Raw genomic sequence first — 288358 nt, 5'->3', positions numbered from 1 at the left:
GAATAATGAGAAAATCTACATCAGACTGCTATTTATTGACTTTAGCTCTGCCTTCAATACCATAATTCCCAAAAAACCCATCTCTAAACTCTGAGACCTAGTACTCTGCTACCCAACCCCCGCCGCCCCCCCCCCCCCCCCCCCCCCTCCACCCGCTACTGCAACTGAATACTTGATTTCCTGACCCACAGATCACAATCAGTAAGGATAGGTGACAACACCTCCTCCACAATAATCCTCAACACCAATGCCTCGTAAGACTGTGTACTCAGTTCCTTGCTATAATCCTTATACACACTCACAATTGTCTGGCTAAAGTTAGCTCTAGTTCTATTTACAAATTTGCCGATGGCACCACTGCAGTGGGTCAGATCTCAGATACCTATGAGACAGATTACAAGAAAGAGGTAGAATATTTAGTAGCATGGTATAAAGACAATAACCTTTCCCTCAATGTCAGTAGAATGAAGGAGCAGGTCATTGACTTCAGGAAGCAGGGTGGAGGACGTGCCCTGTCTGTATCAATGGTGCTGAGGTGGAGGTAGTCGAGAGCTTCATGTTCCTGGGAGTAAATATCACCAGCAATCTGCCCTGGTCTATCCATGTTGACGCTATGGCTAAGAAAGCACATCAATGTCATTACTTCCTCAGAAGGCTAAGGTAATTTGGTACGTCCACAATGACTGTTACCAATTTTTATTGACGCACTAATGAAAGTATCCCAGTTGAATACACCACAGCATTGAATGGCAACTGCTCTGCCCAAGACCACAAGAAATTACAGAGTCGTGAGCACAGCCCAGTCCAGCACGCAAACCAACTTTCCTTCCACTGACTCCATCTACACTTCCCACTGCCTCGGGAAAGCAACCAACATAATCAAAGACCCCTCTCACTCCCATTATACTCTCTTCCAACCTCTTGCATTGAGCAGAAGATACAGAAGTTTGAAAACACATACCAACAGATTTAAGAACAGCTTCTTCCTCTCTGTTACGGATCTCTCATATATTAGATTTGATCTTTCTCTGTTCGTTCTTGGGTAGTTGAATACTGTATTCTGCTCTCTGTTCTGTTATCCTGATGTACATATGGAAGGTATGATTTACCTGATACATGTGACAGCAATAAATCAAATCGAAAGGTTGTGATGGCTTCCAACAATTTGTAACCGTACCTTTTATCAACAACAGGAAACTTAAACAAACATCAAAGTTTTAAGCAGTATTTACTATTGGGATTAGTAAGGGATTCTGGCCTCTGCAGCATCAAAACATTTGCAACCAGTAAATGGTGACTTCCCAAAACTCAGTTCCATGGAAAATAGAGGAGAAAGAAATCCTGCCTGGATTGCTTTGTTTGATTCTGTTATACTGTAGGGTGCTGAAGGTGCTGTTCTATCTGATGAAGGTCCTTGGTTTCCTATTTGGTACAATAATGCAACTCACATGGATCGTCATCATCCATCAGATAGCTTTGTTGTATCTTCCAGTTGTCCAAGGTAACAAGAAAGTTATTTTTAATTCTAGTTGCGCAATTGCGTGTGGGTTAAGAATACAAGACCATACAGGGAGTGCCTCACAGAGTGAGTTGCAGGCTCAGCCTGTCAATCTAATTGACCACTCAAGCCTTCATCTTCCTTTCTGCCTTGACCTCCCTGTAACCGCCCCCCCCCCAATCAAGTTTGAACTTCCCTATGTCCCCACCAATTCTCTTATTTAACTGTTCACTTCCCCACTTTACCCTCTAAGGCCCAGGTACACAGCTTTGTCATGTTAAATATAGTTATACATTACCCTGGTTTCAATGGAGGACAATGGGGACTGTCACCCATCCCCAACCTCACCTCCTGGTGTACCTCATGACCTCGATCCTTGACTATCTCCCACCCTTATTTGTCCAGTTGCTGCCTTTACTGTATCATTCTGCATCTCAGCCTGCTGCTTCTAATCCTTGCAATTAAATGCACACATTTCTACCACAGCATTGGCTCCAACAAATCCCTTGACTTTCAGACTGACCACAGCATAAATCCCTGACTGACATGAATGGATAGCCCCAGCTGTTGGTTGGCTGATATCTGTGCATCTCCCCCAGCTGATTTACTGCTAGCCACCACACTGGTTACACTGGGCCTGCAGGGACTGCCTGTGACCCACCCACCCAGACTGTAAGGATATGGCCAACCTGACCTCATCGCCCCGAGTGCCCAGCTGACTATCTTCAAGCCCCTGGGCTGGTATTAGTCTGTTACTTGACACCTGCTGCACATGATGTGCTGTGCTGGTACTGAGCACATTTCCCTAAACTACTGCCTTAGTCTATAAGACATGGCTATTCAGTTGAAGCACATGCAATATGTTTGCCACATAAGCTACTGCCACCCTGTCCATGGAAACAGGCAGACAATCACATGCTTGAGCTAGCTGGGTCCCCATAGTGTAGCAGAACTCCTGCAGCTTATAGGCTATCTTTCCCACATAACTGTCTACTGCTCCTGTTCCTCCCTGTGACATTGTATAAAGTTCCTGGGTTGTCAACGTCACAGAGTCCTCTCTTGCTTGGTGCTTAGCAGGTGCCTGGTCTCCGCCAGTGCTCTGAGTTCCAGTGGCCTGGGCCAATTCTTTTTTCGCTCTCTTCCCGTTCATATTTTATTGTATTTCCCCCTCACCCATGACAAATGCAGATGGACCCCTCCTTCAGAACTGTCATCTTCCCTTAACCCCAAGCTTGCAACTCTTAATCCCAAAGAATATTTTCCCAAGTCTCTTCCTCACGGTCACACATCGCTTTTTTTTTATTCATTCACAGGACGCAGACATCCCTGACCAGGCCAGAGTTTATTGCCTATCCCTAATTGCCCAGAGGGCAGTTGATAGTCAACCACATTGCTGAAGCCCTGGAGACCCATCTAGGCCAGACCACGTAAGGATGGCAGTTTTCTTCTCTCAAGAACATTAGTGATCCAGATAGGTTTTTCCAACCTTCAGCAACAGTTTCCTGATTGTCATGAAACTCAAAATTCTGGATTATTTTAATTGAATTCAAATTCATCTGTGGTGGATCATGCTGTGAGAGGCTGTTGCATGGTGAGCAACTTAGCAACTCCTCACAGCCCACAGCCAGATGAAGTTACCCGGTACCCACTCTGACTTCCATATTGACAATTCTTGGCAACCAGTTTGCTTGTGGTAGGCTACGAAGATGGATGCTAATGAGGAGATACTAATAATATTGTTAAAAAACAATAACTCCTCCTTAAATAGTCCACTTTCCGTTGCCTAGCAAGAATCCTGCCTCGATGTGCAGAACTTAGATCAAGTTAAAATGAGCTGTTCCCAATGTCAAGGTAGTCCCATCAGACAATTGTTGAGCAATTCTGCCACATTGCACATTATTGTCTATGTCATCCATTGATGGAAAAATACACCTGGAAGCAATCCATGAAAAGGAGCCAAAATGCTGAGGAAATGGAGCAGGTTAAAATGGAGCATTGTACTTATCCAAGAATCGCACCTAGCTAGAGAGGAAGTATTAAAGCTGAAAAACATCTGGGCAGCCAAGTGTTGGAAGGTTTCCCATTCTATAATCTACAGAGTAGTAAATTTACTTAGAAAGAAACAGTACTATGACAGACACTAAATAAAATGTGTATATACAGCAGGTATGATCATTAAGGTGTAGAAAGCAGGACATAACTATGCACTGGAACATAACTGTGCCGATTAATCTGGAATAATGCCCCTTTTAGTTAATTTGGCAGAAGGTATTAGAAAAGTCAATGTTGGAGGCTGAACATCTAAACCTGATGTAATAGACTGAGGATATTAACTGAGCTTACACCCCAACATTTAAAGATCAAAATAACTTAGCTGAATATGCAACCTCACAAACAGTGTAAAGAAAAAATATAGGATTCTTTATTCTTTCATGGGCTATAGGTAAGACATTTATTTGTTGCAGTTGAGAGTCCACCAGATTGCTGTGAGACTGAAGTCACAGGCTACACCAGGTGAGGATGGAAGATTTCCTTCCCTGAAGGACATTAGTAAGCCAGATGAGTTTTCTGATAATCAACAATGATTCATGATCATCAGTAGATTCTTAGTTCCAGATATTTTTTATTGAATTCAACTCTTACCATCTGCCAGGGTGGGATTTGAACCTGGGTCCTCAGAACATTAGTTGAGTTGTAGATTCTCAGTTTAGTGATAACCACTAGACCATTGCCTCACCTTGAACTACATAACTTATGAGGCCATATCAGAGTTCACCACATTGCTGTGGGGCTGCAGTCACTTGTCAGCCAAATTCGGTAAAATGACGATTTTCCTTTCTAAGGGACATCAGTAAGCTGGGCTTTTAAAAAAAAAATTAAACATAGGCTAGTTTAATGGTCACTATCTCTAAGGCAAGTTTTCAAATCTATGTTTTTTTTAATTGAATTCAAATACCTCAAGCTGCCAACCTATCAAGGATTTGAACCCACTCATACTTCAGGATAACCAGCCCAGTGATAAAACCACTCGACTACTGCCTTCCCACTCTTTAATGTGCTCACTTGAATACACTAACAATAGCTGATTGCATGAATCTCAAATCAATGCAACTCCACACACTTTAATCAGAAAGTGTCAGGAATTTATAAGAAATGCTCAGTGGTGTTTGAACTGATGCTCAAATATATTAAAAGATACTATGAAAGAAATAAATAATAGACAGTGACAAGCTGGTAATGCAAATCAAATGGCCTAGATGACATCATCATAACAGAGTACAAAACATTTATTACACATTTATAATCTACAGCTGAATCTCAAGATTGAATTATTGCCTAAAGCTCACTGAAGTCTATTTTCTAAAATTCAATTGTAGGGGGAAAAATGCCTCAGTTCAAAGTAAATTCAACACTCTGCATGCAAATGGATTAAACTAAATGTTAAGATAGGAGTTGTGAAATAGAGTGAGATAAAACTCAAGCTATCTCATACCAGTAACCAGTGCCAGAGCTTCCTATTACATTAAATACAGGAAATTGTGAATTTTAAAGGCGTTGTATATGTAATAGAAGACATTAAAAAAACTTCAATAGGTTGTCAATAAAGCACATAAGGGATCCATAAGTTACAGGTCAGACAGAAATTATGGATTTTATAGAGGAGTTTAAGTAGCATTGTCCAAGAGAAACTTATTTAAAAACCTACAAAATTAATATTGAAGATCTGAAAACAAATACATATCCCACCTTCAGAGAAATAAGAATAACAAAAAGGGAGCAAGGATAAATAAATATAGACTCAGTGAAATTGGGCTGAACAGCTTTTGAATAATTACATGGGGTGCAGTTAAATATGGCAATGGGCAACAGCACAGAGAGGGTGCTGTTGGGTCCATGCCATTTTCAGTGTCAGCCCTGATTAGAATGAAATCAATGAACTGTCAGTGTGCCATCACCCTTGCTCCCAATCAACTTGTGAACTAGGAAGACAGCACACCCAGCAAAGCCACAGTTTTTATAGACCATTATCGGCTATACCTTAAACAAGACATGGTTTTCATTGTTGGTCAGCTGCCAACAAAATTGTGCAGAAGGCAAAATGACCTCCAATGAGATCTCAAGGTTTGTCAATGCTGCGGTTGGAGATGTCAAGTGTGCATTGGAAAATCAGACTCACTTGCCAATGAATGAAAGTCAGGAAATGGGCTTGGAGAGATGGCAGAAATGCCAGTGTTGTTAGCATTGCCTCACAGGTCTGACTATAAGCCAAATAAAAATTAGTGATCTGACCAGAATAGCAAGGTAATACTTCCTTTCACCAAATCCATGTGCTCCAGCCTCCATTGCAGGACTATACCTTACCAATAAGATTCCTTCTTTTGCCCACTTTGTGTTATGGTCCTGGAATTGACATCAAACACTTAATGTCCATGTTCCCCCGCCCTCCCTCACATTCAAATTTTCAAAGCCTTCTCAACCATTTCAGCCCTCATGTTTACACTTCCTGATTCTTTCTGTCATCATTCACATTCTGATAAATGGCATATCAAAAACCACTTTGCTGTGTTGACTCACCTCCACCCTGTGAGAGCAGCTGATACATCCTTTCGTAATACTGACAACAATAGGAGAGGCTGCTACCTATGTTATTGACAGCAAAAGTACCCACAATATCACAGCTAGCAAAAGTGGAAACCAGTGTATTTGAGTAGTTCAGCTTCCTTTCCTTAATCTTTATAATTCTTAAACATGCTCAAAGAATGACAACCTGATGGTGCATTACATCCCACTCATTTCCTAGGGTTTACCATTATATTATCTGCTAACCTTTCTAGCGTCAATCCTGACGAACAGATTGAAATTAAAGCCCAACTGTTCCTGGAGTCATCTTTAAAATTAAATATTTTATCGAAGTATCCCACTTTTTTAGACCCACGTAAACAGAAAACACAAACAAAATTCACGTAATAAATGACATTCGTTATAATTAAATTGATACTATCTACAAATAAGCAACTATGAACTATTGACAGGCAACTCTACTAATTAAAATTCTAACCTGCTTTTAAAAGCTCCCCCTACACATACATACAGGCAGACACAGATGGAATAAAACAAGTTGATGCCATGGGTGGAGGAAAAAAGAAACTGAGAAAGAATTTTTATGACCTCTGTCTGAATGATTCATGAAGATAATCACTTGTGTGCCAGGATTTGCTATTTTTCAACCTTTCTTCGTCAGGTACTTTCCACTTCTTTGTGGGAGGAACAGGGCGACTCGTTCAGAAATGATAAAGTCTCTTACTTGTTAATTAAAACCAACAGCTTACATGGGGAACCTGGAAAGGAAAATAGACCAGGTATTTTCGACTGCCTTGATGTTCTGAAGGTTTCTGACCATCATCATTCCCACCCACAAACCTTTCAGCTACCCAGGATCCAACCACATTATTGTTGGTAAGTAGATCGTCTTTTTCATCTACAGCTGGTCACAACTCCACAAACCAATCAGCTACTTGTTGCTAGCAGAATTTCCCTTTGTAGACACCCCCTAGTGTTGCCTCTCTGCCACCAATCTCCTCGACTGTTTGAACAAAGTAGCAATGTAAACAGCTCATACAATGGTAATCAATATCCTCCTTTTAAAAAGTGAAACAACCTCTTCCATAGTTATTGATGTTAAAACAGTCCCTCTTGTATTTCAGTCCACAACAAAAAATGCAAAGAAATAAAAATTATGTGACCTTTCTCCATGGTCCAGATGATTCAGATGTTCTAGACGGAAAGCATGCGAAGGGAGACATTCAGAAAATTCAGCAATACTTGTTTAGTCTTCCAACAATCAGTACAGAAGTTGCCATTCTATCTGGTATGGATTGTAAGTGAACAAGGTCTACACTGGGGATTCACTGAGCACACATGAACTGAAACTGTCTGAAGTTACAAGCACACCAGCATTAAAGGAAAAGAAAACAGTGAAACTTGTGAATGATATATAATGGTCTGACCTGTCTCATACACTTCAAAATGGAACTCCAGTATGATTAGCATGTTCATTTCCAACATTTACTGCTTTATATTGTTTATGTTTCCCCTATGGGCAGGTAACAGTTTACTAAATGACCAATTCAAATGCAAGTTATTTTTAAAAAGATTAAAATGCAGAATTAATGTGCTTAAAATTTAGTACTACAATGGCTTCTGACATCAACTGAAGACTGCCTACCAGAGAGTTTTTGTGACACATTGAATATTGTGCAGGAGGAGAATATCACTCTAATCACTTTAAGCAGGATGTAGAGAATGAAATCGGCATCTCTGACACAATTTAACTTGTAGCATGCAGTGTGAGAAGTTGCAACTGTGCTTTCCAGTAACAATAGTCGTTGAACACTTAAAGTGAATCTGTCTGCTTAGCAATCAAGTAAACAGAACCAACATTTCGCTGACCAGTCCTAGTGTGAGATTAGTAAGTTTGTTTTAAGCAAACATGGAACTGCTAGAACAATTTGTGTGCAATTTTGACTTATGGCATTGATACTCCATAGTCATTCATGGAACATGTTGGCACCTTTTTGTAATTCACTCATTGGATGTGGGTGTTGCTGGCGAAGCCTGCATGTATTGCCTACCCTTAGTTACCCTTCAGAAGGGGTGGTGAGCTGTCTTCTTGAATCACTACAGTCCATGTGCCATGGGTTGATTCTCAATGCCCTTTGGGAGGGAATAATTAACATATCTTAATAGACCTTGCAGTTGAAACTTTTCTGCATCTGACAACTATATTATATTGCAGCCATGTAGGCTCAGAAGTTCAAAAATGAAATCAGCTAAAATAGGCAGTTCAGAAGCAAAATACTGTGGATGTTTTGATCAAAACTTGCAACAGTTTGAGATATGTCGAGTTTTAAAGATGTTGGGGAAATGGAGCATTGACATGTATGTATAAGACCTCCCATTTACTTTCCCTGATACTGTTCTTATTTCTTTGTCTTCACGCTGTCAAACCATGACAATTCCAGGTTCTGGAAGAACTGATCGAAGAAACAAGTACAATAAGAAAAGCTCTCTGTCAGGATACACTACAGAACAACAAGAATTTTTGACAATGCATCTGTTAATCCAAGCAAAATGTCTACATCAATGTCTTGCTGCTTTAATCAATGGAAAATAAGGATCTTCTTACATGGACTGCATTTGTTAACAGTGAGGACGGTGCGCAGTGTGCATCAGGGAGATGCTTGCGAATGTACTAATGTATGGCATTCATTGAAAAGTATGTGTGTATGCGTCTTTGTCATTGGGCTGGCTTCCAATATGAAAAGGGTTGAATCCACAAATGCTTTCTGTGCCTTGAAACCTTAACTCCTTTTACCTTTTGGCTGGCCAATTTCAATGTAAGCTTCAGAAACATGTCTGCAGCTTTTCGGTTTGAACACAACTTCAGGCTTTAGTTACATTTTCAAATGTATAGTTTTACCCATTTTCATCTTTAAAGATTGGAAGGGGGAGTGGATACAGAGATCTGCCAGGGAAAGGAAAGAGAGATTGGGTGGAGTGGGAGAGTTATTGGATCAGAGTGGGGGGAAGATATCAGATGGGGCCCACTCTCCCTGTCATCCTCCCAGTTCTGTCCATTTTCTCATTCTCTTTCTCTTTCCCATCCTCGCAGTCCCTTCTCTTCCCTCCAGCCCCCATTCAATTCCTGTTTCAAGCCTGTGCTTTTCCCGTGCACATGACGCATCGACATACAGGCTCTGGATTCGTATTGTCATATATTGTCATATACATAGTCACCCCAAAGTTCCAGTGTCACCAAACATTGCCTTTTATATAATCATCTGAATTTGTAACTGTACTGCTCCTGACTGGTGAGTGAGATCAGAAAGAAATGGGAGTAATGAGATTGAATCATAGAATCCGTACAGGGTGGAAGCCGGCAATTCAGCTCATGAGGGCCACACTGACCCTCCAGAGAGCATTCCATCTAGACTTATCCCATCCCTATGACCCTACATTTCCCATGGCCAATCCACTTAACTTGCACATCTTTGGACTGTGGGAGGAAACCAAAGCACCCAGAGGAAACCCACACAGGTACAGTGGGAACATGTAAACTCCAGACAGACAGTCGCCCAACAGTGGATCCCTGGTGCTATGAGGCATCAGTGCCAGCCTATTCTGGTGACTATCTGAAATTACCAGATACTCCTAACCTCCAATTCCCATCTCATTACAACCTCATACAACAACCTCCCCCAACCCACTCCTCTACCACTCCCCTCCATCCCAAGTTTCATTATTTGTTTGGACTTTTTATCAGTTTTATCCAGGAACTTCAGTTACTATGATTAAGATTGACCAATAAAGTGAGTCAGACAAGAGCTCAGTGGTATGTCTGCACTCTTCACACTGAGGCAATTTTAGCCCCTTTATCTGACAATAGTTTTATTACAAAGGGGGTTGTTGAGACACAAAAAGCAGGTGTCAGTTTTAGTTTATTCCTTCACAGCGTGAAATGTATCACAAACAGTGCCTGCAACATGGTGCAAATCAGTACTGTTTCATTAAACTCACTCCGAAAGTCCATACTGTTGTTCGTTGTAGAAAAGGGACATTTTGCTTTTGCAGCAAAATTGATAAATGATTTCAGAGATGCAGACGCCACTTGGACAGGAAGGGGGTTGGTTGGGGGTTGGGGGTGGGGTGAGGGGGGTGGTTGGAGGGAGCATGGTGGGAATGTGGGTGGGGGGGAGGGTTTGGAAATCCAACCACTTAATTCAAAACGTTGAGAACGGCTGCAAGAAGCAAAGCAATGCTCTATTCTCCAGCACTTGCAGCTTTATATGCACAGAATTCTCACAATAAAAACAAAGAAGTTAAAGAGGGATTAAAAAAAAGTGAGTAGTCAGAATTGATATGCCTTCATTTAAAGTTTGAGGGTGAGAGAACATGCAAAGCAGATTCATCTTGTTAAATTATCAGAGATCAATAATGTAATCTGCTTTTGGTGCAGCACATTATCCCTGGAGAAATCACATGTTAGAACCATCGTAATGGTGTCAAAAGACTGACATTTTGTTTTGGTTTTGCTTCAGGCTGCAGACCAAAATAAAACACTCCATTTTATTAATGGATACACGGCAGGGCAATAGGACAGCCATGGAACATGAACAGGTCATTTGTTAGCCTGGAAAAGATGGAGGTAATAGCTTATATAGCCAAGTACCCCCTCATCTAATTGATAGCATGCATGAATGGACAAATGAGATTCCCACAGTCTGAACACACTAGCCAGTCAAAATACAGCCAAGGGATTGCCAAAATGATTGTGGGAAGGTGACCCTAATGGAGCTTGATTCCTGCTCCCCTTGCCAAGAATTGTCACGCATATTAAGAAAACCAGGTTCCATGCTTTTTTTAGAACAGATGCAACAGAAAAGAAATGAAACATAATACTCGACATAGGTCAGAAGAAAATTGAAAAGATATTGAGCATTAATTTATTTGCAATGTGTACATTTGATGTTGAGTTCAGTTATCTATACAACACCATCCTTTAAGTAAAATACACTTCTTTAATAATGTAAAATAGATGCCATACTATTAAATACCTTTCCTTTCTTTTACATTCATTCTGCCAATTCACCAAGAAAGAATGATTCACACAGAATAGGAAAACTAAAACAAAAATCTCTTCCCCCATACACAGATTTTAGAAAAGTTGGAATGAGAGAATAACATCGCAACCAGCAGAAAAATCTTCCATTAAACTTACCTGCTGTCCATGAGACAAAGATATGCGGGAAACAAAAATCAGGACCCATATTAGGTTACATTCAGATGATGGATGATGATGCATCACTTTTTAAACAGTTAACTACTCCACAGGAGTTGGCTAAATTGCTTTAGCTTTACTGGAGTTTTGTTTTTAATGGGCATACCTACTTAAGAATTCAAGATTTGTGTTATTTAATCCTAAGATGTATTTAGGTATCCATTTCCATTTATACAAACTCAATAACAACACCTATCATTCCTCAGCTGGAATTTCAACAGATTAGTCTCATAAGCTGCAATGAGCTTTTACCAATGATTCTAAAATGTGTCACTACCATACTCGGTGTGTACAAATAACTAATGATCTTTTCTCTTTCACACTTACCATGTTTCTCAATCTCGATAACAAAATCAGCCTGGGAGGAAGGTGACTGAGAAGTGACAGGAATATGAAGAAACACTAGAATAGGAGGATACCATTTGGCTTCTTGAGTTTGTTCCACCATTTAATTAAATCATAGCTGGTCTGTGGCTAACTCCATATGCCTGCTTGTTATAAGTGCAGGCAATTTAGGGTACATTAGAAAGTTGAGACATAATTTTAAATACATTTAAGTACATTATACTTCCATGAGATGTCGTCATCTCTGGCAAGGAAAGCATTTATTCCCCACCTCTAAGTGAACGGGAGATTTACTTGGCATTTCAGAGGGCAGTTAAGAGTCAACTGTATTACTGGAGCCAGTCCTGTAAAGATGCCAGATTTCCTTCCCTAAAAGCGATTAATAAATTAGATTTTTTTAAACATGGATAGCTTCATGGTCATCATTACAAGGGTAGCTTTTGGTCCTGGATTTTATTAGTTGAATTTCCATTCCAGCAGCTGCTATGGTGGGGTTTGAATCCTTGCCCACAAAACATTCATACTGGACCTACTGCATTACTAATCGACTGCAATATCCCTAATGCAATATCTCTGAGAGCTGTGGGCATGAGACTAAGAGATATTGAATCAAACTTGAGAAGAGGGCTTTCAGGACAGGGAACAGTTACATTTCCTCACATACTGGGCAACCAATGTCTGGAATATATCCAAAAGGCATAATGGAACTAAAATTCTGTAAATATTTGAGAAAGAACTGTAAGCTACATGGAGATGCATTAGAATTTTTCTTGAATGAATTAAGATACAGTAAATTGTTTCCTCATGTTATGGATCAAGCCCATTCCCCTCAAAATATTTTAAGAAGATAGCCTAAACCCTAACTTTTTCTTATTTTAAAGGCAGATGAGAAGTGGGTGTTCCAGGTGTAATGCAGCTGGTCAAACTACTCATTTAAGCAAACCAAAATTTATTTAAACACTACAATTGAAACACAAACAAAAGAAAACAGAATTTAGGATAACTTAACTACTGGAAAACTTACAGACCCAACACAATAACTATTCCTAATTAACTGTTCCAATTCAGTAACATCCCATAAACACACCCCTTGGCAAAAAGGTAATTTCAAAACCAGATTTTTACAGACAGGAGGGAATGATATCCAGACAGAGATTTAAGCAGAAAGGCAGAGGAATTCTTTGCTGAAGCTTGCAATTCCCTTGGACTCATACATCTTGTGACTGCTACAGTTAAAACAAACTAGAAAAAAACCCTGAACTGGGAGAACTGGCCATTCCCCTTCCGCTGTTAAGATAGACGCTTCAGAACTTCTGCCTTTATGATCTCTCTTCAAATAAAAGGACAAAATAATTTTTTTAAAGCAACAGCTTCGTCACACTCATTCATTACTATTTAATGATGAGTTATTATTGCATTATTTTGTAAACTCAAAATTCAAGAGTTAAGAAGAAGTTGATTTCTACAAGGACAGTATTTTAAACACAAAGTACTTCTTTTAGTAAAAAGTCATTGCAATGCTGGCCTGTTGCTATCACTCAATAGATTGTCTCTATGAACTGAACAAATATCTCTGTTAGGAAAACAGAAGTTCCTGATGTGGCAGGGCTTCTATTATTGTTTTAAAATTAATTTGGGGATTAATTAATCCGAACAGCAACCTGTTTGGATCATGTTTGCTGGGCTCCATGTTGCAACACTGACCCAACAGAGCCAGGACCCATTCCAAACACTCTACTGTGAGTAAGAACACAGGAAAGGAGCTAAAAACCTGGAAAAATCTACTTAGCTTCGTCTTTGCAGCTGGAGAATGCCAAAGAAAGGAGGAACCTCACCCCAGGCCAGGGCCACAGCCCAGGCCTCTGAAGCAATGGGTTTGCTTACTCACCAGACCGAGGTTGAGAAGCTGGCCAAATATTGTGAAGTTTTGGGAAGCAGGTCCAGGAAAAATTCGAGGAGAAGCTGGCTCTGCATCTGCTGCAAGGCAAGAGAAAAAGGACCAATGAGCTTGGGCGCCAGGGTACACGGTAGAGGCAGTGACTGACTCCGCCAAGAGCCTTGGAAATACAGGTCCGTGGTCTGTTGGATCTGGTGGATCTTGAAAACAGTGGCAGAAGAAAGAACCTGTGCATTGTTGGCATACCGGAGCAGTTGGTGAAGTTCATTAAAAAGTGGTTCCTGGAGTTCCTTGGTTTGGAGGTTGAGAAGCGAAGGATAACAATTGAAAGAGCCCACCAGATTGTGGCATGAAAGCCAGGTGCAGATTTGCGCTCACATCCTGTCCTGGTAAGGTTCCATCATTATAGAGACAAACAGAGGGTCCTGGAAGACTGTGGAGCTGTGGAGAGGGATTTGAGGGCGTTGGTATGTGGCAGCTCCAGGATCATGTTTTTCAAGATTTCTCAGCAGCAGTGGTCCAGAAAAGGAAGTCCTATGATGGCGTCAAGAGGAGATTGAGAGAGCTTGGGATCCAGTATTCTTTAAGATATCCAGTGGTGCTTCAGATCAATCATAATGGAACTATACATTTGTTCACTTCGCCATTGAAAGTGAAGAACTTTGTGGGCACGTTGACTTAAGTAGAATGGCAGAATAGGCGTGCAGGACAAACCTGTTCAGGTTTGCTCTTCTTTAAAAGGAGTTGGTGGAGTCTCGTTTCTGGTAATAAGTTGTGTGAAATGATGTCTGGGGTGGACATCATTTATATTTATTTATCGTTTACTAGTTTATAGTACTAACCTTGCTTTTGGGTGTTTATTTTTTCTCTACCGGGTAGTCATTGTAAATGGCGATATTCTAGGTGGTAGGAGTTGAGAGGGTGGTTAGGATGGTAAGTAGGGTTGTAGGATGTAGATACCCCTGTGAATGGGGTGTAGATTCCTCCAATCAATGTCTTTGGTGATTTTTTTGTTTTTCTGTTTTTGCTATACATAGTTTTTGTAACTTTTGCAGATTTGTTGTAGTTATTTTAGTCTGTGTAGTCTTTGGGTTTTGTGGAGTTTTTTTACATTAAAGCTCAGCAATATGTAGTTTGGGTTATTCCTCTCTGGAATCTAGATGGTGCTATGGAAGGTTATCGCCAAGGATATGTTTAAATGGTTTACCTGAAATATTAAGGCAAGTCATTCACCTGTCAAGAGGAAGAAGGTACTATCCAGCCTTAAATGGGAAAGGGTGAATGTTGCCTTATTACAAGAAACATGCTTGGATGATGCAGAGCATTTGAAGCTGGAGCAGAATGGGTACGACCAGGTTTATTTTTCATCTTTCAATACCAGGAGTACACACGGGAGATTAGTAATCCTTAAAGCTTTGATCTTAAATGTTCACTGTCCCCTGACCCACTTCCTTCAATTCTTATCAGATGAACTTTCTAGACTGGTTAACCTTGCATCTCAATATATCATTGTAGGAGGGGATTTCAGTTGTCTCTAGACCCTACAGTAGACAGATTGACCAAAGGCCCGCTGATATCTTCTTTGCAATCTAAACTATTAAGGGTTCTGTGTGCTGAATTGGGGTTGGTAGATGCTTGGAGGCACCATCACCCTACTGGCAGGGATTTCACCTTCTTTTCGAACCCACGAAAATGCCATACCAAGATTGATCATTTTCTGACCCCCGCAGCACATCTGGGCTCGGTGGTATCATGTCCAATTGGTAACATCACTATTTCCGATCATGCCCCAGTGTATTTAATGGTTAAGAGTAAGGATACGGTGGTAGGCTCGAGGCACTGGCAACTGGACCCCTTCATCCCCAAGGATAGCAAGTCTATTGAATTCTTTTCTATTGAGTTCAGGGCTTTTTTAGATATTAATTCAGGCTTGGCCAGTAGCCCATCTATCCTTTGGGAACAGCTAAAACCTGTGCTAGGGGTTTGGTTATCTCTTATTGAGAAGCAACAGACGGGTGAGCAGCAACGTTTGCTCAAGATGCATCTGAAAGTAGCTGAAAAGGTATACTTTAACAGTCCCTTGCTGGTTAAACTGCAGACGATCATGGCACTTCGGTCTACTCTGAACTCCATGCTCGGATGGACAGCCAAGGGGGAGCTTACATTTGCAAGTCAAAGGCTGTTTGAACATGGGATAAGCCGGGCAAGTACTTGGCATACCTTGCCAGGAACAGGCGTGCCCCCCAGGCCATTACCTCGATCAGTGAGGACACTGGAAATTTGACCTACGATTCTAAAAGGATTAATGCAGCATTCCAAAAATTTTACTCTGAATTATACCAATCTGAAAGCTGTGACATGGAGTCTTTTTTTTAAAGAATTTGGACCTTCTAGGAATGACCTTTTGAACAAGAGTCTCTCCTCAATGCCCCATTGTTAGAGCAAAAGGTGCAGGAGGCTGTGAGGTCGCTCCAGAATGGAAAAGCGCCGGGTTCTGATCAGCTCCCCTGTGAAATCAATAAGGAATTTATAAGTACATTGTCATGGATGCTTAGTATGTTTAATGACTCACATAGTTGTGACCTCCTCCATCATCTCTAAGAGAGGCAAACATCTCTCTCATTCTTAAAAAAGGGAAGGCCCCAGAGGATTGTGCTTCCTATAGACCCATTTCACTCCTGAAAGTCAACTTCAAATTCCGATCCAAGACTTTGGCATGAAGGCGAGAAACTTCCTGCCCTCCATCGTTAAGGGGGACCAGATGGGGTTCATAAAATATTGCAGATCGACGGATAATATTGATTACTTAACATGATCCAAGTTTGTCAACAGCAATCGGTACAGGGATTGGTGATCTCCTTAGATACAGAAAAGACATTTGACAGGGTCGCATGGCCATATCTTTTTCATACTTTGAAGCGGTTTGGCCTGGGAAAGACCTTCATCAGGTGGGTGAAGGTTTTGTACAGTGTTTCTCTTGCTGCGGTCCTCACCAATGGCATACGGTCAAGCAATTTTAATATTTGTAGGGGCAGTCAGCAGGGCGGTCCCTTGTCACCATTGCTTTTCACATTGGTGATTAAACCAATGGCAGAGGCAATATGTAAGCATCCCAATATAACTGCTCCAGAAGTGGACACAAAGTCACATTAGTTCGCACTGTATGTAGATGCCATTCTTGTCTTCTTATCAAACCCAACAGTCTCAGTGCCATACCTGATACAATGCATCAATCTATTTGGTGACTTCTCAGGTTATAAGATCAATTTTGTGAAGTCAGAGGCCATGCCTTTGGGTGGTCTCAGAGTGCCTGATCCTGGGGGTGGATCTCGGTTCCCTTTTAGATGGTCGCGGGAGGGCTTTCTCTACTTAGGTATATTTATTACTCCCATTTTTGATTGGCTATTTAAAGCCAATTTTGTCCATTTATTCCACAGAATCAAGCAGGGCCTTCAAAGATGGGAGGCGCTTCTGATTGCTTGGTTAGGTCGGATAGCCCTCATTGAAATGAACATTCAGCCCTGCCTGTTGCTTCCTCAGCTTTTTACTGAGCAAATATTTAGAAGACCGAATGGTTCGTTTAGTTCTTCTATCTGGTATTGCAAGCGGCCCCTATTAAATTGACTAAATTGCAGTTACCTTACAAACTGGGAGGAGTGGGCCTCCCAGATATCAAAAACGATCAATTAAGCTCATTGCTATCTTACGTGAATGACTTGGCTGGGGGGGGGGAGGCCTCACTCACTTTGTTTGGACATCAAAGCATCTCAGGCAAGTTGCCCTCTTTATTAGCCTGCTGTTCTTAGACACAATGAGAACAGTTAAGGAACATTGCCATGGCCCAGTAGTTATCAATACTGTCAAGGCGTAGAGGGCAATGTGTCAGAGTGAGGATAATAATGCCAAAGCGTCATTTTTGACACCCATAGTCGGTATACCGGGCTTTCAGACAGGGATAATGGACTCTGCGTTTAATCTATAGGCAACAAGGGGCGTGTTTTGCCTTGGTGATTTATTCGAAGGGGACATATTGATGTCCTTTGACCAGTTGTTTCAGAAATATGAATTGCCCAGTAGGTACCTCTTTCATTTCCTCCAAATTAGAAACTTCACACAAAAAGAGACCACACTTCTAACTGATCCTTATAGGTGCTGAGGTTACATCATCTGTTAGCAACGTTTATCATCTATTGGAAGAGGGTCCCTCAGCCGAGACCAAACGGCTCTATAAGGTATGGGAAAGGGAGTTGGACATTGGGATTTCTTCTGAGATATGGGAAGATATGTGGGAAAATGCAAGAAGGATGTCGATTTGCAACAGGGCCTATGCCTTGCAATTGAAGATTCTCCACAGGGTCCATCTGGCCCCAGACCGCCTCGCTAAATTTAAAGTGGGAGTGTCTCCAATGTGTCCTAATTGTAAAGTGAGCATGGGCACACTTACTCATTGCCTTTGGTCCTGCCACAGACTGTGGACATACTGGAGCTCTGTGGCAGGCAGAATAGGGAAGGCCTTGGAGATGGACCCGGTGTGTCTTCTTCTTGGCTTTGTTAATTCACTTTCATTACTTGCACACATAAAAAGGCTTTTCAGTATCCTCACTTTTTGTGCAAGAAAGAACATTCTATAAGGGTGGGTGTTGGAGCTGGTAGACTGGCATAAGCTAGTCATGGAGCATATCCCCTTGGACTTTCTGATGAGTATGGTGCACCATAAAACTGAGAATTTCTATAAGACGTGGCGGCCCTTTTTGGACTACCTGGGTATCGATCTGTCCACCATACTAATAAGAGCCTTTATATAGCTATGACAATTCTGTGTAATGAATCTGGTATCCAGAGGGCAGGAACTACAAACATATGAATATGTATACACTTATGCGCTCAAGGGCTATTGCTTTGTTTTGCTGAGCTGTGTTATAGTTACTACCATTATTATTGTTGTTAAGACTTGTCTTTTTAGCTTCGATATTAGCTGATATTTATTGATGTAATTAGCAGTTCTTTAAAATATTAGTTTGAATTGTTTGCCTGTGTATTTGTTCTAATATTCAAAAGAAAAAATGTTCCTTTTTCTAATAAAAATATATTTTAAATCAATTAATTTACGTTTTTATGCTCCACTAACCTTCTACTACATTTTTCCTCAGTGTAAGCAAACTCGAGGAACGTTTCATATCTAAAAAAATCACTTTGGATGCTATCAGGAGCATCCTTCATTAAGGAAACTGTACCAAAAGGAAAGACTGCTTTCATATTGGGAAACATGATATTCTGATTGGGTGGTCTACCATTCCAACACTGAACTCATTTGGCTGCCTCAACTTGTTATCTTCTTTGTACTAGCTACAAGCTTGCAAAACATTGTAAACTTTTTCATCTGATAGCAAGAAGCAAAATGGAAATGCAGTCATTCTACAGGATGTCCCGTCATGTTCTACTTGTCTATTGATGGTGTTTACTGTAAACTTGGACCTTCTGTTGGAAAAATATCTCCATTTAATGTATCCATTTCACCTAGTTTATCACAACATCGCCCAAATAGAGCCGTGTATTTAGTTCTCAACCATTTCCTCATCTTATCTCTGTAATTGAAATTTATATGCTTGGCACAGAGTTCAAATGTCAAATGAAGTTGTGTGCTACCTGATCTTTTCAATTATCCACTACAAACCTTTGAATATCATTTCTATCTTTTCAATTTTTAAGTTAGACAGAAGGATGAAATTTGACACCAATATATGGGACAACTACTTCTATCAACTGGAACAGAGTTCACTTTGACTGATGCTCCTGCAGATATGCATTAACCTCATTTTGACACAATAGCCCAAATAGTCAAGCTCAGTTTCCTTAGCACACAACAGAAGCATATCTCCAAATAAATAATTAAATACTGATGCCAAATCTCGAGCCTATCACCAAAACAAATTACACACTGGCGGGTATATTTTAATTCATGCACCCAAAACTGGTTATTCCATATGTCTGTCTGCCTTCATTAAATGGTCAATAATGCAAGGTAGGTACAAACAATTCAGAACCACTAAAAACCTATCTTTAAAAGTAGCCTTGAATTTGTATCTATTAAAAAATTTGTGTCAGATCAAGTTGTAAAACTACTATTAATATAGTAGAAAGCATAATTGGAAATTTAACTTGATAGAGAGGGCGACAGTAAAACTGTTTATTTGGATATAAATACAGTTTCAGAGGGAGAGGTTGTGGAACTAAAAAGTGAAGGAACAAATAAAAGTCATGGAAGACACAAAAGACACAGGGAACTGCAAAATTTGTTTGCTTGGGGCTTGTGTTTTGGTGCCAAGATTAGAGTGGTGCTGGAAAAGCACAGCAGGTCAGGCAGCATCCGAGGAGCAGGAAAATCAAAATGTCAATTTTTCTGTTCCTCGGATGCTGCCTGGCCTGCTGTGTGTTTCCAGCACCACTCTAATCTTGATGCTAACCTCCAGCATCTGCAGTACCCACTGCTGCCTGTGTTTTGGTGTTATGAGCTGAGATTTTCCAGCTTAGGAAAGCCCCCCTGTCAGGTTAAAAATGCTGACAACCCCAGAGAATCAGAAGCCCAACCCTGTATGAAATATTTCCCATTTTGGTCGAGATTGGTTTCTAAATTTCCTATGTTTCAAACATGTTCAGTTTCCTTCAGATTTTGATCTCCCCTCTGTTTGTAATGGAGACAGAGTAGAGCAGGCCAGGTCAGCTATTACAAGGGGGCATAGCTTTAAATTAAGGGGGGGTAGATATAGGACTGATGTTAGGGGTAGGTTCTTCACTCAGCGAGTCGTAAGTTCATGGAATGCCCTGCCAGTAGCAGTGGTGGACTCTCCCTCTTTATGGGTATTTAAGCGGGCATTGGATAGGTATATGGAGGATAGTGGGTTAGTGTAGGTTAGGTGGGCTTTGATCGGCGCAACATCGAGGGCCGAAGGGCCTGTACTGCGCTGTATTCTTCTATGTTCTATGTTCTATGTTCTAGAGCAGTTACATTTCAGTGAACTTATTTTGGACAGCCAGAGTATCCCTTTGAAAAGGTGAGGTACTCATATGGATATTGTCCACGTCACCTTAGTGGGAGTGTGGGGTGACCTTGTAGGGGTGGGGCATGGAATCTCAATGGTCCTGTGAGGAATGGATTGGCACCCTTGGGTTGGGGAGAGGCAGGTACAGGTTGAAATTGCAAAAATTGGAACAATCAAATAATTGTCAAAGAACTGTTAAAGCACTATCAGTTGTCAAAGGTCTGCCAAAGATGTTGAAAATCTTACAGTACTAATGAGCCTTTTCATAAGAGATTAGTTGAAGGAATTTCAATGTACTTATTGAATTTTGTTTAATCTTTTTTTTAAATAGTGACATAGCCATGGATGGACACTAGCCCTACCAGAACATGAGCTGCTCTCTCATTAAGAGAGAGAGAGGCTGATAACAGGTGGTTTAAACTGAGGGTCAGGCAAGGAGCAAGGTTGAGAAGGTGGGACCTACATGGTAATCTGACCCAGTGCAGGAATTGGAGCTGCATTGTTGACATCACTCTGCATTGCAAACAGACCTTCCAACTAACTGAATCCAAAATAGTTGAATTAACATGGAGGGAAAGTGTAAAGTATAGGGACACGGGTTGGCATTGTTGACATGGGGCACTAAAGAGCTGGAAGATTGGTACAGGAGCACAGTTTGATAAAAGATACATGAGAAGCCATTTGAAGATAAAGAGAGGAACATTAAGTATTATTGAACATATGGTGGGCTACTGGGGAGGCTCGAAAGGCAGAGAGAACATAAGGGCAATAGGGATGGTTGGAGAGACTTAGGGAGAATGGAAAGTATAATTGAGATGACATGAAGATGGAATAGTGAGTGTGTATTGCAGGGGGGAATATGAGGGGTGGGGGCTGGAGGAATGTTTTCTGTTTTATTGCTTTTATAATTAAACTGCTGTACAGCAGTGTGCACTGATACAGACTACGGATCTAGCCTCATGGACAGCCAGCAGCTCTTGATCTTGTTCCGAGATCACCCAATTTAATTCCCAAACAGCCCTGCCACCCACATCAAAATTCCAGGAAATTTTTCCCAGTTGGGTTTGTAGATGTGGCTAAATGTAAGGGGTTAAGGGCCTGAATTCAGCCAATGGAGCAATTTGATTGTTAAAGATTATGTTGGGTCAGGGGGTGGGCAAGATTGCTTTAACTCAGAAGCAGGTACGAGATGTTCATACTTGCAGCCAACAGGAGTAGCATTAGGGCTCTTGTGGAATGGTGACAGTATCCCTACCTCTAACTCAAGAGGCTCTGATTCAAGTCTCTGAAGGTGTTTCACAACATTTTCCTTTTTCCAACTCCATTTTGATTTAGTCCCCTCCCTCTCCCCATACCTCTCACTCACCTTTAATGGTCTGCATTGCCTGTAATGGGCTTTGTGTATAAAGTATTCAATTGGTAAACACAGGTGGTTGACTGCTGGTGGTGAGTCAATGAAACATTCCATGTGTGATTTGGGGATGGGAGAAGACAAACCATTCAATAGTGTGACAAAACATTCCTGGATATAAAGAAGTAGAAAAGTATATCAAATGCATTGAGAACTCTTATGGTAATATGGAAGTGTGTGTCCTACCTAGCTCCCTGAACCAGGAGGTCCATGTTCAAGCCCCACCTGCTTCAGGAATGTGTAATAACATGTCTGAACAAGTTGGTTTTCTTTTTAAAAGAAAAAGCAGAAACAAACACAGGTGGTGGAAAAAAATCAGTGATACATAAAAAAAAGCATGAAAGAAAAACGAAAGCATTTTTATAGACAAAGGAAGAAGCGTCGAGAGGTGGGCACTGTGGGGTCTGGAATGGATCATCACCCCCTTCAACACCATTTTGATTGAGCTTCCTTTCCATATTTTACCCTCCTTTTTTTGATTTTTGTTATTGTTACACTGTGAGAAGTGCTTGTAATTTGCTTGTTTCATTGATTATTTAGGTACATTGGTGATGGGTTTAGAAAACAAGTAGCAGAAGCATTGGGCATTGAAGCTTAGAGAGGGTCATTGGTCCTCTGTTCCGTGGCTATATTCGTGCTCAGTTGTCCTCCTACACTCTCAATGCATTTAAAGGGAGGTGGGCAACACAGGGGCAGGGATGCATTATCACACCCTCCTGCTCCCTTTTCTCCCTCCCCTTCCTTCATTTTGTAATAGCTGCACAGCATCTGGTGGGCAACATTTTGAATTCTTTAATCATTTAAATTATCAGATGAGTAACTTGATGGTGAGCTTTTAAATGAAAAAAAAAACAGAAGTGGCTGTGTTGACAATAGGTACAGTGTTGGACTGGAATCTTCTGGACTCAGGGAGACTGCAGTGGTGTGAAAATGATGGAGGAATCTGATTTCAGGATTTCTGACACCATTCCTGGGACTTCTGATTTCTAACAGTGTTAACTTAAGGTGCAGGATTACACCCTGAGGCCAGATTTAAGCCTGCCCCAGTTCTCAACAATTTTAATGAATTGAGGCCAGCTTTTTAAAGGGACATGTTTCACTGTCCAGATGTGTCATGAACAACAGTCTAGATGATGGAACCTTTTGAAAGGTAAGACTAAAATGGCTCATTAATGCCTACTTGCCAATCTATGAATAAATTTATGAACATATGAATGAAGAACATAAGTAAATAATTTAGCCCCTCAAGCCTGCTGGCTGTAATCTGTTTCTTTTTCAAGTTCCACATTTTGACCTACCTTTGATTCATTTGCCTACTGAACTATGCCCCTTAACGATGCCTGGGCCCTTCAACCCCTCCATGCCAATCTCTGCCACACTACCCCCATGGCCTTTCATATCCTAAATGCCAAGCTCCTTTGTTCAAGCACAGACTGCAGAGAAGTAATGAACCATGTGATGATAATAGTCATGTTAAAAAGAATCAACAAGACAGTTAATAATTTATCACTTTTTCTAAAAGAATCTTATCTCTACAGGTCAAAAAAATTAATCATTCAGACACTGAAAAGTATCAATTGTAGAAACTACCAGCTATTTAAACTTCTTTATTTTGTGTATCGGTATTGTGATGTTGACAGAAGAGATAGAAGGATCAAGAAAGCAATGTTTTGCCTGGGACTCAGTTGTTTCAACAATCTAATGGATGTTTGAGCTCTTAGTCAGGTATGAGGATTGAACTAGAGCTCAACATTATAATGTTGAAACACTTGAGCCCCAAGGAGAACACTGCTCAAGGGACAGCTCTGTCCATGTGGTCTATGTTATCAATTGTACAATGTTTATTTAAACCTTCTTTGATATTCCTGTTTATTATCTTTGTTTCCAATAGAATAATAAATATAATATTCCCATTGGAATGCCAATGGGTGCAAAATAAAAAAAATGGTAGGACCTAAAGATATTAGCTAATATCCTTGAACTAAATTTAGTTAAAGCAGGATAACCTGGCATGAGAGAGCAGGGAAAATCCCAAGTAACATGATTCTCCATTGACATTGCAGTTTCAAATACCAGTAAGTAGAAGTCATGGGCCTGCTGTTGACTATGAACAGCTGTCTCTATAATTTGTATTTTATACAGAGTCTGCACAAGTCTCTCACAAAATGGTACAAGAAACTCATCAATGATTTTCATATTTTAATGAAGTACTAACTGTGATTTTATTAAAATAAAAGCTTCTTCTGCCCACTTGCACCTCCCCCACTGTGTGCAAAACTGATAGAGTCCCAGTGACTGGCTTCTGAAGTTAATTTCCTGACCCATCATCAGAAAATATGTCCCTGCTTTGGTTGATTTTAAGGTGTTCAAACCATGCAATTAGAGTATCTGCTGCCATCCAACAGATGGCCGTGCCTTTCTTTATTTTTAGAAAATAGCTGCTCAAAACACAGAGGCCCTAACCTTACTATGTGCAGAGATTTCTGCTTCACAAGTCACCTATTGTGATCTGACAATGCCCTGCAAAAGGAATGTGTATGTTCAGGTTTAAAATCTGTAATCTTGATGATGTTGTGAACTAATGACCTCTGACCCAAGGGGTTAAATTGCTTTAATGACTTTGTTATTAATCTCGAAGGCAGGGAGGAACTGATCCCAACATTTCACTGGAGCACAGTATCTTCTATTAGACAGATTTTGCTTCATGGATCAAATACAATGCCAAAAATATTCTCTGTATACCCTTCAACCCCAAAAAACAATGCCTCCAGATATATATATTAGTGAGAGAGAGAGAGATAGAGAGAGAGGATTATGAGGAATGATTGCCTTCTATGTATCTATGAGGAAAATTGTAAATCTTGAGAATACAAGATAATAGCTCTTTTTAAAAAAAATTCTGTTGTCAGGCTGCAATCAAATTGCAAAGCTAATTGCTCGTTGGGTTGGATGGAGGCTATTCTGGACAGTGGTGGGGATGGGAGTGATGGGGGCCAGGATGGCAATTTGGAAGCTGTGAATTATCAAGAGTTAGGGGGAGTTGGGCACCAATTAATATGCAGGGCAATATTCAAAAGGCAAAGAGAAGGAGATATGTTTGGCAAATTGTGGGTTTCAATGGGATACTTGGTTCTCTGATCTGTGGAGTGATTGTCTGTTTGCAGTAGTGAGGAAATGCCTGATTGACAGAAGGTTTATCTGAGGCATCAATGGGGTGAAGAAATTAGCAATGGGCAATAAATATTGACATAATCAGAGACACTCATATCCCATGAACAAATAGAAAAAGGCATGTGAATGATTATAGCATTATTGATAACCACTCTTTGGGCACATTGGAGACTATTCTATTCAATTATTCTCTTGTGCCTTTCGATGTTTTCCTGCAGTAAGGATGATATATAGAGATGTGTGGTTATTGCTGTTTACTGTCCCAACTCAAAAGTACAGACAGTAAATTGGCCAATGGAGTTGTGGGATATAGGTAAAGTAGTGTTACTTCTGCAATCATAATTACTTATGCAAGGTAAATGAACTCACACCAGTGTATAATTGTTTCAGCCAAGAGCTGAGTCAACAAGAATGAAAACTATGTGAAGGAAATACATGATTGTTTTTGTATGAGCTAAAATGTGCATACAAGAATGAAATGTGCCTGCAACAATGGTAGATGTTACGCACAAATAGAAAAGGTGCTGTGAGGGGACGGGGTTAAGCTAGATACACCTGTACAAACAGTAGTTATAAGTATCTATTTCCCACTTCTGCAATAACAAGAACAAACCACAATCAAGAAGTCATGAGGTCATAAGATCATAACAAGTGAGGGAAACAGATGGTAGTGAAGGAGGATATACCTAACAATGGACCATGGTGAGATGTGGCCAAACGGCCTTGTGAGGCCAGAAATAAGCATTTTGTCACAGACAAAGCTGGATAAGGCAAGAGATAAACAAGAGTAATGGGCGCTGGTCTGAGAGAAGTGGGAAATGTAAACAGGGGAGGAGCAATGGGATGAAAGAATAGGAACGAATTACATAAATATAGTGTACTAGTTGAATTCAGTGTGTGTGTGTGACTGCCTTTGTACACAGTAGACACCACACCCCTCTTGCAAGAGCGAAATAAATGTCACTACTGATTCAGATCTTGTCTCGGACTGAACTTATTGAAGTGAGTGAGCTTCGTTTCTCACAGAGTGATACATCCATAGTTAGAGGATCTTCAGATTATACATATGCTAACAATGGGACTTTAGTTCTTGTTTTGTTGAAATGTTTTACAGCTCTGTCTTTAGGGACTGCAGCTAGAATGGAGAGGTAAAGGTTATGGAGGTGAATTTGAAAGATTAAACATTTGATGGGTCACTGGGTACATACCAGAAAAGTGAAGACCAACAATTATAACAGCATTGAAATCATGAACACCATTTTAGATTGATCAACTGAAGAAATTGCTCAATTGTCTAAGTTAGAGAAGTTCATTTATGATCATCCTGTTGTGAATGAATTGACCAACTGGATATTTTAGATACAAGGAAAATTGTAAACCTGGAGTTAATGAAATGAACTTGAGAAATATTTCTAAAATAAATTGAAGATGAGAAATTCAACAGGGAAAGGAAGTTTATCCACGCTTGTATAAATTAGGTAAGAATTGGTTGAAAGTATGTGCCATAGGACTAACATAAATAAGGTGTACACCATTACTACAATGCCAGCAAATATTTGCAAGAGCGATTTATTCATTATACGCACCACTTCATAATGTGATGGCTCTTTTACACTTCACTGCAGAGATCCATACAAATAGTTGCCAAGCAAATTATGATAGCTCAATTTCCACTAGCGTTAATAGTGAGATCAAGTTTGCTTTATTGATGCTATACTACTCAGACCAATGCAGAGTGGCGCTGGAGGGTTCTGAATCAGTAAACTACTCATTCATTCAGTAAGTTGCCTGAAGGTTACAGCTTTCCTGATTTGTTCTTAGAACTTCAATGCAGTCGTTAACTTCAATTGAGTAATAAAATAAATGTTTTGGCAGCCAGATATGTTATGATTTTATCCTGGCTGATATAATTTCATATTAATAATTATTGAGATTGTGCAAAATAACCCTGGTAATTAAATATACTTGAGGACTGTAAATAGCTAAGAAAGCAGTTTTCTGTTTATCAATCCTCACTTAATGCCAATTTCTTTATTCATACTAGACTGTTGTTTCACTACAAACTCAGTAAACAAGTTAAAGCTGAATTGAACCTTCTGTCTGTACAGACTGTGACCTATTATTCACATTATCATTGTTCTGAAATGTGTCTCTGCTATACACCTTGATTTCCATGCTGTGTCAGGTCCATGTACCTTGAAACTTTGTCAAATGTTGGGTACACTCTGCCAACAAATTAATCTACACTTTTTTGTTGAAGTGCAGAATTATAAGACCATAAGACCATAAGACATAGGAGTGGAAGTAAGGCCATTCGGCCCATCAAGTCCACTCCACCATTCAATCATGGCTGATGGGCATTTCAACTCCGCTTACCCGCATTCTCCACATAGCCCTTAATTCCTCGAGACAACAAGAATCTATCAATCTCTGCCTTGAAGACATTTAGCGTCCCGGCCTCCACTGCATTCTGCGGCAATGAATTCCACAGGCCCACCACTCTCTGGCTGAAGAAATGTCTCCGCATTTCTGTTCTGAAATGACCCCCTCTAATTCTAAGGCTGTGTCCACGGATCCTAGTCTCCTCACCTAACAGAAACAATTTCCTAGTGTCCACCCTTTCTAAGCCATGTATTATCTTGTACGTCTCTATTAAGTCTCCCCTTAATCTTCTAAACTCCAATGAATACAATCCCAGGATCCTCAACCGTTCCTCATATGTTAGACTAACCATTCCAGGGATCATCCATGTGAATCTCCGCTGGACACGTTCCAGTGCCAGTATGTCCTTCCTGAGGTGTGGGGACCAAAACTGGACACAGTACTCCAAATGGGGCCTAACCAGAGCTTTATAAAGTCTCAGTAGCACATCGCTGCTTTTATATTCCAACCCTCTTGAGATAAGTGACAACATTCCATTTGCTTTCTTAATCACAGACTCAACCTGCATGTTGACCTTTAGAGAAACCTCGACTAGCACTCCCAGATCCCTTTGTACTTTGGCTTTACGAATTTTCTCACCATTTAGAAAGTAGTCTGTGCTTTTATTCTTTTTGCCAAAGTGCAAGACCTCGCATTTGTTCACGTTGAATTCCATCAGCCATTTCCTGGACCACTCTCCCAAACTGTCTAGATCCTTCTTTGCCTCCCAACTTCCTCAGTACTACCTGCCTGTCCACCTAACTTCGTATCATCTGCAAACTTTGCTAGAATGCCCCCAGTCCCTTCATCCAGATCATTAATATATAATGCGAACAGCTGTGGCCCCAACACTGAACCCTGCGGGACACCGCTCGTCACCGGCTGCCATTCTGAAAAAGAACCTTTTATCCCAACTCTCTGCCTTCTGTCAGACAGCCAGTCCTCAATCCATCCCGGTAGCTCACCTCGAACACCATGAGCCCTCACCTTGCTCAGCAGCCTCCCGTGTGGCCCCTTATCAAAGGCCTTTTGGAAGTCTAGATAGACCACATACACTGGGTTTCCCTGGTCTAACCTACTTGTCACCGCTTCAAAGAATACCAACAGGTTTGTCAGGCATGACCTCCCCTTACTAAATCCATGTTGACTTGTTCTAATCAGACTCTGCTCTTTTAAGAATTTAGAAACCTCATCCTTAATGATGGATTCTAGAATTTTACCAACAACCGAGGTTAGGCTAATTGGCCTATAATTTTCCATCTTTTGTCTTGATCCTTTCTTGAACAAGGGGGTTACAACAGCAATCTTCCAATCATCCGGGACTTTCCCTGACTCCAGTGACTCTTGAAAGATCTCAACCAATGCCTCTGCTATTTCCTTAGCCACCTGTCTCAGAACTCTAGGATGTATCCCGTCGGGGCCAGGAGATTTATCAATTTTAAAACTTTTTAGCTTTTCTAGCACTATCTCTTTTGTAATGGCAACCCATACTCAATTCAGCCCCCTGACTCCCTTTAATTGTTGGGATATTACTCATGTCTTCCACTGTGAACACTGACGCAAAGTACTTGTTAAGTTCTCCTGCTATTTCCTTATCTCCCATCACTAGGCTTCCAGCATCAGTTTGAAGTGGCCCAATGTCTACTTTTGCCTGTCGTTTGTTTCTTGTGTATTGAAAGAAACTTTTACTATCATTTCTAATATTACTGGCTAGCCTACCTTCATATTTGATCCTCTCCTTTCTTGTTACTCTCTTTGTTATCCTCTGCTTGTTTTTGTAGCCTTCCCAATCTTCTGATTTCCCACTGCTCTTGGCCACTTTATAGGATCTCTCTTTTTCTTTAATACATTTCCTGACTTCCTTTGTCAGCCATGGCTGTCTAATCCCTCCCTGGATAATCTTTCTTTTCTTGGGGATGAACCTCTGTACAGTGTCCTCAATTACACCCACAAACTCCTGCCATTTTTGCTCTACTGTCTTCCCCGGTAGCCTCTGCTTCCAGTCTATTTTTGTCAGTTCCTCTCTCATGCCCTCATAATTACCTTTATTTAACTGTAACACCATTACATCCGATTTTGCCTTCTCTCTTTCAAACTCCAGACTGAACTCTACCATATTATGATCGCTGCTTCCTAAGGGTTCCCTTACTTTAAGATCTTTTATAAAGTCTGGTTCATTGCAAAGCACTAGGTCCAGAATAGCCTGCTCCCTTGTGGGCTCCATGACAAGCTGTTCCAAAAGGCCATCCTGTAAGCATTCCTTGAATTCCCTTTCTTTGGATCCACTGGCAACATTACTTACCCAGTCCACCTGCATATTGAAGTCTCCCATGATCACTGTGACCTTGCCTTTCTGACATGCCTTCTCTATTTCCTGGTACATGTTGCATCCCTGGTCTTGACCACTGTTAGGAGGTCTGTACACAACTCCAACTATGATCTTAGAATAAAATGGTTGGAGAAATTGGTTTGATTGAAGGCACAACTAGATATTTGGTCAGTTTTTTCAATAAAGTGGAACGAGTATATGCAAAATATTTGGAATAAAGAAAGAACTGACTGAGCAGTTGATGGGAATATATCATCAGATGATTATTACCTGAAAAGTGCTTTTAAGAAGTAACGTTTTTGCTCTTAAGCTCTATCAATATTTAACACAAAGCTGGTGTCCATATGTGAAATATCACAATGTGCTTGCTTTTAGAGATTAATAGCTTGGGTAGATCAAAAAGAGATGGATGAGGTGGTCTTACATACAAGAAAGATCTTGAGACAGGTCTGAGAGGATGAATGTTGAAAATTTCAGAAGGTTTCATGTCGAGCAACTTGACATTTCTTTTAAGACTCTTGTTTTTCTCTTAAGATTGATTTCAGAGATTCCAGATGTTATGGAAATGAGTGTTGATATCAAAATTAAATGCATAGAAGAATTGGCTAATATCGTAGATTATCTGTTTATAATGATTGGCCCAATTTTATTGAGATTGCTGACAAAATTCATCGAGAAATAACATGTGATTGCAGTCCTTTTAAATTTGTGTCAGAAGGAAGTTCATAGAACAATGCTCAGCTCTAATGAAAGTACTACAATCCTTCAAGATACTATCAAAAGAGCAATGAATAATGTTTGTAGATGAGACAGACGCTTTTGACTCAGTAATGCTTTCCAACCTTATTTTGGACTTTCTTTGATATTCTCAAGACTAGGATGGAATTATCCAGAATATTATTGTCAACTTGGTCGAGAATCTGAAGATGATATTGCACTCATCAAAATTGACATGCTAAGCTATTTGAAGATTTTGCCAAAAAACTGGGTAAGATTAGATTCCCTACAGTGTGGAAACAGGCCATTCAACAAGTCCACACTAAACCTCTGAAGAGGAACCCACTCTCAGTCAGGGTTGGAGATTCACCTGCTCCTCAGATGCTGCCTGACGTGCTGTGCTTTTCCAGCACCACACTCTCAACCTGAATAAAGATGCTACAAGCTTGAGAGACTATTTCACATATTTCACATTGAATCTCTCCCAAGTTATGTCCCATGTATTCATAATGCTGATGCCAACAAAAACAAATCCATGACTACATCGATGGCCAGAGAGTGCCAAGTATGAACCCAGCCCAATATGCTTGAGAATGACTTGAGTTAGGACTTTGATTTTCAGGAATATCTGAAGAAAATAGCAGCAATGGTCAAAACCACCTCACAATCTTCTAAGCAAATTTGATGGATCAATTTCGATGCTGCTGCCACAACACTCCAGTCGTCAGCACTTGCCCAATCACACTGTACATAGAGGACTGGAACCCTCCACTCAATACCCCACCTCTGGCTCCCTGTCATCGCAAACATCACTCGCCAACACATTCACCGAGTGACAGAAACTTGCAAGCTGGCTGAAACCACACATGCTGCATATCACTTACCAACTGCATGATGATCTGTTCAACCCACCTTGTGCCCGCTTTCCGTCTCAATGCCCCACATGGAGGAACCTTCCCAAGCATGATCCACCAGCAAAGAATAGGGAACATGGAAAGTCAATAGCAGATTTCTTGTGGCAGACACAATCTGTTGAATGGTAGGCATTACAATAGTGAGAATTGTCCTTGCTAAACCAGTTCAGGAAAAGTTGAGTGCCTGCACATCAAACCTCCACTACTGGGGCCTCAGAGCAAATCTCATAGTTGTGGAAAGTCACAAACAATACTGTGGCAATACTGACGTATGCCCCTTCCACAGATTGAGTGACAGACCTTAAAGTCAACAAATGCGGAGGCTATGGCTTGGGCCATTTTGCATTTACTGAATAAAAATAAATAAAATGTATGGAACAATGATATTGGTTTTATGCATAGATATTTTTTCTATAACACAACATTCCAACAATCATAGAGCATTTTATTTTTAAATGAAATTTTCCAAGTTGTTTCGTAAGAGCATTACAGACCAAAGTATGACACAGTACCATATAAGGAAACAACAGTGAGAAGATCAAAAGTTTTGTCAAAGAGGTAAAATTTAAGGAGTATTATAAAGGGGGAAAGCAAAGCAGAGAGTCAGAGAAGTGTGAGGTGATGTAAATGTTGCAGACACAACAATTACCAGTTAAATGATTCAGACAGAGTTTTGCCACTATGGGCCAAGTGCTGGCAAATGGGACTAGATTAGGTTAGGATACCGATGGGTCTGCTGTCATGCTGTACATCTCTATGACTCTCATCACCCTTTCTATCTGGGTCAAAGGAATATAAAGTTAATGATTGTGGTCAAATAATCAATTGCTTGCCAGAGATTGATTAACTCCGTGAATATGTTTATTTCATACAGAAAAGCACATTACAAGTTGTAAATTAGATATTACAGTAGACCAAGTGTGTTGTCTGAAGGCCTGTGGCATACAAACTGCTCGGCAGATGCATAACATTGTATACACATAGTATATGGCATCCTTAGAAATGTTGAGTTGTACAGCATGGAAACAGACCCTTGAGTCTAACTTGTCCATGCCGACTTGATATCCCAAATTAATCTAGTCCCATTTGCCAGCATTTTATCCATATCTGTCTAAACCCTTCTTATTCATGTACCTACCCAGATGCCTTTTAAATATTGTAATTGTACCACTTACTCTGGCAGCTCATTTCATATACACACCACCATCCTCTGTGTGAAAATGTTGTCCCTTACATTCCTTTTAAATCTTTCCATTCTCACCTTAAACCTATGCTCTCTAGTTTTGGACTCCCCTATCCTGGGAAAAAGACCTTGACTATTCACCTTATGCATGTCCTTCATGATTTTATAAACTTCCACAAGGTCACCCATTAGTGTCCAATGCTTCGAGAAAAACAGCCCCAGCCAATTCAACCCCTCCCTATAGCTCAAACCCTCCAACCCCGGCAGCATCCTTGTAAATCTTTTCTGAACCTTTTCAAATTTCACAGCATCTTTCCTATAGTAGGGAGACCAGAATTAAATGCAATATTCCAAAAGTGTCCTCATCAACGTCCTATACAGCTGCAACATGACATCCCAATTCCAAGACTAATGCACTGACCAATAAAGGAAACGATACCAAACGTCTTTTTCTGTACCTGTCTATTTGAAGCTCCACTTTCAAGGAACTATGTATCTGCACTCCAAGGTCTCTTTATTTGGCAATAGTCCCCAGGACCTTACCATTAATTCTCTAAGTCCTGCCCTGATCTGCCTATTAAAATGCAGCACCTCACATTTATCTAAATTAAACTCCATCTACCACTCTTTGACCAGACAGCCCATCTGATCAAGATCCGTTGCACTCTGAGGTAACCTTCCTCATGATCTACAACACCACCAATTTTGGTGTCATCTGCAAATGTGCTAACCATACCCCATATATTCACATCCAAATTATTTATATAAATGACAAAAAGTCGTGGACCCAGCATCGATCCTTGCAGCACATCACTGGTCACAGGCCTCCAGTCTGAAAAGCAATCCTTAACCACTACCCTCTTGTCTTCTACCTTCCAGCCAATTTTGTATTCAAATGGATAGTTCTCCCTGGATTCTATGTGCTATATCCTTGCTAACCAGTCTACCATGAGGAACATTGTTGAATGCCTTGCTGAAGTCTACATAGACAATGTCCACAGCTCTGCCTTCATCAATCTTCTCTGTCATTTCTCCAAAAAACTCAATCACGTTAGTGAGACATGATTTCCCACGCACAAAGCCATGTTGACACTCCTTCATCAGTCCTTGCCTTTCCAAATACATGTAAATCCTGCCCCTCAGTATCCCCTCTAACAACTTTCCCACTACCGACATCAGGCTCACGGGTCTATAGTTTTCTGACTTTTCCTTACCACCTTTCATCAATAATGGCACCACATTAGCCATGTTCTAGTCTTCTGGCACCTCATCAAGACTGTCGATGATACAAATATCTCAGCAAGGGGCCCAGCAATCACTTCCCTAGCTTCCCACAAAGTTCTGGGATACACCTGATCAGTTCCTGGGGATTTATCTATATTTATGCGTTTTAAGTCATCCAGCACTCCTCCTCTGTAATATGGATACTTTTCAAAGATGAATTCACTTAAACATAGAACATGCCCCTCCATTCCAAGAAGGAAGTTTAACTATTTCCAATACTCAGTGGCTATATGAGTAGTGTGATAGTTAAAGTGCTGATATGTCCAAATCTCCAGATAGTGAATTTGTCTGGACATGTAACAATCATCACTAATATTATCTGTTATTCCTATTTGTGTTGTCAAGTTTTCTTTCATGGAATGCAAATGCTGCTTTAGAATCTGCTTCCCCTGGAGAATTACAAATTTTGAGCTATTTTCTAATGAACCTGTTCAGAGATGTTATAACGCACCTCTGGAGCAAGTGAGACTTAAGCCCTGGCTTTCTTGCTCAGAGATAAGGACACTATCATTGACCCACAGATCACTCAACAAAGACAGATCTTGTTGATCAAGCAATTTAAAGCTGCTGGGCAAGGTGCAAATTTGAATACACAGAGGGCAAGTTAAGGGCCCATAGTGTTAGAGGAAAGGTGCTAGCATGGATAGAGGCTTGGCTGACTGGCAGAAAACAGAAAGTCGGGATAGAAGGGTCTTTCTCAGGATGGCAGTCAGTGACAAGTGGTATTCCGCAAGGGTCAGTGTTGGGACCACAACTTTTCACTTTACACATTAACATTTTGGATGAGGGAACTGAGAGCATTCTGGCTAAGTTTGCTGATGATACAAAGATAGGTAGAGGAACAGGTGCTACTGAGGAGATGGGGAGGCTGCAGAAAGATTTGGACAGGTTAGAAGAGTGAGCAAGGAAGTGGCTAATGAAATATAATGTGGCAAAGTGTGATGTCATGCACTTTGCTAAGAAGCATAGAAGCATGGACTATTTTCTAAATGGGGAGAAAATTCAGAAATCTGAAGTGCAAAGAGACTTGAGAGTTCTACTCTAGGATTCTCTCAAGATAAACTTGCAGGTTGAGTTACTAGTTAGGAAGGCAAATACAATGGTGGCACTTATCTTGAGAGGACTTAAACATAAAAGAAGGGATATACTCTGACGCTCTATAAAGCTCTGGTCAGACCACATTTGGAGTATTGTGCAGTTTTGGGCCCCATATCTCAGGAAGGATGTACTGGCCCTGGAGCATGTTCGATGGAGGTTCACGAGAATGGTCCCAGGAATGAAAACCTTAACATATCAGAAATGTTTGAGGACCCTGGGCTTATACTCAATGGAATTTAGAAGGATGAGGGAGATCTAACAGAAACTTACAGATCACTGAATGGCCTGGACAGAGTTGATATTGGGAAGGTGTTTCCATTGGTAGAAGAGGCTAGGACCTGAGGGCACAGCCTTAGAGTAAAGGGAAGACCTTTTAGAATGGGGATAAGGCGAAACTTCTTCAGCCAGAGAGTGGTGAATCTATAGAATTCACTGCCACAGAAGGCTGTGGAGGGCAGGCCATTGTGTATATTTAAGATGGAGATAGATAAGTTTGTGAGTATCAAGGCGTTCAAGGGTTACAGGGAGAAAGCAGGAGAATGGGATTGAGAAACTCATCAGCCATGATTGAATGGCAGAGCAACTTCAATGGGCTGAATAGCCTAATTTCTGCTCCTCTGTCTTATGGTCTTATGATCTAACATGGATCCCTAAAGTTAAAGTATTAAAGGCAAGGTACACATATAGCAAGGGGCACTTTGTCTAACTAATGATAAAAGGTAAACCATTAGTGAGTCTTAATGAGCAGGTGCACTTGTCTTAACAAGTTACAGATATTGGCTGATGTTATAGGTACAAATTGCATCAACTACTTGCAAATAAGTACCAAGACTATTGGAGACAATGCTGACATATTTGCCTGCTAAGTTCCTCCTTTTCCCGAGCCAAAACAATATGGAGTCTTCAGTTAAGGTGGAGCTTAAAGCAGTTTTCAACACTTACACTTCAGGAACATTACCTTCTGCAATATATGAGGGTATACTTGAGATTGGGTCTAGATAATTGAAGCCACCAATGGTTTTAGTATTAAAACTAGATACACGCAATATGAGGACTGCAAATAGTTAACAATTACAGAGATAGGATTACAGAGATAGGAAGTGGTGAAGCCATGAAAAGAATAATAAAATCAGAATGTTAACAGCACAACATTGCTTGACAGAAATCCAATTTGCTTTATAAGCAAAGGAGCTATGGGCTACAGGACTTGATGGAAGGTAAGAAGCTATATTTTGGATTATTTCAAACATTAAGGATAGAATGTGAGAGATTAGGCTGGAGTGAGTTAAAATGATCAAGTTCAAAGATAACGAAAGAGTGAATGAGAGTTTCAACAGCAGATGAGCTGAAGGAAGGGTGTGTGGTGAATGTAACAAGGTCAGCCAGCTAGACCTCAAAGAGTATGAGTTCCATGATTGGGGCTGTTAATTGGGTCCAAGCAGGGAGCCCTCGTTGAAAGATAAAAAGGGGAGGTCTCGCTGATTCTGAAGAGGCAGTACTAAAGTCAAGGAATGTTCATGTGTAAACAAAGGGTGACTTGGATGGTGGCAAATTGACTCTCTGGAGTTATTTCAGGGTAAAGCCAAGCAAATGCTACAAAAGTGGAAAAAAGCAGCCTCAGTGACGGCATGAATTTGCAGTCAGAATATCATGGCATGGTCAAAAGTGATATCAAGGATATAGACAGACTGGCTTAATTTCAGACTGTTGCTAGCTGAAAGAGTTAGTCGATGGCAAGAGAATGGAGTTTAGTCAGGGGAACCAAAACAGTATATTTCAAATATATAAGTATAACAATGTAGTAAATGCCTCGAAGGCTGGTTGATAAAGATCTGTGGCTATTTACTGAATGCCTTTATAGAAATAAGGCAGAAACACAACAGGTCTGGCAGGATCTGTGGAGCCAGTAACAGAGTAAACGTTTCTAAAGAAGTTGCCCTAAACCTGAAACGTTAACACTGTTTCTCTCTCCACAGATGCTGAGAGACCTGCTGAGCTTCTCTAGCATTCTCTGTATTTGTTTTAGTATTCACAGTTTTGTGCCTTTATCAAATGACAGGAGCCTGGCTCCATTAAGGCATGTGGTGAAGAGATTGAAGGAGATAAAATACAGTGAACTATGTTAGTTGTTCTGCCACAATGGGGTGCTGTGTTGCTGTTGGTAGAAGAAGTTCTGAAGCTGCTGTCACAGCATTGCTTACCATTAGCCCTGTATCTTAATCCTAGCTCATCACTGGGAGATTGTTACAAGACCGTTTGGTGAGTGTGATAAGCAGGTTGCTGCACATTTGATGAGAATTGAAGTTCTATTGGATAGCAACAGTCTCAATTCGGCATCTGTGTGTCACAAGAGCCATTTGGGCTGTAAGTTGTTTTCACAGAAAATGGTCAAAAATATTCTGGTATGTGCCTTTCCTCGAAATGGAACGCTGCTGGGACTATGCCAGAAACGTTGGTGGTCCGACATGCACCCTCGGGAGCATAATGGATTTCAAAAGCACCATAGTTATTTTGCATCCTGAATTACTTACTTTAATTCTGTTTGGTTTGAAATTAAAAATGCAAAGTAACTGGTTGTGTATATTTACTTTGTGCAGTACCTATGTCTGCAATTAACATCTACCAATGTTGAAATAGAAAGAGGTTAGAAAAATATGAATTTCCAAAGACAGTCTTAATCCAAATTCTTGCCTCGCACAAACCTGAAAATTGTAACTTATTGTTTTCTTTTTGTTGTAACCTTCAGATGCATCTTTCTGTTTGGTGCTTCCTGCTCATCTTAGCTCTCAAATTCACTTCATTTAAAAATGGAGATGAAACTTAAATTAGATTTACTTTGATCATGATTGCAATATGCATTGCTGCAGGCTGTTTCATTGTATGAAATCAAACACACTTATATACTTTAAAGACAAACAAAAGACTCATTATTAGATTATACCATACCAGTTCGCTAATGTTTCTTCGGAATGTAAAAATATTCTGTTTTTTTGATTGCAGGAAAGCACATGCATATTTATTTTAGCTATAAGTATACTCCGTGAAAATAGTCTCATTCAGAGAAATTAGAGTGCTCTGACTGCCATTATCTGGAAACATATGTAGGGTGTTTGTGAGGAAACTTAAATCATGAAGGTATTCCTTTGACGTTTATACCAGTTGTCATTAAGAAATATGATATTGCATGACCCAATAATTGTTTATCCTTTTCCTTGGTTCAATATCACTAATTTCCCGCTGCCCAACCAACCAGAACATGAAACATGCACTCAGGTTTGTATAGGAAAAGACCATACTGTTCCAGTGTTAAAGTGTTAACTGAGGGACAACTCAAAGGTGCTAAGTTTGAACATATAATAAGTGAACAAGAGCACTGAATAAAATCTTGCTCCACCAAGCAATGGTACGACTATTAAAATAAAAATAAAAAGAAATACAATAAATAACTCACTGTATCCTAATCCAATATACATTTTATGGGAGAGACATACAATTATTGCCCATTGTATTATGTATCACCTGTATTTATACTCCCTGAGCATGTTTCATCACAACCTTTAATTCGTGCCAGTTCTGCAAACTGTCTCCAAATTCACCTTCACAATATCTTTCAAATATTCCGTCCAGTAACAGCTAGAACAGCTTGAATAGATTGTGTTAGTCTTCCTTCTGTCATGGATACCACATTATCATGTGGAGCTTTGTAGTAACTTTGCTCGAGTTGAAAGATGGATAACTCTAGGGAATGCATAATAATAAATAGCATTTATGCAGCACCTTTCATGGAGAAGTATCTCAACGGACTGCACACAATAAAATACTTTATGAAGTGCTGTGATTATATTTGATAATTTAGGTAATTTTATAAGAACCAAATGTTTTCTACCTTTTCAAATGACTGAATTAAGAAAAGGTTTGTAGTCATGAATGGGAAAGTACAAGCCTTCAGAGCAGGTCTATCAGTACCAGACAACACAATTCCTTTTTTATCTATAAAAAATATTAAGTATTTGTTTGCCTTGAACATATTTTCCTACAATATTGTCAATTTATTTCATTGCTTGCTAACAACGGAACTTGTTAAAAGAAAGGTTTGCATTTACATAACACTTTACCGTGTTCACCAGATGTCTCAAAGCAATTCACACCTAATAAAATACTTTCTGACATGTAGTTTACCAATATCAATAACTTTGAAACTTTTTCTATATATTTGTTAATACCAACCGCACAGACCTAAGAGAGTGTGTTGACGAAGAATGAGAACCTAGCCACTAAATTAAAATGCAGGACCTCAAAGATAATAATCTCTAGATTGCAACCGGAGTCATGCATAAATCAGGGATGTTATGAGTATCCAAGGTAGTGTGAAGTTAGTAAGCACTAAGGGAAGAAATGAGGAGCCCTGGACACTGGTCCAGTCCAGGACTTGAGTGCCTGTCCTTGAATGCAAAGTGTCCAGGCAACAACATTTCAATGAGATGTGCAAGTGCACTCCAAAGTGAAGCATTGAAGTGGGAAACCATGTTGTAAATTATTTGAATCTATGTTCTGAGAGTGTGATGACACTGGTACATGGCCGATACCAATGTCCTTAAGGAGGATCTGGGGTAGAGATGATCATTGCACATGGAGTGTGCACTGAGATGTTCATGTTGGCTGTCCAAGATGAAGGATCACACAACAGGTTGAAACTACCAGGTACCCACTCTGACTTTCATGTTGGCTATTGTGGCTGTTTAGTTTCTATCCAACAGGTGGGAGAATTGAAAACTTCACATCAATGAGGTGCTTTTCAAAAATAATGTTGTGCTAATGCATACAAATAGGCCTTGCACCACTCACTAGTGGGATTCTTATTGTGATGTTCAAAACTTGGTTGGAGAATCAGACTTGTTGATTGTGACATTGTGAATCCCACTTCTGTTGATCTCACCCCATTTTCCCAACTCACTCACCAATGCTCACCTTCAATCAGGGGCTGAAATAATTCCACCCAATGTTTCCCTTTCTGGGCAAGTCTAGAACTAAGGGCAACTTTTCCAAGATTAGGGATTACTCTTTTTGGATAGAGAGGAGGAGAAACTTTTCTCTCAGTGACTTGTGTGATGTTGGAAGTCTGCTTCAGAAAGTAGTAGAGGCAGGGCCGTTGAATATTTTTAAGGCAGGCATAATTCTTTTTTAAGGAGGCAATCAAGTGTTATCGGGGTTAGAAGGGAATGTGGAATTTGGAGTAAGCTTAAGGGGCCAAATGACTGACTTCTGCTTGTAATTCGTAGGTTCATAAATACAAATATACACACAGAGAGTTTTCAAACTTGTAGACTGGCTTTTTTCATATAATATTTTGGTTGAATTTATTATTTTTGTGGAGTTTAAATAGTCGGTTATTTATAAACTCTTAACTTTTTGCTGTTGGTTGTGAATAGATTGTTATCAGACTGATGCCAATGCAATGCCTGCTGAATTGTGGAAACATTTTGATGGATTACATTCACTCCCATTCACAGTGATATGAATACATTGCAGTGAACACAAATACAATAAAAATTTGATGTGACATATTTAGTCTTCAGTCTCTTGATGGAACTTCACTGTTAAGTTGTTTAAACCAAAGCTGAAGAAAAAGATTATTGTAAATCATCTTGGGGTCTTTTTCTTCTCAACATCAGTTCTCATGCTGTAATCTGTCAAAGGGATGGCACAACCCTGTCAATCTTAGACTCACAAACTACTCTTTGGTACTGTACCTGGATCACCTTTAGTTATTGCGGAGAGAAAATTCTTGTCAGATCTGCATTATCTTGTGCATCAAACCAAAGCTGCAACCTGAATAATAGTTGACTAGAACAATATACATTTTCCTTTTACAATCAAACAAATCTATTGCCAGCCTTTCCCTTGGCCCCTCTAGAATCTTGCTAAATTCATAGTAACATTACTAGGCTGCGAGTGGCATAGATTTGGTTTGGTGAATTTTATTTCTGCATGTCTTTTCAAATACCTAGCCACCATGCTGAGCATTGCGCTCTTGCTTTCATTCGTGATAACTAAATGTCCCCCATGGAGTTTCTGTGGGATTGCTCTTTACATCAGCTTCAGTATAGCTTTAATGATGGTTCACTAAAAGGTTTCCACCATTGTCTCTTGTTCCTGCTGATGATAACTTGTCAGCTCTTGATCCTCTGGGTTATATTTCAACCGGCCTTGTAGACAAAGTTGTCCGACCTTTGTGCACTCTTTGTTAGATTTTTAAGCTGCACAGGGTTTTCTGAATTTTCCCTTAGTTGCCAGTAAAATGTTTATTTTTGCCATAGAAAAAGACTCCACTTATCCTACTTCTTATCTGCTCAATCCATTGTTGTCATTGAGATTGTACATGTCATTACTTGAAACTTGTCTGCAACAAAGACATTATCATCATCATTCCTCATCAGCCTAAGTCTGAATGTTTGTCTACTCAGAGGAATTTTTGAGATTTAGTTTTGATCAAAGCACTGTTACCAAAAGCTTGTGATCCATCTTGACCTGAATTTTGATCCCATGAGGTAATCTGCAAACCTTTCACATTCCCCTGCAACTGTGACTGTCTATCTCTATTCACTCTCTATCAAAGCTCTCATTGGGCCAAAGACTGGTTTTCATGTTCTGTCAGGTTGCACTTGGTAACAGACTGCTCCTAGTCCTGTGGATGATGCTTCTATTGCTCTCAAAGTGATGAAGCCTGGATTGTAAAGTGCTAAAACATCACTTACAAGTAGCTTGTCTTTTACATTTTCAAAAGTCAGACTGTTCTTGACTCCAATAGCATTTCTGACTTTTATTTCCAAAGTTCCTTCATGGGTTGACTCAGACTGTCAAGCCATAAGACATAGATGCAGAAGCAGGTCATTCAGCCTTTGAGTTTGGTCTGCCATTCAATAAGACCATGGCTCATCTGATAATCTCAACTCTACTCTCCTGTCTTTTGCATATAACACTTGTTTCTTTTACTGAGTTCCAAAACTCAATGCCTTTACCAATAAAAGCTAACACACCGTACACCTTCTTAACAGCCCTATCAACCTGGGTGGCAACTTTCAGAGATCTATGTGCATGGACACCGAGATCTCTGTGCCCATCCAAACTACAAAGAATCTGACTATTAGCCCAGTACTCTGTAGTCCTGTTACTCCTTCCAAAGTGTATCACCTCACACTTTTCTGCATTAAACTCCATTTGCCACCTCTCAGCCCAGCTCTGCAGCATATTTATGTCCCTCTGTAATCTGCAACGTCCTTCTGCACTGTCCACAACTCCAACGACCTTAGTGTCATCTGCAAATTTACTAATCCATCCTTCTACGCCCTCATCCAGGTCTTTTATAAAAATGACAAACAGCAGTGGCTCCAAAACAGATCCTTGCAGTATAGCACTAGTAACTGAACCCTAGGATGAACATTTCCATCAATCCCCCCACCCTCTGTCTTCTTACAACTAGCCAATTTCTGATCCAAGCTGCTAAATCACCCTCAATTCCATGCCTCTGTATTTCCTGCAAGAACCTGCCATGGGAAACCTTATCAAATGCTTTTCTGAGACCCATATCGCAGTATTCTCCTCGACAACATTGTCTTTTTCCTGTGTGAATACTGACAAAAAATATTCACTTAGCCCCTCTCCTATCTTCTCAGACTCCACGCACAACCTCCCAGTTCTGTCCTTGACTGGCCCTAATTTTACCCTAGTTTTTTTTATTGCTGACATACCAATGGAAAGCTTTAGGGTTTTCCTTGATCCTACCTGCCAAAGACTTCTCATGTCCCCTCCTGGCTCTTCTTAGCTCTCTCTTTAGGTCCTTCCTAGCTAACTTATAACTCTCAAGTGCCCTAACTGAGCCTTCACGTCTCATCTTTACGTAAGCCTCCTTCTTCCTCTTGACAAGAGATTCAACTTTTTTAGTAAACCATGTTCTCTCGCTTGACCACTTCCTCCCTGCCTGACAGGCAGATACTTATCAAGGGTATGTAGTAGCTGTTACTTGAACAAGCTCCACACTTCAATTTTGCCCATCCCTGCAGTTCCCTTCCCCATCCCATACATCCAATGGTATCCAATTTTGTACAAAGACTTACTTGTTGCCATCATTCTCAAAATTGATGTTGACAGACTAAGCAGGATGACTTTACTTAATTACTGCTTTATTTCACTGAGTGAGGTCCAGTCACATTCGATTGGTTCTGTCACAGCTGATATATACAGCTTTCAATCATGCTGCCCAATTGGGATTTTGATTTTCCTATCAACGGAAGAGGAATCTTCCATGAAGTATTCAACTGGATTTGTGCACCGAAATTTTACATAGCAAAGTGATGCTCCTGCTTCAATTCCAGCTGTGGAAATCCTTGATAAATCTCTCTCTGGCATTCTGAAATATTGCATCCACTCTAAAAAACCTAGCTGAACATGAGCCTTAGCAATTAGCAGTTTCCTCAGTATATAGAATGCTTTACTAATATTTCTTCCTCTGATACAATGTTTCAGTGAGATTTCCCCTTGCAGCCGAAGACCCGTGCCTCCTTGCCCTTGGAGTTTTATATTAGCTATTCTGGTTTCATTCATCTCTGGCATGGTGAGTTGTCTGCCAATTTGAAACAGCTGCACCTGTGTTAGGTTGACGTTTAGTTTCAAAGTCCCAGATCTTCACAGTCATGGCTCAGAATCAACTTTAACTTTCTTTGACCTCACCTAAAAATGTTGTCTTTACCTTTTCTTTTGTATCTCTAATTTCTTGAACTATTTCCTTGTTGCATAAGTTCCAAATCTCTAGCAGTTTTCATCTTGTTGGACCTTTTCTTTGTTTTTGAGGGGATGAAGGTCCTGTTAACTTCAAATATTTTCTGAAGTGTCCTAGTTGGACACATATTTCAGGACACTCAATTATCCCTCCAAGACATTTGTTATGTTCGTAATTTTGTATACAGCTCTGTCTTGAATATCCTAATACACTCTTTGGAGTGTTGCCAGTTTATGGGAGAGTGACGGTGTAAAATTGGAGTCTAATTACCCGGCATTCCGAATGATTCCTCACTGTACTAACCATTTTGGTGCCCTGATATTTGCCTGCGTACTGAAATGAATTGACTGTGTCATCATAAAAATCCTCCTCGGATTGAAGAATGCCATAATTTCTCATCCTTTACACAGATGTCTAATTAATTCATCTTTTAAAACTCAGTTCAGCAAAAAGACTTGAGAGCAGAAATAAGTCATTTAGTCCATTAGGTCCAGTCACCATTCATTGAGATCATGGTAATCTGATAATTCTCAACTCCACTTTCTGTCTTACTTCTATAATCCTTGATTCTTAATTCCCAATATCCTGTTAAATTATATAAATCAGTTTTAAAGGCTTACACTGAGTCTTTCAAATGCTGAGATCATTAATAATTCCCTCCTGTTCCATTACTAAATTTCTCTTGGCGTTCAAATACAAGTCAAATGCTTTAATCATAGCCCATAGCACATTTTTCTATGTTATGTGCTACCAGAACGTCATCAACTATTGGGCTAAGGTATATAAAAACATGCTCACTTTATTGGTATGCAGTCTGAAGTTGTTCTGTAGCACTCAAGCTCTTGCTTCAAGAGCTCCTATTTTTGGACTCAAGATGGGCTTTCCATTTTATCGAAGGGTTGGAGCAAAAGCTAACTTTCTATTGGAGCTACCTCTGTTTAGTCTCTCATTGTGAAAGAGATTAGTTTTCATGTACTTTCAGGATGCACTTGGTAACACACTATTATACCTGACTGACCTGGGGGAGTGCCTGAGCTTTTCCTTCTTCCTGTCGAAATGTTCCAATTCTGTGTTTTTACTTTGCAGAGTATTGCCATGGCTAGGCTACAAAATTTTTCAATGTACTTCCTCTCCCCCAGCCACATCCAGGCTCTGGAAGTTTTGTTTCTTGGCTGCACCATGCTGTATCTTCTATTTTAGGCCAATGTTGCTTCCTGCATACTGAGATATCGGTTTGGAATATTTTGGACTGTGGCTGTCTACATATGCACTCTCCCTGAGACTGCTTGCTCCTTATCTCAAAATAAAGCTCTTCAGCTTCTGATGTACTGTAACAGTCCTCTCTTTACATCTAACATTAGGTTATCAAAAACAGCTTACTCGTGCAATATATAAGTCCTGTCTCTCTTCACATGCTCATTTTAGACTGGTGCCCTCTCTCTTACTGATGGCAGAGTCATGCAATTAATTACAGCATCATGATATACATGAACCTCATAACACCACAAATTCTCTTCTGCTTCTTTCCAGATGGCGCAGCTGGAAGTTTACAATATGTCTTGGAAAGGGAAAGGAAAGTGTTAATGAGATTGCTAACTTGGTTTGCCAAGTTTACTGGATATACCTAATGTTATAACTGTTATCCTTATGTCAAGAATGTTCTATCAACAAGTAATTTTAGGATAATATTTATTGTCATTCTGTGCCTTAATGAATATCATTGTGTTGGAATTAAATTTAATGACCTAAATTCTGAACATTCTTAATTGACCATAAAATTCCCTGTAAAAAATGCAGTCAAAATTCTACTGTCATGGCTGTTCAAATTGCAGGCATAACTCAATATGTGTAAAGTTCACCAGTTAGGTCAGTACATAAGTTCAAACAAGAGTATATGCATATGAAGGTGGTAATTTAAGTATGCACTAATGGAGCAATGCTGCTGTGCTTTAAAGCAAATTTTCATGCATTTGTTTCTCCAATGAATTAGTGATGTTTATTCAGCTGAAATGAACAGAAATAAAGGAGAAAATGACCAGCTTCTACTGACCTTTGATCAAAAAGCAGAACTGATCACATTATAAACCAAGCAAAGGAAATTCTATATTTTTTTACTGAGGAATGGTAAATCCTACAATTTTACCTTGCAATAAACCTTTACTGTTTGAGGAGGATCAGTTCCTAACGCAGTCCACACTAAAAACTAAATTTAAAGATGTTTTGACCATTGGAAACCAATCTCTCAGATATACTTGCTAATTTCAGGAATACAATTTTCCCAGCTTTGTTTCTTTTCTCTTCGGGCAGTGGATTGTGCTGACCCCTGGAGCGTTCAAGTGTCTTGGCCAAGCAACCAGTCTTCACAGTTCTGAAAACTGTACAGTAAATGCTCAAGGGCTATCTGACCAGCTACAGGGGTCACATAGGGGTTTAAGCAACTGGGCGATGGCAAAATTTGTGTCAGAATTAGTTGAAAAGAAAGGTGAAGCCTATTTCAACATTGGGAGTATCTTGCTCCCACTTTTATATTTTTGCTGAACAGCTATGTAAGTTTTGTGCTGGGCAGCAGAATGTTGTCAATTAATAGACAATAGACAATAGGTGCAGGAGTAGGCCATTCTGCCCTTCGAGCCTGCACCACCATTCAATATGATCATGGCCGATCATCCTTAATCAGTATCCTGTTCCTGCCTTATCTCCATAACCCTTGATTCCACTATCCTTGAGAGCTCTATCCAACTCTTTCTTAAATTAATTCAGAGACTGGGCCTTCACTGCCCTCTGGGGCAGAGCATTCCACACAGCCACCACTCGCTGGATGAAGAAGTTTCTCCACATCTCTGTCCTAAATGGTCTACCCCGTATTTTTAAGCTGTGTCCTCTGGTTCGGCACTCACCCATCAGCAGAAACATGTTTTCTGCCTCCAGAGTGTCCAATCCTTTAATAATCTTATATGTCTCAATCATATCCCGTCTCAGTCTTCTAAACTCAAGGGTATACAAGCCCAGTCGCTCCAGTCTTTCAGTGTAAGGTAGTCCCGCCATTCCAGGAATTGACCTCGTGAACCTACGCTGCACTCCCTCAATAGCCAGAATGTCTTTCCTCAAAGTTGGAGACCAGAACTGCACACAGTACTCCAGGGCCCTGTACAGCTGCAGAATTAAAGGGGGAAGTTAGAGCTTATTAAGTGCTGCATTAATAGCCCAACTCACCTCATTACTATCCAGTTTCCTATTTTACCAGACAAGTGGAACATGCCAGACATTTTTGAGAAGAAAGTCACAGCGAGTACCTGGAGACTTCAGTTCACTGCTGACTGTAAGGATACCCCGTGTTCATCAGCAGCAAACAGCATCTCAGGGCAGGATCCACAGACACCAGCTTCATACATCCCTCGTCCTCACACAGTGATCTCCAAAATGTTCCATTCCCTCATGACCATTATGGCACCTTTCTGATCCACTTGCAGAGCTTTCATGGAAATTCAACCAGATTTGAAAGGCTGCTGCAAGGATACAGGGACAAACACCCACCTCACAGACTGGACCAGGCTGTATCTCAGGGATGGTCCCTTCGCTGTCTTACTGGCAGCTCATTTAGCACCTACCTGCACACTCACACCATCCATGCTTTGTCTTGCCTTCCATGCCATGCAAGTTAGCATGATGGTGCTTCAGCCAGGATGAACTAAATGGGCATGTCAGAAATTAGATGGGGACTACTCATCAATTTAGTCAAGAGTGGGAGGGCACTGACAGTCACTGGTCCTGGTGTCATCAATCGGTGGTACAGACTGCTTGGACTGGTCATGGTCAGGAGATCTGTATGGCTGTAGTCAAGTGAAAGGGGAATGGACAGTGGTCAATCCTGTATGGCTAGCAGCAGTCAAGGGCATCAAGTATCATCAATAGGGAGCTACAAGCTCAGCAGGCAGGGGTCTAGTCTGTCATGTCTAGGGGCTGCTTGTTGAAGTTGGTCAGAGATCAAGGGAGGCAGCATCTGTTGATTATTAAGGAGGATGCAAGGGAGGTCTTTAGGGGCTGTGTTGGGGAGTCACTGCCAAAGGAAGTGGGAGATACAAGGCTGGGGGTGTCCAAAGCAGAGGCGTTTGTAGAATTTAGGTCAAGATTTGTGATGGAAGAAACTTTACGTGTATGAGGAGGATGAAGAACAGAATCAAAGGGCAGGTTGATGGAAGTCTGGGATGGGAAGAGGGATGGAGTAGAGCAGGGGTCTCCCTTTTGGATATAATGTATTCGTCGTTCAGCAGGAGAGGCACCTTCAGCAAGTTATTGCCCATTTTGTCATAAAGATCTAGATAGAGCAGACGATAGGTCGATGGGAAATTCAGTTCTACAGTCATCTGGGATTGCCCTCCAATATAGCCAAGACAAACAACATCACACTCACCTGGTGTGCTGTGCTCTCCATAGTTGGAATCAGCAACAAGGTGATGTGATAGTCACTGAGGAACTGGGAAATAGGAGCAGCTGTCTGAGGAGAAGGCTGAGGACATTGGGCTGGAGGAAGCTCTCCTTGTGGGTAACAGAGGTCAGCTGTATAAGGATATCCAACACAGACAGAACCTGAGTGAGACCTGTCTTCAGTAGCTGTGAGCTGGGTACAGGGGGTCGTTGTGAACTGTCAAAGTCAAGAGACCAGCATTTGGGTGTAATCTGCAGCCTGGATTCAGTCACTTTGTGTTCCCTTTCACTGGCAGATAATAAACATTCATGTTTGGAATTGTCTGAATGTTTGCCTGTAATTGATGTTCCCCTACTGAACAAGGGCAAGACGTGGGTGACCAGAGACCATTGGGGAACAAGTAGCAAGGACTCAGAGAGAGTGTTTAGATGAAATGTATTGAAGGACAAGTAAAGTGTATGGCCTGGTGGATAAACAGCAATGGGGTTGAATGTGCCAGGGAATGTCAGCCATGCTGGCAATGTTCTGGGGGCAGTGTGGATTTGCCATTACATTGCCTGAGGGGCAATGCTGAATCATCAGTCCTTGTCCATGTGGAAGCAGGCTGAAGGGTTGCTGGTCTTTCAGTGGATGATTATTGAGTGGCAATTGTTCTAGGAATGATGCGTGGTAAACTAGGGCTGGAATCAAATGTACAGGGCACCATGGGGCGAGTTGAGTAGTTAATGAAGAATGATTTGCCAGATATGACAAAAAAAATTCTTGCTAAGTCTCACATAGAGAATCATCCAAAAAGCCTAATATATCTCACATTTCACCAAACAATCATTAAGATTCAGCCCAGAGTCTTTGACTCACCTAATTCCTTTACATATATCCTTTTCACTCAGAATAACTAGCAAGTGCTCAGGAATGTTATGCTCTTGGATCATTTTATTCCTATTTTCCAATGCTAACAGCACTGAGCTCCTTTGTCCCATTCTCCAGATGACATTAGTATTTTCTATCTTGGCCTCAGTTAGTGTTTTAATTCATGCAAAGAACACTGCCACGAGTAAAGTCAAAGATATCACATCAAAGTGTTAAAACAGAAATTGCTAGAGAAACTCAGTCGATCTAGCAGCACCTGCAGAGTGAGAAAGCAGAGTAAACACCTGAAGAAGGGTCACTGGACATTTCTTACTTTGTATAGAATTACTTGAGCCATTTCCTTTAAGATTGGAAAGGGATATTTCCTAATTCTTTAAGAAAACTAAAATATGAGCCACATACAGCTCCTTCAGGTATTTCTAAAAGGACATACTCCTTGTAAAAGTAGAAATATAAACACAGAACTAAATATAATCAAAAAAAAGCACTTCAAGTTTTAAAAAAAACACAAAGTGAAAAATGGAAATTTCACAATTCCAGGTCAACGATAATGATTATTATGGAGTTTCATTCCAGCCCCATCAGTGCCATTAAATGAATCATCTATCTGCTCTTTGCAAAAAATCCAGTGATGACACAATATATCTATTTCCTTGTATTTATCTCTTATTTTGGATCTGTTTTTGTGCATTGCAATACTGATTGTTCTCACCTGCAGTAATTTTACAAACTCACTCTTTGTTAATTCAAGAAAGTCTGATTAAATTGGATCCTTAAAATTATTTTTTTCAACCAATCAAGGAGGGTGGGGTAGGTGAATAAAAGGGAGCCAGTTCATCGCTCCTCATGTGGGAGCTTAACAGTTTGAGGTCTCTTGATTAGAATGTGACAAACTGGGGATCTTGCTTGGAATCTGAGCTTCACAGTTAGTTGTACTGAACCTGAAGTTCAATGATTTGGTTGTTCTTAGGATTTTCTCATTACTTATGGCGAAGATAAGTTTGGTAGGAATGGAAAGAGAGGAAAACCAGGGGTGTGATCATACCCCTCACTCTTTAACTGGTTGTAAAAATATACCTCACCACATCCATGTATCTTTGAAAAGATTGACTTATCTCTTGAATTGCTGAAGCTCCCTGAATATCTCACTTTCTGGCTCATCAATCAAAGACTAAAAAAAATACCGGTTGCTTCTCTTTAACATAGGAATTAGGAGCAGTAGTAGGCGATTCAGCCCTTTGAGCCCACTCCGCCATTTAACATGATCATGGCTGATCTTATCCTGGTCTCAACTGTACTTCCCTTCCTGCTCCCCATAGCTCCTTGTTCTACTTAAGTATTTGCCTGTTTTCTCCATCCAGCATGTCTTTTCACTATTACATTAGTTACCAAATCCTTTGGAAGAAAGGACAACAGTCCACTTCGAGCCATCTGACCCATGAGTATCTGATTCCACCAATACTGAAACAGCAGCGTCTCGCTGGACAAATAATCTAAGTCTTTGGGAAGGTGCACATTTTACAGTCCAGCATTGCAATAAAATAATTGTTTCTTTCCTTCCCATATCAAACATGTCTCTCGAATTGTTCTGGAAGAAATGTGAACTTTGTCATTAATAATGGACAGCAGGAATACTGAAAGTATATTTCAGCATGCAGCCTCAGCGGTGTGGGAAGTGGGGTGTGGTGGTGGGGGGGGGAGGTGGGCATGGGAGTGGTGGAAAACCTGATTTGGTTGAGTTAGTCAGCTTGCTCCTGAAGCTGTTTGCTCAACCTTACAATGACACAAAAACAGAGATCTCAAATTTGCCTTTCAAGACTTCGTTTTCTCCTCACTGGAGATTTCAGTAAGTTTCATTATACATCTTTGCAATTACCATCTAAACTTTCCAGTCTATAATTCTTCTAACTGGATGTATGATTTAGACTCAATTAGTCCTAATTATAGTTTGAAGCCAGAATTGAGAACCATTAATGGAGAGACACTCGTGCCTGAAGATTGTTTCAGTTTTCTAAAAAAAGAAAAATGATTTAAACTGCTCACATAACCACCAACAAAAGTCTTCATCTCTACTCCCAGCTAGTAATCTGAGAGGTTGCAATGGCGGTGCGAATGCTCTGTACAGGAGGCATTTCCAGATAATGTTGCTCATGTGTGGCTTTGACCAGTCATCTGACTTCAAAGCAGGGAAGCACATCCCATCTGACAAGAACACAGGCTAGATGCAGAGGCTACAAGTTACAATTACAGCTAAGCAAACAACCCTGCCCTGTTGCTGCACTATTGAGGAGAGATTTGAGCCTGAATAGAAAATAATAATCAGATCACGGTGGCCAAGATCATGTTGCAGGGATTATAATGTAGAATAATATAGCCATGGAAAGAGAGTTTAATTTTCTCACCAACGCCCAAAAAAAAACTGCTGAAAATTGAGCAGTGTTGAAATCATTTTCATCAACTGACATTCCAAAAGAATTTGGGACTGCAAAAGCAAATTTGTGAGCTTTCTAAAATGGATGAAGGGATTTCTTTTTTTTAAAATTTACAATTGGAAACAAATTTGTGATATAATGTGCAATGAAAATGAAACTTATTCTTTTGCCAGGAATGGAATAATTAGGTTACAGAAATGATTTCACCAAGAATAATGAGTGTCAATGAATGTATGATCACAAATTTGTCTGGCAGGAGTGTAACTGCTTTTTGCCTTCACTTACCCACAGTCTATAACAAATTAAAACTCACATTCCTTCATGATTCCAACTAATTTTGTGTTTCTGAAATGAAAACAAAAATTGCTGAGAACTGTCACAATCAGCGTCAGTGGAGCTCAGAAAAATAAGTTTAATTGATCCATTCACTCTACAAAACGGTAAGTGGCGTGTGAATGTTACTCACTTTTGTTTTAAATTTGCAGTTTTTATTTGTGATCCACCTATGTTCATTTATTTTATTTTCTCTATCTCCGTTACAGGCTTCATAATGGAGATCATTTCAGGTCCACTCAGAGTATTTGTTTTATGTAATTGTGGAACTAAGTTCTAATGAGGATAAGGGAATTGTCCTACAAACAATTCAAGTCGAATGAACAATGCAGTTGCAGCAAAAAATCTGAATGACCATCCTGGAGTCTTTAGAGAGCTGTCTCTGTCCTCCTCAGATCGCTTTGAACTATTGTACATGGAAATGATATGGCATGCATTGGTTCTGGAAACAGAGGAGTCTGGAGAAATTCTTGAGAAAACAAACTCGATTGGAATGGTCTGTAACTGCACTTTATACAAAAATAAGTAAACATAGGAGTTTTATTTTCTTTTTGCTACTTATCCGTACTTTGCTACTAGACATTTTTCTATCGGGAAAAGAAGCAAGCTGGATTTAATTTGCATGCATGAGTTAAAATAATCTTCATATTACTGTTTGAGATACACCAATTATTGTGTTGAAATGTTAGATTTTCAATGAAGAGGTACAGCAATGTTTGGTAAGAATGAGTTCCATATGGTTTAAAATGTGCCTTCCCGAAGTTCATTACTGCAAAGAAATCTTCTCAGCTGAAACACATTCATCAGGTTAACTGGAGAACCATTTACCATACCTTTCCAAAAGGCTCAAAATGGTGGACTACCCACTAGCATAAATAAACAGAAGCCAAATTAAATCGTTGCCTAAGAGGTTTCAGAATGCTGTGGAATTTTCTGATGTCAGTCGGAACCTTTTCATCTAAAATGCACTGAATCTGAACTTAATGCATTCGCTGTTGGTGAAATTTGTTGCTAAAATCCAGAAGCAAGTTCCAACAAGCTAGTTAATAAGGTCGAGAGTCGGAGGCTGTTATTTAACAAAATGAACATAACAAGTGTTTACTGTGAAATCCTCTAGATTAGAAGCTAATTTGAGGGTACAAAAGATGTTAGGATAAATAGAGCAATTATTTAGCTTTTTTTAAAAAATGCACTGATGGAACTGGGCATCGCTTGCTGAGTCAGTATTCATTGTCCCTCCCTTGTTACTTTTGAGAAGGTGGTGCTGACCAGCTTATATAGTTCATTGTAATCCATTTAGTGTAAGTAGACCCACAATGCAATGAGAGTTCCAGGATTTTGTTGCAGCAACATTGAAGAAATGACAATCTATTTCTAAGTCAGGATGGTGAGTGGCTTAGAGAGAAACTTGCAGGTGGTGGCATTCCCATGTATTAGCTGCCCTTGACTTTCTAGATGGTCATGGTCATGGGTTTGGAAGATGCTGTATAAGAGGCCTCAGTGAATTTATGCAGCACATTTTGAAGATGATGTACCCTAATGCAACAGAGCATTGGTTGTGGAAGGAGTGGACATTTTGCCAATCAAGTGGGTTGCTTTGTTCTGGAAGGTATCAAGCTTACTGAGTGTTTTTTCAAGGTGATCTCATCCACACAAGTGGGGGGTATACCATCACACTCCACATATTGTAGATAGTGGACAGGAAATTGAGGAGTCAGGAGGTAAGTTCGTTGATGCAGTATTCCTAGCCTTTGACATGGCCTTATAGGCAAAATACTCATATAACTAATCTAGTTTATTTTATGGTTAACAGTAACCCCAGGTTGTTGATAGAGGAGATTGAATTAAAGGCAATACCATTAAATGTCAAAGGATGATGATTAGATTTTCTTTTATTGGAGATTGCCATTGCCTGTCACTTGTGTGGCACAAATGTTACTTACTATCATCAGCCCAGTCCTGGTTATGATCCAAATCTTCTGAGGAGTTACAAATGATGCAACATTGTGCAGTCATCAGTGAACATCCTACTTCTGACCTTAAGCAGGAGGGAAGGTCTTTGATGAGGCAATTGATGGTAATTGTACCTTTATGAAATATTGCTGAGATGTCCTGGAGCTGAGGTGACCTCCAACCACCACAAGCATCTGCTATGTGAGGTACGACTCCAGAGTTGACTAGTGTGGCATCCAGTTTTCCAGTTCAGAAAACAATCTCTTCAGAGAGGTACAGTGGTAATGCCCCTGTCTGTGGACCATTCGGCCTGAATTCAAGTTATTGTTCCAAAACTGTGGCATAACATGTCAGAACAGGTTGATGAAAACTATCTAAGAGCTGTTCAAGATGCAAACTTGCGTTTGCTTAAACATACATTCAAATGACTCATTCGAAAACAATCATAAAAATGACTTCTGTTTGAAGTGACCACTTAAGAAACACAAAGATTATTTTCCCTTTTGCTATGAAGACATTGAAAGGGAATGATGACAATTCTTATAACCAATAATCTTAATCCCAATCTAATTAGTAATATTCATGTCCGTTAATTGGCATCCCTCTCTTGATGAAAGATGATGGACACTTAGCAGCAATCTATTTCAGACAGGATGTCTTCATATGGAGCAACATTGCTGCAGAGGGAGGTTCTGCCACAAATGCTGGCAGAAACTACTAGGTGTTGTGGTAGTTGTTTTTGGCAGTGGCATCTCTTGTCAAGCTGGTATAGCACCAGTTACTGTGGTGGTGTGGTGCATGCCCACCAACAGGAGGTGTTGCTATTTCCCTCTGTCATCAACCAGTGACTTCCAAATGTGATAATTGTTGTTCGTGTTGATCATACAATAATATATAGGAGCACAATTAGGGCATTCAGCCTATTGAATCTTCTCCATCATTCTATCATGGTTGATATCTTGCTCAGCTTCATTCACTTGCCTTCTCCGCATAACCCGTGGTCCCCTTACTGATCAAGAACCTACTATTTTTGTCTTAAATACCCTAAATGACTTGGTCTCCACAGCCATCTGTGGCAATGGGTTCCACAAAATCTCCACCTTCTGGCTGAAGAAATTTCTCCTCATCTCAGATAAGCATCCTTGAAGTAGACCTTTGAGTGGATCACTAGTCTTTTGGCTCCAGATAATGCACAAGGCAGTCAGGGTTGAAGCTCATCATTGGTGGGTGGTTGGTTCTGAATTTTTAAAATATCTGGAATTAACATTCTAATGATGACCATAAAACGATTATTGATTGCCGTAAAATTCTCTGGTTCACCAGTGTTCTTCCCACAAAGCAATTTGCCATTCTTACTTGGTCTGTCCTACATGTGGCTTCAGACCCACTGCAATGTGGATGCCTCTAATTGTCCTCTGAAATGGCCAAACAACCAGTTGTGTCAAACTTCCTAAAAATTTCAAAAAAAGAATAGAACTGGATGGACCACATAGCATCAACCCAGGCACTGGAAACGATGGGAAACACAGCCCTCTCAACCCTGCAGATTCTTCCTTAGTAATATCTGGACTCTAATGCCAAAATTGGGAGAGCTATTTCACAGATCAGCCAACTGTATGGGCCAGGACAGACCCAGCAGATGTGACAGCTAAACAATATGCTATTAGGAAGTGAGTAGACCTGGGAGTTCTCAATGTTGACCTCTCAATATATCAGTAAACATGGTCAAAGGCACTTCTTGCTGATAACAACATATTGCAACTTTCCCCACCATCCCCCCACCCCCACCTCCCCCACCCCTAAATCTTTACCAAGCCAGGTGACAACCCTGGTTCAATAGAGAGTGCAGGAAGGCATGGCAAGGGTAGCACCAAGTGAACCTGAAAATTGTACCTGGTGAAGTTGCAAAACAGGACTGCTTGCATACCAAACAGCAACATGCACAAAGTGATAGACAGGACAAAGTTGATTCCACAATCAATGGATCGGATCTAAGCTCTGCAGTCCTGCAACATCCAGTTGTGAATGGTGTTGGAAAGTTAAACAACCCACTGGAGGAGATGACTTCATAAATACCACCAACCTCAATAATGTGGGAGCTCAGCAAATCAATGCAAAAAGTAAGTGCAGCTACAACACTGGCATCTATTAACAGTATGGGAAATTGGCCAAGTATATCCTGTTCACAAAAAGCAGGATAAGTCCAGTCTGGTCAATTACCACCCTACAGCCTACTCTCAAATACCGGAAAAATGATGGAAGGGATTATCGAAAGTGTTAACAAGCAAGGATTACCAATTTCTATCCACTTGGTCAAAATCCTTGGACTCCCTTCTTACCAGCAATGAGTTCACCAACACCAAATAGACTGCAATGGTTCAAGAAGGCAGTTCACCACCACCTTCTCTAGGGCAGCTAGGGATGGGTGATAAGAGTTGGCATAGATAGCAACATCTTATGAACAATATTTTTGTAATATAATGTTATCATTCATAATAGCTGATATTAAGATCTATTCTTGTGAAGGATAACTAGATATTGTGAGCCAACAGACCTATCAATTGGGAATAGTCATTGTAAATCTTTACATTTGTAATTGGTTGGCCTATTTAACTTTATATGTTCAAGAATTGAATTCAGATTAACTCTCAAGGAAATGAGTTTTAAAGGAATGTGCATGAATGTTAAACTACATTCTTTAACTTGTAACAATTCTTAAATTCATAGCGAGAGATTGGTCATCCTGCCAAAAATATGAAATGCCTCTGGATCTAGAACAATATAATTAATGGCTCAACTATAACAAACATCTTGTAAATCTTCAGCTTTGTTTTTATCGGTAACATTCAGAGCTCCATTTACATGTTTAAAGCTTAAAGGCTGTCAACCCAACCCATTCACATCAAGGATCTATTTGCCCAACTTAGAGTGAAAATCATTTCCTATGTGCTGAAGTCCAGAACATTTCAGCAGTAGGTCAGTAAGCAGGCAGGGTTGAGTTGAATTGGGAAAGCTATTAACCTTACCTATAAGTATTCTATACATTAATGCATTCAAATTAATTGGAACAAGTTTAAAAGATCTCAAAGATGGATCTTCTGCTTTGTCTCCCAGCAATAAGTATGACTTCCTACTCAATTATCAACAGAACCTTGGAGCACGATGGACTTGTTGGTTTAAGTATGAGCTATAGAGGACACAAAGGCAGAAATGCTCTTTTAATTCAGCCTTTGCTTATTCCTATCTAAGTCACAACTTAACCTGATATTAAATGGAACAATTTGCAATAATTAGCATTACACACATTGTAGTATCTTTCTACCTTTCTCAGCATTGATTCCAACATTTTTCTGTACTTTTAGCTAATGTTGTTTTTGCATCATCAGATGTAAGTAAAGCATGCCCATTGTTGATCACTGTTGCCCCAGGAATGGGGTCCATGTTGCTTACCAGTACTGTTGACACATATTCTGTGTGCAAGTCCTTTGCCATGTAAGACAAGCTGTAATAACAGTTTATCACAGATTCATCCTTTTGTACATCGTATATTTTGGAGAAGGTTATGATGTTTGGAATAGCATTTCTTTAGACTGTTGATGATAAATGCAGAAGATATTTGAAAAGCTCTCATCATTTCATATCACATAGATCTTCTCTTTCCTGTGTCTTGTAAACACTATGATCCAAGATTAAAGTTCAAAATCACGCAGGAACCATTTATCTTCATGACCTCAGCTTATTGACATCTGCAGGAGCAAAGTACTCTGTTTGAACAGGGAGCTCAGAAATCATATGCATGTGTGTGGTGTCATTTTAAGTGTAGAACCAAATCAACAACCTACCAGAAACAACAATAAGCATGTTCCTATAAAATAAAGGCAACAAAAATATGTAATCATGATCTTGAGAACAGTTGTCACCCGGAGGTGATTCCAAGCCAAGAAGCTAATTGACAAGTTCAAATTACTGCACATCAGTGGCAAAATAACACTCAAATGGACAATACCTGTCACCTGAACTGTGAAATTAGATTCTAATCCAGTGACCATTCCAGCAAAGTGTACTGCTGCTATGGCGTGTACGGTGTGCAGGTCACTTTCGTGGAGGACAAGTTTATCGTCCATTCATCTCTTTTTACTATCACTAGAATACATTTTAACAGGAAATAGTCTGGTTAGATCAGTTTCATTTTACACTGCTGATTATAAATTTGAAGTCTGCCTCACACTGACTTATAGATCAGCTAATATTCTATCTAATATCAAGAAAATCCAGTGATTAGAGATTAAAATGCAATATATACATATCTTCATGAACTTGATCACCTATAAGATTTGGTAGTTTGTTTTCTGTGAACTGTAGTTATGGATCATGTAGATCAATAATTTGATTTGATGATGCAGGTTGTTAACCATACTGAAAGATGACTAATTTTGATCTTTTTTGATGCAAGAATATCACAGAAACACTTGTTGATGACCGGGAAACTGCAGCTAGTATCTACAGTATTTATAGACGATATAATAGTACCTGGAAGTGATTACCAGGCAGTAATCTCATCAAGGGTTTCAAGTGTCAGCAGGAATTGCACAAGGAATGCCTCAGAGGTTTGTAACCATCATCCTAACCTCACACTGATATTAGTGTCTGGAAATCACTGCCATGTGTAGATTACTGTTTTTTAGTGTTTCTATATAGTTTGTAGTAAGGAATCTAAATTTTTCTTTTGGTAATGCTGAGGATCATAGCAGTCACAACTGTGTCATGCAATTAACACAAGTCCATATCTTTACAATAGTGATTCAGCTGTAGCATATTATCATTGTTTAATTTGATTCTTATTTTCTAGTAATCAGTTGCATTAATCTAACATGAGAAATATGTAATGGAGCAGCTAGCATCTCAAAGAGTAAATCACGTTTTAAGTAGTGAAGAAATTTCTCAATTACAATTTCTAACTTATTTCAGATGAACTTAAAGGATCAGAATGCGCAATTCTGCCACTTAATAAAATCTGAGCTGAAAATAAAAAAAACATATAACTAGGAGATTAGAATCTCCTCAGTTGAGGAAATAAAACTGACTGACCTGATTGCAAGGTCAAATCCACATTCCTGCCTACTGTTGACAATCTTCCAGCCTCTTTCATATCAAGAATCTGTCCACCTCTTTCTTAAAAATATCCAAAGCCTCTGATTCCATCCTCCAAGGGCAGCACATAGCTCAGTGGTTAGCATGGCTGCCTCATAGACCAGGGACCTGGGTTTGGTTCCAGACTTGGGCGATGTGAAGTTTGCACATTCTCCCAGTCTCTGCGTGGGTTTCCTCCGACAGTACAAATATGTGCAAGTTAAGTGGACTGGCTTTGCTACATTTCCCATAGTGACAAGGGATGTACAGGCTAGGTGGATTAGCCATGGGAAATGGTGGGGCTGTTCTTCAGAGAGTTGGTGTGGATTCGATGGGCTGAATGGCCTGCTTCCACACTGAAGGAATTCCAGAGTTCTTTTCACGAAAAACTTCCACAGACTCATGCAGCTGTGTATGGGAAACTTTTGCCTCCTCCCTATTTTAATTGGACCACCCCTTATTTTTAAACAGTGACTCCTATTTCTAGATTCTCCCAGAAGAGGGAATAGTCTCTACACATCTCCCCTGTTAAGACCCTTCAGGATCGTATATATTTCAATAAAAGCCACATCTTACTCTTCCAAATTCCACCACCTTAGTCTGTCCAATCTTTCCTCATAGAGACAAACGGTTCATTTCAGGTGTTAGTCTGGTAAATCTTCCTTGAACTGTTTTCAACACATTCACACTCTTCACTAACTAGGCAGATCAATGCTATACTGGTGTGGTCTCATTGGTTCCCCGTAGAAGTGACCCATAACCTCACTATTTTTGTGCCTATTTCCCCTTACAATAAATTATTGCATTCTATTAGTTATCCTAATTACTTGTTGTACCTCCATTCTACTCTTTTGTACTTCATCTTATCTTTCAGATGCTGATTAACTTCATGTTCATTCTTTAATTTTACTTCCATTTTTCTACAATTTGCATTCATTGTTTATATTGTGTGTTATTACTTTGATCAGAGGCTTGGAGATTCTTAGGCCATGATATTTTTAAGGCTGCTGTAGTGATTGGAATGAGGTCAGCCAAATGGATCTCATAGAATACGAGTTTTCTGATTGGATCTGTTAACCTGGACTAATCAGGGAGCCCTGGTTGACAGATATAAAGAGGGGTGTGTTACTTTAGAGCCTGGGTGTCTCTGGGGAAGGAGCATGCGATGTCCACCAACACCCTGGAGTCGTTCAGGGAGAGGTGGGCACCGCAGGGAGTGGAGTGCATTATTTCCTCCTCCAACTCTATTTTGATTTAATCCCTGCCCTCCCCTTCACAGTTTGATCACTCATCGCTTGTCACTGGCCACTTGGGTGCTTCCTTTCTTCCTGGTGGTGGAAACTGAATAAAGATTCATGCACCTTGTGTCTCTCACTGTGTCTCACACCTGCACACACACAACATGGGTGCTGGGGAAAACATAAGCACTACCGCAGTTAGGCAGTAGTGTGGGTGTTAAACAAAAACGGGAGTATCAGAAATTCTGTTCTCTCTGAAAAAAAAACAGGCATGTCAGAGGTTCTGTTCACTCTGAGCGCTGGCTCTGAGGGAGCTGGATCAGTGTCAAGGCCTCTCCACGTTTAAATAAAGGGTGACTTGGTGACGGGATACTGGCCTCTGTTTGGAAAAAATAAATAAACAGGGGTGTCAGGGGTGCTGCACCCTCGAGGATCCAGCTCTGAGCTAGTTGGGTCAGTGTCTTGTTCCATGCACGTGTAAATAAAGGATAACTTGATGGCAGAATATTGGCATTTGTAGAGTTATTTTAGCTGGGTGTTTGGAAGGGAGGGAGGAGATATGGATGGGAAATTGGCCTGCAGTCATTACCTGTAAAATACCTTTACACATTTTTTTCTCGTTATTTTACCTGACAGCCACAGCTTGATTGGTTGACTGGCCTTAATGGAATGGTAGCCAACAGAATGACAAAGAAGATAAACAAGTGAGGAGACATCACGATGTGCAGGAGAATAGCGAAAGAAATTGCTGAGGGGTGGAGATGATGGTTGGAGGAGAAATCACTGTTGAGAGTTGGGGATGGGGACGGGATGAAAATGGTGTTCCAAATGCTTGGGGTTGGAGCCAGCTGTGAAGTAGAAGTCCCAACACAGGACAAAGGGAACGTGCAGATTGCTTGTAAATTTACTGTTTTGCTAGGGTAAGGAGAGGACCAGTTATCAGTTGGCTCGATGGCTCGTGTGTGGTTTAGTATAATGCCAACAGTGAAGGTTCAATTCTTTTTCCAACTAACTTGGAACCTACCTCCTGGTTTTACCCTCTGCTTGTTGAGTGGTGTCTATCAAGCTTTATAACCAATCATTTCTCTGACAGAGAGAGAGATGCCCACCGGGGCTATGGCTAATTATCAATTGCGTCAGAAGAAAACCCTTCTGGCTTATCTGCTTATAAGATACTTATTGTATGGATCCAGCCCTTTTTGCATGTTTTTTATCTTCGATTCTCCTCCAGGCCTAGAAACATGACTAAATTAAACTAATTGTTAAGTAGGAAACACACAGGCTAATTTACTGACTGCCCCCTTTCTGAGAGCAGATTGATGCCCGAATGACTTCCTTGTCTGGCGTCCTTTACAATTGGAAGTGAGTGAGATTGAGGCTAAGTTGAATTTGTAATTATTTACATTTTTATTTCTCAAATGACCCAAACCCACATGCATTATCAGGATATTTTAGGAGAAAGTATTACGGTTAGATTGATTTTATTTTGGATTGTAACTTATAAATGTGAGTGTTGCTTCAATATATTTCATCCCTTTTGTAGATCATTTGATTTTCCATCCAAACATCTTGAAAATCCTGTGTTCCAAAATTATAGCTCAAACACATGGAATGGACATTTATCCACATGACCTTGGTCAAATATAAAATTTAGTTTATGAAATCTCCTTTGTGTCATTCAGAAAAAAAGTGAGAGTGACTGTTTTATTTGAAGGTGAAATATTCTATTTTTCGAGCATGCTTACTGAGGGGAATATTTACAAGACACAGTTTTAGATTTTTTTTACAGGTGCCAGGCAGATACGTTTGAGGTTGTAAGTTCAAGGTTAAAGATCAACAGTCACAAAGTAAGCTGAAAAACAATTTCTGTTCAAATATACAAAGGAAGTGTTCCAAAACCGTTTTTCTCTGTGTACGATGACTGAGCATATAATCAAATCATAAATTACTTTGAGATCCTGGACAAAAGAGCTTAAATTTCCTTAAACTGAAAAATAAACAGAACATCATTTGTATATGTAAAATTTAGGGTCCATTCTCCCTGTTGAAATGCATTCTATATTAATTTCTTTCAATCATGATTTTTTGCTATTAATTCTGTGGGTTCTCCATGCAATAAAATAGTTGATGGCTTGCTTTCTGTGTCACAATGAATTCTAATGCTTTAATTTTACTGTGAATTGTGCCACCTCTCCTTTGAAAGCAAGGAAGAAATCTATTGTTCCCTTCACACAGTACCTTTGTCAGAAAAGAAACATCTACCATTTTATATAAATGTGAGTTGGTATTATAAAACTGTGTTAACAGTTTCAGACAGCAAAAAAAATTACACCTACTTAAGTCTGTGTCTTTGTGATCTTCATTCAGTGTGATCATTTTATGCAAAACAGACGTTAAAATAGTTCAGCAAATTAAAATTAATATATGTATCGTGATATTTTCTGTTCATCCCTCTGCAATGCAGGAATAGATGTTTAAGCCACATTGTTGAGCTATGTCTCTCAGTCAGCATATCAGTGAAACTTTAAGAGATATGCTGATGATATCATTGTATCATTATGGTGTGAGGACTTAAGTATCTCATACTCGATCTTAACTGGAATCACTTGAAGTAGGACATGCTCCAAAAGCATGCTGCTTTGTACAGCTTAATATTTTAATGTTAGCCAAGGCACTTATGTGGCCATGAATGTAACGTTTTTACATAGTAGTCAACTGTAAGAAATGTCTGCTGGATTCTTCAATATCACAATTGGATAGGTACATGGATGGGTGCTTAAGCTAGGACAAATGTTCGGAACAACATCGTGGGCCGAAGGTCCTGTTCTGTGCTGTATTGTTCTATGTTCTATGTTCTATGTTCAATGTCCATATCCAATTTCTCATGTTACAGGGAAAAAAATCAGCATTAGTACATCAGGTAAAATATCCTGTCAGAGGCAAAATTATATTAGATGAAATAGTTCCTATTTGGAATTGCTCTAAAATGGTGTGAAATAAGCACAACCGATTGTGTATTTTAGCAGAATACATCAAGTATTGCAGAAGGTTTATATAAATATGTGGTATTTTCTATTGGACAAGTTCAAACTATTCCAGTTAAGTAAGTGTCATAAAGTTGAAATGCTATTCAAAATGCTTGGTAAGAAGGCAAGAAACTCAAAACTTGCACATGACATGCATAAACAACTTGATATGCAGTCAAAGGGTCTCCTCTTACCTCTGCAACCTCAAACCTTGAACCTAACTGCTTTTGTTTCAGATTCATAAGGAGTTGATAGGGCCAAGATTTTATTCCTAATAAATGCTGCATAACTAAGTCTCAGTCAAGGCAGCTGTACATTTCCTATGACTAACCACAGAACTCTTGAAGTAAGAAAGGAAAATCAAGTCCACTTTACTGCTCTAGTTAACTATCCAGCTACCATCCATTGCAAGTGAATGTTTAGATTTACACAGCTGACTCACCTGCTGCTACTCATTATAAAGCCATATGAAAGATTACAGCTAATTAAAAAATATACCAAAGTGTGTCAAAAAATCTTGAAGATGACCATGAAAATTGGGGAGCAGGAATTGACCCTCCTTGCTGCATTACCTGGGTTCCCCATCATGGTTTTATGGCTTTGGCAGCAGTGATTTTACACCAAGGGGCTAGAGTTTCAGTGACAGGTGCAGTTTTGAATATTAACAGTGAATTGATTTCATATCCATTTTCAAAGAGAAGTTTCAGAAATTGGGAGTAAAATAAAAGCTTTAGAACTCAAAGTGAACCACCAACTGCTTATTTTTATAGAGAGAACTTATAACATTACTGGCAAAAACGTATAAGCTAAAATAAATCTATTTTGAGTATACTTCAACAGGAAGAATCAAATATTTGTCATTTGAATTTTGGAATCCGTTACCAAACATTATACGTCTGAACCTTGTGCCCCCACCCATTGACCTCAGCTCCATTCCTTTGGTCTGCCAGGTTCTTGCTCTCCATTTTGTTTTTTAATCCTTCTTCAGTCTCATCTCCCTTTATTGGCTGTCATACTTTCTTCTTATTCGAATTCCCCAACATGAAGTACAAGCCAATTCTAAAACACTATTCATCCACACATAACCAGTGAGGGGAGTAAAAAAAATGTTGAGGAATTGAACATAATCTTTTTTAGTTTCTTAAGAGAGAGGGATAATGTCTAAGAATTGGAATACTGCAAACAATATATTCTTATCAGCAAGTTTTGAGAAGGTTTGTAGCTCAGGTTGAGGTTCTGAATATTGGTTTGCTCACTGAGCTGGAAGGTTCATTTTCAGACATTTCGTCACCATACTAGGTAACATCATCAGTGAGCCTCTGGAGGAAGCACTGGTGGTATGGCCCGCTTTCTATTGATGTGTTTACGTTTCTTTGGTTTGGTGATGTCATTTCCTGTTGTGACATCATTTCCAGTGGCGAAATATATCCATGTCCAAAAAGAAAGAGAAGGGCAGACATTGCAACTCTAGGCCAGTTTTGAAAGCAGCATGGAGCAATAACCTGCACATGTTTGTTCATCATATTTGACAATCTTGATGAGGTCACAGAAAGGATAAGGTGGGTGGGGATGCGAAATTAAATCAATGTCTTTGTATATGGACCTTTGAAAATATTTGTCAAAAATTAGTTTTGTGAGGAAACTGAAACCCTTAATAAGAAAAGGAGCAGCGTCCATACAAAATTAGCGAAGGAAACAGAGAATTGTTGTGAATGTCTGTTTTCCAACCTGGACGAGGGAGAGAGAGTTCCAGTAAATCCAATACTGGGCCCAGTGCTGTTTTTGATATCCGGGTGACTGAGGTTGGGCGCTAATAGAAAGTCCTTTTAATAAAGGATGAAATTAATGTAATAAAAGATAAAGAATCTTTGAATAGAAATTCATTTAGACCAGCAAACTGGCAAGAATCTTTACTGACCCCACACAGTAATGACAGTATTGGAGAGAGCATAAATCAGGAAATTAGAGGAATATGTGACAAATTTAATGATCATGCGGGACCTTATCTTCATACAGACTGGGCAAATCAAATTGACAAATTAGCTTGGAGATGAATTTATAAAATGTATTCTAAATAATTTTTAAAATGAAAAGTATGTAGGGGAGCTAATTAGGAAGTTTGAGAGTATGATTAAGACTGAAAATAGGGTGTTAAATTTTAAAAAATGTCAGATAAGAATGTAGAAGTGTTACACGCAGGCATACCATTTAGGAGCAGAATTAGGTCATAAAGCGTTTCAAGCCTGTTCCACCATACATTAAGGTCATGGCTGATCTGATTGTGTTCTGAATTCCACATTCCCAGTTATCCCCAATAATATTTGATTCTTTTAGTAAACAAGAATATATAAATCTCCCCCTAAAAACATTCAAAAACCCCAGCTCCACTGTCTTCAAAGGAAGATTTCCGAAGTCACACAAACCTTTGGGAGCAAACAAATCCCCGTCCTCTCTGTCCTAAAACAAAGCCAGCTAATTTTCAAATCAGGCTCTTTATAAACTTCAAACAAGTCACTCCTCTCTCTTTTAAACTCCGCTGTAAACAAGCCGACCCTGTCCAATCTCCCTTGCCAAGACAACCTCCAGGTATCAATCTTGTAAACCACCTCCGAACTGCCTCCTGCTACTTACATCCTACCTGAATTAAGTAGACCAAAAATGTATACAGTATTCGAGATGTCATCTCACCATTCTGGAGGGAAGATCATTGATGAAGCAGCTAAAGACGGATAGGCTTGTGACATGACTGTAAGAAGCTCCTGCAGAAAGGTCCGAGGGCTGAGCTGACCTCTAACAACCACAACCACCTTCCTTTTTATCAGCTATGACTCTAAGCAGCAGAAGTTTTCCCCTAAATAACTCTAGTTTTGCTAGCGCTCCTTGAATGCCACACTTGTCAAATGCAGCCCTGATGTCAAAGGGGGTCACTCTCAAATCACCTCTGTGTCTCAACTCTTTCATCCATGTTGAACCAAGGCTGTAATGAAGTCAGGGGCTGCATGGCCTTGGTGGAACCCAAACCATGCGTCATTAAGCAAGTTATTGTTTAGCAAGTGCTGCTTGACAGAGTTGTTGTTGACATATTATCATCTTTCTTTCATTTTACTGATGATTTAAAGCAAATAAGGTATGAGAAAGACACAAAGGATCTAAGGATGTTTAAATGATTGGGCAAGAAAATGGCAGATGCATTATAATGTGAGGAAATACAAATAATCTATATTGATAGAAATAATGCTAAAGCAGAATATTTTCAGAAGGTGAGGGACTACTAAATGTTGGTATCATAACATATTGAGGGTTGGGGTAGTCTCTGTACATGATTCACAGAAAGCTAACATGAGTGTGCAGTGAACAACTAAGAAGATACACAGTTTACTGGCCTTTATTGGAAGGGTTTGGTGCATGAAATGTAGGAAGTGTTGCCCCAATCATACAAATCCTTGGCGAAATCACATTGAATTACTGCGTATAGTTTTTTTCACTCGATTGAAGGAAATATATATTTGCCTGAAAATGTAGTAGATCAGATATGACTAAATTGGTTCCTGAGCGAAGAGGACATTCCTACGGGGAGAGATTTAGTAGAATGGGTGTATATTTTCAATAGTTTAAAAGAATAAAAGTCGATCCTGGTGAAACAAAAAAAATCTCAGCCAGTGTGCCAGGGTAGACACTGAGACTGTATCCCCTGACTGGAGAGTCTCAGACGAGGGGTTGATTCCTAGAATAAGGAGTCGGCCATTTAGGCTGAGGTGGAGAGAAATTTCTTTACTCGTAGAGTCATGAAAATTGGAATTCTCTACACTAAAAGGCAATAGATCAGAGAGTGGAAATATTCAAAACCATGACCGTTAGAATTTTGAACGTAAGAGAATCATGGGTAGGGAAGTTAGGTTAGTGCTAAACATCATCCATGACATAATGTGATGGCAGAACAGTGTTCATGAGGCAAATGGCCAGCTCCCTCTCCTTCTTATGTTCTCTGGTTAATGAAGCTTGAGAAGCCATTTAACAGTAATGTTTAAAATCAGGAAGAATTTAGATAACTTAAACAAAGAAAAGCACCGGTTGAAGATTTGACAAATAGAGGATGGAGATTTAAAATGATGGCAATATTTTCAATGTAGAATGAGGGAAAAACTTTTTGAAGTTGTGAGTGGTTAGGATTTGTTAGGTTGAGCTGTTGAGTTGAATTGAGGCATTCGACAGGGTAATGGATGAAATAGTGAGCGAGAATCTGGGGGAAAAGCAAGAGATTGGCACAGGGTAGTGATGCTGATTTGGAGAGCCAGTGCTGGCTCCTTCTGCACTGTCACATTTCTGTGACTGAGATTCAGAATAGACTACATGATGCAAGTTGAAAGGTAATTTAAGGAATTGGTAAATACTTGATGGAGAAGCAAGTGAGTTACTGTAAATGGTTTCATTATCAAGATGAGTAGCTCAAGTCTGAACATTTTTCAACATGCTAGATCCATCTTAGAAGAAAGGTCTTAATTGTCACTCTGCGGGGATGGGTGGGAATCAAGTCCACCCTGCTGATCAGGGCAGCAATTAAGTGCTGTGGTGAGCTAGTTAGGAGGCCTACCTCAGTTCTTTGGGAGTTTGGCCTAATTATATTATACAACTTTAGGTCATTATCCATTATGCCTCATCCGGCTCTTATATCTTTTATACCTTCATTCCAGTTCATCCCCCACTCATCTCCCATGGCTCTTGATAACAACTCCCCCTTCCCACCCCCCCCCCCCCCCCCCCCCCGCTACCCCCATGCCAACTCACAGCAAATCGCCAAGTATTTATTTACACTGATCTCAGGAGCTCTATGACCATGAAATGATATAAAACTCTGAAAACCTAATATAGCTGTCACTATCCAAACTTTTATTTATACTCCACATCAAGACAATTAATCCTTTCATATGCGCTTTAAACAATCAATCAAATACGAACCTACCTACTGAGTGATAACTTTTGGAAAGTTGCCAGCACTCCTACAGACCTCTTAGGGGAATGTCAACAAACCCACTATTAAACTGTAAAACTGATTCTACACCACCTGCCCTGTTAATCAACTTTTTAAAAATCCTGCAGCTTGTTTCCTTTGTTTTCAATTTTAAAGGGCTGGAGATTTAAATATCATAAGATCATGAGAATTAAACATATTAAACATTCATGTCACCTCCATAAATTCCTGATTCCACTACTGTATGTCAGACCCTGTAACAGCTAAACAGCCCTGCTGAGTTTGGGTTTCCATTCTGTGTGAATCATGCCCTTCTAACATTCCCCTACTGCCAAAAAATGGAAATTAATTTTGGAAGTCTGCAGTGTCTTTTTGACGCTGCAAAAGTCTGGCTCTAAGACATGTACTAAAAAGACTTTGTGAAGCTTCAGTCTGGAAAAACTGCCAAAGGCAAAAAATAGGCCATGTAATGGCACAATTGTTGGGAATTGATGGCATCTTCTTTCATTCTTTCCAGATTTTCTGCCCCGCCACAATTACAATCCATCAGATCTGAATGGGTAGCACTTTGCCCTCTCTGAAACCCTCCCCCCCCACCAAATTCTCTTGAAGTCATACTTGAAATGATAATTCATTATTTGTACTGCTTATACCACTGGATCTGTAAGCACAAGAACAACTATCACTTTATAATGCAATATTAATGTGTGAATCTTCAATTTTACATATTAAATTTATTTGTCACCTCTCATGGTTCTGTTCCTATTCAGAAGTGGGCTTCATTTTCTGTCAACTCATTGCTTTGGTTAAGGACACGCTTCTCAGCTTGCTTCTACTTCACTGCTCTTCAAGTGATATCAAGGCAATGGCATTTAAAATGCATCTCAAGTACCACTGAACTCTGATTATAACATGTTTGTTTCCAAACAGGATTTGTGAAAAATCTGCTCGGAGATAAGAACCCAAGCCATGAACATTGAACAACAAGGTGAAGTAAAGGTAAACAAATGCCAAAATCTATAACATTTTCTCCAATCATAAAATAAAATATTGTACAATGTCATTGAAGAGATCACAAAATTTGGAAATTTGTATCTGCCTGGTGTGCTTCTATCTATATTTCAATACAACTATATTCACATTATATATTGATAAATGTTAATAATCGCAATGTCAGCTCATACTTCTTGCACATCAACTTTATTTCATTTATGAAACTGTTATGAAATTTATGCTCCACTTCTGTGTCACTGTTAGAATTTACCTATTAGAATTTTATATATTGATGTTTATAGATAATGCTGAAGTCAAAGTCTCGAAATGTAATGTGAATCTATAAACATTATGTATGAATAGAACAAAAGTACATATGAACTTTAGAAACAGGAGCAAGAGCAGGTCATTGCTCCCACAAAGGTGCCTTACCATTCAATAAGGTCATGAGTTGTTGGTAGGTGGGTGATAGAATAAGGGGTGATGTAGTGATCAGTGGATCCAGCTGGGGGAAGAATTGGTAGGTTCCAGCATTCAGAGGTGCATTGACTGATCTTGATCACTCATGTGAGGGATCACTGAATAAGTTACAGTACTGTATCTAGCTCCTCAAGTCTTGACCCTGGGCTTTGACTGCCACTGCCTCTGGCTTTTCACGGGAAGGCCTCCTCTCCTCATTCCCTTTTGATAATATCCCTGATCCTTGTCTCTTCCACTACAAATGTAACAGTGCAGATTCAGAGGACATTGGAGCTTGCTCTCTGTGACAACCCCCAAAACTCCCATGGGGGATCACTAATTAATCTCCATGTTAGTAATTTGTAGAAATTCGAGTGGCCAAGAACTATTTAAAGTAAAAATTAACAACTTTATTTCATAAAGCATAACAGAGAATAATTAAATAACAATTATTTACAACTCCTTTCTCTAACCTTCCCTTCTATAATACTAGTCCGATAAACACCAACCCCCAAACCAATTAAAATTTAGAGAAAAATTCAAATTTTAAAACCAGCCAGCGGTCGAATCTTCTCTTTATTTTCATCGGTAGATTGGCTCTTCAGCTCAGTGTTGAGGTTTTTCTTTGTGCAAACTCCTTCTCTAGACAGGTACCTCTCAGAGTGTTCTGACTAGCAGTCTACTGCTGTTGGTCTGGTGGCAGTTCTCCTCCTAACTATTCAAATTTCCCTGGTCTTATACCCCAATGCATCAGATCGCATCATTGGCTTTTAAGATTGTCAATTCAAACCTGATTGGAATTTGGTATTTTTCAGGGTATAGGTTAAACTATAATTTGGCCTAATTCAAATCTGTTTTGTCATTTCCAAGCATCCAGCTACCCCAGGAGCTGGAGCACATGTTACATTGTGTCTTATTGAGAACACTTGGTACTGTCATGCTAGCTTTTACTCTCTTCAAGGTATATTACACCCACATCTTCATAATAATGTGGAATTTGCTGAGTTCCCTTCATAATAGACTATGGCTGCCCTGCAGGAACTTTACAAAGTTGACCCACCAGGAGGCCTAGGTTAAAGTACCAACTGCAGCAGAGGTGTGTAATAACATCTCTGAGCAGATTGATTAGAAAAATAGGTTAAATTAAAAAAAACAGAACCAGCAGGCTCTCTTGTCCCACAGTGATTATAAAAAAAAGCAGACCCTTGTGTTTGTGCCCTGGTGTCCTTGGAGAGGGAGCATGAGGTGTCCATCAATGCCTTTCGAGAGAAGTGGGCACTGTGGGGGATATATTGCATTATCTCTCCCTGCAGCTCCATTTTGATTTGGCCCCTTCCCACTCTCCCTATGTTCCCCTCATGTTTGATGGTTTGCATTGCCCATAATAGGCTTGCTTGCAAATACTTAATCGGCTACTGAGGTGATTACTGGTGTAGTGATTGTAACAAAGTCAGCCAGGTGAACCTCACAGAATATGAGTTCCCTGATCATAGCGGTTACCCTGGTCCAATCAAGGAGCCCTGGCTGACAGATATAAACAAGAGTGACAGAGGTTCTGTTCTCTCTGGGAGCTGGATCAGTGTCAAGGACTCACCATATGTAAATAAAGGGTGACTTGGTGATGGGATATCGGCCTCTGTGGTGTTATTTTAATTGGTGGTGGTTAAAAAGAAGTTGCAGTGATTTTGTTGAGGGAAGTCATTCAGCTGTGTGTGATAACACTCCTGAATGTGAAAGGAAAGAAAAGGGAAAAAAGAAGCAGACTCCAAAAAGGGCTTTTGAGGTACAGTGGTAGTATCTCTATATCTGAGCCAGGAGGCCTGGGTTCAAGTCCAGAGGTGTGTAATAACATCCCTCAACAGGTTTATTAGACAATAATATAGAGCAGACCTCAGACATGCATTGTTTTATTTCACCCCCCCCCCCCCGACTCCATTTTGATTTAATCCCTTCCTGCTCTCCATACCCTTCCCACAATTCTGATGGTTTGCATGGCTGAAACTGGCTTTGCATGGAAGTAATCAACTGGCTGCACAGTGGCAGTTAATAGGTAAAAACAAAAAAAAGGTCACAGTGATTTGATGGTGGGAAAGCCATTCGATTGTGTGTGTGCTAACACTTCCAGACGTATAAAAGAGAGTGATGCCAGTTCCTTTGGCACAACTGGTCAGTGTGTTCAAATTTTAATTGAATGGTTGCTGGCCTGAGGCCATTCAGGAATGCTGCATTTGTTATTCCCCCTTCACATTCTCCCTACTCTTTCCGTCATTTTAATGGCTTGTGTTGCCTGCAATGGGTTTGGCATGTAAATATCCAATTGGCTGCATGGGTGTTTTATTGGTGGTGTTGCTAGTTAGAAACACAAAAAAAAGTCACGGTGATTCGGTGGTGGGAAAGCCATTTGGGTATGAATGATAACACTTCTAGATATTAAAAACAGAAGCATCCCATCCTGGCCAAGTTGGCTATAAACAGGTCCAAGCAGCGGGCTGTGGACGGGGTCATATGTGCCAACTCTCTGCCTCTCTTCCTTGAAAACATGAATGATTTACTGGTAGTATCTAACAGATTTATTTTTAAATTCTGTGGTGATTGGTGATTGTAAAAAAAGAAATCATTTGTGTGTGACAATACATCTGGATATAGAAAAAAGAATGAAAAAGTAATTAAGCAGACCCAGGGATGGGTCTGAAAATCTATCATGGGCTGAGACTAGCCTACCTACGCTATGAGTAGTGTCTCCATTTTGGTGTTCAACAATAAAAGATGTCCCTTTCCAGTCAGGCTTCCTGAATTATTCCATTCTCTCAGCCCAAATGGGTCATTCAGTATTTGTCTCAAATTGTTTCATATCAACTGTTTCAGCAGCTTCCCTGTAAGAGGTGCAGGCTGCCTTTAAGAGATTTGGCCCCCTTGCTAACCAGCTCAAAAGTGCATTTATTGCTGGCTTTATGCAGCAATTATATAAATTAGTAAACAGCATGAAGCTTGCTGCCTTCATAGGAAGCATCCAGCTTCATTATATCCACATTTCCGTGCTGAAGAATGTTATGCTGCTCTTGTCATTTAGTTGAAATAAAGAGTTATGGTCTGAATGGTGATTTAAATTCTATTCAGTACACTTTATCAAAGGATAATCACAAATATTTTGGCCAATTCTTCCCCTCAATGCACCTGGAACAACTTTGAAAGCGGTGCATGGCTTTATAAATAACTATATGTGGTTATGATTTCATTCTCTGGTACTGTGCATTAAATGATTGATTTTTTAATAAAAATTTAAAAACTCAAATCTAGTTCCAATTTAGATTGCTAAAAGTTAAGTGGAAAATGTGTAAATGTATTGTGAGAAAGAAAGATTGAGTATATGATTAAAATGTGCCAGACAGAACAGAAAGAATTATGATAATTATAAATTAATATGAAAAACTAGCAAAAAGAAAATAATGAGAGGATAACATCTCCAGATTACTGCTAATATTCTCAGGCTGGGGGTAATGATTCTTTCACTCACCTCCTTCTTCCTCATATATTTCCTTTCAAGAAAGAGATGCATAAATGCAAGTTCTTACTGTTTAATTTACTATGGTTAAAACTTATTTGTTTTTGTTGCTCATGAGTAACAGCTTGAGAACTCATGCAGAGACACTCTCAGATTGAGATCTATAATATCTACACATAAAAAAACTAAGTATAGCACTGTGTTTTCTCTGGGCGCTCTCTAATGTAACGTGATGGTGGTTTGTCAATGGATTAATTCAAATCATGCATCGGGGGTCAGAGGGCAGTGGTGAGAAACAACTGAGGAGGATTCTGGGAGTCACCATGACTGAGAATGTGATCGCAGAGGACCTGGCATCAAAGAACCTGAGAAGAACAGGAACTAAGAGTAAATAATGTAGTGGGTTTAAACTAGTAGGGGTGGGGTTGTAGAGCGGGTTGGCTTTGAAAGTACCAGAGACGGCAAAAGAGAGATGAGGAACAGGGAAACGGGAGTTAGAGAAGGCTTGTGTATTGACAATGAACAAAGAAGTGGTTGCTTTCCAATGGACAAGAAAGAGATAATGGCAGGGTTAAGTTGTATGTATGTTTGTAAATGCATGAAGTATAACAAATAAAATTGGGGAAGTGCAAGCATAAATGGTTCTAAAGGACTACAACGGAGTAGCCAGCACAGGACTGGACACTTAACATCCCATGTTATAATGTTTTTAGCAGAAACTGGATGGTCAAAAAGGGAGGAGGTGTGCCAGTCTTGATCAAAGATCATATCATTGCCCTTGAATGAGATGCAGTTTCTGAACGAGAAAACATATGGTTGGAGATGAGAAATAGGAAGGGAGCAGTGATCTTGTGTAATATTTATTACAGACCTCCAAGTAGTGGGGTGGAAGTCAAACATGGCATATATAGGCAGATGACAGAAATGTGCACTACAAGTATGGTTGTGATAGTTAAGGATTACAATCACTGCCAGGCAGACTGAGAAAAACATAGAGTATGGAGCACAAAAGGGGAGATGTTCCTGCAAATATGTGCAGGAGTATTTTCCTGAAAAGTACATTTGCAGTCTTACAGGGAGGGAGCTGTGCTGGATCTAGTCCTAGGAAGTGAGGCAAGTCTAGTAAAGAACGTCAGAATAGGGAAGCATTTTGAAAATAGCAATCATAGTGCATTAAGCTTCAATATAATGATGGAAAATTATGAAAAGCAGTCAAGGATTAAGATCTCAGACTGGAAATGGGTAGATGTTAGGGGACTAAAAGTTGAACAGGACCAAGTTGATTAGAAACACATTTTGATGGATAAAACAGTGAACAAAAAATGAGGATTTCAGAAGAAAAATGAATAGGGTGAAAGCTAGACACATATCCATGAAAAATAAATAAGGTTATCCAAACTTAGAGTACTCTGGATGACTAAGGTTGTTGATGAGAAACTAGTGAAGGTAAAGGAGGCATATGATGCATAGCAGAATAATAATGCAATAGAAAACATGAAGAGTATCTCAAATGCAGAAGAGAAGTTAAGGCGGGAAAGAAAGCATAAGGAAAGGATGGCAGGCTGTGCTCAAACAATTAATAAAATGTTCTTCAAACATGTTAATAGTAAAAGATTAGTGAAGGATAGAATGGGGCCCATAAGGAACAAGCAGCGTAAGGTGTTTGCTGAAGGATATAGCAGAGATACTAAATGAATATTTTGCTTCTGTCTTTACCAAATTGGAATTCTCTTTGTATTATTTTTCCTTAGTTTTTATTTTATTTTAAGTTAATGAGAATGGCACCGATGCATGATGACGGTATAAACTTTTCATTGTGTTTTGCATTGAATACACGTGACAATAAATGATTCAATTCAAAATGGTGACAATGGCTTCATTGAAAATGTTACTCAGTTGGTGTTGAGCAACTGAGTAGTATAGTGATAGATAAAGAAGAGAAGCTAAAAAGGCTGGCAACACTCCAGGTACAAAAGTTACCAGGTCTGGATGGGATGCATCTCAGATGGTTGAGAGAAATAAGAGAGTAAATCTTGGAGACAGTGACAGAAATTTTCCAGGTCTCTCTGAACACAGGATTAGTCTGGGAGACTGGAGGACTACAAATGTGACATTGTTGTTTAAGAAAGGGGCAAAGAATAACCTAGGAAACTGCAGATATGTCAGCTTGACTTCAATAGTGGAAAAACTGATGGGCCCATAATATGGAATAAGGTAAATATAGAATAAGAGAAACATAAGTTAATACGAGACAGTCAACGTGGCTTTGGCTTTGTCAAAGGCAGGTCATGTCTGACCAATTTAATTGGGTTATTTGACAAGATGATAAGAGCAGTCGATGAGGCTAATGATATTGATGTTGTACATTTGGACTTACAGAAAAAATTTGATACGGTGCCATATGGCAGGTTAGTGAGCAAATGAGAAACTTTTGGGATTGATGGTCCTTGGCAGCATGGATTAGAATTAGCATTCGAAAAGATAGGAAACAGAGGAAAGGTATAGATGGGCATTTCTCAGGCTGGAGATGAGTGGAAAATGGTGATCCCCAGGAATCGTTGTTGGAACCCTTGCTTTTTCTGATTTGTATGAATGGTTTAGAGATGGTTGTTGAGGAAAATATCTCTACATTTTCACATAATACTATGTAAGGGAGAATAGTGGGGATGATGCTACACAATTTCAGAGGGACATTGACACATTGGCCAAATGGGCAGACACTTGGCAGATGAATTTCAATGCAGAGAAATGTGAGGTAATGCATTTTAGTAAAAGAAATATGGAGAGACAATACAGGCTCAATAATACAAGGGGTGAGAGGAGTACAGGAGCAGAGGGACTTGGTGTTCATGGACATGATTCTCTGGAAGTAGCCAGAAAAGTTGCAACAGTTGTTAAGAAGGCTAATAACATTCTTAGTTTATAATTAGGTGCATCCAGTATATAAGTATGAAGGTGATATTACACTTTTACGAATCATTGGTCAGACAATATTTGGAGTATTGTGTTCAGTTCTGGACTTATTTAACAAAGGATGTTAAAGCCCTAGAAAGAGGGTGAAAGAGATTTACCAGAATGACACCAGGAATGAAGGATTTTAGATACAAGGAAAAATTAGAGAGATTGAGTTTATCCTTCTTGAAGCAGAGAAAATTAAGAGATGACCTTATTGAGGTGCTCAAAATTATGAACAATTTTGACAGAGTAAAGATGGATATTCTGTTTCCACTAGATGGTATGTTCCGAACTAGGGGTCACAATTTCATGTTTTTGAGCAAGACAGCCAGGCCTGAGATGAGGAGAAACTTCTTTTCTCAGAGTTGTTAAGATTTGGAATACGCTGCTCAGGGAGTGGTGGAGCTGGATTTCATAAGAGACCTGTTTCTATGTCTGAAAGTGATTAATTTAGAGGGCTATGGGGATAGAGCTGGAGTATGGGACTAGCAGGATCAGTCTTTCAGGAGTCTGTACAGACATGATGGGTCAAATGGTCTCCTTCTGCACTGTAAATTTCTGTGATTAGAAACAGTTAAATGGCTTCCAATAAAGTTCCTCTTTCATATATCTCTGCAGACACAACATTTCAGATCTTATTGTCTCTGAATTGTCAGACGCCAGATGTACAGCCTAAGTGTACATGAACTTACACACCTGAGCAGCTATCCAGGAAATGTTAGACATTAAAACCCTAATCTAACTATAACTGCACACCTGAGCCCCCCTGACATCCTCCCTCAACCCTTTGACTTCTGACCCCTGATTCCCTACCCAGACCACACCCAAACCAGACTCAATGCCCTACCCTATTGCCACCATGACCAACAGCCACCTAATCCACGTATTATCCTCCTGATAGTCACCCTCCCCGCTTCCTCACATCTCAAACATCCTACCCACACACACTTTCACCCACTCACTCATTGACAAACACCAATTCACTAATTTTCTCTGTGTTACATTTACTGAAATCATACATTTTGAAAGCATATTTTTCAGTGATTTCATAAATAGGTTGAATGTTCTGGAGATGAGTAATTATAAACAAACACACACCCCATAAATCTCCTGTAAATAAGCTCCTGCAATGGCACAGTCATGAAATACTAGACTTGGTTTGATACAAAATATAGTTTGTGACTGTGCTGTCAACACCCAAAAACCATTCTGGACCGAGAAATTTGAGAACATATTTTCTTTTGGTCTGAATAAAGTGAATGAGAGTTGATCTCTAGTTTTATCTTATTCCTTTTTTTTAAATTGAGAAACAATATCCTAAAATGGGTAGATGAATATGTATGTTTCAGTGCTTCTTCTCTCTGTAGAATTTCAAAGAAACTTGAGACACTTAAATGTTTAAACACTTACAGCAGTTAGTGACAGAAAAAAAAACTGAGTGTAACTAATGCAGATTCCCTTTGGTGATGCCCCTGAGTTTCCTGCACTGAGTGGGTTTTTGCAACCACTGCCCTAAGATGTTTGGTCAAATAAAGGGGAAATGGGGTTTGCTTTGTCTGGTCAGTGAGTTCTAATGTTTATCAGAAGATGTTCACCATTTAGTCCATCTATTTTAAGTTCCAATTACAGTACTGGCAATTTCAAAGGGCAGTTTGGTAAATGTTTTCCAATTCCTTTCATGGTCTTTGTTCTATTGAATTTTAGGAGTCATAGAAGTATATAGCAAATTGGTTTGATGATGAAGGAGGCTAACTCGATGAAACATATTACTATGAAAGGCAGGTTAGAAAGGCGTTCTGTATTGTTGCATCTCAGCAGAGGAAAGAAAGAATGTTAAGAAATAAATAAAGACCTGTAGAGAAATGTTAAGCATAAATTTGATCATTGATAATTAGGCTAGAAATTGTGTAGAATCAATAGATGTGCAGAATATTGTTAAAGCATCTGGTGTTTTCCTTGCCAGAGTGGGGGCTAGGAAGAGACCCATATTAGCTCTTTTCGGGAAGGCCTACTAAAGTACAAGCCAATCAGGCAGTGGGGAGGCCACCAGTGGGGTGTTCCCCGAATCAAGACCTCAGGGTAGAAGACCTAGCAAGGGAGCCAAAAAATCAATGGTCTGCAGCTCTTGTGTTTAACAGCGCCACAATGGAGGCAGTGGCTGTTGCTGGAAAGACAGGCTGAGTGCAGGGACAGGCTCTCATTGACCATCCCCTCTGCCCCCTACTGTCAAGTCCCTCAAAAATTCCCTGAGTGTCTTCACTCAAGCTCTTTCCAACCTACCGCACTCTGGAAGCTAACAAGCTCATCACTTGCCCACAGAAGGGTTTCAGCTCATGGTATAATGGGAAGGTTGACTATGTCTCTTCCTAACAATAACTTTGTCTTGGTAGAGACGGGAAAGCAGAGGGGTTCATGTATATCATCATATGACACAGTGAAATGATTTTCCTTCCTCCAAGTGTGACACCAACAAGAGCAGAAGAGTCCATACTTTGTGTTGCTAACAGACTGGACAACACTTGGAGATTTCAAAACAGGGAGGAATAAACTGAAATAAAATTAGACTGTTTTGCCTTTGAGCCAGTCTATTAACTCAAACACGATCTGTCCCTCCAGTTCATTTTCCTATCTTTGCACCTTATCTTCTTGATAACCTTATCCTGCCAGATCTATAAATATCACTCTGAAATTCAATTTCCTTTTTATTCATTCATGGGATGTGGGTGTCGCTGGCTAGGCCAATATTTAATGCCCATCCCTAATCATCTGGAAGACAGTTAAGTCTCAATCACATTTCTGTGGGTCTAGAGTCACATGTAGGCTAGGCATTCCTGATGAAGGGCTTTTCCCAAAACATCAATTTTCCTGCTCTTCGGATGCTGCGCTTTTCTCACATGTAGGCCAGACCAGGTAAGGACAACTGTTTCCTCCACAAAAGGACATTAGTAAACCAGATGGGTTTTTCCTCAACAATTAACTTTGGTTTCATATCATCATTACACCAATGATTTCAGAAATGGGAGGATTTGAACCCAGGACCCTAGAAGATTACTAAAGTCTCTGGATTAATAACTTAACAATAATACCACTAGGCCATTGCTCTGCTTTATCAACCACCTACAAGGTTTCAGGTTGAAAGTTTCAAAACAGCATATGAAAAGGTGATCCCTCAATTCATATAAATGTTCTGGTTCTAATTTGAACAATTATCTTCCATGCTTTATCATTTTGCCTCTTTATCATGTTAAAGACCTAAGGCTTGATCATCCTCCAAAGAAATGAAATGCAAACTGCAATAAAGGGAACTTCTTTATAACTTTATTCTTTAAGAGATGAATCCGGTGAATCTGTTTTGTATCCACATCCACTATCAAAAGCTTGTTCCTGAGATTTAGTACAGAAAGCTAACTGTAATACTTCATTTGGGGTCTGATTGAAGCTCTGTAGAGTTGAAGTATAATTTCTTCACTTGTGTATTTGAACTCCCTTGAGATAAAGGCCAACATTCCATTAGTCGTTTTGATTACTTTTTGTACCCAAGTATGAACTTTTAGTGGTATTCCTGTAGTCAATTTGATAAGGTATTTCAATTTATATGATTGAATTCTTCTGTCTGTTCAGGCCCACTGATTTATGGTGACTGACTGAGTCAAATTCTGTTTCTATTTCATTGGATTCCAGGATTTTTTATTGAGGATTTAAGGATCTAATTCCTCAAATCTGTTCAATTTTATTTTTTTGTAGTGAACTTAAATCAGTGGCCTTGCCCTTTAACTGACCAATTGTATAAATCTGTTTCAATGGGTGATGTACTCCAGTGGTTATTCCATCTCAGAATCTTCAAAATAATCATTGTGAGCTTATGCTTATAGTTACTTTAAAGAAACAGGTCTTGAGGTAAATATTTAATGCTGACTGCTGGGTACAAAAACATTCAGTGCTACATCCAGAAACAATAAAATAAATGAAAAACGGTTATTAATCTTTGATTTTGAGTCCGTATACTTCCATTGATGTAATATAATGAGTTCTGGTAGATGAGAAATGAAAATGCAATAATATTTGGTCATACCTTCTGCCTTCATCTTGTTCTATGTGTTTCCTTATTTGTGTTTTTTACTCCCTGGTTGATCCTGTTTCTTCCTCTATTCAGATGACTACTATTTATTTACTCTCCAGACACTTATGTTTCTTTATTATATTCTTTTCCACTCTCTTTGGCTGTTGCATCATGACTTTTTTTTACTGTTTAACTTCTGCTGCCTTCCACATCTGTCCTTTCCACACTCACCCTCACCACAATTTGGGCTATTTACATATTGCTTCAAGAATCCCTCCTGAATGCACCAAACAATTTTTTCCCAATCTAACCCCCTGGCAGAAAGGGAGACTCAGTCAATATAGGAGAAGTGAAATCACCCACCACAACAACCCTGGTGTTTTTATATTTTTCCATAATCAGTCCACATATCTGACCCTCTGTCTCCTGCTGGCTAATGGGAGGCATGCAAAACAATCCCATCGATGTGATTGCACCCCTCCTATTTCTGAGCTTGATCCATAAGATCTTGCTGTATGGGCCTCCAAGATTTGCTCCCTCAGTGCAGCTCTAATATTCTCCCTAATCAGTAATGCAACTTCCCCATCTCTTTTATATCCCGCTCTTTCTCCCTTGAAACATCTAATTTTAGAACGTTAAGCTGCCAGTCTTGTCCCTCTCTTAATCAAGTCATGGTAACTTCATTCCCCTTGCCTGTCATACTCTTCACATTAAATCAAATACACTTTAGACTGCCAGTCCAACCATGTTTAGTAACCTCCCCTTGTCTGTTCTTCCGGTTAGCCTTACTGGCTTTAGTCTAACTCCTCCTTGATCATTTCACTTTCTGAAACAAACACAGAATACTGGAGAACCTCAGCAGGGCTGGCAGCATCTGTAACAAGGAGAAAGTGAGGACTGCAGATGGTCAAGATCAGAGTCAAAAAGTGTGGTGCGAGAAAAGCACAGCAGGTCAGACAGCATCCGAGGAGGAGGAAAGTCAATGTTTTGGGCATAAGGCCTTCATCAGGAATATGGGGAGGGGGGCAGCCCAAGGGGGCTAAGAGATAAATGAATTTATCTCTCAGCCCCCTTGGGCCACCCTTCGTCCCACATTCCTGATAAAGGATTTATGCCCAAAACATCGACTTTCCTTCTCCTCAGATGCTGTGCTTTTCCAGTGTCACATTTTTTGACTCAACATCTATAACAAGAGAAAGAGAGTTAACGCTTCAATTCTTCAGAACTAAGAAGTAACACCGCAATTCTGAAGAAGATTCATACCAGATTTGAAACATTAATACTGTTTTTCTGTCTACAGATGCTGCCAGATCTAATATTGCTATTCTATTTTGCTAATAATCATATAGTTACTGGTGAATATTTAAAAGATTAATATATATTGTGACTTTTTTTTACATCAGTATCCATCATAACAATGGAGAGAGGTTATTAATGTAAAATAATAATAAAGCAATTCCTGCCATTTTAGAATGCATGTCTTTCAGCAACTGTTAACCACAATTGTGAACAAATGCTAGCAACGCTAACTCCTAAAAAACTCAGCTTTATAAACAGCAGTATCACAGCAACAAATTGATCAGTATGCCCTCAGATAATCTTTTAGTGACCTTTTCGTGGTACATGAGCTATGACAAGGAGGGGAGATTTTTTTTTAAATTACTTACACAGTGAAGACCATCCTAATTTTCCAAAAGCCTTTTCTGAAACAGGAACATGGAGCCTTTCACTAGGAATTTCTAGCTTATTAATGTTACATGTTGCATGAAAGACTTCTGAGGACTGATGCTAAATTTAGAAAATAATCCTGTAAAGAAAGAAAAAATCTTTCCACAGTCAGAGGATAATTTCTCAGTGATGCGTTAAATGTTTAAATTGTTCTATCAAGCTTAGTGGCAGAATAATCGTGAATTCAGTATATCTCTGCAAACTGTTACTGAGTCATTTCATTCAGTCCCATTGGAACTCATGGCTACATTCCTCCCTATTACAGTTTCACACTTACAATTTAATTGCTTTGACCTAAACCAATTAAAGGAGACACGATCCCTTTTGTTGGTCCAAAAAAGAATGTGCTGTTCAAAAAAGATACGATAGCTCTTTTCACCTTCAAATATCTCAATCTTTTCAGAAACATGCATGTAATTAAAATACGTTTAATCACAAGAGACAATAGCAGTTCTGAGGAACTTATCACAGCATTGTGTAATTCTGCAATCAACCACAATGTAAAACTGAACAACCATAAACCTTCCTGTTGCTGAATGAAGAACGTCAGAATTAAAATACCATTTAACAACATGACAAAGCTTTCAATAGCAATCTGCACTTCAAACCATTTTGTGACTCCAGCCACATTTTCTTAGATTAACATTGCGATGTTCATGTAAAAGCTGCAGAAAGTGAGGAAGGGGAGGGAGGTTGGGGGATTTTTGAAAGTTAGGAGAAGGTGAGGACTGCAGATGCTGGAGATCAGAGTCGAGAGTGTGGTGCTGGAAAAGCACAGCAGGTCAGGCAGCATCCGAGGAGCAGGACAATCAGGATGAAGGGCTTATGCCTGAAACATTGATTCTCCTGCTCCTCGGCTGCTGCTTGACCTGCTGTGCTTTTCCAGCACCACACTCTCGAATAGGAATTCTGGAAGTTGCAAAGGATATTCCCAGCTCATTGAGAATTGCTGTGGCCTACAGGCTGCTGCAGTGAAGAGAAGATGCTTTATTTTTCCAAATTCTTAGCACAATGAAACAAAATGAGTTTACTTTCAAAAAAGCATTTTGTTGAACAGTTATGCAAAATGGAGTCCTTCACTCATTATTTTAGCTTTTGTGTTTCATGAAGATCTTCTGCCTCCAATTGTTTTAGAAAGGCGAAACTGGAAACATTCAGAGGATCTATTCAGTCACCACTACCAGCAGTGAGAGTTTTTGGTTGTCTCAATAAAACCTGAAATAGAAAGTCAATTCATGCTGTTCCTCTTTTTTCCACAAGTCTCACTATTTCTCAAACAGATTACCAGATGGCACATCTCCCAGAGGTGGTCACCTCCATTGTCTCCAGGTGAAAGAGTGGAGTCAGGGGCACTAACTTGCCCTAGTCACTGTTGTATTTTTGTATTGTAACCTAACACAGATTTACCACTCTCATACTGGATTAATATAAATCCAATATACTTGAACATTTGTACTTACTTATCAGATAAACTGATAGCCCATCATTACAGAGAAACTGACATACACATCCTTAGTCTAGTGTGATCCTACTTAGCTGCTGGTTATATGCTATCATCCTGGACCTTTTTTTAGAATTATGGAATCCTTACAGTGTGGAAACAGGCCATTTGGCGCAACAAGTCCACACCAACCCTCTGAAGAATATCCCACCCAGGTCCATTACTCCTACCCTATTGCTCTACATTTCCCTTGACTAATGCATCCAGCCTACACATCTCTGAATACAATGGGCAATTTAGCATGGCCAATTCACCTAACCTGCATATCCTTGGAGCATGAGAGGAAATTCAAGCAGACGTAGGGAGAATGTGCAAACTCCACACAGACAGTTTCCCAAGGCTGGAATCAAACCCAGGTCACTGGCACTGTAAGGCTGCAGTGCTAACCACTGAGCCACCATGCCGCCCTGATACTTCGTTAGTGTACTCAGCTCTTAAGCAATAACATAACATTCACTTTCTTCCCAAGATAAAATGACATGGATTAGAAGCGAAAAGATGTATATAATAAGTAGTTTCAAGATTATTTTCACATATTGGAAAATTTACAAGTTTAAGAGTCTAAGGTTGGAATCCAATCTTAGACTCTTACAGGTTGAATAATGTGGGCATTGGCAAGTCTGTTGGGAAAATGTGGAGAAATCAGAAGAATGAGATTCTTGTGGTTGAGAAAAAAGATCCAATTTTCTACCCAATGTTTTAATGACAAGGTAGGAAGCTGGCTAGTAAGAGGCTAAAGGACTGTTTGTATGTGTTTACATCATATAATTAAGTCTTCACACTTTATTTGTACACAGTTTGCTATTTTACCAGGAAACTAGATAGCAATAATTCCTGAAATAGAAGTCTACATGAGTACCTGACAGCTCCAGCTCACTGACTGATCTTCTGGGCCACCATCTTGGCCTGAATTCCCCAATAACTCAGTGTACATTTTATGGGTAACAACAGCCTGTGGACTCCATCCACAGAGGTTGGCATTAGGCACACATCAGCCTCACCATTTATTTCATCATGCTCCATCTCCAACTCCATCTTTATATAGCTCACTACCTATGGGGAGGTGGTGGCTTAGTGATGGTGTTACTAGACGAGTAAGCCAGTGCTCCAAGTTAATGTTCTGGAGACATTGGTTTGAATTTCCACATGGCAGATGGTGAAATTTGATTTTAATAAAATAATCTGGAATTAAAAAACAAACTAGGTGAAAGGCAACCATGTTATAACCATTGTAAAAACTCATGTAGTTTGCTAATGCCCTTTGGGGAAGGAAATCTGATGTCTACCTGGTCTGGCCTACATGTAACTTTAGACTCTCAGCAATGTGGTTAACTCTTGGCTGTCCTCTGAAATGGTCTAACAAGCCATTCAATGAGCAATTCAGGATGGCCACACCCCATCAATATATAAACTAAAAAGGCAGCCTTTCAGAGAAGGAGGTTGTGGCTGAGGGAGAAGCTTTCATTATTGGGGCTACATTTACAATCCCTACCGAATGTTCCAAATGGTTTGTGCAGCATATATCTGAACCAAGCCAACAAAATGACAGGTCCATGTAGAGTCATTCCATTGCATTCTCTGTCAGATGTCTCCATTCCCCAAAAGTTTTGAGGATGCTGTTTTAATTACATTTGTGTGTGCTGTGACCACTGAATGATCGCATGACTGAGGAATTGTTATGTCTCAGGTATTACTAATCTAAGTTTATCTGATCCATTCCCAAGTCAGAAACTGGACTTGAAACATTAACTCTGCTTTCTCACCACAGATGCTGCCAGACCTGCTCAGGTTCACCAAGAATTTCTGTTTGCGTTTCAGATCTCCAGCATCCACTGTTCTTTGTTTTAGAGTCATAGAGTCATAGAGATGTATAGCACAGAAAGAGACCCTTCGGTCCAACTCGTCCATGTCGACCAGATAACCCAGCCCAATCTAGTCCCACCTGCCAGCACCTGGCCATATCCCTCCAAACCCTTCATATTCATATACCCATCCAGATGCCTTTTAAATGTTGCAATTGTACCAGCCTCCACCACTTCTTCTGGCAGCTCATTCCAGACACATACCATCCTCGCAGAATCCAATGTTGTCTGTGTGTCTACTGCACTAAAAACAACCACAGGAATAGATGAGAAACAAATGGGTGTGGAAGCCCAGGACCAGGTCAATCTCCTGGTGGAGCAGCCTCCTAATGTGGAGTGTGAAGACATAAGTGTCGTCATGATGCGGTAAATGTGTGAGAGACCCACAGCCGCTTTTCTTCCATGGAAGACCATGCAGATGAGGAAGAGGCAGTAGTGTTTGTCTCCTTATACATATAGCACTCAGAACATTGTATCATAATGTCCAGCATATCTGCAATGCAATGCCTTCTTTCACTGAGACTAACGAGGCCATAAGATGGCAAATACGATTCAACATCAGGTTTCCATGTCTAGGGGCTCACTGCTGTATAATACAGACAGATGATACCAGTAAACCTTCGATGCTTTGCTCCAGGGATCTGGAGAATCTAGATAGCCCTCACTGATAGATGATCCATGAGAGTCACAGCATCGCACTCCTGGAAAAATAAAGACGTTCATTAGAGGGAACTGCAACCTCAGCAGCTTGTAGTACAGCAACATCAACTAAAGCAATTCAGGCAGGACCTCTTTGTCAATTCCCTTCATGGAACTGATATGCATAAACTCATCTTATGCTGATGGCATATGTTTTGATCCTGGTAAGCATTCTTGAATAAATCCAACTACAAATGCTGCTTACCAGTTTTGAATTTTTTTAATGCTGTTTAATAGAAGCTAAGGTTACAAATATGATGGAAGCCTTAACAATATCTGACAACGTTTTGTGTTAACACTGGTACAATGCAAAGGACAGTCTCCCTCCTTCACTTTTCCCCTCCCATCTTGAGGAGCCTCAGTTGGACTGCACTTGGCCCCAATTTCCTGACTGTTCCTATTCAATCTGCCTTGTAAGAGTCCATTATGAATGCAGCCCTTCTGTCAATTAACTCTTCCACGTGAAACTTTCATTGAATCCTTGACATTAGTGTGTGAAAGTGACCTGAGAAGTTTTATGAATGTTGGAACAGACGCTAGTAGCTCGTGGTTGCCATAAGGTACAGGGGTCTTCGAATTATGAATATCCGACTTATGAAAGCTCGTACTTACAAACATGACCTCATGCAAGGGTGTAATTTTAAAGATCTGACTTATGAATATTTCCTGTATTTACAGAAAGCTCATTTACATTGTCCTGCATTTTGTTCCAACTTGCGTACAAACCGACTCACTAATGGACACAGGAACCGAATTCGATCACAACCTGGGGCTACAAACATTCCGTCTCCACCTATCCTTTCCATAACTGAGTCTAAAGGCCTATTCAGCAAATAATGGCAGAGGTTGAATCACTACTGGGTCTTAACAAAAAAGGCACTTGTCCTCACAGCAAAATGTAATAGCAGGATAGCAATAGGTAAAAGCTACATTGATTCATAATACAATTATTAAGACCTACAGGAGCCAGAGTTGACACATTGGACACAAATATAATCTAATATTAGACTTCTCCAATTCCCACCTAAGAATATGAGATATCATCAGATTGGGTGGAACCTAATGCGATCTCCAACTTTAACCCTGTCTAAACCATGCCCTTATCCAACAAAAACAACTCCCTCATGCCAACCTTACTACAGCCTTGGTTACCTTCTTGTTCGTTCTTAACACTGCTGATCTGAGTCTACCCCAGTTTCTTCCCACCATGCAACCTGCATAACTAGCATAAGTTTACATGGGCAGTGAAAAATCAAGGACAATTATCAATTAGATTTCCACAAATATTTGTCACTTTGTCTTTATTGGAAACCGGGTGACAATGTACTGCTTGCCTTCTGCATTACTGTAATTGGGATTCATCATATTGCAAACTGACCCCAATAGGTGGCACAGTGGTTCAGTGCTTAAGACTGCTGCCTCACAGCACCAGAGATCTGAGTTAGATAGAACATAGAACATAGAACAATACAGCACAGAACAGGCCCTTCGGCCCACGATGTTGTGCCGAACTTCTATCCTAGATTAAGCACCCATCCATGTACCTATCCAAATGCCGCTTAAAGGTCGCCAATGAATCTGACTCTACCACTCCCTCGGGCAGCGCATTCCATGCCCCCACCACTCTCTGGGTAAAGAACCCACCCCTGACATCTCCCCTATACCTTCCACCCTTCACCTTAAATTTATGTCCCCTTGTAACACTCTGTTGTACCCAGGGAAAAAGTTTCTGACTGTCTACTCTATCTATTCCTCTGATCATCTTATAAACCTCGATCAAGTCACCCCTCATCCTTCGCCGTTCCAACGAGAAAAGGCCGAGAACTCTCAACCTATCCTCGTACGACCTACTCTCCATTCCAGGCAACATCCTGGTATATCTTCTCTGCACCCTCTCCAAAGCTTCCACATCTTTCCTAAAGTGAGGCGACCAGAACTGCACACAGTACTCCAAATGTGGCCTAACCAAAGTCCTGTACAGCTGCAACATCACCTCACGACTCTTGAATTCAATCCCTCTGCTAATGAACGATAATACTCCATAGGCCTTCTTACAAACTCTATCCACCTGAGTGGCAACCTTCAAAGATCTATGTACATAGACCCCAAGATCCCTCTGTTCCTCCACCTGACCAAGAACCCTACCATTAACCCTGTATTCCGCATTCTGATTTGTTCTTCCAAAATGGACAACCTCACACTTGGCAGGGTTGAACTCCATCTGCCACTCCTCAGCCCAGCTCTGCATCCTATCTAAGTCCCTCTGCAGCCGACAACAGCCCTCCTCACTGTCCACAACTCCACCTATCTTTGTATCATCTGCAAATTTACTGACCCACCCTTCGACTCCCTCCTCTAAGTCATTAATAAAAATTACAAACAGCAGAGGACCCAGAACTGATCCCTGCGGAACTCCACTTGTAACTGGACTCCATGCTGAATATTTACCATCTACCACCACTCTCTGACTTCTACCGGTTAGCCAGTTTTCTATCCAATTGGCCAAATTTCCCTCTATCCCATGCCTCCTGACTTTCCGCATAACCCTACCATGGGGAACCTTATCAAATGCCTTACTAAAATCCATGTACACTACATCCACTGCTCTACCCTCATCCACATGCTTGGTCACCTCCTCGAAGAATTCAATAAGACTTGTAAGGCAAGACCTACCCTTCACAAATCCGTGCTGGCTGTCCCTAATCAAGCAGTGTCTTTCCAGATACTCGTAAATCCTATCCCTCAGTACCCTTTCCATTACTTTGCCTGCCACAGAAGTAAGACTAACTGGCCTGTAATTCCCGGGGTTATCCCTATTCCCTTTTTTGAACAGGGGCACAACATTCGCTACTCTCCAGTCCCCTGGTACCACCCCAGTTGCCAGTGAAGACGAGAAGATCATTGCCAACGGTACTGCAATTTCCTCTCTTGCTTCCCACATAATCCTAGGATATATCCCGTCAGGCCCGGGGGACTTGTCTATCCTCAAGTTGTTCAAAATGTCCAACACATCTTCCTTCCTAACAGGTATCTCTTCTAGCTTATCAGTCCATTTCACACTCTCCTCTTCAACAATACGGTCCCTCTCGTTCGTAAATACTGAAGAGAAGTACTTGTTCAAGACCTCTCCTATCTCTTCCGACTCAATACACAGTCTCCCACCACTGTCCTTGATCGGACCTACCCTCGTTCTCGTCATTCTCAGGTTTCTCACATATGCATAGAATGCCTTGGGGTTATCCTTGATCCTATCCGCCAGGGATTTTTCATGGCCTCTCTTAGCTCTCCTAATCCCTTTCTTCAGGTCCCTTCTGGCTATCCTGTATCCCTCCACTGCTCTGTCTGAACCTTGTTTCCTCAACCTTATGTAAGCCTCCCTCTTCCTCTTTACTAGACATTCAACCTCCCTCGTCAACCAAGGCTCCCTCACACGACCATTTCTTCCCTGCCTGATCGGTACATACATATCCAGGACACGTCGTATCTGCTCCTTGAAAAAGTCCCACATTTCCACCACATCCTTCCCTAACAGCCTATGCTCCCAACGTATGCTCCTCAAATCCTGTCTTACAGCATCGTAATTTCCCTTCCCCCAATTGTAAAATCTACCTTGTTGTGCGCACCTATCTCTCTCCATAACCAAGGTGAAAGTCACAGAATTGTGGTCGCCATCACCAAAATGTTCACCCACCAACAAGCCCACCACTTGTCCCGGTTCGTTACCGAGTACCAAATCCAATATGGCCTCCCCTCTGGTTGGACAATCTACATACTGCGTTAGAAAAGCTTCCTGGACACACTGCACAAACACCGCCCCATCCAATCTACTTGATCTAAAGAGCTTCCAATCAATATTTGGGAAGTTGAAGTCGCCCATGACTACGACCCTGTGGCTTCTGCACCTTTCCAAAATCTGTTTCCCAATCTGTTTCTCCACATCTCTGCTGCTATTGGGGGGCCTATAATAAACACCCAATAAGGTGACTGCACCTTTCCTATTTCTGACTTCAGCCCATACTACCTCCAGAGGCAGATCCCCCTCAAACTTCCTTTTTGCAGCCGTTATACCATTTCTAAGTTCAAGTCCACCCTTGGGGGACCGTCTGTGTGGAGATGGCACATTCTCCCATATGCCTGCATGGGTTTCCTTTCTGTGCTCTGGTTTCCTCCCACAGTGCAAAGATGTACAGGTTAGGTGGATTGGCCATTCTAAATTTCCCATATATGCGGGCGTGCACAGGCTAGGTAGATTAGCCATGAGAACTACAGGGTTACAGGGATGATGTGGGTCTGGGTGGGATTTCTTCAGAGGGTCGGTATCGACTCGATGGGCCAAATAGCCTGCTTCCACACTAAAGGGGCTCCATGATTCTCTGTCATGATACCCAATTTTATGAAGGAGAGGGTGGGACAGAAATGCAAAGCATAAACATCAAATACTGCCTTCAGCTTCTGGGTATGCCAAAAAACTATTTCATGCTTTCGGGCAGAAGAAACTTAAACTACTTGTAATACTTGGATAGTAAATTCAAGTTGTTCTAATTGCAAATATTCTCCATTTACCAGAGAAGAACAAATTTGGAAACTAAACCTCATCATTATCTGAAGTACCTTTAAATCCCTTTTATGCAGAGTGATGAAACAAAAGCAATGCTGGCTGCTACACACTGCAGAACTTTCTGGTTTAATTATGTCATCATCAAATGATGTGGAAAAACTGAATTTATGTTTTGTGTATACTGGCTTGTCTTGGCTGCTTTTTAAATGTTGTAATAGTTACAAATTATAGTGAAGACAAAGAGTATTTTAAAATCTACTTCACTCTATCTTAGAAAAAACATCAAATCTGCCAACTTTTCCACTTTATTGCTCTGTATCTGTCCCTTTTGATTTCTTTATGCATTTATCTCTAAAGCTAATTGTTCAGAAGTCAGGAAATGAAACACTGAATGATTTCAGGAGCTGAATTAAAATACAACAGACTGCTGAGGAAAGAAAATAACATTGGATTTCTGTGTCACACAGACAATTTCAGCTGAAGGAATCCCAGTAGAAATAACCTGAGCAATTGAGATTGTTTGACACGGTGGCGAGCAATCAAGAGGGAAATAAAACACTTGATCCTTTTAAAAATACATTGTCAATAATAAATTTAGAAGTGAGGATTATTCGGCTTTACCGTCAGAAATGAAAGATCTGTTCAGAGATTTTAGGCCAACATAAAAAATAGTTTGCCTACATCCATGCATTCATATTGGTTTCATCATATTATCTGTACAATGGAGACCTTTCTGGCAATCTGAAGGCACAGTATTGCAATATTTGATGAGAAGCAGGACAGTGGGGTTGAAACCATATTGACATCAGCAATGACAGAGCAGCCTTGAGAGACTGAACAAGTTCCTCCTGCTCATATATTTTATATATAAGTTGCAGCAGGTACTTTGGAGAAAGATCCTTCCAACTGTCCTACTTACCATGGTTCTAAAACTCTATTGTTACATGTAAACCATATACTTCATGATATTGTCACAAATATAAAATTCACAAAACAGCGAGGCATTTAGGCACCTTTTCGAACTAAAGGAAAAACAGAGTGGTATAGAGAGCAGGGGATGATGTGACCATACTAATTCTACCTGATCTTGTTTCTAAATCCTGTAGAGAATTCAGTTGCCCATTTTCACACCTTGAAAGAGCTGGATTCCTGGATGCAGAGTCGAAAACTCAAAGAAAGAGACAGAAACCGATACTGTGGTGAAAAGCCAAGTGAAAGATAGGTTTTATGTTAACCACCAAGCAGGAGACAGGCAAGAACTGGCTAAAAGGGAAACCAATTTAAGATCATCAGTTTGGCTCATAGTATGATACATTTGCACTTTTTAGAAGCATGATACATAAATACTTAGGACTCTGTTTCATATCAGCAAAAGACATTTTCAAATATATAGAAACACAGAAACATAGAAAATAGTGTAGGAGTGACCATTCAGCCCTTTGAGCCTGCAGCGCCATTCAATATGACAATAGTTGATCATGCAACCTCAGTATCCCACTCCCACTTTCTCTCCATACCCCTTGACCTCTTTTGCAATAAGGGCCACATCCAGCTCCCTCTTGCCTTTGGTTAACAAACTGGTACCAACAGCTTTCTGTAGACATTGCATCTTTTCCATAACAAAGGGACCATGGAGACAGCCAATCACTGTTGCATCCCCATCACAACACAAAGAACAATGAGAGTGTATCTATCTGGTATGAGAATTGATGGTTAACTTCTGCTGCTGCATCTCCATACAATGAGAATCTAATCAATCAGCTCCTGCTTCTCATACTGCATAAAATATTGCCCTTTTTAAAGTCTGTTGTTTTGTTTTCTAGTTCTGCTGAATGGAAAATGAGAAGCTTCAACCTGTCTTCTTTAAACAACGTTTAAATTCTGTACTACTAGTCATTCAAAATGGTCTTTAAAATGGACCCTGACATTGGCTCTGACAACACTCTATCTCTCCACAATCCCCACCCTGCAACAAGAAGATAAAAATGAAAATCTCAGCTGTTCTGGCAGCAAGTATGGAAAGAAATCAGTTAACTTTCTGAGTCCAGTGATCCTTCTTCACAACTGAAATGTTAACTGTGCTTTTTCTCCACAAATGCTGCCAGACCTGCTGAGCTTTATCAGTAATTTCTGATTTTATTTCTGATTTTCAGTACATGTATGCCTTTGTTTTTGGTTACTGCAGGATTCCCCAAGCATTAGGTCACCACTGGCAAACTTTAGGACCCAGGAGGTTCCAGCCTCTGAATGACTAATAGTTCAGGCAATCTCCGACACTTGTGTTGAGGCCTGTGATAGGGCGAGATACTCGTTCCACCTGTCTGCTATTAATCAGCATCTGATAAGTGATCTCAAGAGTCAAGAGTGTGGCGCTAGAAAAGACAGCAGGTCAGGCAGCATCCGAGGAACAGGAGAATCGACGTTCCAGACATCAGCCTTTCATCAGGAAATGGTCTATGGTTGAAACTCAGGGAGAATAGCGAGGCAGAATTCTGGTCAATCCAAGGAATCTCTATAGGCTCTACCCTCAATTGCACACATTAGTATCCCTATAATTGTCGATGGATAGCTCCTGATTTAAGGGAAAAGGCAGTCCAGTCAAAAGCTGGCAGAATCCAGAGCAAAGCATAATGACAGCCCCAACCTAAGGCCTCAGTATCAACAATTTCCAAACCTTTCCTGGGTCAAAGATAATTGTAACTTATTGATTTTTAATCTTTCCAGGTTTTATTTTAATAAGCAATTAATCTTTCCTCTGATTAATTTAACTTTGTCTTGTTAACAGCAAGGGTCATCATTAAGCAAAGAGTGTAATTAACAACTGGTGAAATTTCTATTGACTCAATGGGTATTCCCCATCTTATGTGTGGAATATCAGTTGGACACTTCCCTAAGTAGGTAAGTTGCTAGTTTCTTCTGCTCGGGAATCTTCAGGATAGCACTCACAAAAAAAAAATAGTTTTCACTGTATCTCAGTGCATGTGACAATAATAAATCAAATCAAATGAACAAAATCCTAAGAGAAAGTAAATTCAGGAACAACAAGGACTTTCTATACTCTGGTCCCTTGAATTTCAAGGTCCATATTTAGACAGAAAATACATTATGTTCATAATTTTCTTTACATATTAAAGAGTGCTCAGATTTAATCTGTGGACTAAAATAAATAAAGTCATCTGTTACTTCCAGCCTGTGCCTGGACTATTCAGTCTATCATAAAGAGCAAAAGAAGAGTAATTAACAGATGAAATATTTCAGTGGCATAGAGTAAAGATACCCCAATAAATCTCTGATTTATGTTGTTGTTTAACTTGAGTTTAGGCCTGAAAAAAATGCACTTCAGATTGCAAAGGCTACATGGTTTGCTTGCAGCAATGTCTGAACTTGAGAAAATATCAGACACAAACTCTCAGATATATCTCACCAATCCTTTGGAGATGAGAGGACATTTTAAAAATGGTCTGTAAGGCCCATTCTTCAGAAAACAAGGCCCAGGAAGCTGATGTTAAGGTTCATTGTGGAAGGCTTGTTTGGTTCAGAAACAAGCTTTCTATTAGAGAAAAACTTAGTCTCTATAATATAACGGTTCTTGGGCCTCTGTATCATGGCTGTTTCTGGATTAGTAATTTATGCACAGAGCATAGGACAGAGCAGTTCTCTTCCATAAATATTTGTTGAAGATTATACAGTGTACTCTTTTATTGTAGACATAGGACACGGTTCTCATATAACACACTTCAGATGATAATCACTGTTACAGCTGCCTACAGTCCGTGCTGAATGGTGTAGCAGGTGGATTGGAGCACTGCAATTGGTTGGCCTGTTTCCAGCAAAAATGGATGAGTAATTATTAAAGCGATGCTCAGGGTTTCAGTGCTGGGCTTGGCTCCAGGCCAGAGCCAGTGCATTTGTCCCCGTTTCGGAATAACTGGAAACTTGTTGCTACGTCTCAGGTTTATGGAACAGACTGTGAAGTTGAGATTCCTGCCATCGTGGCAGCCAGAACACATGGCGAAGAACTCGAGCACTATATGACCTCGGAGCCTCATGGGAAATGTTAGGAACAAAATCGCCTTTCGATGAAACTGCTATTAATCAGGGGGATCCAAAAATTCCTTCCTCGAATGTTAGAGGACGATATGCAACCAATTAGTCTTTTGCCACGAATGAAATGTGAGTAAAGTTCTTTGAATTTGTATTCAATTAAATTCAAATGTGCTAAAAGAGTACAGGTCACACATGTATGCTGCTATCATCTGAAGAATATTTAGTTCCATTGGCTTTCATGTCTTTAGATGTTAATTTCTCTATCCACCATCCTTTATTTTGGAATTTATTTTTCTTCTCTTTTAGTTTACTTCTACTGCTAACTGTTCACCACCTGTGACTTAAAGAAACATGCACTTCAGTATACTGGTGATGTATTAAAGTAGCTAGGGAAACTTATATCAACAGTGCAATGGGAAGCTGCAATCACTATCCCTGCATAAAGATAGCAAGGCAGTAGCACAACATGGACAAAGTTTCATTATTTATCTGTCACACCCAATTTCTTTATACAAATAGTCTGTATTAAAGCAGTAGATGAGAACAATAATAAGCATACCTAATAGTATATTTGAAATGTGATTACTTTGTGCCTTTATTTTCAAAGAGGTTTCAATCTCTATATTTTTAATAGTAGTTTAATTGTGCAGACTTGAGAATTGAGAAAAAAAGAGACCATTTTGTTGAAGACTTGCATCTTGCATTTGAGTTTTTTGAAGTAACAAAGAAGATTGATGAAGGCAAAGTGGGGGGATGTGATCGATGTGGACTTCAGTCAGGCATTCAACAAGGTTCTGACATGGTAGACTGATTAGCTAGGTTAGATCTCATGAATAGTGGTGGTGGAGGGTTGCTTTTCAGACTGGAGGCCTATGACCAATGGTGTGCCACAAGATCGGTGCTGGCTCCACTGCTTTTCAGCACTTGTATAAATGATTCGGATGTGAACATAGGCAGTATCATTAGTAAGCTTGCAGATGACACCAAAATTGGAGGTGTAGTGGACAGTGAACAAGGTTACCTCAGATTACAACAGGATCTTGATCAGATGGGATAATGGGCTGAGGAGTGGCAGATGGATTTTAATTTATATAAATCTGAGGTGCTACATTTTGGAAAGGTAAATCAGGGCAGGACTTATCCACTTAATGGTAAGGTCCTGGGAAACGTTGCTGAAAAAAGAGTCCTTGGAGGGCAGATACAGTTCCTTGAAATTATGTTTTGCAAATAGACTGGGTAGTAAAGAAGGTGTTTGGCATGCTTGCCTTTATGGGTCAGTGCATTGAGTATAGGAGTTGAGAGGTCATGTTGCGGCTGTACAGGACATTGCTTAGGCCAATTTTGTAATACTGCATTCTTTTCTGGTCCTCCTGCTATAAGAAAGATGTTGTGAAACTTAAAATGATTCAGAAAAGATTCGCAAGTATGTTGCCAGAGTTGGAGGGTTTGAGCTACAGAGAGAGGCTGAATACTCAGCAGCTATTTTCCCGAGAGCATTGGAGGCGAGGAGTGACCTTTTAGAAATTTTTAAAGTCATGAAGGGCATGGATAGGGTGAATAGTCAAGCTCTTTTCCCCAGGGTATGGGAGTCCAAAACTAGAGGGCATAGGTTGACGGTGAGAGGAGAAAGATTTAAAAGGGACTGAAGAGGCAACTTTATCACGCGGAGGATGAGACATGTATGCAATGAGCTCCCAGAGGGACTGATGGAGGGCTAATACAATTAAACCATGTGTATATGAATAGGAAGGGTTCAGAGGGATATGGGCCAAATGCTGGCAAATGGGACTGGATTAATTTAGGATATCTGGTCAGCATGGACAAGTTGGACCAAAGGATCTGTTTCCATCCTGTATAGCTCTATGACTCGAAAATCAGGACAATTTGCTCAAACTACCAAAGAGAAAACAACAGGAGAAGATGGCTGAATAATTGGAAAGTGGGGTCTTATTGGTAGAATATTGCCAGGGAGAATGCAACAGTTAATGATAACTGACAGGTATCTGCCAAGCTTTGTAGAAATTTTAACCCATGCAAGTTGACTCTAGTCAGGACATTAAAGATAGAAAGAGCCTGTACACAAACTGTGCCTGTTTCAAAAACAACAAAGTAGTCATTCAAAGAGAGTCTCCTTCATTTCTCAGAGCACAGTTGAGTTACCCTAGTTAATCTCTGAGTTAGACCAGGTATTAACCACAGTAGTTAAGTATTCAGGTAAATTCTGCATATCCAACCCAATTTCTGTCACTTGATTATTTGATACATTTATTGTGGGTTCTGACAGCAGAAAACTGCCAATCAAAAGGTTTAACTTCCCAGGCAATTTCCAAGGTTAGAGCACATGATTACAGGGAGGACTAGCCATTTGGATACAGAACTGGCTCATAGGTTGGAGACAAACGGTGGTTGCTTTTCAGACTGGAGGCCTATGACCAGTGGTGTGCACAAGGATTGGTGCTGGGTCCACTGTATCTGTGTTTCAACTTCTGTCAGATCCTGCTGTGAATCTCCAAAACTATGCCACGTCCCCAAGCATCGCAATACCAGATGATTTGGAAATGGTTCTTCCTTCATGCTAGCGAGGTCAGATTTTTAGTCTCTTCTATTTTTTTGCATTAGGATGCACCTTGACCATACAACCATCAGAGGTTCTAGCAGAAAGCCTATCATTAACAGGAGATAGAAGAAAATGTTCAAGGACAGCAAGAAAGGTGGCACAGCATCTTCAGAGTCATTTCACCAAAGGAAGAGCTGCTTTGCAAGAGCAAAGTACTCATTGGGAGCCTTTTTATGATATTCTCCCTTACCGTGTTCTGAATTCCATCAAATCATAGAAAATGCATAATGCAAAAGTGGCCAATCTGCCTAACAGGTTTGTGCCAGTCGATGAAGACCTGCCTAGCCTATCGACATTCTTGCATTTAATTCCAAGCCTCACAGGTCACAGCTCTTCAAGTGGAGATTCAAGTATTTTTTAAAATGTGGTGAGGTTTGGCCAGTTCAGGCAGAATATTTCAGGTTCCTATTACCCTCTGAGTGAAACAAATATCTCTTCATCACCCCTAATATCCTTTCTCAATTATTTTAAACCTAAACCTTTGATCCCTCTGCGAAGGGAAAGGAATTACTCTATCCAGGCCACTCATTTTTAAATTTTAATTTTAAAAGCCTCAACTAAATCATTCATTTAGCCACATCCATTTCAAGGAAAAGCTACACACAGTCAGGAAGGAGAGATAACATCCGCAGTAAGACACAGCCTGAATGAATATATACTTCGGGGAATTTGGAAGCAGCATAGGAATTCGGTGAAGAGGGGAAGAGGTGCTTTCTGCTGGCTTTTTACCTCATAGTTTGTCAGGTTATTTTAAACCAAAGCCCAGGATCAGAGGCTCTTCACAAAAGAGTGACATTACAATGAACCAATTGTTCATTGGTTGATAATAGCTGCTAACTTGATGATCCACTAGCGGTTACTTTCAGACTGAAGGTAAGTTGGGGAAATATTTATAAGTTACAAACCAAAAGCCCTGTTGAAGGCTTCTAAAAATAAATTTAAGAACTAAATAAATAAATAGAGATGCAGTGCTAGGCAAAGTGTTGTACCTGCATGATGTGGGAGTCAGTCGACACATTGTGGTTCATCATGACTGCATCTTTAGAAAGTGGGGCAGTTTGTCGCTCCTCTCCCTGGTAAAATTGCTGTTTCTCTGTCTACAGCTGTTAAACAATACACAGTTTTCAAAACAGTTAACATTAACAAAATTAAAACCAAAAAGTGGGACAGCACAGTGGCTCAGTGGTTAGCACAGTTGCCTCACCACGCCAGGGACCCAGGTTTGATTCTACCCTTGGGCAATTATCTGTGTGGAGTTTGCAAATTCTCCCTATGGATTTCCTCTACCTTCCACCTACTGTACAACAATGTCCAGGTTAGGTGGACTAGCCATGTTAAATTGCCCATAGTGTCCAGGGATGTGCAGGCTAGGTGGATTAATCTTGGGAAATGTAGGGATATGGGGTAGGGTAGGAAGTTGGGTCTGGGTGGGATCCTCCCCAAAGAGTCAGTGTAGACCGAAGGGTTGAATGGCCTACTTCCACACTGTAGAGATTCTGTGATCCTATAAAGTGTTGTTTGCTGAGGAACTCAGCCGAAGAGTTGATGAGCTCGAGTCTGAGCTTTGAACACTGCAACACAGCAGGGAGGTGGAGAGTTACCTGATGCTGTGTTTCAGGAGGCAGTTACACCCTTTAGATTAACAACCTCAAATTCACTTAGTGGTCAGAGACAGGACAGTGTGACGACAGGCAAGGCAGGTAGAGGATCCAGGTGGTCATGCTAAAGATGCCATAGTCCTTGATCTTGTCAAACCGGTTTGAGATTGTTGCTAAATTAAAAACCAAAAGAACTGCAGATGCTGGAAATCAGAAACATAAATAGAAATTGTTGAACAAGCTCACCCAAGTCTTGCAGCATCTGTGGAGAAAACATCGGAGTTAACATTGGAGGTCTTGTTCTGAAGAATGCACCTGATACATTAACGCTGATTTCTCTTGACAGATGCTGCCAGACCTGCTGATCGTTTCCAGCAATTTCTGTTTTGGTTTGAGATTTTTTGCTCCCTGTGTGGACAAGAGTGGGGGCTATAGGGAGGATGAGACAACTGACCATAGCACCATAATAGCCATTCAAGGGGTGGAGGAAAGAAATACAGTTGTAAACAGATCAGTATAGTCAGCGGAAATCTCTGTGGTGTGGATCGACAGTCCTGAAGACTGTGTTGCCTGTGTGGTGCCTGGGTTCAGGATATCTCCTCTGGGCTACAGAAGAACTTGGAGTGGGAGGGGCAAGATTCAGTTGTCATGGTTCACATAGGTGTCAATGATAAAGATAGAAAGAGGAAAGAGGTTCTGCTGAGGCAATAGGAGCAGCTCAGGGCTAAATTAAAGAGCAGAACTACAAAGATAATAATCTGATGTTTTGGTAACGATTCACTGGACTCAAAACATTAACTTTGCTTTCTCACCACAGATGCTGAGTTTCTCTAGCAATTTTTGTTTTAGTTTATACTGTTGGTTTCAGCAGTTGTCTTGTATGAAAACTACATTGTTACATATTCAACTCAACCTCTCTCCTGATCTTGTAGGAAGGTCACTGCAATTTATAATGGCAAGGCCAGTCTGAACCAAGAGCAGAACAAAGTTGCCAGTGACTTCCATTTATATTCATCAACACTGAAATTCTTGTCTCTTTTCCTAAGAAGCTTTAAAAAATGTCACCTCACACTGTGGTGTTTCCTGCCTTTTGGAACAAGTATACCATGCTCACAATCGCCTTTATTTCATTTAACTCGTTGCAAATTTCAATAATCAAGTATCCCATATGCCTTCTTAACACACTATTAACATGTCCTGCTGCCTTCAGGCATCTGTGAACAAGCACCCCAAGATCTCACTGTTCCTCTGACATCCCATGTCTTTCCATTCCCTTGTCTCATTACTTATTTCAGTGTGCATCACCTCACACCTCACAAAGTGTATTACTCTACTCCCAATAAATATTGGCTGAGTTAATGATACCCATATCCCATGAATAAATGTCTAAAAATCCAATGATTTTGGAAGAGAAAACTCTCACTTTGACTTCAAGGAAAGACATTGTGTTATCAGCAAGCAGATATTTTGAATTGACCATTTCAGAAAAGTCAGGAAGCAGGTGGGTCTTGAACCTAGGTCTCAGTGGTTAGTACTGCTGCCTCTCAGCACCAGAGACTCTGGTTCAATTCCAGCCTTGGGTGACTGTACAGAGTTTGCACATTCTCCCCGCATCTGCACGGGTTTCCTCCAGGTGCTCTGATTTCTTACCAAAGTTAAAGGATATGCAGGTGAGGTGGATTGGCTATGATAAATTGTCTGGAATGTCCCAGATGAGGATTAGTCATGGCAATTTGTAGGATTATGGGGATAGGGTGTGGGGCTGGCTGGGATGCTCTTTCAAGGGTCGATGTGGATTTGTTGGACACTCTTTTGGGATTCTATGAAAGGTAGGGGCAGTATCACAATGCCAACTACATGAACCCTCATCAAAAACAAACATTTCACCACCCTTGAAACATTTCCCCTGTCATCAAATTGCCAAAGCAGCAGTGGCACAGATCATACAGGGATAAGAGTTGAAAGATAAATTTAGAAAATGAGGATCAACAAGTCCTTGAAGTTGGAGACCAGAAAATTTAAAAAAAAAACTCAGTATTTTGTTATTGCCATGGTTACAATACAATGATAGAGCAGATAAAGCAATATTTTCCATAATGAGATGCTATCATTTTCGGAAGTAAATGAATTCCAATATTAAAAAAAAAACGTTTTGCCAAGAAATGATCTGCTTGGATCAGGATTCCTGTTAACTTCGGATTCAAGTTGCCTATTTGCAGCCCTTTGTCCCACAACCCATGTCATCATTCAATCAGCAATTCATTTGAAATAAATCCGCCTGAAAACATTTAACAAAACTTGCACTTTACACACAAGTGATTAGATTTCAAACATGTGGTTCTGTCTCTGGGGGAAACACAGTATTTAGCATGTTCAGCATTAAAATACAGAACATTGGCATCAAAATTTCTATGCAGTGGGAGTGAACAGGAAGCACTCAAAGTTGATGAAATTATATCCTTGGATCAGCCATATAATTATGTGGAGATGAAGGTACAAAGGGTTTTACACGAAGAATGTCCACAGCTTCTTATGATGACATTAAAATTATCAAAAAAATGCAATTGCAAGTCCAAAGCTGTTTTCTATCATTTAAGAATTTAATTAATGTCCCTCTGTGGCTTTTTTCAGCAGAAACATCATATGAGTTGAGATAACAAAATCCAGCCACCAATGGTGTGGATACTTCCTGAGTTTATTTCTACACTGGCAAAAGCGTTGGTGGTTTAGAGGGAAGTTATGGGAAACTTACAAGATCTACAATGCAGTATTTTCATCAACGATTCTCCAGTTCATTAACAATGTTCTCCATTTTGGCACAAATTGCTTCACAAGATAGAAGGAGATGGCTAACAAATAAACTATTCCTTACTCTCCAGTCTATCCAGTGAATTTCTGATTCTCACTGTTGCTGGGATCCATAACAACAATTGTCCTTATGGCAAATCAGCCAAATGGTTGTTCTTTGTATAAGGTTAGATATTAAGAGAGGATTTTAAATCCCCCTGTGTTGGGCAGAGGTGGGTCTAAGCTAGAGGGGTGGGTTTAAATTGGCCAAAACCTGAAACCCAAAGATAATCTACTGCAAACACGCCTACTTCCTGTTAAGGTTTTGGTGTGTGCCCATAAACTCTCTGGAAAGGCAGATCAGTGAAATCAATATTTAATTTAGGTTGTTTTCATGACATTTTTGTTGCCATTTCATTGTTTAGATTAGATTAGATTAGATTACTTACAGTGTGGAAACAGGCCCTTCGGCCCAACAAGTCCACACCGCCCCGCCGAAGCGTAACCCACCCATACCCCTACATCTACATTTACCCCTTACCTAACACTATGGGCAATTTAGCATGGCCAATTCACCTGACCTGCACATCTTTGGACTGTGGGAGGAAACCGGAGCACCCGGAGGAAACCCACGCAGACACGGGGAGAACGTGCAAACTCCACACAGTCAGTCGCCTGAGGCGGGAATTGAACCCGGGTCTCCGGCGCTGTGAGGCAGCAGTGCTAACCACTGTGCCACCGTGCCGCCCACATTGTAATGGAGTTCAAGGTGAATTTGAGAGCACTTTGATAGGCTGGTTAAAAGTTAGGTGTCTCTGGCTTGATAAAATACAGGCCAGGCTCTTCCCAGGTTTTGACTGAGGGCAAGCCATGACTCATTTAGCAAAGTGATTGTCTCCCAAAGAATGAGTAAGTTTTCTTGCATTGTCTTCTCAAACCTGTTGGGTTAATGTTGTTTGAACACTCACAGTGAGAATCATGCCTTATTTCCATCCCATCCTATCACACACCATTTCCGGAGTATCTTGCTACTCACTGGAAATCCTGGAATTGACTGGTCTCCTTGGCACCAGTGCCACCTTTGAAAGGTGCACCCAGAAAAGGACTGTCAGTCTGGAGACACAGTTCCTGGAATTTGCACCACACCTGGCATAGGGTGGTGAAGGGGGACCTCACCCAGCTTTGCAGGCATGGCCCTGGAGATCCTGCTGGATGGCACAATGTAGAGGCTGGACTCTCTTTGCCCTCAAACCGGCTGTGGAGGCCATGGCACCAGACCCATGCCAACCTGGTCCAAGGTTGACACCCAGGCTAAAGCAGTCTCAGCCACCTAGAGGAATGCCCAAAACCATAGGAAGAAACTCATAGAAAAAAAAAAGGGTGGCACAGTGGCTCAGTGGTTAGTATAGCTGCCAGAGATTCAGGTTTGATCGCACCTTCGGGTGGCTGTCTGTGTGGAGTTTGCACATTCTCCCCCTCTCTGCATGGGGTTTCCTCTGGATGCTCAGATTTCCTCCCACAGTCCAAAGATGTGCAGGTCAGGTGGAATGGCCATGCTAAATTGCCCATAATATCCAGGATGTGCAGATTAGGTGGATTAACCATGGGAAATGTTGAGGGGCTGACAAGGATGGGGTGGATCTGATTGGGATGCTCTTCAGAGACTCAATGGGCCAAAGAGCCTGCTTCCACACTGTCAGAATCTTCTGAAGCCAAAGACATAGTAAATAGGACCAGGAGTAGGCTACATAGCCAATGTCCTTCCCCATTCCGCCAGGGTAACTGCCACCATCTTCTCTCTACTACCTCACTCTATCTCTGTTCCCATACCCACTTCCCACCAAGGTGCATGCTCCACCACTCTAACAATTACCTGCATCATTTTCTCCAATCACCCTCCCCCACTTCAAACTGCTACACCATTAACTCTGCATTCCCTATGTGCTGCCTACTTGCCTAGGACGCCTATCTATGTGTACCAGTTACTTCCATCTTCTATAATATCTGTTTTTCTCTCATGTTTGGACCAAAGTGACCCACAGTAGAGCAGGAAGTGTCAGGATGATACTGTGTTGCTTGTTGTTCAGCTTCTTGGTCTTTAGCAACAGATTCTCACCATCTGAAGCAGGGTCTGGATCGGCTTTGGATTTACCTGATTTATAGTGCCAGGACCCCCTGAGTGAAAGCTATCCCTCTTAAGTGGATGAGATCTGCTAATAAGTATGGCAAGCTGACTGGCTTTGTGTAATATCAGGTTGGCATCTCTAACTGGACGGGCATAAAGACAAAGTGAGGTTGAAATGCTGTGAGTATCCAGAGAGACTTCGTGTGAGAGAGGACTATGACAGCGAGTGAAGGACCTAGAAGTATGACCTACTCCATTTCATAGCTGGGCACGTGTTCAAACGAACATATAAATAAATAAAAATTACGAGAGAAACTCTGCAAGCCTGGCTGCATCTGTGGAGAGGGAACAGAGTTTACTTTTTGATGCTGCCAGACATGTTCTGTTTCTTTCTGTTGTATTTCTGACCTTCAGCATCCACAGAATTTTGTTTTTACTTCAGTGTGAATGGAGAGGAATGTACAGTGCTGGAAGTAGGCATGTGTGCATCTGTACTCACCACTCACCTCCCCTGACCTGGATAGATCATTAACCAACTTCCTGCATTATCCAGGTGGTTATTGCTGCTGAGCTTTTGCAGCTACCACTAACCACAGTTCAGACAAACAAAAGGTTTCTTCTTCCCATTGCTAGAGACAATCAATTCCTTCCTGCTCCCTATGGCCCCTAGTTGTATATGAAGAGAATTGCTTTCAAAAGTCTTGAAACGTTCTGTTACCATGTTTGAACTTCACCATCTTTTTCCAACTCCTTCACATTCCATCATTCAATTTGCCCTTTAAATTGTTTAAACCCTCCAATTTCCTTTCAGAAGTATGCAGATGACTTGTTTAAATTATGATGTGGAGGTGTACAAAGTTAAAAATCACACAACATCCAGTTATAGTCCAGGTTTATTTGGAAAGCACTAGCTTTTGGAGCAGTGCTCCTTCATCAGGTGGTTGGGGGGGCAGGATTATAGGACACAGAATTTATAGTAAAAGATTGAAGTGCCATACAACTGATGTGAAGTATTGAACAAACCGAGATTGCTGTTAAGTGTTTAATCACTGTAGAATGGGGTTGCAGGTTTCAATTCATTAATATATAAATCCCAGAACTTCTTTCAAGTCACAGTCCTGAGATAACTGAAGGTATTGTAAAAGAAAAGTGGCAACTCAGCTTAGACAATGCATTAAAGATATGAGAGTCCCAACCTTGAGCCAGACCGGTTCTATTTATAAAGTAGGATTTTATAAAATGTCACATGGACTGACAGTCTACAGGTTGTGTGCTTTTTGAACAAAAGAGAATGTATCTGCAAATACAAATCTGCAAATGCAAATTCACCCCATAGACTTATATGTGTGTGTGTGTGCTATTCTAAGTGCCACAGCAATCTAGGTTTGTTCGATACATTGCATCAGTTGTATGACACTATGATCTTTTGCTATAAATTCTGAGTCTTATGATCCTGCTTCACAGCTACCTGATGAAGGAGCACCACTCTGAAAGCTTGTACTTTCAAATAAACCTGTTGGACCATATCCTGGTGTGGTGTGATTTTTAACTTTATTTAAGTTAGTGGAACCCCTTTTGAAGGTTTTTTATTCTTCTAATGGATGGAAAAGCTTTCCTGTCCCTGTGAATTGGCACTAACAGCACCAGCCAGCTACCAACATCCTGCCTCCATTGAATGAGTGCCCCCTCAATAGGAGTGAATGAGGTAGTGGGAGAGAGGGTTCACACTACCAGGGAAGTTGAAAATTGTCTCAAATTCTGGCATTAAGAATGAAGGGTCTTAACAATGAGAATTAATGGTCCACCTTTGTGGAACACACAGCCAATATATTGTCATGCCCACCATTAAAAACTTGCAGTCACTTGGGAATATGTTGTGAACAGTGAACAGTGGCCACTAGGGCCACGAGAACAAGAGCTCAATTGTTCACAAGGCACTTAACTCTGAAGACATGACAGCTCATCCTTTACATATTTCAGGCATGCCAAAAGTGCATTGGGAAGGGTTTTACATCCATCGGGTTGGCATTTCAGGTGGCTGGGAGGGTTAATGACATTAAACTTGGGTAATTATGTTTGTGCCTCCATTGGCACTGATGTTGCCATTTTAAACTTTCTTAAATGGTTAGAATGTTAGCAGCATCAAACAACTGGCTTCACAATTCTCCAAACCCTCCCATAACGGGATGGGTCAATCCAGAGAGGTACTTCTGAATCAATAGGAGCTCAAGAAATAAAAATCAGATTACTACCAGCCACACTCACTAAGTTTCACTAAGCTATCAGGGAATAGTGGAGCGTCTAGCCTACCTAATATTGCACAACATGAAGCACCACCAATCCCTGCTTGACGTTATTCAATAGCAGTCACGAGCAATTCCATTGTGACTGGTTCGGGTTAACGAACTTAGCACACATCATGCATACAACTGGACAGATATCAAACAACTAATACTCAAGATGATTTTTACCTTACTTTTTGGATTGCAGTTCATTCTATTTTAAGAATGGAAACAGTTTTAGTTGTAATTTCCATAACTCTGTGGCATGAAAGTGGAAAGAATAAATGTTCCATTCTGTGAATAAAAGACCATTCACACTGTCCTAAGTATGGAAAAAAACCCGAAGCTTGTTTTCAATCAGAAAAATACTCTCAGATTTTAGCTCCCTCAGACTAATTTTCTCTTATTTTTGAATAAGAAATGTTCTCTAAATTATACTTTAAAGAGGCATTTCCCTGTGCACTGATAATTTTTTTGGCAATCATACAACTGCAAAACTGTAGCACACTAATGTCGCCTCCTGCGGGAAGTTAGTTCAATGTGTCAAATTATAACCGTGTCCTTTCTAACTTTAAGTGTTTATTATCAAAGGTTTTATTTTAGAACATGGTTTAACATTTCAACTCACTGATTTCATCAAGGCGATAGATGCTACTATGCAATGAGAAAATACTTGCACTTTTGACTCCCACCCCAGCACTAACATCAAGTACTCTCAGCTCAGATAAATCATGGATGGCAACGTCAATAATGAGTTGTAACTTCCAACCTCCGAAGAGCTCATGAACCAGTGCGATCACAGTTTAACCTCCTAACATCAGTCACCGGTATGGACTCTTCAAGTCAGTATAGCTATAAATTCATTTTATAGAATTATATATAGTCTACATTCACATTTTCAGAAATAAGTCATGAACCCGTTGGTACAAACAGCAATCTCTTTGTGATAATAATGGAGTGAAAATTATGAGTTTTATTCGATAAATTCAACTGGATGTCTAACTAAGGTTAAAAAAAGGCTACAAATATGGGAAGAGTGAGTATGTAAGTCCTACTGAATGAAGGTCTATTCATTTGTTACAGAATATGAGTCAATAGTGGAAAGCCAGAAATTCTTGCCAGTTCTATTGGGATCCATTATTAATAACCACAGCTTATATTTATACAGCATCTTAAAGTCAAAGGTCCAAAAGCTTCGTCCAAAAGCACGCTTTATGAGTATTACAAAGCAAAAATCACATTGAATGACATAAGGAAGTAGGACAGGTGACCAACATTGTGGTCAAAGAGAAAGATTTTAAGGAATGTCTTACAGGAGGGAAGACCGATAAGGAGGCAAAGTGATTGCCGGTAGGAATGAGGCAGAGAGACTAAAATGAGGGATGCTCAATCTCCCAGAATTTGAGAAGTGTGGAGATCTCAGAAGGTTGTGGAGATGCAGGGAATTACAGAACTGGAAAGGGTGCAGGCCATTGTGGAAATTTAAAACAAGGGTGAGAACTTTAAAAGCAAATCATGATTCAACCAAGAAGTAAGTCAGCGAGAATAGGGTGAACCTGATGTGGAGCATGAGGACAGGCAAGATTTGGATGACCTCAGGGCAAACATTGGCACTCAGAAGATGTGTTAGATTAGGTAATAACCTTACCTAGAGGTAATATAGGCCTTGATGAGGATTTCAGTAACAGATGTACTAGGGCAGGGGCGGAGTCAGGCAATCTTAGAGATGAAAATAGACAGGGTTTTGGTGATGGTGCGATTGCAAATTTATCTCCGGCTCCAATGCTCCACCAGGTTTTCGAACAAGAGGTAGGGTTTGAAATGATGCCCACATGGAACTAAATATATGCGGAGGTTTTAAAAACTCTGGTGTTTCCTAAATATAAGTGGAGGATATTACAGATTGTCCAGCAGTGAATGTCTTATGAACATTCAGATCACTTGGTGCTGCTCAAAGGGTTGAGAAAGGTGTTGGTGAGCTAGATCTCAGTGATGGCAATGTCCATGTCGAAGATGATGTGTTTTCAGCTGACATCACCAAGTATCTACCCGAAGATGATAAATAATGGAGTCCAGAGATACATTCTTGGGGTCTCGAGGTAATTGGGAGCAAAAGGCAAAGAAGCTCTTACTCACGATTCTCTGGCTTCAGTTAGATCTATTAAAAATAACCACAGGCAGGTGCAATCCCATTTACCCAGATGATAGTGAATAGCCATGAGAGGAAGATAGTGTAATCAACAATGTCAAAGACTACAGGAAGGACAAGCTCAGCAGAGATAGTTTACTTTTATCACAGCTGCAGCATGCCTTAGCAACCTCTTATCAAGAGCCATTTTGGTACTTTATCAGATGCAAAAACCTGATTGGAAAAATTCAAAGAAAAGATAAGCAGACTTTTCAAAACTTTTCAAGGGTTGTGGGCATCACCGGCTAAGTCAGCATTTATTACCCAGGCTTAGTTGCCTTGAGAAAGTGACACTGGGTCAACTTCTTGTACTGTTGCAGTCCATGTGGTATAAGTACGTTCACAGCACTGTTAGGCAGCGAGCTCCGGGATGTTGATAAAGTGACAGTGAAGGAACATTGATATACTTTCCAGTCAGGATGGTGTGTAGCTTGAAAGGAAACTCGCACAATGTGGTGATGTTCCCAAATGTCTCCTGCCCTTGTCCTTCTAGGTTGTGTTGGAAAGGTACTGTCCAAGGAGACTTTGAGAGTTTCTGTTGTATATCTTGTAGATGGTACACACTGTTACAATAAATTGGTGACTTTGGGAGTGAATGTTTCAGATAATTTCAATGACAGCATGAGAAGAGACAGGAAAGAAACTAGAGAAAAGTATAAGGTCAGAGCTAACTAAGAGGAAGGTTGGTCTAGCGGGTTAGGTAAAGGGAGGGATGTGACAAGAGACAGATAATTGTGTGGCTTTATGTTAGTGACTGGAAATTCATGAGCTCCTTGCACTTGTGATTGTAGGAGTGGAGAAGACTTGGATATAAGAAGATGACATACCATGGAAATGGTATAAATAGAAGAGATCCACCACAAATATGCACTACAAGTCTCTCTCAATCACTGTCTAATTTTAAATGACAAATTCCGTAAACAACTGAGCAGATGATAATAACATTGTGGTAATGTCAGTTGGACTAGCAATCCAGAACGTCCAGGCTAATGATCTGGGTACGTGGGTTTAAATCCCACCAGTACTGATGATGACATTTAATTCAACGTACAAAATAAAGGAAAATAAAATCAGGCTCAAAGTGGCTATGTAACCACTGTTGATTGTTGCAAAAACCCATCTGGTTCACTAAAGTCCTTTTAGGGAAGGAAATCAGCCATCTTTGTCTGAATATAACTCCACATTCACAGCAAATGGTTGGTTCTTTACTGCCTCTGGGCAATTAGGGATGGGCAATGAAGGTTGGCCTAGCCAGTGGCTTCTAAAAACCTTAAACAAATAAACAAATTTATTTTATTTATTAGTGTAGTGTTAATGGGTCAATGGAGACATGATCAAGGACAGTTCAGTAAACATTCTAGACGCTTTTCGCAGAATCCCAATGTGTCTTTGTTAACCAGTGATAAAAGGTTACCTGTTTGAAGTGAATTTTCTTGGCATACACATTTGATTTATTCACTTGAGCATCATCTTATCCACAATTGAGGTCTTCTCAAGTAAGCATTTTTCTGTTAAAGAATTAGTTTATTGAAATGATAAGCATTTTAGGAGAACATCATTTTTGCAAATGTTTGAGTTACATACCATTTAAAACACAGTTATTAGCAATCAAAGTGGAATGCAAAAGAAAGACAGGCTTGGACTTTCTAAATTTTTAGAGCCACAAATCTGTCATTTATCTTGGTTTAAGTGCATGAAACATCTAGGAAATGCAAAATATATTTTCTTTAAGCTGCTTGTGTGGTTGTTATGCCCTTGGGTTAAGCTGACATGCAGGGCAGGGCAGAGGAAGCTTGGTTCATTCATCTAAACCTTCAAAAGATTGGTGTCTACATGGAATTCCTCTCACTGCCCTCCCGACCCTATTGTAAATATTGTTCCATTTAATACCCATTTCAGAAAAAAAAATCATTCAACTGTACTCCTTTGCAAATGGAACTGCAGAACTTTGTAGCTATGATTACTACCTTGTGCAGACACATGGATAGACTTCATGTCATGCGTGTCAGTAGGGACCTGTCTGGGTGAGTGGCATCTTGTTGCATGATACACCAAGATGTCTATCTAGCACTTGCAGTAAGTGCCAGTTGCCTGTGTGGCAAACATATTGAGTGTTTATTCAAACAAATAGGCCCTGGCAGAAATTAGGTGGGGGCTAGTTCTTGATTCAGTCAAGAATATGGAGACTATTGAGGGGTGACCTTATAGGGGTTTACAAAATTATGAGGGGCATGGATAGGGTAAATACGCAAAGTCTTTTCCCTGGGGCTGGGGAGTCCAGAACTAGAGGGCATAGGTTTAGGGTGAGAGGGGAAAGATATAAAAGAGACCTAAGGGGCAACTTTTTCACGCAGAGGGTGGTACATGTATGGAATGAGCTGCCAGAGAAAGTGGTGGAGGCTGGTACAATTGCAACATTTAAGAGGCATTTGGATGGGTATATGAATAGGAAGGGTTTGGAGAGGTATGGGCCAGGATGCTGGTAGGTAGGACTAGATTGCGTTGGGATATCTGGTTGGCATGGACGTGTTGGACCGAAGAGTCTGTTTCCATGCTGTACATCTCTATGACTCTATTGATGGCCAATGGCTCCCAGTACCATCAGTCACAAGCAGAATCTGCTCACAGTCCAGGTCACCATAGTCATAATTAGGAAATGTGTCTGACTGTAGTCTATGGAGTGAGCACCAGTCAGTCCTCCCGGGCCATCTTAAACAATCAGGGGAATTATGTAATGTAATTTGGGGAGCTATAAAGAGAGGGGTCAGGAGTCAGGTTCACTATGTCTATGGTCTGCTTATTAGTCAGTAAGAGGTCTATAGCAAATGCAATACTGGGTGTCCGTGCATGGATCATTGACAAGGCTGGTTGTAAGGGCAAAGGGGAATGCACTGCCAAAAAAAGGGGTTGGACAACCAAGACTGGGAGGAGTGGGGTGCTGCAGAAAAGCAGAGGCATGTGGTGATGTGAGGACAAGGATAGCAAGAAGGATAAACTCAAAAAATAAGAGGCGTAGGCAGAACAGCACTGGAAGACATGATAGACTATGGGACGTGGCAGTGAGCAGGACCATATCAATGCAATCACTTTGCTTTATCAAAGGTGCCATTTAAATTCTGGTCATAGTTGGTACAGTTTAACACGTTGACATTCCAAGCTTCTGATTGAGCTGTAATCTCAAAGAAATGCTCTGTTCCAATTTAGCTAATCACAGCAGGGGGTGTCAACAATAAAATTAGTTTCAGCTTTCCAGAGACAATGAGGGAAATTGTTGTTGATCATTACTCAGGAAGCCAAATGTGTAGCTTTAGGCTTGTACATTTACAGGGCATTTTCATAGATTATAGTCCATTCTCATTAATTAAATGATTGGCCTAATCAGGATTTAGAAAACATTTGTTGATTTTGATTACTTTGAAGAATCACTTTCTGTTCGATTGGAATAAACTTGAGGAAATTGTGGTAGTTTCTGTAAAATAGTTTTTACATTTTTTTAGTTTTGTTTGAGCCATTGCTCATCAGCATGTTTGGACAGAAAAATGAACAGCAGGGAATAAAGGGATAAGGACCATGTACAAGCAGATGGGATTACTTTAGAATGGCTTCATGGTCAGTATAGACATGATGGGCCAAAGGCCCTGTTCCTGTGTTGGACTATTCTATTTCTACGTAAATGCTCTGAGTTTGAGTTTAAGGAGCATTATATGAAAGCTTGAAGATGACATAGAGCTGTAAAGAGGATTGTCAGTGATTTCAAAATGTTACAGTCACGTTAATAGAAATTTACTGACTTGTTGTGATAAACAAAGAAGATGATCTAGAAAAAGTGGTTTTGGATCGGGGAAGGCAGATTTCATTAAACTAAAGCAAGATAAGACCAAAGTGATGCAGCTGCTTGTGGGAAATTCGACAGCAGAGCGTTGGGGATGTGTTCCAGAGGAAACTTGGGTGTGTACAGGCCCACTATTTTCCTTTTAGGATGACATGCAGGAGCAAAGTCCCAGGGACCTTGGGTTTTCTCGGCATATTTAGGACTGGCTCAGAAGGAAAAGAGAGGCTTTATACAGGTGCAAAGGTAACAAACCATCAGAAGCCTTAGAGGAGAACTGAAAGTGCAGGGGGATCTTAAGAAAGCAATTCAGGGGACTCAGCAAGATGGCGGCGATTCTGTAGAACTACTGTGGACATCTCTGCCTAACAGCCAAGGCATACTGGTGTTTTTTGCCATCCCTGGCCAACTTATGTGGTGGAATTATTAGTTTAAAACCTTACAGAACATATATTTGTTAATATTTGGGAGTGGGAAGGATGCCAAAGGGAAAAGGAACAAGCAAACAGCAGCAGGGAGGACACTCCCCTGCAGCACCTACCCCATCAGAGACTGCAGCAGCAGCAGCCTCTCCTGAACCCCCCGAGGACCTGACAGACTCACAGGAATTGGCTGCAGCAATGGAAAGACTTACCTTGAAAGTTGAGGCTGCGATTGAGGAGATCCGTGGGGATGTTCGTGCCCAGGTTCAACTTATTGCAACCACGCTGCAGAAGCATGAGCAGGAGATCCAGGGCCTCGGGGCGTGGCTGGAGGAGGTGGAGGGTCAAACTAAGGCCTCGGAAGCTGCGATGGAGTCCTCATCCAGTCGGATCCAGGTGCTGGAGTGAGAGGCGTGGGCCTTGCGAAACCATATCGACGACCTCGAAAATCAAGGTCAGAGGATAAATCTCTGAATTGTCGGGCTCCCTGAAGGTGAGGAAGGTGAGTAGCCAGTCAGCTTCTTTAAAAACTGGCTGCCGAAGTTTTTGGGCCTTCACATTGAGTCCAGAAGGCTTTGGTTTGAAAGAGCTAATTGGGTTACAATGCACAGGTCAGGGCCGGTGCAACACCCTCGCTCAGTCCTAATGGACTTCCATTCGTATAAGGACAAGCAAAAAGTCATAGAAGCTTCCAGATCTCTGGGAAAAGATCCACAGGCACTGTTGTACAAGGGGTAAAAAATCATGTTTTTCCAGGATTTTTCAGCAGCTGTAATTCGAAAGAGGAAATCCTTCGATGAAGTTAAAATAAGGCTGAGGAACCTGGGCATCCAGTACTCCAAGAGATACCCAGCAGTATTCCATTTCTTGTGGTTCTGTTCGCCGAGCTGGGAATTTGTGTTGCAGACATTTCGTCCTCTGTCTAGGTGACATCCTCAGTGCTTGGGAGCCTCCTGTGAAGTGCTTCTGTGATCTTTCCGTCACAGGAGGCTCCCAAGCACTGAGGATGTCACCTAGACAGGGGACAAAATGTCTGCAACACAAATTCCCAGCTCGGTGAACAGAACCACAACAACGAGCACCCGAGCTACAAATCTTTTCACAAACTTTGAAGTGCTCCGTTTCAGCCACGAGGACTCAGTTTATACATTTGACTCAGCGGATAAGGCTAAAAACTTTGTGGACACTTTAAAATAGACAGATTGGCCTGAAGAATATGGTTAATGTTTGTTCTCTTTTCTATCTTTCTCCATGTTTTCCCTTCCTTTTTTTATTTCTTTCTTTGTCCCTAATATTATCTTTTTTGGAAAGGGGGGAAAAGATTTTGGAATAAGTTGTTCCTATTTTTTTTAATAACTGGATTTTCTGATGGGAAATTTTGTGGATGTTCTTTGTTGTCTCTCCCCTTTTTTTTTATTTGTTCTGCTTCTCTTTTAGTCACAAGTAAGGCTGATACGAAGCCAGGGATGGGTGCAGTGCTCATCCTGACTTTATCTTTTTTTCTGTTGATTTAAGGATCATTTCTTTGTTTTTTTTCTGGCCTAAGGCTGGGGCACAGTCTGGGTTTGAAGGAGCTGTGAAGGAGGGGATGGGTAGGGTGAGTGCCCCCTATGGGCAGGGGGAAGAGTTTTCCATTCAAGGTTCTATAGTTGGTTTTCTTTGTTGTTTTTTGGTAGTAACAGTTGTTTATAGTTATGATAGATTAGTTTTTGTATATACAGTTTTTTGATTCTATGAGTCTTTATTTACTTATGCTTGGCGTTTTGTAAGCAGGGTTCTCCCTCCGAGGGGTTCAAGGGTGTCTGAAAGGGGATATGGCTAAGTATCTTATTAAATGGGTGCACCTGGAACATTAAGGGGAGTCATTCGCCTATTAAAAGGAAAAAAGTGCTTTCTCGCTTTAAGAGGGAAACGGTTGATATCGCTTTGTTGCGATACCCATCTTGATGATGGGTAACACCTGAAATTACAACAGGGGGTTATGACCGGGTTTTCTTTTCATCATTTATATTAAAAGTAGGGGAGTGGTGGTACTTATCCAGAAAAATCTTCCGTTCACATTATTAGAGCAGGTGAAAGATAAGCAGGGACGGTTTGTGATACTTAAAGCCCTGATACATAGGGAGAAATATGGCATTTTAAATGTCTACTGTCCTCTGGCGCATCCCCTCAAATTTTTGATTAGTGCTTTCTCTATGTTGAGTGCTTTTGGAACATGGCACATTATTATGGGGGGGGGGGGGGGGATTTTAATTGTCTTTTGGATCCGACAGTGGATAGGATGACTTGTGGGTCCCCAACTATTTCTTCGCAAGCCAAGCAGGCCTATGCGAGGAGTTGGAACTGGTGGATATTTGGAGATGTCTTCAACCTACCGGCAGGGACTTCACCTTTTTTTCAAACCCACATAAATGTCACATGAGGATTGACCTATTTCTGGCTCCCTCGGCCCTTCTGGATTCGATTATGGGTTGTAAAATTGGGACTATAGCTATCTCTAATCACACAGCAGTATATTTGGAGGTTAAGGCCAAGAGTGAAGGGCTAGGTTTGCAGCACTGGTGTTTGGATCTTTTTCTCCTTCAGGATTCCAAATTTGTGGAATACTTTTTGAAGGAGTTTCAGGAATTCTTGACTAGCAACTCAGGCACGGCTAGTAGTCCGTCCATGCTATGGGAGACTGCTAAGGCCTTTGCTGAGGATTAGCTATTTCCTATTTGGCTAGCCAGGAAGGACAGAAGGAGGAACAGCAGCGTCTACTTGAGACGTGGTTGAAAGCCGTGGAGGTAGCACATTTTGCACAGCCTTTGGTGACTAAGCTACAGTGGATCACGGCCCTTCGGGCTGCCTTGAATTCAATACTGACACAAAACACAAAGAAAGAACTTGCTTTTGCTAGACAGAGGCTGTTCGAATATGGGGATAGGCCAGGGAAGTATTTAGCATACCCGACTAGGAAAAAGCGTGCTCCCCAATCCATTACTGCAATCAGAGACAGCGCCGGGGTCCTTGCATACGATGCTAAAAAGATTAATAAGGCTTTTTGGAGCTTTTACTCTCAATTGTGTTGGTCTGAAAGTTGTGAAGACCGGAGGGCTAAAATGGAGACCTTTTTTAAGAACCTGGACCTCCCAGGGGTAACCTTGGAACAGGCCTCTCTCCTTAATGCCCCCTTGACAGTTCAGGAAATACAGGAGGCAGCTGGGCAACTTCAGAGTGGGAAAGCGCCTGGACCTGTTGGTTTTCCAGATGAGTTTTATAAGGAGTTTATAGGGATTCTGTCAGGGCCAATGTTGGAGACATACAATCACTCCTATATGCATGAATGCCTACCACCATCTTTGAGAGAAGCTAATATTTCCTTAATTCTTAAGAAGGGGAAGGTTCCTGAGGATTGTGCCTCATATCGGCCCATCTCTCTATTAAATTCAGATTTCAAAATTCTGTCCAAGATGCTGGTGCTGAGATTGGAAAGGGTATTGCCCCATATTATTAAAGAGGACAAGACAGGCTTTATAAGGGGCGTAGGTCCTCTAATAATATTAGAAGGTTGTTGAATATGGTCAAAGTTTGTCAGCAATGATTGATTCAGCAGTTGGTGATTTCCTTAGATGCAGAGAAAGCATTTGACCGAGTGGAATGGCCGTATCTTTATGTCTTAGAACAGTTCGGGTTGGGTGGGGTCTTTGCTCGGTCGGTGGAGGCTTTATATCGCCACCCTCTGGCCGCGGTCATCACCAACAGGGTGAAGTCTGGAATTTTAGGCTTGGTAGGGGTAGTCAGCAAGGCTGCCCCCTCTCACCGTTGTTGTTTACGTTGGCGATAGAGCCGCTGGCAGAGGCCATTCGTCAGAACGTCCACATAACCGCTCCGGAAGTGGGATCGAGGGCACACGAGATTACACTGTATGCGGATGATGTCCTTCTGTTTTTATCGAACCCGATGACCTCCATATCCCATTTGATACTATGTATCAATTCATTTGGGGCTATTTCAGGATCTAGGATTAACTTTGCAAAATCGGAGGCTATGCCTTTGGGGAACCTTAAGGATATGCCAGAAATTGAAGGTGGCTCTAAGTGCCCTTTTAAGTGGTCACGGGTGGGGTTCCAGTACCTAGGCATTTTTATTACCCCCAAGTTTGCCCTGTTATTTCGGACTACCTTTGCTCACTTGCTCGACAATATTAGGCGAGGTCTCCAGAGATGGGAGGCTCTTCCAATTTCATGGCTGAGCCGAATATCTCTCATTAAGATGAATGTTCTTCCTCGTTTGCTTTATCCCATGCGTATGTTCCCTATAATGTTTCCCAGGTCAATGCTGCGGAAGCTGATGGGGTGGTTTGGTTCCTTTGTCTAGCATCATGGGCGGCCCTACATCAAACTTACTAAATTGCAGTTGCCTCAAGGAGGGGGAGGAGTTAATTTCCCAGACATCAGAAGGTATCAATTGAGTTCCCTGCTGTCCTTTTTCTGCGATTGGGTAGGTAATGATCCAACTTAATATGGCTGGATATTGAGGTCTCCCAAGCAAAGTGCCCTCTTATTCACCTGTTGTTCATGGATAAGATGAGGACAGTTATGGTCCACTGCCGGAACCCCATTGTCATTAGTACAGTCAAGGCTTGCAGGGCAATGCGTCAGAATGAGGGTTGTTTATACAAGACTTCGCCACTTACACCTATAGTTGGCATGCCAGGGTTCCGACCAGGGATGATGGACTCAGGGTTCAAACTATGGGCAGCGAGAGGAGTTTCTAGTTTGGGAGACTTGTTTGAGGAGGAGGTTATGATGTCTTTTGAGCAACTGAGCTGCAAATACGGGTTACCAGTGGAGACCTTTTCTGATTTTTCAGGTTCGGGATTTCATCCAGAAGAAGACTATGCTTCTCCCTAAGCCATATAAGCCCGATACAGAGAGGGTGTTGCTACGTTCCACAGACACCCTTTCGGTTAGTGCCCTCTATCGCCTGTTGGGTGGCAGGGCCTGGCAGGATATTAACTGGTTATGTGAGATCTGGGAGCAAGAGCTAGGAGCGGAGATCTCTTCTGAAACATGGGAGAACATATAGGAGAATACTCGAAAGATCTCAATCTGTAATAGGATGTGCGCTATGCAGTTAAAAGTTCTGCACAGGGCTCTTTGTCAGACTGTCTGACAAAGTTTTAAAAAGGGGCATCTTCAGTATGCCCCAAATGTAAAATAAGTGTAGGTACTCTTACCCATTGCATCTGGGCATGCCACAGGCTCCGTGTTTACTGGAGCGCTGTGGTGGGAGAGATAGGGAGGGTATTGAGGACTGAAGTCAAAGTAGACCCGATATCTCTCCTCCGAGGTCTACCGAATTTACCATCTTTAGATGGGCGTGGGAAGAAACTATTTAATATTCTTGCACACTGTGCACGGAAGAATATTCTGATGAACTGGGTGTCTGAGAACCCGCGGGCTTGCTGGGATAGCAGAAATTAATTATGGAGCACATTTCCTTGGACCTTTTTACAAACGTGGTGCACATACAACAGACCATTTTTATAAGACATGGCAGCCCTACTTGAGTTATTTGGAAACAGATTTGTCAGTTGTCTTAACTAGGGCGTTTGGTTAAATTTGTCAAGCTGGGCCCTTGAGGGGGTCTCCTGAGTTAATATGGGTATATATACAATGCTCCCATTCCTCTGTTTGGGAGCTTTGCGCCGAGCATAGCTGTTCTGTATTTAGTGTCTTTTTTTGCTTTTTTTTGCTTTTTTGTTGGTGTTGCTTTACACAGTGTTAGGGTTTGTTTTGTATTAGAGGGTAGGTTAATAGTTAGGAGACAGTAGTTGTATTGTTTTTGTGTTTGTTTTCTTTTTATTATACTGATATTTGTTATTGATTTTTTTTCAATAATTCTATATGTTTGTAAAGATTTTTAAAAATTTGCTAATAAATATATTTACAAAAAAAAGGAAGCAATTCAGATAGTAAAGAAGGGTCCCCATTGAGGACCAAGGAGGAAATCCATGCGTGGAGCTGGAGAACATTGGCAGGGTGTTAAATGAATACTTCATATCTGTCTTCATGTTGGAAAAGGAGGATGTAGCAGCAGACTGTGGGCAGAGGAACTGTGAAGTTCTTGAGCAATTTGACAGTGGGGGTGAGGAGATATTGGACGTTTTGACAGGATTAAAAGTAGACTCAGAATCTGTCTCCTTATCATAGTCATCATAAGAACACTGGCATTATTAATTGTCTTGGTAAATACTTGCTAAGAACCTGCAAGAGCATCTATATAGCACCTTTTGCTAAATTTACTTCATTTCTGAGTAGCTCCCAATTCTCCCCTTCTTTCACAAGAAACTAGACTGTGTTAATTCTTGAAATGGAAGACAGAACAGTTACCTATTGCCTAGTTCACTGCTTGACTCTCTGGGTATTCATCTAACTTTTTTTTCAGCACAATGGTCCTGCAAGCTCCATAGACACTGTCCTTCATTTGCCTTTTATCCATACCAGCGGGCATCCTGAAACAAGCAGCCTCACCACATTATCATACCTGCTCTTGGATCAGCTCACTCTCCACTTCAACCTTCCCTTTGGAACATGGCAATGCTTGTGATTTTCATGTTGCTGCTGGGTTACTGTGCCCAAAGGAACACACATACATTTTGATGGATCTTCACAGGGTGCATCTTAGGTCCTTAGCTTCATTTCTTCATGCTCATTAACTTTGCACTCACTTAGGCATTAACAGAATCTGTGGCAAGCATTGCTTTTTAGTGCATAGGGAGAGCTGGCAGTTTGTCAGAGCCCAGAGCCTGAACAGTCAAGGGGGTGGGTATGTTAGGTATCACATTGTGCAATGCTACTATCACACAAAGAACAGAACAAAGAACAATACAGAATCGGAACAGGTCCTTTGGCCCACAAAGATTGTGCAGAAAGCATATACCAGCAGCCTATGCAGCAAATACATTGCATGTGCTTCAACCAAACAGCTATGTTCAAAAACCAAATGGGACCAATCCTTACTGGAGTCAAGGGGGAGTTATGTTCAGACTGGGAGAATGTCAGTCAAGAGCCTCATCTGATTCTCCTGTCCACGGAGTGAGCACTGGTCAGTTTTGCAGGTAAGGGTGCAACCAGTCCAGAGATGGTTACGGATATAATACTTGGTGTGCTGTGGATCCATCAGTTTGGGGGTGGGGTCAGGTTCTCCTGCAATGAGACAAAGGGAGGGGTTGAGATTGATAGAAGTGGGTCGAGGTGCAGTTAGTGATGCACAAGCAGGAGAAGTGGCGATAAAATGTCTTCACTGAATGAGTAGGAAATGCAAAGGGTGGGAAAGGTAAACAATTTGAGAGGATGAGGTGGGTGAGAGCCATAAAGAGGACACAATACAAGCAGAATTGTAGTCCATGATCTTTAATGAGAAGTCTGTGCTATGGCAGAGTTAGAGTGACTTAGTTCAGGGATCCAGTTCAGAATAAGAGAGGGAAGCAGCACCGATGATGTCGTTGTTATAAATGGAGGAAGAGTTGTGGGGAGAGATGAGAGAAAAATTGGAACAAGGAATGTTCTACCTACTCCACAAAGAGACAGGCAGAAGTGTGGACCATGTGCATACCTGTAACCTTTAACCTGAAGAAAAATGCGAGTAATTAAAGGCTCAGTACTCTCCCTCATTGTTATTGGTGGACTCATTCCAGCCATTTGGTATCAGTCTCCAGATTTGAAATTTTAATGTCAGATTTAATCAGTCCCATTGATTGTTTTGTTACTTTCCAGTTGGTCAAGTACCAAAGTTGATTAGACTCAGGACTCTTATTCATACAATGCAGTTTTGCTCTGAACAAGTCAGGAAATTCCTCAACAGTTTTTGAAAAAAGTAGGAAAACTAATGCTTTTTCTCTTCTTTCCATTAAGTGAGATTCGATCTTGCTATTCTTTTTAAATTTTCCAGTTGAGGAGGCGGTGAATCAGCTGCCCTGTTTTTAACCTTCTTGATTAACCACAGCAAATATTTAATTTTCTTTTTATCCCACATCAAAGTACATTTCAATTGAGATGTAATACAAGTTAACATTAAGAAGCCAATTACAAGGGGCTTTTTTGAGTGAAAAGGAAAGAAATTGAATTTTGTACTAACCCTGAGAAAAAGAATAAAACATTACATCAAACATCTAGATGCAAAGCTGTAAAAATGTAAGGGGAAGATGGATAAAAGGGAGATCAAGAATAGACAGTTTTGAAAGTTCTTGGAGTTAGAATAATCAAATCCCTACAGTGTGGAAGCAAGCCATTCAGCCCATTCAGTCCACACCAAACCTCCAAAGAGAATCCCATCCAGACCCATAGCCCTGTAGCCTATCCCTGTAATCCCTCATTTTCCATGGCTAATTCACCTAGCCTTCACATCCCTGGCACACTATGGGGCAGTTTTGTACGGACAATTCACCTAAGCTATACAGCTTTGAACTACCATGACTTGGAAGTGCTGGTGTTGGATTGGGGTGGACAAAGTTAAAAATCACACAACACCAGGTGATAGTCCAACTTATTCTCCACAACCACCTGATGAAGGAGCAGTGCTGTGAAAGTTTGTACTTCCAAATAAACCTGTTGGACTATCACCTGGTGTTGTGTGATTTTTAACTTGATCTTTAGATTGTGTGAGGAAACCAGAGGACCTGGAGGAAACTCAAGCAGAGATGGGGAGAATATGCAAACTCCACACAGACAGGTGTCCAAGGTTGAAATTGAACCTGCATCATTGCCTGTGGACAGGGACCATTGAACTGCCTTCCCACTTAATACCTCCAACCATAGCACAATTTCTTTTTTGTCTGTATTGTACGTCTAGCTAGAATCCATTGCTTTGTACTATATATTAATTCATAGAAACCCTACAGTGTGAAAGTTGATTAGGCCCATCAAATCCACACTGAACTGCCGAAGAACATTCCATCCAGACCCAACCCCCTCACCCTATCCCTGTAACCCTGCATTCCCCATGGCTAATCCACCTGGCTTGCACATCCCTGAACATTATGGGCAATTTAGCATGACCAATCCAACTAACACGCACACTTTTGGATTGTGGGGGGAAACTGGAGGAGCCGGACAAAACCCACGCAGACACGAGGAGAAGGTGCAAACTCCACACAGAAAGGAATTAAACCTGGGTCCCTGATGCTGAGAGGCAGCAGTGCTAACCACTGAGCCACCATGCTACCCCAAAAAGAATTTTTAATCAGATGTCAAATGAATAAATTTTAATTAAATTTTAACGTAAGTACAGAAACTTGATCCATGTTTTCTGTTAACCTGAGTGTAAAAGACAGGTAAATGGGGAATTTTACACACTTTAATAAAGTATTTAATTTTTGTGACAAGTCCAAGAATTGTGGGGTTTGAGTTCCAGCCCACCACCCCAATGAGCTGTGACAGAACATATATTGAGCAGAATTCTGCGGCAGTGCCCTGAAAAATATTTATCACTCAATTAGCAGCACAGAAACAGATTACTGGATCCTTACCATATTGCTGTTTGCAGATCCTTCGTTATACTTCGTTAACTACATTTTTCCCTACATTATAATAGTGACTACATTTCAAAAGTGGCTGTGAGGCACTTTTGGATGTGTGAGGACGTGTAAAGTATTATATAAATAAGGGCTTGTTTGTTCTTTCTTTTGAGTCAATTTGTATTAATGGCAACTGAGCTTGCTGTAATTATACAATCTGCCTAACATCATACTCATTATTCTATGTTTCATTATAATGGGAGCCAAGCAATTTATTTGAGACATAGGTACTGCAGAAAATGTCATCACACAAATTATTAGAAAGGTGTTAAAATAGAGTTAGAGGCATAAATGAGAGTTGGTCGTGCTGTGCTATAATGACAGTTTGTAATGATGATTAAAGCACACAAGAAAATAATCATAGAATCATAGAGATCCAGAGGACAGAAAAGGCCCTTTGGCTTGTCAAGTATGCACTAGTTAAAAACAACCACCTAACTATTCTAATTCCATTTTCTAGCACTTGGCCCGTAGCCTTGTATGCCTTGGCATTACATGTACAGATCTAAATACTGCTTAAATGTTATGAGGGTTTCTCTTTCTACCACCCTCCTAGGCAATGAGTTTCAGATTCCTACCAACTTCTGGGTGAAAAGGTTTTTCCTCACACTTCCTCTAAACTCTGACCTAAAACCCATGTCTGCTGATTGTTGATCACTCCATCAAAGGTAAAACGTTTCTTCCCATCTACCACAACCACGCTCTTCATAACTTTGTACATCTCAATCATGTGTTGTCTCAAAGTTAAAAATCACAAAACACCAGGTTATAGTCCAACAGGTTTAATTGGAAGCACTAGCTTTCGGAGCACTGCGCCTTCATCACATGGTTGTGGAGTACACAACTGTAAGACACAATTTTTAGCAAAAGTTTAGTGTGATGTAACTGAAATTATACATTCAATTACCACTTTACACACACACACACACACACACACACGCCTCCACCCTAGACACACACATACACATGCACACATACACATATATGTTTGTAGGGTGAATTTGTACTTCAGAGTTACATTGTACTTTGCTTAAAAACTGCATGAATCCATGTAAGGCTCTGTTAACTCATTTTTTAGATTAGAATCAGTCTAAACATTATGGCACAGACAACAGAACACAGGGGGCTAACACCTTCAACATCTTATCTGGGCTAACACCAATTGTTACAGTTAACCTGACAATGTAACTTTTAAAAAATGTTTTGTGATTTACATGTGAAAGAAGTGAAACTATCATGGTCATTCTAACAGATGACAGACTTAACAAATAATCAAGGTATTTTTCAATGTATAGTTTCAGTTACATCACACTGTAAACTTTTGCTATAAATGCTGTGTCTTATAGTTGTGTACTCTACAACCACCCGATGAAGGCGCAGTGTTCTGCAAGCTGGTGCTTCCAATTACACCTTTTGGACTATAACCTCGTGTTGTGTGATTTTTAACTTTGTACACCCCAACCAACACCGGCATCTCCAAATCATATCTTGTCTCAATCTCTTCTGCTCCAAGTAAAACAACCTCAGTCTGTCCAATCTCTCTTCAGAACTAAACTTCTCCAGCCGAGGCAACATCCTGGTAAATCTCCTCTGCACTCTCTCCAGTGCAGTCACATCCCACCTATAATGTGGATTCCAGAACTGCACACAATACTGTAGCTATGGCCTAACCAATGTTTTATGCAGTTCCAGTATAACCTCCCTGCTCTTAAACTCAATACCATGACTAATACAGGTAAAAATACCTTATTCTTTCTTAACCCCTTCATCCAACTGTCATGATACCTTAAAGGGCTTGTGTACTTGCACACCAAGGGCCCTCTGATCCTTAGTGTTTTCAAGGGTCCAACCGTATATCATGTGTTCCCTTGCCTTGTTTGTCCTGCCCAAGTGCACTTGGAAGTTTTCAAGATGTAAATGCATTTTTTCCTTTAATTTAGCCACTTGGATTTTTCTTTCATTTCCCTGAGGAACCATCCTTCAGCCGGAAGGTAATGCAGTATTCATTTACATCTTCTGCATAATTGCTATTACTATTACCTTGTACTAACTGACAGGATATAACAGTCAGGTAAGATGGCCATTTCATTTTCCCTTGAGCTTTCTCATGTAACAGTTAGACTTGACAAGATTAGAAGAGGTGCATGGATCTGAATGACCCTGAGACAGCCAGAGATTCCAGTGAGAAATGTTTGATCAAAAGCTGATTGCTAAACCGAATCAAGAGTGTTGACATCTTTTACAAATTGCAATGTGTTTTTGGTTTTCCATTCTATCTAGCTGTATTGTACAAGTAACACAGTACATAACAATTAAAGCTGTTCTTTCATGTGATAATGAAAGGATTCTGTGTTGGTCGATGTAAAATTGTCAGACCTGAACCCACTTCAGGTATGCCACTTAATAATCAGTTAGAAGACACCAGCGTCAAAACAGTGTTGCACATGGGAGGTAAGTAGACACCTACTAACACTGACCTGTAAGACAGGTCTCTACCCAACACATAATTTGAGGCACTTAGTCTTCGTGCTCAGATGAGCCCAGGATTTTTAGACAATTGGTAATTCATGTTTCGCAAAATGATAGAGCACAGTAAGTATGCTTACTTTGTGCTCATCCTAAAGGCAAGTGTATTATAATTAAAAGATCATTGAAAGAAAACATTTTCCACAAGTCAGTGTTATGTGGAAAATGGTGCTGACAAAGAATATTAAATAAGTTATTATTCTTAAACTTCCTCATAGGGTGTATTGCACTCTCAGCAGGATGTGTAAAGTTAGCTCTTTCCCAGATGAAGAAATGAAAAATTGGTTCTGAGTTAACACATGACTCTGCCAGATATCTTTAAGCAGCCAGCTCAAAATCTTTGTATTTGACTGTTCCCTGTTGCGTATGCTCTGTTTAAACCCATATGCATTGCCTGTATCAAATCTGAGCCTTCATCTCTTGTGAGTTATTAGTTCAGCCTCCTCCTAGAAATATGTTTCAAACACAATGCTGCTTTCCCATACAGATTCCACTTCTCTATGGATCCATCAAGTTTGCATTGGAATGTGTCTGATGGATTGATAAATCACACAATCATTCCTTTCAGTGAACCATTATATTACTGATGAGAAGAATTGACTTCACAGATACTAAATGGAAATAATTGGCAGTACTGTGTGGAAATTCATATATTCCCAATACCCCCTATTTTGGCATTTTAGCAAAAGTTTTGACTTATTTCACCTACAAATACATAACACAGTTTCAATTTGTATGTTCAGGGACCAATAGGCTCCAAATGCTCTATTTTGCCCATTGATACAGTCATTACAGACATTGTTATGAATTAATATGGCAAAATTTATCAAGGTGCACCCAAGTAAAACTTATATTTAAAGATAGTAAATAAGGGAATCTCCAGATACAGTAGAAGGATTGGATGAGGAATACAAATGAGAGCTTTAACTGGCCGATTCTGGAATGTTTGAAATCGACCAAGCTGAGGCTCTGTCTCTTCAGTCAAGAAGTGAAGCTATGTATGTTTTGAATAAAGAAGATCTTTTTGTCGATGTTTCATCACGTTCTGTGCCATAAGGAGAGATACAAAATCTATCTTTACACATGTTGTTAGATTCTTATTTTAAACTTTCCCCGAAGGCTGTTTGTTTTTGGTGGACAAATCACTAAATTCCTAATTTCATCTCAAGTGAGACAAGATTATAACATCCAAAAGTATGAAAAGTTTGATCGGTCTACAAGGCTGATTCTTTCATAAACTACATATAATTTAACCTCAGATGTGATTAAACACAGGTAAAACACAGATAAAGTGTTAAGAAAATGAAACTCTGTAAGACAGGTAGGAATAGAATTATCTACTGACATTTCAAGACGTTAAATAAACTTTCTAATCTCGCCTGCTTTCAAGCAAGTTAGTAACTATTTTACATTTGTATTCTCTTCTGAGGTGGTGTATTTGTTAGAACTTTAATCATTCAGACTGTGTTTGTTCTTATTGTCTCGACCTTGCTGGAATTTCAGACTTTCAGATCACAGTCAAATGCTGAAAAAGTAGTGATTTTACAATACTCGATATTGCATTCTAGTTCAAAAGAAGCTTATTGATTGATAAGCATTTTACCAAGAAATTGTAGTTATTGATGTAAACGCACTAGCTTCTTATGAGATCTTTCTGTCGCATAATAGGTAAATCCAAGCAAATAATATTTTTATATTGCATCTAATGTTATCAACGGCACCTTTGTTCTTTTTCTTTCTTTAATTTACCAGACAGTTGTTCACAGAGTTTACAGTAACTTTTCTGTAAAACGGAATTTGCACATGGATATTAACACAATCAGAAGATGGAGGGGTAATCTTGTCTCTTTAGTGTTCTCATTTTTGATTAATAATGACACAAATAAAGAATTGAAAAAAAAACAAAGAGCTGAATACCATTTGAAAATGGCGAAATTTATTGCTGGATTTGTTTTCAGGATGTGTGCTCGCTGACTTTAAACAGGCATAGGCACTTGGCACACAACCATTCTGAAATGGTTCCTCACATCATTGTGCCAGGGTTGCTCTTCCACACAAAACTGAGTGAAAATAATCATATCCTGGAAACAGAAAGCATTTTTATATAATTTTCATATAATCCACTAGCCCGTTCTCAAATTATTGATCCATCTTATTCTAAAACAAAGCTTACATTAACCTACTTAGACATACCTCTGAGGCCACGGATCTGGATTTCTTTGGACGGGATAGAGACGCTATAACTGCACCACAAGAGACCTCATCCAGTCCTGTTCTAAGATAATTTAATCAACCTGTTCAGATATATTACGACTTACCTCTGGAAGAGATACGACTTGAACTCAGGTCTTCTAGGCTAAAGGTAGAAACATGTTCATCATGGCACAAGAGACCTAAACCAGTCCAGCTCTATATCTTTTGATCCACTTGATCCCAGAGGTTCATGCACATCACTGGAGCAGGTGGGACGTGAACTTGATCCTCCTGGCTTAGAGATAGGTACACTACCACTACACTGCCACCCCCTCACAACCCAGTTCTAAACAGTGAACCTTATTTGTTTAATTGTCCAATGAGTGGAACAATACAGGCTCTAATGCAATGAGGGGTACATCGGGTTCCAAGAGATTGATTGTGTTCGGGGACTCTCTAGTCTGAGGTACAGACAGATGTTTCTGTGGCCAGCAGTGAAAAATCAGAATGGTGTGTTGCTTCCCAGGTGCCAGGATCAAGAATGTCTCTGAGAGGGTGCAGAATGTCCTCAAGTGGGAGAGGGGCCAGCAGATAGTCATTGTACACATTGGAACAAAAGACATAGGAAGGGAAAAGGTTGAGGTTCTGAAGGGAGATTACAGAGAGTTAGGCAGAAATTTAAAAGGAGGTCTTCAAAAGTAGCAATATCTGGATTACTCCAGGTGTTACGAGCTAGTGAGGGCAGGAATAGGAGGATACAGCAGATGAATGCATGGCTGAGGAGCTGATGTATGGGAGAAGAATTTACATTTTTGGATCATTGGAAGCTCTTTGGGATAGAAGTAAGCTGTACAAGAGGGATGGATTGCACCTAAATTGGAAGGGGACTAATATATTAGCAGGGAGATTTGCTAGAGCTACTTGGGAGGATTTAAAATAGTAAGATGGGGGGGTCGGACCCAGGGAGATAGTGAGGAAAGAGATCAATCTGAGACTGGTACAGTTGAGAACAAAGGTGAGTCAAATAATCAGGGCAGGCAGGGACAAAGCAGAGAATAAGATAAGACTGATAAATTAAACTGCATTTATTTCAATGCAAAGGGCCTAACAGGGAAAGCAGATGAACTCAGGGCATGGTTAGGAACATGGGACTGAGATATCATAGCAATTACAGTAACATGGCTCAGGGATGGGCAGGACTGGCAGCTTAATGTTCCAGGATAGAAATGCGACAGGAAGGATAGAAAGGGAGGCAAGAGAGGAGGGGGAGTGGTGTTTTTGATAAGGGATAGCATTACAGCTGTGCTGAGGGAGGATATTCCCAGAAATACATCCAGGGAAGTTATTTGGGTGGAACTGAGAAATAAGAAAGGGATGATCACCTTATTGGGATTGTATTATAGACCCCCTAATAGTCAGAGGGAAATTGAGAAACAAACTTGTAAGGAGATCTCAGCTATCTGTAAGAATAATAGGGTAGTTATGGTAGGGGATTTTAACTTTCCAAACATAAACTGGAACTGCCATAGTGTTAAGGGTTTAAATGGAGAGGAATTGTTAAGTGTGTTCAAGGAAATTTTCTGATTCAGTATGTGGATGTACCGACTAGAGAAGGTGCAAAACTTGACCTACTCTTGGGAAATAAGGCAGGGCGGGTAACTGAGTTGTCAGTGGGGGGAGCGCTTTGGGGCCAGAGACCATAATTCTATTAGTTTTAAAATACTAATGTAAAAGGGTAGACCAGATCTCAAAGCTGAAGTTCTAAATTGGAGAAAGGCCAATTTTGATAGTATTAGGCAAGAACTTTCGAAAGCTGACTGGGGGCAGATGTTCACAGGTAAAGGGATGGCTGGAAAATGGGAAACTTTCAGAAATGAGATAACGAGGGTCCAGAGAAAGTATATTCCTGTCAGGGTGAAAGGGAAGGCTGGTAGGTATAGGGACTAAAGAAATTGAGGTTCGGTTAAGAAAATGAAGGAAGCATATGTAATGTATAGACAAGATAGATCAAGTAAATCCTTAGAGTATAAAGGCAGTAGGAGTATACTTAAGACAGAAATCAGGAGGGCAAAAAGGGGACATGAGATAGCTTTGGGAAATAGGGTTAAAGAGAATCCAAAGGGTTTTTACAAATATATTAAGGATAAAAGGGTAACTAGGGAGAGAATAGGACCCCTCAAAGATCAGCAAGGCGGCCTATGTGTGGAGCCGCAGAAGATAAGAGAGATACTAAATGAGTATTTTGTATCAGTATTTACTGTGGAAAAGGACATGTAAGATATAGAATGGACGGAAATAGATGGTGACAACTTGAAAAATGTCCATATCACACATAAAAGTGGAGAAATCCCCAGGACCTGATTGGGTGTACCCGAGAACTCTGTGGGAAGCGAGGGAAGTGATTGCTGGGCCTCTTAATGAGATATATGTGTCATCATTAGTCACAGGTGAGGTGCCAGAAGACTGGAGGTTGGCTAACATGTTGTTCCTGTTTAAGAAGGTGGTAATGACAGGCCAGGGAACAATAGACTGGTGACCTTGATGTCGGTTGTGGGCAAGTTATTGGAGGGAATCCTGAGGGACAGGATGTACATGTATTTGGAAAGGCAAGGGCTGATTAGGGATAGTCAACATGCTTTGTGTGTGGGAAATTATGTCTCACAAACTTGATTGAGTTTTTTGAAGAAGTAACAAAGAGGATTGATGAGGGCAGAGCGGTAGATGTGATCTATATGGACTTCAGTAAGGCATTCGACAAGGTTCCCCATGGGAGACTGATTAACAAGGTTAGATCTCTTGGAATACAGGGAGAACTAGCCATTTGGATACAGAATTGGCTCAAAGGTAGAAGACAGAGGGTGGTGGTCAAGAGTTGCTTTTCTAACTGGAGGCCTGTGACCAGTGGAGTGCCAAAAGGATCGGTGCTGGGTCCACTACTTTTCATCATTTATATAAATGATTTGGATGCGAGCATAAGATGTATAGTTATCAAGTTTGCAGATGACACCAGAATTGGAGGTATAGTGGACAGCGAAGAAGGTTACCTCAGATTACAATGGGATCTTGATCAGATGGGTCAGTGGACTGAGATGTGGCAGAATAGGTTTAATTTAGATAAATGAGAGGTGCTGCATTTTGGGAAAGAAAATCTTAGGAGGATTTATACACTTAATGGTAAGGTCCTCAGGAGTGTTGCTAAACAAAAGACCTTGGAGTGCAGGTTCATAGCTCCTTGAAAGCGGAGACGCAGGTAGATAGGATAGTGAAGAAGGCATTTGATATGCTTTCCTTTATTGGTCAGAGTATTGAGTACAGGAGTTGGGAGGTCATATTGCGGCTGTACAGAACATTGGTTAGGCCACTTTTGGAATATTGTGTGCAATTCTGGTCTCCTTTCCTATCTGAAAGATGTTGTGAAACTTGAAAGGGTTCAGAAAAGATTTACAAGTATGTTGCCAGGGTTGGAGGATTTGAGCTATAGGGAGAGGCTGAACAGGCTGGGGCTGTTTTCCCTGGAGCGCCGGAGGCTGAGGGGTGAACTTATAGAGGTTTACAAAATTATGAGGGGCATGGATAGGGTAAATAGACAAAGTCTTTTCCCTGGGGTGGGGGAATTCCAGAACTAGAGGGCATAGGTTTAGGGTGAGAGGGGAAAGATATAAAAGAGACCTAAAGGGCAACTTTTCCACACAAAGGTTGGAACTTGTACAGAATGAGCTGCCAGAGGAAGTGGTGGAGGCTAGTACAATTGCAACATTTAAAAGGCATCTGGATGGGTATATGAATAGGAAGGGTTTGGAGGGATATGGCAGGTGGGACTAGATTGGTTGGGATGTCTGGTTGGCATGGACGAATTGGACCAAAAGGTCTGTTTCCATGCTGTCCATCTCTATGACTCTATGTGTCTGATATTTCATGATTTATGCAGATTAACAACTGATAGAATTGGACGAAACTTAATCTCCACCTAAAGTGCCTCCACAACAAAGAGGAGGAGACCTCTAATGAGAACAGACAGTTTGTCTAAACTAATTTCTATCAGTAAATAAATGATAACCTAAATTATACTCATCAGATCAGATTGAAGGAAGCAATCAATATCATCCGGCGTCCACCAGCCATGGAATGCTGAATATTTCACATCAATTAGGGCAGGTAATTTAGCAATATTCTCTAACAATCAGTTTCTGGCAATGTATCAACTCACAACTAGTTTGTAAAACCCCCTCAGCCAGAACATTTAAAACAGTCCTAACTCCTGGCATCTATAGGATATGGAGAGAAGAATTGCTCAGGTTCTTGTGTGTAACAAATCATGTTATCAGTCCTCTTAAATATATTTATGATTTTATTATGCAGGGCAACAAGAGCCACTATTTCATATCTTTGAAAAATTATTTATTTTATTAAGGGCTTACATTACAAAGATCATGGAGCAGAATTCTGTCCTTGGATTTGCTTCTAAGTACTAACAAAATTACTTCCAGTGATTAGCAGGAAAGGGTGGGAATTTTCCCAATTAATTTCGGGGTTCAAGCTCAGAATACATGAAATTCAGATGAAGGTTCAGCTCTCAATTAATTCAGATGCTAATTGCTCTCCTTGAATATTAAAAGAAAAGGCAGCATACTTGAGTGAAATGGGGCATTGGAAAAATAATTAAGTCCTCAACAACTCATGTTGATCATTCGGTTCAAAACTTCAAGCTGCAACATTAAGTGAATCTAAACATGTTCACTTCTTTAAAAACTTAGCTCAAAGAAATCTTAATTTGTGTCACCTGCTCTGCTTCAAGTCAAACTGGTGAAGCTAATGAAACACACTCCCTACAGATTACAGATATGTCTTCATACAAACGCAATCAGCCTCTCACATCAGGGCCTGCTGTGGCTAATAGTTGTGCCAGTTGACCGAATGAATGTTTGCTTTGTATAACACAGTCAACTAATGTCACCAGCTGGCTCTCAATCAACAATCATAAACATGATAATATGCAGCTGTCCAGACTTTGATCAGCCAAAAACTCATGGAAACCTTATGAAAAGAAAGAACAGAAGCAAGACTCCCTTTCCAGCAATGAACATAGCGATTTGATTTTGAACTGCTAATATGACACGTATAAATTGTGTGTCTCCTTGCTTTCAGTGCAATAGAGTCCGACTTGCTTCAAACTTACATTGTGCAAAGAAGTCAGGTTGGGAAAAGACTTTGTGACTATCGCTTGAACTAAAGCATGAGGCTTTCCAGCTCTGACGATAAAATATCTACAAGGGTTCTCGGAGGAAAAATAGATTACGTATAGGATTGACCTGCACATTGTTTTACTGTTGAAGGTTTATTATGCAGGAAGTGTGGCTTAATCTAACTGCAGCTAATGTGAACACCAGTCAGCTAGCAAACTGAAGGTACTTTGATCAAATCAATGTTAATAACCTATTTTAACTGATTTTAATTTCTTGACCATTTGCAGTGAGCAGAGAGAGAGAAAAAGTAAACATGAAGCAGCCCAAATAGAGCAACATTAAGTTTATTCTCAAAGATCTGAGTCTGGCCCAACTCAAAACATATCAAGTTCAGATACACTGTCAGTTTGAGTTAAAAAGACAATGCGAGCAATGCAATGAAATGTTACTCTGCACAAACATCAACAATGTATTTTTTCATGGGGTCTACTCTGCCTCCGTTTTATGTGCTTTGGAATCTCATCCTCTTCTTCATCCATGCTGTTCATGATCTCTGAAACAGGGAGTTTGGGTTCATGGGCTACCCCATGGACCACTTACAGTCATTACCTTTTGTTGTTTGTTATGGTACAATTCACTCTTCTTCCTTAATGGGAGAGGTCAGAATACTTGGTGGCTTCATACAGCCCCTGAACTCCAGTTCCTTTGCAATCTAGGGCTAATCTCTATAGTTTATTATATAATTGTCTTTTATCCAATAGCTAGTTGTCACAGCGGTGAGGAAGCATTTTAGATCCAGAAAAGATTGAAGCAGAATTCAAACCCAAATGTGTTTCCCTATGTAGCATAGGGAATGCCTGCATTAATGAACGGTAACTTAAAATCATAGAATTAACAGAAATTATTAATACAGAAATTCACTGTCCCATAATTTTAGGCATCTTAAATGACTTTGTTTACTTGATTTGCCTTCATAATTTTGTATCATTCTGCCATTGCAATCTCATCTCATCCATACAGCATTAACAATGACTTCATGTCTTCTCATTTGAATCTCTGCATCCCCTTATCCTGACACTCAGTATTCAATAGTGACACTTTCAGACATGCCAACTCCATTTGTAAGTCTTTTGGTCTTGCTGGTTCCACTCCCTGTCTTTGAAAATCAATCTTGAATTTGGTAAATTGCTGAATTCTCTGTCCTTTTTCTCCTGGTTTGAGGTACCTTCCAATGTTTTCCTCACATTGAGGCAATCTTTACAAATGTCAGTGCTGTGAATGAATTACTTCTGCTTTGGATGCCCGGAGTAAGAGTTAAATATTGAAGGTGCTCTGCACAGTAAAGTTTCAGTTACACTGTCCCTGAAAATATGGCTTGGATTTTCCTTCCTCATGAGTTGGGTTTTCTTGTGGATGTACACCTGAGTGTATTCCTGTGGCTGGGCATGTTTTGCAGAGGTGGATGGGTATCAGATGAGTTTCACTTGCCATGGAAACTAATACCCGGTAAGGTAATTGACCCTAAAATAGATGGAGTCGTAGCATTGTACAACATGGTAACAGACCTTTCGGTCCAACTCATCCATGCCAACCAGATATCCTAAATTAATTTAGTCCGATTTGCCAACATTTGGCCCATATCCCTCTAAACCCTCCTTATTCATATACTCATCCCGATGTCTTTTCAATGTTGTAATCGTACCAGCCTCCACCAAAATGATGGATGAAATATGTAGCCCTGCCAGACTTTGAGGCTGGCAGTGGAGCCTTTGCTGCATGTGGAGTCTTCCAAGTAAATAGAGGCACCTTCCTGCAGTAAGTTAGAGCCAGAGGCTCCACAATCCATTTACAACATTACAAGCATCAGGCTACAATCATGTATGAAGTGAGCCTTTATAATCGTCACATTTATGTTTCTACATTAGTCTTAGTAAAATGTCTTGTTTCAGACACTGCTAAGTAGACCTGTAGCACATTATTTCATTGGTTACTTTATTTACTGTCTATAATAATCTTACTAAAGATGTGGCACATCCTATCTACCTTGTCGTCGAATTACCGCAGATAGATAGTGCAGCACAGTAGGCCTGTAATCCAACATCTGTAGTTTCTACACAGTAACTTTTGACACATTTTTGGCTTAGATTTAATTCCACTTTTTTAACCAGTCACATACCATTAATAAGGTTATATGGTTCAATGTTTTAGTGGGTGATTGGCTATAAAACCTCAGATATAAAACTTGTTTGACACAGGATCCTCTCTGGTGTTAGTCCAGGGAACTGTAAAACAAATTCTTCAGCTAACCTGAGATCAAGCAGTTAAAAAAAACATTGTCAGGAATTTTGGCTTTCAATTTTTTCCCAATTTTAATGAAGCACCCCTAGGCAGCATCAGTTGTGGTACAATCTTTCCAATGATGCTATTTCTGAAGATTCTGAACAAAGTGATTTCATACACAAAAGCTTTATAATAAGGATTGTACTGTTTGCACTTTCCAAAAATAATGGCATCAAAAAAAGAACTCACAATACACTGCCATTGTAAATGCTGCCAAACATATCAGCTATAACTCAGGGCAGTTCTAATTTGTCATGTTATCTCTCCCTTTATCTTCTCCAGTAATGCTGCACTACACTTTTAAACCATAAACAGATTCTTGGGAAACGTTGCAAAGCCTACTTCAATTCTTCTGTTTGCTGTATTCAATGCATGCAATTTCTTTCTCTGCATAAGACAATGGTTACAGATTTGGTTATTCAATGAATAAACTTGCTTAAGTCTCCCATGCCACGTGGGAGAAATAAAATCAATCAAACATCATTTTGAAGAGGAATCGGGGAGTCCAGGATGCCTCTGAAAGTCATTCGTGGAGACATATGAGCTAAGTTTTCTCATTACATGTACTTGGGGATTACAGCTTCATAAATTACCTGCCTAAAAAAATTCTGTCATTTTCATTTGATTTATTAAAAAAAAGTTAAAGTTTTGGTGAGAAAATGGAAGGCTTTGAATCAATAATGTTTGTCATGAATTTCCAACAGCTCTTTAGAACAACTAGGACTATCTTGCACTTTGATGAACTTAATAACTGTGAATAAATCATCTGCACTTTATTTACCCCTTTAAGGGTCATACTTTTAATTTATCACCTTTATTTATGCAATTTCAAGATAATTGCTCCTGAACAAAACAGTTTAGCCCATCTTTATTTAACTATCCAGAGAAAGTTTTGTGACCTTTCAACATGGGATCTGACTATTGTTTAAATAATGCCAAGGATTTTTCTTTTACTATGTCTGCAGGTTACTATTTGCATAAAGAACAATCATTTCTAAAAATTTGCCATTTTGTAAAAAGTCGCCTGATGTCCAGCAGTTCAATCCAATGTAATATCTTTCTTTCTAACTTCAAAAAAATTGAATCTGCTGCTCTCCCACATATTACTTGTAAGCTAAATTATTCAAGGATCCCCAGTCTATGATTGTAATTCAGATCCCTGACATTCAGGATTAGCTTCATGCCCCTCTCCTCACCGACTCCAAAGGTTATTTAATGAATTTAATTGCGTTAACTAATTAACTAATCAGAAAAGGACCTTTAGAGTTGGTTTGTTTTAAACTCTGTTGTGCATCATTGTTATGATGGCAGTGTCCAACAAAGCCAAGTATTGTGGGTAAGTTTGCTGTGGAGGTTCTGGTGTTGGACTGGGGTGGACAAAGTTAAAAACCAAAGTTAAAAATAAAAGTTAAAAATGCTTCCTGATGAAGGGCTTTCGCCCAAAACTTTGATTTTCCTGCTCTTCGGATGCTGCCTGACCTGCTGTGTTTTTCCATCTTGACTCTAATTTCCAGCATTTGCAGTACCCAGCTTCGCAAAGTTAAAAATCACACAATGTCCTCATAATACTTAGTCAAAAATCACACAACATCAGGTTATAGTCCAATAGGTTTATTTGGAAGTACAAGCTTTTGGAGCACTGCTCCTTCGTCAGATAGCTAATGATGAAAGAGCAGTGCTCCAAAAGCTTGTATTTCCAAATAAACCTGTTGGACTATAACTTGGTATTGTGTGATTTTTGACTAAGTATTATGGGGACATTCTTCAGCGTACATCATATACCATAACAGTGAATAGTAAAGAGTAGGCAATAACAGCACAAAATGAAGTCTGATTAATATTTAATTTTCTTAATCCTCCTGAGCCAAATTTTACCTTTTCATACTTTAGTACGGTATTCTTGCTGGTCTCCTACATTTTCTCCTCCATAAACTTGAGGACATCCGAAATGCTGCTCCACAGGACACACAGAGCCCCGATTACTGATCACCCTGTGTTCACTGGCCAACATTCATTCCTGGTCAAGCATTAACTTTGAGCCTTGATTTTAAAATCCAGCTCAGTTGTAAGTAATCGTCAGAGCCTTAACTGTCTCTATCTCTGTAATCTCCTTCAATACCACAACACTCTGATTCTTGCTACTTGAGCTTCTTGATTTTACTCATTTCACTTTCCAGGTTAACACCTTCAATTTTCTCAGCCCTGCAAACTTTGGAAGACATTCCCTCTGCCTCTCCTCTCCTCTCCCTCATACTCCTCCTTAAAACCTACCTAATTGCACTGGTTTGCGACCATCTGGCCTAAGCTCTCATTGTGTGACTTGGTATCATGATTTGTTTATGTGCATATTATTCTTGTGCAGCATTTTGTGATACTTCATTATTTTAAAGATACAATCTAAACATAATTTGTTACTCTTGTTATTATGAGGTATATTCTACAACAGCATTCCTCTCAGGAAAGGGAGAAAGGAAATATTGAAAAGACAAGACCTGTTTTATAAGAAAGTATTGTTCCATAGTATTTGATAGAAATGACATAGTGTGAAAATACATTAAAAATCTATTCAGAGCAAAAGATTTATGTTGGTGTTTATTGTCCATTGCCTCCGCCGATCTTACTTCGCATCACCCTATCAATACGTCTTTCTATTTCTTCCTCCCTCATGAAATGATCTACTTTCCTTCAAATGCATCAATGCTGTTGGGTTCAGCACTCTCTAAGTGAAGCATTATAGATAGAAACAGACCATTCATCCCAAACTATCTGTATTGGTGCTTATCAACACTCGTGGTCCCAGAAGCCCATCCAGTTCCCAAATTAATGTATTCTCATGTCCCTCAGCAACCTGACCAAATCAGTACCTTATCTGTTACTTCTACCTTGGCCGTTTTCATGGCAGCTATGAAACACACTGTCATCCACACCCAGCCCACCCTTAGAAAATAGCTCCTCAAATGAAAGTGACAAGATTGCAAAAATTTCTCAATTCCTCTGTTCCATACGGATCAGTCGCACAGGAGAACAATATGTTTTCTCATTGGTTACAGGATAGAATAATTCGGATGAAGCAGATAGTTGCTGCCATTACTATTTGCCTTTTCTGTAATGCTGCTGCCCTATGTTCCTGAGATTATTGTCTTATCAAGTCATTTATACCCAAAAGAATTTCACTCTATCACTCCTCTGTACATTTTAGAATATCTTTTTAAATGCAACACATTTTACTCAGGTACAAGTATTCATAAAACTTTTTAATGCTAATTTTTTAAAAATGTGATTTATTGTAAAATTTTGGACCATTATCTGGAAAAAATATATCCACTGCCTTTCATTCTCTCAATGAAAACATAAGGAAACTAGAATGGTGCTATCATTGAATTGTTACAGTTTGGAAGGAGTTGAGAGTGTAGTGCTGGAAAAGCACAGCAGGTCAAGCAGCATCTGAGGAGCAGGAGAATGGACGTTTCGGGCATCAGCTCTTCATCAGCCTTTCCTGATGAAGGGCTGATGCCCGAAATGTCAATTCTCCTGCTCCTCAGATGCTGCTTGACCTCCTGTGTTTTTCCAGCACTACATTCTTGACTCTGAGCTCCAACATCTGCAGTCCACACTTTCTCCACTGTGTGGATGGAGGCCATTTGGCCCATCCTGTCTACACTGGCACTCTGAAGGAGCATTCTGACTTAGTACCCCATTCTCCTGCCTTTTCCCTATGACCCTGCATATTGTTTCTATATAAATAATCATTAAATACTGTCTTCACTACTACATTTGAACCAGCTTCCACACACTTTCAGGCAAGGCATTCCAAGCCCGAACCACTCACTATCAAAAAAAGATTTTCTCACTTCACATTTGTTTCTTTTACAAATTACCTTATATCTTTTATCTTGTTCTTGATCCTTTTATGGATCCTTAAAGGGTTATGCTGATAGGGATAGACGAAGAGTGAGAGATGAGATTTGTATGGAAGATTTGGAGCATTTGGACGAAGTTCCTGATACATTTCTGCATTGTATGTTCCTTAATTATTTCCCACTGCCTCTTCCAGTTTTAAATATGTACCCACTTCTTCTCTCCTGTCTTTTGCATTCCTCAGCACTATCATTGCCATCTGTGCAAAGTTTACCATGTTAAGTTATGTCAAATATGTTGCATGGGGTGTTTAATTTGAAAAGAAACATTATAAACATCATTGCAGAGCACTCCAAGGGTTAAGATGAGGCAATGAACAAAACTGTTGGGTAATAAAGTGCACAAGATGATAAACACGAGATATTTCCTTTTCCAGTTCCTAGTCTTGCTGTTTGGAAGACTTAAACAGTTGGAGTGGAGTTTGTGGAAATATTAGACTACAAAAGGGCCATTTCACAAGCCTGACAGGAGGACATAAAATAGATTACAAGAGCCAAGAAAAGTACTAGGAGGACAGGAGGTGAAAAATGATTTGATTTTTATATTTTATCCACTGAGGATACTGAAATCAATCTATATCCATGTGTGATGACATGCAAGTAAAAGTAATGCCATATGGTTTACTAGCGGGGGGGCAGGCCTCCTGCTCTGTCTTGTCCACTGACTGTTGCAGAAGGACAGTTGTTTTATTGTTCACTTTTAAAGAAATAAATAATGTATCAGTGATATTATACCTCATTTATTTCAATTTCCACATAATGCTGAAAGCAGCAATTTCACCAGAATGCTTTTCTTTTCAATTCAAAGTATTCAAACAAACTAATTGGGAATATCACACAATTGGCCAAATATGCAAATCCTAAAATAGCTGGTGATTGACTTTCTCTCTCTTTCTGTAAAGGCATGTAGGATTTGAGAACAGATGAAGTGGAAGTTACTTAAAAGCCAAGCATACCCCTGTACAGTATGGATTACCCTGCCTTGTTCCTGGTCACAGCAGTACCTGAAGAGTACATTGTACCTGCCCATTGCGATGGCAATATATTAATACAGTAATGTTCTTTCAGTCAGCAGTCAGCTCGGTGTTGAAACCAGGGAATGCTGCAGTTAGCATCGTCTGGCAGTCCCACGCTTTTCCACTTCATATCAAAGCATCAGAAGGAATGCATAGATTGAGTGATGGCTGTAGTCATTCAGGTATATAGGATGGTGGCCAATGGGTTTAAAAACTGAAATACAAATGTGCAAGTATTTTTAACACAGTATTTTCCTTAGAAATTTCCAGATGAAAGGTGAAGCATCAAAAATTTGGTGACCTGTGGAAAGAAAATTAAAACACAGTGAATAAAATATGACAAATCAGATTACAGGTAGTTCTTCTCTAATGCGATGCTTGCATTCTTGTGCAACCTCACGTTATAGAAAAATCACGCTGTAGAAACAGCACTTAAAGCATTGGCGATGTAATCACATTACAGCCAACACATGTTTTAAAAGTTTGCGCTTTAGAAACAATGTCCCCAATTCATCAATCACATTACAGTGAATTCTTGTTAACAAAATGTGTGTTATAGCAGAACAACCTGTATCTGGTCTTTATCACATTTCTTTTTGTGGAATCTCACTGTACGCAAATTGGCTGCTGGGTTTCTTACATTATGACAATTGATGATGCTTTTGAAAGAACATTGTTTGTAAAGCATCTTGGGATACCCTGGGGAGAGATAACTCACTATAGAAGTGATGTTTTTTTCTCTGTATTACTTTGGGTTTAATATTTTTGATGAAATTGTGAAATATAATGAAAAAATATTTCCACCACAACAGCGATCATAGAATCCCGCTTGGAAACAGACCCTTTGGCCCAACAAATCCACATCAACCCTCCGAAGAGTAACCCACCCACACCCACTCCTTACTCTTTTAATCTACATTTACCGCCGACTATTGCACCTAACCTACACACTCTGAACACTATGGGCAATTTAGCTTCGCCAATTCACCTAACTTGCACATCTTTAGACTGTGGGAGGAAACCGGGGCACCCAGAGGAAATCCACACAAACACTGGGAGAATGTTACAAATTCCCCACAAACAGTTGCCCAAGGCTGGAATCGAACCTGCGTTCCAGGTTTGATTCCAGCAACAATGCTAACCACTGAGCCACCACACCACCCAATGCTGATAATCTGGTAATGTTTGTTTTGCCTTCAATACTTCTCAATTCCCATTTCTGTAAAACACTAGAATGGGAGGACATTATTTACACATCATCTCTGCCTGTCTACTTCTACTGTGTAACAGTATCATGTGACCATGACAGAAAACAGGGAATGAACAGTAACACAGTTGGATACACAGTTCGAATGACAGCAAATATCAGGTGGATTGTTAAATCTATCACTAAATATCGACAGTTTAAGATCAGTGTCAGATTTTAGGATGAACTGCTTGTACTTGGACCTCTCATGGTACTGCAGTAATCTTGAATAATTTAGATTTCTTTATTTACTAATTGGGCATCAGATACTCAAACAGATATTGGTCAGCAGTTTGACAGTGTAACAGCCATTAATTCCTGCTCGAGAACTAAATTCTCAGACGGTTGTTTGAATTTCAACCATTTTATTCTACAGCTTGTTAAAAAGATAGCAAAGTCATATTAGGCAAAATATATATTTAACTATTTCCTAGTGCTTTAAAGGAATGGCAACAATCATTACAAAAATATGAGAAATGATCTCCTTATTTTTTCCGATTATTACTGCCTTGCTCAATCTATTTATTTTGTTTCAAATCATGTTTATTTTTTTCCACCAACTTTGTCTTGCTCTCTTTCCATTTGTGATTCCCATTGGAATAAGATTCAGCAGACAACAACAATCCTCCAATATCTCACTCAATTCATCAGCCATGAATCCAGACATTATTTCTGAAAGCTACTTGGCCATAGTATGCACCATGGCTTAGGCCCAATATTGATTTTACCCAACTTTTACATATTCAGCTGAAGTGACTGCCAAGCAACATTCCTTCTATAATACCTATTACATACAGATCAGCATCTCATTGTCCTTGATGGGGCAGTGAGAAAATCAGTTGACAATGAACACATAAAAAACAGATGGTTACATAGTGGAAAGGCCAGTGGACATATAGGATTGCCAGAGGTATTTAATCCTAAAAGATCCCATGGCACCATTTGAAGTTCTTCCGGTCTCAACCAATTCCTCAATCAGCATCACTAAAGCAGAAAATCCCAGGTATGCTGAAGGGGAAATTAGTGTTGCAGCAAAATAGACCAAAGTTGTGCATCCGGACAGTATTAATATCCCGATACACCTGACTTCAAAGGAATTATCCAGGCAATTGAAAATTCTAATGGGCAATTCTCCTGCAGCTGGAACACTTTAATAAAGTCCCTTAAAACTGGGGATTTTGGAGAAGTTGGATCTACTTAAGCATAAAGTTAGAGCTTTAAAAACCTATTTCAACTCCTGGATCACTATTAAAGTGAAATGCACCAACTGCACCCTGCAACTGTGAGATATTGTGTTATCTTTATTAACTCACTCACCAGCACTATTCATTAATACCAGATTCCCATTCATTCATTCATAACCTTTTACTAGCCTGTTATTTACTGTAACACAGTTTCATTCATTCATTCTTAAAACTGTGGATCTGTAGTATCCAAATTTAAAAGCAACCCTTTCAAAGCCATTATTGCATTTCCATATCTTATCAACCCTTTTTACAAGCAGTATTTACCTCTAAATAAGTGCAGCATACAGAACAATGCCATCCCCAAGTCTCCATGAAACATTGTAAAATTAATCAGCCCTTACCGACCATCTCATACAGAACAATACTGTCCCCATCAAGTCTCCACAAAACATTTTAATATTAATCAGCCCTTACCAACCATCTCCTGGACCTGAATAGATTAAATATATGTTAAATACCTTTTAACTGGGCCATTATCCCTTTAAGCATTTCCACGAAATTGCATGAATGAATGAAACTCATACCAGCAAATAGTAAATAAATTTCACAACCCAGCTGTAGAAATCAGTTTAATAGGTTGAATTCTATATATGAATGCACGAAGCATTAGACACAAGGTGGATGAGCTTGAGGCTCTTTTGGAAATTGGCAGATACGATATTGTGGGGATAACTGAGACGTGGCTTCATGGGGACAGGGCCTGGGAAATGAATATTCAAGGCTACACGTGTTATCGTAAGGATAGACTGACGGGCAGAGGGGGTGGGGTGGCCTTGTTGGTAAGGGAGGATATTCAGTCCCTTGCGCGGGCGGACCTAGAATCAGGGGATGCAGAGTCAGTGTGGATAGAGCTTCGAAACACTAAGGGTAAAAAGACCCTCATGGGAGTCATCTACAGGCCCCCAAACAGTAGTCTGGATGTTGGAGGTAAGTTGAATCAGGAGCTGAAATTGGCTTGTCGCAAAGATGTTACAACAGTTGTTATGGGGGATTTTAACATGCAGGTAGACTGGGAGAATCAGGATGGTATCGGGCCTCAAGAAAGAGACTTTGTGGAGTGCCTCAGAGATGGATTTTTAGAGCAGCTGGTGCTGGAGCCGACCAGGGATAAGGCGATTCTGGATCTGGTATTGTGTAACGAACCAGAATTGGTCAGTGACCTCGAAGTGAAGGAGCCATTGGGAAGTAGTGACCATAATACAATAAGCTTCAATCTGCAATTTGAGAGGGAGTGGGTACAATCTGAAGTGACAATATTTCAGTTGAATAAAGGGAAATATGGAGCTATGAGGGAGCAACTGGCCAAAGTTCAATGGTTCAATACCTTAACAGGGAAGACCGTGGAGGAACAATGGCGGATATTTCTGTGTATAATGCAGAAGATGCAGGATCAGTTCATTCCTAAAAGGAAGAAAGATCCCAGGAGGAGACATGGGCGGCCGTGGCTGACAAGGGAAGTAAAGAAACATATAAGGTTAAAAGAGAAAAAGTATAACTTAGCGAAGATAAGCGGGAAAACGGAGGACTGGGAAGCTTTTAAAGAACAACAGAGGATTAGTAAGAAGGAAATACGCAGAGAAAAAATGAGGTACGAAGGTAAACTGGCCAGGAATATAAAGGAGGATAGTGCAAGCTTTTTTAGGTATGTCCAAGGCAAAAAAATGGTTAGGACAAAAATTGGGCCCTTGAAGACAGAAGCAAGGGAATATATTACTGGGAACGAAGCAATGGCAGAGGAATTAAATGGGTACTTCAGATCTGTGTTCACTGGGGAAGACACAAGCAATCTCCCTGAGGTAACAGTGGCTGAAGGACCTGAACTTAAGGGAATTTCTATTTGCCAGGATTTGGTGTTGGAGAGACTGTTAGGTCTGAAGATTGATAAGTCTCCGGGACCTGATGGCCTGCATCCCAGGGTACTGAAGGAGGTGGTTCGGGAAATCGTGGATGCGCTGGTGATTATTTTCCAGAGTTCAATAGAATCGGAGTTGGTTCCTGAGGATTGGAGGGCGGCTAATGTTGTGCCACTTTTTAAGAAGGGTGGGCAGGAGAAAGCAGGAAATTATAGACCAGTTAGTCTGACCTCAGTGGTGGGAAAGATGCTGGAGTCTATTATAAAGGATGAAATTACGGCACATCTGGATAATAGTAACAGGATAGGACAGAGTCAGCATGGATTTATGAAGGGGAAATCATGCTTGACTAATCTTCTTGAATTTTTTGAGGATGTAACTCGGAAGATGGACGAGGGGGATCCAGTGGATGTACTGTACCTGGACTTTCAGAAAGCTTTTGATAAAGTCCCACACAAGAGGTTAGTGAGTAAAATTAGGGCGCACGGGACTGGGGGCAAAGTACTAGATTGGATAGAGAATTGGTTGGCTAATAGGAAACAAAGGGTAGTGATTAACGGCTCCATTTCGGAATGGCAGGCAGTGACCAGTGGGGTACCGCAGGGATCCGTGCTGGGACCGCAGCTTTTTACAATATATGTAAATGACATAGAAGATGGTATCAGCAATAACATTAGCAAATTTGCTGATGACACAAAGCTAGGTGGTAGGGTGAAATGTGATGAGGATGTTAGGGGATTACAGGGTGACCTGGACAAGTTAGGTGAGTGGGCAGATGCATGGCAGATGCAGTTTAATGTGGATAAATGTCTGGTTATCCACTTTGGTGGCAAGAACAGGAAGGCAGATTACTACCTCAATGGTATCAAATTAGGTAAAGGGGCTGTTCAGAGAGATCTGGGTGTTCTTGTCCACCAGTCAATGAAGGCAAGCATGCAGGTACAGCAGGTCGTGAAGAAGGCTAATAGCATGCTGGCCTTCATAACAAGAGGGATTGAGTATAGAAGCAAAGAGGTGCTTCTGCAGCTGTACAGGGCCCTGGTGAGACCACACCTGGAGTACTGTGTACAGTTCTGGTCTCCAAATTTGAGGAAAGACATTCTGGCTATTGAGGGAGTGCAGCGTAGGTTCACGAGGTCAATTCCTGGAATGGCAGGATTGCCTTACACGGAAAGACTGAAGCGACTGGGCTTGTATACCCTTGAGTTTAGAAGACTGAGAGGGGATCTGATTGAAACGTATAGGATTATGAAAGGACTAGACACTCTGGCAGGAGGGAACATATTTCCGTTGATGGGGGAGTGCCGAACCAGAGGACACAACTTAAAAATACGGGGTAGACCATTTAGGACAGAGATGAGGAGAAACTACTTCACCCAGAGAGTGGTGGCTGTGTGGAATGCTCTGCCCCAGAGGGCAGTGGAGGCCCAGTCTCTGGATTCTTTTAAGAAAGAATTGGATAGAGCTCTTAAAGATAGTGGAGTCAAGGGGTATGGAGATAAGGCTGGAACAGGATACTGATTAGGAATGATCAGCCATGATCATATTGAATGGCGGTGCAGGCTCGAAGGGCAGAATGGCCTACTCCTGCATCTATTGTCTATTGTCTATTGTCTATTGACTTATTGCTACAATTTTTAACATATTTAGAGAAAATAGGCCAAGCATTTTTACTAATATTTACTAACTTAAAAGACAAAAGGACTACCTCCTAATTATGCAAACAGACCAGACAGACGTCTCATCAGAAGTAGCAGTCAGCACTTAGCACATGTTTTCGCCCATCTCCTGTCTCCCAGGACAGAAGCCCTTCAAACCTCTGAGTAATAGAGATAAAAACTTTAACACCATAGTAACAAAATTTTAATATATATAAGAACGGGGTATAAGGGGGGTCTTGGAAGAACTATACTTCAGGATTCTATTGCCGCTTCGAACCTTTGCTATGATTGCTGAATAAAGAGATTATTTTTGCCGCTCACCGATTTCAGTCATTATTTGAACATTATCCCACACCCACAACAGCATTTCACTAAGCAACCCTTACAGGATAAGTCAGTTGAATTCAGACCAGTCAGTTATGGTCTCCTAACTTAAGGAAAGGTACACTTACCAAATAAGGAGATCACCAGTCTGATACCTGAGATTGCGGATCTGTCATTGAAGGGAATGTGGGTTGACTAAGCCTGTTTAGAAGTACACAAGGGGGTTGTACATTGAAATTAGAATATTCGAAGGGCTAGATCTACTGGTTGCAGGGACAATCTTTTCCTTGTGAGGGGATAGGGTCCACAACAAGGGGTCATGGTCTCAAGATATGGTATCCGCCATTTTGGAATGAGATGAGGAAAAATGTGTTTATTCAGAACCTGTGGAATTCCTAAGAAAGGAAGGCTGTGGAAACCAATTCTGCAAATGTATTGAAGAAAGAATTAGATTTCAACAGTCTAAAGACAGAGAGCAGGAAGATGGTGTTAAGATAGAGGATCAGACATGATCATCTTGAATGGTAGACCATGCTGAATGGCCTACTTCTGGTCCTCTTTTCTGAGTTTCTCATACCCAGCGAGAGGATCCCCTCAACCCACTTAGCAGGACCTGGCACCCTCCCTATAGTTGGACTCTTGCACGTGCATTGCCCACTCCAGCTCCCCACTCCACACAAATGTTACGAAAGGCTGAAGAAAGGTCAAACAAAATAATAATGATCACAGTCCATGGGACCATCGCCAGTCACTTTAATTTGAGTTTTATTTCAGTGTTCTGGCAAGAATGAAAATCTGATTCAAATAGGAAGTTGTGGGAAAGATAAGAACAGATTAATCACTGACAAATGAGAGGGGTGGGCTGGGGATGAGGTGGCAGTAAGGAAACTTCAATATCTTTTCAACACTCTCATGGAATTATAAATGAGCTATGTCAAATTGTTCTTTCCATACCACATTAAACTTTTAGGATCGCTCAGTGTTATCAGTGCATTAAGACATTTCAGTACTATGAATTTAATGAAGCGCAGAAATGTAAGTTCTATACTACAGCATTTAAATGGCTAAGGGACAGCGGTATCAATAGTAACACCATGTTGATGGGGAATTGCCGAAGAGACGGAATTCTATGTTGAAACATACTGTGGCTAACCTGGTAAAGTTTGTTGCTGACATTGAATATGCAAAATAGAACGGCTCCATTCATCAATGTTGTCAGCTCTTAACTTTATTGTGGGGGAGAAAAGCTGACGATACATACTGACAATACATACTCCTTAAAATCACTCTACAAGATTAAAACGCGAATGAAATGTATAATTTCACCTTAGATTGAAGTCCAATTGTATCTTGCTATTGACATAAATTGCTTCCTGTCATCATATAGTTGCTTTCTCCTTTAGTTGTCGATGTCGGAATGTAAGGGCTAAGACTACTTCATGATAGCCTATCTATAATGGCTCAGTAGCACTGATCCATAATCAGACATATGTTAGAGTGGATGGTGACGTGTCCTGACAGGGATTCCACCTTCCCAGGAGATAGTGTGACATTGTATAGAAGAGGAGAATACTAACAACCCAGGTGGGAGCTCACAGAGATTCACTTAACAAGGTTAAGAGAGTTCAAACATCCGCTGGGGCTAGGATTTGAACTTGTGACCCTCTGACTTGGAGTCTAGCTCTTCACCATTGGAGACTTTGGGCAACTTACTTCAAACATGAGGTTAGGAAGGGGAGCTATCATTCATTAGCGTTTATAGCTCTCTGTATAACGCACATGTAGTATTCACAATGTTTGAGAAGGATCATTGGTAGTAGCTAATACTTCTTTTCCAAGATCATGACATAAGATTTAAATCAAATACCAGCCTGGAATAATTAGTTCAAGAGCCTTTTGGAGCCTAAAATAAGGGGACAGTGATATTTGAATTGTAACGTCATAAAGCCTGAAGTACTGATCCGCAAATTCTGAAGCTAAGATCACACAAATCTACAGCAAAACACATACCACAAGATCACCAGGGGCACAGATGGAGCCTTCCCCCTGTCCACCATCATCTGACACACCCTTGAATCTGTACACACAACTGGAACTTGGCCTAACACAATAGGAATTCATTCCTACCATCGGCCCATAAGGGGAACTTAAGGAAGAAGTCTGAATGTGAATTAAAAAAGTAGTCACATGCATGCACAGGTCACGGAGTTAATTCCATGTTTGGGTTGCTGCAGTACACGGTCTCTTACTGTTCAATCATATTTCTTCAATCATGCTCTCATTTCCTCCAAAGGCTTCTACTTTCAGTGCATATTATGTCATTCACAAAATCATTCCAGGTGTAAAAGAGAGGCTTACAGAAGAAAATATGTTGCTTTCACAAAACAATGAGTAAAGGCCTCACATTCATCAATGCAGGCTGTTTCATCAAATGTGTAGACAATATGAAAGGTTGAACTGAATATAAATAGCAGAGTCTTATTGAATTCTTCATAAACCCCAGATCATATAGGCCTAAAATGTTCAATCATTCTTCATAAGACAGACCCCTTATCTCTGGAATTAATCCACTGAACCTCCTTTGAACTGCCTACAATGCAACTGCATCCCTCCTCAGAGTAAAAATACCAAAATTATATGCAAAACAATGAGTCCAGTTTCACTAAAGCATCATACAGTTGAAGTGATAGCGTGTATTCAGAACAGCTCCCTCAAACAATATTTTGTGGGTCCAACTTGAGATCAAATTACTTTGGATCTAATGATAATTAATGAGGCAGTTTTAATAAATGATCTCAATATAAAAGATCCTCCAGGAAACAGTAGCCATAACATGGCAGAATTTAGTATTTAGTGTGAGGGTAAGAAACTTGGATCAGAAACAACTGTGCTAAACTTAAATCAATGTAATTACAAAGCAATGAGGACAGAGCTTATGGAGCTGGGAAAAGTTTTAGCACAGAAGTGGTTAATGAACTCTGGTAGACATTTAAGAAAACAGTGAGAAAGAAGGGTTCTAGGAAGGAATTAAACTAATCTGGGTCAATCAAGGAAGATAAAGATACTGCATTGAAAGAAAAGCATATAATATGGTAAAATTAGTGGAAAGCCAGAGGATGAGGAAAGTTTTAGAAACCAATAAAAGATAATCAAGAAAAAGAAAATAGACTTTGAGAGTAAACTTGTAAATGTTATGAAGATGTGGGTTTACTATACCTTTAAGAGAATTAAAAGCTAGCAGTGACAGAATCAAGTGTTCTTAATAAGATGAAATGTAACATGTGGTCCAGCTACTGGGGTAGCTAGGATAGAGGATTGCCTGGGGACAAACAACAGATTTGAATCAGGCCAATTACTTTAAATATACCCCCTTAAAAAAAACTCCAATCCAGTTTGATTTTAGAATATTGACAATCTTAAAAGCCAATATCACAATCTAATGCTTTGGGGGTATAAGACTGGGGAATATTGAACAGTTGAGAGGAGAACTGCTAAGCCAATGACATCTGCACACTGCCCAGAAAAATAGCTCTCTTAAAGGTATCTTTATCGATCAGTAACCTGTGAAGCAGAATCCCTAAGAACAAGAAAAGAAGACAGGAATACAGAGAAAAAACGAAAGCTGCCCGGTTTTCAGATAAGATGTTTTGCTTCATAAATCTTAATTGGGGGTTTTATCAGATTCGTATTGTAGAAGAGGAAGGTAAAAGATAAGTTAGAGGAAGGAGTTGTAAATAGTTGTTAGTTAATTATTCGCTGTTATAATTTAAGAAATAAAGTTAGTAATTTTTACTTTAAATAGTTCTTGGCCTCTCGAATTTTCACAGATTACTGCATGGGAGAAATCTTTTCTGTGTTGCTATTTTAAATTAAGTAGGAGTGTTTATCCCATGTCGTAACAGTTTGGGGGCTCAGTTCCAGGATTTGAATAGATTTGGGGGTAAAAAAAATCCCAGCAAATTTAAACACTTACAGGTTAGTGTCCTAGAACTTCAAATAAAATGTAGGTGAGACAATTTGTTTACCTTCAGTGACTTGAGGTTGATTAATTAAAAGTGAGAGAATGGCTCTTAAAATTGTTAAAGAGGTTCTGGGATTTGAAGGTGATTCCCAAATTTTTCCAAGAAAGTTTAGAAGGAAAGAAAAAGGCCATACTTTTAGAATTAGCAAATAAGTTAGATTTGAGTTTAACCAAGGGCAAAAATAAAGCTAAATTGTAAGGGAGTTATTCAAACACTTAGGTGTATCAGAGAAACAGACAAGCGCAGTCGAAGTAGAAAAACTGAAATGACAATTAAGGAGAATGGAGTTAGAAGATAAACAAAGAGAGAGAGGAAAGAGAGAGAGACAGAGAAAGGGAAAGAGAGAGAGGGGTGGGAGAGAAGGTTCTTGGTTGAGCAAAGAGAGAGAAGAAAGGGAGAGAGAAAGAGAGAGAGAACGTGAACTTGAGTAGTTCAATCAGGCGAGAGAGAAGAAAGGGAGAGAGAATGAAAGAGAAAATTTGAACTTGAGAAGCTAAGCCAGTGGCATTAGTGAAGGGTGTAAAGGAGACCCCAAGAAAAGCCAAGGAGTTGCAGGAGAGTGCACAGCCTAGACAGGGACTGATAATGGAGTTAGTACCTGATCACTACAAAGAATTCACTTCTGTGGGTAAAGTTTACTCAGAAAGAACAGGGGGAGAAGGACAAGAAGTTATAATTTTGAGAGATACAGGATCTAACCAGTCACTGATAGTAAGAGATGAGCAAATATGCACTCTTTCTGATCTGTTACTCGAGAATGTGGTCACTTGTAGGATAGATGGACAGAAATTTAGTGTTCCCCTATGTAAGATCAGGTTGGAGTGCCAACTCAAGACTAGAAAAGTTACAATGGGAGCAATTGACAGAGTATCAGCTCCAGGAATTCAGTTTGTTCGTGGGAATGATTTGGCAGGATCCAAGGTGGAAGTGACACCCCATGTTGTGGAGAAGCCCAAGGAAGACCAAGAAACTGAGGAGTTAAAACAGAAATATCCTGGTATTTTCCCAGACTGTGTGATAACCAGATCCCACTATCATAAGTCACACCCAAAGTGAAAAGTAAAGAGAAAGGTGAAGGCGTTGAGGCTCAGTTAGCGGATACCCTTTTTGATGTAATGGTGCAGGAAGAATCTGAACAGGCAGAGGGTCAGACAGAAGTGTTTACTCCTGAAAGACTAAGGGATTTGCAACAGCAAAACAAGATAATAAAAGATATATATGTGGATGTGTACTCTGAAAATGAGGCAGAGAATATTCTGGAGGGTTATTATCTGAAAGATAGAATCTTAAGATGGAAATGGAGACTACGGCAGGTTAGTGCAGAGGAGAAGTGGGCTGAAGTGCACCAGATTGTGTTACAGGTAGCACCCAAACTATCTGTACGGGGTCACATAGGGGTACAAAAGGCTCAGGCTAAGGTATAAAAACATTTTTATTGGCCTGAAATGCACAAGGATGTGGTAAACTTTTGCCGTACATGTCATATATGCCAAATGCTAGGTCAGCCACTGGCGGTAATAAAACCAGTACCTTTGCTGCCAATTCTCACATTTCAAGAACCTTTCATGTAGATTATAATTGATTGTATAGGTCCCCTCTCGAGAACTAACTGTGGGAACCAATACTTGTTAACTGTAATGGATGTGTTTACCAGATTTCCAAAGGCAAGTCCCTTACGGAGTATCAAGGCAAAAATGTTGGTAGAGGAGTTAGTAGCTTTCTTCACATGGTATGGGCTACCCAGAGAGATTCAGTCAGACTAAGGGTCAAATTTTACTGCTAGGCTGTTTAAGGAGGTTGTGGATAGCTTAGGTATACAGCACTTTAAATCCAGTGCATATTAGCCTGAATCCCAGGGAGCTCTGGAAAGGTGGCATCAGATCTTGAAGACCATGTTGAGAGCACACTGTCAGGGTTACCCAAACGATTAGGGTAAAGGTATCCCATTCGTATTGTTTGCCATTAGAGATGCCCCAAAACTATCTACTCAGTTCACTCCCTTTGAGTTAATATTTCGGCATAAAGTGAGATGCCCTTTGAAACTAATTAAAGAAAAAATGACAGGACCAAAGTCAGAGATCTCACACTTACATTATGTATTGGAGGTGAAGGAGAGATTAAATAGAGTAGGTGAGTTAGCTAAACAGCATCTAAAAGAGGGCACAGTGTAGATTGAAGCATTTGGCAAATAAAAGCTCTGAGACTTGGACGTTTTCCCGAGGGGATGATGTGCTAGTACTGTAACCAGTGATAGGAGATCCCTTCAAAGTCAGGTTTAGGGGTCCCTGTCAAATTGAGAAAAAGTTGAGTCAGGTGAATATCTTGTAAAGATACTAGATTAAAAAAAGGGTTCTGAGTATGTCATGTGAACATGATGAAACCGTATTACAGTAGAGAGAAAGAACTGAAGAAACAGGTGTTAGTTACTGCCTCACAGGGTGAAGAATCAAATCCAGATGATGTGTATTTTGATGTGCCTCAAAATAGATTTTAAAAATGAAGAAATCCTTGAGGAGTAGGATAGGTTAGTAAGCTATCTGAATCAGGAGAATAGAATGCAGTTGAAAGATTTGTTACTGCAGTATAAGGACATATATAAGAATCAGATGGGGAGGACTAATGCTATTGTACATGAAGTAGACATAGAGATATTGCTTAATCGAAGCAGTATTCCCTATCGGCTTAATCCGTTCAAAGCCAGACAGGTCCAGGTTGAGGTGGAGGCCATGCTCGATGAGGACATCGAACCAAGCCAGAGTAATGGAGTTTGCCGATCGTCTTAGTTCCCAAATTAGACAAGACTCAACGATTCTGCGTGGATTATCAGAAGGTCAATGCCATTACAAAATCGGATGCATATCCAATTCCTAGATTGGAGGACTATATCGAGAAAGTCGGACAAGCCAGTTACATCACCAAGTTGGACTTACTCCATGGTTACTGGCAGGTACCTTTATCAGAGACTTCGAAAGAAATTTCTGTGTTTGTAACCCCAAATGGGCTATATCAGTTTAAAGTGATGCCCTTTGGAATGAAGACTGCACCTGTCACATTCCAAAGGCTCAGGAACTGAGTTGTGGCTGGGTTACCAAACTGTGCAGTCTATTTGGACGATGTAGTAATGTTTAGTAAGTCATGGAAAGATCACTTGGTATAGTTGGCAGAGCTCTTTGAACAACTACAAGAAGCAAAACTCATGATCAACTTAAATATAACTGAATTCGTGAAAGCAGAGGTGATGTTCTTGGGACAAAACATTGGTCATGGAAGATTGACCCCACGGAATGCAAAGATGAAGGGCATCAACAAATTTCCATGTCTGACCTCAAAGAAAGAGGTGCTTCAATTCTTAGGACTCAGCAGATTCCATCAGAGGTTTGTTCCAAACTTCAGCAGTGCAGTGGCACTGTTAACTCGATTTGCTGAAGAAGAACATAATGTTTCGGTGGATAGAACTATGCCAGGAGGCATTCAATCATTTGAAATCTATATTAACCACCAAACCAGTTTGAGCTACACCAAACTTTTCAAAACCTTTTAAAGTCTCCATCGATGCGAGTGACATTGGAGTTGGAGCTGTCCTCCTACAGGAGAATGACGATAGAATTGAACTGCCGGTTGGTTACTTTTTGAAGAAGATCAACATCCACTAGAAGAAATACTCCACCATCGAAAAAGAACTATTGAATTTGGTACTAGTCTCACAGTACTTTCATGTGTATGTCATGAATAATGTGTCGGAGACAATTGTGAACACTGACTACAATCCGCTTACATTCTTAGAATGTTTTAGAGACAAGAATATGAGACTATTTCATTGGAGTCTTATGTTACAGACGTTTAATTTAAAAATCGTGCATGTTGCGGATCGTAAGAGTTTCATCGCAGATGCGGTATCATGGATTTAACTGATCGAGTTTAGATGAGATTTGTATTTATGTTTTATATATTTATGTACACACACAGGTATATGGGAATAAGTTCAAGTGAACTTATTTTAAAGTTATCTGTGTGTTAGGATAATGAGTATTAAAAAAAGAAGCCATCTTTTCATTATGATGACTCTTTTTCTTTCTTAAGGGGGGAGGTGTTATGAAGATGTGAGTGCGTTGTACCTTTAAGAGAGTTAAAAGCTAGCAGTGATAGCACCAAGTGTTCTCAATAAGATACAATGTAACACTTGGTCCAGCTACTAGGGTAGCAAAAGTAGCTGGTTGCCTGGAGACAAACAACAGATTTGAATTAGGCCAATCAGTTTAAACTTATCCCCCCAAAATCAACCAAACCCCAATCCAGTTTGAATTTAGTATATTGACAATCTTAAAAGCCAATGATACAATCGGATACTTTGAAGGTATTAGACCGGGGAAAATTGAACAGTTAGGAGGAGAACTGCCAAGCCAACAACATCTGCAAACTGCCAGAGAACAGTTCTCTTAAAGGTACATTTATCAATCACTAACCCTATGAAGCAGACTCCCCAAGAAGAAAAGAAGATAGGAATACAGAGAAAACTGAAAGCTGCCTGGTTTTGAGATAAGAAGTTTTGTTTCGCAAATCTTACTCGGGGGTTTTATCAGATTAGTATTGTGGAAGGGGAAGGTTCAAGGAAGGAGTTGTAAATAGTTTTTAGTTAATTATTCTGTATTATACTGTAAGAAATAAAGTTGTTAACTTTTACTTTAAATAGTTCTTGGCCTCTTGGATTTTCACAGTTTACTGCACGGGATAAATTTTTTCTGTATTACTAGTTTAACATAAGCAGGAGGGTTTATCCCATGTTGTAACACAAATAATATCAAAATGGATAGCAAGAGCTTCTTTAAATATATAAATAGGAAGAGAGAAGTCAAAGTGAGCACAGGCCCCTTGGAGAATAAGGCTCGGGGAATAATAGCACAGAATTGGGAATTAGCAAATGGTTTCACTAAATATTTCACATCAGTCATCACAGTGGAAGATAGTAAGAGTAATTCAAATTTATTAAATATTCACTGAACTTGCTTATCGGATACAGTGAGTTGCTCTGGACATTAAAATAGGCACGGTCAGACATCCTCAGATTTATGGCAAAATTGTCATCATAATCCACGATGTTCAGACTTCGAGAAGATTCCATCCGTAATGTGGTAAAACGTGAGGTTATGCCTCAAGATTAGAAGACAGAACAGGTGAGTTGAATATTATTTAAATGACGAAAGTCTATAGAAAGCTAATAATAAAGAGGGGAAGTTGAGGATCCTTATTCAAAAAGCTTGCATACAAATTCAGGAGTTAACAAAGGAAACACATTGAGAGTTGGATTTTATTTCAACAGGAATGGAGTATAAAAACTACACCAGGCACTTAATAGACCCTACCTAGAACAGTGTTAGTCCTCTTACCTAAGGAAAGCTATGCTGGCATTAGAGGCAGCCCAGAGAAGGTTGACTCTGGATAGGGAAGGATATTTTATGTCAACAGGGGGAGTAGTTTGAGGCTCTATCTATTGGAATCTAGAAAAGCAAGACAATCTTGTTGAAAGATTTAAGGTTCTTAGGAGGCCTGACATGATAAATGCTAAGAAATTGTTTATCGTTGTGGGAGCATTTGAGACCAGAGGCATAATTACAGAGTAAAGGGTCACCCTTTTAAAACAGACTGGAGAAGCAATTACGTAGTGATATTATCACAAGACTGTTAATCCAGAGACCCAGGTAATGTTTTTGGGAGCAGGTTTAAATCCCACCATGATGAATGGTGGAATTTGAATTCTATAAAAATCCATCTAATTTACTAATAAGGGAAGGACACTGCCTTCCTTACCTGGTCTGGATTACACGTGACTCCAGATACACAGCAATGCGGTTGATTCTTGATTAACCTCTGGGATGGCCAAATATGCTGGACTAACCAGTGACATATTCATCCTGTGAACAACCAATAAAAACATGCTCCTCTGTTGTAATCTGTTATGTAATATTTTCTCAGACATTGATGTTCCTGTGATTGTAATGTTTGTACATAACATGTGTAAGTAAATCTGTCATTTGTTGGGCTTTTAATTACCACAAGTTGCAAAACCTGTATCAATGACAGAGGAGAAACCAAGAATAGCCATGGATTTGTCTGGCACCAATACATTCAAGAACATGAGAGAAAACAAAGTTTGGAAATGGGGTGGTTATATGTCAAGACAAGGTTTTTTTTTGAGGATGGTGATTGGAGTAATTGTAACAAAGTCAGCCTGCTGGACATCATAGGATATGACTTCCCTGATTGGACTAGATGAACTGTCCCAATCAGGGAGCCCTGGCTGACATAAGAGAAGGGTGACTGTCAGATATATTGACCCTCTAGTGTCTGGCTCTGTATGAGGCTGTACTATAGTGAAGGACTATTCATGTATAAATCGAGGGTGACTTGGTAATGGGATATCAGTCTCTGTGGAGTGATTTCAATGATGAAGAAGGAAAAGAGTGCAGGGCCTGTTCAAAAAGACCCATTCACAATAACAACTCATCTTGTGGCTAGGAAAGTGCGATCACCTTAAGGGAGATTTGGCATCAAGAGAATAGGAAGGGTCTCCCATGGATAAAATGGGAGAAGAGATGGGAAGAGACCAAAGATAGAAAAAAGGTGCAAGCCCAGAATTTAGGCTGGGTTCATCCCTGGGAAGTATTGGTATTTTTGACGAAGGGAAACTTTGGTGGGCAAAACATGATGATCTCAATCTGAAAACTGTGAGCTTCTTATAGCTGGTGTGAGAAACCAGAACAGAGAGGACAGGGAAAAGTCATGTAATAGATGGCTGGCAGAGGAGGGGGACAAAAGACAGGATTCCCTTTGCTTTCCAGGAGATGTAAGCAATGTTGACAGAGGGGAGCAGGGACCCATATAGTGCAAGATGTGGCTCAGTCACAGCAAATGACGGATGGTTAACCTATAAACAATGATATCAAATATATAAAGTTCCATAATATGCAGGATAGAATACATAACTTTAAAGTGGTGATTGAATGATGCCTGCATACTTAGTTCCAAATAACCACTGTATTTAAGCCCACCTTAACTGAAGATTATTTATGTTTGACACCAAAGGAGAACAACAAGCATAGGGGAAAATAAAAAATGTTGTGCATGCAAAATGGCTGAGTTTTTAGGCTAATCGACACCCTGCTGTTTGAGTCAATGAGTTTAGTTTCTTCTGTTGATAAGGTAGCATTTCAGCAGCTTGTTCCATTGTTTTGCAATGTCCTGATTCCTTTTAATCTTTTCTCTTTGCCCTTGAGTGAAAAAACAAAAATAACACTCTGGATTTCCATGAACAAACTATTCTGAGCTGTCTCACAGCTAGTAGGCAATGTACCTTTAAGGGGTTGGTTATGATATCTTCACCATATCATAGCATCTGATCTAAGGCTATAAAGGATGCACAAAGTTAAAAATCACACAACACCAGGTTATAGTCCAACAGGTTTAATTGGAAGCACACTAGCTTCCAATAAAACCTGTTAGTCTATAACCTGGTGTTGTGTGATTTTTAACTTTGTATACCCCAGTCCAACACCGGCATCTCCAAAATTATAAAGGATGCAGTCTCTATCTTAACTGGGCCGTCTGAAGCATGAATCACGAAGGAAAGCGTGCTGCTGTTTGTTACTGAATAGCTTAACATTAGCTCATAAACTGATGTGTCTGTGACTACAATATATCTATATACCAGGAGCAACATCTGTTGAATCTTCCAGTATTACATTATCTATGACTAGTTCTTTTGTTAAAGGAGCTAAGGTAAGTATAGCCCAATCAGTTACAAATACCCTGCTGGATGAAAAGCCCACAATATGCTGGCAGCTCTGAAACAAGCTGTGTAGAAATCAAGCCAAGGACCATTTACTTCATGGTGCTAAACAACAGTTCCCTAAAATGACAGCAACATTGCACTGCCTTCATAACACTTTACATCATTATGATAATCACTGTTATTATGATTATTATGAAATATTCCAAAATGTGTTTCATTAAAAACAAAATGGTGATAGAATCAAAATGGCTGGAGATATAAATTCAGTGGTTGGCTGGCAACCACTCATGTGAGACCAATGGAATGTCACACCTAAAGGTGTCAAATAAACTTCAAACAGATAAAGTTTAACTTGAGATAATGAGAGGTCGAATTATTAACACCTTCCTTTTCCTTCACCTTCACTTGCAGACATCTTTTTTATTTTTGTTAATACGAAAAAAAAGGTTTTAAAGTGATTTTCAACAATAGTCTATTATTATTATCTGTTGTATTCTAGTATGTGTCTAGTACGTGTGGAAATCATAGCTTGTAAACAGCCAGCAAGCACCCCTGCAAACATAGGTAAAGAAGTGAAGGACACTGGTTACAAAAGGGACTTAGTACTAAGGAACCTCAGTCAGCCTACAAAATCAAGAATCTTGGAGATCAACTGTTCAAACATAAAAAGAAAGAAACATGGAAACTGGGAACAGGAGTTTGTCATTCATCCTTACAATGTGATAATGGCTGATACTTTGTCATAATGCCATATTCCCAATTTCTCCCTATACTCCTTGATGCATTTATAGTCTAACATTGTATCTATTTCTTTAATGGATTTAGTGACTTGGCCTCTGCAGCATTCTGTGGTACAGAATTCAACAGGTTCACTGCCCTTTGAGTGAAGAACCTTTTACTCATCTCAGTCTTAAACGGTCTACTTCATATCCTGAGACTGCAACCCCTGGTTCTAGACTCCTCAACCAGAGAAACCTCCTCCTTGCATCTAGTCTGTCCAGCCCTGTTTGAATGTTATATGATTCAGTCAGTTCCTCTCGCATCTTAAACTCTAGTAGCTATAGATCCAGCTTTCTCCAATACCTCTTCACAGAACAGTCTGCCATCCCTAGTATTAGTCTTGTGAACTCTATTCCCTCTGTGACAAGTACATCATCATCAGTGATAACCACTGACTAATACTTGGATTGCATGAGTTTACAGATACAATAATCATTTAATAGAAATTCATACAACTTTTCTTATGACATCAAGCAGTTTAATTTGTATGAGAATTATTTGACTTCATATGAGCTAAGAATATGATTAACGCTTGTGGTGAATTTCAACAAAAGCCGGTTGAATTTGTTTTAAATGGATGTTTGGCTTCAGCTTACTATGTTTCAGTGACATTGAGGTAATTTCTTTGTGTTGTTCTAAGAAGACTGCAGCACTTACCTCCCGCTGTGTGGCACCTTACGGAAAGAATGAGACCTCACATGATGCCATCGGGCAACAAAGTCCAGGTCCCTGAGGTCCTTCCATCTGCTGCATTTAGTGGGGAAACGTCATGTCATTAATTCAGGTGAACTTTTGTTCACCCTAAATCTTTTTTGTTAATGGGGAGCTGAGTGAAAGGTAGAATGAAAACAGTCACCTGTTTGTACGATCTGTACGATCTAGATGCTCCACATTTTTTGTCTCTGGTGGGACTTGAACAACATTGATGCTCAATTTAAAAATGTAGAGACCGATGCAACACACTTTATAAACTGTTTACTGTGAGGGAATATCTGAATAGCTGCTGTTTTAAAGTGATCTCCATAAATGTCCCTAGTGATTCATTTGGCCACAGTTTTGATTGTTTTTTTTGCACATTTTGTTACTAAAAGGAAGGTCTGGTGATCTGTGCAACAAATGTTTGATTTGCTGGTCTTATGAATCCAATTCTCACTAATATATGATTTATTGCACTTAAAAGTTATAAACAAAAACCCTTAGTCAGAAGTTTGAACGCTATAAATTGGAACACAGTTCAATTAAATCTGCTCAGCAAGTGTCCAGACAATGTGTGCAGTACACATTTCTCCCTGTGATGCCTTTCTTTAAAGCATCTCACTGTTCCGATCAGCTCATCTCTGAAGCATCCAGCCGCAGAACAGTAAAAGTTTTCTGGGCCTCAATGCTAATGTTTCTTCCTGCCTCACCTCATTGTCTCTTGAAAGGGTGAAGCCAGGCAGCAGCTAATGTGCATTATCACCACAAAGAAGAGGGGAGCCAAGGAAAATGGGGCAGCATTTGTTTCATTGAAGATTTATGAGGCAGGTGAAATCGGGCTGAACCGCCCAGTTTCTCTTGGTTGTGTTAAAGAGAGGGCTTTTCTGTTAATAACAGAAAAGAGAAAACTTCATCAAGATTTAAACTGGAGCCAGTCTAATCAAACCTTCAGACAGCATAGGGGCAGAGAATGTCAACTTTATTCCCCTAAACAACTTATCCTTCAACTCTATGCAACAAATGTAATACTGGGAATTAAATAAGTACTACAATCATATATTTTAAAAGATCCAAATATAATGAAGATTGAAACATGTATTGAAGATATATATTGCCCAGTGTTACTCTGCTGCCGCCTATGTTGCGAGCAAATAAATGTCCTTTCTCCCAGGGAAAAATAGTTCAACTTGACTAATCCTGTATGATATTAAACAAGTGACAAGCTGTGGCATCACAAAGCTGTTAAACATTTGAATGGATTGCATAAAATTATTTGTTTTCGGATTGAACCTTGGTCCCATGACAAACAAAATTCCTTTAAGGAACAATGTTATTTATGTATAAATAATACAACCAGGTTCTGGTGCTTTTGACAGGAGAAGACTGAAAACAGTACTCGTGCAGAGTCGTGAACATTTATTAATGAAGCTATTTCCATCGTTCGGCAGGATTCGTAACCTTCTTTCCTCAGGTCCCAGTTACATGTGGTCTGACATCACTAATGCTGAATGCCAGCTATTAACCTAATAGCTAATAACCTGTCTGAAATAATTTTGCTATGATTTCAAACAATCATGTTTTCGCCATCCAGGGCAATTAACTCCAAAGGCTAGGTTTCACATATCAGATTCCTTAAAGCTGAAATGTTAGACTGGGACTGGTGGTTTCTGTTGTTTATATAGCGACTCTGTGAAGTTCGGAAAAGTGCCAGCACCAGGGGTTCAATTCCTGTTTTGGCTGTGGTAAACTTGGGGTTTGCCTCCTCGCTCTGCCCCTGAGAGTGGAAGGACATGGACAAGTATCACTGACAGAAACTGCCGAGAAATCAGCTCAGGCTGATACAGCGGGAGACAATCAATCAATGAAGGAGCTGCCTGGGGGCAGAGCGATCACCAGTGAAACACTGGGCTGCCTGCATTGCACAGGCAAATCCTTCAAATCTTCACAAACCAGCAACACCCGATGATTGGCGACTAGTACATCAAACATTAGTCAGAATGATCATTTTGAATTTCTTAGGTGCCTTTCTTTTAGTTAAAAGACTGGATTTTAATGGGCCTGATAGGGGTCTCAGCCATCGGATGGAGGAGCAGTGAGTAACTCAACCAGTACCATAGGGGCTGCCTGCCAGTATTATGTGCCCTTCAGATGAGTGGCAGACCTTGTCCGGGTTTCAACACCAGGGAAGCGGAAGTCCAAGCTGAGCTGCTGTCAATCGGAAGCTGACACACTGTTATTGTCCCCAGAGCCTTAAGACCATAGGGAATAGGAAGAGAAGTAGGCCTCAAGCCTGTAGCACCATTCCATAGGATCTTGGTTGATCTGACATTCCTTATATACCTTCTGACATACCTTCCTGCCCTTTCCCCCAACCCTTCATTCCCCAATAGATCAAGAATCTATCTCAGCTTTAAATATGCACAAGGACTCTGTCCCCACTGTTCTCTCTTTCAAGGAGTTTCAAAGACACTCAACCCTCTGAGTGAAAAAATTCCTTCTCATCTCAGTCTTAAATCGACCCCCACCTTTATTCTGAGACTATGCCCACTGATCCGAGACTCTCCCACAAGGGGAACATTCTCTCAGCTTTTCCCTGTCAAGCCACTTAAGAATCCAATACAGTTCAATAATATCATGTCACATTCTTCTAAGCTCCATTGGGTAGAGTCCCAGCCAGTTTAACCTTTGCTTGTAAGACAATACCTCCTGACCAGGGATCATCCTAGTGAACTTTCTCTGAATTGTCTCCAATGAAACCTTTCCTTGAAAAAAGGGGACCAGAACTGCTCACACTACTCCAGATGTGGTATCACCGGCATCTTGTACAATTGCAATAAGACTCTTATACTCTAATCCCCTTGAAGTAAGGGCCAACATTCCATCACCCTTCCAGATTACCGAGTGATATCTTCTGGCAATTCACCGACCAGAGGCCAATGGTCACCAAAGCACCCCAGGCCAAAGGTAATTGAGAGTGGGCCTCATGAGGCAGGAAGGGGCATAGGGTTCAGAGGTCCTAGCAGGGATAAGGAGGTATATGCAGGGGGCTGTCCGTAGACCCCAATTCCCAATACCCCATTCATAGACTGAGTACAGAGTGCTGGAAAATGTGGGCTGTCCCCCAGGAAAACCTGACAAAGTTTGCTGGGGAAGCTGTGTAGCTCCCATTTAATCCCTGAGTAATCATTAAATTGCAGTGGTCCCAGGGACAACGGGTGCCAATTAATTAATGTATTTGACATCCCACCACCAGCAGAAGCTAGGAATCCTACATAACCCATCCTATAATTTGTGAGGGAGGTTGCGCTGTTGGGAGATTCTCTGCTCAATCTCCTCACATTATGAAATAATCCCAACTTCCGCAATTCCCACCACAAAAGATTTATCCATGGTTTTGTTCTGTTGATAACATTTTTCACAAAGCACAAACCATTAAAGAACGTACAGTAGCAGTGGGATGTAGCTGATAGTCATGGCTCCTTGCACATAATTGAAGAGTTAAACTGTTTTTTTAACAATGAGCATATTTAGAGTTAGTCTCAGGATACCAAGAAGATGAAAAGAAATAAAGATAGCTTTAGGAACAAAATTTTAATAGCACAATCCAATCTTCTCAAAGGATAAACCAAACAAAGACTCAGAAATCACTAAACCCTTTGCCTGGGGTCTGGGATTGAACTCACTAATTCTCACCATGACTTCCCATCAGTCAGGGAACAGACCTCCCTACTGCCTGGGACCACCGGTTGGAGTCAGTCCCTACTCAAGGATAAGACTGCTCAGCCACCGGTCCTGAATCGAATTGACCTCATCCTGCCGTCAACTCTTTGAACTTGGTCCAGTGTTTTTCCTGTCTGACTGGAAGCCAAACCTGTCGGTCAACTGACTCTCAGATTAGGAGCCGGTCAAACAAAAAGTACAGGCTGCATGGAACGGAGATTCCACAGCAATGAGAGAAATATTATCTTCCTGGTGTCCCATCCAAAGCCATTCCCACCTTCAAAGTCTGCCCCTTAATATCTGGGCCATAGCCTATTTCAGAGTCAAGCAGTATTTATGGCCACCTGAGCCAAAGTAAAATAACCTCACCATAACTATCCATTGTTGACGGACGTTGGTGATGTAATTATAATCACTGGGCCAGCAACCTGGGTTTGATTCCCACCATCACAGGTGATGAAAGTGGAATTTAGTGAAAGTTTGGAATTAAAATCTAACCTAATGGCAACCACCATCAATTTGTGTAAATAGCCATCTTGTTCACTAATTTCCTTTAGGGAAGGGCATCTGCCTTCCTTACTCAGTCTCCTCTACATGTGACTCTAGGCCCACGACAATGTGGTTGACTCTTAACTTCCCTCTATGCATTAGGGATACGCAATAGATTCTGACCTAGCCTATGACACACATTCCATGAATGAATTAGTTTTGTAATCAAAGAATATTTGCAAGATTTTGTGAGTAAATCGGAGTCTTATATAAAGTAAAATGTTAATCATAGTTTTAGTTTAAGAATAACTCTAAGCATATTTGAAGCAGTTAATTCATAGTGATATCAGATGCCATGGAACTGGAGTCAATCTCTGTAGGCTTTCAGAGGATGTACTCTCTTGCTGAGACTTGTAAATAGTTTATGTTTGATAAAGCCTGTTGATGTTCACTCAGATGAGTGTAGACCTCATCTTACTCCTTCCCTCGTCGCATATGTGAATCAAATGGGTTTGATAGAACAAATAAGTACTTTCTTCCATATTTATGTTTGAGCTAGTTTTCCTTGTCATATTCACTAAAGTTGCAGAGTTTCCAATAAATGTCACTAGAATGTATTTTACAGTATCCAGACCAAATGTAAGTTACATTAGGCCCACTTCAATCGTACCAAAATTGTTATTAGGCCGATCGAACTGATTACAAACATTTAAATTCACAGTGAGTAGCAGTAGTAAATATTATTTTCACCTATTCCCTGTTCATACTCTTCTGTAACAGCTTGTATCTGAATTCAGAGTGCAGCTCAGTGGCATAGCATTCGTGAGTCACCATGCAGTCCAGGTTTTGAATCTTACATGTTGATTTGAGTGGTGTAGTTGTCAGAAAAAAGCAAGCTACTGCATATGCTGGAGAACTGAAATAAAAACAGGAAGTGCTGGAGTAGCTCAGCACATCAAGGAGAATTAGTGCAGAGAGAGAGAAAGAGAGAGAGAGAGAGAGAGCTCATATTTTGGGTCTTTTCTTTGAAACTAATGAGAGGTGAATATGGAGTTAACAGGTCTGGCACAATTGTGTGAAGAGCTGGTCCAAAGTGAAGGAAACAAAGGCAAGTAAGAGGACCGAGTTGCTTTACTATAGCATCCCCTAATGGCCAAGTCTAAGAGTAGGTGATACTTCATTGTATTGTGGCTAATGGACTCTGTTGCTTAAAAGGATCCCCATTCCTTTTATCCAAGATATACTTTTGGTTCTGTATTTCAGACTAGGTGAGCTCTGACTCATTACAACTTTAAGAATGTTTAACTAGGGTGTATCTAGTTAAGCATACTTATATATCTGTGATGATGAAGAATAAAGTTGATCTTGTTTGTTTCAACTATTAGTTGTATCTATGCATTTATTAATTACATTCAATCATCCAGAAATGGGAATATGACAACACTCTTGACTTTGATTTTAAGCTGATTTGCCAAACAAGTGTCTGAAACTATAAATCAACAAGTGAATAAGTACTATAGGTTGAAAACAAAACAAAAACTGCAAATATAACCCACTGAATAAGGAAATTGTAAGTGCTTAGTAATTTCTGTATTAAATTACAAAATATAACTCACATATTTAGCTGCTATTTTTATAAGCTTGGGATTACATACATGTTTGATTATCTGATACTTTGGAAGTGTTTGAAAGATGGACTTTGAAGATAGCAGGAGACTTTCAGCCTGCTTTCAAATTCCTTATCTGTGTAAAAGCTGCAGATGAACTCAAAGATTTGAAAAGGAGCAACCTAATAAAGCAATAGCTGCAGCCAGGCAAGAAGTAGGACTGACTCTATGTTTGACAAAACTTCAAGTTAAATGATACCCAAACAATCACAAGTTAATGTTTGAATTAGATGGCCTCACCCAGACAAAGTTAACCAGCAGATTCTCACAATATTAAGCCAGATTTTCCAAGGAATGGAAAACTCTCACAGATTGCCACTATGCTCCTTTCAACAAAACAAAAAACCTCGGCATTCCTGGCAGGAGATTCCAATTAGGGCCCCTTCAGAAATCTGGAGGTGGGTAGTATGCCAGATAAGTATTTGATTTAATTTGATTTGATTTATTATTGTCACATGTACTGAGATGCAGTGAAAAGTCTTACATGCTTTACTGGCGAATTATACTCTGCAATTGCATCATGGATAACAGAACAGAAAGCAGGATACAATGGAGTGTAGGTTTGCTCGCTAAGCTGTAGGTTTGATATCCAGACGTTTCATTACCTGGCTAGGTAACATCATCAGTGATGACCTCCAAGTGAAGCGAAGCTGTTGTCTCCTGCTTTCTATTTATATGTTTGTCCTGGATGGGGTTCCTGGGGTTTGTGGTGATGTCATTTCCTGTTCGTTTTCTGAGGGGTTGATAGATGGCATCTAGATCTGTGTGTTTGTTTATGGCGTTGTGGTTGGCGTGCCAGGCCTCTAGGAATTCTCTGGCATGTCTTTGCTTAGCCTGTCCCAGGATAGATGTGTTGTCCCAGTCGAAATGGTGGGTTTTTTCATCTATGTGTAGGGCTACAAGGGAGAGAGGGTCGTGTCTTTTTGTGGCTAGCTGGTGTTTGTGTATCCTGGTGGCTAACTTTCTTCCTGTTTGTCCTACATAGAATTTTGTAGATGACGTTGATTTTGTCCATGGGTTGTACTGGGTCTTTTAAGTTTGTTAGTTTTTGTTTGAGAGTGTTGGTGGGTTTGTGTGCTACTAGGATTCCGAGAAGTCTTAGTAGTCTGGCTGTCATTTCTGAAACTTCTTTGATGTATGGTAAGGTGGTTAGGGTTTCTGGCTGTGTTTGTCTGCTTGTCGTGGTTTGTTCTTGAGGAATCTGCGGACTGTATTTTTTGAGTATCCGTTCTTCTTGAACACGTTGTAAAGGTGGTTCTCTGTTTTCCGAAGTTGGTCTGTGCTGCAGTGTGTGGTTGCTCATTGGAATAGTGTTCTGATACAGCTTTGTTTGTGTGTGTTGGGATGGTTGCTGGTGTAGTTAATTGTTTGGTCAGTGTTTGTCAGTTTTCTGTATACACAGGTTTGTAGTTCTCCGTTGTCCTTTCTTTCAACTGTGACATCCAGGAATGCGAGTTTGTTGTCGGTTTCTTCCTCCTTGGTGAACTTTATGCCAGTGAGGGTGTTGTTGATGATGTTAAATGTCTCTTCTATCTTGTTTCGTTTTGTGATGACAAGGGTGTCACCTACGTAGCGGACCCAGATTTTTAGTTTGATGGTTGGTAGGGCTGTTTGTTCTAGTCTTTGCATTACCGCTTCTGCTATGAATCCTGATAGCGGAGATCCCATGGGTGTGCCGTTGGATTGTTTGTAGATTATATTGTTGAAAGTGAAGTGGGTGGTGAGGCACAGGTCCACTCGCTTCATGATGTTTTCGCTGGTAATGTGATTGATGGTAGTTGAGGTGTGTGAGATGGTCTCTTCTAAAAGTGTCATAAGTGTTTCCTCCATCGATGTTGATGGAGGTGAACAGTGCTGTTACGTCGAATGAGATCATTGTTTCGTCTTCCTCTATTTTGGTGTTTTTGATGATTTTTAGGAATTCCTGGGTGGAGTGGATGGAATGCTGTGACTCTTCTACTAGGTATTTCAGTCTTGTGTGTAGTTCTTTGGCCAGTCTGTAAGTTGGTGTTCTGGGTAGTGAGACTATGGGTCTGAGGGGGGCTCCTGGTTTATGGATTTTTGGTCCGTAGAATCGTGGTGTTGGTCCCGTCTGGTTGCAAAAATACAGTCCGCAGATTCCTCAAGAACAAACCACGACAAGCAGACCATACACAGCCAGAAACCCTAACCACCTTACCATACATCAAAGAAGTTTCAGAAATGACAACCAGACTACTAAGACTTCTCGGAATCCTAGTAGCACACAAACCCACCAACACTCTCAAACAAAAACGAACAAACTTAAAAGACCCAGTACAACCCATGGACAAAACCAACGTCATCTACAAAATTCCATGCAAGGACTGCCACAAACACTACTTAGGACAAACAGGAAGAAAGTTAGCCACCAGGATACACGAACACCAGCTAGCCACAAAAAGACACGACCCTCTCTCCCTTGTAGCCCTACACATAGATGAAAAAACCCACCATTTCGACTGGGACAACACATCTATCCTGGGACAGGCTAAGCAAAGACATGCCAGAGAATTCCTAGAGGCCTGGCACGCCAACCACAACGCCATAAACAAACACACAGATCTAGATGCCATCTATCAACCCCTCAGAAAACGAACAGGAAATGACATCACCACAAACCCCAGGAATCCCATCCAGGACAAACATATAAATAGAAAGCAGGAGACAACAGCTTCGCTTCACTTGGAGGTCGCCACTGATGACGTTATCTAGCCAGGTAATGAAACATCTGGATATCAAACCTACAGCTCAGCGAGCAAACCTACACCCGGAACCTCAACCTGAGCTACAAACCTTCACAAACCTTGCAGCAGGATACAATGTTACAGCTGCTGAGAAGATGCAGAGAGAGATCAACATTAGTATTAAAACACCAAAGGTCTGATAACAGCAGGGATGAAGCTGATCTTGAATCTGTTCAAAGCTGTACATTAACTTTTATATCTTTTGCCCAATGAAAGAGGGTGAAAGAGAGTGGAGCCAAGGTGGGAAGGGTCTTTGATTGTGTTGGTTGCTTTCCTGACTCAGCAGGAAGTATAGATGGAGTCAATGGATGGGAGGCTGATGTGTGTGATGGACTGGGCTGTATTCACAACTCTCTGTAGTTTCTTTTGGTCTTGGGAAGAGCAGTTGGTGTATCACGCTCGATGCTTTCCATGGTGTGTTCATAAAAATCGGTAAGAGCTTTTGTGGCCATGCTGAATATCCTTTGCCTTCTGAGGAAGTAGAGGCATTGCTGTGCTTTCCTGATCATCGTGCCAATGTGGGTGGACCAGGACAGATTGTTGGTGATCATCACTCTCAGGAACTTGATGCTCTCGACAATCACCACCTCAGCACCATTGATGCAGAAAGGGGCATGCCCTTCACTCCACTTCCTGAAGTCCATCACCAGCTCTTTGTTTTGCTGATATTGATGGACAGAGTGTTCTCTTTACACCATGCCATTAAGCACTCCTTTCTGTACTCCATCTTGTCATTGTATGAGATCCAACCTACAACAGTGGTGTCACCAGCAAACTTGTGAATCGAGTTGGTGTGGAATTTGGCCACACAATCATGTATGTATAAGGGGTCAAGCAGGACATTGAGTGCGCAGCCTTGTGCGCAGCAGTGTTGAGGATTATTGTGGAGGAGAGTACAATGCAGCAAGGGGGCCAAGTAAGTTATGGAATATGTAGTGCAGGTGGGGCTATTGGATCCACGGGTTTGGGGTGTCATGGTATCAGTTTTGGGGGTGGTGGGGGTTGGAGTGGGAAGGATTTGTTGGATATGGGGTGAGGCAGGGTGATGCTTCTGGCAGCACAGAGGCATGGATCTGGCGAGACTGATGGGGTGTCAAGTCTGGCAGGAGCATGAGAGGCCTGGATCCAGTGGTGGGGGTCAGGTCCAGTGGGGGATGGATTCTGCTTAAGCAGCAGGTTGGGTCCACTGGCAGGGAATCAAGAATGTCAGCTCCTGGGCAGTGTAGGGAGGGGATGAGCTAGTTTTTGGTGTGGCACAGAGTAGAGGGGTCCTACGGTCCCAGACAGAGTGAGGGTTAGGCACTAGGATGGGAGGAGTTATATCAGATCCACAGTGGGGACATAGGGATGTGGTCCAGCATGTCTATGGGGTTGTTTCAGGTTATGGTTGGAGAGAAGGGGAAACAGGTTAGTATCTGGGGAGAGTGCAAAGGAGCTGCGGAGCTATAAGGTGGGAGCTATCAATTGAATAGTTGCTTAGATTTGGTTTTTAATAGTCTAACATTTCCTGAGTAACTATTTATTTAACTGCAATGGAATCCTTCAAATTCTCCAATTTAAATTGATACTATCGGAGGCTTCCAACCATTAGGGAAAGACCCAGCGGAAACTTTGATTTCATGGACAGTTCCCTCAGGGTCTGCCATAATGGGGACTTTTCAGGATCCACATCTACCAGTCCCGGCTGTACTACAGAAGTGATAATGTGGCCTTTGTAAAATTTAGGCCTAAGACTCAAGCCAGTCCAAACCACATGTGGCTTGTGTTATATAAGCCCTTTCACTCTGACTGATTTAAGGGGATCAATAGCAAACTATAATGTTGGCCTGGGCCAACACTTACTTAAGTCTTTGAAATATTTAGCTACTTCTTCTATATTCAAGGAAAGTGCAGCAGAAAAGATAATTCTTGTTTTACAAAACAGATTTTTCTGTTCAGCTCATGCTACATAAATTTCAAGATTGTCATTGCTGAATGAAACAGATGACAATGCTAGTGACAAGACAATGTTGGTGTGATGTAGTATGAGTAATCCATACCACTGCTTATCATGTTGTATGAGCTGTCTGTACTATTGCATACCGTGCTATTATATTTCAAGGTCATGAATCTTCAGTCATGTGATGGAGAAAAACCACTTTGTGGCCGAATGACAAGATGCTTTTGTCTTAAATAAAATGTAGTTTATTCCATGATAGCTACTAGATGAGTTGTTGTAGTTCTATTCGCCGAGCTGGGAATTTGTCTTGCAAACGTTTCGTCCCCTGTCTGGGTGACATCGTCAGTGCTTGGGAGCCTCCTGTGAAGCGCTTCTGTGCTGTTTCCTCCGGCATTTATAGTGGCCTGTCTCTGCCGCTTCCGGTTGTCAGTTTGAGCTGTCCACTGTAGTGGCCGGTATATTGGGTCCAGGTCGATGTGTTTGTTGATAGAGTCTGTGGATGAGTGCCATGCCTCTAGGAATTCCCTGGCTGTTCTCTGTTTGGCTTGCCCTATAATGGTAGTGTTGTCCCAGTCGAATTCATGTTGCTTGTCGTCTGTGTGTGTGGCTACTAAGGATAGCTGGTCGTGTCGTTTCGTGGCCAGTTGGTGTTCGTTTATACGGATCGTTAGCTGTCTTCCTGTTTGTCCTATGTAATGTTTTGTGCAGTCCTTGCATGGGATTTTGTACACTACATTAGTTTTGCTCATGTTGGGTATCGGGTCCTTTGTTCTGGTGAGTTGTCTGAGCGTGGCTGTTGGTTTGTGTGCTGTTATGAGTCCTAGTGGTCGCAGTAGTCTGGCTGTCAGTTCAGAAATGCTCCTGATATATGGTAGTGTGGCTAGTCCTTTGGGTTGCGGCATGTCCTCGTTCCGTTGTCTCTCCCTTAGGCATCTGTTGATGAAATTGCGAGGGTATCCGTTTTTGGCGAATACTTTGTATAGGTGTTCCTCTTCCTCTTTTTGTAGTTCTGGTGTGCTGCAGTGTGTTGTGGCCCTTTTGAATAGTGTCTTGATGCAACTTTGTTTGTGTGTGTTGGGGTGGTTGCTTTCATAGTTTAGGATTTGGTCTGTGTGTGTGGCTTTCCTGTAAACCTTTGTGGTGAATTCTCCGTTCGGTGTTCTCTGTACCATCACGTCTAGGAATGGGAGTTGGTTGTCCTTTTCTTCCTCTCTAGTGAATCGGATTCCTGTGAGTGTGGCGTTGATGATCTGGTGTGTGTTCTCTATTTCTGTGTTTTTAATTATTACAAAGGTGTCATCCACGTATCTGACCCAGAGTTTGGGTTGAAGTTGTGGTAAGACTGTTTGTTCTAACCTTTGCATTACTGCTTCTGCTATGAGTCCAGAGATTGGTGAGCCCATGGGTGTTCCGTTGATTTGTTCGTATATTTGGTTATTGAATGTGAAGTGTGTTGTGAGGCACACAGCCAGTAGTTTAAGTATGCCGTCTTTGTTGATAGGTTCAACGTCCTGTTGTCTGTTATGTCTGTCCAGCAAGTTGGCTATTGTTTCTTTGGCTAGTGTTTTGTCGATGGAGGTGAACAGTGCCGTTACATCGAATGAGACCAACTCCCATTCCTAGACGTGATGGTACAGAGAACACCGAGCGGAGAATTCACCACAAAGGTTTACAGGAAAGCCACACACACAGACAAAATCCTAAACTATGAAAGCAACCACCCCAACACACACAAACGAAGTTGCATCAGGATACTATTCAAAAGGGCCACAACACACTGCAGCACACCAGAACTACAAAAAGAGGAAGAGGAACACCTATACAAAGTATTCGCCAAAAACGGATACCCTCGCAATTTCATCAACAGATGCCTAAGGGAGAGACAACGGAACGAGGACATGCCGCAACCCAAAGGACTAGCCACACTACCATACATCAGGAGCATTTCTGAACTGACAGCCAGACTACTGCGACCATTAGGGACTCATAACAGCACACAAACCAACAGCCACTCTCAGACAACAACTCACTAGGACAAAGGACCCGATACCCAACATGAGCAAAACCAATGTAGTGTACAAAATCCCATGCAAGGACTGCACAAAACACTACATCGGACAAACAGGAAGACAGTTAACGATCCGTATACATGAACACCAACTAGCCACGAAATGGCACGACCAGCTATCCTTAATAGCCACACACACAGACGACAAGCAACATGAATTCGACTGGGACAACACTACCATTATAGGGCAAGCCAAACAGAGAACAGCCAGGGAATTCCTAGCGGCATGGCACTCATCCACAGACTCTATCAACAAACACATCGACCTGGACCCAATATACCGGCCACTACAGTGGACAGCTCGAACTGACAACCGGAAGCGGCAGAGGCAGGCCACTATAAATGCTGGAGGAAACAGCACAGAAGCGCTTCACAGGAGGCTCCCAAGCACTGACGATGTCACCTAGATAGGGGACGAAACGTTTGCAAGACAAATTCCCAGCTCGGCGAACAGAACCACAACAACGAGCACCCGAGCCACAAATCTTCTACCAAACTTTGAACTAGATGAGTGGTGTTAAAGGCTCTCCTCAAAATGACCTCTTTGTTACATTTGACGTTCCTTATTTAACAAGTGAATACAAAATGCCATGTATTGCATACCATGACTTTAATTTTGTGTGTGTGTTTGTGTGTGCATGTGTGTGTATGGTGGTCGGAGTGTCATATAATCAATAAGACGACATGAGGTGGAGAGCCCATTGCCGTTGCGATTTCTCTGGATTATGAGGTGAACTAAAAGCTCAAGGCTATCCTTCCCATCTAGCGATAATTGAGTGGGAGTGGGCCAATTAAGGACCATTTAAGGGACGCAACTTTAAGGGCTCGGGGGTCAAGGAAGCCAGCAGGTATATCCTAGTTGTGTTCCTGCGAGCTCTGAGTGGGGAGAAAAACAGTTGAGGGCTCTCATACTCAGGAGCACTGCAAATCCCTCATGAGAAAAGTTCCTTGCACCCTTTACAACAATCAACACACTTCAGCAGATATTACCTGACTGGTCCAGGGGAGCATGTCCTGTTCATTCCTCTCCAATTATGCTGCTGCTCTCAGCCTCCTGCAGTCCCATTTGTGACCACCACTCCTGGTGGTGCTGCTGCGCTTGAAGAGTTCCCTGGCTATCTGACGCGTCTTGGTGGCAGCTTCCTCCTGTTTAAAGACATGGATTCCTCAAACTAAGGCAGTTAACTGCCCGATTGGCTTTCTTGTCAAAAGACATTGGCAGACATTCAGTTTCGCTCTGTACTTTAATCTCTAAGGGAGGCACAAGATTAAAAGCTTGGGGCCAACATGACCTGACTGTGAAGATGCAATAACAAAATCGATTCATGATGTGCAGCTTATTCAGGTTTGTTCAGATAACTGGGTGAAGAGAGGCAGGGATCATTGAACTGCTGTGCATCGTAAGGCTGATTGGAGAGAGGATTAACTTTTTCCTTTCTGTGTGATAAGCCAGACTGAATACATTTTCCATCTGCCTCACTTTGTCGACCATGGTCCAAATCTTGTGAGCTGGGCTCAAATGTGTAGTTACGACCCAGATCGGACCAGGTGTTATATGGTGACATAACTCTGATTTTCCAGGCTTACCTTCCAATGGAAAACTTGATTAAATCTCACTGAGCTCAGGAATCCTCTTGGAGAGCAGCATGAAGATCTTTGTGGAAAACACAGTCCCCTTCTTACAGCAGTAAGTGCCGTAGACATACAAGTTAGCTGCTCACGTCTGCAGCTGACACTAATCTTTTAGGGAATTGTTCCGAAATCTGAAGAAATTGATCTAATTGTTCAAAGTTACTCCAGAGAAATGGTTAGTTCAGATCAAGTGAGAAGTAAATGTACAAAAGATCTCTAACACAAAACCAAACCTTCTCAAACACACTCACTCTGGGGTTAAGAGAAGCAAGGGATAGGACTCTTCTTTTAAATGAGGTGGCATGTCTTCGATTCTTTCCCTATTCCAGCTTTAACATTGGTTAGCTTGCGACAGTAGACCTGGGAAGTTCAGTAGCTTCAGTGAAGTTGGGACTATTTTATTGAAGTGGGCAGCACTTTTTTAGCATTGCTTTATGGGTCAGAGGATTGAGATTTTTCCTTCCAACTCTCAATGAAACCTGTTAACCTCCAGCATTCCTCCTCTCCCAATGCCTTGAATTTTCTCCTCATCCCCCAAATGCTGAGCTGCCTCCATCTTCTAGGCTCCTAGCCTGGTGCCAAAAGTCATACCCTCCCGACAGACAGCGACCCTCTCCATCTGACTGGCTGTGGCTGGAAAACAAATTTCAAAAATGCTAAGTGGGTCCTGCCATTAAATCCAGCTCAACTTGAAACCCCTAAATTCTGGATTAGTGGTGCTGGAAGAGCACAGCAGTTCAGGCAGCATCCAACGTGCAGCGAAATCGACGTTTCGGGCAAAAGCTTCGAAGGGCTGCCTGAACTGTTGTGCTCTTCCAGCACCACTAATCCAGAATTTGGTTTCCAGCATCTGCAGTTATTGTTTTTGCCTCCTTGAAACCCCTAAAACTGCACCCCTCAACCCAACACCCACCCGGCCTCCTTTATATATCAGGGACAATGCATTTAAACAGAATAAAATGCCATAATTTTTTGCATTGATGATAACGCAACATAAATCAAAATAAATTATTATGTCACTGACAAATATAAAAAGGTGATGAAAGCACATGCAGATGTTCGCAGGTATAGGGACAGCTGGAAAATGGGAAGCCTTCATAAATGAGATAACAAGAGTCCAGAGACAGTATATTCCTGTTAGGGTGAAAGGAAAGGTTGGTGGGTGTAGGGAATGCTGGATGATTAAAGAAATTAAGGGTTTGGTTAAGAAAAAGAAGGAAGCAGATGTCAGGTATAGGCAGCAGAGATCAAGTGAATAATTAGAAGAATATAAAGGCAGTAGGAATATACTTAAGAGGAAGTCAGGAGGGCAAAAAGGGGACATGAGATAGCTTTGGCAAATAGAGTTATGGAGAATCCAAAGGATTTTTACAAATACATTAAGGACAAAAGGGTAACTAGGGAGAGAATAGGGCCCCTCAAAAATCAGCAAGTCAGCCTTTGTGTGGAGCCACAGGAGATAGGGGAAGATACTAAACAAGTATTTTGCATCAGTATTTACTGTAGAGAGCGACACAGAACGTATAGAATGCCGGGAATAGATGGTGACATCTTGAAAAATGTCCATATTACAGAGGAGGAAGTGCTGGATATCTTGAAATGTAAAGGGTAAATCCTCAGGACCTGATCAGGTGTACCGTGGATCTCTGTGGGAAGCAAGGGAAGTGATTTCTGGACTCCTTGCTGAGATACTTGTACCATCGATAGTCACAGATCAGAAGACTGGAGGTTGGCTAATGAGGTGCCATTATTTACGAAAAGTGGTAAGGACGAGCCAGGAAACTATAGACCAGTGAGCCTCATGTCGATAGTGGGCCAGTTGTTGGAAGGAATCCTGAGGGACAGGATGTATATGTATTTGGAAAGGCAAGGACTGATTAGGGATAGTTAACATGGCTTTGTGCGTGGGAAATCATGTCTCAAACTGGTTTGAGGTTTTCGAAGTAGTAACAAAAAGGATTGATGAGGACAGAGCAATGGACGTGATCTACACGGACTTCGGTAAGGCGTTTGACAAGGTTCCCCATGGGAGACTGGTTATCAAGGGTAGATCTCGTGGAGTACAGCGAGAACTAGCCACTTCAATACAGAACTTGCTCGAAGGTAGAAGACAGAGGGTGGTGGTCGAGAGTTGCTTTTCTGACTGGAGGCCCGTGACCAGTGGAGTGCCACAAGGATCGATGCTGGGTCCACTACCTTTCATCATTTATATAAATGATTTGGAGATGAACATAGGAGGTATAGTTATTAGGTTTGCAGATGACACCATTATTGGAGGTGTAATGGACAGTGAAGAAAGTTATATCAGATTACAACAGGATCTTGACCAGATGGGCCAATAGGCTGAGGATTGGCAGATGGAGTTTAATTCAGATAAATGCGAAGTGCTGCGTTTTGGAAAAGCAAATCTTAGCAGGACTTATACACTTAATGGTAATGTCCTCGGGAGTGTTGCTGAACAAAGAGACCTTGGAGTGCACATTCATAGGTCCTTGCAAGTGGAGTCACAGGTAGATAGGATAGTGAAGAAGGCGTTTGGTATGCTTTCCTTTATTGGTAAGAGTATTGAGTACAGGAGTTGGGAGGTTATGTTGCGGCTGTACAGGACATTGGTTAGGCCACTGTTGGAATATTGTGTGCAATTCTGGTCTCCTTCCTATTGGAAAGATGTTGTGAAACTTGAAAGGGTTCAGAAAAGATTTACAAGTATGTTGCCAGGGTTGGAGGATTTGAGCTATAGGGAGAGGCTGAACAGGCTGGGGCTGTTTTCCCAGGAGCTTCGGAGGCTGAGGGGTGACCTTATAGAGGTTTATAAAATCTTGAGGGGCATGGATAGGGTAAATAGACAAAGTCTTTTCCCTGGGGTCAGGTAGTCCAGAACTAGAGGGCATAGGTTTAGGGTAAGAGGAGAAAGATATAACAGGGACCTAAGTGGCAACTTTTTCATGCAGAGGGTGGTACGTGTATGAAATAGCTGCCAGAGGAAGTGGTGGAAGCTGGTACAATTGCAACATTTAAGAGGCATCTGGATGGGTATATGAATAGGAAGAGTTTAGAGGGATATGGGCCATGTGCTGGCAAATGTGGTGAGATTAGTTTGGGATATTGGCATGGGCAAGTTTGACCAAAGGTTATGTTTCCGTGTTGTATATCTCTATGACTCTATGACTCTATTTAGGGGGCTAGAATGTTGTCCATCCAACCAAGTCTTTCTTTCTTGCTTTCTGTTAATGGACCTCAACATGTAAATAGTGAAATTGAGACTGACTGACTTGTTAAGATCCTCCATGAATTCTCATATTACAAGCATTCTCCATATTAATTTGATGCCGTTGACTGATTCACAAAAACCTCTCACAAAATGTCTTCCCGTTGACTGACTGAGGAAAGGCTTTTGTCTCAGGCAATGTATTTCTCAACAAAAGAGAAAGGACATCAGGCCACAAAACAGCGAGGAATTCAGGGACTTATCTACACAGCAGAATGGTGTCCTCTCCATTCAAGTACATTACACAAGTTCACTCAAGAGGAAACAGTAGAATCTTTTAAATCCTTTAGGACGCATGCAGCACTGAGTAAACAGCAAGGCTATTAGCTTGGTTACAGAGGTAGCAATCCCCGCACTGAAAAAAGAAATGATCTAATGAAGGTGAGCTCCTAATTCAGTGTTATTTGGAAGCTTTATTATCTTGATAATGAGCCAACAATGGGCATTTTCTTTTTCAATACAAACTTCATCAGTTATGCCTCTGGACTACTCGACCATTATAAAATAGTGCAAACCTGTTTATCCTCCCATCAATTTACTGAACTTTCTAACTACCCACAAATTACTCATATGTCCATGACAAACTTCTAAATAATATGAACACAACAGATAATTCCATCATAATTAAAATACATAATTCATCCAACTTTCAGTTTGAAACAGTCCTTTCATCAGTCTGACACTGTTGTCCCAGCAGCCCTTTCCATAGCACCGAGAAGATTAAGCACAGAGTCGGTCTTCGTTCATGAATGAATGAGTGTGATCCACTCGTGAAATATTAATTATGTGGAGTCTGAACAGCTTTCAGCTTTCTCTTTGGAAGAGGCAGAAGGACATTAATGATTTGAAAGTAAGCATTCATATTAAACTTATAAACTCAAGCAACAGCTCCATTTAGTAGTTTAATTAAAGGCTATTAAAATATGCACACCACACAGGAAGTGGTGGTACAGTTGTTGAAATGGCTGCCTCTAGAAAAGATGCAAAGTTTAATGGTAAGTGTTTATGTTTAATGGAACCTTTTTCTGAGATTTAAATGGTGCAGAGGGTGTAATATTGGGAAATTTAATGGCATTGCTTAAAGGCACCATTCTCATTTCAGAACCTCCCTTGTCATTTCATTATATGCAACTACTTCAAATACAAGCAACTCTTTATAGGTTCTGTTCTGGAATCCATCCCATCTTCTAGGATTGACTTGGAGTGTCAAGGAATTGAAGACTGATCCTAATGGTTACAACTGCCACAACTCCAGAGAAAATTCATAGATACGTCTAAGTATGTTCTATTATTTTCTTGGAACAGTCTTGTCTCTCCAAATGTGATCAATGATGGGAGCGTTTGGGCAGGACAGTTGCAAACAGCAAGCAACAAACTCAATATCGAGTTGAATAACTTTTGGGTTTGAACCTTCCCATGTCCTTACTCAACCTCCACACATCAGGTGTTGACATCACATGGTCTGCTATTACACACAACCATTGTTAGCTACTAACAGTTCCCAGTAAGAGCCAGGTCACTATACACTCCTTTGTCTATCCAACTGTTATAGAGTCATAGAGATGCACAGCACAAAAACAGACCTTTTGGTCCAAATTGTCCATGCTGACCAGATATCCTAAACATTTGTCAGCACTTGGCTTGTATCCATCTTAACTATTTTTACTCATTTACCCATCCAGATGCCTCTTAAATGTTGCAATTGTACCAGCCTCCACCACTTCCTTATTCCATACACGCACCAACCTGTGTGTGAAAATGTTGCCCCTTAGATCCCTTTTAAAATTTCCCCCTCTCAACCAATGCCATCTAGTTCTGGATTCCCTTCTTTTCTATGTTTGGCTCTATCCCCACCTATCATTTACTCCTTACCTCCTCCCCCCATCCTAACCTCTGCATATAAACTGGCATTTTCCTAGCAATTGTCAGTTCTGAGGAAGGGTCACTCGACCTGAAATATTAACTCTGATTTCTCTCCACAGATGCTGCCAGACTTGCTGAGCTTTTCCAGCAATTTCTGTTTTTGTTTCTGATTTACAGCATCCTCAGTTCTTTCGGTTTTCCTTGAGCAATGGTTTGAAATAGAGTGGACAACTCTCTTGGTTTGTGGCACTAGTATTGTGGATGCCTGATCTTTTCAATGGTGATGAGAAGTAAGCACATGCAGTAATGACACTGCAAACACGTTGAGTTGGAGTGAATGCACAGTCACAAAAGGGAAATGGTGCCTTTCTCCAATTACAGTGCTGCTGTATGCTTTATGTGCTAATGTAAATACAACATTTTTAAAATAGCTCAGTTCCAACCATTCTAACTCATGTGCATTGGCAAGGAAAGTAGGCTCAACCTAATCCCCAAAGCTGACCACATTAGCAATCCAAGAGATGGCAGACTGCCATAATATTGGGTGTGATCATGTAAACCACAATGCCTCATAGAAAACAAGATAAACATAACATGAATGTAACTGTCCCCAGAAATTTGCAATCCAGTTTGCTACTTTAAATCCTGAATATATTCCGTCTGCAGCTTGCAACCAAATAACTGTTGCCTGTCTCCTCCTTATATGAAGGCTCAGGCCTGTTCTAGACTGTAACTTGTCTACATTGACTAATTAGCTCGTCAATAATTAATTCCAGTCATAACAGTGCCAGCTATAGTAGGGTAGGAAACTATAGTTCTGTGAAGTTTATTGGTTAGTGTAGTGAGGCAGTGTAGCTACCGATAAACTGTGGAGTCTTCATACAGAATGCAATTTTTAAATATTGTTAAAGGTGTTTTGGGGGAAGTTGGCAGAGGTATTGGATTATGCATTTGAAACAAACAGACAGCAGATAGTACCCAGAGAGTAGCAGCCTTCTGCATTGGTAGAGATCCATACTGTTATAGGGCAGATCATCGAGAGCTAAACCTGGAATATGATGGTGAGGGCAATGGTTTGGAGACCTCGATGAAATTTTTCCCTTTTCTAAGGTGGTGAGAATAACAACGAGCATGGTGACTTAATCAGATGAGAGTACTAATGTCCAATTCTCGACATCAAGAGAAATACTCCCAATTAAGTCCTCATGTAAAACACAAAGATGTCTGCAGGCAATGGCTTCCTCATTGACTCTTTCTTTTTCAACTTTCATTTGAAGGTGCCCTCACTTTGTATAGTTGTGACATTCCGGGTGTTCACACAGGAACTGTAAACCAAAAGTCATCGTCTGGATACCGGAGTTTTCTTTTAATAAACACATGTTAGAATTAAAAGCTCAATATGTTGAAAAGTGCTTTGGGATTCTGATCTATCGTCATGACAGAAGCCACCACAGGAGTGTGAATGCTGAAGACTTCTCTGTCAATTATTGCAGTCTCTGACACCCCTGCCTGACATTCCAAAACCAATCTCTGCAGTTTGAGTATGTCACTTACAGTGAAAACAAAGGCATCGTCTTTGGCATGGGGCTGAACAGCTACCTGGTCTCCAGCAGTCTCTTGCATTCCAGAAACCTCGGCCTGCAGAGACATGCTAGTGAGATGCTCACCAGATTATACCCCAAATCTAATCTAGATAGACAACCCACAGAGGTGAAAGTCTCTCAGCTGCAGGACGGTACAGGTAAATGTCTTGTTGCTGCATCATCTGAGCTTTCACAAGCTTCCACTTAGAACTGGAGCTGTTACTGAGGGGTGCAGACTGTGATCTCATTCTTGTGGAGCTTCTCTGTTTAGCACTGGTGCCTGCATAAGAGAGGGAATTAGTTGGAGGTGGGGGATAAAAGCATGTGCAGAAGATGAATGAGTTAGTGCCCGTGATAGTCAGACAGAAGCCAGACACAATGTAGCTTTCTGGATTGGTTGTCCATTGTTGTCTCCGATAGCATAATGGGCCTGGTCTTTCTGGCTAAGTCCACTACATTCGCCTCACGTGGAACCGGATGTTCAGCACTCTCTATACTCCCACCCTGAATTAGACTTCCTGGCACAACCATGAGCCAATTTTCCCTACATGTGAGTCAAAGGCAAAGATGGAGTATGATAGAAATAGATGCAAGAGCAATTCCTGAGCTAACAAGAGTGTGAATGAGGTACCTCCAATGTGTAAGTACGACTGGCAGATGACAGGAAGAGTTCACAGTTGTTGAGGATGAGATGAATGTGAGTCTTTGAATGGAAATGGAGTTTGGAGTCCATCTGTTTTGGTGAGAAACATGTGCAGTGGCAGAGTTAGAATGAGTGATGGTCATAAGAGTGTGATGAAGCGGAGAGAAGGTAGTGCATCTTACCCTTTGTGGAGTGCAAGAGATCACCTGCTGCCACCTGTGCTCGGGCTGGATGCATCTGGTGGCAGTGGCAGGAGACCTCCTGCTCTGCATTTCATCCTCAATCATCTTGTGATCTCATTCTCCATGAGGTGGGAGCTGGCTTTTTATGTTTCTGCATTATTTGTTGAGAGTTTCAGGGCGAATTGGCTTATTCCTGGCCTGCAGTACCTGAAGTGGTGTTCAGCTAGGCTTTAAATGAGGTGGCAGCAGTGGGGAGCACTGTAGTCTCACTCACCAAATCAAGGAACATGCCCAACATCTCACTTGCATAGTTAATGAGGTGAGAAACACATGATTGCACTCATCATCGGCTATGGCAAAATGGCATCATGAAACGCTAATCACCACAAGCCTTTAAATTCAAACAGGAAATTCCTAGCCTTGGAGTTTGTATTAATTCATTAACAGCACGTGAATGCCACTGACCAGGCCAGCATTTAGTGCGCATCTCCAACTGCTTCAAGATTTGGAATGGGGAACCCAGACGAGGTGCACATTCTACCTTTCTCCCAGATAGCTAGACTCGGAGACATTTATCGCGCATTCTGTGAGACTTCTGGATAACCCAGGGTTGTGATCAATCCTATTCACACTGAAGTCTATAGCAATCCAGAAAGTCATAGAGATGTACGGCATAGAAACAGACCCTTCGGTCCAACCCGTCCATGCCGACCAGCTATCCCAACCCAATCTAGTCCCACCTGCCAGCACCCGGCCCAAATCCCTCCACACTCTTCCTCTTCATATTCCCATCCAAATGCCTCTTAAGTGTTGCAATTGTACCAGCCTCCACCACTTCCTCTGGCAGCTCATTCCATACACATACCACCCTCTGCGTGAAAAAGTTGCCCCTTAGGTATCTTTTATATCTTTCCCCACTCACCCTAAACCCATGCCCTCTAGTTCTGGACTCCCCGACCCCAGGGAAAAGACTTTGCCTATTTACCCTATCCATGCGCCTCATAATTTTGTAAACCTCTATAAGGTCATTCCTCAGCCTCTGACGCTCCAGGGAAAACAGCCCCAGCCTGTTCAGCCTCTCCCTATAGCTCAAATCCTCTAACCCTGGCAACATCCTTGTAAATCTTTTCTGAACCCTTTCAAGTTTCACAACATCTTTCCAATAGGAAGGAGACCAGATTTGCACGCAATATTCCAACAGTGGCCTAACCAATGTCCTATACAGCCGCAACATGACCTCCCAACTCCTGTACTCAATACTCTGACCAATAAAGGAAAGCATACCAAACGCCTTCTTCACTATCCTATCTACCTGTGACTTTACTTTCAAGGAGCTATGAACCTGCACTCCAAGGTGTCTTTGTATAAGTCCTGCTAAGATTTGCTTTCCCTAAATGCAGCACCTTGCATTTATCTGAATTAAACTCCATCTGCCACTTCTTAGCCCATCTGGTCCAGATCCTGTTGTAATCTGAGGTGACCCTCTTCGCTGTCCACTACACCTCCAATTTTGGTGTCATCTGCAAACTTACTAACTACACCTCTTATGATCACAGCCAAATCATTTATATAAATGACAAAAAGTAGAGGACCCAGCACACCATTGGTCATAGGCCTCCAGTCAGAAAAACAACCCTCCACCACCTTCTACCTTTGAACAGTTCTGTATCCAAAAAGCTAGTTCTCCCTGTATTCTGTTAGATCTAACCTTGCTAACCAGTCTTCCATGGGGCACCCTGTCGAATGCTCTACCGAAGTCCATATAGATCACATCCACCGCTCTGCCCTCATCAATCCTCCCTGCCACCTCCTCAAAAAACTCAAAGTTTGTGAGACATGATTTCCCATGCACAAAACCATGTTGACTATCCCTAATCAGTCCTTGCCTTTCCAAATACATGTACATCCTGTCCCTCAGGATTCCCTCCAACAACTTGCCTACCACTGACATTAGGCTCACTGGTCTATAGCTCCCTGGCTTATCCTTACCACCCTTCTTAAACAGTGGCACGACGTTAGCCAACCTCCAGTCTTCCAACACCTCACCTGTGACCATCGATGATACAAATATCTCAGTAAGAGGCCCAGCAATCACTTCCCCAGCTTCCCACAGAATTCTAGGGTACATTTGATCAGGTCCTGGGGATTTATCCACTTTTATGCGTTTCAAGACATCCTGCACTTCCTCCTCTGTAATCTGGATATTTTGCAAGATGTCACCATCTATTTCCCTACAGTCTATATCTTTCATATTCTTTTCCACAGTAAATACTGATGCAAAATGCTCATTTAGTAGGTCCCCCATTTTCTGCAGCTCCACACAAAGGCTGCCTTGCTGATCTTTGAGGGACCCTATTCTCTCCCTAGTTACCCTTTTGTCCTTAATATATTTGTAAAAGCCCTTTGGATTCTCCTTAACTCTATTTGCCAAAGCTATCTCATGTCCCCCTTTTGCCCTCCTGATTTCCCTCTTAAGTATACTCCTACTTCCTTTATACTCTCCTAAGGATTCACAGTTTCCTGGTGCTTACTCACCTCACCAGGAAAATCCAATCTCTCCATGTCTCCATCCCCCCCAGGATGGTCAGCCAACTCTCTGCTTCTCCCTTATACAAAGGCACAACTCCCATCAACCTGGTCTCCTCTGCTGGATCTGAGCTCATCCTCACATTGAACAACTTCTCCCCTAACTTCACTCACATCCTCATGAAATATATAGAACCTTCATTATTCCAAACCAATCCCCACCACCACCCCCTCCATCGCCACCATCCCCACCCGGGAAACCACTCAATTTCCGGAATATTGATGACTGCAGATTGCCGATCGCTCCCCCATCTGAACAACGTTATCTCCTTCACTTCCCATGTCCATCCTTCCCTTCATCTCCAACTCCTCAACTTCTCTTTCTCCGTTTCTAGGGATAGACTGTTGATTAATGCCCATCATCAACACACTGACACTTAGAGATGGCTTCGTCCCACTATCCTGCCCCCTGTAAGGACTCTATTCTCTTGCTATCTCTGCCTTTGTCACAATGTTCTGGTAATGCCTCGTTCTGTACCAGTACTTCCTTATCTTTGACTGGGGTTTCTCCTTGGAAGGCTATGGATTTATTATCGATAGGCAACATGGTTTTGTACTGGGCAGGTCACGTCTCACAAACTTGACTGAGCCCCTGGATGGAAGCGACAAAGATGATTGATGAGGGCAGGGCAGCAGCTGCTGTCAAGATGGACTGTAGCAAGGTCCTTGAGAAGATCCCTCATGGCAGGCGGATACAAGAGGTGAAATCACATGGGATCCGCACTGAGATACTAAGGTGGATACAGAACTGGCTCAATCACAGAAAACAGAATACTGGGGAAGGGTATTTTTCTCACTGGAGATCTATGATTACTGGTTATTCACACCTCATGAGAACATTTCAATTAAGTAGACACAGCGTCCTGCAATGTAACTGGAAACAGCAGGTTCACTACCTTGGTGGGAATTCCGTAATGGAAGTGAAGACAGTTCTCAAAATAGTTGGTAAAGCCAGCAGTCTGTAACTGACAATACCAATGTTCTTTAGCCCGGCTTGAGAGATTTGCATACAATTTCTAAGGGCAGATTGCAGCAGGAAGACAAATCAAAGCATATCCTGGAATCTAAGTCAGTTAATGCTGTAGGGGATGGAAGCATGTACAGGTTTCTGCTGATTACGGTTTGCTCTGATGTTCAAAATAACACGTCCTCCTTTTTGAGGCTCTGAGCAGATTCTTATACACAAGTCTAACAAGGCAAGAAAGGTGGCGAGCAAAATATTATTATGTTATGCATTCTTCATCTCCGCACAACTTAAAAATAAGAAAGATGCAATAGAGCGAATGCAAGAAAAGAAACCAAAGGAGAAGCCTTCAAATACATGTCACTAACAGAAAATTGTCCCACTCTGCCCTGACCCCTATCACTTGCAATTCCCAGCTGAGATTACTTGAGGAAGCATGTAATTGTATTGGAGGCAGTTCAGAGAAGGTTCACTACATTCATTCCAGAGATGAAAGACTTGTCTTATGGGTTGAGATTGAACTGTTTAGACTGATACTCACTAGAATTTAGAAGAATGAGAGAAGATCAAATTGAGGTATATCGGACGCTGAAGGGGATTGCCAAAATGGATGCAGAAATGATGTCCCCCCTTGTGGGGCAACCTAGAATGAGAGATCATGGATTTAGATTAAGGGCTGGCAGATTTAAAACAGAGATGAGGAGGAAATAGTTCTCTCAAAAGGGTTGGGAATCTGTGGAATTCTTTACTCCAGACTGCAGTAGATGCTGGGACATTGAGTAAAATTTAAGAAGGAAAGAGGCAGATGTTTAATAACAGGTTGAAGGGCTATGGACAGCAAGTAGGAAAGTTGAGTTGAGGCCAAGATGAGATCAGCTATGATTGTATTAAATGGCAGTGCACATATGAGGGGCTGAATTGCCTGCTCCTGTTTCTATTCCTGTAATGTTTTATGTTCTTAAATTAGGTTAATTCTGCATGTTGTGGTAAGTATGACAGATTGGGAAGATCTGAAGGTGAAAAATGAGGTATGGGCCCTGGTTGTTAGCATTTTAAATTGTAACATCAGTAATGCACTGATGCAGCAACAAATAATTGCAGAGAATCAGAACTATAGGAAAATACTTTCTTAAGTTATGTGGCAAATACCAGCAGGGATGATATCCCTTGTAGCACTATCTGAGAGAGAGGGAACCAATGAAGAGCATCCTTGAGGAGTACTGCTTTGAAATCTTCTGTCCACATTCTGTGTGAACATGGAAGGTTCCCACCACTTAACCCCATGGACACCTTAAACTAAGGATGGGTGCCTGCTAAAAAGATTGAGATGTTGCTAGTTTACCAGGTTACCTGCTGTTCCTCCTGCTCTGCAAGCAAATCAGTTATAAAGACAGGAGAGAGTGCTCTGCTACCTTCCCTTCACTTGAGAGAAATTCCTCATTGAAGCTATGAGTCATCAAAATAAGTGGCAAGAGTTTGTCAAATATCAATCAAAAATCCATTGAAAAACATAATGGAACATTTGATCTTTTTTAGATTACTGCATACAATTTGCTCAGCTGTTTGTCTCAATGGCCCCTTATTTTATCGTTGTATAAAGTTGAATCAGCAGTGGATCCTAAGGTTTAATATTATGTAATGAGACCATCCTCTGTAAACCAGTCATTTGCAAATCTGCACATTTATTTGACAAACCTATCTTATACTGTCTGTTATTCTCTGCAGAACTTAGTGTGGAATTTACAGGTAAAGTGGTGTATTGCCCCAATATCTCTAATTCTGTATCCATCCAGTTCCCATGTTAGAACGATTGGGTACACATCATATCAAACAGTCAGAGCGTAGGATATAGATTACAGATTTGGGACCACTTTTCCATAAATCGGAGTCATTGGGAGTGATAATCCATGGAAAAAAGGATGGAAGTATTCAAAATCATAAGGAGCCTGGTTCCCACTCACAGAAGGAGTGAGAACCAGAAGACACAAATGTCAGGTAATTGGCAAAAGAAGCAGTAGGGACATAAGAAGGTTCTCCATGCAGCAAGTGGTTACGATCTGGGACATGCTGCCTGACACTGTGGAGGAGGCCGGTTTCAACTGAGGCATTCCAGAGGGATTTGGATTGTTATCCGAGAAGGAAGAATGTGCACAGCCATGGGGAGAAGAAGGTGGAATATCACTGGGTCCATTACTCATTCAGTGAACTAACATAGACTTCACTGCCTGAATGGTCCCCTTCTGCAGTGTAACAATTCTGTCTTTTAACAGGCTCTATGCTGAGCTGGGATAACGTCTTTACTCAAAAGGGAATAAATGTTTAGAGTTAGCTGCCGGGAAAGTGTATTGAGACAATGAGATAAGATTTTCTAAATACAATTGAATGGTGTACTGGGACAAGTAAGGGATGAGAAGGATAATTTTTGATCTGCTAAGTGGGCCTTCTTCATCCTGGACTGCTCTTATTCTCAGATGACGATTGATTTGGCTTTCAGCCACCAGCAACCATCGAAGGAAAGCACCTCTCTGACATGGTAACCAATCAAGCATTAATCGTGGATGGCAACCTCACTTCTTAAACATCATTGTGTGCAATCCCTAAAGATCTCACATGATCTGAGTTCAATCTGCATCACGCTCATGGGATTCCCTCACATCATAAAATATCTGCGGCCGGCCTGTTGGGGCTAAGGAATGACTGACTACCTGCTGTGCTTTACATTACGGGTGAACAGAAAGTAATCAAACATTTCACCAATAATGGAAAACATGTTCGAACTGAGAGCACAGAAAATGATGCTTTGACCCTTCCCCATACAGGTCATTAATAAAGACCGCAATTTAAGAAGTCAATATATCCCGGCTACAGGTATTCAACTTTACATATAATATTTCAAACCACAGACGGAGAAAAGAAGTGTTTTACAGCCTGCCTAAAGTATAAAGACCACTACAAAAGGAGATTCTGCAGCTTAACATTCAATACGCTTTGCTGTTAAAGCCAATCTTCTGAGCAGTTTTCAGCAGTGGAGAAAGTAAAAGAGGTGAGAAAACCCGATCATTTACAGGCTGAGTGGATGCAACCCTCCTCCAGACTCTTATTTAGATCATCCCCTGCTAAACCTCTCCATATTTCTCCTCCTTCAAAGCCCTTCTAAATTCCCAGTCCTTTGACCGAGCATTTGAACATCTGTCCTATTATCTCCTTCTGCCATCTTTCACCGATGCAGCACTTCCCTGTCGCTGGGGAGAATGGCAAGAAAAATTAAAACGATTTAAGAAAGATGTTAAACCAACCACAAACCGCACTGACAGCTGTTTATGAGGAAAAAGAAAACGGGAAAACAATTTCCCTCTGCTTCAGTAATTTTCACAATACCTAAGGAGGCTGTACATTGGTGAAGAGCAGGAAAGGACTTAAAGCATCAGTACAGAGGGAAACTGTAGGAGACCCTTAGTCTAATAGTAGCCATGATTTCTTATTCTCTCTACTGTCAGTACCACTTCTGTTTATAAGACCCCTGACACTGGAAGCAGAATTCTACTTCACATCTGGAAACAACACTTTGGTGCTACAAGATTTGGAGAGGTGGGAGTGAGAAGGGGAAGTAAAGTGAATTATACAGTCTCAGTTTTATCCCTGGGATATCAGCAGATTAAGTAAAATAATGGTAAGGGTTTCTCTGTCATAAAAAATATTCTTGCTTTCTTCGAATGTGCAAACAATGTGTTCAACTTATTTTTGAAATTTACTCCAGCCTGGAATGCAACAGTGAGGACAAAATGCAAGTTGTATCTTACCCTACAATTTGTTATTCAAAATAGGAAGTGGCTTGGTATTTTGCTTAGTTCCGACAGGATTAAAACCATCAGCAAGATGCCGCGAGGCAGCACATCAAGAGGTTGAACTAAGGCTGGAGTAGTTCATCACTGTCATTGCAGTCCCATACTCCTTGTCGGCTTTCAGGATGTTATTTAATGCACAAATTACACAGACTGTACAACAGTTTTTTTTTAAAACGCCAAAAGGTGAACCGAAAGTCTGTTCACCACATGAATTAGCTGGAAGTGTCAGTTCCTAATCAACATTTTATTAGTTTGATGCTGCCATTTTCGATGGCAGATGCATGCAAGATATTTTCTAAGAAAAGAACAAAGTAAAATATCCTAAGTTACAATGTTTGGATTGCACTTTTTATAAATAAAGTATCCAATAATTGCTTTTTTTACATTTTTAACACAACACTCAGACCTCATTCTACAAAATATACAAATATTGTTTTTATATAAATTGAATAAATTAGAAGAGATACAGCTTTCTTCATTTAGTTTGTAAATGACTTGTGTTAAGAGAACTGAGTACCGAGAAACATGTCAAAATGAACAAAAAGAACTAAACAGGTTCTATAAATGATCAAAATTTCATAACCATGTCTTGGTACAAGGATGTTATCCTCGATTCTGTAGCTGTCTCAATACAGAGTCAGAAGGTTGTGAATTAAAATCTCATTGTAGAGATTTAAGCACAACACTGATTGATTTACTGTAGTCACATGTACAGTGAAAAGTCTAGTTTTACAGTGCTATATCAGCAGATCTTACAATACAAAGTGCATAAGGATAGCAGAACAGTGTGCAGAATATCATATTACAGCTGCAGAGAAGGTGCAAGAGAGAGAGAGATCAGAATGAACATTTAAGAGGTCTGTTCAAAAGTCTGATAACAGCAGGGAAGAAGCTGTTCTTGAATCTATGCATACGCTTATTCAAACTTTTATATTTTCTGCCCATCAGAAGAGGGTGGAAAAGAGGAAGACCAGGGTGGGATGGGTCTTTCATTAAGTTGGTTGCTTTCCTGAGGCAGCAATGGAGATGGAGTCAATACATGGAAGGCTGGTTTACGTAATGGACCAGGGATGTATTCACGACTCTGTAGTGTCTTGTGATCTTGGGAGGTGCAGTCACCATACCACACTGTGATGCATTCAAATAGGATGCTTTCTATAGTACATCTATAAAAATTGGTAAAAGTCCAATATCTAGGCTGGCATGTCTGTGCACTACTGAAGGAATACTACACAGTTAGACATGATGGTTTTTTTTAAGAGGACATATTAAACTGTGGTCCTGTCTACCATCTCAAGTGGACATGAAAAGTCCCACAGCTTTATACAAAACAGAGCCAGCAGCTTTTTGTGTCAATGATCAGCACATTTCAACAGTATACTGCTTTACTACACTATGAAGGTATGAAAGAAGTTACATATCAGAGCTTATCTTTCTTAAATCTGATACACTGACAATTTCGAACTTATGAACATTATTTCTACTTCTGATTTGACAAAACATCTGGAATCAGCCCCAACTGATATTTAAATTTATTCAGTCACTGATTTCTGATCTAATTTAATCGAGAATCACAATTTTATTTGAAAGAAACTTGTAATTATCTATTCTCAAAAGTTAACAAATGACATGACATTGGATCATCATGTCAGATCACTTTCAGATATACTGAACTTTTAAAACGTTAGTTAGGCCACAGCTAGGATGCTACGTGCAAGCCTGGAATCCATTTTATAGTAGGGATGTGTTAGCCTTGGAAAAGGTGCAGAGGAGATTTGCCAGTGTGGTGTATGGGCTGGAGAATTTCAGTTATAAAGGAGAGATTCGACAAACTGAGATTGTTTTCATTAGAACAGATGAGATTGAAAAGGGATGTGATTGAGATGAATAAAATGGTTGCGTAAACTAGGAAGAAACTTTTCTCCTTAGTGGAGCGATCAATGTCTTTGACCCAACTTGACCATACAGCAACTGACTTTCACTACTCCTGTTGTTGTAAGTGTACCTTGTCTTTCAGAGAGTTTGCCTTTAAGGAATCCATGTGCTGTGTTTATAATACTGCCTGCCAGTTGATCCACGATGAGTTTGGACACTGCACACATAGAAATCAGTCAGTTGCTGTAATATCTGCTAGGTAACTTGCTATGTGTTTTACTGGTTTAAATACATTAACTCACCAAGTTAATCCTTGATGACCAAGTGATTATTTGATCAATAACATGCATCATTAATATGACACTTGCCATTGCTAAATTTTCCATTGGGTCTATTCCTGGGCTGTTTGCTTGCTGACCTAAGCTAGGCTGCCGGTCCATTTACCATCCAAATGTGGTCCTTTACTATAAATTGGAATAAAAGTAGAAAGTGCTGGAAAAAATCAACAGGTCTTGCAACACTTGCTGAGAGCGAAACTGTGAACTCTGACTCCTCTTCTGAACTGTTGACCCAGTCAATGAGGAGTATGTTGAATTTTTGATGTAATTGGGCAAGACTGTTTCTGTGAGCTCCTTCAAAACCAACCTGGACCTTTACCATTTCAGGTCTCCAAACCGATCCAAAGGTCGGATTCCTCTGCATCCTCCTTCCATGGACCTTCCTTCCGATGGTCTAGAGGCTGCTGGGCTGTTCAATAAATCCTGAAGCCACAGCTCCTCCCAGAGCTCACTGACAGTATCCTACTGAGACATAGTACCTGTATAAGGAAAAGGCTCTTGACTGATAGGGTCAAATCTACAAACATAACTTTTCTTATTTGGGAGGAGAGGTGACAGGTGGGAAAGGAAGGGAGTAAGAAATAGAAGTATGGAAGGAAAGAACATTTACATTGCATTTTCCATACCTCATGATCTGATCTGTCCTTGTGATCTGTCATAGATCTAGTCATGGGTATTTTACATTGATCAGGGTATTCACACCTGATGAGGTGATACTTATGTTAGCCCTTAAAACATAAGGAGTGAGCAATGTAGTACTGAAAGATTCAATAGGCATTTAAAACAGCTCCTGGTGTCTACATATATTCCAGTCATTGGCACTTCCATGTCTGGGTTAGAACTGAGCAATGTGACTGTAAGCTGCAGCACATTTTCCTCAGCAAGTCATGTTTTAAACAGCTGCATGGAGACGGAGACTTTTACAACACCAATTCATATGCTCATGACGCAGTGCTGATGTCATGAACATGTCTGAAACATATCTCTCATACTATCTACCAGACTAAACTGAACATTTCAGGATATTCTAAAATCTGTTAATCACAATGAATCATTTTTAATATGTAGTCTGTATGTTTCGTTAGCAAGGATAGCTAAATAACCTTTTGCAACCTAAGATCCCAAAAAAGCAAGGGGTTAAATTGTAAAATAATTGCTTTTTGAAGAATAAAGTTTAGGTAAACTGCATGGAGTTGGAAAGCTTTTATTGGTATTTTTATAGAGTAAACATGCAGTGGATTGTGCTTAATAAGAAGAGGGATGTTTATAAGAATTGATAACACTTTCCTATTGAAAGCATTCATTGTCAGCCTCGCACATTGCCCAGTCAACTACAGAACAGCAAGCCACACAATAAAACTTCAACTGTTCTCATGGCAGGACATTGTGTTTCATTGCTGCTGGTGCCCATGAAAGTAAGGGTAAAAAGGTTCATAAAATCAGAAATACACAAAGGAGTTGTAGAGTCAAATGATGGCTTTGGCACAACAACAAGTTCTCTACACCATGAAAAAAGAATTTATGAGTATTAATGTCTGGCATTGCATTAGCACCCACTGTTTAACTGCACCAATTAAGGTCAAGTTAATGACAATTGAAGCTTTTTTATTCATTGGTTGCAGACGTCACTGGTGAGCAATATGTCTGCAATGCATACCAAACTGTAACATTGAAATGGATAATAATTGGAGGGAAGGCTGCTCAGACCACAAGAACAATCTAGCACTGCCACACCCCCACCTTCAGTGCTGTGCAAAGCTCGAGAATCTGATACTTCTCCCGAACTAAACAGCTATGATGAGAGACATGTGACTTTTTCTTATTCATTCACGGGATGAGGGCATCACTGGCTAGGTCAGCATTTATTGCCCATCCCAAATTGGCCAGAGGACAGTTAGGAGTCAACCACATTGCTGCGGGTAGGCCAGACCAGGTAAGGATGGCGGTTTCCTTCCTCAGAGGACATTAATGAACCAGTTAAGTGGATTTTTAGTCATCATTAGAATCTTAATTCCAGACTTTTATAGAATTCAAATTCCACTATCTGCCATAATGGGACTCAAACCCAGGTCCCCAACATAACCTGAGTCGCTGAATTAACAGTCAGTGACAATACCACTTTTATAATTATTAGTGTCAGTTTCTTTTTTAGAGTTTGCATTTTGAACTACTGGGGGATGGATGCTGGTTTAATATTGTGAAGGTTTTTAAGAATGAATTAGGTTGGTCTTACAGAGATTTTAAACTAGTACATGTCAGAGAGCAAGTGACTGCAAAACCTTCTGGAGTGTTAATGGAAGTTTGTTTGTGTTGTCAGTTTTATAACATGAGGCAGAAACTGGGAAGAGCAAGTGCCTTTTTTAAAAAAAAAATTAGCTCAAAAGCTTTTGGGTTTAGTTTGAAGGAGACCTAACTGAGTTAAATGCAAGTGTAGTCACTCCCTGAAAAGGAAACTGTCCAGGGTGGTTAGGGAAATAAGTTAGCTCCAGATCAGGAGTGTTTGATTAGAAATGTGCATTGATTATTCAAAGCTGAGAAAATCTAAGGTCTCTGTTGAGTGTATAGTCAAGGGAAAAAGCCTCACAACTCACTGTATCGGAACAGAGAAGAAAAAGTTATGTTAAACCTACAGATTGGGCAGGGAAGAAAAGTCTTTCTGAATTTCGATTAACTCCAAAGTTAAGGCATTGGGGAATAGATGAAATTCCATTTAGCTGTGTATTTAGAAACCTTTCAGGCTGTTATATTGAGATAGCTTGGTTTCTTTTATTTTTATTTCTTTTATGTAATAGACTTCTGTTTTATTTTTAAAAGCAAATCTGCAGCCTCATGGTCCTTATACTTCAGTGAAAGACTGCCACATTAATTTCAAAGAAACAAAATATGATCTATTAAACCGGATTTCATTCTGGAATCTGATTTCTTCAGTGGTATTATAGCTGGGAACAAAAGTGGAAGGATAGTACTCAGTTAGCCTGCCTGATGGAATCAAAGCAATGACAATTCACAATGTTTCTATAACTAACGGCTTCCAGGACTCACAAAGAGTTGTTGTAGCAACAAGAATGCATTTGCTTCATGAAAGCAATTGTGCAGGTCATTGATGTGCAGTTGGGTCAAGCCCATCACACCAGCTTTGATGTACAGCAGCACTTATTATTTCAAAAGAGGCAGGATTTCTATGGAGTCACCAAAGTTACAGAGAAGGATGATATTCCATGACAACACATTCAGAAATGTTTGACATCTTTAATTTTTTTTAATCCTTCATTTCTTTAATGCCCTGGTAGATTCTGACCACTCCAGAAAATGCTCACTTCACCGGGAATACTCATGATTCATATCTATCACTGGACTCCACAAAGGGCAGAAACTATAATGCCTTAATGCCAGGAGATCAGGGTTCTGTAATATGATACTTGTGGCTACCTATACGCCAGAATTGACATGTGGCTCAGTATTGTCCACAGCATGTACGAATATTGGTCAAACAAACCTTTAACACATCCAAACACAAGTTCAAGCACTCACACTGCACCTACAGTGTTCTCCTCATTGACACAGAAAGGTGGCTAAACCGATGATAGTATGTAACATTTTACAATAGCACTGAGTCTGGCATCAATCGCAGTGCTGTCTGCCTGAGGCATCACAAACTGGAGATATTGGCAGGAGGTGAAAAACAGGGTGGCAGTGAAATAGAAATGTCCCACGCTGCCTTTTAAACAGTATTCAAATGGACAGCTTGTCATTTGTTACTAGAGATCAAATTTCACCTTTGGCTCGGCTTTAATCATTCAGTTTACAGAGGAAAGTTAAAATTACCGGAACACATTTAAGAGATGAATGTTGCTTCTGGTGATTATATTCAAATGTAACCAAGTACTGATTATCACTTTCCACATCTCTACTTTTCTTAGCAATATTACATTTTGTTTTAGTCCTGTTAACACCATATACTTTTGAGCAAAATTATTCACGTACGTTATTTTATCTGCCATGAAGTTATAAGACAAAAGTCATAGTACTGTGATATCCAAACTGAGGCATGAATATCCCTGGGAGTGAGACAGATATCTTCAAAATGTACATTTTTCTTAACTGTCCAACCTCCACCTCCCTATCTCTACAGTTTTAGTTTTCCAAAAGCAAGTGTCTCTTGTGCTGAACTAATTCTGATACTCTGCTTCCTAGACTCTACGCTTCCAGAGAGAAAAGAAATACATAGCATATAAAAGCAATAAGTTATTCTGCCCTTTGAGCCTGCCCTGCCATTCAATATGGTCATGGTTGATCATCCAACTCAATAGCCAGGTCCCACTCTCTCCTCATATCCCTTGATCCTTTTCACCCTAAGAACTATCATTAACTCCTTCTTGAAAACATTCAATGTTTTGGCTTCAACTGTGTTTCTTTGGCAGAGAATTCCATAGGTTCAGCACTTACTGGGTGACAAATTTCTCTTCATATCTGTGCTAAATGGCTACCTAGTTTCCTGAGACTGTGCCTCATGGTTCTGGACTCTCCAATCATCAGAAACATCCTTCTTATACTCACCTTGTCTAATTTTGTTAGAATTTCATAGGATTCTACGAGAACCCACTCATCCTTCTAAGCACCAGGGCACACATTCCTAACCAATCCAACCTCTCTTCATATGTTAGTCCTGCCATCCCAGGAATCAGTCTAGGAAATCTTTGTTACACTCCCTCCATAGCCAGAACATACTTCCTCAGAGAAAGAGACCAAAAATGCACAGAATAGGTCAGGTGTGGTCTCCTCAAATTTCCTGCTCCTGTGCTTGAATCATCTCACCACAAAGGCCAACATACCATTTGACATCTTCATTATGTGCTGTACCTGTATGCTTACTTTCACTGACTGGTGTACAATGTCACCCAGGTCTCACTATACATCGCCCTTTCCCAATCTACCTCCAATTCCAGCTCATTTCGCTCCCATGTACAGAGTTGATAAGCTCACTTGTGAGATCGATTGCAACTATTAGCAGAAAACACAAGAAAGAAGCAAGCTGCAGTTGGAGGAGCAGAGTCTGAAGGTGAATGGTTTCACATAAGCCTGCGCAGTAACAGGACAGTGGCATGACAGGAGTGGGAGAGCAGCACCTGCGCATGTGAGTGGGTTGAGGGGGAAAATGAAATTAGACCACTGGATGAGAGAAGGTAGACATAGGCTTGTGAAGAGAGGTTCCTGAGCAGTAAGGAAAATAAATGTATATTTAATAGTAATGTGTACTTACAATGATTTACAAAATGCATTGCAATTAGAGGTAAAAACAGTGTTGGAAATACTCAGCGTGTCTGGCAGTATGTGTGGAGAGAGAAATAGAGCAAATGTTTTGAATCCAGTATAACTCTTCTTTAGAATTAGAGGTGGGGGGGCAGTTAAAGGAGAAATTGCCTCTAGAGATATGCAAAATGTTAGAAATCTGAACAGGGGTACATATCTAAAAATGCCAAAGAATCACAGCCAATATATGAATTAGATCTGAGCCACACATTCTGAGAGTGGTGCAAAGAGAAAGCTGCAAGCCAATTTTAACCAAAGTTGCTCTTGTATCAATTCCAAGTGCAGTGTCAAAGCCACAAACCCAAGTTTCAGGCTCTGAAACGGAATAGATTGCATGGCTCGGGAGACCACAGAGAGAAGATGAACTTACTAACTATAGGCAGAATGAATATTCTTTGCACATTTTTTGAGCACGTGCCTTTATCCTAAAATTTATAAACTGAATTTCTGCAAGGAAACAATTGCATTCAAGTGTTAGTGAATAGTTTTTGTTACTTAAATTGGAAGAGATTTGAAAAGCCAACCAAAGCAGAGATTTAAATCCAACCCTTCATCGTTTAGCACATTCTGGGATGAAGATGGGGGTGACAGCTGGTGAGAGTTGAAATGGTTCCTGGGAGCATGCTTGCCAGTCTCTACCAGGAGGATGGTGGGAAAGCTGTCTGCAGACATCTTTCAGCATTGCCTTTAACAAATCTCCTCAAGCAACCACGAAGCAGCTTCTTAGCATCTGGAGAGACTATTTTCCAACCAGAAAAATCTCATCTAAGTAAAGCAGGATACTGAAGGGGATGACACCAGAGAAGGAAAACAGAAACAAGATGATAAAAGGATTTTTTTTCTAATGCATGGAACATCAACCAACACTTCCTGCATGATTGATTAAGGCATTTGAAATTTAAAACATATTCATTAAGTCAGGAGTTCAGTCAAATAACGTTAGGATTTCATTTGCCCAGCCACACTGGAATTTCTTTGTGCTATGAAAGGTTTTATTTACTTTTTTTGTAGCAAGTTGGAACCAAACAAGAAGCAAAATACTCAATTGGTTTTAAAATGTAAATTGCGAAAATTCTTTTGAGATTGTTGCTGTTCTGTGGGGACAATCGTGGTAGATGCAGAGATTCTGTGTCCTATTCATGGCAGAAAAGGCCCACATGCCTGAGTGGAAGGACCAAGCTCCAGGGATCAGTGTGCCATCAGCAGACTACATGCATTCTATTGTTTGCCCTAAGTCGATGCTCTCAGCAGGACGTCTGCAGTGACAAGTACAAAACCACCAAGGCAACATTTGTTCACCTTCCAAAATGAAAGGCTTGCATAATGCAAACTTATTTCCTAGAGAAAAAAGAAGGCTTTATCGTGTTTTTAATATTCTGGAACTCAATCAAAGATTTCCATGAGTATGTGAAAGAAATCCTTGCACCAAGGTTTTTAGTTGAAAGCTCAGTTGAATTAGTTTCTTGGGACGGCTTACTATAAAATAGTACTCTCAAAACATATCTTGATAAAAAAAAAGGTATCATTATCAAATACCACTTTCATGTGACCCCAAGGTTGAACCTATAATGAAATTCTAATGCACCCATTTTTCAATTTTTCCATTCTCCCCTCAAGTTTGGCAAGATAGCACACACAAACTATACTGCCGCTATTTAATCGTGGTAGACAGATTTGTACAGATTGATTCCAGATTGCGTTCATGGGCTGATTTAATCCTAAAATATATTGTTTATACAGAGCCTCTCCATGATGCTTGTGGTTCAATCCAGTAGCACATCACTGTTATGTCAGCATTGCTCAATTCTCCAAAGAGTGACACTTCAATTATCTTCGCTAGTTACCAGGGCACTTCAGTTAATCTTCAATCGGTATTCAGTGAAGTCTGACTAAATTTATTTTTGAAATCTTGTTTAAATCTGCAGCCATGTGAAATAACTCATCTGCTCAAGCTGAACGTATTCTCTATCACTTTATAATGTAACGTTCTTTATGCTCACACATGTTTGTTTCTCATGTTGATGATTCCCTATTTTGATCATTGTAACTTTCCAAGTAAAAATACAACTCATTCTTGTTGTGGAACTATGTTGAAGATAAGTTATTTATTCAACGTTCTTCATTATATTAACTTGCAAAAACTATTATTTTGAATTTAAAATAATTCTTAACCAATTATTCTAGAGCTATGAATAATAAATTTGATCATGTTTATGCAATTGATCTAGTTCATTTGAGTTGAATGAATATCTCCATTTTATTTATTTTACACTATTCATTTTCTGTCTTGTTCGGGCTGTCAGTCACTGTTGGTGTGAATCTTATATTCTGTTTAGGCAACAAATTCTCTGCAAATCACGGTAAATGACAATAGGTCCTGAATTGAAAACACAAACTGAAACCATCTGAAATCAAGTGATTTTAGTCAAGAACGCTTACATTTCCACCATTCCCATTCAGATGGAGTCAGCTCGATTCAATTGATCATTTAATTGAACCAACTGGGGTCTTGCCATGTAAACTAAATATTTGAAATGTGAATGTTTAATGTCATAGGTTCAGATGAGATATCCTGTCCCTATGGATTAAGTTAAATGCATTTCGATGATGTTTTATCATGACATCAGGATGTTTCAAAGAGCTTTTCAGCAAATGTACAACATTGAAATCAATTAGTTAAATATGAGTATCCAGGTGCAAGTTACAATCATTAAAAATTTTGTATCACTGTGCAAGGCTCCACAGTCAATTGTTATCATTGCCTCTGATAATAATGAGTCTGCAGTGGTTCACCAATGCAGACTCCAGCACTGATCCAATTGCTTCAAGTTTAATTGAAAACACAGATTTAAGGAGATCGTTAAAAGGAAGTAAAAAGAATTGCTAATCCATATCTAAATATTTAGTGACTCTTTTAAAAATGCTGTAAACAACCCAACAATGATGGCTGCTGTAATCCTGTGATGACAGTTAGTAACAGTATTCGAGAATTTCTCGCAGACACCAGACAATGTTCACCAGACAATCGACACCCAGATACTTCCTGAATGGCCAAGCATGTCACCTCCTGATTTCTATTCTGCTACAGAGCTAACCACCTCCAAGAAAACCCCTCACACTGTAGTTACACCTTTCCCACAAGATGACATGTTAATAACTTCACCTTCAGAATGGGCCACGTACCATTGCCTAAACTCAATGCAAGCCTTGTCTCAATGCTAATTGGTTGTTCCTGTTAAGAAGGCTCGGTCACTTGACTCTCACTGTACAGAATCCAATTGGCCTTTTTTTTAACCTCCAGCTTTGAAAAAAGCAGTCAGTTAAGGGATCAGTATTGCTCAGGAGATTGATGTGGATTCGGACTGCTGGCAGGGTCTCTGTCATGTACTAGTCTGGAGGATCTAAGTCCAAATAAGTAAGAATAAGAGAGAGCACATGGAAAGAAACAAAGATTTGTGGAGGGACTGAAAAAGAGTTACAAAGCAAAAGAGTTGACAACATAAAAGTTTGTAATATCATAGAATGAGCGTCAGGGACAGCATGAGGAACACTTGGAGACATAATATTCGAAAACAAGGAGCATTATAAAGAATTAAAGAATATGTGAAGAAATAGACGGGCATGCTATTTTTTAAAAAATTCTAATCTAAAAGAGAACAATATGAAAAATAAGCAGGATTACTTTCATTCTCTGGAAAGTCACAAAAGATATCCATCATGACATTTCCATTCTTTGCAGCTGCTCAGAGCTAAACTCACAAATGTTTGCCAGTTTATTATTGTGACCTCTTGCTTACTGCTACGAATATTCAAAAGCCTTTTGGGCTTTCAATGAGATGCTGAAAGAATGTTTTCAAGCTCTTTGAGGTAAAAATTTCAGATATGTAAACACTTATTCATCAGGGAAGATGACAGATTGTTTAATCCAATATTGCAAAACTACTGTGGCTCTTTGCAGTTCTGATCCTATACAATTCTATATTCACTGAGCTCAAACAAATGCTTGCCCTAGGTGATTAGAAGTTGGAATGTTTCCCATTTTTATGTTGGAACTTTGCCGTTTCAATGCAGATATACATCTCAAGAAAGCTCATTGCTTTAAAGAGATCGTCTGCAGAGAATGACTGACAATTTTCTTTCTCCAGTGAATTAATCAGTTTGCACATATTTAGCTGCATGAATTATTCTGCATGAATTCACACAGTATAGTATTGGTTGAAGTAATCTCGATTCAATTCGGAATAAAAAGAAGAGGTCCTTTGACGTGATTAGAAGGTTTCAGCCCTGCTATACAGTATTTCTAGATTTCAACTGCCAGCAGGAAATGGGTTGGCTTGATGCCAGCCTCTGCAAGTGGGTACAAAAACTATTATGGGTACTACTCCCAGGCATCAACAATGTCTTTGGATTAGTTATAGTTATGAATTGTACTTGTGCAATGGACTGTGGATCCATCCATTTCAATACCTATGCAATTCTCAAGTACAAAGATGAATAACTTTGAATAGTTTATAGCTGAAATCTAGAACTATTTTCATCACTACTGGTGTGGGTACAGTCTGTGCCCATATTGGAATTGTCCATACACATTTATGGAATTTACACGTTACAATGATAATCTGGGGCCATATGGTATGACACCTTGGACGTATCATTTTAACAGGTGCTGGGAACTAGGGAAGGGTCACTAGCTGCCTGGTCATTATCTTGCCATATGGGAAGGATTGCATCTAGGGCAGGAGGCAGCATGGCCAGGTCACCAAAGGTGCACAGATATGAGCCAAGGTACTCAATTTTTCACTATTTCCTCAGGCAAGTTGTGAACGTGACTTTACCCACAATTGCGATAAACCAGATTTTGGGGAAGTGACCTAATCTAGCTGAAAAATAAGGGGCTAGCTAACTCCAGTGCCCAATTTGTGTGCTCTAGGTAATCTAGAGTGTCATCTTCACAGTGAAAGGGTACCTCAGGTTCATTGTTGGACTCTGCAGTGAGCACTGAATGCTCTCCAGTATAAAGAGTTGCCCCGACGACATGGATGCAATCCTTAGACTGTAGTGTTGACAATATGCAGTAGCAAATTATTGCCATTTTGCACAAACCAATCAGTGAGTTGAGATTTTTCCCCCAATATAAATGCTGAAAAAAACTCACATCATTTATAACTAGCGAAGAGGGAGAACCCCTTTATCCTCTCAGTCTAGCCTGGAGTTAAAGTTAGAAGATATTGCTTTATTTCATGACCTCACCCTGCAACATTACAGCTTCAGTACCTTTGTTCACTTCTAAAATACTCAACATTTATGCCACAAATGTGTATGAAAGATACATTATTTTGCAGCAATTACTACATACACAGTCGTTTAATCTTTCAATGAGAATATCCACTTCCTCATCTAATCCAAAGATGTGCAGGTCAGGTGAATTGGTCATGCTAAATTGCCCATTGTGTAGGTGCATTAGTCAAGGGTAAATATAGGATAGGGGAATGGTTGTGGGTGGGTTACTCTTCAGAGGGTCAGTGTGGGCTTGTTGGGCCAAAGGGCCTGTTTCCATACTGTAGGGAATCTAAGCTAATCTAAAAAAATACATAGCCTTGAAAGAGACGTGTGGAACCACAAAGGACATTTGACCCTTCATATCGATGATGAAAAATTATCAAAAGAGAAAACAATGTATGTAGTGCAATTGGATGTGGTGCTAATAGATCACATACATACCTTGCATACATGGGATTCTCCAGTCGGCTACAGTAAATTTGATTGAAAACAAAAGTCTTACACTTATACAGTGTTTTCCATGACTACTAGATATGTCAAAGTATTTCCAAACAATGAAATACTTTTTAAATACATGGACTGCTGTAGTGTAGGAAATGCAGCAGCTAATTCACGCTGAGCAAACTCTCACAAACAGCAACAGGATAATGACTAGATAATCTGTTCTTTCTGATATTGATTGAAAAATATTGACAGGGATTCAAACTCCTCCACTTTTCTTCAAAATAGTGCCATGGGAACCTTTACAGTTTCTACAGCAAGGTGCTGAGCCCATGGTGTCACATCTCACCAGAAAGGCTAGAGCTCTGACAATGCAGGACTCCATTAGTACTGCATTGGGCTGGCAGCTTTGATTTTTGTCCTCAAACTCTGGAGTAGGACTTGAACCCAGAACTTTGCAGCTCAGAGGTGAGAGTATTACCAACTACACCTCAGTAAACACTTTGGAAGAATACTTAAAAGCAGTGAGAGAATGTTCACTGTGGGGGGTGGGGGGGTGGGGTGGTGGGGGGGGAAGAGAGGGGTGGGGAGAAGGAAAGAAGAGGGTTCTTCTGATGATCTAACATTCTTCCTTCAACCGAAATACCACTTACACTGTGTTCAGTTATGTTGGTCTGGTAACTGAATCCATGTGTGCTGTTCTTGATTGGTTAAGTCTGGGTGTGGCTGCAGAGAAAAGTAAACAAATAACACAGAACTTAGTAGAAGCTGAATTATAAGCATAAGTGCAGACATTCTATGAGTAGAGATATTTTAAAACACTGTAAACCAACCTGTTTTACACTTAGCACCAGAACAACCACTGCATTGCTCTGAGATGTATTGCTGTTAATGGGATCTTGCAAAAGCGGGTCAATTGATTCACTGGTTTAGATAACAGGAACTGCATTGAAATCATGCATTGGCACCTGGAGATTCCTGGGGATGACTGGGGTTGGATGAAGGGAAATGTTGGTGGGGTGTGGTCTGCTCCTGATTGGTTGCTATACCTTCAGCAGAATAAAGGAGCATGAGACTTAGCAGCAGGAGGAGGTCATTCAAGGTTCCTGCACCATTCAATAAGATCATGGCTGGTCTCATTGAGACGTCAGCTCTACTTTCCTGCCCGTAATTTGAAACGCCAGAGTCCATTGTCCATTTATTTACGAAACTTTTGTCTAATTCAACCATGAATACAGGTAAAGACAATGGTCTGGGGAGAGAATTCCACACACTAGTGACATTCTGAAAGTAAAAACATCTTCTCATTTCTGTACAAAAAAAAGTCTTATTGTTAAATGATGTTCTCTAGTCTCCTTCACAAGAGGAATCATCCTCTGTATATCCACCCTACCCAGTCCCCTCAAGATCTTATATATTTAAGTAAGATCACTTCTCATCCTTCTGAACTCTATTGAGTATAGGCCTGACTTTAAAGATCTGTGCACCGCCATATGGCATCCTTATCATTCAGCATACCCACTTGAACAGGCCATGTCTTATTCAGAGGACAATGCAACATTGCAGTGAAACGTGAACACAAAACTTCCTGATTCAGAAGTATTAGAAAGACTGTCAAGCAGAGAAGTTGATCTAATTAAACAAAAAGGCATTTGAACAAGATTAATTGACTAGAACAAACAGGGAATTGCAAATTACACCTCTTAGAATAGCAAAAGTTGTGTATAAACCTGCAGTCACAAAATATATGAAACAAACAAATTTGAAGAAAATACCATTTATATATACACATACACACACACACACACATAGTCTATAATTTCCTGATCAAGTTCAAGAAAATAAAACTGACCACTAGATGGAGTCAGAATGCTCCTTTATTTTACAGCAATTTTTATATGATGATTAAATGTCAGATTTGTTTATGGTGCACAGATCTTTCAAGGTTATAAATCATTGTTCACAATTAAACTTTTAGCTCTGACTGTTGATTAATTAGTTTCCCCTCCAGCACATAAAGAAATTGAAATGGTTGAAAAGCTCCCTGGAATGAAAGCCTTCAATTTTGAAACACATCCTTTTTCAAGGCTGAACTAAATACCAGACTCCAGATTCCTATTACTAATTCATGGCATGATTTCTAGCTTTACACCTGAAAAATGAAAGCTTCCAGTAGCAAAACAATGTGTTAAATGATTAACCATCGTTGAACCTCCAACAGCAACAGCTCAGAGTTTCCAACTGGTATTATTATAAAGCTGTGGTAACACCTTTACATTTAGGGTTAGTATATTGTCAGACATAAATTGCACACTCAATGGACTTATTGGTGGTTTTAGCTACAGGATCAGTTTTAGCCTGGCCAGATACAGTTTCTTTACTAACAAGTTCTGAGGCCAGGTTTCTATGCCGACATGAGAGAGGAACAGAGGGCAGGCATGTTTGCCACAGGCCAGCATGCCAGCTTCCTGGAATCATCTTACACCATTCCCTCCAAAGCAATTTCCAGACTGGATCAAGAGTGAAATAGCTCAACACTGCAAGTTGTGCATCGCTAGGTAAGGTTATTAAAAGGGTGATGATCAGAGGTATTAGGAGCACAGTAACTGTCTGGAGGTGAACTCCCAGCAAGATACCAAGGGAACTGCACTCTAAGCTGATGTCATGCAATCATGGAATCTCTAAAGTGCAGAAGGAGGCCATTCAGCCCATTGAGTCTGCACTGAACCTCCAAAGAGCATTCCACTAAGGCCCAGTCCCCAACCCTATTTCTGTAAACCCCCATTTAACATGGCTGACCCACCAACCCTCACATCCTCAGACACTACAGGGCAATTTAGCATGACCAATCCGCCTAACTTGCACATTTTAGACTGTGGAAGGAAACCAGAGCACCCAAAGGGAAACCACACAGACCTGGGGTGAATATACAAACTCCCAGACAGTTACGCAAGGCTGGAATTGAACCCAGATCCCTGGTGCTGTGAGGCAGCAGTGCTAATCACTGAGCCACTCTCATCATAGTACAGAGGCCATCCATCTCTCCGACCTACACTGGTATCCTCTTTCAGGCTACAGGGCCTCCTGTTAGGGCAGTTTTGAGAAACCACCCATCTGACCATTCATTTAACCAATCCAGTCAAAATCAATGTCAAGTCGCTGATAAAATGCATGTAAGAGCCTGGACAGATTTCTTCCTAAAGTAAGGGAAGGATGACTTAAAACACAGAATCCTGTCCCAACTCTCAGCACCAAAGAATTCACTCCCAGTCAGCAATGTTGAGCCAGTGGAGCTTCTGTGTGGCCAAATCACCTGATTAAATGTTTTGAGGAAGACTTCGAAAAAATGTATCAACCAGAGTCCATCCCATTTCTCTGAGACTTCAGCTACAATTACTTTGCAGATTAGATACAAACAATGTAATGCAGAGAATTAGAATCTGACTTTCTTTGGGATTCATCTATTAGATATAATATTTTAGAATTTACAAAGGACAAAGCTGCTATTTGCAAGGCAATAAACCTACAAAAATTGACACTTCCAGAGGTGAAGTAACTCAGAAATATCTGAAGCTCCACAAAAATGTTGAAATAATAATTAGAGAATTAACTATAAACTGAGGCAGCTCACAGGATAACAGAAAGTAGATCATACCTAAAACATGAAATGTGTGCTTATAGCTTTGAGAATATACAATTCCCTCCCATAAGAGATAAGAGTAAACAATAGCTTTTATGTTGTACTTACTGCCACTGGGAGGCTGAGGAAATGGATGTTTGGTACCATTAGCTGAAGTGATGAGAAGGGAACAATAATATTCCTCAGGAAACCAACCCACTTTACAAACTGACCTTTCTCTACCATTGATTCGGCTTTAAACTTGGAGCAATAGCAATTTTTGGAACAAAAGTCCTTTTAACTAAGTTGTAGAATTAATCTTCACAAGGACTTCCAACAGTGCAATGACAAGACGGTGTCTTGCCGGACTTGAACATTGTTAGAAGAATGAAAAGGGAGTTCTAATGTTTAGGTCATAATGGAGCAGCACAGGCTGGAATTAGACATCAGGATCCTGCAGAATCGCAGATGCAGCAGACTCCATGGGAATTGCCCAAGAAATCAAAGATTCTGATCAGCAAATCCATCCCCCCCCCCAAATCTGGATACCTCCGACAAAAGCTTTAATGCTGGAGCATTGATGCCTTCTTCTTCCATTATGTTAATAGGCATTCCAGGAAAAGTTAATCAAAACCTAGTCTGATTCAAAGCTAACTATTGAGTTGATCCCCAAGCTTGTTACAGAGCCCCCCAACTACACTTCCACCAGACCTCTTACAAACAAAGATCACTGACAACTTCCTTCCTGACACCTCCAACTCAATATAATTCCACCTGTCCCTGTCTCTCTCTCTCTCTCTCTCTCTCTCTCCACTTGGTACTGGTCTAAAGCCCCAGGCCCCAATACCTCCCCATCCAATGGCCCTGACACCTCATCCCCACCGGCCTGCCATTCATGGCCCCCCCCAGTGCATCTGTCGGTTCTTACACATGTACACCGTAGCACATGCACATTCTGATCTACCCTAACCACTCTATCAATGATCTGGTATCCAACCAAACTGGAACCCTACCAACCTAGCACCCTACCCACCTAATATTGTAACCACTGAAGCAACGGCCACATTGACCCACACATACTTTACATACCTATGCTGACACAGCAGCTGCCAGAGTGTCTGCCTGTGCTCTAGACATTTAAGTCTCAGAACATGGCATACTGGCTGCTGCAAAAGGCAACGTGGTTAGACTTAACCCCACTGTCCTGCACTATGTTGGAATTGTGTTGATTTCTGCTATGCTCTACATTTATGAAGGAGCTAGGAGTGGAATTCAGAACATTAGTAAAAATGTTTACATAAAATATATAGGAATATATTGGAATATCCAGGTCAATATTATCAAGAAATAACAGCTGATATTGTCATTCCAATTTTTTTCTAAACCACACAAATTTTGCAAATGAAAATCATGAGGTAGAACTTTATCTTGTACCTTTTTCCTTTTCTTTAACAATACTGTTATTTCATGCAGGCACATGCGATTCTAGCCTAATATGTATATAGAGGGACCATGCTATTAAAATGCATTCCTAAATATAAGGAAACTGATAGATCACGGCTGTCATTCCTGAAATTTGATCAGATCATTAGTAAAGGGCTCACATGGAAAAAATTCTGCTACAAGAGATGAACGGGGTAAATTGTAATCGATTCAAGGTTTCACTGAAGTTAATTTTACATGAAAAGTAATATTTATAGAGATTATCTTAAAAGAATTCTTCAGTAGAGCTGTCATGGTGGATCAAAATTTCTCAGTCATCCATCATGTTTGCAATATAAAAGTGCTGCTTCTCAGTGGGTGGAGGGAACATTTGTTGCAAATGTGTTTTCCCTACATGGTACCTAACATTGACACATCATGTGAACCTTAGCAGGGAAACATTGTTATGATGAATATTGTTATAGTTAAGCTATGAAGCTTAATATTGCAACTAACTTCACTTGCAAAAGTTGGATCTGTTCATGAAAGCAGTCCCCAGCAGCTATGCTGCCATCACTATCAATTCCTATGAGTTAGTAAAATATGAAGAGGCAGAAATGTTCACCGTACTTAATGCCTCTGAGAACTGGTCGTACTATATAAAGAAATATTTGGAGCACCATTCACAATCGCAGAACATCCCAAAGCACTTTACAGTCAATGAGGTACTCATGAAGCACAGTCAATGTCGTAATATAGGGAACACAAGAATTAGAATCAGGAGCAGAACTGGTCTCAAGTAGCATTACTATTGTCAGACTTTCATGCTGTGGTAAAAACTTGACAAAACCCAATGGTGAGCTCAGCATGTCTATATTCTGTACACAATCAGAGTTCGGAGCAGGCGTGTGTCTTTCACAAATATATTTCAATATGCTATTGTCAGCAACATTTTTGCACAAAAGCCTTGTGATTTCAATTTCCTTTTTTTTGCAGTTGAAAGTTGACCTTGTAGCGGGACTTCACTCTGTATTTGGCTGAGGGTATTGGATAATTGAGTAACTTAATGCACTGAGGCTATAAAGTGCTCTGTTAAATTATACTGACACATGGGTTGGCCTCTGAGTTCCTCCAGTTGTTTCAGGTCTAAATCAGTCTATTTGCAGACATACTGAGCTTAGGCCAGATGGTTCCCCTGTAGAAAAAGAGGGATCCAATTCATCTTGGGATGTGCATGGACCAGATGTTTTATCCCAATGTACTCATAGCTGTGAAATATCTCTTTCAGGCCTTTTAAGGGCCCTTTACGTTTCACTGCATAGGGCAAGGCAAGCATCAGAATGGCTCCTGTGGGAACCTAGGAATTAAAATAAAATTCTTTAGCCCACTTAGCCTTGGGAGAGTTGGCTAGCTCAGCTCTGGATGACCATGAATGGTACACATAAACAATTTGTGTTGTTTCCAGTAGACATTAAGCTAGGTAATCTGTGTGATTCATTTTGTAATCTATTAGTCATCCTTAATCATTTTAATTACTTGCATATTTTCTATTTCTATCCCTTATGTTACACACTATTCTGTGCCAAAGGCTAGTGAAGCTTTCTGCTCCTCTGCATTTAGCGCAATTGCAATAACGTGTTGCCAAGCTACAAAAAAGAGCCTGTAGTCACTTTCCCATGTTCTAATCCTTTGGGGTAACAGTTAGCTTCCCATAGCATTCTTCCAAGATGATTGCCTGTAGAATGAACACCTTACCGGCCCAAATGTTCGGGGAAGCTGGAGTGGGTTGATGAGAGTATGGTCTTCCAGAGAAATTTGGCAAAACAGAAGGTGCAGGGATCCTGCTGAGTTCAACCGCAGAGCCTCATTGTAATTGTTTCTTCCATTTCCTGCCACAAGTGGGTCATATTGGCAGGCCTGACAGCTGTGACTCAAGTAAAATAAATGTGAGGAAGGTACAGCTGGGGATACTTATTGTGCTATCAAGCAATTGGGCCTGGGGGTGAGTTAAGATATCGGGGTTTGGTACAGAGGGATGAGGTGATAAGGGAGATATCAATGGGGAGGAGATTAGGGCTTCCTCACCAGCCCATAAAGAGTGTTGTTAAAGGCAGCTTCGTTTTAGTGATAATACCTCCCACTTCTCTTCCACTACTGAGTGCTGGGAAACATGCGCAGCAACTGTTTAATTTAAATCAGCTTCCCAATTGCACAGTGGAAGTCTAATGTACATATGTTAATGAAATGTCCTGCTTTGCTGAGACAGTGCAGCTATACGACACATTACTTGCTTCTGAAAATGGCAACAGATACATGTACAGCAGATAGGGAACTTGTTCCTAATTTGGCAAAGATTATGCCCATCTACACTTAACTCCCTCCCACTGACTTAGTATGGGGTTAATATCAACAGCACTCTCTAAGAAAGTATAATATAATCAATTTGTTAATATGATGAATAGAGTGCATCTTTATGCAAAGGAAGAGGAGTTTCATCAGGAGAACATTACCTACAACCAAATTTCAGGATGGTCAACTAATTCTTACAAACACAACAAAACCCATTTTCCAAGTCCTTTCTCATGATTCCAATATTTATTTTTTCAATTTAGTTTATATTCATTTGATAAAATGGATCTAATCTGACTAACTTTAAAAAAAATTCACTGTAGAGCTTGCTGTATTTACTGTCTTAATTCTCCCGTAATTGATGTTGAACTTCTCACATTGTCAAAATGGGTCAATACGTTGTTGCATATGGATCTCACAGGATCAAAAAGGGTCAATATCCTTTTCCATGTGGATCTGACAGCATCTGAAAGAGTTAATACTGACGAGCACCATATGGGATCTCTCGCTATGGTGGGGTTATGAGGCAGAAGAGCTTAGGATATCAAAGGAATGAGACCTAATATCCACTCATAGAGTCATACAGTATGGAAACAGATCTTTCAGTCCAACCAGTTCACACCAATCATGTCCCCAAAATAAACTAGTCCCACGTGCCCATGCTTGGCCCACATCCCTACAAACCTTTCCTATTCATGAACTTATCCACCTCAAGGTCTCTGTAACCTGTCACTAGTTGCTAACATACAATAAATCATATCATGTTTACTATGAAAATCTCTTCTAATTGGACCAGTGAGTGATTTTCCTCTGACACACTGCACCAAGCAGATTCTGGAGTTTCTTGCATTTAAGGAGGAGGACAGCAGCAACCTTCCTCTTGAGAAACAGCCCATGCAGTATAACAAGCTGCCAAGCCCATACAACATAAAGCAACTTGGAACAATCTTTACATTAAACGCACAACTTAAATACATTTCATTGTTAACTTCCTGCACAACTGGCACACTGAAATTGTGTCATGTTGATACTTTTAAACATAGGAAAAAGATGTTTTCTCAGTAACTTGACTGCAGCAGCTAACTATAGAAGATCCAGAATAAAGCATCATCTTTTAATGCAAATTTTACATTTCCACATCAATCAGAACCTATCTGTAGTTATGATTCGGAGATGCCGGTGTTGGACTGGGGTGTACAAAATTAAAAATCACACAACACCAGGTTATAGTCCAACAGGTTTAATCACCTGATGAAGGAGCGTCGCTCTGAAAGCTAGTGTGCTTCCAATTAAACCTGTTGAAATATCTGTAGTTAATTGAACTCAAGTGTTGGTTTTCTCTTGTTGAAGAATACACCAATAAGCAAAAGCTGCAAACACTCCACAAAGTTGATTGGAAACCAATGCAGTGTTGCAGTTATCTCCACAGTAGAAAGATGCTATGGACAGAATGACAACACTGTACAATTTATCACCAAAGGATATCAAAAAAAACTCTTAAAATTTGCAGTTGGCATACTATAATTCTGTGAAGACTGGTGGGTGTCATGCAGAACCAGATACCTAAATTCAGTGGAACTTATTCACAAGCTGAGGATAGAAGATGAGTTAAAGTAAAATCCCACTGCAAAATAACTGATCTTTACAGCAGACATATGGCTCCAGCATATTGTAACAATTACAGCTCTGGTGAACAGAGAGAGCAGATGGTTAATCTGTTGGACCAAGCATGAAGTGACAGATATCAGGAAATGCAGTGAATCTTGATTTTTTTTATTGAAATCCTGGGATTAGCTGGTTCACCAATCTTCCTGGAGCTAATTTAAAATCATCAAAATGAGAGCAAAACTGTGGTACAGCATAACACTGTTTGTTAAATATTACTAACACCTTTGCATTTGATGGACCAACTAAATAAACCATCTAACCTAAAGATAGGGCTTTCTCACAAATTGTTCATTAAAATTAAAGTTGAGAGTGTGTTGCTGGAAAAGCACAGCAGGTCAGGCAGCATCCGAGGAGCAGGAAAATCGACGTTTTGGCCAGAGCCCTTCATCAGGAAGATGCTGCCTGATGTGTTGTGCTTTTCCAGCAACACACTCTCAACTCTGATCTCCAGCATCTGCAGACCTCACTGTCTCCCATTAAAATTAAAGACCTGGCATATAATGGGAGAGGGACTAGCTTTGTAAAAAATAAGGTCTGTGACCTGTTGATTGAAAGAACAAGGACTGGGTGGTACATAGATTAAAAGAATAGGGAATCACGTCTTTAGTTAATGGGTTCAAGAAAAGGCAGTTGTATCTTCATTTTATTTTCACATTTCTGAAACAGCAAACTAAAGCTGCTATCATGATTTGAAAAGGCTGGAGGTGGATGGGGGTGAACATGAAAGGGATGGGAAGACAGCAGCAACAACTCAAAGGCAAGAATTGAATTAACATTACATCCATCATGAAAATATGGCCTTTCCTGCAGAGGTACTGTAAAATAAGAATCTGAGCAGTCTTTACCGTTGTTCCTGGTGGATGGAATCCATACTAACAACTCACCACAGTGATGATTATCCATTTTGCAGAAGTTGGCTGTTGTGGAATTGCCAAACGAATGGATTGTTTCTACAGAGTGATAAATGACGTGCGCTGCAGAGGAGAAGACTAGGACCCTGAGGTTGGAGGCAGTGTAAAGAAAGCTTCAGCCTGTAGGATAATCATCCTGGACAGGATCTGGGAGAGTTTGACATTGACGCTGGTGGTGCACATGCAAGAATCATCCACCTTTCAACAGCAGTATTCAGAGATTTGATGAGCACAAAAAAACACAGAAAATAATTAAAGAGCAACTGGTGCTGCCAGCAATTTCAGTGGCAGTACAGCAACGCCACACACAGAGCCAGTCACAAAGAACTGATACAGTAATAACCATTTGTGGACTTGAGTTCAAGAATGCTTTCAACCAGGGTTCTATTTCCTCTTAAAAGTGTTTTCTATCTTTCAACAAATCTGTTCAGATTAAGGAACATCAGGCATTCCATTCAAAGGCTAGTGAAACAGCACCACGCACTGCTATGCATAATGCAACGTCTAATGCTCTCTGGCATCTTCCTGTCAATATCTTTCACAATATGAGGCTCAAGCAATATACAGTGCAGTCCTGAGGAGTTTCTGAAGTTAACAAAAGTCTGAAGTGACTGTGGATTTCTTTTCATTTTTTTCTCCTTGTATCGGAATGTTGATCCAGCTTGACATCGTAAATACATAATATATTAATCAGTCAGCACATCATTAAGTAGCGCAGTTTGGAAAGGAAGCATAAGTATATGTTATCTGTTTATTCCCTCTGCCATTTCCAGGAGAACCACAATCATTACCGGCTTCAGTTCGAAGTGAGTCAGAAACCCTTCAGTATCTAGCCTAATTGGTCATTCTTCAGACATTAGCTCAGACAGTGAGCATCAGGAGGCTATTAAACTGTGAGTTACACTCCAGACAAACCTGATCCCACCCTTACCCAATATCTGTACAGCTCTAACTCCAGTAGCAATCAGAAACATGACCCATCATATTTTCACTTCTTCTCTAGCCTTGGGGCACGGATAATTGTTCCACTTTTTATTGTTTTAGTGACTTATTTGGAGAATAGAAATTCAAGCATATTCTGCAAGACTTTTCTTTTTGTTAACTTAAAGTGTCCAAAGAGCAGTAGCTATGAGCCCACACTGTGATTCGTCATGACATCAGGTTAAATAGAGGCCATCCAGTTCCCCGCAGGGAAAGGGTCGAGACAGTAAGACTTGCATTCAGAAAGCACCTCATCATGTCTCTCAAAGATCTCCACGTGCAGTGAATTACCTTGAGTGTAGCAGCAGTTATGTAAGCAAGTGTGACAGTGAAAACCTGCAAGCAGCATCAAGATTAATGACCTGTTCGCCAGTATAGGTTTATGAAGGAATGCTCTCCCTGTTCATTCTTCAAGTGTTACCATGGATTCTTTACTGTGCACTAGGTCAAGTTGTTTGTTTCATGAAACAAAGACATTGGCTATGGTGGAAACCTGAAATAAAAACAGAATGTACTGGAAACATATGTGTGTGTCAGCATCAATAATGGGTAAAAAGAGATTGCAGCTGTCATATTGGTTGAGATTGTTATGATGAGAGTGAAAATACACTACCAATATACCACTTTCAGCATTTGACTTCAATGCCCAAGATGTTCATGGACTAAAATTGCTTTTTAGTAAAGTGCACTGCTGACCTAAAATGGCTACTGAGATTACCTGACCAGCCCAAACCACCCAGTTGGAATATTTCAAACTGGTTGCCTCAGAATTACCATTTTAATCAAGAAGCACCAAAACTCATTGAGGTTTTAAAAAAATCGCACCACTTGGTTTTACCCACACTTGCATGATAACTGCACAAATTAAGAGATAAAAATTGCCTACAATGATCAAGCCTGAAATGAAACAATTAGACTGACAACAGAATCCACAAAGAAACTGTATATCAAACAGATAGAGGAGGTAATATAAACTGATAACAGCAAGATACTGGAAGTTCTCTCTGCCTCAGCCTCAATATCAGAAACCAGCACTGCTAACTTGGGAAAAAAAATCACTATTATCACTATTCGTTACTTCAAAAGAAACAGAACAACAGCTAAACAGTAAAACTTAGGTCTTTTCATTCTCGAGGTATAAGGAACTCTTGAGAACAGTAATTGTATTTGTTTGTACCTTTCTGTCTGTCTGGAGACCTCTTCACCCACCCTTTCTTTATTGTAAGCTCATTAGCTATATTTCTTGTTATGTTTTATAATTTTGGTCGTGATAATAGAAAATCAAACTCACAATCTCTTTCACTTAAGATAACCTTGGAATTGACGTTCCTTCATTTTTAATCAGGTTAATTAATTTTATTTGAAGTGCGATAGCTGTGTGTTAAAAATTGAAAAAAAAACTGTTGCAACTAAGAAATGGTTAAAAATGTGAGGAGCCATGATTCTTCCTCACTGGGTTATAACAAGATATAAATCTGCCACCATAACCCCTATGGTGAATCTAAGGGCTTGTTTGTAATCAGTGACAGAGAATAGAACACTGATGAATCTGAAGGCGAAGAAGTACATATCATACATAATAAGAGGGATTTTATTGGATGATAGTAATAGATACAAGTTACATTGACTGATTAGAGATATTTATTTCATAATGAGCAGACAGAGGTGACAATCTTTCTTCATAGTTTATCTGTTAATCTGATGACCTTTGTTTTGTAACCCTGAGTACATTTGATTAGCATAATACTATTCACTGCAGTTTTGAAATTTTTGGTTGAACTTAGCTTCACTCACTTTTTATCGGGAGCTCCAGATTCTCTCTAAGCTTTGTGACTTTTTGTGTGACATCATCTTTAAAAAGCCACTGCTAATTTTAAAGTATTGTCCAGTTCTCAGAATTCCCCAACAAAAGGGAATTGTTTCGTGTCCTTAAGTCTATCCACTACTTTCATCAACTTAAACAGGTCAATTTGACCATCAATTTTATATTCAGCGAAATATAATCCTTGTCCATACAACCAGTCCTTGTAATTCAATACTTTTCTATGCTACTGGGTGTTATTAATTTTCACAGAGTTGAATAAACACATGCATTAATTTGCCCATTTAATTTGTAACACTGCAAATACATCGCATCACCCTTACATCAATGCCAAGTTGTTCATTTCTTAGTCTAAAAGTTTTCGGTGCAAATCCCACAACAAACACATAAGCCAGTGACCTAAGTTAATTAAAATCAGCAAACTTCTTAGCAAGATGAGTGACTTTTTAAAATTTAATTGAAAATGGAATTTCTTCATAACCGTGAAGCTTCTACTTAAATGCCAATAATAAAGAAAAATAGGAGATTTCAACATTTTAAACTTTCTGCCAAAAAGGTTTTCATTGAATGTACTTGCAAGAAAGTACCAATTTTAATAAAAGTTGTAAAAAAACTAAACAAACTATTCAGTTGCTTCAAAATTGGTTCAATCAATCAAGGTTGGAAGCCTCAAAATGAGTCACATGCAGCTCTGGAGCCGTGGATTAAAGATCCTCAATGTAGGCTGAAACTTGAGTGAAGATTGAAAGAAATTACCATTGCTCAAATAAAACATTAAATTGAGGCCCTGTCTACTTCTGAGGTGGATGTAAACGATGCCATGACACTATTTAAGAAGAGAATAAGAGATATATCAATGTCATGGGTCAACATTATCCCTCAATTAACACCTGAAACAGGTGTACTGGTTAATTATTTCATGTCTGCTTGTGATGTTTGCTTGCTGTGTACAAAATGGCGACTGTATTTTCTGCATTATAACAGTAAACAAACTTTGAAAGTTCTGTGTGGGCTGCAGAACAGTTTTGAACATCACTCAGTCAGGATGGAAGGGCCAGCAATGCCCACATGGTGTGAATGAATAAACAAAAAATGTCAGGAAGGAGCTTTATAAATGCAAGTCTCTCCTTTCTTCCTTCCATAAACAACGGTGTTACTTCTGGTGAAATTATAAATATTACATTTTGGAAATTGATTACAATGGAGATTCTTAACAGCAGGACTGTCCAAACACATTTTTTGGTGTTGTGACTCTCAATGACTAAAGGAATTCTTTACATATAATAAAAATTTAATGAAAATATTGAACATGGATGATATGAAGCTGAGGTGAACCAGGAAAGGGTACAATATTATACACTCTTAGCAGTCCATGCTCCAATTGTGAAAAACTTCCAACTCAACAGACTAATACAACAATACGCAGAATTCATTAGGTAAAAGTCATTCCACTCGAAGTCAAGCCCCTGTATCTCAACCCAATGCTGTAATACTGGCACATTTTGAACCTTTCTTTTTATGTTCACTGTAATAATAAAAATACTTACTATTCAAGTTACATTATTTAACCCTTAAAATTGAAGACCCGAGTGCAACCTTAAAAGATTGGGGGCTGTGAAAAAATGTGCGCAATTATTGAGAATTTCCATTGCATTCGTAAGTTCCAGAATGATTCATTTTCATTCTTTCAAATTCCAGTGTTATTTCTATGAAAACGAAGCATCTTTAGAGACAACGTTTTGAATGAGCGCATGGAGCTTATAATCAGAAAACTTATTCCATTCAGAACATAGCCTTCCAGTAGTTAAAAGTCGAAAAAGAAACCTCGAAAGGTTGAGAACAAAGACTTCTGAATGCTTCAGCAATCTTCTGCTCAATTTCTTGCAGAGTCTGGAACTGCCAAAAAAAAAGAGTGGATCCCTTGAAATTTCATTGTCGGCTGGTTGCAGAAGATAAGCGAACGATATTTTGCAGGCAGCCACTAATCATATTTGAACATATTTAATATTACTCTCTTTTATCAGCTTAGAGAACAGATACTGAAAAGTTCAAAGCCAGAACTGGATAGTCTGCTATAAATCTTCTTAACTTGGGGATATGATAAAAAGGGTCACTTACTTGATTTTTTTTTCTGTTTCCATGTGCTGTATCAGAAAAGAATTATCAATAGAACCCAGTAAAGCATTTTTAAATGGAACGGCAGGTTCCCCAAATGATATGGTGCCTGCACATTCATTATCTTCATGTTTATGAATGCTCCATAAACCAGATTTTCTCTCCCATTTACGTTCATTTTTTCTTTGGTCATATCTCATGTTTCATGTTCCATTTCTTGCATTCGATAGAGAATGGCAGTTTCCAAAAGCATAAAACATGGAGTTATAATTTACAATTATATCCTTGTCAGCTTCTAGTAAAACTTGTATTGGCCTTTTCCCTATGCGTTAGGCTAAAACTGATCCAGTTCCAGTCAAAACTAATAGTTATGCCTTAAATTGTTTGAAGTAAATTCACTGACAAGCAGTGGTCTTTGTAAATTTGAGAGTGAATTCAAACAGATTTGATTATTAATTTGTTTAGTTTATGGCAAGAGTTCCAAAATGTTAACTCAATTGATAATTTAATTTGTTTCAGAATGCAATCATGCTAAACTTATCATTGAATTGCTGTTTATATCGAAAATCAGATAGCAAACTGCTTTCGTGAGTTCACTATAGAAAATAAATAGTTACGTTTTGGTTATACAAAGCCATGGTCAGACCTCATCTGGAATACAGGGCTCTGTCTGACCAGTACACCATAAGAGATATACTGATCTTTGGGAGTTTTCTCTCCACTTTCACCAGAATTATAATGGAGGTTAAAGAATTAAAAATAATCCCTCAAAAAACAAACATGGCTTGTATTCCCTTCAGCCTAATAGATAGAACGTTAAACATGATAAATGGATTTGATTGGCTGAATAAAAAGAAACCATTTCCTTTGGTGGGGGAGTCCAGTGCATAATTTGCATAATCTTAGAAACAGAGCTAACTCAGTTCAGGTTGAAATCAGGAAGCTTTTCCTCAAAGGTTAATGAAAAGCTGGAACATGGTCTTATTTAACTATCTGTCCCATTATTCCCTTCCAACACCTAATACAGTAAAGTCCCCACTATCCAGAGCCCAAGCATCTGGAATTATTTTTTAGAATCTCAGCTACCAGGTTTCATGAGAATTTCAGATGCTTGGAATTTGGGTAACGGGGATGTGACTGTACAATGAGACCTTTCAAGATGGAGATTGAATGATCTTTGCAAGGTGCAAACTTGAAGGAGTATAAATCCAGTGCAGATAAATGAGATTGTTATGCATTGTGACCTAATTGAACTATAGCACAGCTTTTTGGTGTGGCTGGCCTATCTGTGCAAGAAATGGCAGGCAGTTTCCAACATAAACATAAAGGCAAATAATCTTTAGCCACTCTTTGAGGGTGATATTTTAAATGTTTATGTGTCCTGACGTCAGTCATATATTTATTATGCATGCATTTAATTCAGTTTTACTCTTTCTTTTGCAATTCTTACTTGTGTTGTAGTGTTGTGAGATGGGGAGGATGGTTAATATTTACTTTATCTTTCAAAATCAATAGCTTACTATTTATTTATTTGTGAGATATGGTCGTCACTGGCTGGCCAGCATTTATTGACCATCCCTAGTTGCCCTTGAGCAGGTGGTGGTGAGCTACCTTTTGTACTGTTGCAGCTCACCTGCTGTGGGTTGACCCATAATACCATTAGTGACGGAATTCCAGGATTTTGACCCAGTGACAGTGAAGGAGCGATGATATATTTCCACGTCAGAGTGGTCAGTGGCTTGGATGGGAACTTGGGGGTTGTGGTGTTCCCATATATCTGCTGCCCTTATCTTTCTAAATGGAAGTGGTCATGGATTTGGAAGGTGCTGTCTGAGGATCTTTGGTGAATTTCAATCAGCAACATCACAGGAGATAAAATAATCCACATCAGTAATGAAAGGCCATCAATGGGCATTCAGTTCAGCCTGACATTGATTCAGATGCTTCATGGAACTAAAATTAAAGCTTAGTTGTCCATTAAGGACAGTACAAAATGACAATTGAAATTGTTAGATAAGAAGAGACAAAGGTGCATCTTGTTCACATTTTATCATCCTGAAGTTGTTGACTATGGAGTTGTTAACTAATGCTAGCAATCAACTACTAACATGTAATAGCTTGTTATTACAGAAATGGAGTATTGCTGAAAGAAGAGACATAATGTAGAAACTTTTCATCCCAACACTCATTAGGACAAGTGGAAGAATGCCAAATTTCAAGGGACCAACAGCTATTATTGCATAAGAAAAGACTATTGATTGGCTGGCACATTGGGCACGCATTGAAACTCACTTATGCTTGCTAAAAGCTGGATATATTAATTCTCAGACCTGTCAGGATAAAGGACCATATCCAGACATTTTGCCTTTTTTGGATTAAATAAAAGTATGAGGGACAGTAGTTTCCTGTGCATTGATAGCTCAACACAAGTCAGCATGTCCATAAACCAGCACCCTTTGCTCATACACTGTAAATTGTCACTCCCTTTGAAATTTGGATTTCTTGTGACAGCTGATTACAAGACAAAATCATTCAATATCATGTCTCTTTCTTTTCGGCAATCTCTATCAATCCATCTATGACAGAAGCAGCAAGTACAAGAGGAAAACCCTGCATTGGAGAACTTTGAGAGCCATATGTCTGTGTTGAAGCACACCACATCCACACTGCGTTACATTTGGTTCAAAAGGATGAAAACAATGCAGTACAAAACATATGAGCAGAAATAGAACCTAAGTTTTGGGGTTTCCAAGGGCTGGGTGTGGATCACAGCCATAAATTATACACTTCAGTTTCGGTAATTATGAATTACTCTGCTGCACAAATTGAGAGAAGTGAGTAATAAGTTTCAGAAATGTGCATCAAATATTTCAACATTTTAATCATAAATTTACAACCATACTATAAAATAGGATGAAATTTAATTTAATTAGTTATAATCATAAAGAGCAATTAAGGATTAGAAATGTTCTGAAATACTTCAGTGTTTTCGTTTCTTTAATTGATATGTAGCTAATTCCTTCAAATATCATTTTGGTTTCATCATCAAGGAAAGCCTTGATGCGCACAGCACCGGGGTGTTAGAAATGCACGAGCTCTGCTCAAGCACCTCGTTTGAAAGTAACTGGCTCAGGCTTATCAGAGCAAACAGGTCCTGCTATGTTCTGCAGTGCATAGTTTGGTCCCACATCATCCAAGTAAATGTGAAAAATATTCTATAACACTGATCGAATTCAAGTCATTCACTTACAATATTGTGCCAAAGATAACATCGGCCACATTACAAAGTGAGATAATGATGAGCAGGCTTCAATTCAGCTATATTTAATTCAGCAGTAATTCTAGGTCCAAAGAAACACTACTGGCAACAGTTTAAAAGTGATCAATAACCACAAAATGCTTAAAGTTTGTGCCTTCCCATTGGAATTTGCTTTGCTACTAGCGAGAAAAGGTTTTCTCTGCAGTTTTGGGGGGCAGTTTTCCAGCAGTTTTGTTCAAAAGGCATGCTGTGCCTCTAGCAACCACTATCTGGATGCCATTCAAAATAAACTCTTCCATTAATATGCTCTCATTTATGAACTCAATGATAATGAAGCTGGGACAGATTTACATGTCTAATGGGCTGTGGCACAATGCAGTATAATTAATACAGAATTCTCTCGCAGTTTCTTAAAGGAATTTCTGAGTTACAGAAATATGGCTGTGTTAAACTATTGCATCCATTTTTATATTATTCAGTTACAAAGTAGGAAAAGTACAATGAAGTCCCGAACACTTTTATATGACAAACTATGCAAACAACTTTACTTGGTAATTGCTGCTTTACCGTGTTTGACTTACATGATATAGATTGACTACATGACTTACAGGCAAAAATAAATATGGCAGTCTTGTGACTTGGTTATATGTTGTCAAGTTCAAACGTTGTGCATAAATTATGTGCTGCCAGTAACTATAAAGATATCCTACTGTGTACATTTTCCATGTATTTAAACCTCTCATTCACTGAGCCAACTCATAAGGCAATAGCTCTGTCAGAGTCAGATAAGCAGCAGGGTTCAGACAGGAACACAACACAGGCATTATCTGATGTTGTTTATTTTGTATCTCTCCGCTTTAATAAAGAAGATAAGGAGTTGTTGCTATCCTGCTGCTATTTATAGCCAAGTTGCTGTTTGCCCATGGCTACTATTTATATTGGTAATGAAATTGTAAATGCATCTTTAACAAGAAAAAGCCTCAATTTCAAAAAAAAATCTTTAAATCCCTCGGATGTTTTCCAGAGTTATGTTGTCCCTTTCCTTATCCTATAATGAGTGGAATGCTGCGTATGGTCAGAATAATCTCAGAAAGGGACATTATAGAACATCAGCACCAGTTTCCCGAAATAGTGTATCAAATATGGGACGAGATTGGAATACAACTCAATTTGAGTAAATAGTGAGTATTAGCATTCAGGAATTACTTTTCAATTTGCTTTTGGAAAGTTTGGAAAATCTCCAACCACACTGTTGCTGAACTGACAAAGAAAACTGACAGACAAAAGGTTGAGTTGCATTTTGAGTCTACAAGTTAAATGCAAAGTAGAGCAATGTCCAATTTGCTACAGGCCAGCAGTTCCAAGGAGGAATACGATATTGTTTAAAAACTGCTGAACAGAGATTTCCTTCACACAAGGACTCAAATAGCCAGGGCAGTGAAGGATTGCATCTTTTACACATGTTGCATCTCAAATCCAACCAACAACTCTCTTTCCGTGTTCTCTGATATGTTAATTATATTTAATGAATGTATTCTGACATACCTCTGTGGTCCTGTGAATCTGGTCTTCTGGCCCCTGCTCCTATATATACACGCAAAATTGTAATCAATCTGTTCAATCATGTTATGAACCTCTGGGGCAGGTAGAACTTGAACACAGACTTTCTGGATTATATACAGGGACACTACCACCATATTAAAGAGGCAACTACTTGAACACAATTACCTGAGCCAACAGGGTTCACAGTAAGTGAATATCATAGAATCCCGACAGTGTGGAAGCAGACCATTTGGCCTTCTGAAGAGCATCCTATTCAGATCCACCCCCTATCCTATCCCCACTGCTTTTGCAATAGCTAATCCACCTAGCCTGCATATCTTTGGATTGTTGGAGGAAACCAGAGCACCCAGGGATAATGTGCAAACTCCACACAGACAGTCGCTCAAGGATGGAATCGAACCCAGGTCATTGGCATTGTAAGGCTGCAGTGCTTACCACTGAGCCACCATGCTGCCTTTTGTTTTTCTTGTTTCTTCTCTCTTCCTTCCTGCAATTCTAGAGTGTCAATTAGTCTATTTAGTAAAACACTGCCATCTTTTCTCAGAGGCTGGTTTGTTGAGTACCATATTAGTGTTTAAACTCAGAATTGACAGCAATTCTCTAGCATAAGGCTCAACCAAGGTTTCCTTGTTAGCTAAGTTAAATATTAAAAATCTCCAAACTCAAGCTAGTCAACTAATGCTAATTGGTATTCTTTCTTCAGTTAACATCACTAAACCAAATTAACTGGCTTGTGAACAACAACAACTTGCATTTAAACACGATGCATGACAGTAAGATCAACTAGAGTTTCATAAAACATGATTGAACAAAAATTACCAAATTACCACAGTGCCAAGGAAGGAGACATTACAAGAGGAAATTTTAAGCAAAGTCTTAAAGAAAGATAATGGAAAAAGGGCAGAGAGATTATCAAAAAATACATAAACGCAATTACTATATTTTGGTGAAAAAGAGTAACACTGTGAAGAAAAACAATTATTGTAACAATTGCCAACATCTACTTCATCTCTACATCGTATTCACCATCGTAGTATTTAGACACTTCTAAGCCATTACTAAGAGACCAAAAAGTTTGAGTCTTTCACATATGAATAATTAATTTATTTTAAGATACATCTGCTAATGCAGCCCTCCAGAAATCTCTAGACATGTCTAATTACTTTCAACCTATTTAGCACAGTGTGGGCATTATTGCCTACCATGAAACTTTAATATGTTATAAGAACACTGCAGCAGGCTTGGAGAGAACCACATACAATCTAAAATGGAAACATTTGCTGTTAATGGCTGCTGAGTTTATGTACAAGACGTTTTAATCTGTATGATTGGGCAGATTTCCTTCAATGGGCAAGCCATTGTTTCTTTGATCAGGTTGGAAACAGAAGGATTTTCTTCTCTCTAGCCTGAAAATATTTGCGTTACTTGTACCACCTATTCTTCTGTGGGAGTCAATCTCAGCTTAGACTGCGATAGAGATGTTCTTAGTTTATTTAAAATAAGATCACTTTGCCATAGAATTTCATTTGAAAAAGGTAAAATGTTGAAGTAGAAGTAAGTTTGCTTTGAATGAAGCTTTGGTAATGTGTTAGGTAATGTACTGTGCTTTTAACTTTAGGATTTATGGGTTCTACGTGGATCCAACCCATAACAATGGAAGACAGTGCCTTTCTGTAGCAGCTGAAAAAGCACTAAATCCAAAATAATGTATTGTCAGTTTCCTTATCTGACCATAAGATGGAGGTGCAGAAGTAGTCCATTTGGCCCATCGTGTCTACTTCGCTACTCAACAAGAGCAAGGCTGATCTGATATCCTGCTTTATCCCATAATTCTCCATTCCCTTACGATTAAACCTCTGCCTATATCAACCTCAACAACCCCCCTCATGATAAAGAATTCCACAGCTTCACTACCATCTGAGAGAAAAGCAATTTTTCTTCATCTCTGTCTTAATTGGATGCTTCCTTACTCTGACATTATGTCTTCTCATCCTTGAATCTCCCACAAGGGGAAACAAACTCTCCTCATCAACCCATCAAGCCCCTATGAACCTTATATGTAACAATAAAGCTATGTCTCAACGTTTAAACTCTAATGATTACATGACAATTTACCCAACCTCTCCTTATAAGAAAATCCTTCTATACCCTGAATCAACCTAGTGAACCTTTTCTTGGTTGTCACCAATACCAGCATAGCCTTCTTTAGACAAAGGACCAAGACTGGTCACAGTATTCCAGGAATGGTCTGACTAGTGCCTTGTACAGTTTTCATAAGACTTCTTATTTTATACTCTATTCCCTTTGAAATAGTGGCCAAACGTCCATTTGTCATCTCCATTACTCACTGAACTTGGAAGTTAATGTTTTGTGATACACCTTTAATTAGCAAGAAACTCGAAGCCTAAAACTGCATTGTGACACAAGGAAATGTGACAAAGGGATTTAGGAAGTTAAGTAAGGAAAACATCGATGTGGAGGTGCCAGGTGTTGGACTGGGATGAACAAAATTATAAATAACACAACACCAGGTTATAGTCCAACAGGTTTATTGGAAGCACTAGCTTTCAGAGCCTGCTCCTTTGTTGGTTAGTTAGTGGGGCAGACTATAGGACACAGGTTTTATAGTTAAATATCAATGTGTCATGCAACTAATGTGATGTATTGAACAAACCCAGAATGCTGTTAAGTCTTTAATCACTTAGAATGGGGATGCAAATTTCAATTGATTAGCATGTAAATCCCAGAAGTTCTTTCAAATCACAGTCCCAAGATAACTTAAGGTTTTATCAGTATAAAGAAATGACATCTCAGTTCAGACAATACATTAAAGGTATGAGGTTAGAATCTGACCATATCCCAACCTTGAGTCAGACTGGTTCCATTTCCAAAGTAGGAATTTATAAAATGGCACATTGTCTGACAGCTGACGGATTGTGTGCTTTTTGAACAAAATAGAAGGTATCTGCAAATACAAATCTGCCCCATAGAATTATATGTGTGTATGTGCTTGCAGACATATAACTAGAAAACAATTATAAATGCTCACTGATTTATCTCAGGGACATGAAATATACAGGGTAGGTTTTCCAGCTGCAGAGAGGTTTATTTAGACATCAGTTTTGTACAAGAAATTGGGTCTGAAGAAGTTAATGTTTTCACATTGACTCCAGCCATTCTACCGAAGTCACACATAATCTCTAGGTAGAAATAAGGAATTCTCCTCTAGCATTCAGAATAACTGTATCTGTACCATCTCCCTAAGCTCTCAGTAATTATGCCTGATTAAATGTTGCACTTAGTGCTATCATGCAATAAACCTTTCTGTTATCTAAAACAGTGCCTCTTCTGCAGATGCTCTACAGTGGTGCATCCTCTATCACTAATCACTAGATACAGCCAAAACAAATTAACAACAAAAGGAGGTTTTATATCAGCGAACTACCGCAAATATACTGATAGAAGTATGAAATACCTCAAAGTGCCAACAGTGGGAGAAACATCACAATTAGGAACTCTGTACCATTCCACATCCTGTCCTCAGGGTGGATGTGTCAGATAGAAATAAAGTATTTCCTTAGTAAGGAAGTTCAGAACTCAGAGGAAAGCTTTAACATTAGAGCTCAACTATGTCCGAAAATATTCTTTCACAAACTAGGTAGTGGAAATCTGGAATTCTCTCCCTCAAAAAATTTGGTGATGCTAGGTCACTGACAATTTGAAGAGTGAGATTGATACACTTTTGTTCTGCAAGTTTATTAAGGATCACTGATGGAAAGCAGGTTAAGGTACAAATGAGGCATAAACTTATTGAATATGAAAATAGGTTTAAGGAGTTGAATGGCTTGTTCCTATGTATGAAACCATATCCCTTAAATAGGTGACAAATGTAGGAAGCTGGATGAATTGATGAATCAACAAAAGTTGATCGAAACTGGGGTTTCAGTGTACCTTAAATAGAGTAACAAATGATCCCTGTTGCCTCAGACTCTGCTCTATTTGGATCTAGGAATCCTCAAAGTCAAAAACCGAAGGTTGTTTTTTTTCCCGGTTTAAACCACCTTCAATTGAATAACTACAATCATCTGCTGTAGAACTTTAGTGTCACACGAAGGATGTAGTCTTATTAGAAAATGGAGTTTGGACCAGTCAGTTCCTTGTACAGTAAAAACCTTAAAGTAGTACAAGATGATTAGGGGGTTAGATAGGGTTGACAGTGAGAACCTTTTTCCACGTATGGAGTCAGCTATTACAAGGGGGCATAGCTTTAAATTAAGGGGGGGTAGATATAGGACTGATGTTAGGGGTAGGTTCTTCACTCAGCGAGTCGTAAGATCATGGAATGCCCTGCCAGTAGCAGTAGTGGACTCTCCCTCTTTATGGGTATTTAAGCGGGCATTGGAGGATAGTGGGTTAGTGTAGGTTAGGTGGGCTTTGATCGGCGCAACATCGAGGGCCGAAGGGCCTGTACTGCGCTGTATTGTTCTATGTTCTATGTTCTATGTTCTAGTCAGTACTTGTTAATAAAGCTAGGAATAATGAAAATAGAAAAGAGAAATTCCTTTATGAGCAAACATGAGAAATCTTAATACAAATAAGACTCAAGATAATTCAACTGCAAAAAGAAGAATCCTTTTTATGAAGCAGCCTAATTGTTGTACATCACACATATGCAACGTAATTGTGGATGCACCATTTGACAGGAAAATCATTTATCGAAAAAATAGCAATCCCAGAACATAAAACGTAAATCAGTGAATGATTTTAATAACTTCTCCAGCATTAATTGCAGAATTATTGTCCCCATTAAACAGAGGGCGAATTCCTGACAAGAGATTTGAAATACATTTCCTGATTTGTAAATGAATATTGCAGTGTTAATGGGTCATTAAAGCACATGGGTTCTGACTCACAAAAGATAGCGGGCAGTTTAGGTTTATTTATTTTATTCAGAGAAACTTGACTGTACAGAATCATCCTTCCTTGGAAGGTGGATTATAACAACAAATTCAAGAGGAAGTTAACTCAAGGGTGTGATAGATACGGGAGTTAGCAGTATTTTCTGAGCTTCAGGACCAGCTCAAAAGTATCTTACTGACTGAATTACTTCTCATGCAGTCAAGAAATGCCTTGAGTTTAATGTTCCCATTCTTAGAATCATAGAATTTTACAGTACAGAAGGAGGCCATTTAACCCATTGTGCCTGTATCAGCTGCGAAAAGAGTTAACCAGTTCGTCCCATTCTCCAGTTCTATCTCTGTAACCCTCATCCCTTTCAAATATATATCCAGCTCTCCTTTGAAACCTCCTATAGAATCTGCCTTCACCATTCTCCCAGGCAGTGCATTCCAAATCCTAACAACTCTCTGAATAAAGAAGTTTCTCCTCATCTCATTCCTAGCTCTCTTACTGACACACTTGAAGCTGTGACCCCTCATTACTGACATACTGACAGTGGAAACAGGATATCCTCCTTCACCCTGTCAAAGTTGTTCATAATTTTGAACACCTCAATAAGGTGACCTCTTAATTTTTCTGCTTCAAGGAGAACAAGTCTAATTTATCTCATCTTTCCTTGTATGTGATCCTGGGATCCTTCAAGTAAATCTCCTTTGAACTCTCTCCAGGACTTTAACTCTCTCCAGGGAAGGAAATTGCCATCCTTACCTGGTCTGGCCTACATGCAACTCCAGACCCACAGCAATGTGGTTGACTGCCCTCTGGGCAATTAGGGATGAGCAATAAATGCTACTAGCAAGGGACAGCTACACTCTATGTATGAATTTTTAAAAAGTCCTTCCTTAAGTGAAGTGCTCAGAAATAAATACAATAGTCCAAATGTGGCTCTGGCCAATGATTTGTTACAGGTGTAGCATCACTTTCTTGCTTTTACACACTCTGCCTCTATTTATAAACACAATGATCCTATAGTCCTTCCTAACAACTATTTCAAAATTCCTTCATTGTCTCACTCCTCGCTATCTCTGTAATCCTCTGCAATCTGCAACTGTCAGAAACATCTGTGCTCCTTTAATTATAGTCTCTTGAACACCACACTTTTAATCACTGCACCATTGATGGCTATACCTTTAGCCGCCTGGATCCTAAGCCGTGCAGGTCCCTCCCTGAGTTTGTCTGGATCCTTACCACATTTTCCACCTTTACAACACTTCTCTAAAATTCTCTTTGACAAAGGATTTAATCACCTGACCTAATATCTCTACACGTGACCCAGTATCATAGCTTCATTATGCTCCTGTAAAACACCTTGAATGTTTTATTATGATAAAAATGTTATACTGTTGGCACTCAGATAACATGCTTGCTCATAACGTTTCTGAGGAATTAAGGAATGAGATTTTCCGAGATTGTTTACTTCTGTCCGCAATAGCATGATTCCAGTGTAGATTGTATCATGTGCTTCGTTCTGCGCATGTGCCAAAGTCAGCTGCTGACAGAGCATCTCTCTGTGAGAATTACTGTACACAGAACAGCTTTCTGAGAGAGATGCATTGGGTTGCTTCCTGTGAAAGGTACTCTACTCCTAGATTATCCTCCTTTTTGAAAAAAATGGAGGGGCATAGTGACAAGAATGTTAGCAAGAAGCGTCCTGGTGATAAAGTTGCAGGTGGTGAATGCAAAAGAAAGGTGATAACACTGGAAGAGAAGCTAGCTAATATAAAGCGTTTTGAGTGTAAGGAGAGAATATGTGATATAGCTCATTTAACAGGAATGAGGAAGTCCAACTTATGCACCGTGACGAACCTCTGTCCCTACATTAATAATATTTTTAGAATGTACTATTAACTCTGCTTTTGTTTCATTGATAAGTATGATTTAATCCTTCATTCAACTGTGTTATACTTTGTGTGAGACATTTGGGTGATGTTTGAGTGAGTGTGAGTAATATTTCTTGCTAGGCTGCCCCATCCCCACTTTTCCCATCGGCCCCATTATTTCTATTAAGCGATTTTTCTATGAAGCGAGGTTTCTTGTTCATTAAACTCTGAACAAAATATTTGCAATCTTGTTAAATTTTACTCAACCACTTGATAATTGGATGTGAATTTAGACAACAATCTGATGCTGTGTGTTGAGAAGTTTCTGTGTGTGGTATATCGCAAACTATTTTCACTCACTCTCGTTCAGTTAAATGACAGCTCTGAGGATCATGGAATTTAGCACAGCTTTTCCAGTTTATGTAAACCTCTTCAAAAGCTTGTTCTCAGCATCAAGCCTGTCCCTCCAGATCTGGTGTGTTGATAGTAGGTATGGGTGGTAGAGTACACCGCAGTATCACCGGCCCTGCATTCATTCAGATTTCGAAGAAGACGCAGAGTGATGTGTAGCATAGTGACAGCAGATGTTCGATCATTATCACTTCATACCATTTCCCTCCTTCTGGCTTCACTCGGCTCCGACAGAGGAGGCTAAGTAGGGTTAACAGAGAAGGCTACTGAGAGTGAATCTGTTCTTATGGTGATAGGATGCAGCTGTCTGGGAGCCGGATTTCCCCTCTGTCCAAAAATGGGCTGCCAGTCTGATCTCTGTCAGCGTGGGAGAAAAACTAAAACCAGCTGCATTGCACCAGCAAAGCAAACTAACTACAACTAACACAAAGCAAAACTGAGTGTCGGTTAATTATTTAAATTTTACAGCCACTCAGTTTAAATCATTTTAAAAAAACTTCATTTTGAATGGGTTGAATTTACGGACTGTCACTTTCTTTTTCAAAAGGATTATGATACAAATGCAACTATTCAGGCTTCTGGGCCTGATTTTACTCCAGCTTGTTACATTGCAATAAAAAGCTTCTCAATATTCTCTGTTTAAATAATACACTCCGGGTGAATGGAGTGACAAATGGTCATCATGATGCATTCCATCACACTGAGGCTGGTATTTCACATCAACAATGTTATCAGCAGTGTAATTGACCTTAATGGTCCAGGTATCCTGATGGTCAGATTGGAGCGCACAGACTAGATTTGCACTTTGGGACCCTGCAGTATCCTAGACACAGCAGAGTCCAAGGGTGTTGTCTGGAACTTGCTGCAAAACCCCTTCACATTGGAAAATTTGGAGGGTTCTGGAATCATTAAATTAATAGATGATTAAAAGCCTCGTGTGACTCTGAGATAGCCATTGAGCTGACCTCCCCAACTTATCATGCATCCCCTTAACTAAACCTCCACTAATTCTTTACACTTTCAGGACCCCTATAAGCCCACCTCTTCGCAATATCCTCCAGGACCCAATCCATTGACCACCCACTTACCCACTGACCCCAGCATCTCCCATCTGGTAACCCCCAGCATCAATGCACTACCCTGCCCCAGTCCCAACACCATCAACAATCCTACTGTATTCAATACATCAGTTAGCCTCCATCCTGAATGCGGGAGTCACTAGCTGGGCCAGTATTTTGCCCATTCCTCCTGCCCTTGAGTAGCTGGTGGTGAGCTGCTTTCATAAATTGCTGCTGTCTATTTGATGTAAGTAGACCCATAAGTGTGGAGGGAGTTCCAGGATTTTGACACAAGTGGCAGTGAAGGAACAGTGATATATTTCCAAGTCAGGGTGATGAGTGGCTTGGAGGGAAACTTGTAAGTGATGGTGTTCCCATGTTTTAAATGTAGCAAGTTATCACCTGAATAGACTCCTCAGAAGTCTAATAGTAACAGATTAAATATTAACTTTCAAAATGGAGTTGGATGTGTACGTGAAAAGAAAAGAAATGCAGGTTCAGAGGGAAGGAGCACGGGATTAGGTCTAAATGGATAATTTTCAAAGTGCTGGCATAAGCATGATGGGCCAAAGGCCTTCTTCCATGCTGTCAAATTCCATTTCAGTGCTGGGGAATAGGGGTATATGATAATGAAGCACCATCTCCATCTTCACCTAACTTCCAAACATCCATCCTCAGAAAAAATGGTCAATATGGTTCCATTTTATGAACACAGACTGAGTTCCCTCCTTGCTGCGCCCCAATCCCCCACCTCCCACCATTTCAAAGAGAGAAAAGGCCAAATGTTGTACACCCACTGCTGCTCTGCACAAAACAATCTACTCTGTATATACTAGGCAAAAGTGAGGACTGCAGATGCTGGATACACTCTGTATATACGACAGAGTCCTGTTAACTGAGCTCAATCAGGGCACCAGTATGGACCTGAACCAGCACCTGGGAGAAAGTGAGGACTGCAGATGCTGGAGATGAGAGCTTAAAAATGTGTTGCTGGAAAAGCGCAGCAGGTCAGGCAGCATCAAAGGAACAGGAGAATCGACGTTTCGGCATAAGCCCTTCTTCAGGAATGTCCGAAACGTCGATTTTCCTGTTCCTTTGATGCTGCCTGACCTGCTGCGCTTTTCCAGCAACACATTTTTAAGCTCTGAACCAGCATCTGAACAACATCGGCAATAGCAAGAAAGTTGCAAGAATACAGTGAGAACAAATAAATAAGAATCTTGACCTGGTGAAGAAAAGTGTTATTTTCCACTCAAGGTTTCAATGACTAGATGACAATCTTGCTACTAAGTGGCGAGGTGCCTATTTGCAAGAATTAGTATCTTATTATTACCTAATCTCACCTCATTCATGTGCTGTAGAAAGAAATTAGATGGCGATGTGAAGTCAGAACGGTTACTGGGGCATCTGCAGCTTCCCAAGTCTTCTCTGGGCTTGGCTAACAGCCCCACCGTCTCCATGGGCAATGACCATCTGCACCTGTCATTCACAGAAGGTCAGCATTGCTGAAGTGCTAGCCTCACCACACTATTGTGGCACATCCTGAATGAACTGGAGAAGAGTTCACCACCTGAATACAGCACTTCAGAGCTCAATGCTTTATTTTGCAACGCTACTGCCAGTCAGTTCACACACAGAGATAGGCTTCCATCACACTCATCGGAACAGAGTGTATCTCTGGGCTTTTTGTTAACTTTGTTCACGTTGCTCATTTTGTACCTACTTGGGTATTCATAGCATAACTCTTTTTTTACTGCATTGCTGTCTCATTCAGAACATACAGACTCACATTGGTTCTGTTTTGCCTTCTAGCTCAGGCAGAAAGCTATGCGGCTTGTTATATTTGCCAGCACAGAACAGCTATTGGAGGGACATGTTGCTGTATAGGCCCATACTACCTAAACAGACACCTCTAGCATGTGCCAGCTTCACTGGACTGAAGGTCTTCGGGGAGTCTCCTTATTGTCAAACAGAGGTATGGCCACACTCAGTCAAGGGAATCATCCAATCTCAGTCCAGAAATTTGAATATAGTCAGTTTGTCATTAAGTGCAATCAGAGTCCGGGGACCCACGTCCTTGCAAGGTCGAAGGACATGGTCATCCTGCTGGTCAAATCCAACTAGAACATAGAATATAGAACAATACAGCACAGAACAGGCCCTTTGGCCCTCGATGTTGCGCCAACCTGTGAACTATTCTCAGCTCGTTCCCCCTACACTATCCCATCATTATCCATTTGCTTATCCAAGGATTGTTTAAATCTCCCTAATGTGGCTGAGTTGACTACATTGGCAGATAGAGCATTCCACGCCCTTACCACACCCTGAGTAAAGAACCTGCCTCTGACATCTGTCTTAAATCTATCACCCCTCAATTTGTAGGTATGTCCCCTTATACAAGCTGACATCATCATCCCAGGAAAAAGACTTTCACCTCTTTACCTTTCTTCTATCCAATGAGAACAGACCTAAGTCTCTCAGTCTTTCCTCATAAGACCTTCCTCTAGACCAGGCAACATCCTGGTAAATCTCCTCTGCACCTTTACCAATGCTTCCACATCCTTCCTGAAATATGGCAACCAGAACTGTACACAATATTCCAAGTGTGGCCGCACTAGTGTTTTGTATAGTTGCAGCATGATATTGTGGCTCCGGTCTCAATCCCTCTACCAATGAAACCTAACACACTGTATGCCTTCTTAACAGCACTGTCCACCTGGGTGGCAACATTCAGGGATCTATGTACATGGACTTCAAGATCCCTCTGCACATCCACACTATCAAGAATCTTCCCATTGACCCAGTACTCTGCCTTTCTGTCATTCTTCCCAAAGTGCATCACCTCACATTTAGCTGCATTGAACTCCATTTGCCACCTCTCAGCCCAATTCTGCAGTTTATCCAAGTCCCCCTGCAACCTGTAACATTCTTCCAAACTGTTCACTACTCCACCGACTTTAGTGTCATCTGCAAATTTACTGATCCATCCACCTATGCCTGCATCTAAGTCATTTATAAAAATGGCAAACAGCAGTGGTCCCAAAACAGATCCTTGTGGCACACCACTAGTAACCGGACTCCAGGCTAAATATTTTCCATCAACCACCACCGCTGCCTTCTTTCAGAAAGCCAGTTTCTAATCCAAACTGCTAAATCATCCTCAATTCCATGTCTCTGCATTTTTTCCAACAGCCTACCATGTGGAACCTTATCAAAGGCTTTACTCAAGACAATGTACACCACGTCAATTGCCCTACCCTCATCTACATGCTTGGTCACCTTCTCAAAAAACTCAATGAGGTTTGTGAGACTCAAACTGCCTTTGACGAAACCATGTAGACTATGTAAAATCAAATTGTTGCTTGCTAGATGATTATAAATCATATCTCTTTAATCCTTTCCAAAACTTTTCATACAACAGAAGTAAGGCTCATTGGTCTATAATTACCTGGATCATCTCTACTGCCCTTCTTGAACAAGGGCACAACATTTGCAATCCTCCAGTCCTCTGGTACTAAACCTGCAGACAATGACAACTCAAAGATCAAAGCCAAAGGCTCTGCTATCTCCTACCTAGCTTCCCATAGAATCCTCAGATAAATCCCATCCGGCCCAAGGGACTTGTCTACTTTCATTCCTTCTAGAATTGATAACACCTGTTCATAACTAACTTCGATCCTTTCTAGTCTAGTATCTCGTACCTCATTCTTCTCCTCTACAATATTTTCCTTTTTCTGAGTGAAAACTGACAAGAACTGTTCATTTCGCACATCTCTGATCCCAACAGAGTCCACACTCAACTTTCCACTTCTGTCTTTGACTGGCCTTATTCCTACCCTAGTCATCCTTTTATTCCTCACATATGTATAGAAAGCTTTAGGGTTCTCCTTTATTCTATTTGCTAAAGACTGCTCGTGTTCTCTCTTTGTTCTTCTTAACTCTCTCTGTAAATCCTTCCTAGCTGATCTGTAACTCTCCATCGCCTCATCTGAACCATCTTGCCTCATCAACACAAAAGCCTCCTTCTTCTTTGTAACAAGAGATGCAATTTCTGTTGTAAACCAAGGTTCCCTTACCTTATCATTTCCGCCCACAATATAACGTGGGAGGGCACGGGATACTTCAGGAAGCAGGTGGTTACTGACAGCCACTATCAGCCTGACTTCAATGGTGTGGGAGGAACCGTATATCATAATGTTGGGTATGACTATGTAGTATGCCTGAGTCTCAAGAGGCAAAGTAGGGAGATGAATTCGGAAATAAAAAGGTTGAGTGGGAATGTGTGGATACTCAAACCTGATGGCCTATCAAGGACACACAATATCTGTTCCTTAAACCAGATCCACATTTCCATTGTCTGCATCCCCTGCATTTTGCCGCCCCATTCTATGCATCCTAATTCTTGCCTAATCGCATTATAATTGCCGTTGCCCCGCCTTGCCTGTTTTTAATGAAAGATCTAAACCCTGGAGCCTGCAACATCCATTCCTCACCCTGCTCTATCCATGTCTCCGAAATGGCCACAGCATCAAAGTCCCAGGTACTTATCCATGCTGCAAGCTCACTTACCTTATTTCAGATACTTCTAGCGTTGAAGTAAACACACTTCAAACCACTTCGCTGTCTGCCAGCACATTCGCGTGACATTGAAATCCTGTCCCTGTCCTTCCTAATCTCATCCTCCTGTGCCCTGCAATTATACCTCTGGTTCCCATCCCCCTGCTGAGTTAGTTTAAACCCATCCGAATAGCACCAGTAAATTTCCCACCCAGGATATTAGTACCCCTCTGGTTCAAGTGAAGACCATCCTGTTTGTACAGGTCCTACCTTCCCCAGAATGAGCCCCAATTATCCAAGTAGCTGAAACCCTCCCTCCTGTATCATCCATGCAGCCACGTGTTCAGTTGACATTTTTCCCTATTCCTTTGCCTCACTACCACGTGGCATGGGTAACAAATCAAATAATTACCAGTAATCCGTGTGCTAAAGTCAGAAAACTGCAATGAGATCTCCCAAGGGTCTGGGCCATCCACACTTTGAGCTGTCCTCACACATTAGTCGGGGTGGATCACAGTCAGTCCTGGGAGGTTTTTTTTCACTAAACATCAACGTGGGGTGTTATCTGGAGGAAGTGTTGTTTTGGAGAAATTGGGGAAGTCAAGTGTGGGATTCGATCCAGCATGTTAAGGTGTAGAGGGGACAATCACTGTGATGTGAGGTAAAGGGCTGGAGACAATATAGCGTGGGAGGGCACGGGGAACTTCAGGAAGCGGGTGGTTACTGACAGCCACTATCAGCCTGACTTCAATGGTGTGGGAGGAACCGTATATCATAATGTTGGGTATGACTATGTAGTATGCCTGAGTCTCAAGAGGCAAAGTAGGGAGATGAATTCGGAAATAAAAAGGTTGAGTGGGAATGTGTGGATACTCAAACCTGATGACCATTGATGAACATGAGGTTTGGGAGGGATACTTGGAATAACAGGCAGAGCCTGTAACTTTCTTTTGAGAACAACCTGCAAAGTGTTTGATCTTCATTGAATTCTCAACCACACCGTAAACATGAACAATGACTTACAGCACATGCAGAGTAGATGAAGTGAATTTGTTTTATTCAGTCTTTGGGAGTGAGCTCCATTGTGGACAATGTGCAGCCCTGCAAGGGACAATTGTGTTAATCAAGTGCTCAGATTCAAGATGTCTGCCATAACAAAGGTCTGTTTGTAAACGTCACACATTGACTAACATATGGAGTGGAGTAAAGGCAAATTACTGCAGATTCTCGAAATCTGAAATAATATAGATTAGAAATCCTCTCACAAGCAATTTTGACCATGTCACTCAGAATTCCAAATTAATCCCAGTAACCTCTGCGAATTAAATGTGACTACAGGTCGCCTATAAAGAGTCACCAAGGGGTGGTACAGAGAAAATGAAATGAGATTACTATTTAAGAGACCCAGATCAATATTCCAAAATCATAATACAAATCCCAGCATAATTGATGGTGAAATTTGAATTCTAAAGTCTCCTAGGCTACACAAGGGACAGAGCTGCTTTCCTCTCACATTGAACTGTATGTCACACAATGCTTTTCTATGCAATGCTGCCTTTCGCGAGTGATGGGGAGATAGTTTCAGTAGTCTTGCTGGACCCACACTTCATGTATCTGAATAAGGACTTGTATAGTGCAGGCCCATATTGAGGCATCCTTTGGTGGAGGCTTTCATGTTCCAGTATATTGAGAACTACAGTAAATTCTCATTTGTATGTGCTGTTTACTATTGCCTGGTCACATTAATAAGGCTGTTTTGTTTCTCATATTCCCCTCAGACAGTCAACAGAGCTCTCACCAATGATCGAGCCAAAGAAGCATTAATCGCCATGGCTGCAGTTCAACAAGGCCCCACAGAAATGGAAGAATAACAAAGACATCAGCAAGCCCATGACCAGCAGCAACCTCCAGCATCTGCTGACAAGCCACCATGTGAATACTCAGCTATGAAGAATGTTCTGATAGTCTTCCCCTTCAAACATGCCCAATGACTCCATTATGAGCAGCTCATCTGAGTCTGAGCATGCTCACAATGCAGCCTATTTTTATACTAGGGCCATCATGAAGCAGATGTTTGGTCTCAACCAACTAGGAGAAAGTGAGGGCTGCAGATGCTAGAGATCAGAGTTGAAGAGTGTGGTGCTAGAAAAACACTTTAACTCCCTCCCACTCCACCAAATCCTAGGCCTCCTCCACTGCCAAACTCTAGCTACCCGATGCCTGGAGGAAGAACATCTCATCTTCTGCCTTGGGACTCTCCAACCACACAGGATCAATGTGGATTTCACCAGTTTCCCCATTTCCCCTCCCCCCTCCACCTTATCCCGGATCCAATCTTCCAACTCAGCACCATCCTTTTGATCTGTCCTACCTGTCCATCTTCCTTCCTACTTATCTGCTCCACTCTCCTCCCTAACCTATCACCTTCGCCCCACCTCCATCTACCTATCGCATTCCCAGCTACCTTTCACCCAGCCCCACCCTCCTCCCATTTTTCTCTCAGCCCCCTTGGGCTACTCCTTCATTCCTGATGAAGAGCTCATGTCTGAAACGTTGACTCGTCTGCTCCTTGGATATGGCCTGACTGGCTGTGCTTTTCCAGCACCACACTCTTCGATGAAGATGATAGGTGTCCTCAAGATAAGGTTCCAATGTTTGGATTAGTCTTGAGTCAGAGAGTGTGTTGAAAATAAATCTTCAGGGAGGGTAATGGAGGAGCAATGTAACACAGCACAACAGATGGTACTAGGTCTCTGGGACTCAGTGGTCTCGCTGTCCCTTCACGAATGGTCTCAGTCCTCATCTATAAATTCAAGAATCCTCTCCTGGTAGGGGTAAGCCGTCATGCCACCTGTTTTTGCCCATTCAGCCCTATTGACTGCTGTTATTACCTGCAATGTGAACAAAAGGAAGAATTGAGGGAGAAGAATGTGGTTGGCACAGCTCTGAGCATTGATACAGGCAGAATGATTGTTACATGCCTCCAGTGAGTGAGTGAGTGAGTGAGTGAGTCAGAAGGGCAGGGGCTGGGAGGGGATAGAGTAAGAAAGAGTGATTGATTAAAGGAAGATGCCACATGTAATAGAGCTGCAGTTTCTGAGTCTTGGTGAAGTAGCAAAGTTGGAATTGTTATGAGGGAGCAGAGAGAAAAGGCTGGCAGTTCCCTTTGCTGAGTGCAATAAGTCATTAACCTCCTTGTGGCTTTGCAGATCCCTAGTACCGCCGCTGCCCTGAGTGACAACTTCGGGTCAGGCTGCCAAGGTTGGTCTGATGGTCGTCTCTATCTATCCCAGTCAAAGAGGGTGCTTCTCCTCTCCTCTCAGATCTCCAGCTCTATGCTGGCAAAGCGGTGTGCCAATTGGGCCTCTCGAACCTGGCATTTTCAAAATGTACAGAACCACCCTGAAGGACAATTCCTGGTATGCAGCATTTGAGCTGGTGCACAGCTGGGCATCTGTGGCATGAACACAGAAAGGTGCCAGCACTGGCAAACTCATGTTTGGGCTCAAAGAGCAGTGTGACTTTGGGATGGGCAATTGTTGATGTGAGCAGCAGAGAACTGAATATGCAACCATGGAAACCCTCCACAGAAACTGACACTTAGCCAAATTATAAGAAATTTGACCTATCGTTGACTTCAGTGTTCTAATGGCAGAGAGATTGAAATGCAAAATGATTGCTTTCACACCCGACGGACAGACATGTAGACGTTGGGCTAGGATAAGCTTTAGATCAGCTCCAATGCTCCCCCCACCAATTCAAACAGCCTGGCCATGTTTACCATCCAACCTTGCCAGTTAGCTGGGCGAGGTCCTAGAAACGGTGGATCCCTAGAGTATGACAATGTCCATCACTGCCGTCAGGAAAGAATGAAAATTTTGCAGCCGTCATTTCCTGTTGCCTAAGTGCCAGGAATCACACACTTCTGGTCTCAATTCGAAGTCACAGTCTGTTTCACATACGATGGTGCCAAATTCCCCACTGAATAAAATCACCTCAGCCAGAGAGCCTCAATCATCTGCAGACTTTTCTTCAAAAAAAAACAAGCTATTAAATAGAACTATTAAACAGCATCCTTTGGCTTCTTTTATTGCTTTGTTTGACTTCTCCAATTTTATAAAATGCTGATACAGTCAAATGGTTTGTAACAAAAGCAAAAAAGCCCAGTTACTGGGAGAGAGAAACATTTTGAAAAGAGGTAGTTTATCTTGATCATGATCACATTAAGTGCCACAGTGCTGGCTTGGTCAGGGGACATTTTTCAATGAGCAAATGGACCTGGGCCACACAAGCTCACCATATGCTAAATATCCATTACACGACATTTAAACCATGGAAACATTTCATTGTACCAATAAAAATGATGGAGTAGCATATTTACTTTTACATGATGTGATTTAATTGATCCCTAGTCAATAAGCCAGTAATTGTTGGATGTAGCAATAACATATGACCGTGTTGCTTTTCAAATTGCCAATTAATTTTCTCTTGATGAACACTTTAAACTTCAAACTGTATGCCATTTTTAAAATAATCTATACTTTTAAGAAGTGTTTTTTACGTTTGAGATGAAGAGCTACAAGTGGATAACTAACCTCGGAGCACTTAGTAGTGTTAGGATCAACCTTCTTAAAGAGCTGTTGAAACTACCTCTACACTGCATGTTTAAGTTTGTGCTGGAGTAAATCCAACATGAATTCCACTCCAGGGGAAGAAAAAAATCTGGCGACATACACCCTCCAAACTGGTGTAACACTGTTTTGGAAACTAACCCTCCTGGCCGTGAGCATCAGGCTCGCACAATACTGCACAGTGTTGAATGAATACCTGCTCTCACACAAGAGGCAGTCTTTGGATCTCCCTACATGTATCTTGGCAACTGGAAGCACTAGTGTGTCGACCATGCCCCAGCTCGGCGTCTGTGTTCTTGCCTTATTTTACAAACCACAGTGTTCAACGTTGGGTGTTCATAGTAAGTCTACTAAAATCAGTCTGGGAAACAGTAACAAATGAACTATCAACCAACTCCTTTATCTTTCTGGCAGCAGTCTTAACTAATGGTGATGACATTTACCTGTGAAGACTCATTTACACCCAATTCATTATATTTTATAATGACAATCCGTTAATGACATTTTGGCCTTTCATTTTTCCTTCTGGATTATTTAACTTATTAAAGTGACAGGCTTTTTCAATATTTATTTTAATAATACATGAATGCTTTTCAGTGCTCTGCTTAAAGGAGAAATGTGGAGAGCAGAAAGAAATGTAATAACTGCAAGTGGATTTCATCAATATCTTGTCTTTTACATATGACTGGGTTATGTATCTAGGACAACATTTTCAATACTTGTTCCGATGTGAACAGTACCTAATATTTCAAGTATCTATCAATCGATTAGCAATCAATGTGTGCTGTGGATTCACTTGCTGTGGTACAACTCTGTGAAGGAAACCAGTTTCCTCACTGTTAAAAAAAATGCTTAATTTTATGTGTTGCCCAAACATGCCAATTATTGTTTTCAGCAGGTATTTTAGTAAATAACACTCAATTAATTTAACTGTAACAAGTTCATTAAGAGGGCAGCATGTTATACTCAAAAGATATTAGATTTAATTATAGTACACAGTGGTAAAAATATGGACTTGTCAAGGGGATCAATGGGACACTATCAATAAACACAAGAACATTGAATAAATGCTTTGCCAGAAAAATTATTGCTGCAATGGCACAAGATATATCAAGAGGGATTAAAGTTATCTAATCACAGATTAGCCAAATGAACTTTGTATCGTTTGCTGCTCTGTCAAAATGGGATTACTTTTCATTTCCCACATTTCTGCATTCAGAAAAAATGCAAGGGTCTTCAGTCTGTGTCAGTGTTACCCTGTAACTAGACACGAGGGATTAAGGGATTGCCTGTGAACAGTGTAGGTTAACTAATCTTTCTGATTATCATCCCTTTCCCGCAAACAGTCATTTTCTTTTTGTTGTTGATAGCACACCTGAGATCAGGCATTCTACTGAAATATCAAACATGTAATAATGCATACTGTCGGATTATGGTATACTGGGGTCATACAACACCTGTTACAGCATGAAGTCACCTTACTTATTGATGCAAAGCATGGTCATAAAGCCTTTCCTTTGGAGTGATTCTTTTCTTTACGTTTTTTTTCCATTTGAACATGATGCACATAGCTTTCTGAACACATTTGTCGTTTTATATTTTCCATGCTTCATTCATTTACTGTCATGTTCTTCTCACCATGTAGTTGAGCTAATATTCAGAAGACTATGCCCAACATTTTCCTCAGCCTAAAAGAATGCATGTTGTCTAGCATAATGCTAAAATCTAGCAAGAAGAGAGCACCTCCAATTGCAGCAACATTAATGACTAGGAGTTTGCTACTAATCATTTAAACTGAGGACAAATGTCCATTATGTTACATCATGCTTTGAGTCATAATGTCTTAATAATGGGGTAAGACATTTGCAGAGAAGGGATGGGAAAGAAGCAAGACTTGATTCCCATTACCTTGTACCCAAAGATCTCTGGGCCACCGATTGGTCTTTTCTGGTTATATAAAGACCCACAGCAGAAACTCACAACCTTGAGAAGACATCATCCTCAAATTGAGAGACAGTCACTACCACTGCCAACAAAGAACTGCCAATATACACTGAGTCCAGAAATGTAGACAATAGATCAATTAATCCAGACTTTGAATGAGAGTTCAACATACTGCATATCACAATAGCTACTGATTTCTGCATTGAAAATAAGTATTGTCACAGTGCTAAATATAGATTATTGAATTTTAATCCCCATGTTATATCTGACACCTATCATGGACCTAAATAATTATAAAAGCAACAATTACTGACCTGAAATAGCTGCCATGATCAACTGACCATGGACTGAGGCAATTTCAGGTGACCTATTTAGATTGAATTAAATTTTCTGCACCGGAATTAGTATTTTACATAAAGACATTGAAACCAGAAAACAGAGTCACATCAAGGAATTGACACCTCCTGTTTCAATTCAGATTTGTGTGATACTTTCACATCGTAAGAGATGAAGGGCTCACTTGCCAGGTGGCCAGCCTTTAAAGCCAGATATTGGATTATACCATGAACTATATTTCACTTGCTATTTTTGAGCAACAAAGCAGAAAGATAAAGCAGATCTGTTAGCAAAAAGCTGAAAGATTTTTTCTCTCTCTTTCCCTGCTTCTCTCATCGTCTTGAAAGTCAACAACTTGTGACCGATTGGGAGACCTGACCACTCACTGAGAACTCAAAAATCAAACTCAAACCTAGCCATTGCTGAGGATACCACTTTGGCATTAAACCTCTGTGTGCTCAAGTTAAAAATCTAATGCTTAGAGAACTCAATAGATTTTAAATCTGTGCAGCCTTTATTCTTCCTGTCAGTACAAGGTGCTCGCCCCTATCTGCATTTGTGTAACTTTTTATCACATTGTAAGAAATTTCTTGGTTTAATAATCAATAACAATCCTCCTTCTACCACAAGGAAATCTTGTAATTGACTCGTTCATTTCTACCTGGTTTTCTGCATTTTTAATTACTATGTAATATAGCTGCATGATAAAATAAAGATATTACTGCAACTGACTGAGAGGGAACTACAGATAAATACCCCACTGGGAAATATCTAACATTATCAGATAGGAACAATAGTCTAATGTCCCATTTTTTTTTGAGATACACTGGCCAGCAGCCCACAAAAAACTATGTTTATTCATAATGTGGTGGTAAACCTATAAATCCTGAATCTACGTAGCTTTATCTACCTAGTAAGCGGAGATGATGGTCTAGTGGTGTTATTGCTGGACTGTTAATCCAGAGACCCAAATAACATTCAGAGGACCTGGATTTGAATCCTGCCATGGTAGATGGTGGACTTTGAATTGAATAAATATCTGGAATTAAGAATCTAGTGATGGCCATGAATCCATTGTCAATTGTTGGGGAAAAACCCATCTAATTTATTAATGTCCTTTAGGGAAGGAATCTGCCATCCTGACCTGGTCTGGCCTACATGTGAATCCAGAGCCACAGCAAGGTGGTTGATTCTTAATTGCCCTCTAGGCAATTAGGGATGGGCAATAAATACTGGCTTAGCCCACAACACCCTCATCCTGTGAACAAATAAAAGAAAATGCTGTTACATAGTGTCTGTCAATGTAACTTTTATTTAAAACAGGCTTATGTATACCAGCAAAATAGCAACATTGAGCATAACAGTCTGAGATGAGGCAATTCTTTCAATCAAGATACAGTGATTACTGCAAATCCATTGTCACAAATAGACCTGTTTTGAATGATGGTACCCTGGTCCACATCTAAGTCCAAGTAATGAATGTATCATTTAAAAGAATCAATGTACATACCATTCAGAATTCTCCAAATTTCAGCAACTGTCCATTGTGTCCCAGGTTTTACACACAAGTCTTATTACATGTAAAAAATTGTTACTTTTAAGGAAATGGGTCACTTTCATTGGATTAACAAAACATGGCAACCTTGAAATTTGCATCAGAGGATAGTTTTGGCTAACCTGTCACAGACAGTCTTGTATTGACAGTTTCGTTTAACCATGTGGAACAGCTCACCATTTACCTGGTCACTGAAAGATATAAAAGACACCTAAGAGGCAACTTTTTCATGCAGAGGGTGGTATGTGTATGAAATGAACTGCCAGAGGAAGTGGTGGAGGTTAGTATAATTGCAACATTTAAAAGGCATCTGGATGGGTATATGAATAGGAAGGGTTTGGAGGGATATGGGCCAGGTGCTGGCAGGTGGGACAAGATTGGCTTAGAATATCTAGTGGGCATGGACTGGTTGGACAGAAGGGTTTGTTTCCATGCTGTACATCTCTATGACTCTAAATAATACTGTGTCCAAAGTTGCTACTCTCATCCTTACTGCAACATTTAATTGGAAAGGCAAACATCAATTGTTTTCCAACTAATTTTCTAGTCACTCTTATTCATTCATGCAAATCATTTCTTCGCACATAATTCAAAACAGTAATTTAATGATTTAAGGATCATATCATCACATGTGAACATTCTCTACTGGGTAGGCTCCCTCATATAAGTCAACATCAGGGCTTTAGCTCTGTGTGGTTAAGACATTCAGTGATTTGCCTCAAGCTGTCAGCTTTATGTGCTTCTGGCAGTCATTAGGTGTCTACATGTTGAAATCCCTTTGCAAAGCTGGTGTCCTGCACACTTCCCCAATTAAAGTATTCATCGAACCCCGTTGTTTTTCATGCCAAAAGAATGGATCCTGCACAAGTCAATGTTTCCAGAACGAATTGGCTCCTCAACCTAAATCACTCAGGAACACCAATTTGTTAGTTATGATCTTTTGCTCGTCTTTTTTGGCATTGCTTTCTAGGCTGAGATGTTTCGAACTGAGCAGAGACTCAAAGTGGAATTATCCTGCTCTGAATATCTGTTATTTATTATATAAGCTTACACATCCACTAAAGGAGAAAAACAATGACAACTTGGAGATGTTATGATTGGCAAACTGATCGAGAACACAAGGACCCAGGTTTAAAGTAATTTCTAGAAGAAACAAAACCAACATGAAAAAAATATTTTTTTCTCACCCTGCATGGTTAAGGTTTGGAATGCACTGCCTGGGACCATGGTGGTGGTAAGTTCAACTGAGGTATTCAAATAGGAACTAAACTGTTATCTGAAAAGGAAGAATATGTAGGGCAACGATGAAAAGACAAAAGATTGGCACCAGATGAATTGTTCATTTGGGGAGCTGGTGCAGGCATGACAGGCCTTTGTGCTGGACCAACTCAGCGATGTAGTCAGAAATATTAATGCACTTCATGGAGCCACCAACATAACAGACAGATTGCCACCAAGCTGTATAAGGACAAATTCAGAAATGCAGTCAAGAAGTTAAATTTTACAGAGTATTTTAATGAGAGATAAGGAAATAGGTGGTTGCAAAAGCAAACCACTGTTTAAATAAGGGGCTGCCACATTGCTCCAATGAACATACATGCTGCATAAACCTGAAGATTAGCTTGAGGCATCTATTTTAATCCCTCCATGTGCCATTCTCATTAGATGGTGCTTTCCACTCCCTCGGTGCTGTTCAACAACAAGACAGTATAAGCTGTCTTGCCAAGATTTTATTTTAGCAAAGACACTGGAACAACATCAACATTTCTGTTCAAGATGTCTTAATGCGATATTTTTACTAGTCACCTAACAATTTTAGTCCAGTGAATTCAGAAGCATTACTATGTATTTAGATCATTTGCGTTCCCCTACTGATAAAAAGGCTGCTTGTCTTTGGCAACCACTCCTCTCAGAGAAACCATTCATTCATGTCACATCTGAATGTCAGATGGAAGCAATTAGAATTAGCTGAACTCTTGATAAATTTGCTTTAAGTGCAGATTCTGGTTTAATCCCAAAAATGACATGAATGAAAGAGTCTTTCGGGTGTCTGTGGGAGTGTCTGTATGTGTGATTTGTATCACATCACCATTTATTACAGGATTGTGATATCTCATTAAGTATTAATTTTTTCCCTAGTTTAGACTACATTATCTTGTAGTTGAAATGTGATCAAACATTTGTGCATTGTAGAATAAAATGTTATGCCACACTTTGAATTGGTATCAGCTTGGGTAAAGGCAGGAGAAAGGTTGAACAGCAATTTCAGGAAGTTGAATTTAAATGTGTGTATAGTAAGGAAAATGAGTGCTATTGCCCTTTCTGTAGCTAATGATCATGTGCCATATATCATTACTCATCCTTTCAAAGCCCTTTTGCATTTTTACAGCATAGCTAAATTTTCTAACCAATAGTCAGAAAGATCACGCATCTGAGGCCACCAAATTTTAGAGGAGAAAGTGAGGACTGCAGATGCTGGAGATCAGAGCTGAAAATGTGTTGCTGGAAAAGCGCAGCAGGTCAGGCAGCATCCAAGGAGCAGAAGAATCAACGTTTCAGGCATGAGCCCTTCTTCAGGAATGAGGAAAGTGTCCAGCAGGCTAAGATAAAAGGTAGGGAGGAGGGACTTGGGGGCGGGGCGTTGGAAATGCGATAGGTGGAAGGAGGTTAAGGTGAGGGTGATAGGCCGGAGTGTGGTGGGGGCGGAGAGGTCAGGAAGAAGATTGCAGGTTAGGAAGGTGGTGCTGAGTTTGAGGGTTGGGACTGAGACAAGGTGGGGGGAGGGGAAATGAGGAAACTGGAGAAATCTGAGTTCATCCCTTGTGGTTGGAGGGTTCCTAGGCGGAAGATGAGGCGCTCTTTCTCCAGCTGTCGTGTTGCTATGGCCTGGCGATGGAGGAGTCGAAGGACCTGCATGTCCTTGGTGGAGTGGGAGGGGGAGTTACCACTTCTAGAGAGCATGGTTGCTCACCAAGCATGCAAATTCAGAACATTCTCCCATGCAGTTTATGATTGGAACAACCCCACTCTAAAGGTAAGGTAAAATAGCCATAGTCTTACCAGGGCATGCAGCTGCTCACTCATTAGATAGCGATGACTGGTGGTGGTTTGAGCCGAGGGTCACCATGCCTCAGAAAAGAGGGGAGGTTGAGAGGGATAATCATTTATCGTAACCTCAGCTGGTTTCTAGAGACTGAAGCTTAAGCTGCAATGCTCAACTGTCTTGAGTCTTTCCCCGGGTTGATGATCCTTCAGGCACAGTTGCTGGTTGTCTCAGTGTGTGTTCCAGCCCAACACTTATTGATTAGCCAGAGTAAGGAGTTGAGCTCGACCAGGTGTTGCCAACTGGCACATGTCAAGTTCCAGGACTACGTGCTGACTGACACACTAAAACTGAGGGCACCACCTGAAGTCTTTCTGCCGCACTACAATGGATGTCCACTCAGTTATCTGAACTCACCCATCCTGCCCCCTCCCTCCCACCCACCCCCAATCCCCCACCCCCAAGCAGTCCCTCACGTGTATGTAATTATAGTCTTGTACACAGAGAGTGGTACACTTCACACAGAGAGTGGTGGCTGTGTGGAATGCTCTGCCCCAGAGGGCAGTGGAGGCCCAGTCTCTGGATTCTTTTAAGAAAGAATTGGATAGAGCTCTTAAAGATAGTGGAGTCAAGGGGTATGGAGATAAGGCTGGAACAGGATACTAATTAGGAATGATCAGCCATGATCATATTGAATGGCGGTGCAGGCTCGAAGGGCAGAATGGCCTACTCCTGCATCTATTGTCTATTGTCTATTGTACAAGTAACAAATGCCTTGGATTTGTTTGTTGGATATAGTCAACTGTTTGTTTGTTTCTTCGTATGCTACTGTACAGAAGCAACCTGCTTTAGTTCTCTAATATAAAGAAACTTTTATGAATAAAAGTGATATAATAATATTCAGAATAAACTAATATTCTTGAAATAAAAATCTCTCAACTGTCTTGAGTAAAATCAGGAAGAATAACAATCCTGTGTAAGGTAACTATTTAAAACACCATTCACTCTTTGTAATTAATCTACTATCATTATTTTCTAGGTAATCTGAAGTGTGCTAAAAAGGCTTAATTATGTTGAAAGACTCTATAAAACTTCTGGCTGTTACCTTTTATGAAGCTTATGACTGACTTTCACTGTTATCGCTACAGAGGCCAGTGCACCAGCACTAATGAATAATTTATAAAACCCTCTACATTTTTTGAAGGGGGAGAGGTATGGGGGGACAAACTGTAATGAATTGAGACAGTGGGTTTAAGAGTATAATGTAATCTCCCAGTTCTGTTAACCTGCTCATAAACTCCTCAAGTTACACCTCATAGCATAGGTCATTGGAATAACTCTACTGAATTACAGCTTACAGTTCTCAGCTATTCACCATTAACATGAACATATTAAAATCTTCACATGGGAAGAATTATTCTGAGCAAAAGAGCTCGCAAGAATACTGTAGTGAATGAGGCTTAGTTAATATTTCCTTCCTCCTTCCTTGATCCCAACAAGGGGACAGTCTGGCCTTGCTCAAAGTGGGATTATGCATTTTTATTGTAATCATAATAAACATTGGTGAATGGTTGTCTTAACTAAAATTATTTTAATAAAGCCCTGCTTTTTTGGGACAGAAAACCAAACGTATTTTACATGAATAGACCTATAACATTACAAGATGTTGGAAACTGGGAGGGAAAACCAATACTGATTTAGAGAAATTTGCTTTTGGCAAAATGAACTGTGATATTTAAAGCAGACTGTTAAATATTCTTCATTCAAAACATGGATTGCTCAGGAAATTAATCTTATTTTAATCTAACAGGACACGAACAATTGCTCAGTGTTTCAGCTGCTAAAGCCTGTTGGACTTAGAGAGTCATAGACTCATAGAGATGCACAACACAAAACAGACCCTTCAATCCAAATCATCCATACTGACCAGTTATCCGAAATTAATCTAGTCCCAGTTGCCATTCATGTATCCATCCAGAAGTCTTTAAAATATTATAATTGTACCAACTTCCACTCTTTTAAATCTTTCCCCTCTCACTTTAAACCTATGCCCTTCAATTATGGGCTCCTCTACCGTGGGGAAAAGAGTTTGGCTGTTCACCCTAGCCATGCCCGCCATGATTTTATAAACCTCTATATGATCACCTCTCATCCTCTGACGATCCAGGGAAAATAGCCCCAGCCTATTCAGTCTCTCCCTATAGCTCAAACCCTCAAACCCTGGTGACATCCTTGTAAATCTTTTCTGAATCCTTTCAAGTTTCACAACATCTTTCCTATAGCAGGGAGACCAGAATTGAACGCAGTATTCCAAAAGTGGCCTAATCATGTCCTGTGAAGCCATAACATGACCTCCAAACTCCTATACTCAATGTTCTGACCAATAAAGACAAGCATACCAAACACCTTTTTCACTATGTTGCCTACCTATGACTCAACTTTCAAGGAACTATGAACCTACACTCTGGGGTATCTTTGTTCAGCAACACTCTCCAGCACTTGCTACAATGTCTTATTGCTACAAATTAAGTCCACTACGATATATACAACAATAATTTGGATTCAATTACTGTAACCAGGGTAATAAACTTAAGGAGTGATTTTTAAGAATAAATGGAGATCTGGAAATGAGATAGAAAATCAAATTAATATTTAGATATAAGAAGTTGTTTTGAGATAATGATTATTCAATCGGACGTCTGCGCCAATGAGAGTTTTATCTGATTACAGATCTCAGTCTTCATATCAGAGAATTCTAAAACTAAACACAACAAAGAGAGCTCAAAGAGATGGGAATTAAAAAGGCAGGATATAAAGAAAGGAGAGCATCAGAGTAAAGTCCTATCAGCAAAAGAGAGCTGTTGCAAAAGGACATTTAAGCAAGCCAGATAACAATCAGAGAATTAAATTACATTCAGAGGTGAGGTTACCGACAATATCTGTAACAACTGAATGCAGAATGAATCTACACGGTATCAACAATGCATGCCAGTTCCCAATGGTTTATATAAATTGACAGAATCACAGAAGTGTTACCCAGTGCAGATGAAGGCTATTCGTCTCATTGTGCCTGCATCAGCTCTTCAAACCTACATCATTACCTAATGCCAACCTCCTGCTTTGCCCCCATACCCCTGCATACTACTTCTATCAAAATAACCATTCAATGCTAGAACTGAACCTTCCTCCACCACACTTGCAGGCAGTGCATTCCATACCCTAACTACTCACTGAGAAAAAGGACTTTCGTCATTTCACCCTTGCTTCTTTCATAGATCACTTTAAATCTATGCATTCTCATTCTTTTTCCTTTTATGATCAGGAACAACTTCGTCCAATCTACCCCACTCATGATTTTGAAAAATGCATGTCAAGTCTCACTATGGGGTAGTTTTCATTATAGCTAATTCACTGAACCAGGACATCTTTGGACTGTGGGAGGAAACCCACGCAGAAACAGGGAGGATGTTCAAACTCCACATAGGCAGTTACTCAAGACTGGAATTGAACCCAGATCCTTGACACATGCTGCTTTTTCTTGATTTGGAGATGCCAGTGTTGGACTGGGGTGTACAAAGTTACAAAATCATACAACACCAGGCTATAGTCCAACAGGTTTAATTGGAAGCACACTAGCGTTTGGAGCGATGCTCCTTCATCAGGTGATTGTGGAGGGCTTGATCGTAACAGAATTTATAGCAAAAATTTGCAGTGTGATGTAACTGAAATTATACATTGAAAAATTGACTGTCTGTTAAGCCTTTCATCTGTTAGAATACAGTGATAGTTTCACTTCTTTCATGTGTAAATCGCAAAACTCTTTTTTTATAAAGTTGCATTCTCGGGTTAGCTGTTAACATTGGTGATAGCTATGAAACTCAGCACCCACGGACCAATCGAACCAGGAACATTCCTCATCACAATGGACGTTTCCGCACTCTACACCAGTATCCCCCACAAGGATGGCACCGCGGCAACAGCCTCAGTACTCAACACCAACAACTGCAAGTCTCCAAACACCATCCTACAACTCATCCACTTTATCCTCGATCATAACGTCTTCACCTTTGACAACCAATTCTTCATCCAGACACACGGAACAGCCATGGGGACCAAATTTGCACCCCAATAAGCCAACATTTTTATGCACAGGTTCGAACAAGATTTCTTCTCTATGCAGGATTTCCAACCAACACTGTACACCAGGTACATTGATGACATTTTCTTCCTCTGGACCCATGGCGAGGAGTCACTGATAAAACTACACAGTGACATCAACAAGTTTCATCCCACCATCAAACTCACCATGGACTACTCTCGACTGTCTGTCTCATTCTTAGACACGTGCGTCTCCATCAATGACGGACACCTCAGCACCACACTCTACCGCAAACCCACAGACAACCTCACAATGCTACACTTCTCCAGCTTCCACCCAAAATATATTAAAACAGCCATTCCCTATGGACAAGCCCTACACATACACTGGATCTGCTCAGATGAGGAGCAATGTGACGGACACCTGGAAGTACTCAAGGATGCCCTCACAAGAACGGGGTACGATGCTCAATTCTCAATAATGACCTCCTCAGGAGACAGACACGTGCTGCAGCTGAAAGGGTACCCTTCGTTGTTCAGTACTTTCCAGGGGCTGAAAAATTATGCCATGTTCTTCGTGACCTGCAACACATTATCAATGAGGATGAGCACCTCACCAAGACCTTCCCCACACCTCCACTACTTGCCTTTAAACAACCGCCAAACCTAAAACAGATCATTGTTTGTAGCAAACTGGCCGGCTCTCAGGACAACTCCATACAACTCTGTCATGGTGGACGTTGCAAGACGTGTCAGATTGTGGACATAGATACCACTATGGGTGACATGGTGGCACAGTGGTTAGCACTGCTGCCTCACAGCGCCAGAGCGACTGACTGTGTGGAGTTTGCACGTTCTCCCTGTGTCTGCGTGGGTTTCCTCCAGGTGCTCCGGTTTCCTCCCACAGTCCAAAGATGTGCAGGTCAGGTGAATTGGCCATGCTAAATTGCCCGTAGTGTTAGGTAAGGGGTAAATGTAGGGGTATGGGTGGGTTGTGCTTCGGCGGGACGGTGTGGACTTGTTGGGCCGAAGGGCCTGTTTCCACACTGTAAGTAATCTAATTTAATCACTATTACGCGTGGGTACACCTCCCACATTGTACATTGCAGGTACTCATGTGACTCAGCCAATGTCGTCTATCTAATACGTTGCAAGCAAGGATGCCCGGAAGCATGGTACATTGGGGAAACCGAGCAAAGGCTACGACAACGGATGAATGGGCACTGCACAACAATCAACAGACAGGAGGGTTCCCTCCCAGTTGGGGAACACTTCAGTGGTCCAGGACATTCAGCCTCGGACCTTCGGGTGACCATCCTCCAAGGTGGTCTTCAGGACAGGCAGCAGTGAAAAGTGGCCGAGCAGAGGCTGATAGCTAAGTTCGGTACCCATAGGGAGGGCCTCAACCGGGACCTTGGGTTCATGTCACATTATAGGTGATCACCTTTGCACCACACACAAAGATATTCCTACACACACACACACAGGTACACACAGACGCGCACACAGACACCCACACACACCCTTATAGACACATGCACCCCTCACAGACTTAAGACACTCTGCACTCACTACACACACACACATATATTTTGTGGGGTGAATTTGTACTTGCAGAGTTACATTGCCCTTTGCTCAAAAACTGCATACATTCATGTCGAACTCTGAGCTCAAAAACTGCACGAATTTATGTAAAACTCTTATCTCACTTTTTAGATTAGAATCAATCTAAACAACAGGTCATAGACAGAGAACACAGGGGGCTAACACCTTCAACATACTGTCTAGCTATCACCATTGTTAATAGCTAACCCGAGAATGCAACTTTAAAAAAAAGGGTTTTGTGATTTACACATGAAAGAAGTGAAACTATCACTGTATTCTAACAGATGAAAGGCTTAACAGACAATCAATTTTTCAATGTATAATTTCAGTTACATCACACTGCAAATTTTTGCTATAAATTCTGTGTTACGATCGAGCCCTCCACTATCACCTGATGAAGGAGCGTCGCTCCAAAAGCTAGTGTGATTCCAATTAAACCTGTTGGACTATAACCTGGTGTTGTGTGATTTTTGCCTTTTCTTGAGTCACAGTGGCAGAATCTCAAGGCAGAATCATGATGAATAATGCCGAGACGTGACGTGCCAACATGACAAGAGAATTTTGCACTTAGCTATTTTATGGAAGTAACAGGCTTATCTTACAAATGATGCAAGAAACCTCTGTAAGATGGTTGTTGTGCCAACTGGTGCCAAGATGTTGCTACATTTCTGGGGATAACAAAAAATACATTTTTACAATTTGTCTATTATCCAATGAATCCATCACTCTCTTTTAGAGAATCTCAGCTGACTCTATGAAAGAAGAATAAAGCAATTAAACATTGCCTCAAAGAATTTACCATTACTTTATTACATTGAGATGCTAATAGCAGAGAATGAGAATTTGCTAACATTCAATGAACTAACTTCTTAATTGTCTGATTAAGTGAGCTCAGGTAAATATCAAAAGGCTGATCCTGATATCCTACACCTAAGGGCTCTTGTGGTATAATGGTAATATCCCTACATCTAAGCCAAGAAACCAAATTTCAAGTCCTACCTGCTCCAGAGATATGTAAAATATCTCTGAACAGGTAGATTTTAAAAAATATATACAATTCCAACTCGTGTAATTCCGGTTAGTTTGTATATTAAGTAAGCAGATGATGTCCACTGAATTAAACATTGCATGGTGACTCATTACAAGGTGACTCATTGCACGGCACGGTAGCTCAATGGCTAGCACTATTTTCCTTACAGTGCCAGGGACCTGAGGTTGATTCCCAACTCGGGAGACCACTTCTGTGAAGTTTGTACATTCTCCCTGTATCTGTGTGGGTGTGCTCTGGTTTCCTCCCACAATGCAAAGATGTACAGGTGCAGGTGAATTGGTCATACTAAATTGCCCAAAGTGTTGGGTGTGTTAGTTGGGGTGGGGGCTGGGTTACTCTTTGGAGGGTTGGTGTGTACTTGTTGGGCCAATTGGCCTGTTTCCAGACTGTAGGGAATCTAATCGTAATATGTCATATACACAATTCATTCTCCCTCACACCTCATGCAGTTTTATGAAAAGGTTTGCAATGAAAGAAGTCTTTACATCTTATTTGCATAATCTCAGAAACACTAGTTGCAACTCCAGTGCTGATCTCTTTTCAATACTGCCAGAGAGCTCTGCATACAGCACTGGCAGTGTTATTTATCACTCACAAAGTGCATACAACCATGCTTTCTCTTAAATGTAGGCTGCCTCTTAAAGACAAAGTAGAAAAATGTTTGCTACAATGAAATCTCTTGGAAACCAAACACCAGGATGTGCTAATGGATTCAGATTGACAGCTGCAGTTCCAGAGGTTGGCATAACTATACCATGATCATGCAGGGAGACGAGAGTCCTTCAGGGGCAGCCACCAAGGGAAAAAAAGGAGGGAACCATGGAGGTCAACTTTGGAGTTTGGAGGCAGGGCAATCAGACATACTTGTGAGTGGTCAAGGTAATCAAATGCATCTTCGCACAATATCCTGTACCTGTCTCAACTCCAGCTTCTTTGACCACCTTACACAAACATTGTTTAACACAACTAACATGCTGGCATACACTAGAGGGGAGCAGAGCAGAGCTGATGTGAGCAAGGATGTCCATGTTTCTTGATCTGTCAACCCTATCTAAACCCCTAAAAAAAAATTGACAGTGAGAACCTTTTTCCACGTATGGAGTCAGCTATTACAAGGGGGCATAGCTTTAAATTAAGGGGGGGTAGATATAGGACTGATGTTAGGGGTAGGTTCTTCACTCAGCGAGTCGTAAGTTCATGGAATGCCCTGTCAGTAGCAGTGGTGGACTCTCCCTCTTTATGGGTATTTAAGCGGGCATTGGATAGGTATATGGACGATAGTGGATTAGTGTAGGTTAGGTGGGCTTTGATCGGCGCAACATCGAGGGCCGAAGGGCCTGTACTGCGCTGTATTCTTCTATGTTCTATGTTCTATGTTCTATGTTCTATGATCGTTATAGACAAAATGGCTCTTAGCATCATGGGGGCCAGCAGCAATCAGCATCACCAAGAACATATAATGATGGCACCTTCTAGCCTTCCGCTCCTTCCCAGCTCCCAATTCCCCATCATCCTAGTTTCCAGCATGAAGGGGAAGCTGCTGATGGCATCACCCCACTTCTATGCCACAACAATCTTCCTTACCTGATTTACTGCTTTCATACACCAAAGAAACTGCTGCTTGCACAGCCCCTGTAGCCCAATGATGATGGGGAACAGCACAGCTGTGATAAAGAGACACCTATTCTGACACTGGCATTATCTGTAGCATGGGCACAAAAAGGCCAGGAGAAAAGAAGAGTTTATGCACCAGTTCACTGAAAGATGAGGTGCTGTATAAATTCTGAGGAAGATGTCTCTGATAAGAATGTTGATGTGAAAGCATGTCAAAGTGTGCATAATGCATCAAAATGTTGGGTCGAACTTTTTGCCTGAAAGACACTTTCCTCTCACTGACAAGGAGCATGAAGAGTTTGACCCTGACTACGTAGAGAGCATGATACAGATCTTTTCTTCTGTGCTGTCTCCCTTTTGAGCTGCCAACTGAAAGGCAATATTGCTGCTATCCCCATACTTTCTGCCTCCATTCTGTGGACAGGTCACCTAATCCTTTGCAATTGCTGTGAGGTGGCAGCAACAGTGTTCATCAAACGCTCCCAAAGCATTAGAGTGCTTTCAGACACTTTCGATTGGTGACCCATTTAAATGACACTACTGTGGGACCCACTTCACAGTTTGACACACTTGTTTTCAGGAGTTGATCACACAAATGTTGCTAGGACATGCAATGTCTTAGTGTCACAGTCATTTTAGATGTGTGATATCAGAATATTTCTAATTCAATGTGTTTGAGAACAAGCACAGGATGCAATTTCATATGCCGCTACAAACGAAGAGTACTATGTGGCTCAGGGCATATTTACTCCTGGGGAACCTAAATAACTTTGTTTCACTCGGATACAAGCGTCACTCTGCAAATTAATTTCCTGACGCACTGGTCAGGCTGGGTCAGATGTTGGAAAATCCATAACATGTAAACATAAATTACATATGATCATCTATTTTAGTACAATGATGGCAATCCTTTCAACCTCTGACTGTGCAAGATGCACAATTTTGTGTACCGAGTGAAATTACATGGTATCGTCAGTGGCACAGGATTACAAGAGGGGCATGTATTCAGTGGCATGCAGCTTACTTCTAATAGCAATTAGAACCTAGAACAATACAGCGCAGAATAGGCCCTTCGGCCCTCGATGTTGCGCCGACCTGTGAACTATTCTCAGCTCGTCCCCCTACACTATCCCAAAATTATCCATGTGCTTATCTAAGGATTAGTTAAATCTCCCTAATGTGGCTGAGTTGACTACATTAGCAGGTAAGGCATTCCATGCCCTTACCACTCTCTGCGTAAAGAACCTGCCTCTGACATCTGTCTTAAATCTATCACCCCTCAATTTGTAGTTATGCCCTCTCATACCTGCTGACATCATCATCCTAGGAAAAAGACTTTCACTGTCTATCCTATCTAATCCTCTGATCATCTTGTATGCCTCCATCAAATCCCTTCTTAGCCTTCTTCTTGCCAATGAGAACAGATTCAAGTCTCTCAGCCTTTCCTCATAAGACCTTCCCTCCAGACCAGGCAACATCCTGGTAAATCTCCTCTGCACCTTTTCCAATGCTTCCACATCCTTCCCGAAATATGGCAACCAGAACTATACACAATATTCCAAGTGTGGCCGCACTAGCATTTTGTATAGTTGCAGCATGATAATCTGGTTCCAGAACTCAATCCCTCTACCAACGAAACCTAACACACTGTATGCCTTCTTAACAGCACTATCCACCTGGGTGGCAACATTCAGGGATCTATGTACATGGACTCCAAGATCCGTCTGCACATCCACACTATCAAGAATCTTCCCATTGACCCAGTACTCTGCCTTCCTGTTGTTCTTCCCAGAGTGCATCATCTCACATTTCGCTGCATTGAACTCCATTTGCCACCTCTCAGCCCAATTCTGCAGTTTATCCAAGTCCCCCTGCAACCTGTAACATTCTTCCAAACTGTTCACTACTCCACCGACTTTAGTGTCATCTGCAAATTTACTGATCCATCCACCTATGCCTGCATCTAAGTCATTTATAAAAATGGCAAACAGCAGTGGTCCCAAAACAGATCCTTGTGGCACACCACTAGTAACCGGACTCCAGGCTAAATATTTTCGATCAACTTACCCTAGTCATCGTTTTATTCCTCACATACCTATAGGAAGCTCTATGGTTCTCCTTTATTCTATTTGCTAAAGACTGCTCGTGTCGTCTCTTTGTTCTTCTTAACTCTATCTTTAAATCCTTCCTAGCTGATCTGTAACTCTCCATCGCCTCATCTGAACCATCTTGCCTCATCAACACAAAAGCCTTTCTTCTTCGTAACAAGAGATGCAATTTCTGTTGTAAATCACAGTTCCCTTACCTAATCACTTCCTCCCTGCCTGATGGGACATACCTACCAATGACACGCAATATCTGTTCCTTGAATCAACTCCACGTTTCCATTGTCTGCATCCCCTGCATTTTGCTACCCCATTCTATGCATCCTAATTCTTGCCTAATCGCATTATAATTGCCGTTGCCCCATCGATAACTTTTGACCTGTGGCATGTACCCATCCCTTTCCATCGCTAAACTAAACATAACAGAATTATAGTCACTCCCTCCAAAGTGCTCACCTACAACTAAATCAAACACCTGGCCTGGTTCATTACCAAGCACCAGATCCAGTGTGGCCTCCCCTCTTGTCGGCCCTTCGACATACTGTGTCAGGAGACCCTCCTGTCCACATTGGACAAAAACGGATCGATCCGATGTACTGGAGTTATAGCATTTCCAGTCAATGTTGGGGAAGTTAAAGTCCCCATAATGACCACCCTGTTCCTTTCACTCCTACCCAGAATAATTTTGCTAATCTTTTCTTCCACCTCCCTGGAACTCTGCGGAGGCCTAAAAAAACTCCAAGCAGTGTGACTTCTCCTCTCCTGTTTCTAACCTCAGCCCACACAACCTCAGTAGACGAATCCTCATCAAAGGTTCTCTCAGCCACCGTTATACCAGCTTTGACTAACAAGGCCATGCCTCCCCCTCTTATACCGCCTTGTCTATTCTTAATGAAAGATCTCAACCCTGGAACCCACAACATCCATTCCTCACCCTGCTCTATCCATGTCTCCGAAATGGCCACAGCATCAAAGTCCCAGGTACCTATCCATGCTGCAAGCTCACCTACCATATTTCATATACTTCTAGTGTTGAAGTAGACACACTTCAAACCACCTCGCTGTCTGCCAGCACATTCCTGTGACCCTGAAATCCTGTCCCTGTCCTTCCTAATCTCATCCTCTTGTGCACTGCAACTACACCTCCAGTTCCCATCCCTCTGCTGAGCTAGTTGAAACCCACCTGAATAGCACCAGCAAATTTCCCGCCCAGGAAATTAATATCCCTCTGATTCAAGTGAAGACCGCGTCCTATTTGTACAAGTCCCACCTTCCCTAGAATGAGCCCCAATTATCCAAGTACCTGAAACCCTCCCTCCTGCACCATCCTTGCAGCCACGTGTTCAGCTGATATCTCTCCCTATTCCTTGCCTCACTATCAAGTGGCACGGTTAACAATCCAGAGATAACAACTCTGTTTGATCTAGCTCTCAGCTTCCACCCTAGCTCCCTGAAATCCTATCTTACATCCCTATCCCTCTTTCTACCTATGTCATTGGTACCTACATGGACAACGATTGAGGCTGGTCACCCTCTCCCTTCAGGACCCCAAAAATACGATCCGAGACATCACGGACCCTGGCACCTGGGAGGCAACATACCAACCGCGAGTCTCGTTTGTTCCCTACAAACCTTCTATATGAAACACTGACTTATATAGCAGGACGGAAATAAAAATAAGAAGTCCCTCCTTTCCCAGAAACCGCTGCTCTCTGACTTCAAATTTAAAAGCACAAATCAGTGACTCACTGCTCCCGGCAGGCCCCTGGTGCAAGCTCCTGCCCTTTGAGTTGCTGCTACCACTGAAAAACAGAAATTGGTGGTGAATAATGTTAAACTTTACAAGTGGATTTTTCATCAGAAGCTCAGGATGTTCAAAAGGAGACTCAGAAGACTCATGTCATTGATTCAATGTTCACAGCTGCACAAACTTCTATTCACATGATTCACAAGGACCATTATTCTCCAGAATGGTCAGGAGCAAAGCAACCTGCCTAAAAGCAATCACATGACGAAGGTTATACCCGAAACATCCATCCCTTAGTTTTGAATTGCACGTAAATCAGAGAAGAATTAAGTTCAATAAGTTTAATTACAGGAGATGGCTTGGTTTGGAATTGACTCTATCACATGGTATTCACTGAAGGTATTCATCCTTCAGTCAGTTCAATAGCACATATCACAAGCAAGACTATTGTCTTGTGAGCTCATAACACTCTTGGATTAAACTCTGGGAAATATAAAGTGCAATGACTGAATTAAACATTAAGGAAGTTTATTTTACCTCATTTTAGTTAACCAGCATCCATGTCTGCTACTTCAATTCTTCTGTTGGGAATTAAGAAATCACTAAATATAGACCAGAATTAACTTTAGCAAAATGACTCTGATCCCCCCTTACTGTTCAAATTTTAACTCTGCATAAAGGTGTGCATGCTGATGTTTCAGAGCAATGATGAAATCAGTGGAATGTTTGATTTCTCACTTGCCAATCAATAGAAGTCAGAAATATAATATCCCCAACTAGATAAAGTATTTTATGGAGAAAAATCACATGTATATCTCTAAAATTGGGTTTTCCATCAGACACTGTAATCAAACTTGTATAGCTATTACTCATCACCATTGTCGTGATTAACTGACAAGAAATGAATTGCTCTGATTGTACTACTCACAATTAGGGCCATCCTTATGTTTAAAACAAAATTTACATCTCTCAGCATCTTGTACCATTTGAGTGATTCCGGCTGAATTTCAATGGAACAGACTCAGAAATCTCCTGACACTTCAACTCTTTTACAGCAATGTGAATGGACAAGCCTAAAAAGCATGCAGAATCAGAATGCCATTTCATTCTAAACTCTGACTGCAAGAAAATGAGGTACCGAGGCACACAAATATCCTAGACCTGTCCAGATACCATGGTGTCTCCTGTTCCATAGCATTGACATGGCCCACAGCTAATCCTAGTAATACTCCACTAATGTCCACACTGCATATCAAACTGCTAAGATGGAAATTTTCTGTCTGTTGGGCTCGTGAACAACCAAAATGAACATCCCATTGGTGAACTGAAGAAGGTCCTTGTCATCCTATCTTTAGCTGCTACAAATTGACCATAGAGTTGCATTCCACTTTGTGTCTAGATATTTGAATTTTCCCTAAACACTCAACTCAGAGAGCTGGGATAGGATCTGTTTCACAACAATCCCTATGTACATTCACACGTATGTCCAAACATACATACACACAAAGAGAAATCTCATTTAATAGATCATACTTTGCTTTTTCCTTCTTTTTAATGAGGTGATTTCTCATTTAAATATGAGCATGTACTGTTGCAGATTTGGTTTTACCAAAAAAAACAGAAGCTTATGATGTTAAAGATAATATAATAAATCAAACTATTTACATGCAACACACGTAAAGATTTCAAATGCATATTAAAAACCACTCCTTTGCTGATCCATAAACCATTCCTATACAGATCCCAAAAGCACCTCCTAACGTTACTGAGATCAAAGAGAAATACCTTCTGTATCACCTCCTTAGACTTAATTTAAATGTTACTTCATTCCTGGTCTGGAGAATTCCTGAAGCCATCATACGCCTAAGGTTTTCAAACAACCCCTTCCAGAGTTACCTAAATACTTCTGGTCTGGAACTATTACTGAATTCCTTACATTGGGGTAATCTATTTTTTAAACAAATCTAAACTATTTTCTCTCTTTGAGAAGGAATTGTTTTACTCATCGATCTTCAGCTATGAATTCTGCAGAACTTTACCAAGTTGAAACTAAGACTGAAAGGTTACCCTCTAAGCTATGGGTAATCCTCCAATTTGTATATAAAACAATTCCACAATCTTCCATCAGAAATTGTGCGCTTTATTTCCTCATAAGTTGCCTCAATACAAACAAAATTCATTAGTTCTTGAAGCCATTTCCCTCACATTGCTTTGAATAAGATGTGGAGGTGCTGGTATTGGACTGGGGTGGACAAAGTTAAAAATCACACAACACCAGGTTATAGTCCAACAGGTTTATTTGAAAGCACTAACTTTCAGAGCAGTGCTCCTTCATCAGGTAACTAGTGGGGCAGGATCATAACACACAGAATTTATAGCAAAAGATCATTGTGTCATACAACTGATGCAATATATTGAACAAACCTAGATTGCTGTTAAATCTTTCATCTTTTATAATGGGTTGAAGGTTTCAATTCATTAATATGTAAATCCCAGAATTTCTTTCAAGTCACATTCCTGAGATAATGTAATGTTTTATTTTTAAAAAGTGACATCTCAGCTCAGACAATGCATTAAGATGTAAGGTTTGAGTCTGTATGTATTCCAATCTTGAGTCAGACTGGTTCTATTCCCAAATTAGGAATTTATACAATGTCACATGGATTGACTGCCTACAATTTGTGTGCTTTTTGAAACAAAATAAAATGTATCTGCAAATATAATTCTGCAAATGCGAATTCACCCCATAGACTTACATATTTATGTGTACAAAGTTAAAAATCACACAACACCAGGCTATAGTCCAACAGGTTTAATTGGAAGCACACTAGCTTTCAGAGCGACGCTCCTTCATCAGGTGATAGTGGAGGGCTCGATCGTATCACAGAATTTATAGCAAAAATTTGCAGTGTGGCGTAACTGAAATTATACATTGAAAAATTGTCTGTTAAGCCTTTCACCTGTTGGAATACAGTGATAGTTTCACTTCTTTCACTTCTTGTGTGATTTTTAACTTTGTACTCCCCAGTCCAACACCGGCATCTCCAAATCATATTTATGTGTGTGTATGTGTGTGTGTGTGTGTAAGCATGTGAACGACAGAGAGAGACTGAGAGAGAGATAGAGAGAGAGAGAGGGGGAAGGAGTGTAAGTGTGTGTGTGTACACTATCAAGCATGCTCACACACTCACACTCTCTCCCTCTCTCACATATACACACACATCTATGGGGTGAATTTGCAATTGCAGAATTATATTTGCAGACACATTCTATTTTGTCAAAGAGCACACAATCTGTAGGCAGCCAATCCATATGACATTTTATAAATTCCTACTTTAGAAATAGAACCAGCATTTATTGCCTGTCCTTACCCTTCAGAAGGTGGTAGTGATCTGCCTTCTTGAACTGGTGTTGGGAAGTTGTGTTGAGGTTGTACAGGCCTTGGTGAGGCCTTTTCTGGAATACTGCATCCATTTCTAGTCACCCAGTCATAGGAAGGATGGTATTAATCTGGAGAGGTTCAGAAGAGTTTTACCAGGATGTTGCTGGGTATAGAAGGTATTGAATTATTAAGAAAGGATAGATAGGCTGGGACTTTTTCAACTGGAGTATAGGAGGTTGAGAGACAACCTTTCTGAAGTTGTTAAAATAATAAGGGATATAGATAAAGGTAATGGTAGTTGGCTTTTCCCTAGGATTTCAAGAAGAGGGGGCATATTTTTAAGGTGAGAGGGAAAAGATTTTAAAAAGACATGAGTGGCAAATATTTTGCACAAAGGGTGGTCCATATGTGTATTGAACTTCCTGAGGTGGATGTGGGTAAAATTACAGTGTTTAAAATACATTTAGATTAGTACATGATTGGGAAGCAGGCTCCCCAGCTACATCAATGGAGCAGAGATTGAGAGGGTTGGGAGCATCACGGTCCTAGAACTGATGACTGACAATCTGTCCTGGACCTCCCACGTAGATGCGATGGTCAAGAAGGTACAACAATGCCTCTTCTTCCTCAGGCGGCTCAGGAAATTTGGCATGGCTAAAAGAATCCTCACCAACTTCTACAGGTACACCATTGAAAGCATATTGTCTGGGTGCATAATGGCCTGGTATGGTTACTGCTCTGCTCAGGACCATAAGAAACTACAGAAGGTGGTGTGCACAACCCAGGCCATCACGGAAGCCAACCTTCCATCCATAGGCTCCATTTATACATCTCGTTGCCACAGAAAGGCCATTCCCACTCCAGTAATGTTTCCCACAATCTCTTCTGTCAGGCAGAATATACAGAAGCTTGAACACGCACCAGCAGGTTCAAGAACAGCTGCTTCTCTGCCATTATTAAACTGACGAATGGACTCTCTAACTTCAAATGACACTGATCTTGTTAATGTTGACCTGGCCTAGCACATCCTGTCCAATGTAACCTGTATGCCTTACTCTGTCTAAGGTCTTTTTTCACCATATGATCTATATGTGCTTGCTTACTATGATCTGCCTGTACTGAGCACAGACATAGCTTTTCACTGTACTTTGATACATGAGAAAATAAATCAAATCAACCAATCAAAGTTTTGGAGGGATATGGGCCTGGAGCAGGCAGGTCGGACTAGTTTAATTTTTGATTATGTTCAGCATGGACTGGTTGGACCAAAGAGTCATCTATGCTGTATGACTCTATGACTCTATGCTGCAGTTCATGTACTATAGGTATACCCACAATGCCAGATGCCAGGATTTCAAAATTCAATCTCAAAAATAAGTGATATTAAAATGTATACACACATATACATTGCACCATCACTAACGGTGTTGTGATTGTATCAACTGCAGCAGTTCAAGAAAACAGCTCACCACCACTTTACCAAGGACGGTTAAGGAGGACAATTAAATGCAGACTTTGCACAGGCATCCTATGAACAAATAAGTAAAATTCAACCTTTTGGAACACATCCAAAAACTCTGGGACATGAACCTGACAAACAGGTTTGCAGGCCTTTCTTTCCTGACCTTTACATTTGGATTAATACATGCTTCCTTTCCAGCATGGTCAGGAAAAAATTACATTCTTACCTGATCTGGTCTGAATGTGACTTCAGACCCAATACAATCTGGCTGACCCTTAAGTGCTCTCTATGCAATCATAGATGGGTAATAAATGTTAGCCTAGCCAGTTATGTGAAGATTAGAGTGGTGCTGGAAATACACAGCAGATCAGGCAGCATCTGAGGAACAGGAAAATCGATGTTTCGGGCAGGAGCCCTTCATCAGGAAGTCCTGTTCCTGTTCCTCGGATGCTGCCGGACCTGCTGTGCATTTCCAGCACAGCTCTAATCCTGACTCTAATCTCCAACGTCTGCAGTCTTCGCTTTCGCCTAGCCAGTTATGTTCATAGCCCAAGAAATTTAGGTATGATATAAAGAAACTACAGATATACGAGTGCCTGTGCCACTATTACGTGACACAAGGCAACATGTTTCCACAATCGCAAGAAAAGATGAATCACGGAACGTTTATACCATCAGATAATGTGCTGTGAGGCAGAGATGATGTCATGTGTTATTTCCCAAAGATATACTGACATACTAAGCATGAGACATACCACAACATAACCAGTGTTTTTTTCATCTCATATTTGTCATTGAATGGAAGAGTATTTTCTGCATATGGTTACTGTGAATGTAATGCTCAGCTTAATTTAGCACAAAATTAAATATTTTGCTCATAAATAAAAGTAACAACCCGGAACACATTCACTTGGCTTAAAATATTGGAGCATAAAGTGCTAACTACATTAATAATAAGTTTGGATTAATTGAATGTTTCAGTCCAAATCACAAGCGCATTCCTTTTGGAAAAAAACCACACAAAATACAACAGCTAACAATATGTTAGATTTCAGGGCTGCGATGGGTTATTGCTTTAGTTTATGGGTCTAGCACATCTGTTTTATTGATGTGGTCTCTTTTATTAAAACGCAATGTGTGAATTGGTACTTCTTTCTTCCTCACTAGGGCAGACAGGATGAGATGAAGGGCAAATTTTTGAAAAAAAAGATGTTTTCAGAGATGACACACTCCTGAGCATTTTGCTTATGGCAGCTTTGGCAAGCCTCAGGGACATATCACAAAACACTCCTGTTTATTTGGACTGTTAACAGAGACAACAAAGTACCTTGTACTTGCCAGAAGTTCCTTGTTCTGTGTCCTAGATTGCCAGTTTCATGTTTCAGTCACTTAAAAAGTTTCAAACGCAGTGAATCGTGACATCAGGTAATGGTTTGTTTGCCAGATTCCCTGTCCCACAAGGCTATGCAAATGATGTTCTTGTGTGTTCTATATGTGTCATTGTTAATAAATTAGCATTGAGAAGTTCTGCAGTCCATGCAATCTATTGCATGCAAGATGAGCAGCCTTCCTATAATTAATAAAATAGATGAATAATTTAACATTCCTTTAGTTCTTCTGCAACTTTGGAGATGAAGAAACAAATTCTAGATATTTTTAATCAACCTGTTAGATATGTTGTAACACACCTCTGGAGCATATGGGTCTTAAACTCTTACATTCAGGCTCAGAGATAGGCATACTATCACTGCACCACAGGAGCTCATTGAAGCAAATTATATATTAACCCGAATTGCAATGTACCAAATTTGATAGTGTAGTACCATGATGTTCCAAAAGGAAAAGGTAATGATTTTTGGGCCTGTTGTTTTAAAATCAGCAAAAGAGGGACTTTTTTTTCCTTTTTTTCCCCACTCCCCCTTTGGTTGTAACAGACATTTTGAATCTCTGAAGGAGGCTAACTTGACAATTCAATATGGTCTGTAAGAAGGTTACAAGAATTTCTCCAGCCATGTACTCTTGAGCCAAACACATGAAAGAACCTTCCAGCTCAGCGAGCCAACCTTACAGCCAGAACCTCAACCTAAGCTACAAATCTTCTCCAAACTCACTAACATGAAGGATTAACGTTATTTCATTTTATGCTGAAACGTATCCATGCAAAAATACTAAAATGCACAAATACGTCTTACTTCCCAGTTGTGGAAACACACACTCTCTCTAACACTGCAAAAAACAATGTATAATTGCCCAAGCATGATGGAGATACACATTTGTTGATTGCGTCGGTATGTTTTGGTTCTCACTGAGCCCGTTTGATTTTGAATCCTGGCTATTATATGCCTTTACTCATGAATTATCGATATGCAAAATGTAACAGTTTGGAAGCTTTCCAATCCCTGAATAATGTGGGTTACAGGGAGAAATTTGGAAAAATCTGGTGAGATGTCAAGCAAGGCCTTTCTCGAAATCAACATCAAAGGTTGTATTGCCTAAACGAGTCTTGGACATCAAGATGAGATTCTCACAAGTGAGTAGTGAGAAGTCTGTTCATGGGGATTATCGCTGATGCTAACCCTCATTATGACTTAATCTCACCACATCAGTGTGCAGTCTCCCATACATCAGACAAGAATCAAGATGCTGAAAATTCCTGATGGGAAGTCTAAGAGGGTACCTTGTGCCTCCAGCTTGTTGCTTTCACCTCCTCAGCACCAAGATGTCAGGGTACAATCAGTGGGCAGCAGCTCCACACACCCCACATCCATGGACATTGGCATCAGAATGACATAGGTAGCTGAATGTTCGAGAGGAGTGTTGTGTAAGTAGGGGCGGCATGGTGGCACAGTGGTTAGCACTGCTGCCTCACAGCGCCAGAGATCCGGGTTCAATTCCCGCCTCAGGTGACTGACTGTGTGGAGTTTGCACGTTCTCCCCGTGTCTGCGTGGGTTTCCTCCGGGTGCTCCGGTTTCCTCCCACACTCCAAAGATGTGCAGGTCAGGTGAATTGACCATGCTAAATTGCCTGTAGTGTTAGGTAAGGGGTAAATGTAGGGGTATGGGTGGGTTGTGCTTCGGCGGGGCAGTGTGGACTTGTTGGGCCGAAGGGCCTGTTTCCACACTGTAAGTAATCTAATCTAAATGAGGCATCTAGTGAGCTATGATCTCCCTTAATTGGCAACTCACCATGGTCTAGTGAGAAAGTCATCTCACCTTTTGACAAAAGCATAAAAAAAGAACGAGTTGCTCCTCATGTAGAGACAGACCTGACCAAAATTCTCACACAATTCTGTCACAAATCTCACCACAGCCTAGGTTTTTCAGGCCCCTCTAAAATTCTTCGCATGGTCTTATTTAAAATAATATTAGTGCACCTTCCTAAGTACTCTCAACAATGCACTGCATTAGTTGGATAGATGTGCCAATTTTGTTTACAGTCTGTTTGTCTGAGAGGGGAATTAGTACATTTAAAAGGGGCTGAGAGCAAACATCTGCTGAATAAGTCAGAGGGTCATTACTTGCTAAATGCAAACACAACAGGGTTTGAGAAATTGGCTGTCAGTCTTGTAAAGTACATAGTTAATCACAGTAAATGTAACATCTAATGGTCGCTGTTGTTTGAGAAGCTCAAGTCAGCAAACAAGCTAAAAGGAGTGAAGACCTCTTGCACAGTATTGACCCAGTAAACCTGGAGACACGCATTGAGAATTTCAACAAACACCCTCTTGTACCAATTAACAGTCGTACAACATACTTCACACAGATATGGACTTACACCATGTAAATGGTGGTAAAACTGAGTTACCCTGTTCTTTGAATACAGAAGATTTTTCTTCAGCTATGAGTTTCCATTTGTGATTCATCAAAAACAATTGTATATGAACATCACCCAGTGTCAGAGGTGGAAAATAATAAACAGACGACGGATGACATAATGGCAAAAGTGAAGAAGATATGAAGTGTTCTGTTCCTTTGTATATTTAAGGTTAAAATTCACACAACACCTTATAGTCCAACAGGTTTATTTGGAAGCACTATCTTTTGGAGGGCACGCCTTCATCAAGTGGTTGTATATTTTAAAAGCTAGTTGTCATTGAAAGTTAAATTAATTTTAAAATACATATTATGCACTGAAATTATGTATTCATTTTGTCTCCCTGCTAATTGGAAAGATGTTGTTAAACTTGAAAGGGTTCAGAAAAGATTTACAAGGATGTTGCCAAGATTGGAAGGTTTGAGTTATAGGGAGATGCTGAATAGGTTAGGGATGTTTTCCCTGGAGCATCGGAGGCTGAGGGGTGACCTTACAGAGGCTTATAAAATCATGAGGGGCATGGATAGGGTGAACAGCCAAGGTCTTTTCCCCAGAGTATGGGAGTCCATAACTAGAGGATGTAGGTTTCGGGTGAATGGGGGAAAGATTTAAAAGAGACCTAAGGGCAATTTTTTCGCACAGAGGTTGGTGCGTGTATGAAATGAGCTGCCAGTGGAAGTGGTGGAGGCTGGTACAATTACAACATTTAAAAGGCAACTGGATGGGTACATGAATAGGAAGCGCTTAGAGGGTTATGGGCGAAAAGCTGGCAAGTAGGACTAAATTAGATTAGGATATCTGGTTGCTATGGACGAGTTGGACCGAAGGATTTCTTTCTGTGTTGTAGATCTCTATGACACTATGATAATGACTCTATAACCAGAGAATGACAGCATGCTCTTTTAAAACAGAAACTGGGATCCCTCCTGGGCCATTGGAGAAACAGGGGTTTGATCATCGTCCTTTGAGGATGCTTCTGGCAGAACAAATACTTGAATCAATGCTCCTAGAAGGGAGTGCACATAAGCATCAGTGAATTCTCTTTGCTTTCCATGGCAGAATCAAGAGGCAGGTGGGTTAGCCATTGTAAAATGCTGGGTTACAGGGATAGAGTCAGGGGTCTGGGTGGGATGCTGTTCAGAGGGTGCTTGCAGATGGACCACAGAGCCTCTCCCCACCCTGAAAGGATTCTATTCTTCTAAGTTCTGTCTCCATTGTGTTCTGGTATGGAATGAGTGGCAACTTCCTTAAAGAACTTAGTCTGATGCAGCACTCAGAAGCTGCCAGATATATCCTCGGACCTGCACTCCACCACTCTGTCCATGGGTGGAGTGCAGCAATGGATAAGCTCGAGCTGGATGAGGTACCTCTCTCTCCCTATAGTTTCACATCAGGGAGTGAGGAAGGACCATTGCATACGCACAGGGAGGAGCAGCACTTCATCCCAGGAGACTCCACGAATGCTCTTCAGTTGCAGCTCCCTCTGTCAGTGACCCATTGCCTCCTGCAGGTCAAGCTGAAGAGAGTGCAGCCATACTGGCTAAGGAGACCCCAGTGGGCCAGAGGTCTCCTGATCCTGGAATTTAGAGAAGGCCTATCAAAGTTAGGGGGTATGGCTATAAGGACACCCCAAGTGTGGATGTTGGGGCTGCATGCAAGCACAGTAATGGAAAAACATACATTCAAATCAGAGATGGCATATGTATATGATTGCTGTTTATAGCAATCTTATTTGTCTGATTGCACTTTCTTTACATTTGCTATATTCTCATTTATGGTGATAGGTGCAGCAATGGTCAGGAATCTTTCAAGGTGTTGCAGTTTGTATCCCATCATGTAGACCATGGGGACACCACCTGTTGACAATCATCATCAGTTGAGTTCTTCCCTTGAATCTTGCCCATCAGCTCGGAGGAGTGGGGTGGGGGGCCTTGTTGTGACTGCAAATCACCATGTTGTTGAACTTTTAGTCACAATCTTGTTTTTTTTTAAATAAGGAGCATGCAGCCAAAAGGTGACAGAGGGCATGAATTTAATAGCTGTGTGCAGATCCTGGATCCTAGAATGTCATACCTGATGAGGTGTGAAGGAAATGTCAAAGGGATGGATATAAAAAAGAGAAATGCACAACAGAGTGAACTGTAATCTCCTTAGAGTTATCTCAGATTATAAAAATAATGGGAGAAAAGACTGCAGTCAGAGTGAAAGAAAGGTTTTATGTCTTCCCCTTACAAGAATACACAAGAACCTTGGTCTGTGTGTGCTCCTGGAAGAAGGTGTGCCAGTGAGTTGAGGCGCTCAAGTGCCTGGGTTCAAGCATGACTGTGCTGTGAAGATCAGAGTTGAAGAATTACCTATTGGTCAGCCCTGTGTTGCAGGTAAAGAACTCTCTGAGTGTACGAAACCAGCTGGTTAACAAGACAGTCAAAAGGAAACGGGACAATAGAAGTATTCTCTCACTCCGGGTGCTGTTAGCTAGCCAGCATCAAATCAAAAAGAGACAAAAGAACCTAAACTAATCTGCAAAGTCAAATATCTCAAAATTGACTGCTTGACTATCAATGGAGCACAGTTTACTCTTCATTGGTTACTCAGAAATTGAACCAGATATCTTTCAAGTTTTCTATGTGCACTATATTTATATTTTTGTAAACTCAATTTTTGATTCAAAGTTCTTAATTCTTAACACAAAGCTTAATTAAAGAAAGCCAGGTTAAATTGATTCCTTTTAAAACATTTGATCTGGAAGAAATACATCTACAAGGGATCTTTGTAAATTAAACTTGCTGTGACCAATTAAGGGATGGGGAGAATAAAGAAGGGAAGGATAATAAAAGAATAAAGAAGGGAAGCCAGTGCATCCTTCCATTCCTGGGGGCTTGATTATTTCGGGTATCCCATCTGGAACCAAAATAACTTGTGGCGTCTTGCCCAGGGACTGGTCAAATTAGCAGTTTGTCCAGCCTTTGTTTATAATATATTCAAGCTTGCAGGTACCAGTCAGTACACACTACTCCCACTGGGAATGACGCCTGAGCTGTGTCCACAGCCATTTCATTGCATTCTTTACTGTGTTTTGTGAGTTGTGAGGAGGATGCAAAGAGGCCTCAGGTCTGGTAGAGAAGCAGACTGAGTGTTCCAGAATGTGGCAACAGGAATCTGATGTAGAAAAATGCGCAGGTTTCAAATTGGTAGGATCAATATGGAGCATTTCTTAAATGGTCAGAAATTGGGAAGTGTTGATGCCCATAGAGCCCTGGCTGTTTTTGTTGAGAAGTCACAGAAAGCCAAGATTCAGGTGCAGCAAGCTTTAAAAGCTTAATGATGTGATGACCTTTATTTCAAGTGCAGAAGTAGAGATGCTTTGCTACAGAAATGTAGTACCTTGAGTTGAACACACCCGGAGCACTGCATGTGGAGGTAGCCTCCGATTCTAAGGAAAGACACCATTGTCATATACAATGTGTAATGAATGCTGACCAAAATACTTGCAGGGCTTACAGTAAGAGAGTAAACATAGAGGACACTTTCCCTGTATTTTCCGGAAATTGAAACTAAGTAATATCAGTGAATCACATTGAACTCTTACATAGCTTTATACGTTAGATGAACAAAGGATATTTATTATAGCAGAGCATGGCATGGAACCAGAGGAATTTGTCTCACGATAAGAAGTAGACTCAATAGGACTATGATGAGGAGTATTCATTGGAAGGATGGTGAATCAATGAGCTTTGTCATGATTAAAATCAATTACCAAGATAGATTGATTTCAGCATGATAAAAAAATCAAGGGACATATGATAGTGAGACAAAATGGTGTTTGAGGCGTAAGAAATTTAGATTAGATGAGATTACTTACAGTGTGGAAACAGGCCCTTCCACCCAACAAGCCCACACCGACCCGCCGAAACGCAACCCACCCAGACCCATTCCCCTACATTTACCCCTTCACCTAACACTACGGGCAATTTCCCATGGCCAATTCACCTAACTTGCACATCTTTTAGATTGTGGGAGGAAACCGGAGCACCCGGAGGAAACCCACGCAGACACGGGGAGAATGTGCAAACTCCACACAGACAGTCGCCTGAGGTGGGAATTGAACCCGGGTCTCTGGTGCTGTGAGGCAGCAGAGCTAAACGAAATAGTCATGATCTATGTGAGTGATGGACATGTTCCAGGGGCTGAATAGCTTATCTTTGCTGGTAATTCTTAACGCCCTAAGTTCCAGTGAACATATGACAGTCTTTACTGCAACACATTCCTCCCCTTCTCAGACCAACGTAAGTGGGTCCACCACAAAATAAGAGATCATTCAGCTTCCAATGTAAAGTGTTTCAGCAAAATGCTGACATTGTTTCTCCCTCCAGGTCAGAGGTGGTGTGGGTATGTGGTGCAATGTAAGTACTCAAATGCTGTGGCTGGCATTTGAGTACTGTATGATTAAATTGAAGTTATTTCATTAGAAGTTGGCATTTCATTAGAAATATGACCACTAATGTGAACATAAATTGGTTTAAAGGCAGCCAAAAAACAAAATTTCGAAATGGAAATGAACATCAATGTCCACATCTAAGATAGAGCCGTGGCCTTCCAGCTATCAAAGAATTCAAAGCCAACTAGTGGAATATGTGGATAAATGTCCCATGTGGCCTGGAACTTGGTACCATTAGGATAGTCAGGGTCCTGTCTGCTTCATCACACCATCGTGGTGCTTCTGCCACTGATTTGACAACCAACCTCCTGCTCTTCCCTTTTCTGACAACACAGAAAATCTCTGGATGGGAGTCACTCCCTCTATCCCTTTTTAGAAAATGAAAACCACTCTTCTGTTTCTGACTATCCACGTGCTGCGAGTTTTTTCAAAAGAGGAATTTGACCTAGTAGCTGCTGTCCCCAAGAAGAATAAACAGACCATCTGTGCACATCCTAAACCATCACAGCACCAAAACCATGAGCACCACCACACTGGATCCACCCGAGTCATTAACCTGAGAACCATACCAATGTAATCTTTATTGGATGTAAAAATTATCCTTTAATTTGTGAAGTACTTTGTAGCCTATGTATGAACCTGACAGAGTGCGTGTGTGCGTGTGTGTGTATGGCATTATTATTATTTTATTTTGGACTGAGTTAAGTACAATTAAATACATTTTTAAATCACCCAAGGAAGCCTGTTCATTAGTTACTGTCCAGGCACAAGAATGATTAAACATTCATCAAATTGCTAATCATTTTCTTTTTAATATCTTCTTCTGGTCAAAGAAAGATAGGAAAAGAATCCACCCCTTCCTTATCTGATTGTAGTAACCATTGACCATGCAAGAAAATGGATTCTTCTACATGACATAGGAGAGAACGGCTAAGTTGTGCAGTAAATTGTGGCAAAAATGTGAAATAGTTGTGTGTAAGAAGGCTGAAGTCTACTCTTCAGTACCTTGCTACTCAGTATCTTAAAGAAAGAAGTTAGCTCTGTTATTACTATCCCAGACTTCCTACTGGTGATGAGGAACTAAACAACTGAATCTGTCAGCAGAGGCTCAGTGCTAACCAGTACTATTACCCTGACTCAAAGTGCAGTTGGCTCAAAGCTTATTCCAGAGTCTTGAGCATATAATCCAGACTGGGGGAGAGCTGCACAATAAATCAAAGCCCTGCCTGTCCCCTCAGAGCAATGTCAAAAGGTCCTGCATCACTGTCAAAACCTGAAAAGATGCAGAAATGAGTGACAAGAGTGTTGCCAGAGTTGGATGGCTTGAGCTACAGAGAGAGACTGAAAGGCTGGAGCATCAGAGGCTAAGGCATGACTTTATAGAGGTTTATAAAATCATGAGGGGCACGGATAGAGTGAATAGCCAAAGTCTTTTTCCTAGAGTAGGAAAGTCCAAAAGTAGGACAGCATAGGTTTGGAGGAGAGGGGAAAGATCTAAAAGGGACCTAAGGGGCAACATTTTTCATGTAGAGGGGTGGTGCATGCATAGAATGAGAAAGTGGGGGCGGCAGATAGAATTTCAACTTTTAAAAAGGCATCTAGATGGGTACATGAATCGGAAGGGTTTAGAGGTACATGGGCCAAATACTGGCAAATGGGGCTGGATTCATTTAGCATATCTGGTTGGCATGGACACATTGGACCGAATTCTGTTTCCATACTGTACATCTCTGTGACTCTAAGAGTGGAAAATCCTCCCCTGTGCCCTGGCTGACATTATCCATTAACAAACTTCACAAAGAACAGATAAACTGATCGTTATCTCATTGCTGCTGTCTGCCACATTTTGCTGTAATGCCCCTCCAGTGGCTGCGACCAAGAAAGGTGTGAAATAAAAGGCTAAGTGTTACTGATCTGAGCCATTGTTGCCATCTGGAAAAACATTTTGAGTTAGAGATGTTTTTATTGTCACAGAATCCCTACAGTGTGGAAACAGGCCATTTGGCCCAACAAGTCCACAGCAACCCTCCGAAGAGTAACCAACCCAGACCCATTCCCCTACCCCTACTACTCTATGTGTCCTCACACTAATGCACCTAGCCTACACATCCTAGATACTCTGGGTAATTTACCATGGCCAATTCACCTAACCTGCACATCTTTGGATTGTGGGAGGAAACCGGAGCACCCGGAGGAAACCCACGCAGGCACGAGAGAATGCAAACTCCACATAGACAGTCACCCAAGGCTGGAATCGAATCCGGGTCCCTGGTGCTGTGAGGCAGCAGTGTTTACCACTGATAAAATAATTATACATAGTCGTGTGTATATTGTCAACGTTGGTAATGAGAATTGAAATGATAAGACGATTCTTTTCGTCTATTGCACTCAGTGGTGAACTTGACATCTTATTCCAAGTTAAATTTTAGATATATTCATGGTTAACACTTAACAGCCACTGTTTTAATATACATATATAGAGAAATAATCTAGTGCAGTTAATGCTAGCACGCTCTGAACAGTTTAATATCTAAGTAAAGAGAGTGTGGTAATTGGAGACAATTTTACATTCTGCAAATAAAACTGGTGTCCTGGATCATTAACGTAATTTAGAATAAATGAAAATGTTGAAGTTACTGTGACAGACATATGATCCACAAAATTAAGCTGTCCTTATTTCTTATTGATCTCTAGTTTAATCATTGTTCTTCCTAATATGTTTGTGTAGTTTAGTGGAATAGAGGTGAGGTCACCATTCTAATTCAATCACAAAGCTAATCACCAAATATGCTTGACCCACAAAACCAGCTCAACCTTCACTTTAATTAAGTGCTTTCTTGGAACATAACGATACAGTGCAGAAGGAGGTCATTCCAACTATCATGCATTTTCCAGCTCTTCAGAAGATCTATCCAAGTTGTACCATTTGTCTTATTGCTATCTGACAGTGTGCCATGTTACAACTCGCTCTTGATTTTACTGTTACACACTAGCTGTTGAGCACATCAGGATGGACTCAGCTCACGAAAGGTGCTATATGGATGAATTGTAGGCTAGGACAATCCAACAGGGACAATAGTAGAAATATTGAGCTACTGCTGATGAGATGTCAAAGATTCCAAAGCAGTTATATATGGAACCACTGAGTCACACTTTTGCCAATCAGAGTCGACTTGTTTAACCAATTATCACCACTTCCTCCTATGGTTAAAATTTGTTGTGACTTTGGAAATTTGGCATTCTGTATTGATCCCATTGGGGAAAAGATAGAAAACTTCAGCAACATATTGCAATTTCATTAAATGCATTTATAGCCTTTTTGAGGTAGAGTCCTCAAAGTTTGCTATACAAAGTTAAAAATCACACAACACCAAGTTATAGTCCAACAGGTTTATTTGGAAGCACTCACTTTCGTAACACTGCTCCTTCATCAGGTGGTTGTGGAGAATAAGATTGTAAGACACAGAATTTATAACAAAAGTTTACAGTGTGATGTAACTGAAATTATATATTTAAAAATACCTGTATTGTTTAAGTGTCTCATCTTTTAGAATGACCACGTTGGTTTCAGTTCTTCCGTATGTAAATCGCAAAGCTTTTTGTTTAAAAGTTACATTCTCAAATGAACTTTAACAATTGGTGTCACGTCGGCCCAATTTTGCTGAGCATTGTAAGGAAAAAGTGCATCCTGATTTCACTCACCAATAACCCAACCGTGACTGTTGAGAACATGCCAATCTTTTCTGGAACCCCCACAGTCCTCCTCCACCACCACAGGAAATGGTTATCTGTGTCTGATGTATCCTGTAATACTGACTTGAGTATTCTCAGCAAACTATGAGAGCTGTGTGTGACTTGTTTTCCAAGTAGGGAACAGGCAAGTTAGATTTCCATAGTGAGATAAATCAATACCCTTTCAGTAAAAGATCATGCTGTTAAATTTGTTAAAGGTTATAATAGTTGGAGTAAATCTAGGAAAGTACTGAATTTTAATAAAGGCTGACTGTACATTATGGTTTGAAAAACAAACTAAAAATATTCAGGACATGGCTTGGAGGGTGACAGGATTCTAGCTAACATTTTCCAGGTGTGATGCCAAAGAAAGTCTTTCCACTTACACAATGGGAATGGGCCCACTAATCGTGGTGACGTTACCAGTGTGATGCCAAGTCTGGCAGGATTACAAAAGAACCTAAGTAATTCCTGTTGACACTGTGTCAGTAAGAAGTTTTGGGTGCAGTTCTGCCTGCAGCAAAATTATTTTCCAGTCTGAAATTTACATGCTAACACACCATAAAGAGAAATCAACCATAAATAGTTTTCAAAACAATTGAACTGCTGTCCTTCTAAATGGATATTTGATATCAAAGTATGACATCACGTAGTTCCATGTATGGGCTCAGAGTTACAGCAAATGGTTTACTCTGGCATTTATGTTAAGTTTGCAGCAAGAGCTGAATAGTGTTTGAAGATTGTAAAGCAGTGAGACTTTTCTTTAGACCAAACAGCCTCTTGTTAGTAGTAGCAACAACAATGAAAAGAGAAAAATATTACTAAACCATTTTGTCTTTCACTCATCAGGACGAATGCAAGAATGCCAAATTTCAAATACTTAACAGCACCTTTAACTGCAGTTTCATTATAATGGTTGAGACTGAGATAATTAGATTTCTGCTAAGCGGTGTGGTGGCTCAGTGTTTAGCACTGCTGCCTCACAGTATCAGGGACCGGGTTCGATTCCACCCACGGGTGACTGTGTGGTGCTTCCACACTCTCCCCATGTTGGTGTGAGTTTTCTCCCACAGTCCACAGATGTGCAAGTTAGGTGGTTTGGCCATAGTGTCCAGGTCTGTGTACATTAGGTGGATTAGCAATGGGAAATGCAGGATTACAGGGATAGGGTAGGGAGCATCTATGTAGGATGCTCTTCAGGGTGTCAGTGTGGACTTAATGGGCCAAAAGGCCTGCTTCCATACCGTGGAAATTCTTTGTTAGTTATGGGAATCAAGGGATAGAAACAAAACCCAGTAAGTGGCACTGAGATACACATCAGTCACGACTTGATTAATTGTTGGAATGGTAACAACAGACTGATAGACCTATTCCTATTTTTAGCATTTTATTCATGATTGGGATCATTAAGGTAGAAATTGCCTCACAATTGTGTGTCAACGTTAGGTGTTGAGAATAACCACTGGAAGGTGTAAGCCTTTTTTTTAATGTCAAAACTAAGTATCAAGTCTATTTTAAATAGCTTTTGCTCTAAGCAGGAAGAAGAAGGGAAATGATTAATTAAGAATATCTTTGAGCCACTAATTACTGAATGGGAACATGGGGAGAAGCCATTGGGAGAATTTAAAATATCCATATTCTGCTTTGTAGACAGAGTTCCAACAAAAGACATTGAATTGGGTGTGATCAATCAAGCAGCCAAGATAATTGACACCAGTATCTTGTAAGTGGGAGATACCAAGAGAAAAAAAATGTGCTCCACAAAGGTGTCTGATTCTTAAGTTTACCTGAGAATTGATGCTCATGTTGCTGGAAATGTGAAGCAAAGAAATCTCACAGCTGCTGAGAATTTACTTTCATTTCACAATGTATTTCTTCAACTTTAAAGTATTACCTTTATCTAAGAAACTACAGGTCTGCTACAAAAGATATTATGATAATTACAGATACATTTTAATTAGCTTGTTGAGGAATGTTATTACACACAGCTGAAGTAAGTGGGACTTAACCACAGGCAAAATGGCCGAGACATAGGGACACCACCACAGCACCACAAGCAGCCTTCTGTGAGCATTGTACACCTGCCAGTTTGTTAACAAAAAGAATAAGGTTTATCAAAGAATGTATGGATACCTGCTTATATAGTCATAGAGATATACAGCATACAAACATAAGGTTCACAAAATCTCTCTCTCCCTCATTCCCTCATTTACTTGAATGTGTCACTTTCTGATTTTGATTGGATTACTAATAGAATACCTGAATCTCTGTCTAATCTTTGTGTGTCTGAAAGTGTATGTGAGGCCAATGAGTGAAACATTCTGTGTTTTCAGGATAAGTGTGTAAGGATAAATAACTTCCTTTATTTCAAAACTCACACAAAGTTGCTTTAATTTATTTTATATGCGGATAAGAAAACTCACCACATTCACCACAGAGAATCCTGGTCACAGGCAATAAAAAAAAAATACAAATTATTTCCGCAAAGTAATTTAACTTGCTTTCATATTGAATTCCTTGCAAATGTTTCTGGAGTGCTTTTCAGTTCATGAATTGGCCTAGACAGAAGGAAAACATTCTTTCAGGTGGCTTCTCCCAATGTCCTCATTCAGTAATTAGTAGCTCAAAGATATTCTTAATTAATCATTTCCCTTCTTCTTCCATCCAGCACCTAACCATTAGCAACACAGCAGAAATTGCAAATGAAAAGCTGTAATATAAATCATGTTAACCCATGTACTCCATGAAGCTCACCTGTTACAGAAGATCACAGCTTCGAAACACAATGTAGTACTGTCTCTGGAGCTGGCCGGATATTGTTTCACAAGTGTGAACCTCTCTGTGACAAATTCCTGATCTAAACTATCATAATAGAAATACAGACAGGAATTTCACTTTAGGGAGTAAAAATGAGTTGCTTTAGCTAGTGTCCCATATTTCCAAGGATTTAGCTTTGGAGTAGCAATAGATACCTAGAACTAATTCCTCTTGAGGACTTGAACACAATAACTGATACTCCAGTACATACTGACACAGCACTGCACGGAGAGAGGTGCTGTCTTGCAGATGACACATTAAGTCAAGGTCACATCATTTCGAGAGAGAGAAAATGCTGGAAAATCTCAGCAGGGCTGGCAGCATCTGTAAGGAGAGAAAAGAGCTCACGTTTCGAGTCTAACTGAGCCTTTGTCAAAGCTCAGATGAAATGAAACTGTGGACCAGGACAGCTTTGAGAGAGAGTAAGTCGGTGTTGAATGCTTTCATGTGGCAGCGCATGGCCTTGAGTGTGGCTTTTAGGATGCGGCAAGAACAGCAGTTGGAAAAACTTTGTATATCGTGCAAGTACCTGTAATCCTGGTGCTGCATGCAGGGTGGAATTTGAGTTGAAATCCACGTGGAGTAAGTTGGAGGCGAAGACAGTCACTGTGGAAGGAAATATGGCTATGGAAGCGAGTCTTAGTAAATACCTTGTCAAACAGAGAGAAAAGGAAAGCAGTGAAGGTGGACGGGGGGAGAGAGACAAACGAAAATCCTGTCGGAGAGAAGAGCAGTACTTCTCCAGGGTAGGCATTCCTGGAAGAGAGGTGGCAGTGAGTTAAACATTGGATGAAAGCAAATTACTGCGGATGGAATCTGAAACCAAAAGAGAAAATGCTGGAAAATCTCAGCAGGTCTGGCAGCATCTGTAGGGAGAGAAAAGAGCTGACATTGAGTCTAACTGACCCTTTGCCAAAGCTGCTTTTATCACATCATCTCTCATCGGTAGACTGAAAAGATCCAATGGCATAATTTTGAATATAAACAGGGAACTCTGTCAGTTCTTGACCAATATTTATCTTTTAATCAACATCCCAAAAACAACTTAACTGTTTGTTATCATGCTGTTGTTAATGAGAGCTTGCTGTGCACAAATTAACTGCTGTAACTCCTATATTATAACAGTGACTGCCAATATTCCCTCCAAGACTGGTACACAACCACACATGGCACACATCTTAAACATTACGTTGCTTAGATGCAGCCTTTTCATTTTTGGCAAAATACGTGCCTAGTTCCTACACAGTTACACATCATTGAGGATCAAACATAGTAATTACAGTACAGCCAATGAAGTATTTTTGAAAGGTGATTTGGGATGTTCTGAGGTTGTGGTAGGCACTATACAAATTTAAGTCTTGATTTTTCTTTCGAATCTGAGACATTAAACATTTCTTCAAGCGTTTCCAGTTTCCTTAAAATGACAGTTTTAAAATGACTAGCCATTTCTTACACAGTCCAATCCCCATGCTCCATGCTCCAAAGCATAATGAACACTAAATATTTCATAACTAGGTCAATAAATGTCTGTGTATATTTACTACATGAAAGGAGCTGGCAGGCTGGTGTATATTTAGTCAACTTCACATCGCATGTTCATGCACTTGTATATAACCACTTTTCTGCACAGTGGATGTAATATTTCATCAATAACTTAATATTCTTAGAGCATTGGAATCATAGAGTCACAGAGAAAGACAGCATGGAAACAAACCTTTTGGTTGAAATCATCCATACCGACAGGATATCCGAAATTAATCTAGTTCCATTTCCCAGCATTTGGCCTAGATCTCCCAAACTCTTCCTACTTGTATACCCAGCCAGATGCCTTTTAGATGTTGTAATTGTACCAGCCTCCACCACTTCCTCTGGCAATTCATTCCATACATGCACCACCCTCTGCATGAAAAAGTTGCCCCTTATGTTCCTTTTAAATCTTTCCCTTCTCACCTTAAATCTATGCCCTCTAATTTTGGATGTCCCTACCACAGGGAAAAGACCTTGTCTATTTATCCTATCCATGCCCCTCATCATTTTCTAGACTTCTATAAAGTCACCCCTCAGCCTCTGATGCTCCAGGGAAAATAGCCCCGGTCTATTCAGACTCTCTTTATAGCGCAAACCCTCCAACCCTGGCAACATCCTTGTAAATCTTTGCTGAACCATTTCAAGTTTCACAATATCCTTTCTATAGCTGGCAGACCAGAATTGCACACAATATTCCAAAAGTGGCCCTAACCAATGTCCTGTCCAGTCGCAACATGACCTCCCAACTCCTAGACTCAATGCACTGACCAATAAAGGAAAGCATACTAAACATCTTCTTCACTATCCTACCGAACTGTAGCAGAGTACATGGATGAAATTCTACACAGCCACCGGGAGAATGGTTATGCAGAGCTTACACAATCATCTTCAGGTGGAATCGAACCTGAGACCCTAGTGCTGTGGTGCAGCAGTGCTAACCACTAAGTCACTATGCCGCCCACTTCTGTAAATGAATGTGACCATCTACCACATTCCTTGTGTACCTCCTATGAAATTTCTGAGTGAAAGATTATAGAGGAAAACCTCACTAAGTATCAAGCGAGACATCATCACAAGTTACAAATTTTTGAATGGAGAGGTGACAAATACAAAATCTATGCATAAAGTTTTGGTATTTAGAACTACTCATCTAAATGTAAATACAAAATTACTTCTGAAAATACATAGTCTAACATGGAAGGAAACATTAGACTAACTAAACAATGCTGAATTGAAGTGAGTTTTTAACTGCACATTGATTACTCACATGGGTTTTTTTTAATGCCTTACACAAAATAGATTTTGTGCTTAACTCACAAATTTTCTTATTACCACAGAGAAAATTATAGCTGTGGGATAGATTTCCGAGAATGCATTCTTAATTTTAACAATGTTTTTAACCACTCTATGGCACATATTTTGCAAGTGTTACTCCTGTTGAAGTAATGGGCACTGATATCAACAAAATCAAATTGGCTATTTCAAGGATGCACACTTAAATTGCCTTCAGTGCAACAGCTCTCCCTTATCTCACTGAACCAAGCATAAATGGCATAGAGACACAAATAATTTGCTTCATGTGACGTTTTAACAAAAGCAGTAGAAATGCTAAAGAACCAAAAAGAAGAATCAGTCACGGTGCAAATCCTCATCAGATCTTTTCTTGAACTATGATACAGTAACAAGAGGTACTTCAACAGATGGTGACAACCCACTAATACAGGAATACTCTGCTCTTTAGATGACTCCAATTAACACTAAAAAAATGAAACCATAGATGTCCCAGTGGCCAGACAGTTGTTGCACCAGCCAACTACAGTTACACATCAGGTCAATGACAATTTGCCAGTGCATCTGAGTCCAAGGGAATTGCTCTAGAAGTTGAAAATTCTGATTGGTGCTTTCCCTGCATCTGAAGCCCTTCAAAAACACCAATAAACTTGAAGATTTTGGAGGGTTCTGACTCACTGAATAGTTATGCAAGCAATTCTAGACGATTAACAACTTTCTCTAATCCTTGAGAAATTGTTAAACTGAATCCCTGACTCTCTACCAAGCTCCCAACTTTACCCCACTCCTGAAAGCCCTTTGACCCAATAACCTCAACCCTAACAAATAAGCCCATCCCATCATCACACCCCCAACCCAGCCTCACAGACAAACCTAATCAATTCCAACCCTCTTGACTTGACCTAACCCTACAATCACCCCACTCCAACTCACAATTCCCAACCAAATTCCATCAACATATCTCAAGCAGTTACTGACTTACCTGGTACCCGAGCACCCTACCCTCCTGGCACCATTTTGCCTCACCACCCTGGCAGCCTACTTACCTACCCCTTCATGCACCTGGCAACCTACCCCACTCATCCAGCTGGCACTGTAGATCCCTCACCCACTTCTCCTACCTTCCACATTCCTCCATCATTTAACTTATGGAATCACCCTTTCACAGTAACTTTCAAAATATCGGTTGAAGATTTAAATCTCAGAATATATGTGCTGTAAAAGGAATGCAGTTTAATCAAGGTTCTTCTTTGTTGCTGGATCCTGAGGAATTCTGAACAGATTCTCACAGGAGGACTCTGTCTAGGAACCTCTGGTGAACAAGTTGTGACTGTAAGTGTATTTTCTTTATAATGAGAAATCCTGTATCTGACCTCGATTGGAATTTCTGAGCTATTTCATTGATGCAGTTGTCTATAAGTGGATGTGAGGGAGGTAAATGTGTTCTCAATGGAAAATAATGAGAAGCAGACAATGAGAGAGTTCTGACAAGGACAGTGCTGGTAATGGAAGAGAAGTCATTTGTTAGCTGGAGAAATGAGTCAGAGGCTGACACAAACATGAGTTTGACTTAATTGCCTGAGCTTTGTCTGCAAACTTACAACCAATTTAGGAAATATTTCTACCCTTCTCTGAAGGAATTATGTAGTTAATGATGCACTGAACTGATGGCCTAATGGTATTATTCCCATACTTTTGTTTGACCGTGAAGGGGTACAGGCTTGTGGGTAACATAGGAAGCAGACAAAAGAAATATGAACTGTTAATATAGATCTAGTTATGAAACGAATAAGATGGGCTAAATACCCTTTCCTATTCCTGCACTCATGTTCAGACACTGCACTCCTACTGCACAAACAGAATCTACATTATGGTATTCAACGGTACCTCGGGGTTGGTTCCTGTGAAATGGAAATGGTATGATTCTCATATTTAACAGACATTGACCAGAACTGGTGAACCCCAGTCCAACTGTGGCCGAAGTATTCATGGATGATAGAATGGTTACAGGGCAGGAAGCCATTTGGTTGACTATGTCCATGTTAGCTGCTTGGAAGAGCAACGCACCTCTTCCCAATTCCCTGTATTTCCCCAGAGTGTCACAATTTTTTTCTGTCTGGATATTTATCCAAGCCTTGTTTGAACCTGCCTCTGCCACATTCTCAGGCAATGCATTCCAAATCTTAACTACAGTACTCTGTTTAAAAAGAAAGTTTCTTTATGTCACTGTTGTTTCTTTTGTGAGTCATTTTCCAGATGTGCTTTGGTTCTTAATCATTCTGCTAATGGGGCCAGGTTTTCCCTATCTACTCTGTCTATAACTCAAATCATTTTAAGTACTTCAATCAAATATAAGACTATAAGAAATAGGGCTGGAAATAAGGCAATTTGGCCCATCGAGTCCACTCCCATTCAATCATGGCTGATGGACATTTAAATGCTACTTACCCACACTCTCCCTGTATCCCTTCATTCCTTGTGAGATTAAGAATTTACCAATCTCTGCCTTGAAGAAATTTAACGTCCCGGCCTCCATTGCGCTCTGTGGCAGTGAATTCCACAGGCCACCACTCTTTGGCTGAAGAGAATGGTGCTCAACCAAGCAAAATGGTCCCAATCCATATCCACATATTTGGAGATTCTCGTTCCTAGAACTATTTGCATTATCTTTTCTGTACCCTCTCTGAAGCCTTTATATCCTTCCTAAAGCACGTTGTTTAGAATTGAACACAATACTCCCGTTATGATTGACCCGGTGTTTTATACAGATTCATCATAATTTCCTGGCCAATTCTTAAAACTTTATGTCCCTACTTTTAAAGCATTCTTGGATTAATTTCTTTCTCAATCTGCCCTGCCACATTCAATGATTTATGAACATAGATCCCTAGAATTTGTTAAGTCAGAAGTCACACGACACCAGGTTCTAATCCAATAGGTTTATTTAAAATCTCAAGCTCTCGGAGTGCTGTTCCTTTGTCACTTCACCTTTTGAAGGGGCAGCGCTCTAAAAGCTTGTGATTTCAAAGAAGCCTGTTGGACTCTAACCTGGTGCTGTGTGACATCTGACTTTGTCTACTCTGCCCAACACTGGCACCTCCAAATCATAGGATTTGCTAATCCTGTATAGGATTTAGAATTGTCTGCTTTATATAAAATTTCTTCTCCTTGTTCTTCTGACCAAATGAACCACTTCATCACTTATCTACATTAAATTTGATTTGTTGTTGACCACTATGGTACCTGCCTACATCCTCTTAAAATCTGTTGCTATCCTTTTTCAGTTCACAATAGAATAGTTTTGTGTCATTCACAAATTTTGAAATTGTGCCGTCTGCACTAAAATTTAGGTCATCAATACAGATCAGGAAGAACAGATGAAGGAGAGCAGCTGTCCTCACACTGATCCCTGAGGAAGCCCACTGCGTATCTTTGTCCAGTCCAAAAACAATGGTCTGACAATAATGCACCTTGCTTCGACTGTCCCTCTTACCTCATGACCTTCAGCATTGCTGGCACAGTTATCATGTGCACTTTTTTGAAGAACTTTTAGAAGGTCCATGTACACATTGACCACATGACCCTAATTAACCTTCTCTGTTGGCTCCTCAAAGCCTCAAGTTAAAACACAATTTGTCCTTAAAAACTGAAAGCTGGTACTGCTTAATAAATACATATCGATCCAAGTTGTCATTAATCGTGTTAAACTTTTGTTTCAAGAAGGGTTTCCCTCCACTTGGTCAAACCTACAGGCCTATGGTTTCTATACTTATCCTTATACCCTTTTTCTCAAATAAAGGTGCAATGTTTGTAAAACACCAATCCTATGTTAACATCCTGATTTTTAAGATGAATTGGAAGTTATAACCAGTGCTTTGCTTTTCCACCCCAACCTTTCTCAATATCCTTGCACACATCTCAACAGCTTTGGTAAGTTATCAATTCTAATTACAACTTGCCTACCCCAATATTTCCTCTTTACCAATTTTTATGTCATTGAGTGAACTATCTTCTCTTTTACAATAAATTGAAATCTGTCTTCTTCCTTCATGAAGACAAGTTGTTTTTTTATTCATATAGCTTTCTTTGCACCTATTCTTCTGTTATGAAGTTAAGGATTTCTGCTGTTTTAGTAACAGTGCATTGACAGCCTCTTAAAAACATACTAAGTGACTGATCACCATGATAACCAAATGACAAATTTCTAAGTCACAGTCCATCAAGTCACGTTCATTCTGGAATCGAACCTGTCCAGTGTCACCATCAACTGGGATCATAACACAAGGAATTGTACATGCATTTTTTAAATGGTGAGTGTGAGAGAGGGAACATCTGTGTCGATTTGATTTCGAATTTTGTGTGCTGCCAAAAAAAGGTAGACCATTGCCTAGATTACTTTGCATGTTGATTTAGTATGGTCATCCAAAAGTCTTGGCACATTGCTGGATATTTAGTGATCATGAATTTTACAATATGAACAGCCCATTCTATGAAATCATTTAATGGATGGTGGCAAGGAGATAAGGTAGCATGTTGAACACCCTACCTGATATGCACATCTAGGAAGGGTACATTAGTGCACTATGGACTCTTGTCAGACACTAATGGTTCAGTTGCGTCATACATACTGTGTATAGCAATCTGTGTGTCAACAACTGTTTCACTGTCAGTATCTTTAACTTATCGTGCAAAGGGAATTTGGCAATTCAAGAAGCAAATATAATCATGTTCTTGGATATGAAAAGTACCAGTTACAACATTGACCCAATACTCAGAAGGAATTTTGTGTAGAAGGAAAGGTCGCTTGATTATTGAGGTTGATGGAATTGACATATTTCATGTGACCTGATTAATTGTTCAATGTCTTCATTTATGGTGGGCCATTTTCTGGAATCACAAGCCAATCTCTTGGTGTTTTCCATGCCCATGTGACCTGTATGTATATGTTTGAGCACGCCTTGACATGAACTTGCAGAATTGCTTTTCCTTTGGAGATTACATTCATGGAGTGTCCTAGTTCATTTGTGAAAGACCAGGAGTAATGTACGAGCTGAAGGGTTAATTGGATCATTCAGACCACAGGCCGATGATGTCCTTTTTGAGCCACTGTAGCTGGTCATCATTTGACACACTTTGCTGAATTTGCTCTGCTCAACTGGGACCGAAATGTAAGAGATCAATGTTGCAGTCTCAAATCATTGGTGTTGAAACTAATAGGTTGTCAGCTCATTCATCTTACTAATACACAGAACCATACATGCTGGTAAGCAAATAATACCTTCTGTTTAAATGATGTACAAGTTTCTAGTGTCCATCCCAAGGAGCCATTTTGGCATTTAAGATGGACTATGCCAAGGCATGGGACATCAGACTGATTGTAAGTAGTTAGCTCATGTAAACTGTCCCTCATTGTACTTAGGAAATTGGCACATCTCAAGTAAGATGCACAAAGTAGTGATACTCTTTAAGTCTGGCACCAGTCACATTCACTTGGTCAAATGGCCTTCTTATACTCTTATATTTTATGGTCTTATTGAGTAAATGACTTGGATTGAGGTAAGGACTTCAGTTTTCTGACAATAACCGGGTGGAGTGTTAAGTTTATGACACGCAGTAATATTGGTGTGTGGGTGTGAGTGAGTGTGTGTGGGTGTGCGTGAGTGGGTGTGTGTGTGGGTTTGAGTGAGTGGGTGTGAGTTGGTGTGAGTGGGTGTGTGTGGATGTGAGTGGGTGGGTGTGTCTGGATGTGAGTGGTGGGTGTGGGTGAGTGTGAGTGGGTGTGGGTGTGTGTGGATGTGGGTGGGTGTGAGTGGGTGTGAGTGGGTGTGAGTGGGTGTGTGTGATTGGGTGTGAGTGGCTTTGAGTGGGTGTGTGAGAGCGGGTGTGTGTGAGCAGGTGTGTGTGTGTGGGTGAGAGTGGGTGTGTGTGAGCGGGTGTGTGTGTGGGTGAGAGTGGGTGTGAGTGAGTGGGTGTGACTGGGTGTGTGTGAGAGAGAATTCCAGGCTTTGTTGTAGTTATATCTTCAGTTCTGAACTTGAACTGATTGAAACATAACTGTTAGGAAAGAGTATTTTTACAATTGCAAAGCATCAGCCGGTCATTTCTGAATCGGTGTTATATTACAGCTGTGCTCTGGACCTGGGTGTGGCTGCACTCCACAAGGTTCCCCATCACTTTCATCAGAATACTGGTTGGAGAGTGAGACTCCTGCATTACCTACCTGCTACTTCTTGCCTGTCTGCTGGTGGTCACACATTTTCTCTGAATGCATACCCCTAAGGTGGAGGGTGGGAACCACCCATGTAAACATGATATCCACAGAACCCTCAATCTCATGGATATACCACAGAGGTAACAACTGCTGCTCAAGCTCTGAAACCTGGAGCTGGAGTTGTTTCAGATCATGAGATTCACTGCAGTTGAGTGCCTGCGATTCCCACGTGAATTGACACTAAATTGGCCCAAGCTGTCCACAATAGCTGTATTTATAGATTATTAATTTTAATTAGTAAAGACTCACCAGCTACTAACCAATCAACTGGTTCTCACTTCATCTAAAAGTGAAGTTAACTGAAGTCAAAATAAAGACACACAGATATGATGCAACTGTATCTGTACAATGGAAAGTTAGCTGCTAATGAGTGTGAGAGTTACATCCAGTAATAAAACTATTCATAAGCTGGAGGACTGAGAAGAAAAAGAGTTGTATTTAAATAATGCTCTTCTCAAATACACGACATCCTTTACATTGAGTTCTGTACTTGTGACATGTACTTACCTTTGCAGTGTATGAAACACAGCAGCCAATCTGTGCACACAATGCTTCCACAAACTAAATTCGTATAAATGATCAAATCACTCATTTCTGATACTGACTGAAAGTTAAAGGATTGGCTGGGCAGACCTTCCCTACACTTCTTTGAAATTATATCATACAGTCTCTTATGTTTACCTGAGAGGCAGAAAGGGCCTCAAATTAAAATCCTATCTGAAAGGCAGTACCTCTGACAATGTAGCATTCCCTCTGAATTGTTAGTCTGGATTTTCTGCGCAACTCACTTGAACCCACTGTACTTGTCCCTTCCTTTCAGAAGACAGTGACTGAGTCAAAACTGGAATTGAACAGATTCTCTTCATATTGAGCATCCGCATTAAAGTCACTGTCGCAAAAATGTCGTTTTGCAGTAGGAGGGCATTTGACCCATTGAGTCTGCAATGGTTCTCTGAGAATTTTAAATTAGTGTCACTCTCTTACCTTTTCACTGTAATCCTGCACGTTAAATAATCATCCAATGTGAAGACCAATGCCCTCTCAAATGCTTGGAGCCCTGGACCAGAAGTTTATCTTGGAGATCTCCGAGGTAAAGATGCCTGCTGAGCCTTCATCTCCTAGAAATCCTCCAGGAAATTGAACCATATCCTCTGCAGCAGGAGTAGATGCTACCTGCTTTTCTGGAATTTGGACAGTTTTTCCCATTTCACTCTCTCACCTTCTGCAAGAGGCTCTTGACTGTTTCCTACAAGTCTGCTGGAGACTCAAAGAGGGGCTTCATGCTTCTCCAGCTTGTGTAATCCCTGTTGAGCTCCTCAATGTATTCTGGGGTCAACAGATGCATGTTTAACTTCCCTTGCTGACCTATTGGTCATCCTTTAGGTTACAGTCAGCCAGCAGGAGGCACTGTTCAGGGAAGAACACTGGCTTGATGTCAATAGATCTGACACTCGGGACACAAACAGTAAATTTATCTATCTATAGACCTATCTGCCCACAACTGGGTGTATCTACATCACACTCCATCTGCAGGGGGCTGACAACATTATGCAGCTTGGCGACTTTAACTGTTCCGATTAGGAACCTGGATATGGCTTTCGTTTTGCACTTCACTGTGCCCCTTCACAACATCCAGCATTTCTGGGTTGGGGGAATGGGGGGGTGGGTGGGGGGCGCTCCTCTCCTACTCCCCCGTGGTGCTGTGCCTTGGCCATCCCTCAGCATGCCTTTGCCATCAGAGGGGCTGTGGTGTATCTATCATGCAGCTGCCTCTTTCCGTTTCACTGTGGACCTGTGGGGACCCAACATGATTTTTTTCCTTTTCCAGTTGTATCTCATGGGTGCCCACTCCATTGCCTCCTTCGTTTCCTCCTCTTCCATTGACTCCATCTGTTCAGGCGAAGGTTACATTGGTTCCTGTGCCTCTGCGCTTCCAATCCAACATGCTAGTGTTTACAGTATTTTGTTTTATAAACAGTGCCCTTTACAAATTTGAGCCAAACCGACGGAAAATGCAGGTCTGTTCAACCACAGCGCTGTCAGATTAACGGCTCTGGCTTT

General features: G+C 40.5%; 3 long non-coding RNA genes across 4 annotated transcripts; 2 read left to right on the top strand and 1 right to left on the bottom strand.

Annotated features, from left to right (window-relative positions):
* Positions 1-51523: 51523 nt before the first annotated feature.
* LOC140464217 (uncharacterized) lies at positions 51524-69281 on the top strand. The gene is made up of 3 exons (XR_011954880.1): positions 51524-52090; positions 52193-52479; positions 69230-69281. It is a non-coding gene; the product is annotated as an uncharacterized lncRNA (long non-coding RNA).
* A 25222-nt stretch (positions 69282-94503) lies between these two features.
* Positions 94504-237908, top strand: LOC140463889 (uncharacterized). The gene is made up of 2 exons (XR_011954802.1): positions 94504-94789; positions 235614-237908. It is a non-coding gene; the product is annotated as an uncharacterized lncRNA (long non-coding RNA).
* On the bottom strand, positions 138959-211526 carry LOC140463890 (uncharacterized). Of its 2 annotated transcripts, none has more exons than XR_011954803.1 (3): positions 211225-211526; positions 201975-202047; positions 138959-139549 (listed from the first exon to the last, which is right to left on the bottom strand). It is a non-coding gene; the product is annotated as an uncharacterized lncRNA (long non-coding RNA). The 2 variants fall into 2 exon arrangements; XR_011954804.1 differs by having other exon boundaries at positions 211264-211526.
* Positions 237909-288358: the final 50450 nt, after the last annotated feature.

Source organism: Chiloscyllium punctatum, chromosome 39 (genome assembly GCF_047496795.1).
Source record: "Chiloscyllium punctatum isolate Juve2018m chromosome 39, sChiPun1.3, whole genome shotgun sequence".
Taxonomy (NCBI): Eukaryota; Metazoa; Chordata; class Chondrichthyes; order Orectolobiformes; family Hemiscylliidae; genus Chiloscyllium; species Chiloscyllium punctatum.
Note: the sequence above shows the minus strand (reverse complement) of the source record. Positions and strands in the feature narration are given on the sequence as shown.